Source organism: Leopardus geoffroyi, chromosome A3, assembly GCF_018350155.1.
Source record: "Leopardus geoffroyi isolate Oge1 chromosome A3, O.geoffroyi_Oge1_pat1.0, whole genome shotgun sequence".
Taxonomy (NCBI): Eukaryota; Metazoa; Chordata; class Mammalia; order Carnivora; family Felidae; genus Leopardus; species Leopardus geoffroyi.
The window spans coordinates 26,546,332-26,808,414 of record NC_059336.1 but is presented as its reverse complement, the minus strand read 5'-3'; the positions used below and the strand labels follow the sequence as shown (position 1 = coordinate 26,808,414).

The following is a 262,083-nucleotide window of genomic DNA, read 5'->3' as shown; positions in this document are numbered from 1 at the left end:
AGAGAGAGGGAGACACAGAATCAGAAGCAGGCTCCAGGCTCTGAGCCATCAGCCCAGAGCCCGACGCGGGGCTCGAACTCGCGGACCGAGAGATCGTGACCTGAGCTGAAGTCGGACGCTTAACCGACTGAGCCACCCAGGCGCCCCAGGAATAGATTCTTCTTATAGACAATGAAAACATTACTGAGAGGACTGAAGTTCCTTTTTGGCACCCCTTCCCCCATCTCAGCTCCCTTTAGAGTCCCAGTTTGAGTGTCTTTTCAGAATTGTGATATCCGTTTAAAGACATAGTCAGGAACCCAGAGAAAATATCGAAGACCACTGTGTGTGTGGCAGGGAAGGAAGGTGGATGGAGAGCACTGCTCGCGAGTGTTTCACTCTGTAGCCCGTTTACTCTCGGACATTTTTGATTCGTATATTTAGATCACTGTCGTATTTTCTGACAGCTGCAATATTTCCTGGAGTGTATGAGCACCATTTGTTTCTCTGGCTTTCTAAATGAAATTTGGCATTAATTTTTTTAGGCACTAAAGTGCAGAGGTGCTCTCTACTGTGTTTGATATGTGTCCTTAAATATTTGAGACTTATTTTGTTTGTTTAAGTTTATTTATTTATTTGTATTCTCTGCACCCAATGTGGGGCTCGAACTCATGACCTTAAGATCAAGGGTTGCACACTCTTCTGGGCACCTGGCTCTGCTGGTTAAGCATCCGGCTCTTGATTCTGGCTCAGGTCGTGATCTCATGGTTCGAGCCCTGCATTGGGCTCTGCGCTGACAGTGCAGAGCCTGCTTGGGATTCTCCCTCTCTCCTTCTCTCTCTGCCTCTCTCCTGCTCTCTCTCTCTCTCAAAAATAAATAAATAAACTTTTTAAAAAAGAAAAAAAAAAAAAAGAGCTGCACACTTCTGATTGAGCCAGCCAGGCACTTCAAATATTTGAGGTTCTTACAAAGTGCAAGTAGTTGTTTTGTGTGTTTATGTATTTTTAAAAAAATCTTAATGAGGTCATCACACACACACAGAGATGGGCACAAATCATAAGTGGACAACAGTTCAAGAACTTTCCAAAACTGAACACACCTATATAACCAGATCAAGCAACAGAACTGGGAGATCCCCTCCAAGGCCTCCCCACCGCTAACTACCCTAAGAGTAACCATCACCCTGACTTCTAACACCAGACATTGATTTTGTCTGTTTTTGAAATTTAAACAAATGGGAGGTCACAGTGTGTGCTCTTTCGCGTCTGACTTCTTTTGCTCAACACTTTGTTCATGAGACTTATCTCTATTATGCGTGTGGTTGTAGATCGCTTACTTTCAATGCTGCAGGGTGCTCCATTGGTGGGATCACACCACAACGAAACCATTCTGCTGCCATTGGTGGACATGGGCTGATTTCCAGCGTGGGGCCGTTACGAAGCGCAGACATGAGGGGCGCCTGCGTGGCTCAGTCGGTTAAGCGTCCGACTTCGTCTCAGGTCATGATCTCACCGCTTGTGGGTTCGGTCCCCGCGTCGGGCTCTGTGCTGCCAGCTCAGAGCCTGGAGCCTGCTTCGGATTCTGTGGCTCCCTCTCTCTCTGCCCCTCCCCCCGCTCGTGCTCTGTCTCTCTCTCTCTCAAAAATAAATAAACATTTAAAAAGATTAAAAAAAAAAAAAAAAAGAAGCGCTACAATGATCCTCCAGGGACACGTCTCCTGGTATTTGTCTGTGAGCTCCACTTCTTCTTGGCCTCATCTTCCCCCACATTTCTTGAAAGCTAGTCCTCCCCACCCCCCGCCCCCACTTGAACGCCCTCCTTCTCACCTCTCTGCCTTTGCTCAGGCCCTGCCCTTTGCCTGGAATATCCTTTGCTTTCCTTCACCACTTGTTGAGGGCTTACTCTTCCCCGAAGGTCTCTCCTCCTAGAAGACAGCCTCCTCCCACAAGCCTGATTCACCAGAAAGGTTGCTCTCCCCCAGGTCTGCCAGAGGGAATTTGGTCCTTCTTTTCTTCTGACATCAACCACTTTCCTGTTTTGGGCTGCTTATTTTTTGCCACTGTTTTGGCTTTCTCACTAGCCATGGAGCCCACTGGGGCTAGGGGCTCCATGGACTTCCCATCAGGTGCCTGGGACCCCCAGGAGAGGTCTACCGAATGATTGAGTGTGTCCATGACCTAATCATATGTTGGAGGAAATCAAGGGTCCTGTCCGTCTGTCTGTCTCTGTTTCTCTCCCCTCTCCTCTCCTTCTTTACCAACGAGAATCTTTCAGGAGATGCTCATTCCACTGGAAATAAGGTGGAACATGGAGTCAAGACTTCCCCTGTTGGGTGGAGATGAGAGGCTCAACTCATCTGTAAAAAAGGTCTTGTCACTCAGTCACTCAAGGCAATGGTTATCGAGTGCCTACCCTGTGCCAGGCCCTGGGGACCCACTGGTAAAATAGGACAGGTCTAGTCCTGAGTCTGGCGAGCTTTCAGTCACAAGGATAAGATGGACATTCATGCATATACCGTTTCTAACTGCAATAAGGCTCATATGAAAAGCTCAGAGTCCAATAAGATAATACAGAGGGGTGCCTTAACCTAAATCAGGGAGTAGAAGTAAAAGAAGGTTTCTATAAAAAGTGACATTTGACCCAAGATCTAAGGCTGGGTAAAAATAAACCAAGCCAAAGGAAAGACTACGGGTGAAGGTGAGGTAGAGAAATTGTTCCAATGGCGTTGTGGCAGAAAGGAACCTGGAAGAGGCCAGTGTGGCTGGAGCCCAAGGAGAAGGGGAGAGAGAGATAAGGAATGAAGTTGAACTGGGTAAGCAGGAGCTCGGTCATAATGGAGGGCCTGGTGGGCAAGGTGACATTGAAAAGTGGATTAATTCACTCCGTAAGTAATTATTGGACACTTTCCATTCGCCTGGAGGTGCCTCTGCCAGGGAACAAGGCAGACAAGATCCTCGTTCCCATAGAGCTCACAGTACGGGGGCAGATAATAACATTAAACAGAGGAGGAATGGCTTATCTTTATAGAGGCCCTACTGTGTGCAAGGAAAAAATCTCGTTTGATCCTTACTACCACACATCACGAAGTAGGATACTCATTTTACTGAAGAGGAAACAGGCTTAGCAAGGCGGAGTGATTTCCTCATATGCAAGGGGTCTTGAGGATGTATTGCAGTCCATTTTCAAAGCCTCCTGACAGCACTTTTACTCAATGCCAGTATGTGAAGGATAAACTGCCGTATTCTCTGTAGAAGCCTCTATCTAAATTATAAACACACAGACCATTCTGTCAGCAAGTGGATTTATTCTACAGATATCCAAAATAATGCGTCCACAAAATTATTCATTAATGGATTATTACAACAGGCTGGGGACAACCTAACTGCCCGTTATTTAGGGGCTTGGAGAAGTAGATTGTGGTACATCCATGCAATGGGGTGCTGTGATGCCATGGAAAGGAACAAGGGCCCTGAAATATGCACCGATAACACACACACACACACACACACACACACACACAATTATGTTTGTTTAAAGGACTTTCAGATTCTATAGGGAAGAAAGTGACAGCAAAACAGGGAAAACATTCCAGGATTGTTAAATCAAAAGTGACTTCCTTGTTTTACAAATGAGGAAACTGAGCCCAGAGAAGAGAACTCCAGGATTGTTGAATCCAAAGTGACTTCCTCGGTTTACAGGTGAGGAAACTGAGGCCCAGAGAAGAGAAGTGAGGTAACTTGCTCAAGGTCACCTAAGCAGGTAACTGGCAGACTCAGGACTGGCTGTCGCCTGAATTAGAGACCTGTGCCCTTCATGTCACAGCCGGCTCAGAATCACTACACATCTGTGTGCCAAGTTCCACTAAGTGCAGAAGACACAGTGGTGAGCAATGTAGGCATGACTGCTGCCTCCACAGATCTTATATCCTAGACCAGAAACAAGCATTATAACATCATGTAGTGATACATGCTTCGGATGAAAAATAAGGCAGGTAAGGGGATGGAGTGTCAGGGGAAAATTACTAGGAAAACCCCTCTGAAGAGGCAACATTTTATTTTATTTTATTTTTTTCAACGTTTATTTATTTTTGGGACAGAGAGAGACAGAGCATGAACGGGGGAGGGGCAGAGAGAGAGGGAGACACAGAATCAGAAACAGGCTCCCGGCTCTGAGCCATCAGCCCAGAGCCCGACGCGGGGCTCGAACTCATGGACCGAGAGATCGTGACCTGGCTGAAGTCGGACGCTTAACCGACTGCGCCACCCAGGCGCCCCTGAAGAGGCAATATTTTAAAGAAGAGAAAGATGGAGGCCTGTGAATTCCTGGGGGAGTTGCAGGAGTAAAGCCAGGCAGGACGGATTAGGTTGGCATGGTAAGAGAATAGCAGAATCAGTGGCTGGAACAGAACAAGGGAGGGAAAGACAGAAGGAGGTGAGGTCAGAGAGGAGAACAGGAGAGAGATTATAGTCAGGGTTGAGGACTTTGGCTCAAAGTGAGGAAGGAAATATTCAGAAGGTTTTGAGCAGACATGGAACCTGATCAGATTTCTTTTTCAAAAAGGCCCCTCTGGCTAAGGGTGGAGATTGAACATTAGGAGCAAAAGAGGGGCTGTGGGGAGCCCAGGGAGGAGGCTGGTGGGATCCAGTTGTCCAGGAGAGAGGTGACAAAGCCATGGCCTGGGGCAGTGGATAGGGAGCAGAGATTGGTCTCCCCATCTGTGCACTGAAGGAGTTGATGACATGGTCCCTTAGGGCCCTTCTAGTTCTGGCGTTTCATAATTTGGTGAATTAGCTCAGCATACACCAAGTAGGTGCAGCCAAGCCCATGTTTTCCTTTTCTCACAATCTCTAGATTTTTCCTTTTGGATTCTGAGTCTGGACAGAGCCCAGCGATCTGAGGCTCAGCACGGGGACTCCTGCCCACCCCCATCACTGCCAGCCTCACTCCGGTCCCCACCTCCCATTGACAGATGGGTGGGCAGCAGGAAGCAGCTGGGCCTCGAAGCCTGCAGGGCCCCGGGGGAGGGAATTATCTGAGAGTTCATAACCCCTCTCTGCCTTCCAGATCTTGAGTTAAAAGCCCCAAATGTCACATCCCCAAGGGGCAAGGGCATGAGGGTGCCAGGAGAGGGGCAGGACAAGGGGCATGACAGCGCTTCTCTGTCCTCTGCTGCCCACATGGGGGTGGGGCCCTGGGGTGCTGAGAACTCCAGCTTTGGGAGCAGGAAGCCATTAGAGGCTGAAACTGGTGGCCCTCAGGCCGTGTCTGACCCACTGACCTATTTACTTGGCCTGAAAAGTGTTTGAGCAAAAATGGAGCCAACATTTAAAAATCAAGAGATTTTACAATAAAATCCAGATTTCTGGTTTCTCTTGAGTAATTAGAAAATCTGACCATGCTGACCGCCTATTCCCATATGACAACATTCAGCAATCGCTGAGGAGCAGCTGTCCTCATTATTATTTTATTTTATTAATAGGTAAATACACTCACGTGATTCCAAAAAAATTATAAATGGGCATATAATGAAGTCTCCCTCTCCCATCCTGTTCCCCTTCTGCCTTCTTTAGTAATCTCATGTTCTTATATAGACTTTCAAAGTTTCTTTATGCATATACGACAAATAGATTATTCTCCTCATTTTCACTCAGCTTCACCCCCGTTCTGTCCCTTGTATGTCCCCATGGAGACCTCTCTGTATTAGGAGATGGAAAGCTTCATTGCCTCCCTTACGGCCACATGTCATTCTGTTGTCAGAAAGTCCATGATTTATTTAACCAGTCCCCGACTGATGGGCATTTGGGTCATTCCCAATATTTGCTGCTATAAACAATGCGGTGCCAATTATCTTGTGCATAGTTTACACAAGAAAAACAGGAATATTACTAGAAGCTGCTCCAATCAGAGGGTGCGGTAGGCACGGACTGAGTTTTGAGCTAATCAGAAAAATGTGATAAGGACTGTTCCCCAAGAGTGATTCTTCAGATTCCCACCAAAGCCCAGAGACCATGACCTAGGGACCTAAGGAAAGGCTCCCAGATTTGCTTCTGCCCCTTGCTAGATGTGGGACTTCTCTCTGGGTCTCAGTGTCCCCATCTGTAAAATGAAAGAGGGGCTTGGGGAGCTGGATCAGATCTCAGGGCCTGTCCAGTTCTAAACAGCTGTGGTCCACCTTCTCCTTCTGCACTGGTATGAGCCTGACTCAGTCCCACTGCAGGGCCTTTGCTCAAGCTGTTCTGTGCCACACCTGCCCCCCACCACACACACTGACACACTCCTTCCACTAAAACACCATTGCCTTACTCCCTTATTAGTCCTAGTATGAATCCCTGATCTTTGATTTCAGACCACTCAGAACACACCAGTCCAAACCATTCGGGTCAGGGTCCCCTCTAAGTACCATTGGTAGGTGAGTCACTCCCACCTGGCCCACACTTCAGACATCCCATCAGATCCTTCTTCTGTCACCTCTCCAGTGGCCTGAACTAGCGTTCTTGAATGCCAACTCTGCTACTCCCTAACTAATGGCTTTGGGCAAGTGACAGCACCTCCAAGGGCCCCAGTTTCCTCACGCAAAAAAAAGGGGGCGCAGTTTGAGGGCAACATATAGTCATAACCATAACTTCTTAGCACAACTCCTGATACACAGAATGGATTGATAATTCATTGTGTGTGAATCAGTTATCTGGTTTATAAATTACAGAGAACAACAGAACTTACTTCATAGAGTTGATCACTCACTCATTCCTTCAATGATGTTTATCAAATACCTATTGGGTGCCAGGGACAGCACTGGGCACTCAGCAGTTTGTCGGTGAAAAAAATAGATGAATTGTCTCAACTCTCACGGAGCTGTCAGGAAATTCCAAACAGGCAAACATAAAAGGATAAATCGGACTAACACGTCATGGAAGTTCATAACAGTGGAGCATCAGGGAGATTTCTCTGAGGGATAAGGAGCATGGCACAACTGGGTGGGAGATCCGGGAGGGCTTCCTGTGGAAGGCATCACCCTAAGCTAACAATTAGCATTAATTCTCCTCACCACAGTTCCAGGAGGAAAACACTGGTTGCCCTTCCCCATTTTGCTTTTTTCCCCCCTGAAGCTAAGAGAAATTGAGTGACTTGCCCAAGGTCGTAGAGTCAGGAAGGGGTGAGTAGGTTTCAAACCCAGGTTCCCTGGCTCTAGGGCCTCAGACATAAAAGTATATCTTCTACTGCCTGTTTGAACAGGTTTATATGAGGATGTAGAAAGGCATGGGAGGTACAGAGCTGCCTCCGTTGTGGTGGGGCCCAGAGGTCAAAACCTAACTGTCAAGCCCCATCCAGGTAACCATGAGAAGGTAGAGATCCAGACACACACAGAACTGGCCCAGGGCCATTACGGTGTCCAAGGTCAGAGCTTCGCTCTGCCCAGGGCTCCGTGCACTCCATGAGTCTCCCTGCCTAGGGCTGTAAACAGAGAAAAAAGGAAAAGATATTGTTCCTGCCTAAATCACATTGGGATTCAGACTCCCCTCCAGCCCAACCCACAAAAACTCCCACTAGTCTACACATGCCTGTGGATAGAGACTACTAGCTTTGAATCCAGCCTGGAACTCCTTTAATCCCTAACTCTTCCTTTTCTGTTTTCAGCTTTGGGCCACAGCTGGCACTCCAACCTCCTGAGCATTGCTGGGACCAAAACAGTCCCTGGACACAAAAGGGCTGCTGGGTTGCAGGACTGCAGATGGCTGCTCCTTGCTGACCCAGGGCAGCTGTTTGCTCTTCATCTTCCCTTCCCAGCTACTCCGAGGCAGGGTGGTCCTAACCCTCCCTCCCACCTTGGGAGATAGCAAAGCCTACTCTGGAGCCAGATGATGGCTTGAATTTGTCTCTAGCACTTAGTAACTGTGTGACTCTGAAGAAATGAATTAACTTCTCTGTGACTCAATTTCTTCATCTGTAAAATGGGAAGACAAAACGTAAACTACCTCACAAATTGTGAAGATAAAATGAGTTAGTAAATGTACAGTGATTCCGGTGTCTCAGGCAAAGAGAAACTGCTACATGAGTGTTTGTACAATAAATGCCCTGATATATCCAATTTGAGCAAAGGGGTTGGGGGTGTGTGGGGGGGTATCCGGGATGTATGAGTAACCTTACCTCCTCTCCTAGATTACTGTTATATTCTCTCTTTGGCTTCTCCACCCCCAAGTTACTTCTCTTCTCTGGCTGCAAGGGCTTCTTTCCAAATCTTGACTTGATTGCATTTGTCTCCTGCTCAAATATTGCGGTGGTTTCCCGTTGCATCTTGGATAAAGTATATCTTCTGGACTTTTAGGATCTCATTCCTCAAAATTCTCCAGCCCCATCTTTCCAAGCTTTGCACCTCCCTGGATCTGTGGTCAGACTTATCTTGACAATATGCCCTCCAATCTCAGGCCTGCAAGCCTTTGCACTGGCTCTTCCCTCCACCTGGTGTTTCCTCCCATTCCCTTCCCTCTGATGTTGCCCCCTTCCCTGCCCCTACTCTGCTAGGGCTGTAGCCAGGTGAAGGCATTCCCTGAAGGAGGGAAAGGGGAGAGTGGGGAAAAGAAAACAATTCTCAGAGCTGCAATTTTCTCAGATTCAAAGACAATAAGAAAAGGGACCCTTCAAGATCAAAGATGGGAATGGAACAATATGTGAACACTCTGGAAACTAGGAAGTGGCTTGTTAGCATACAGTGATTGCTAAAGAGTTACTGACGTTCCTGCCTAGGCACTCCCTTGCTTCCAAATCACTGGTCCCCTACTCTCCTCAGACCTAAGGCACCAAGGTAAACAGAGGATAAATGGAAGAGGAGAGGATGGAGAGGGAGGCGGTGAAGAAAAGAGGAAATAAGGAAGTGCAGTGGGGTGGGAGAGAGGCAGAAAGCCTGTGGCTGGGGCCCCACGCCTCTGAGGAAGGAAGGAGAGGATGACCTGGGATGCTCTCCACTCCCTTCCCCCTCTCCATTCCCAGGGGAACTGCCCCCATCCGGCCACAGCCCTGGCGGGGTGGGGGAGGGACGGGGGCGGCGCCGAGGGAAATGAATAATTGAAGTAGAGGGGAAGAGGAAGAAGAGGAGAGGAGGAAGACGAGAAGGCGGGAGCCTCCCGCACAGGGTCCTCCCCACTCCGCACCCCACCCCCTCCGCCGCCCGGAAGTCGCTCCCCGCCTCCTGCTCTACCAACATGGCCGCGAAGTCGGATGGAGCGGCGGCCGCGGCCGGCCCGGGGCCGGAGGGGGCGGCTGGAGGAGCCCGGGGTGGTGCAGGCGGGCGCGGGGAGGCGGCGGCGGCGGTGGCCGGGGGCCCTGGAGTGACCGGGGCGGGGGGCTCGGGGCCGCGCTACGAGCTGCGAGACTGCTGCTGGGTGCTGTGCGCGTTGCTCGTGTTCTTCTCCGACGGCGCCACGGACCTGTGGCTGGCGGCCTCCTACTACCTGCAGGGTCAGCGCACCTACTTTGGCCTCACGTTGCTATTCGTGCTCCTGCCCTCGCTGGTGGTGCAGCTGCTCAGCTTCCGCTGGTTCGTCTATGACTACTCGGAGCCCGCGGGAGCCCCGGGACCCGCCGTCAGCACCAAGGACAGCGGCACCGGCGGGCCCTCCATCAGCACCAAGGACAGCGCCACCGCCTTCCGGACCAAAGAAGGCAGCCCCCAGCTGGGTCCCGGGCCCGCGCCCTCCTCGGCCAGCGCCTACCGCCGCCGCTGCTGCCGCCTCTGCGTCTGGCTGCTGCAGACCCTCGTCCACCTCCTGCAGCTCGGCCAGGTCTGGAGGTAGGAGAAGCGCAGGTGGAGGGAGCTGAGCCCAAGGAGTGGGGGTGGCAAGGGGGCTCCCTGCCGCCCCAGCCCTGCTCTGACCTCTTCAGGTCCCCCTTGCGTCCTGACCTCCGCCCCGCCCCACCCTATTGCAGTTCTGATTTCTTCTCTGCCAGCTTCTCTTGCCCTCTACCCTCAAACACTGACCAACCTCAGTACCATCCTCTCTGATCTGGCCATTGAGGGAGGAGGGGATGGGGCAAGAAGAGAGAAAAAGTGATCCTCAGGGGTGTGAATAAGGAGGGCCAGGGGCTGAAGGGTTATGAGAGGGAAGCTTGGAACAGGGCCCCAGGGCTCCCTCCAGCCTTGACCCACTCCTCTCTGCCTGAGTGCCAAGCCTCAGGTTAGGAAAGATCTCAGAAGTCCTTCCTTGCTCTCAAAGATTCTCAGTTTGGAATTGCAGTCCATTCCCAACCTCCCAGGAGAAACAATCTGAGGCAGCTAAATGAATATCCCGCCCAAACTTTTTGGACTTCTGGTTAAGGGTGTGCTGGACCCTGCTGAGAAGCTGTCTTCTGTTTTCTAGGACTTCCCCAGTTGTCTCCCCTATCCCGACAGGGCCAAGGGGATTTAAGATCTTGAATCTGAGATTAAATGGCCACTAGCTGACCTTTAATCCCAGGACAGTAAAACAAAACTGAGGCTTTGTACAAGCAGCCCACTTCCAGGCTGTCTGCTGAGCTGAGCTAATTGGAGACAGGGGGAATTCTGAACCTGGGGTTCCCCTTGAATCAGAATCGCTCTGGTAGTGTAGGCTTTACTGTGCACTGACAGAATAAACTTGCCCACTTTATGGTCTTAGATAAACCTCCCTCCAAGCCTCTGTTTCCTCACCTGTGAAATGAGGGAGAATTCCTACTTATCTCATCTCATTGGTCTACCATCCCATTTTATTACCTGTTGGGATGGTAGGGTGAGAGAAAGTCTGTGTGAAGGCCTTGCAGACTGTAACATATTTTAGAGATGTAATAGATTGTCATGATCACAGATGTAGGGAAATCAAGGAAAAAGTCAAAGTCACTGTAGAGACGTAAGGGGTGATTACTGCTGTTGTTATATTTATTCTGCTACTTGTTAACACGTTCTGCCTAACTCAGAAGATTCAGTGCTGGGCTGAGGGTTGGAAACAGGACTCCCAGGGTTTGTCCCAGCTGCTCACTTGCTGTGTCACCCTTGTTGTGTTGCTGAGTCTCTCTCTGCCTTGGTTTCCCCATCCACGCCTTGCTGAGATGCTGTGTATTTTTCATTTAGCTTGCCCTGGGAGAAAAGGGAGGTGGAGCTCTAGCCACACAAGGTGGTGTTATTATTATTAGCTTGACACATAAAAATATTCATGTCTACATCCAGGAACTAATCTGCATTTATCATTCTGTGCCCGAGTGGACAGATGGTGATAGATATTTTTAGATTCTGAAATGGCAACTTCCTATTCTTGGTAGCCAAAGCTTCATCCCCCTTTCCCTTTAGCCTAAAATGGGCCAGCTGCCCCTCAACTCACTGGCTACCTCAAACCCCCTCCTCCCCTTGTTTAGAATCTACTTACAAGAAACAAATACTTCTTTCTTGAACATAAACTGAGATTCCCTCAAACAGGGCAAAAAATTACCATGGGGTGGGGTGGGGGTCTCAGGGAGAGTACCTAGAGATGGCTGAGGGTCCATTGAGCTCCATGGCTTCTCAGATAAAAGGGCTAACTATTTCCACTCTCCCTCATATGTAAAGTGAGGGGCTTGGGATGAGATGATTCTCCAGGGATGACAAACTAATGTCCCCAGGTTTGAATATGGCATACAAACGTGTTTTGTTTGGCTTGTATAGTATTTCAAAAACCAAGATTTCTAGCTTTTCTTGGGGGGAAAAAAAAGGAATCCAGCAGTATCAGGCCTATAGCCATGTATACAGGGTATATGTCTCCTGGTTGTCCAGCTCCATTCCCTTTGGTCACATCTGGACTATTTCACTTAGGCATTAGAGGCATGAGAGCCCTAATTTACAGTTCTGTAACAATTATTTTATTAAGCACTCACTTTGTGCCAAGCCCATTGGTTGCCTTTTTATCCGTTTCATCTCTTATATCCTTCCTAATAATCCTGGGATGTGGTGGTATTATTCCGATTTACCAGCTGAGGGAGTGGAGGCTCAGAAAGGGGGCATCCTTGCCCAAGGTCACACAGCTAAGCTGTAGTAGAGCTGGGACTCAGGACTCTCTGCCTTCAAAGCCTAAGTTCAATTTATCCATCCTGCAGTTCCGCCACGAAAGTGTCCCCCAAGCTCAAAGAATTATGAGTCTGAGATTCCAAGATTCCAGGAGATAGAAAGTCAGGGCCTCTGCTGCACTGAGATAAGAATGTGAAAGGAGGGGGAGGGAGTTGAACTATGTGGGTGAGGATGGGGAGACAGCGTGTATCGTGGGGAGAGTGCTGGACTTGGGGTGAGGAGATTAGGAAACCCACGTCTTCATCAGGGTTTGTAACTAGCTTGCTAGGTGACCTTGGGTGAGACTCTTCCCACCTCTGGGCCTCAATTTCCCTGTATGTGGAATGAGAACATTAGATCTGATGACCTTAAGAGCCTTCCCTTTCTGGAATTTTGACTCTGGGACTAGTTACCAGAGCTAAAGCCTCTGGGCCCCTGTCCCAAAAGCTCTGGATTCTAAAATGGCTAAGTGTCTGGCTAAATGGAGGAAAACCCAGACAAGATAGAAAGAAGCCACTGGGGCTGGCATTCCTAGAAATTAAGCAACGTTGGCATATGTTTGCTTACCACGTGAAATGTTCCCACAATGAACATGCTCACTGTTCAGCAGGCCTTGCTGCAGATGTTCTGAGTGGTAGAACTTGGTGTAATGAGGAAGAGCCCTACAGGATCCAAGCTGGGAGGCTGGCCAGTCCACCTTCTGATCTCACACTCTCAATTCTGAATAAAATAATTTGAATTATAAAAATATCTTTCAACTCCTCAAGCCTATACGATGCTGAATCAAACGTCTGAATACTTTAAGGAGCCAGGTAACACAGACCTGTATCGGTGCATGGCTTCAATTGATAAGGCTGGATTCTGTTTCCAAACAACCCTGTGAAAATGGGTGTTACTATTATTTTAAACCCAAGATGGGGCTCTGAGGAGGAAGATGAGGGCAAGGAATTCATGGACACTGCACACGCACCATGACCCAATAGACTCCATATGAGGTGCTCCAGGCACAGGATCTCATTCTACCCTGAAAGCTCCCCACTGGTGGCAATTGATATACCCAATCAGACAAGAAAGTAGGGCTCAGATGAAGTCAAATAACACATCCAAGGTCACCCACTGAGGAAGTAGGGGGAGCTGGGGTGTCAACCCAGCTGTGTCCAACAACTCCCAAGCCTAAGTCTTGTCTCTGGCACCACACAGTGGCTGCATTGGAGGATCCCAGAGCAATGGCCCACATAAAGACAGATTGATCCCTTAGAAAATCAAATCCAGATCCTTTGGTGGGACATGAAGCTGCCTGTGAGCTGGACAGCAACCTGTGTTTTTCATCCCTCCCGGCCTCCTCAACGCCAACCCTCTGAGCTGTTAAGCCACTCAGGGTTGTTAAGCCAATTAAAGTCCTAACCCTGTCTTCCCTGACCCTGTGGGCAGCAGAGCGGTAGACCATGAATCCTGCTTTCCCTAATCTTGAACTCACTGGGCCCAAGCTTTGCCCAGATAAGCATAGTTTGCTAAGCCAATTAGTGAGAGATGATCTGGCATAGATTCCTCTGAGGCTGTCAGGATCTGGGGACCCTAAAATGGGGAGGGAGAGGAGGGGGGCAGGCAGGCCTTTAGAGGGAAGGCCTTCCCTCTAATACTCTTTCTATGTCTAGGCCCCAGCACTGCTCCCTCTGCCTCCTCACAAACCCCGCACTCAAGAGAAGTTCTGAAATGAATGAGTAACCTACTGGGTGCGAAAGTCACTCTCTGGGTCTTCTCTCTGGGAAGTTATATTCTTGGCTTAATGGTTAAGAGTACTGACTTTGGATTCAAATGTCCTCACTTCAAATCCTGACCCGTCTACTTGCTATATGTGATTGTGACAAGCTATATAATCTCTCTGTGCCTGAGTTTCATCCTTCATAATCTAAGGACCACCTCTTGGGTTCTTTCTAGGTTTAATATGACAACACATACCAAGGATTTAGCAGAGGGCTGGCCCCATTGTTAAGTATTCAGAACCATTGGAGGTGATTAGTGCCATCAGCCTGGGCTTTGTTTCCTGTGGACGGAGATTTGTTCACTTCACACTTAACCAGGGAGGGGCAGGAGGGCAAGAGGGCCTCAAAGGTACCTGTGCACTCAATCTATAGTTATTCATTCCACAATATTGCAGAGCACCTGCTATATACATGCTAGGAATAGAGTGGTGAATAAGACAAAGTCCCTGTTCTCATAGAGCTCAAAAGTCTAACGGGAGAAACCGATAAGCAAGCAAAATAAAATATGGTATACATTTTAAACAGAATATAAAATATAATGAGTCAAATAGTAAGTGCTATGGAAAAAGTGAAACAGTGCAGGGGGCTACAAAGTCCCAGGGAGGAGCGTTTGGCTCTTTGAGATAAGATGATCAGGGAAGGCCCCTGCAAGGAGGTGGCTTGTGGGCAGAGGGCAGAATGAGGTGAGGGTGAGCTGTGTGGAGGCCTTGGGAAGGATGTCCAGGGCAAAGGGAAAAAGAAGAGCCAGGAGAAGTCCTGTGTGGCTGAAGCAGAGAGTCGTGGGACCGTAGGAGATGATGGTGGACAGATCGGCAGGGGCGAGATCACACAGGGCTTCGAAGGCCACAGGAGGACTTGGTCTTTCATCCTGCATGAAGTGGGAGCCCCAGAGGATTTGAGCAGAAGAGGAATAGGGTCTTAAGTTTCACAATGTGTACTCTGGCTACTGGAAATAGACTGGAGGGTGGCCAGGGTAAGCCTGGAGACTGGTGAGGATCCTGCTCCATGATCCAGGTGAGGGGAGATGAAGGCTGGGCCAGGCTAGTGGGGGGGGGGGGGGTGGGTCTGTTTCAGGCCGAGTGGACAGGGTATCTTTCCCTCTTTTGTCAATTTCCCCACTGGGGCCAGAATGTTAATGGTTAAGAATTCGACTGTGGAATCAGCCATATCCCATGTTGGCCACTTTCTGTGATTTGGGGCAAACAGCATAACTGGTCTATGCCTTGATTTTCTCATCTGCAAAATGGATATTCTAATAACAGTACCTATCATAGGTGGCTTGAGGGAGTAAAATAATGTATACGTGGTGTTTAGCACAGTACCAGAAACACAGGAAGTGTGCAATTCTTCTTAGCCATTCCTATTTGTATTATTATTTATAAAGCCGGCCAGAGAGCGGATTCCATAATGGTTTCCAAACCGTTTCACTCCCTTCTCACTATCATTTCAACTGAAATCTCTGAGGTTCTCTTTTCTGATTATTTTGGTTACCTACCTAGGATTTGTTTTGACAGGACCCCTGCTGAAACGGGTTTACAACCCCCCTGAACTCAATGACTGTCCACAAGGTTCCTCCCTGCTCTGACTCTGCAGGGTTGTTCCAGCCCAGCCTTGCCACCTACCTCCCGGGAGACCCCTCTCCAGGAGGCGCTCCACCCCCCACCCCCTTCTCCCAGCCCATCTGCCTGCAACAGGCCATTAGAGCTGCTCCTAACAGACACAGCGGCGGCAGTTGGGCCCAGCGTCCCCTGTTTGATCTATAAAGACCACACAGGAGAAGCCCTGTGGGGAGGATGGAGGGCTGCCAGGAAATGGCTTTGAACCCCTGCAGCTGGGGCGAAGGTCCCTAGGGAGGAGAAGGAAGATGGGTTGGGATCTACTCTGGCCTTTCCATTCACCACCCAGCCTTTGTTAGGGTCTTGAAATTCCTCCTCTGGGAAATCCTATCAGCCTCCAGTTCCCTCCATCCCACCCATCCCCCTCCCACTGCCTCCACCTGCAGCCGGAAGGATAGTTGAATGCTCAAATCTGACCTTGCCACCACTCCAGTCTAGATGCTTTAGTGGGGCATTAGGGCCCTTGACCTCTTGCCCTTTTCCCTCCTCACCCTCCGCCGCCCCCCCCCCCCCAAAAGCAAGCCACACGCTTTTTTTCTTCATGTCCCTGAGCAGCTGCCTGTAGTCCTTCTGGCAACACTCTGTCCCGTTCTCCTCCCAGTGAAATTCTGCACATCCTTAAAGGTGGGCTCCAATGGTGCCCTTTCTGAGAAGCTTTCCCTGAACAAACCCGTTCTGCCCTCAACCCTTCAGACCCCACCCCCCACTCTCTCAGGCAAGTTGTTGTTTTTAAATCTAAAGTGGAAATTGTTTCATTGTTTTGTATGTCTATAAAGGAACTATATACTCTTGTTTAAACCTCAGGCAGCATAGAAAAGGTATAAGGAAGACTCCCCTCCCCTCATTATCTTGGGGGGCAGAGAGGTGGGGTTATGAAAGATTTCCGCTTACTAAGTGGCTATTTCTTGTATTGCGTAAAGATTTTCTTTGGTTTTAATTAACCAAGAAATACATGTACACATTCACCTGTTTTTATACTTTTATTTAAAATTTTTAAATGTTTATTTATTTTTGAGAGAGAGAGCGGGGGAGAGGCAGAGAGAGACACACACAGAGAATCCGAAGCAGGCTCCAGGCTCCAAGCTGTCAGCACAGAGACCGATGCAGGGCTCTAACTCATGAGCCTCGAGATCATGACCTGAGTCGAAGTCAGACCCTTAACTGACTCAGCCACCCAGGTGCCCCTGAAAATTATAGTTACCTTATAGAAACTTCAATCAGATCATTCCACTTCACTACAATTCTGTCAAGTAGGGAGAGTGGTGATAAAGCGTAAGGACTGTGGAGCTCAAACTCTGGTTCTGCCATGTGTGAGCTAATGGGCCTTGGGCAAGACATTTAACCTCTCTCAGTTTCCTCATCTGTGACATAGGATAATAGTGTCCCATGGCTAGACAAGTAGCCATTGTGAAGGCTTATTGCTAATATATGGAACATGCTTTACCCAGGACTCAGCATACCATTAAGTGCTCAATTAGTGTTGGCATTATTGGCCCATATTACAGATGTGGAAATTGAGGCACAAAGAGGTAACAGCATCCCAGTTAGTAAAGATTAAAGCCACGGTTTAAAGTGATGCAGTCAGGCTCCCAAGTCTGCTAGTTAAGTGTATTCCTACAACACAACCAATCAAGGTTTGCTTTGGGAAGAGGGGGAAAAATCAGAAAGATATTTTTAAGTTTTTATTTGAATATAAAGTACCTACTGTTAACATTCTGGGTTCTTCCTCTCAGACTTTCCCTCCAGGCACAATTACTCATTCCTCTGCAGCCTCACAGTCCTGATTATATTCTGTTGTGATCGCCTGCCCACCTAGCTGGTTTTCCTACCAGATTACAAGCCTCTGAGGAGGTGAGGCCTTGCTCTTTCTTTCCTCCATCCCCCATGGTGACTGGCCCAGAGCAGACCCTCAATTGCTGTGGGTGAACTTGCACCTGGCCAGCTTTGGCAAGGTCCCTAGCAGTTACTAGAACATGAGTCTGTCGAAGTAGGCTTTGTATCTGTGGCCGATGTGGGGGGCGCTAAGGCAGTGTGGGACCCCAGTATGGTTGTGGGCACAGTTGGGGTCTGCTAGGCCTATATGTGCAGGCTTCCACACTGTCAGTGGACAGATGCAGGCTAAGGGCAATGCATTTCTATTTGTAATAAGATGTGGTAGGAACAGCCCTGGGGCTAGGTTCCCAGAAGGATACAGGAATGCTGGCATGGCTGACTTCGGAGATGGATCCAATAGGTCCTGAATAAATGTTTGTGCGAACTAAATGGATTCTTTGTACAAGAACCTTGAGCAAGGCACTTCACTCCCTAGAGTTCAGTTACCCCCATCTGTAAGTCCAGTTAGGGGCTCAAGAACACTGGCTGAATTCCCCGGGACTCGGACGAGAGGGCAGAGTTGCTGAGAGCTTGGAGTGCTGGCGGGCTCAGGGCTCCATGACTTCCTACTAGTGTGACCCCGGGCGAGTTGCTTCACCAGCCAGAACTCTAGTCTCATCTGTGTGGTGGGGATGGTGATAACATCCACTTCTTTAATTTTTTTGTAATGTTTATTTATTTTTGAGAGAGAGACACACACAGAGTGTGAGCAGGAGAGGGGCAGAGAGAGGGAGACGCGGAATCTGAAGCAGCTCCAGGCTCTGAGCTGCCAGCACAGAGCCCAACAAGGGGCTCGAACTCATGAACTGCGACATCATGACCTGAGCCGAAATGGGACGCTTAACTGACTGAGCCACCCAGGCGCCCCTAACAGCATCCACCTCTTAAGGTTCTTGTAAAGATGTCCTGAGATAATATAAATGCACAGAGCTTTCACATTCTATATGCTCAGGAAATATTTACTGCAATCACTATTATTATTGGCCCAAGTAGCAGCCATCCCACTTGCTTAGTCACAAGATAGGGGGTAAAGAAGGGGCATCGGGAGTCCTAATGCATGCTAACCCTCATCCACAGACAATCTTTCAAGGAAAGAGACTTTTCCTGTGGCGCCAGAGACAGTGTGAGGACAGATAACAACCCAGGGTCCAAGGGAGGTAGAATCTGTCTGAACAGGAGCAAGAACACCCTGACAATCAAGCTGTCCAGGAACTGAGTGGGCTGTTCCTGAGGGTGTGAATTCCCCGTCACCACACAAGTGCAGACAAGAGTGACTGACTTTGGCAGCGAAGCTGCAGCCGGGCCTCCTGCTCTGTTTGGAGGGTAAATTAGACGCTCTGTAAAGCCCCTTATGGTTTTAAGACTGTGCAGATCGAACTTGGGAGCTTCGTGAGGCTTAACTGCCAGATCACAGGTTGCAAATCGGTGGCCCATGGGCAAATCCAGCCTGAGGATGTGTTTGTTTGGCCCACACAGTATTTTCTCCCTACTGCTCGATGAAACTGTTGATTATGGAAAAAAAAAATTTTTAAATATACAAAAGTAGAGGGAACAGGATAATGACCCCCCCACGTGCCACCACCCTGCTTCAACACTTAACTCATGGCCAACCTTGCTTTATCTAGGCCAGCAGCATTCAATAGAACTTTCTGCTGTGATGGAAATACTCTATATCGGCACCGTTCAATACAGTAGCCACTAGCCACGCATGACTATTGAGCATTTGAAGTGTGCTGGGTGTGACTGAGAAGCGGAATTTTAAATTTTATTTAACTTTAATTAATTTAAATTTCAATAACCATATGCGGCTAGGGTTGGACACTCAGATGTTGGAGAACATAGGTCTAGACCCCACCCTGTCTCCTTCCCCTCCGTGTTATTTTGAGGCAAATCTCAGACATCATATCACCACATCCACAAGTATTTCAGGACATCTCTAAAAAGACAGACTTTTTAAAAGTATAACTAAAATACCTAATACTGTTATCACACCTTTAAAAAGGAATAATAATTTCTTAAAAATTCATATGGTATTTTAAAAAATTAGTTGCCAACATCTCCAAGTTGGAATATTTTTTTTTTGCATGAATATCCTAATTTCCATCTATTCTTGAAAAATTGCAATTCCATCCATACTGGGCTCACAGTCTCCCAGGGTAGCAGTCAGCTAGAGCTGTTCTGCTCTCTAGGCAAGGTAGCCATCTATCCTTCCCCAGAGTCCCCCATAATATCAGCTTGGTCTCTCTATAAGTTAGGGTCCCCCAGGCCAGGGACAGAAAGAAATGGTGCTTCCTCCCTGCCTGGGCCTCCAAGTACCTTCAGATGCCACCAGGAGACTGGACCCTAACCCCTGTGCCCCAGTGGCTCATGCCTTCCCAAATAGGGATGACTCTGCCCAAAGATATCAGGAAAAGAGAGAAATGGAGGGGAGGGGGCGGGCAAAGTGCCCTGGGCTAGAGTATAGGGTCCTGAGTTTTAGTCTCTGTTCTGCACGCATTTCACAGATGGGGAAAGTAAGGCTCAGACAGCGGAGGAGATCTGGCTGCACGCACACAGTAAAGGACAAACCAGGTGGGAAACCTCGTCCCAAATGCTTTGCTGGAGAGGGGCTGCCTACTTCCTGCTGAGTGAAAAGATGAGCCGATAGCAGTGGGTGGGAGGGGAGAGGGTCTCAGCTTTTCAGCCAGAGCCTAAAATTAGTGGCAGGGAAGTGTTTGGCCTTAGCCCAGCAAAAAAAAAAAAAAAAAAAAAAGAGAGAGAGAGAGAGAGAGAGAGGTGCTGTGACTCTGTAGAGGGCTGCTAAGGAGGAGGGAAACAGCCCAGCTCTCAGCACCACACGAACGGGAGCCAAACGTGTAAAATCACATTCTTTTCAGACATTTATGACTCATTTGGCTGCCAACCCCAGGAAGGTCCCATTTTGCATCCTTACAGGAGCGCTCAGCATTGAGGGGTAGGCAGATGGGGAGGGAGCCTCAGGGCCGTTCCAGAGCTTCCTGAGCCCCACCGCAGGTAAGGTGGCTGTTTAAGGGGGCCCCACTGTTTCCCAGAGAACCCAGAGACTGTAGCTGGGTCTGCAGGGCCTGACTCAGCCTGATCTGTGCCCTGATTTTGAGATGAGATGCAACTCTGATGCTTCTGGCTATTGACCTTGGGCCAGTCACTTTCGCAAGTGCCTGCTACTTGCGTCTGGAGTCTGTGCCCTTCTGTGGGGGCCACACTCCACTCTCACCTGTAACTGGTCTCCCACCTTCTACCCTTGCCTCTCTCCCTTCTGCTCCCCACAGAGTGTTCCCTCTAAAATGCAGAAGTGCTGGCTAGCCCTACCCTCGCTCCCTTGTTTTAAACCTCTCCATGGCTCCATCACTCTTAAGATAAAGACCAAATGCTTCGCCACGGCTCACCCCATCTCACACTTTCTCGCTTCCTTCTCTGAGCTCCAGCCCCTCGGATCACTCACTGCTTCCTTGCAACTCAGGATCTTTGCCCATGTTGTTCCTCTGCCAGAAATTTCCTTTGCTCCCTCCTTCACCTGGTTAATTCCTGTGCCTGCTTCAGAGGATGGCTCAGCAGCCACCCCCTTCTGAAGCCATCTCTGACTGCCACACCTTACAGGGTCAGGCCCTATCTTCCTGTCCTAGAGCACAAAATCCTGTTTGGAGCATGTCTGGTACCCATGGAATGTTTGTCGTTACAAGTTTACATGATGATTTAAATAACGTCCAGGTCTCCTACGAGGCAATACCTGACATGGGCTGGGTCTGTCTTGCTCACTATCTTGTCCACCAACACTTTAGCACAGTTTCTGGCGCTGCGTAGGTATTCACAAATGCAGAGTGAGTAAATGTCAAACAAACCTCCTCTTTTCTGGGACTCCATTTCCGCATCTGGAAAATGGGAATCATGCCCATGAAATCTCACGGGTCTGCAATGAGGATTTTAGCAAAGTACATTCAGAAGGCCTCTCGATGAGTGGGGGTTGTTTCTAAGACCCCAAAGAAGACCCTGCCTTATGCATTTTCCCCAAAAGGACTTCTCTGACCCTCTGCCTCCTGGGAATAGGTCCTGCCAGCCTAGGAATAGGTCTCAGGAATAGGTCCCAGACACGAAACTGGAAACCACAAGGCTTCCTCTTCCTGCTGAGGCGTCCGAGTCAGGCAATTCCTAAAACCTCCCATAGGTCAAGTGCCCAGAACTGGGCTGGGAATTTTATGCTTATCACCACTTTCTGATTTCATAGCTACTCTATAAAATAGGCATTGAGCTGAGGGGTTCAGAGAGCGAAGCAACTTGTCCAAGGCTATACAGACCGTAAATGATAGATCCAGAATCTGAACCTGGGTCTCCCTGACTCCCAAGCTTGGGTTCTTTCTCTCTGCACTTGACCGCCTTTACTTGGGGAGCTTATTAAGTAGATTTTATAAAGTACATTCACAGGGGGCCTGGCTGGCTCAATTGGTAAAGTGTGTGATTCTTGGTATCAGGGTCATGAGTTCGAGCCCCACATTGGGCATGGAGCCTACTTTAAAAAATTATATAACAATTTCATAATTAATATAAATATAATAATATAATACAATAATTATATTTAATTATATATAATATATAATGTAATAATTATATAATATATTCATATAACATACGAATATATAATATATATAATTAGTTATAATTATTATATTATATATTTGTATATGTTATAACATATGAATATATAATATATATAATTAATTATAATTATTATATTATATATTCGTATATGTTATATGAATATATTATATAATTATTACATTATATATTATATATAATTATAATTATATATATAAAGTACATAATATATAAGGTACATTTACACATTCACTCTTTCAAGAAACAAACATATATTGAACATTAACTCTCTGCCAGGCAATAGGGACGTAGCCAAAAACAGGACAACCATGGTCCCCACCATCAGAGAGAGACCGGCAGCAAATATGTAAGCAAGAAATTTGACCATTTCAAATTGTGATATGTGTCATTAAGAAAAGAAATCAGGGGCGCCTGGATGGCTCAGTGGATAAGCGTCTGACTCCTGGTCATGATCTCAGGGTTCACGAGACCGAGCCCCGTGCTGTCAGAGCAAAGCCCACTTGGGATTTTCTCTCTCCCTCTTTCTCTGCCCCTCCCCCACTAGTGTTTTCTCTCTCTCTCTCTCTCTCTCTCTCTCTCTTTCTCAAAATAAATAGATAAACTTTAAAAAAAGAAAACAGTGACAGGACAGAAAGTGGCCAAGGGGTGGGAAGAAATGCTCTGGAAGTGGGGTGAGAGGGATCTGGGGAGGTGACACTGAGCCATGGAAAGACTGAGAATGAAGCCCCTGTCCAGGCAGAGGTCCTGAGGCTGGAATGGGCTTGGGGTATTCAGGAAGCAGCTGGAGAGGCATGAGAGGGGAAGGTGGAGGCAGATGAGCTCTCCAAGGTGGACAAACCTGGATCACAGGAGGCCTTGAAGGTCATGGTGAGGAGTTTATTCTAAGATAGTAGGGTGTGGCACGACCTGATCAGGATTTCACAGGACCCCTCAGGCAGCTGTGTTAAAAATAAGCTCAGAGGGCAGAGAAGGAAGGAATGAAAGAAAGAAAGGAAGAAAGAAAGAAAGAAAGAAAGAAAGAAAGAAAGAAAGAAAGAAAAAGAAAAAGAAAGAGACCTCAGCTACCGCTTGGCGTTCAGGGGCCTGCACTAGAATGGTGCCCCCTGGTGGAAGGAAGTGCTTGGGTTCAAGACAAAGCTGTTGGGCCCTGTTACCAGAACTGGATGGGTGGGCTGTGAGCCTGATGACAACCTGCTGTGGTAGGCAAGAATCTGGTTACTAGGGCCCATTTTTCAGTGGAGACTGAGGTCCCCAGAGGGGTTAGACTTTCCCAGAAAGTCCAGTGAAGGACTGAGCCTGAGTCCTCTGACTCCAATTACCAGTGTCCTACCTCCTCCTGTTTGCTCTGAACACTTGTCATTCAGTCAAAGCTTTTAGGTCCATCCCTGTTAGGTCCAGCCATACTGCACAGCCTCCAGGGAACCGAATCACCTCCGAGGCAGGGGCCCATGGAGAGCCAAGTCGGACTCCTAGGTCTGGCACTAACTTGCCGTGTGACTTATACAAGCCCCACTCCCTTTCTGGGTCTCCGTTTCTTCATCTGCAAAACGTGCATAATAATAGCACCCACCTCAAAGATCTGCCGTGAGGAACGGACAGTCTGTGTAACAAGGCTTTGCGTGCAGTTGGCGCTCAATAAATGTGAGCTATTATCGTTATTATTAACACCTGCACGCTGTCCCCCTACACACCTACAGAACAGTCATGGGCTCCGCTCGGGTGGGGTTCCTGCTCCTTCCCATCAGCTCCACCGGCTCACCTTCCAGAATCTGCAGGCCTGGCCCGTGTGGGAGACCAGAGAGCCAGCCATGTGGGGGGGTGGTTCCTGGATGGAGCCCGAGTGGGGGAGCCGCTGGAAGCTGCTGTGTTTTTGGCCCGGAGCCGTGAGGGGGAGTGGAAAGGGGCGAGAACACACACTCAGAAACGCCGAGACCGACAGATGGAGGAGCTGAGGACGTGAGAGACGCAGACAGACAGAAAGAGACCCAGAGTCGGGAGAGGAGGAGCAGGCAGGGGAGGACGGCAGGAACACTGGCAGTCATGCCGAGCCACGAGCTGAGCAACAGACCACCAGATGGACCAGGCAGCCGAGAGACTGAAAGACAGACAGACAGAACAACAGGCAGACCCAGGATCCTAGAAACAGACAGACAGACAGAAAGGCAGGTGCAGTATCCAAAGGGACAGACAAGCCATCCTGACTTCTAATGGACACACAGACGGATGTTCCCAGCCTCTAAGAGCAGACAGATAGGCTGACCCAGGACCCTAAGGTCAGTCTGACTAACAGAGGAGCATAGTATGTGAGAGGCAGCGTGACCCATAGTCTAAGGGACAGACAGGTGGGTTGACCCAGGGTCCCAGGGTGAGACTCACTAACAGATTGACTGACTGACTGACAGTAACTGAAGAAAAGATAAATACATAGGCTAACCTCGCAGTCAAGGGATAGACACGACCACAGGCTGATCTGAGTCACAGACAGAGACAAGGCCCCGGACCTGATCTGAGGGCAGACAAAAGGATGGGTCCAAGCTGGCCATCTGCATGGAGACTGAGGCCCAGGCCAGAAATCCTGGCCACCACGAGAGACTCCGGGTGATACAAGAACGAAAAACAGGAGAGAGACAGAGTGACCCAGACACTGGGCCCGGGAGCCTCCTGGCTTCTCAGGGACATGAGATCCCTTCATCCTTCCTCCTCCCTTCTGCCCACTGAGGAGAAGCTCCCAGGTCTGGGGGACACTGGGAGGTTCCTGGGTCACAATGGCAACCAGACCCAGGAAGCAGGGAATGAGCTCCATCCACTTCTGGATCCTGCTGCCTGCTCTCAGAGGCAATGGGGTCTAGAAGAGAGAGCTTTTTGCATATCTGAGCAAGCGATTTCATTGCCTACCTGCTGGCTTCTCTCTTCTCTAGGGTGGGGTGGGTTCCCCCCACCCAGCCCCACTCTCAACGATACACACTTACCTGCTCTGCCAACTCCTCCCAGACAGGCTTCTCCTTCTCTGAGCACAAAATGGGCAGCCAGCAAATTAATCCAAAAGAGACCTCTGAGCACCCGTTTCCACACTGTAAAATGCGTGACGGTAAACCTGTTAGGTTTCGGTTCACACCGGTCTCGGCAGTTTAAGTCAGTGTTGTGTGGGGCCCAACCACGCTAAGAAATATCAGGGAAGCCTTCCTGGAGGAGGAAGGACAGGAATGAGTCGGTGAGGACAGGAGTTGCCCACAAGGTGTTCTGGCAATAAGAAAACTCAGGCGAAGGAGCCCCAGGGCCTCTGAGGTCAGCAGAAAGATGCACGCGAACACTCTCTCACCTTTATTCATTCGACAAATATTTATTGAGCACCTACTACAGGTACTAATGCTGAGGAGACAGTGGTGCCCAAGACAGAGTCCCTACCGTCATAGAGCCCAGTGGTAAAACAGAACGTAAATGTGTCAAGTAATAAACAAGATTGTTTGATAGGCTATATTAAGATCAGACAGGGCAATGCAAGTGATGAGACTGGGGTGGGGAGGGCAGAGGGCCCACAGGGGATGGCTGACCTGGGAGGCCTCTCTGACAAAGTGACACGGGAGCCGGTGAGGACCCAGGACCCAGCCACGGAAGGGTCTGGAGACGGATGTTCCAGTCAGAGCAAGTAGTAAGTGCAAAGGTCCTGAGACAGGAACAAGTTTGGCCGGGTTTGAGGAACCTCCAGGGCATCTGGAATGCTGGCTGAGGAGAGAACGAGGAGAGAAAGAGGCCTGGCCAGATGGTTTAGGGCCCACGAGCCAAGGGAAAACCACTGGACTTTATCCTAAGTGTGATGGGAGGCCCTGGGGAGGTTTTGAGACGGGGAATGATGTGATCTGACTGGTTTTTAAAGTATTCCAACAGTTGCCACGTGGAGAGTGGACTACAGGGGGCAGGAGAAGTCAGGGAACCCACCGAGAAGGCAAAAGATGATGGTGGCCTGGACCAGGGTGGTGGCAGTGGAAAGGATGGATGGACCGGGGATGCCTCTTGTTGAGACCAGATGCACCCCCAGACCCCACCCCCAGGTTGGATTCCTTTCCCTGAGATGGGGTGTCCTTTTCTGTGGGTGGTGTTGGTCCCATTTGTGGTGAAAATCAACTTCTTCCAACTTCCCTTCAAATAGGGTGGAGCAGGGTGGGCTTCCCAGAAGAGGTTTCAGGAGAGGCTGCTTGGTGATCGGGAGGAGCTGGAGGCCCCCACCTAACATGTGCTCCCTCTCTCTGTGCACACCCACCCCTCTTAGTGTAGAAATTATTTTCAAACCCATCACCTCATTCAATGTTCACAACCAAGACGGAAATGAGGCTCAGAGAGGCAAAGAGACTGCCCAAGGCCACACAGCATCCAGATCAGGGCTGGGAGGCAAACGCACAAGCCCAGCATTTTGCCACCTTGCCTTTCTGATCCCCACCCCAGGGGCTGTGACACAGGCAGGATGGTGAGTGCTGGCCCCTTCTTAAAGAAGGTAAAACTGAGGTGCAGGGAAATTAGGTGGCATGTCCTGGGCAGGGCTGTTTTAAAACCTTGGTGGGCCCCACATCTATCAAGCATATTAAAATGCAGCTACATCAAACACCAAATGTAAATTATATATAACCAGATAAGAGCCAAATTGCAGGCAACTGGCTGATATCATGTTCTGTTTTGCAGACATTTAATTAAACATTTATTAATTTTGATTCTGCAGTTTTTCCCTGTGTTTTAGAGCCAATTTTTTTTTTCCAGGCCTCCAACGTTTTCCTAGGCTCATGAAAACCTCACAGGCCCTTGGCAGCGAGTGTTTAGTGATGGCTGAAAGGAACAGCCACGCTTTGGGGTCCTGTTGCCAAAAGGGGCAGAGTGAGGTTGTACCCATGTCCGCTCATCCCCAGAATGCAGCAGGGTCTTTCCACACTCCTTGCCCAACACCACGTTTTTGGGAATCAGAGGCCTCCTTCCTTCCCCTCTCCCTTCCTTGCTCGGCCCACAGTAGCCCTGGGCTGGGTGAGCCCTTTGTCTGCGGTTATCTGGGATGAGGGGCCTTGGGAGCTGGCAGGGGAGGGGGCAGGAGGGGGCGGGGAGGTGGGAGGCAGCCTGTCAGGTGGTGAGGGATGCTGGCTGGGCGAGGGCCTCCCTCATGCTGACCCGGGCCAGGAAACAGATGGTCCTCCAGCCTGAGAGAAACTTCCAGGGTGTCGCCCTCCCCCAACTCCCCAGGCCCCTTCATGTTGGACCAGCTGGTCTCTCCTCTCTGTTCAAAGCCAGAGCCACAGGAATAGGGAAGGGAATAGGTCTGGGAGAAGATGGAGGCTGGGGAAGGTGGTCTGTGCTCTGGGCTCCCCAGAAGCTCTGGAGGCCATCTTGGTCTCTCCCATAGCCCCCATCCCCCACACCTGGCCATCTCTCCTCTGCTCTCTGCCCCTCCTCTGTGCCCTGCCTTTGCTCAGCCTGTCATCTCAGGCCTGGACCAAACCCCAGCCTCTCCTGGCTTTCCTCCAAGCCAGCCTCCAGAGCGAGCTTTCTAAGCCAGCAAACCGATCACATCACCCTGACTGTGGGATAGAATTCAGATTTAAAATAAAATATGAACCTTTCAGTCTGGAATTTGATGCCCTTCACAATTTGAGTTCCTTTCCGGCCCCAGCAAACCACTGGCCGTTCCCCGAAAAGGCCATGCCCTCTCATGCCTCTATGCTTTTGCCTCGGCCGTTTCTTCTGCCCGAATGCCTTTCTGCCTCCTGTGTGCCTTCAAATCCTACCCATGCTTTAAAACTGAGATGAAATGTTTCTTCTTTGGGAAGTCTTCCCTGATCTCCTTTCCGCCCAAGCCAAAGTTACCCATCTCTTCTCTGGGCTCCCAAGCATCTTAGAGCATCCATTTCGGATCTTATCTTATCTGTGTCCCTTGGGCACAGGGCCTGGCACATAACAAGCGATCAAAATATACTTGGTAAGTGAATGAATGATTCTGGCTGAAGGGATCCGTAAGTGGTGGGGAAGGCAGGGGCCCAGAGGATGGAAGGCATAGGGAAACAAATTTCTGCTCATCAGAAGAAACACAATCCAGTCCTGAAGGTGCTCAGAAGGCAAGGGCCCTGCCTTAAGAGGTAGGGACTCCCCATCCTGGGGAGCGTGCAAGCAGAAGGTGTAAACACACGAGGCTGGAAATTGCCGAAGGAGTTCTAGCATTGGATGGGGGAGTTAGACTGAGGGCCTTTGCATTTGTTCAGTCTGCTTCTGAGGGACCAGCCCTCTTCCCCTTCCCAGCTGCTGGTCCTACACTGTGTCATGTTGAAGGTGTGTCTACACCATTGATTGGTGCTGGGAAGACCCAGGGATGGGGAGGAGAGCCTTGAATGGGATGTTTCTGGCCACATTTTGGGGAAAGAGGTTTGAGTCCCAGAACATTAGTTCTAAAAGGATCTCCAGAGTCATCAAGCCCATCCTTCTTGTTGGTAGATAGGGAAACTGAGGTCCAGGGAGGGCCACACCATTCCTATAACTGGGATACTCATTTTGGGAAACTCTGGGTATCAGCTGATACCAAATTCCAGGGGGTACCGTGATTCTCCTCGTGGGCTGGCAACACACAGTTGAATACAGTTGGTCCCTAGGTTCCCAAACAACATGGTAAAAATGCCAGCATTTCACATCTGGGAGGAGACCCCCAAATATCTGGTTCCTCAATTTCAGATTCAAGTGATAGGATCACTGAATCTGTGTTGGGATTTTCTCCCCTGATTTCTGGAGAGATAACTTCTAGAAGAGCACTCTCTGATTTCAGCAAAGGGTGTGCCTGCCCCATGAATCAGAGAATTGAGGGGCTTGAGGGCCAGGGTCTATGGCTGCAACAACCCAGGGCATAGCTTCTAGGCAAAGAACAAGGGCAGAGAAGGAAAAGCACATCCAGAGATCTGGATGGCAGGCCCCTCCCTTCTCAGCCTACACGGGCACTGCACTTCATAGGTGCAGAGTATATTCTCATCCATTTCATTCTCACAGCCACTCTGGGAGGGATTCACTAGGGCTCAGAGAGGGTCTGGCTCAAGACCACACGGTAAATGAGAAGCAAAGTCAGAACTTGCACTCAGGACTTCAGGATCCTGCCCATACCCCCTACTGGGTTACCAGAGTTCCGTTTAATTAAACAAACTTCCAACACAAAAACAAACAAAACCTTGCAATTATGCATGCATTCATTCCTTGAGCCAACACAGATTGAGCACCTACTGTGTGCTAAGAACTGAGAGTACAGCAGTTAGCAAGCTGACCTAGTGACCCTCATAGAGTTCTCAGCCTGGGGGAGATGGGCGCATAACCTGGCAGTTACAACCCACTGTGGGTTAGACAGAAGCCCGGGAGAGGTCTCTACCCCTGGTAGAAAGTGGTTAGCAGACGCTTCCTGGAAAAGGTCATGTTTAAGGGCTGCGCCTTGGAAGAAAAGCAGGAGTTGCCAGGTTTGGGGCTGGAGTGGGGTTGGAGGACCCGGACGGGTGTTCCACGCAGAGGGAACAGCAGGTGCAAAAGCCCAGCAGTGAGGGAGAACATGGAGAGTTGGGGTCTGTGACCTGCACAGGGCAGTTGGAGCCATGACGTTTGTTGGGAGAAATAGCTCAAGAAGGAAGCAGCAAAGTCTCGTGCCAGGGGATCTATGAGCAGCTTCCCTGTGCCCTGTGGGGAAAAACTGGCCACTTAGAGGTGGGGTTGGGCAACAGGCCCGGAAGCTGGGGGTTGGCACCAGAGAGTGCTCCTGAGAGAACCAGGCTGCTTGGGTTTGAATCCCGGTTCCACTGCTTCCTAGCTGTGTGACCTTGGACAAGTGGCATACCTCTCCGGGCCTCAAGTTTCCTCATGCGTAAAATGAGGGCAATCACGAGGCTACTAGAACCTCAGTGCACTGTGAAGTGTCAGGAATCCTGCAAAGAAAGCGGGCTCCGGGAGCAGAAATGAAGGTGAGAAGGCTGAGTCAAGGGCTTACTTTGTGCCAAGCGCTTTAAGCTAATGAGCGCGCATTCGGGGTCCCCCGACGACAGCCTGGGGAGGCGATCCTTCCGATATGTCCAGGCCACGGCCGGCCGAGGAAACAGGTTGGGCTGGGCGCTACTTTACAGAGGGCACACCGCGCGCTTGCGCCGGGCGCTGGCCTCGCGGCCCGGGGAGGGAGGGGGCGGGGGGCGAGTTGGGAGCCGAGACCCGGACGAGTGCGCGCGGGTTGGTGAGGGGCGGGCGGGTGTTGGCCTGAGCACGGCGTCCCTCCCGCAGGTACCTGCGCGCCATGTACCTGGGGCTGCAGAGCCGCTGGCGCGGGGAGCGGCTGCGGCGCCACTTCTACTGGCGGATGCTGTTCGAGAGCGCCGACGTGAGCATGCTGCGCCTGCTGGAGACCTTTCTGCGCAGCGCGCCGCAGCTGGTGCTGCAGCTCAGCCTCCTGGTGCACCGCGGCGGCGAGCCGGACCTGCTGCCCGGTGAGCCCCGCCCCGCCCCCGCCCCCGCCCCCGGGGCTCGCTCATCCTCCGTAGTCTGCTTGCCCCCCTCCTTCCTAGCACCCCCACTCCTGCCCACCCTCAGGGATTTGGAGGCTCCGCCCCTGCTACTCTCACCACCCACCAGGCCTCTGGAGACCCCCCATGTCCCTTCCACCGGCCCGCTTACCCTCCGTGTTGGGAGAGGGCTGGCTCCACCTCCTCGCCTCCCCTTGGCACCCCTGGGTGCTGCCCACTCTCGCCCTCCTCCCCTTCCTCCTTGCCAGGGCAGAGCAGACCCCATTTCTGCTAAGTCCAGAGAGGCCCTTGACCCCATCACCACACCTCGGGCCCTTTCTGGAGTTCCCTGCCCTTCATTCCCGGACGTGTCCTGATCCCGGATTGCATCTCTGGGGGACCCCCCTGACTCACAGACCTGCTCAGTCACCCTCAGTCTCCAGAGAGTCTGTTTACTTACCCCCTCACTGGCCTTCACTCCCTGGGGACCCCTCCCAGGCTTACCTGGTCCCCAGGTGCTCACCACCAACCTTGCCCCTTCCCTAACTCTCACAGACCAGGCCAACCTCCGTTGTCAGACAAAAATCACATCCGGGCAGCACCCCCGTGCTCCTCCCACCCGGACACTGTCCATCCCACTTTCAATGACCTAAAAGATTCTATCACCACCCTCAGGCCCCTGGGAACCCCTTGCCTAGGATACTGTGCCCCAATCGAAACTTCCCACCGTGGATTTCTTCCCGTGCCCTCAGCTGTGCTTAGCTTGGACACCCCTCGACATACCCCAGCTTCACCCTGGTGGCCTATAGCTACTAATAGTCCCCTCCTGGCTCCTTCATGCCCTAATCGTGACCCCCCCCCCAACTCTTCACTTCCCTTTTCACTCCCAGAATCCTGGACCCTAATTTCCCACCCTTCCACCAAGACTCCTGAATCCTGATATCCCTATTCTAGAGACCTGGCCCTGACCTTTATGGAGACCAAAGTCACCCACCTTCCCTCCCCCTTTATGCTCCCACTCCTCCAGAAGTACCCAGCCCCATCCGCTCTACCTGCCCCCATCACTGCTCTTGAAGGCCACCCACCCGGACCCTCCCCACAGCCCTCCTGATTTATAGACCCTTCCCCTCACACCTCCTCGGAACCCAGCTCCTGACCCAGAACCCTCCCCCCTCTCCCCACACCCCAACCCGGACCCACCCCTAACCCAGCCTGCCCTGCCCTCACCCTGTCTCTGCAGCCCTGTCCACCTCCGCCTCGCTCGTGTCCCTGGCCTGGACGCTGGCCTCCTACCAGAAGGTGCTGCGGGACTCACGGGACGACAAGCGGCCACTGTCCTACAAGGGCGCTGTGGCCCAGGTGCTGTGGCACCTGTTCACCATCGCCGCTCGCAGTCTGGCCTTCGCGCTCTTTGCCAGCGTCTACAAGCTCTACTTCGGCATCTTTATCGTGGCCCACTGGTGCGTCATGACCTTCTGGGTCATCCAGGGCGAGACGGACTTCTGCATGTCCAAGTGGGAGGAGATCATCTACAACATGGTGGTGGGCATCATCTACATCTTCTGCTGGTTCAACGTCAAGGAGGGCCGCAGCCGCCGCCGCATGACCCTCTACTACTGCATCGTCCTGCTTGAGAACGCTGCGCTCACTGGCTTCTGGTACTCCAGCCGCAACTTCTCCACCGACTTCCACTCGCTCATCCTGGTCTGCGTGGTGGCCTCCAGCTTCGCGCTGGGCATATTCTTCATGTGTGTCTACTACTGCCTCCTGCACCCCAACGGGCCCATGCTGGGTCCCCAGATGCCTGGCTGCATCTGCCCTGAGGCCCCAGGACCCTGTGGCCCACCGGCCGACGCTGTCACAAGCCCCCCAAGGTCCCTGCCGAGGACTACAGGCACTGAGCGGGATGGGGCCTCGGCGGGGGGCGAGCGTGCAGGGACCCCCACACCACCTGTCTTCCAGGTGCGGCCTGGCTTGCCTCCCACACCAGTGCCCCGTACTTTGCGGACAGAGGGGCCTGTCATTCGGATCGACCTGCCCCGTAAGAAGTACCCTGCATGGGATGCTCATTTTATTGACCGACGGCTCCGGAAGACTATTCTGGCGCTGGAGTATTCGTCTCCTGCCACTCCCCGGTTGCAGTACCGGAGCGTGGGGACCTCCCAGGAGTTGCTGGAGTATGAGACCACGGTGTAAGCCACAGTCTCCCCCACGAAGAGGGACAGGCTTGGCCGACCCCACATCGACCACAGTGTTGAGCCTGGAATTTCAGGGCCACCCAGCTACAGGGGTGTGGATCTGTTGGTCCAAGTGTAGAGTGGCCCTGACCTTTATGGAGAAAGAACCATGGGTTCTTTCTGGGGAGGGGGCAGTCTTGTGGAGGCCCCAGCCCTAGGCCTGTTTGCAGCCCTGTGGCCCATCTCCTAAACTCCCCTGAACCGGGGCCCAGGGAATCAACTGGTGCTACACTCCTCATTAGCTGCCCCGCTTCCAAGGAGGCCTCCGTGCCACGTCGGGTGCCAGGGGCACCACAGCCTCTCCCCTGCCTGGAGTCACCCACATGTCGCTCCTGGTGGACCTGCCAGAGAAAGGGCACCATCTGGGGTCCGTGACCTAGGCCCTGTGCTCCTCAGGGGGTGTTGGGGGTGGGCTACTTCTCTGGAGAGAGGAGATCTCTGAGCAGGACGGAGGAGGCCGTGGAAGATGTGAGGGAAGGTTGAACGTCTGGTGGACAAGGCTGGTGTAGCTCCTGTGGGGTCTGAGGTCTGGAGCCTGGACAAAAGGGGGCTTAAAAGAGGGAGCTGGGGTGGGGGCTGACAGGAAGAAGAACCCTGAGACAACTGAGGGGGGTCCAAGCCAGCAGAAGCATGAAGGCATAGCAGGTTGGGGGGAGGGGAACCCTCAATGCACAGCATAGAGAATGTTTCCAAGGTGAACTCATCAGGAGACACCCTTTGTTATGGGCTCTGTTATGGATGAGGTTCCAGAAACCTCAGGTGAAACGTTTCAAGGAGCCATTGTTTGTTCTAGATGAGTATCTAGAACATTTCTTCTAGATAAAAGTCTTGAATACAACAGATGCTCTGTCTGGTGAGGTCCTAGCACACTTAGCAGGGGAATTGTTCTAGAGAGACATTCTTAATTCTGGATTAAGTTTTCAAGCACTTAGCTGATAAAATGTCCTAAGGAGTCATTCTGATCTGGATTCTGTGATGAGGGTGATGGCACTGGAGCCCTGCTACTCTGCTCTGGGGGATTCTGGCTCCTGCCAAGGTGGTGGGGGAGGGGGCTCTAGAATCCCATGTGAGTGGAATATTCTAGGAACGGGTACTCCAGTTCTAGATCTCTGGGATTTATAGGAGTTCTATGCCCCATCCACCTTGGTCCACAGCCATCTTCCCCAGAGGAAATTGTCCTCACAACCCTTGAGACATTTCAACTGCCAACCGGTTTCCAGCTGGAAAAAAATTAGCTCTGGGGACATGACATAAATCTTGGCTCTCAGCCGCCCTGCAGATGTAGCTCCTTGGGATGTCAGTTTTCCAGCTGACTTGTTTTGCCTCAGATCTGACAACTCCCTAGGACCTGCAGTCCATTCCTGCATATCCTGGGTGCCCATGGGACCATTTGCCCGTGGCCCCTCCTCTCTAGCTGGGGCAGCCAGTCCTGGATAGGGTGGGGGAGTGTGGGAGCCGAGAGGTAGGCAGTTCTGTGGGCTGAGGGGACGGAGCCTCTAAGCAGAGCTTGGAACCCCCACTACCACGTCCCCACCCCCCCCCCCATGCCAGCTAAGGTGTGTTCAATGCAAGGGCACAGCAGGTGATATTAAGGACAGATGCAGACCTGGGCTGGGAGTGAGGAGGTGCATGAGAATCCTAGACTATGCAAATTAGAGAGGCACTTTGCCCTCTCTGGTTCAGCCTCTCTCGGCTTGTAAATGGGAAACTGAGGCCCAGAGTGGCAGCTTAGCCCCACAGGTCCCAGACTCCTGCTGTCCCTTCAGATAGTGATTAGTGAGGGTGAATTTGCTGAGGATATAAGGAAAGGACCACATTCAACGTGCAGGGTGTCCCCAAAGGCAGAGAGGGCAGGACTGCCCACATACACATATACACAAGCACACACCACACCTGTGACGCAAGTCCCCTCACCCCCTGGCACACAGGTGACTGCATAGACATCCACACAGGCCCAGATGGTGAGTGCGTCCCTCCCGCCAACACACAAAGAATGCTTTTCCTACTTGAAGAAAGTACTTCCATGATCCCTAAGAAGCTTCAGGAACCAGGCCTGAAGGGGATGGGGAGAGGGGCGGGGTCCAGGGCTGACCCAGACGCCCTCTGGTGGGTTCACCCGTTGGGGAGGCAGACACAGGTCTGGCCGACCGCTTCCCCAGGACTGACTGTTTGTTTCACTTAAACTCGCCCCTGTTTGCAACAGCTCTGCAAGGCAGCTGTTATCAACTTATCTTACAAAGGAGTAAAGAGGCTCAGGGAGGTGACGTGAGGGTCAGCCTTGGCAAGTTATTTTACTCCCCAGTGTACTACAGTGGTCCGTCTGGCTGCCCCATGATCCAGCACCCTAGAAGGAAAAGTTAAAAATGCCCTCCCGGGAGCTGGAAATTCTTATAGATCCAGAAGCCACCAGAGAACCAGGGAATAGGAATGAGCTGGCAGTGCTAAGAGGCAGCGTGAGGCTCTCAGGGAAACCAGGGCCACGTTTTTGGACCTTACTCCCTCCCCACCCCTACATCTCTCTCCCACGAAACCTGCCTTCAGAGCCTCTGCCTGCAAGGACAACCCAGCACTGGAAATGCCACAGTCAAAGGGCCCTCGGAGCCGCCTTCTCCTGCTTCTCACCCTCAGGAAAGAGCTTAGTCTCTTAAGGACCACCCCCCACCCCCCATATATCCAGGAGCTCAGGACCCCATCGCTTCCTGTCCTGAGGTCGTGCTCTCCACTGGCCTGTCTCTACTTCATCTGGTCCCCATGAGTCCTCATTTCACTGGGATAGAGGGGTCAGAGTGATGAAGGGGCATCATCCCATGTGTTGTTGTTTTGGTGTTTTTTGTTTTTTTTCCTGTGACACAATCTACCTCAGCCAGTCCCTCTCTTCCTTGCCAGAATTGGACGCCCTGGGTCCCTGCCTCCTGCTCCCCAATCTCTGTCCTGCACCCTAGCCTGGCTGCTTAGTCCTTCCCAGAATCCCTACAGGGTCCTTGCAATGAGAGAATATTTCAGAACCACAGCCCCCCAGAACCTTGGGGTCCCCTAAGCTACCTGCCCTCTACATCTATTATAGAAGAGAAATGGAGGCCCAGAGAGGGCCAGGGACTTGCCCAAGATCACACAGAAAGTCAGTGGCAGAGTTAGGCTTTTCCTGGAGCCGAGAGGTAGTTGGGTCCATCTTAATTTTGCCAGGAAGAGAACAGGACACTGAGTACCAAATTTGCCCTCGATATCTCTACCCCCGGGAGACCACATCGCCATTTCCAGGATAGACTTCTGTCTCCTAGTTTTCTTGAACTGATCTCCCAGCTTGTTGACTGCTCCCCAAACCTCTCCAGGCACAACACACCCCTTGTCACACCTCCATGCACTGATGTACCACGTGCCTTGTAACTGTCACCCTGGTTAGACAGCACAGACCTCCACCCCTCCCCAGCGGGGGTTCCCCAAAGGAAGGCTTTCTTGGTCCCCTCCTCTCATCTGTCCCATCCTGTGTCCCCCCCCCCAAATCTGCCTTACCCCTGCCAGCTCCCTGCCGCACTGAATCCCACAGAGGCATGTCACTAGAAGAGTTGGGGAAAGGGAGAGAAAAGGCCAGGGAGAGAAAAGCCTGGCGAGGGCCAAGGGCGCTGCAAGCATCTAGGGAAGATCTTACCTGGCAGCCCAATGCCCTCCAAAGGGCTAAAGTCCCACAGGTCCTTCCCTTGGAGCGCACCTGGGCTTGGAGTTCACAGAAACCTCAGGCAGTGGGGAGGTTTTCCTGGACAAGGGTGTATGGGTTGCAAGTTCAAATGTCTTCAGGTAATGAAGAAAAGGAGAGAAGGGCCAGTGCCGTACAATAGGGAGTGGTGGGGATTCTGGAAAACACAGGGGGTACATGCCCTGCCTATAGGCCCTAGAACTCAAATGTTTGGAAAACTCTGTGCTGGCCAAACTAATCTCAGACTTGGCCCATGGGCCGCCGGTTTGAAATCTCTAGTTCAAAATGCTGAGAAGGTTCGAGGAAGCCGTGTGGAGTCTGGAAACCCCTCTGGGGAAGTCAAGGACAGAAGCCCTGGCTCCCTCTGAGACTTTTCTAACCCCCCCCCCCCACCAACAACTGGCCACCTGAGAAGTGTCTCCCCTTCCCCCCTCATCTGAAAAGTGGAAAGGGGAGGGAGACCTGGGTGTTCACAGGGTCCCTGCCTGGGGAACCATCGTCTGATAAGGGTTACAGGCCTCTCCATACCTGAAGGGGAAAAGCTGGAAGCTGGGGTATTCTCCAGTGTTGGGGCCCCCGGTTAGGAGGAACTTGCATTGTGTGAAGGGAGAGTCCAGGGAGAGGATGAGGACCGAAAGCCAAGCCCCAACTGCCGCCATCTTGTGCTGGCCCCTGTCACCCTTTGGCACCTATCTCTGTCCCAGGTAAAGCTGGAGGTAGGGACTTCAGGGGAGGAGCTACCAATTCCTATACTGATATGCGTTGTGAGGTCTCCTTGAAAGGGACTGAGTGCCAAGCCATATATGGGCAGCAGTGGGCAAGGGGGCTAAGTCTCCCCTCCCCAACCAGAGGGCCTTCTAAGACTTGGGGCCTGGGGGGCAAAGGGATTATAACATGTCCTTCTGGTTGAGGACAGGCTAGGACATTTCTGGGTCCTTGGTTGTTGCAGGCAGAGGCCAGGGGAGGAAGAGCAGGAAACTATGGAAGTGGGAAAGGAAGGCCCCTTCCCGGGATGGCCTGGTTCTTGGATGCAGACCTCCCCCCCCCCCCCCACCCACCGCCCGGCCCAGTGGGAAGAGGTCCTCCAATGCCTGGCCTTATCCACCCTTCAGCAAGGCAGGATTCGCCCTCTCCCCAGCAATCCTGGCCTTTTTTCTATGCACAATCATTGTAAGGGCACCCTCAGGCCAGGCTAAAGGGGTGGGGGGCCCCTGGGCACCTGCAATAATCCCAGAGTGGAGGGTAGCCTGAGACAAAAGGTGGGGCAGAGGGCAGGGGTGGGGTGGGGAGAAGGGTATTCCTCTACCCCTCTCTCACCCAAATATCCCAGAACCCAAACCAGACCTGTCTCCATTGGGCTAGCCCACCAAACTTGGCAGGGGGAGCGAGGGTGCGCTCATACAACACAGCCCCCAAACCCCTTGGTTTTCCAAACTCGTAAAATAGCTAGAAAGGACCCGAACAATTCCCAGGGCCCCCTCTTATTATTTTCACCCCTGGGGATCCTATAGTTTGGAAGATTTTTCTCCCAAACAAGTCTCACTTCTTAAAGAATAATTCATCTTTCCACCTTAAAGTAACTCAAGCTGAGCTTCTGATTGCAGATAAAAGCTACCAAGGCCTCAGGTTAGCTTTTAGGGCTTGAGGGTTGGGGAATGTCTGTATTATATTGGAGTGTTTAATACACAATTCTGAAGAGCACTCATGGGCCCCCATTCCTGCCTCCAGGGTTCCTTAGGGTCTGGAACCCCAAGTTGGGAATCTATTTATCCAGCCTCCTGTTTTATGGAAGGGGGAAGGCCTATGGAGGCAACCAGCCCAAGGTCACTGGGCCGTTGGTGGCAGGGTGGGACCAGAGGCCACATCCTTTGGGGGTCCCACCGGAACACTCCCAGCACTGATGCTTCCCTTTCCACTCTGTCTCCAACTCCAGGAACCACTAGCCATGGCTGAGGGGCTGATTTCCCTCCCTCAGCACAATTCTGGTGATTCTCCCCTCCAGGTCCTCTCTTTGCTCCCTAATCGGTCCCGCTCTGGCCCACCCCTGTTTCCTATTCCTTCCCGGCCCCACCTCCTGGTATTTACTACATCTGTGCCATCCTCAGTCCCCCACCCCCACTCACCCCTCTGCGCTTCCCCCAGGAGGGGGAGGAGACCCCAAGCTGGGGCTTCTGTACTGAGACTCTTTTGTACACCACAAACTTTTTGTATATTTTTAATTTTGCTGCAACATGAGATATTAAAAGTCATTTCAGTACGTGCTGCTTGTGTCCTATTGTTTTGGTTGTTCTGGGCCAGAGGAAGGCAAAAAGGAAGGAGGGAGAAGGAAGGAAGGATATCTTCTGCCACAATCCTCTGGTTCCCCTAAGAGATGAAGGCAGTTGGCTAGGAGAGGAACCCAGAGTACTCTGAGGGATTATCTCCAAACACTTCATTCTACAGATAAGGGGAAGAAAGAGATGTGGCTGGGGACAGACTTGCCTGGGGTCCCAGAACGAATGCAAGACAAAATCAGGACCCAGACTGAAGTTCCTAACACCACTAGACCAAATATTTGTTGGGCACCTATCATGTGCCAGGCACTCTTCTAGGCACCGTGAACAAGAAAGATAAAAAAACAAGCATAGTCTCTGCCCTCATAGAGCTTCCGTTCTAGTGAGTATTGCCCCTAAAAGATCTCCCTGCCTCCTCTCTGTGTAGTGGTTCTCTAACTTCGAAGTGCATCAGAATCACCTGGGTAGAGTGGGGGGGGGGGGTAATTTTAAATGCAGATTTCCATCTCCCGAATGGATAGAGCTTGCCTGGAAGTCTGCATTTTACAGGTTCTCCAGGAGATTCTGATGCAAGGGGTTTGAGAACCTCTCTTTGAGGCCCACTGCTTTAATGTATTCTCATCCTCTTACAAATCTCATCACAATAGTTCTTTGCTTTAGAACCTCCATGGCTCCCCAGGGCCTTCAGGATAAAGAGTGAACCCTTTGCAAAATGCTGACTTTTCGCTACTGGGCCCCGAATACTCCTTGATCCTTATCTCCAACAGAGCCTCTCCAAACCATTCATCTTCCTGTTTTTGTGAGCCTCTCCTGGCTCCCACCCAACAGCCTTTCTCACCTTTCTTTCACGCAGGTGGAGCCTCACTTCCTAGGGACCCCCATCCCAAATGCTCCAGGAATGCAGCCTCTACCTGGCCCCAGGAAGCAAGTCAGAATTGGCCCAAGACAGGGGTTCTCAAAAGGTGGTCCCTAGACCAGCATTACCCAGACACTTGTTAGAAATGCTGATTCTCAGGCCCCACCCAGACCTACCTAATCAGCTACCGTGGGGTTGGTTGGGAGCAGCTTGTTTTTATGTCTTTCAGGTGATTCGATACTCCAGTTTGAGAACCGTTGCTCCAAAATGATTCCCCTGACTGAAGATTGGTGGGGGCAAGGGCATATGACTCAATTCTGTGAGGCAGAGACTTCTATGTGTCCCCCAGTAGCCATGCTCCCTTTTGTCTATAAAGGAACTTTTTTAGTTGGGCTGGTGGCCACCTGGGAGACTACATTTCCCAGTCTCCTTTGCAGTTAGGTGTGGCTAAGGAAACAAGTTCTAGCCAAGGGGATGTGAGCAGTAGAATTTCATATTACTTACAGGTTATCCCTTTAAACGGAGGGGTTGTGCTCTCCTCCAGCTAGGTTTACCTTTCCTATTGGCTGGACCAGAGCCGTGTCGAAGGTGAGAAAAAAAATCCTAGTATGGGGAGTAACAAGATAGGAAGCCCCTAGGTCCCAGACATCTGGAGCTGCCATGCCTGCCCCGACTGCTTAGGTGATAGAAGAGAGAAACTTCTATTATGTTTAAGCCACTGTTATTTGTGTCTTTGTCACAGCCAAAATATGTCCTGGCTCATACATCTGGCTCCTAGACTCCTCAGGGAAGTCTTTTGAAGAATCCGTGGGACAGGTGTTCCTTCACAATCAAAGAAGGGGAAACCCTTCAGCCTTATCAGGGGTTGATGGCCTCACAGACTGGTGCAGCCACTCTGGAAAACAGAATGGAGTTCCCTCAAAAAGTTAAAAATAGAACTACCCTATGGCCCAGCAATTGCACCACTAGGTATTTACTCAAAGGACACAAAAATACTGATTTGAAGGGGCACATGCACCCCAATGTTTACAGCAACACTATCAGCAATAGCAAATTATGGAAAGAGCCCAAATGTCCATTGACTGATGAATAGATAAAGAAGATGTGGCATGTATACACACACACACACACACACACATATATATAGTGGAATATTACTCAGCCATCAAAAAGAATGAAATCTTTCTTGCCATTTGCAATGATGTGGATAGAGCTAGAGTGTATTATGCTAAGTGGAATAAGCCAGTCATATGATTTCCCTAATATGTGGAATTTAAGAAACAAAATGGATGAACATAGCGGAAGGGAGAGGGGAAGAGAGAGAGAAGGAAGCAAACCATAAGAGACTCTTAACTACAGAAAACAAACTGGGGGTTGATGGAGGGAGGTGTGTGGGGGGTGGGCTAAATGGGTGATGGGAATTAAGGAGGACACTTGTGATGAGCACTGGGTGTTCTTTGTAAGCGATGAATCACTAAATTCTACACCTGAAACCAGCTTTACCATGTATGTTAATTAAGTAGAATTGAAATAAAAAATTGAATAAACGGGGGGGGGAGGTGTTGATAGCATCAAAAGCAGGACAGTGATGGATGGCATTGTGTCTGTATTATTCCAAAAGCCACTGCAGCCATCTGGCCAACGGTATCAGTCTGCTGGGCCTCCATAACAAAATATCGCAGACTGAGGGGCTCCAACAACAGAACTGTATTTTCTCCCAGGTCTGGGGGCCGGAAGCCTGAGATCAAGGTGCTGGCAGGGCTGGTTTCTTCTGAGGCCTCTCTCATTGGCTTTTGGTCGGCTGCCTTCTCGCTCTGTCCTCCTGTGGTCTTTCCTCTGTGTGTGCACCCCTCGTGTCTCTCTGTGTGTCTGAAGTTCCTCTTCTCAGGAGGGCACCAGTCAGATGAGATTAGAGCCCACTTTACAGCCTCATTTTAACTTAATCACCACTTTAAAAGCCTTATTTCCCCAAATAGCCACACTCTGAGGTACTGGGTATTAGGGCTTCAACGTATAAATTTGGCGGGGGTGGGGGGGACATAATTCAGCCCATAACAGCAGCACAGTAGGAAATGTATGGAACTTGATGTCATTTTGGGGTGCTCAATTAACCAGCCCTGAAATCAATTGCCTTTGGGCTTCTCGTCTTGAGAGGTAATACAGTTTCCTTACCGTCAAAGCCATCTTTGATTGGGCAGCCTGTTCTTTGGAGCCAAAAGCATCACAACCCAAGCACTGTGTGTTTGCTCAAGCTGTTTCCTCTGCCTAGAGTGACCTATCTTCTGTATGTCCTTCAAGGCTCAGCTTGAATGCATTGGAGTTTGGTGAATGGCCCCTGATTCTGCCTTCCCCAAATGCTTGGCTTGTATCAGAGTTTTTGCTTATGTGTCTCTCCAGCCAGATCAGGGTCAGCATATGCACCATATACCTGCTGTCACATCCCCTCCTCCTGTCCCGTGGCAGGCATTGATAATCAATCCCCTTTTGGTTCTGAGAGTAGATCTGGTTTTCATAATCTTCTACACAGAGCTCTAGGCAGCCCCTGCCAATCAACCGGAGGTGGCCCCAAAGAGATGAACCCTATTTGCCACAACTCTTAAGTCTTTGAGAACACGGACTTTGTTTCACTCATCTGTTTTGATTCACAAGCTACTTTTATTTTTTTTAATTTTTTTTAATGTTTATTTATTTTGGGGAGACAGAGACTGAGCGCGAGCAGGGGAGGGGCAGAGCGAGAGGGAGACACAGAATCTGAAGCAGGCTCCGGGCTCCGACCTGTCAGCACAGAGCCTGATGCGGGGCTCGAACCCACGAAGTGCAGGATCATGACCTGGGCCGAAGTCGGATGCTTAACCGACTGAGCTACCCAGGCGCCCCCACAAGCTAATTTTAATAATCAATGTTACCATTGTATGCTTCTGTTCCCATTTAATCCCTGTAGCAGCCTTATGAGGCAAGCATCATCATTATCTTGCTGCTGACGCTTGAGACTCTGGGGCTCTGAAAGATGACCTGTTCCAGGTCATACCCATTTGAACCTAAGTCCACCTGTCTCCACCTATTTGCGCTGACATTTACTGAGCACATGAATTTACTGTTTGTGGCCCTGGGGTGGGCATGCAGGGAATGCAAAGATAGTTTGCTATTTCTAGCAGCATTCAGAACACTTCTCGTCCTATTTGGTATTCCCAGCAGTTCGGTGATACTTGGAGTTAGTCCAGGAATAACAGAAGTCCTCATTTTACAGATAGGGAAATTGAGGAATTCGGGAGTTGCTCAAGGGGTAAAGTGGGTGTTTGGGTGTCCTGGGTGTCAGGAGCTGTTAGGGATGGGGTTGCACATCCCAGCCTCTTCCTGTTGGGCCTGGCGGGCTGCTGGACATCTCACTTCCTGATGCTGGGACCTGACAGCCGGATATAGGGGAGCGGGAGGGAGGGGCTGTGTGAGCTAGCCCTAAGCAGCCTGGACTATTTCTCCTCCCCCGAAAGGGAGGGAAGGCGGAAGGCTAGTGGTTGGAGGCTCCGTGGACCTCACACCCAGAGGCAGTGGGGAGCTCTCTCTCACTCCTGTGGGCACTGATCTGGCACACTCGAGCTTCAAAACAGTCCAATGCAGAACCTCCCCAACTGTCCTGGGTGGGACAGGCTGAGCACACTGGCCCTAGAGGTAAGGAACTAGGATTCGGATCCAGACTTTCCAGAAATCCCAGGTCCTCCTCTTACAAACGCTATGACTTTTTCCGGTCAGCCTCTGCAGTTGAGGCTGACGTATAAATCTGTATAAATAGGTATAACGATACCCCAACACTGTAAGGAATAAGAGAGAGTAAATATGTAAAGTGCTCAGCACAGAACCACAAAAGGAAACTTGCCTCACTAAGATTCTCCCAAGAGACAGAAAAAGAGCCCGGGACACACAGACACATAGATAGGGAAGTAGTTAATATTCACGAAGCACTTCGTATGTGTCAGGAGCTCTTCTGAGTGCATTTAATCCTTACAAGGTCACCGTGAGGTCAGACCGGCATGATGCCCATTTTACAGATGGGGAAACGAGTGGATAAGGGACTTGCCCAAGGTCATCACCCTAGTAATTGGCGAAATCAGGATTCAAACTCCGGCAGCCTGTCCTCAAAGCCCATGAATACTGCCTCCTTAAGAGTAATGATTAATTTTTAATTAATTAATTTTTAATTAAGTATCCTATAGTTTGGGAAGCATTTTCCTACCCGCTTTTGCATATGTTCCTCACCACAGAGAGGGAGGCAATTTTATTCCTAATTTATAGAGAGGAGGGGGCAACTGAGGCTGTGAAGGGAACTGACTTGCTTTGCCAAGGTCACACCACAAGGTCAGTGGCAGAAGTAGGGTTGGGATTTGGGATTTTCTGACTCCAAATCAGGGGACCCATCCCTAGCCTGACTCAGTTCCCAAGCGCCCCTCAACAGCAAGCCTTCTGGCTTCAGGCTGGAGGCATTCTCCCCAGGACAGTTGCTCTGGCTGGGTTTCCTTCCACCCTTCAGCTGGAGGGGCCCAAGGCTGCATCCTGCACCAGCCTCCATCCCCCCACCCCCCACTCGCTATCAGACGGGAGGGGCAGGAACTCCAGGGCTGGTGGAGTTTCCGACCAGGCAGGAAAAAGAACAAAGGAACTGTGTGGGGGGAGAGGGTGGAGGGGGTTGGCCAGGAGGGTGGCAGGAGTGGAGGGGACGCTTCACCATGGAATATGAAGTCAAGAAAGGAAAAAAGGTAGGTGGGAGGCTGGGAGGGATGCCAGGTAGAGAAATGTCCCTGGAGGGAGTAAAGTGGGGAGCCCGGGTGGGGGTGATGGGCAGCGAGTGGCATAAGTAGAGTCTTCCTTCTCATTTGGAAAGACCGTCCTTCCCACCCTTGGGCAACCAGACATTTGGGCTCAAACTCCCTAACCTGTCTCCCGGCTCTCAATGGCCTCTGCCATCCCTAGAAGGGACACTCAGGCACCTTCCAGGGAAACCCAGCCAGACAGATGACTTTGGGAGATACTCTCAAACTGCTGCCAGTTTTCCTGGGGTTTCCTCAGACTGAGGGACAGACAGACACCCAACAGACCCATTCCTCTTCTCCCTACCTCCCAGACAGAAGGACCTCAGCCTGGGCAGCTCTGTGCTATGAGGCTGTCTATCCAGATTGAGACACCTACCTGCTCCCCTGCTGGGTTCCAGCCTCGTCTGCGCCCCCAGATCCTCACTCCTCCTTACTGTCAGAAGCTTTCTAGTCTGGTTCACTGGACACCTCACCTGGTTGTCTTTGCCATTCAGGGAGTCCCTCAGATTCCAGCGCCCACCCCCACCCATCCCTCTTCCCCCAAGAATCCTAGGTCAGGCTATGTGAATCGTGAGGGCTCAGAAGGGAGCCAAGACCTAGGTGCTTGTTCTCTCTTGGCTCATTCCTTCTGCAGATATGCACTGAGAACTTATTTTGTGCCCCACACTGTGCCTGGTGCTGGTGATGATGTAGCAGTGAGCAAAGTCAGACAAGGTCTCTGCTCCCTCCCTGGAGCTCACAGCGTTTTGGGGAAGGCAACTTTAAAGAAAAGCAATTAATACAAAGTTGCATGAGAGACGCCATACGTGGTGCTGGGGTACAGAATATTAGGGGACCCAGCCCTAGCCTGGTCAGCTTGAGCTGAGATCTAATGGGCAGAAGGAGAGAGGGTAGGGAAGTGTTTCAGGGGGAGGAACAGCATGTACAAAAGCTCTCAGTGGGAAGGAATGTGGCAAGCAAGATGGCCCTGTAGCTGGAGGGCAGGAGTGAGGGGACAGTAAGATAAGGCTGGAGAGGTGGGCAGGGCTGGACCACTGAGGGCCACAGACCAAACTTTTACCTACACTCCACTCACACACACATATTCACACACACAGAATAAAGTCCCGGCTCCACAGCTGACATTCAAGCCCTCTGTGGGCTTGAATCTTCTTCCCACCCTTCTCCAGGCTCATCATGCTCAGCCAGCCCTGCCAGCCCCCAGACGTTCGCACATGTCGTGCCCTCTGCCTGGAACGCCCTTTCCCAGACCGTGTGCTCTCATTTAGCAGAACCTCCATATATCTCATGCAGGCTCCATGATGCTGGTTTTAAAATCTGGGCTGGGCACGCATCAGAATCACCTGGAGTGTTGATTAAAACATAAATTATTGGGGGGGGGGGCGCGCCTGGGTGGCTCAGTTGGCTGAGCAGCTAACTTCAGCTCAGGTCATGATCTCATGATTTGTGTTCAAGCCCCACGGCGGGCTCTGTGCTGACAGCTCAGAGCCTGAAGCCTGCTTCAGATTCTGTGTCTGCCTCTCTCTCTACCCCTCCCCTGCTCACACTGTCCCTCTTTCTCTGTCTCAAAAATAAATAAACATTAAAAAATTTTTTAAAAACCCACATAAATTATTGGGTCTTACCCCTAAGCTCTGATCCAATAGGTCTGGGATGGAAAGCGAGAATATGCGTATCTCTTAAGTTCCTTGGTGCTGCTGCTGATGCAGGAACCATACACTAAGAACTGCTCTAGAGTAGTGCTTTCCTGTGAGATTTAGATTCTGTTGGGATGGGCTGGAGTCCTGGAATTGGCTTCTTTAACCTTGCTGTAGGCCATTTTTATGCAAGTGCCTGCTGGATTCTACTTAAACATACTTATTAACTATTTATTTTTTTTAAGTTTATTTTTACTTATTTTTAGAGAGAGAGAGAGAGAGAGAGAGAGAGAGAGAGAGAGAAAGGAGCAGAGAGAGAAAGGGAGACAGAAGATCCAAAGCGAGATTCGCACTGACAGCAGGGAACCCAATGCAGGGCTCGAACTCACGAACCACAAGATCATGACCCAAGTCATGACGCTTAACCAACTGAGCCACCCAGGTGCCCCTACTTATTAACTATTTCTAATTTTTAGGAAAGCACAGAGAATAGCTTAACAAATATCTGTGCATTCACCACTTGGCCACATTGAATCTTTTTTTTTAAAGTTTATTTATTAAGAGAGAGGGAGAGAGAGAGAGAATGAGTGGGGGAGGGCCAGAAACAGAGAATCCCAAGCAGACTCTGTGCTGTCAGTGGGGCTCAGTCCCAGGAACTGTGAGATCATGATCTGAGCTGAAATCAAGAGTGAAACGCTTAACCGACTAAGCCACCAAGGCACCCCTCAGCCACACTGAATCTCAATATTTTTCTTACTTGTCCCAGCCTGGACCCACTCCTTACGCCTGGGCCTGGGCCTTAGCAGGGTCTCCGCCCTCATCTGGGTGTTTAGAATGGAGATTTTAGAGCCAGACTATTGGTTCTACTGCTAATAGCTGGTGTTCTTCTCGGCTAGTTCTCCCTCTGAGGCTTAGTTTCTCCATCCATAAAATGGGGATCACAGAGGCACCCCTTCAGCAGAGTCTATGAGAATTAAATCAGGTAATAGGGAAATAGTTAAAATGTTGAATGTGGACGTGCTTGATAAAGTCAGTTGCTGTTATTACTATTATTTCTCCTGCACACACCCCCCCCCCCCCCCGCCCAGGGCTTTGTCTCCCCCATCCGGAGGCTGGTGTTCCCCAAGGCCGCGCGCCGGGCAGCCTTTCGGACCAGTGTGAGTCGCCGGCCCCTGCACTCGATGCCCCTTTATCCCCCTGACTACCTCATCGACCCCCAGATTCTGCTGTGTGACTATCTGGAGAAAGAGGTCAAGGTACGTGTGGGATGAGGAGAAGGGTGGGCAGAATCTTGGGGCAAGGGGTAAAGGAGGGGTAAGTTTTCCTCAACTCTCTTAAGGGTCCCTGGCAGGGTCTGAAAATTGAGCTGACAAACAGATTAACAGGAGAAAAGCGTACACATTTTATTAAATGTTTACATGTCCATGAGAGCCTTCGCGAGAGAGTGAAGGCCCAAAGAAGTGACCAGAGCACGAAGCTTTTGTATCTTTTTTACAATCAGTTAATTTGTGAAGAACTGACAAGGCAGAGGGGTGGGGGCTAGGGGTAGTAAAAGGTGAAGAAAGAACAAGGTTTGTTTATACAGCCTTCTCAGCCCTAAATTCCTTCATGAGAAGGATGTCTGGCTCCCTTCCGGTACAGGGAGGGTACCTTTCATGTGGGAGATTCGTCTTCTGCTTTCAGGGAAGAAAGGTAGGGGTGGGGGCAGGTCAGAGGGACCTTCCTGCTTCTACCATTTTCTTCAACTTCTTCAAGCTTAGGATATTCTGTAAGCCGAGGTGCCATATTTTGGGGTAGCATGTTCTGGATCCCGTCAGGAGAGACTGCACCTCTCCCCCACACCAAGCCCTGACCAGCCCAGTCTCACACAGGGGAGGCTCAAAGGAAAGAGACCTGAGTTCAAGTTAGCCTAGCTCCTGCCTTATGCTGCAGCCCTTCAGCAAATGATGTCCATCTGCTCAGCTTCAGTGTTGCCATCCCAGCACGAGCCTCAAAACCTACCCACAAGGGAGAGCAGATGGCAAAAGCCATACCTTCCTGTGAGATTTTACTGCAATAACGTTATCGGTACTCAGTCTCTAGGGTAAAGGAACCCAGCTCAGCAAGCCACAGAGGACTTAGATCACTCAAGACCTTTCTTCTATTTCAAGAGCACCATGAAGGAGCAGTGGAGAATCCTCATTGCCCAGGGAAGATTGCTATGGGGGTAGGAGTGTCAGGTTTGACAGGCTGCCCATTTAAATGTGAGTTTCAGGGGCGCCTGGGTGGCGCAGTCGGTTAAGCGTCCGACTTCAGCCAGGTCACGATCTCGCGGTCCGTGAGTTCGAGCCCCGCGTCGGGCTCTGGGCTGATGGCTCAGAGCCTGGAGCCTGTTTCCGATTCTGTGTCTCCCTCTCTCTCTGCCCCTCCCCCGTTCATGCTTTGTCTCTCTCTGTCCCAAAAATAAATAAAACGTTGAAAAAAAATAAAAAATAAATGTGAGTTTCAGATAAGCAATAACTACTTGTGTCGTATTAATATGTCCCAAATATTGCATGGGACTAAAAATACTTTAAAATTTTTTTGAAGTATTCACTGTTTATGTGAAATTCAAATTTAACTGGCATCTTGTATTTTACCTGGCAACGATATATGGAGGGTAAAGCTAACAGGTGCACATAAGAAATGGGCGCTGAAATTTCATAGAGAATAAAAGAAGAAGAAAAAATTTGATTGGTGGGATTCACCTAGCAGAACAAAACTATTACTCCATTATTTTAATGGAAAAAGTTAATTCTTACACTGAGTAACTTAAAGTTTGTGATAACATTAAGTTATAACTAAGACTGGATGGAGAATTATTGATTGATTTGGGGCATCATTTTTTTGGATCTGGCTTCTGTGACCACCTTATTATCAGGTTATTATTAATTCAGATATGTATACCTCAGTCTATCTACATTGCCTCAGTGAGGAGGTCTGGGTCCTCCAAGGCTTCAAAGTGACTTCTCTCTGCCCTTCTCCCACCCACTCCCTCATTTTGTATCCAGTTCCTGGGCCACCTCACCTGGGTCACCTCCTCACTGAACCCCTCCAGCCGGGACGAGCTCCTGCAGCTGCTGGACACCGCCAGGGTGAGGCCCCGGAGAGGGGGGGGAGGGCAGGGTCTTGTCCCCTTCGCCCTCTCCCACCCGAGTTCCTCCGGGACCCAGGAGATCCGACCCACCCCGCAGCAGTTGAAGGAGCTGCCGCTGAAGACCACGGCGGAGCAGGACAGCATCCTGAGCCTGTCGGCCCGCTGCCTGCTGCTCACCTGGCGCGACAACGAAGAGCTAATCCTGCGTATCCCCACGCACGAGATCGCCGCCGCCTCCTACCTGCAGGACGACGCGCTGCACCTGCTGGTGCTTAAGACCGGTACAGCTGGCGGGGCCTGGCCAGGGGCAGGGCTGGGAGGTGAACAGGGTGAGAAAAGACCCAGCATCTAGTCTTGGGAAAGGCGGGGGCGGGCAGGTGGGGGTGTTGAGGATGGATGGTGTGTGATGGAAAAGGCCTGAGCACGCTACCCTGAGACGACGGGCAGGCCATGGCTATAAGCAAGAAGTCGCGGCCCAAGGTTGAGGTTGAAGGGTGGATCGCCACCAGCCTGAGGCCAGGTGCCGGGGCCTGGGAAGGTTGGAGGAGCCCAAATTCTGAGACCTGAAGTTAAAGCGCTTGGTGAAACAGAGCGAGATCGCTGCGCTCGGAGAGAGCTCGCGCTAGCAGCCGGGTCTGATCCAGGGGCGTGGCCATACGCCAGAGAGGCGGAGCTCGCGGCTGGGGCTTCGGCGGGACAGGTCAAACCCCGCCAGGCTAGGGGCGTGGCCTGAGGCCAGAGGCGGGGTTGAGGGGAAACCTGAATCAAAGAAGAGGTCTCTGAAACTAGAGACTGGGGCCGAGGTAGGGCCAACAGAGGGAGGAGACTGCCTGGCCACCGCCCTCAGACCAGACGCCAAGCGAGGTGTGGCGGGTGGAAAAGGCCTGCGGGACAAGACCAGGGTGGAGCCGAGGCCGGGGGGGTGGACCCGAAAGTAAGCGCAAGGAGCGGGGCGGGTTTGGCCTCCAGACTTAGAAGGCAGAGGTGGGGCCACGCGCCGCTAGTCTCCAGCTGGCCTCGTGGGGGGCTCTTAGCCCGGGTCTCCTGACCGCCATCCCGCCACTCCTAGGTCTGGGCGTGGACCCGGTGCCAGCCGGCGTCGACGCCAGCCCCGGCGGCGCGGGGCGCGACCCAGGCCCGCCGGGCGCGGCGCCAGAGAAGCGGCGGGTGGGCACCACGGAGCGGCGCCACACCATCTGCAGCCTGGACTGGCGGATGGCGTGGGGCGGGGGCGCGGGCGCAGAGGCCCGGGCCGGGGGCGGCGGCGGCGGCGGCAGCCTGGAGCGCCAGCGCGCCGGGGCGCGGGCGTCGGGCAGCTGGGAGCGGCGGCAGACGTTCAGCGGCAGCTGGGAGCGGCGGCACGGCGGCGGCGGCGGCGCGGGCAAGCCGGGCGGCAGCTGGGAGCGGAGGCAGGCGGGCGGCGGCGGCGGCGGCAGCTGGGAGCGGCGCCACCCGGGCTCCAACCCACTCGACCCGCAGGACCCCAGCCCCGACGCCTACTGCAACCTTGTCATCCTGGCTGTGGCCAACAGGGTGAGCCCGAGGGCACCCGGAGCCCCAGCGGCGTGCTCCCCGGGCACGTCCGGCGATGGAGGGCGCCGGTCTCCGTCCCACCCCGCCCTGTTCCTGGGGTCTACCCTGGCTTCTGTCCTTTCCCCTCCTGCGGCCCTGCCTAGGACTTCAGGTACTACCTGTGTGCCCACGACGCCAAAGGGCTTCTAATCTCCAGCCTGGACACCTCCAGGACTGTTGCCCCTTGCTGTCCCAGTGAGACGAAAACCCAGAATAGCCAAAACAGACCCCCTCCTCCAGCCTTGCTCCTTCTCCCACGTCGTCAATGTCAGCACTACCACAGTAACAATCATGAGGACACTAATCACCAGCATGAATGGAATGCCAACCCATGCCAGACAAGGAACCAGCATGAACACATTTCATTCTTTGACTAACCCCTAGAGGCAAATATTACAACCATCCCCATTCTGTAGAGAAGGAAACTGAGACCCAGAGGCTAAGTAATTTGTGCAACATCACACAGGAAGCAGGTGGTGGTTTCAACACTGGGATCCAGGAAGTTCAGAGCCTATACTCTTGTTAACTATGGCAGTCACCCAAGGCAGAAGCCTTCCATTCTTGCCTTCCCTCCCCTCCCCCCTTGCTTCATATTCATCCTTGCTTTTATTCATTTGACCATCTTTACTGAGCAGCGACTTTGTCGTAGGCATTGGGCTAGGTGCTATGGATACAAAGATGAACAAGACATATTTGGTGGTTTCCTTTAAGGAGCTCACAATCTAGCAGACACCTTCAAGCCCTAGGCTGTCTAAACTTTTCCTCTGACCCATGGCCCCCAGCCCTCCCCCCTGCCCCAGCCCCAGCTCCCTTATATATGTCTTAGTGAACAAAACAGTCTTGTGGATTTAAAACACCGAGAACTCCCCAAATTTTATCTTTCACCACATCTCCAGGCATGTTTCTCCAATCAGCCTCTCCATTCGGTGGGCTGATGGCCATCACGAACTTAACACATCCAAAGCTAAGCACCCAATCTTCTCCCCCAAACCTGCTCCTCCCTTGGTCTCCTTGTTTTGATTAATGGCAGCTCTGTCCTTCCATTGTTCAGACCAAAACCTTGCAGTGATCTGTGGCTGCTCTCGTTCTCACACAGCCCATATCCATTCTGTCAACCCTATTGGCCCTATTTTTAAAATATATCCCAAACCTATATACGTTTCCCCACCCTCCACTGCCCCTGCCCAGGTCCATGGCCCATCTTCTGTCATCCAGATCACAGATTTGCCTCTTGCTTACAATCTGTACCCCCCACAGTCAGAGCAGTCCTGTTAACACATAAGTCACATCTTATCACTGCTCAAAATCTTCCTGTGGCTCCCCACTTCCCTCCAAGGAAAAGTTATTGTCCTTACAACTGCTTGTAAGACCACCCACGTTATAGTGGTGGCTGAAGTGCATTTCTTCTCTGGCCTCATCTCTTTCTGTGTCCCCCTTTATACACTCTACTCCAGCTGGACTGGTCTCCTTAGAGAGTACAAGAGACCTGTGCATTCTGGATGGTTCACCGTGATATTGATATCACCTGGGACCCAATAAGTATTGAACGAATGGGTGAAATAATGTATATTATAGTATTATACCTTATGATGCAGGCCAAAAAGAAAACAAGCAGATTGCAGTGGTAATGAAGGAGGAGATCCAGTTTGCATAGAGAGAGTTTGCTCCTTTTAAACTGAAAGGTGAAGGGGAGCAAAAAGCAAGGCGAAAAGCCAGGAAAATGAATTCCAAGCAGAGGAAACAGTGTGCCCTGTTTATCGCACTGGATGGTGAGGGCTTTAGGATACAGACCTCATCTGAGACCCCAGAGCCTGGCCCAGTGCCTGAAACAGGACTAAATGAGAATTTGCAAAATGAGTAAATAAACTAAGAGTTGCATTCCAGGAGTATCTGATTCCCTGGCCTCCTATCCAAGGCCTGTGGTCCCAAGGAGGGTACAGGAGTTAGAGTCAAAAAATCTGAGTGCCAGTAGTAACCAACGCTGTGAACTTGCTATATTAGCCTGGGCAAGTTACCTAACCATTCTAAGCCTCGGTGCCTTTAACTATAAAATAAGAATACTCTCTTCCCTGCCTATTTCTATTATAAGGATCAATCCTGCCTATTGTGGCTTACATTTTAATGTATACCCTGGGCTTTTTTAGAGGCAAAAATATGAAATAGTATCATGAAGATGGTCTCATCAGTTATTGTCTTTCTGTGTCTCTTGCTTACACATAAAGAATTAAATTAGGCAAATTCCCTTCAAATTTGCAGTCTCAAAAAAAGTTTCACCCAAGAATTGAAATTCCTGCCTTCTATCAGGAGACTGAGGTTTGTGTATTCATCCTACTTCCATTTTTGCCCTGGATGCCAGGAAGCTGATATCTAAATATGGCATCCAGTAGCAGTAAGTATGTTGAGTCTAAAATTTTCACACATGTGATTCTTCCTCTTCCTAGTACGTAACAGGAGACCTGGGTTCTAGTGCTGGCTAATCACTTTACCTCTCTGAGCCCCAACTTCCTACTGACAAATTTAAACTAGGACTTATTTTAGATAGGCTTCAGGAGGTCCTATGAATCCCCAGAAGTTTGGGGTGCGTTTTTCAGAGCAGAAGACTTAGCGTTGCTGCTGGACTCTATAGAGGAGTCTAAGACCCAGAGGGTGGCCATGTAATTTTGATAGGAAATGCTCTGCAAGTCGATTTAAAGGTGCCCATAGATGCACGTGTGGCCCTGTGAACCTCTTCACACTGTTTGAGGAAGCAGGGGTGTCCTGGGCACTGGAGAGGCCCTGAGTGCTCTGTCCTCCTCCCTGGGCCAGGATGCTGCCGAGGAATCCTGTGCCCTCATCTGTCAGGTCTTCCAGATCATCTACGGGGACCAGAGTATCGAGTGCGTGGACCGGGCCGGCTACCACTACACGTCAACGCCTGAGCGGCCGTGGCTGTGCAGTCGCAGTGAGTACTGGAACTCCTGGCCACCCCTCCTGTGAAACATCCCAAAAGGCCGGCGAGGACTCCGGGACTCCGGGCCAATGAAAGCCTGTAGGGGCCCTGATCTCTACCGCAATTATAGTGTACTCCCCCCTTATGTAGTTAAAAAAAATTTTTTTTCAATGTTTATTTATTTTTGGGACAGAGAGAGACAGAGCATGAACAGGGGAGGGTCAGAGAGAGAGGGAGACACAGAATCGGAAACAGGCTCCAGGCTCTGAGCCATCAACCCAGAGCCTGACGCGGGGCTCGAACTCACGGACCGCGTCGGATGCTTAACCGACTGCGCCACCCAGGCGCCCCTCCCCCTTATGTAGTTAAAATGAAATGTCAGTTTTCACGGTGACCTCAAACTTAGCTTCTGCACAATGTTCTGGTTGCCAGATTTGGAATGAGCCCCTCAGAGCTGAACTTTTCTCTCTCCCTTCTGTTTCTGATGTCCCTTCTTTGCAGAAATGCAAGCACATGCATTGTCTTTTTACTGAGCTGTCTAGCCCCGCTAGGATTCTAGGTCAAAACCAAGATTTCCAGGCCCACCCTTGAACGCAATCAAAGGCTAGAATGAGAATGAGACTAGGAGAGGCATTTATTGAGCACCAACTACGTGCCAAGCACAGTACCACTGTGACTCATAGCAGCCTTGTCGGTCCTATTTGCCACTGTATCCCATGGGCCAAACAGAGGTCCAGGGACATCATAGGTGCTCCTAGATAAAAGACTTCTTTGAGACCTTATGATTCTAATTTTACAGATGAGGACATTAAGGCTCAGAGTAGTCAATGCATTGCTCAAGGTCACACAGCTGGTAAGTGGCAGAGTCAGGATTCAAACCCAGGTGTGTCTGATTTCTTTTTATTTTTAAAAAAAATTTTAATGTTTGCTTATTTTTTGAGAGAGAAAGAGAACATGTGCAAGCAAGGGAGGAGCAAAGAGAGAGGGAGACACAGGCTCCAGGGTCTGAGCTGTCAGCACAGGGCCTGACACGGGGCTTGAACCCACAAACTGCGAGATCATGACCTGAGGTGAAGTCGGACACTTAACCAACTGAGCCACCCAGGCACCCTGGTGTGTCTGATTTCTAAAGCTCCTATCTGCAACAGCCTTGCTCCCATGCTGCCTTCAAGGCTGCTAAGTGAATTTCCTCAGCCGCAGCCCCCTCAACGTGGTCCCTGTCTGCAAACCTCCAGGAACAGAGCGACAGCTCATTACTTCTGCAGGCACCCCCATCTGTGGGAACTGAGGTTATTAGGAAGTTGGGATAGTTCATCAACTCTCACAGGATGAGATAAACAAATGAGCAAATGATGGATAAAGAAATGAGTCAACAAACATTCCAACAAATTCATTGTTTTTTCTTTAAAGATTTAATTTTTTAAAAGTAATCTCTAGGGGCGCCTGGGTGGCTCAGTCGGTTAAGCGGCCGACTTCGGCTCAGGTCATGATCTCGCGGTCCGTGAGTTCGAGCCCCACGTCGGGCTCTGTGCTGACAGCTCAGAGCCTGGAGCCTGTTTCAGATTCTGTGTCTCCCTCTCTCTGACCCTCCGCCGTTCATGCTCTGTCTCAAAAATAAATAAACGTTAAAAAAATTTTTTTTAAGTAATCTCTATACTTGGGGCTCGAACTTATAACCCTGAGGTCAAGAGTCGCATGCTGTACTGACTGAGCCAGCCAGGCACCCCCAACAAATTCAACAAGTATTTATTGAGCTCACCAGGACATACTGGTGAGCAAAACCAGATGTGGCCCTGCACTCACAGCCTTGCATTGCTAGGTAGGCCGACAGTAAATAGGTACACAAAATGTAACCACGTGCTGTACTCTGCAGACATAGACTGAGGAACCAGCCTCACCTGGGAAGTCAGGGTGGTGTCCTGAGGAAGTGACACTGAGGTGAGCCAAGATCAGAAGGGTAAGGCTAGTGGAGTCAGAGAAGTAACAGGACTAGGTACAGAGCAAGTTCTCTGTGAACAGTGCTGCTATTCTCTGGAGATCTTGAGTTCCTTTCCCTCAAAGTTCTTTTTTGTTCTCGCCTCAGACATGTTTTCAAAACATCCCCTCACCTGTTCCCTCACCTGCTGTTCTCAAGGCCACTCCCCCCCGGGGAAGGCAGGCAGGCAGGTGGTATTGTCCCAACCTTGGGGAAGTTGAGGGCAGGGAGAGAGGAGGTGAGTTGCCCAAGGTTGGCTGTGAGTTGGTGATGGGGGCAGGTTTCATGGTCAAAATCTTCCAGCAGCTGCCCAATTTCACTCAGAGTAAAAGCTAACACCCTTACAGTTGCTTACAAGGACATCCGTGCTCCAACCACCACCCCAACCGCAGGGTGGGACTGGGGTTGGGGGCTTGGGGAGCTGGGGACGTTGGTCCTTTCTCTGCTGCCTCTAACAGCCCCTCTGTCTGCTGACCCCAGGTGAGAGCTGCCGCACAGACGGGACGTATGCCTATGACGCCGACTTCAGCTGCTGCAGCTCCTTGTGGGTACCGCCCCACCCCCACCTTGCACAAATAGGGTCTCTCTTCTAGGCATTCTTGAGCTCCCTGTGGGCAAGAGAGGGTGGGTGAAAAGGATCCCACCTCGATTTGTGCTGATGCCCTGAGCCCTGAGGAGGGTAGGCGAACTGACCTCTCCGGGCTCTAGTGAGCTCATAGGATCCAGACCCAGACCCTAAGAGGCCTGGGGGACAACCGGAACCCTGAGTGGTTTCCACGTAGGCCTGTAGTTCTCTGCCAGTCATCCAGACACAGTGGCCTGCCTAGTCCCAAATCACAGCTAATGCCAAAAACTAATTTTGGTTTAATTCCATGTAATAGAAAACCCTAAAAAGGATTTGAGTTTTAAATAAGATCGAGCTTTCCCCCCCTCACCTCTTACGTAAAACAGATCAGGAGTTTATGGCTCTTATGGTCATCGAGGGTCCAGGTCCTTGGCACCTGCTTCCGTACTCAGAGTTACCTCATGGACCAAGATGATGGTCCGAGCTCCAGTTATCACAATGGCAATGCCAGGGATGTCTGTAAAGAGCTTTGCTGGGATCCTGGCCTGATGACTTCTGCGTATGTCTTAGTGGCCAGGACTTGGTCACATGGTCACAGCTAGCTGCTGCAAGGCTGGAAAATGTAGGAGGTAAAACAAAACAAACAAAACAAAACAAAACAAAACTCAGTTGGCCATATTGTCCAGGGTTCTGTTTGGTATGACTAACCACACTAGCACTGAGGGGTTTCCCAGGACTTGGGATTTTCTATACTAAAACCAGGAAAGTCCCAGGCAAACTGGAACAAGTTGGTCAAAGTTAGTTCTCTTACTAAGGCCTCTGGCTTGACAGGTAGCAGGCTCTGCCACTAATATATGCCCTACTTTTATTTTTTTTTCCCTCTTCTGTGTCAATATTTGTGGCTTCCTTATACTGTGTGCCCTTGGGCTAGTCCTTAACCTGATATCTGCTGCCAGATCTAGATCTGCTAGAGTCATGATAATGACTAACATTTGTGCTTGCTGTGTGCCTAGTGCTGTTCTATAAAGCACTTCATTTTTTTTTTAAAGTAAACTCTACTCCCAATGTGGGCTTGAACTCATGACCCCAAGATCAAGAGTCACGTGCTCTGCCAACTGAGCCAGCCAAGAAAAATCTACATAGCAACATCACAGTGGCTGCTGTTTATTTATTGTTTCTAGTCTATGACTCTGAGCGCTGTACGAATAGACTCCTCTAATTCTGATGACGTCAATGTTTGTCATCCCATTTTACACATGGAGAAACTGAGGAATAGAGAAGCTAAGCAGGCTTGCCCAAGGTCAAGCTGTAGGCCTGAGATTTGAACCCAAGCAGCCTAGCTCTAGGTCCACACCCCCTAACCACGATGCTACACTGCTTTTCTGTAGCTAATCATAGAAGATGGTTCTGGAACAATTTAGAAACCAGAAGGCAGGTTAATTTTTTTTTACTCTTTTTTTTTTTTAATTTTTTAACATTTGTTTATTTTTGAGACAGAGAGAGACAGAGCATGAACGAGGGAGGGTCAGAAAGAGGGAGACACAGAATCTGAAACAGGCTCCAGGCTCTGAGCTGTCAGCACAGAGCCCGACGCGGGGCTCGAACTCACAGTCTGCGAGATCATGACCTGAGCCGAAGTCGGCCACTTAACTGACTGAGCCACCCAGGCATCCCTACTCTTTTTTTTTTTTTTTAATGTTTTATTTATTTTTGAGAGAGAGAGCATGCGCGGGGGAGGGGCAGAGAGAGAGGGAGACACAGAATCTGAAGCAGGCTCTGAGCTGTCAGCACAGAGCCCGACACAGGGCTCAAACTCACGAACCATGAGATCTTGGGCAGGTTCATTTTTTTATTAAGCAAGAATTATTGAGTACCTTTCATGTACCAGGCACTGTGCTGTGTGCTAGGGTTATGGTGGGGAATCATACAAGGATGAGACCCGTGATTGGCACGCAGTAGGTACTCAACAAATAAGAAACCAAGGTCCCTGCTCCTGCATGGTTTATCATGCAAGCACACTTGCAGCGTCTAGCACAGGAGACGATGAAGTCATTATTTAACAGAAATAGGCATTAACGATAACTAAAGAGAACGAGCACTTCAGAGCACTGAGAGAGACCCATGGGGAGCCTACCTCTTTGGGGGTCAGGAGGGCCTCTCAGAGCTCATGAAACTTGAACCGAGGCCCAGAGGAGGAGAGGGGAAGAGCACTCCGGGCAGAGGGGCAGAAAGTGCAAGGGCTCTGAAGCAGGAGGACAAAGCTTGGTGCATTTGAGGAGCAGCCAGGAGGCCACCGTGGATGTCGGTGGGGAGGATCTGGGAAGGCCTTGAGTGTCATGGGTAGACTTATGAGTTTGTGACCACATTTGACAGAGGATCAACCCAGTCATGGGGAGGGGAAGGTCAGGGAAAACTTTCCCGAGAAGGTGACATTTAAGCTCCAATGATGAGTAAGCGTTAGTTGGACAAAAGATAGCGTAGAGAGGCATTCCAGGCAGAGGGAATGGCATGTGCAAAGGCCCAGAGGTAAAGAGGTACTTGAAGTATTAGAGAAGATGGCAGAGAGGCCTGAGCACACAGAGCAAGGGTGAGATGAGGCTTCAGAGGCAGCCAAGGGCCAGATAAGTGGGGCTTTGGAGGCCAAAATGGGATCTAGGATGAAGCCCAGAGCATCAGTAGCTGTGCCCTCCCTCCCCCACCTGCTGTAGGGAGAGGAGCTAGAGGAAGGTGAGTGAGAGCCCCATTCTGCCTGTCTCTGCAGCAATGGCTCCCAGGATACATTTGAAGCGTGTTACAGTGGCACGTCCACACCCTCTTTCCACGGCTCCCACTGCAGCGGCAGCGACCACAGCGGCCTGGGCCTTGAGCAGTTGCAGGATTACATGGTCACGGTGAGCAGGGGCAGGCAATGTGAACAGCACAAGCAAAGGTCTGGAGGCTGGACAAAACACAGAGAGTATTTCAGGAATCCTGAATAATCCTGGACATAACTGAAGTAGACCTTGGAAGATCGGGGGCAGGGTGGTGGGGGGCGGGGGGATATGAGGTTAGGAAAGTAAATTGGGCAGCTTATGAAAGCCTTCACTAATGTCAGCTAGCATTCATTGTGTGTCGTCTGTAGAGCAGGCACTGTTCTAAGCACATTTTATGCGTTTATTTTAATCCTTTCAACAGCCAAAGAGGGAGGTGCCATCATTATCTTTACTATATATAAGAAAAGCAAGGGTCAAGGAGGTTGCCCCCTACCCAAGATCACAGAGCTGATCAACCAAGGGGCCAGGATTTGAACTCAGGCACATCTTGTGCTTAGATTCAGCCCAGTGTCTGCATGCCCCCCCCCCCCCGCCCCGTAGGCCATGGGAAAGGTTTTGGGGGAGACGTTGGCCAAATACACCCTAACAGAGGGTTTGGGTCTTTTAGGCAAAGGCTGGGTGGGGATTGCTCCCTGGGACTGACCTTGGATGTTGTCCCCACAGCTGCGGAGTAAATTAGGGCCCCCCGAGATCCAGAAGTTTGCAATGCTGCTGCGGGAGTACCGGCTGGGGCTGCCCATCCAGGACTACTGCTCAGGCTTGCTGAAGCTCTATGGGGACCGGCGGAAGTTCCTCCTCCTTGGTGAGCCCCCTGCCACACCCCCCGAGATCAGGCAAGGACCCTGCTCCCAACTGGTCCACGACACTCCCGATTAGGCATCAGGCTAGAAGCGTTTTCTCCTAGTCCTCAGCCTCCGATAAAGCCAAGATTATGAAATCCATGGCACATTTGAGGAGACAGGCGCAGGGCAGGGAGGGACTTGCTTGCAGTCACAGCCCATCAGTAGAGAGCACTGGTATATCCATTCACCTTCATAGCAAAGCTGGGGTGGTGGGGGGAATATTCTCCCCATTTACCCCATGGGGCAGTTGACGCTCAGAGAGGCTGAGGCACTTGTCCAAGATCACACAGCTGGTAAGGAGGGCTGATCATAATAACAGGAATAATATTAATAAGCTAACAGGTAATATCTTTGTCAAGCATCTTCTCACTGAATGATTCAGTTTGGGAAGGTAGAAACTCTCATTTGCCCCCATTTGGCAGATGAGCAAAATGAGGCCCAGAGAAGCAAAGTAAAGTGCTAAAGCTTGCGAGTGGAGATGGAAGCAAAACAAGCTGACTTGTATGAAGCACGCAGTGTGCTGGCCCCTCGTCACATCCCCCCCTGGGAGAAGAGGTGCAGTCATCTCAGTTCTACAGGGAGGAAAGTAAGGCCCAGAGCAGCTGTTTAATGAGGGTCACACAACTAATAAATGGGAAAGTAGCAGTTACAATAGTAACAACAACGATAAGCTAATATGTAGTGAGCATTTACTATGTGCTGAGCATTAGGTCATTGTTCTCTGGCTCAGAGTCAAGGAACTTGTGCAGGACCACACAGCCAGAGAGCGGGCGGGCTGGAGATTTGACCTCGGTTCTCCGGAGAAGGTGATTCCACAATGGGAGGGGAAGGGCTGAACCCTGAGGCGTCCCTCTGCCCCTGGCCCCGCAGGGATGCGGCCCTTCATCCCGGACCAGGACATTGGCTACTTCGAGGGCTTCCTGGAGGGCGTGGGCATCCGCGAGGGGGGCATCCTCACCGACAGCTTTGGCCGCATCAAGCGCAGCATGAGCTCCACGTCGGCGTCGGCCGTGCGCAGCTACGACGGGGCGGCCCAGCGGCCCGAAGCGCAGGCCTTCCACCGGCTGCTGGCCGACATCACGCATGACATCGAGGCGCTGGCACCGGACGATGAGAGCACCGACGAGGAGGCCAGGGACTCCCCGGGTGGGGGCGACACGGTTGAAGACAACTACCTGTAGCCGCCACCCATGCGGAAGGCGGGGAAGCATCCTCAATCCCACCTGTGTCTCACTCGCTCCTGCCTGTGGGACCCCAGCCCCAGGGCCCCCCTCCCGGGGTGTCCGACCTCGCCCTTGGCGCTCCAGTCCCTGCAATACCGAGAATGTCCTGCAGGGGGCGGGACCCCAAAATCGCAGGCAGTTGCCAGAGGCTCAGCCAGCCCCTCTGCCAGACCTGGGTGGGCAACACTCTACTCTGTCACTAGCCCCAGGTGCCAGGGACAGCCCCTCTCTCCCGCCACTCCTGCAGCTTTCTGCAGGCCAAAGGACAGATGAGGAGTGGGCTCCACCTGCTGACAGACTGAGAAAAGACTTCCCAGAGCCCAGAGACCTCTTGTTCCTCCTATATTACAGTTTGAGAAACTGAGGTTCAAAAAAAGGTGAAGGAACTTGAGGAAACCTCCTATTTCTTCTGAGATATTACCTCAAAGTACACATACAATAGCGTAGAGGGCCTTTTTAAGACTCTAAATGGCAGGGTCGCCCCTCCCCTGATGGCAGGAACTGGATCACCAGTGTGGCATATCTTCACTTACAGTTGGGTCAGAGGTAGGTGATGGGGGTCCCAGTCTTGGCCCTAAGACTCTGAACAAGTTGCTTGTTCGGATCTTGGATTGGGAGCCAGACAGACCTAGGTCTCCTGTCTGGTTAGTGTTCTCACCTCTTGGTGACTTCCATTCCCTAATCTGTCCCATGAGGTCGGCCCCATCCACCTCACAGGGTTGGTTGTGGGGATTAACAAAAGCACAAGGCCTTAGTGCTGGGTCTAGCCCATAGTAGGCACTCAATAAATGTTCCCTTCCACTTCTAACACTTTAGGACTTGGTGTACCTGTCTTGGCTGGGCGCAGTACGATGGAAACTGAGGTGGGGGTCAGATGTAAGAAGATCTTTGGGGAAGTTTGTGACGAGGAACTAGGACTTGCCCTTTGTGGCCCTATTACACCCTGGCTCTGCGCTCAAGCCCCAAATGAAAAGTACCTGAGACTCCACAGGCTATCATCACAGGGGGCCGGGGTGGTTAAAGAAACCTGACAGCCGGGTTGGAGAGGTTAGAGAAGTCGGCATGAGGACAGCTTCAACACAGCCTGAGTAAAGGCTTGGAAGCTAGAAGGAGTGACCCCTGAGAGGGGGCCAGAGACTCACGCAGAAGTGCCGAAACTTATTTGTAAAGCTTTAGAACCTTCCATGGCCAGACACATGGTCCTTACCGTGAGGTAGGTACAATTATCACCAATTAAAAAAAAATTTTTAATATTTATTTATTTTTGAGAGACAGAGAGAGAACATAAGCAGGGGAGGGGCAGAGAGAGAGAGAGAGAGAGAGAATCAGAAGCAGGCTCCAGGCTCTGAGCTGTCAGCACAGAGCCCGATATGGGGCTCGAACTCACAGACCATGAGATCATGACCTGAGCCAAAGTTGGCTGCTTAACAGACTAAGCCACCCAGGTGCCCCTAATTATCACCAATTTTAAAGTAATATTATTATTAGGGCTTCAGGTCCAGGGTTCCAGGATTTATACTCAGTTTGTAGCAAATGATGTTTTCTTTTGCTTTATTCCCCCCTCTATCCACCCATTCCCCACCCTCCTTCCCCTCCCCACCGTGGGCACCCACCCTATGTGTTGATCTACGTCCTGGACGTAAAATACACAATGCATCATGTGTGTAATTACACCACATGAATGGTATTGTGTAAAGATCTCAATCTGACGCTTCCTTTTTGCACTCCATCATATGATTATTTCTAAGTTCCACCCATGTTTCTGTGGGAAAATCTAGCCTATTGTATCATATTGCTGCAAAGCATTCCAAGCTGAGCATCCATGGTGTTATTTATTCACCCCTGGCCCCCTGTGATGGATGCCCAGGTGGCTTCCAATTCCCTCTCACCACAAACAACACTGTGATGAACATCTGTGTACATGACCCTATAAGCCTGTGTGAAAACTTCTTTGGACCCTATACCCAAGATGGAATCCTAAATCACAGGGCACATATTTTTTAAATGTCACTGAACTCTACTAGTAGTGTGTGAAAGATGCTTGTCTCCCCACATTTTCAATTTTGCCTATAGTTTGGGTGTAAGGTCATCTCAGTGTTTGAATTTCTCTGATGATATGAGGCTCAGAATCTTCTGTGCTTGCCAGACATTTGGGCTTCCCCTTCAGTGAATTGCCTGTTCCTGTCTGGTGCCCATTATGAATTGGGTTTCCTGTCTTTTTCTTGTCGATTTGCAGGAGTAGCCTGTAAATTTTAGATATTAATCTCTTGCTGGATATTGATGTTCCCAGTATCTTCACCTAATCCACTGCTCATCCGTTGGGTTTGTCTGTGGCAGTGGCTTTCAAACTCTACCGTGCACCAGAATCTCCTGTTCAGCTTGCTAAAACACAGATCACTGAGCCCCACCCCAGAGTCTCTGACTCCGTAGAGTAGGGGTGGGACCTGAGATTCTGCATTTCTAACAAGTACTCAGGTGATGCTGATGGTCCACGGAGCACACTTTGCGAACCACTGGCCTATGGTGACTTCCTTTGAACAAATTTGTTCCACTGAACAAATCCATAATTTTGATGTTTTCAAATTTATTTACCTTCATTTTATGGATGAGGGAACTGGAACGTAAGGAGGTGAAGTGAATGACCCAAGGTCACACAGTAAGCTGGGATTCGGACCCATATCTGGCCAACCCCAGCGCGCATGCTCCTAGCCGCTCTGCTATCCTGTCCGCCAGCTTTTGGGATGTAGTGACCACAGGCTGAGGCATTTGTCCTGAGACCATAGGGAACTTTAATAAGTTCCTGAGTGAGGCAGACGTAGAGGGAGAAGCACAGTGACAGGGCTGCCGAGAGTCACTGGAACATTCTTGCCTCATAGCTCCAGGGATGGAGCAATTTCCCTCACACCCCGAGGAAGTCCCCACCCACCCCGGAACTACCCTCTTACCAAAGCCATGTAATGCCTTGGTTTCTGAGGTCCAAAGGGCCCTAACTGGGGCAGTCTAGGCTCTGAGCCTGCGGACTCTGGCCACACTTCCTCCTGTAGCATTCAGCGACCCTGCCAGGATCACTTCCCAATATGGTTTCATTCTAGGCACTGCAAGAGGGGAAATACCCCTGGGCATGAGATAGCTGCTTCCCAAAGACCTCTAGGGGTGGGGTAAGGATGGAATTTCTGTACCAGCTAGGTCTCCTGGGCACAGTTTTGACCCATGGACAAGTGGTAAAGTTAGTGAAATCATCTCCAGCTGCCCCTTACAGTGTGGCTCCTTTTATTTAGGGCCCTGCAACTTAACTTCTCTCCCTCCCAGCTTCCAACAGAAGACTCCTAGCGGCGCTCCTTGACTGTGTGCTGGGAAAGAGTCCTCTGGCCGCTGTCATTTGATCACCAGATGTTTAGAGAGCATACACTCTGTAGCAGGCATTGTGCTAGATAAGAGGGAGATATATAGAACAATCCCTGCCCACTGGGGGGGGGGGGCTCTCAGCTTGATGGGAGTCCCCAAATCACTACAGCATAAAGTTCTCAACTGTCAAATCAAAGAGTGCGAAACTATCTCTTCCTAGGGAAGACAGGAAAGGCTTTGCAGAGGGGGTGACTTACGAGCAAGACTTTGAAGGAGGAGCAAGATTTTTGGCAAGTGGAATAAGGTAGACAGGAGAGCCCCACCCCCCCCCTCCCCGGCAGGGCCATCATGAGCAAAGGGCAGGGAGCACGAAGGAACATGGCACACTCCAAGGACTGGTAACCAGTTAGCTCTACTGCAGGGGTTAGGCACTGGTGGCCCCGGGGGTCAGACCAAGTGACTTTCGAATCCCAATTCTATCATTTGCTAGTTGGGGGACCTTGGACAAGCTACATGTCTCTGGGTCTTTGGTTCCCTCACCTACAAAATGAGGATAACAATAGCATCACCCTCAGAGATCTTGTAGATTGCTGAAGACTTCAGGATAATCCACGTAAACGTACATACCGCAAGTGCTCAATAAATACGACCATTTTTATTGCTGGAGGAACATGGGGTGTCGGGGGTGGGGAGCAGGACTTCAAGGAGAGGAAAGCAGAGGAGTGGGCAGATTGAGAAGGCTTTTGAAGTGCAGGCAATGGAGAGTGACCTAAAGGGCTTGCATTTTACTGAAGTGAGTCTAGCTACTTGGAGAGGAGGGTTGACTGGAGGTCCAAGGAGAGTCTGGGCCTGGGAGCTGGGCAGGACCTGAGGAGAAAGGCAGAGACCTGACTCAGATAGGGCGAGGAGAAAGAAAAGGAGAAGGCGTGTTCAGGGAGGGGCAGGGTTGAGAGGGCTCCCTCCCTGTTCAGAAACAGCTGCCTTTCACATCCGTTGATTGGATTCATTCATCCGTTCATTTGTTCATTTACTCATTCCACGACTACTTATTTAGCACTTGAACCCTGGCCTCGTGGGGCTTACACTCTAGAAAGTTTATATTCCTATTAAATAATGTTACTTGGAGCCCGCAGGTGCAGTGTCCACCTGTTTAGGCTTAAACGATCGGAAATTGGCAGTCCTATTGGTGTGCCCTCCATTTCTGACTTGTCTATGTCAGACATTTCAGATGAAGGGCAAAGGGTCTTAGAGCCAGGCCAGCCTGTCCTGCCCGCTTCCTGTGATGGTGAGTTCCCTGTCTCCTGTGACAGCCCTTTTCATCCAATGCAAGAGCTAACAACTGCCTCCTTGCCCACTCACCTCCTATTCCCCACCCCCAGGTCCCAGCATCACCTTTTCGAGCCCTACATGACACAGCTGCTCCCTTGGACCCCGGGCAAGCTCTGCAGTGATGCACAGAAAATGACACAACCTGCAGAAACTTCTCGTTTATCTGACTCAAAGCAACTTGTTCCAAAAAAAACCCAAAAACTTCAAAACCTGGGTTTTGAAGCTTATCATGTAGACAAAGGGATAGGGCCTCTGATGTGCAGAGGATATTCAAATAGATAATAAACACCCATAGCCCAGTAGCAACTTGTACAGTTCACAGAAAAGAAAATACAGGGGTTACTGGGTGGCTCAGTTGGTTAAACATCCAACTTCGGCTCAGGTCATGATCTCACAGTTAGTGAGTTCGAGCCCCACGTCGGGCTGTGTGCTGACAGCTCAGAGCCTGGAGCCTGCTTTGGATTCTGTGTCTCTCTCTCTCTCTGTCTCTCTCTCTCTCTGCTCCCCCCTCCCCCACTCGTGCTCACTCTCTTTCTCTCTCCCTCTATCTCAAAAATAAATAAGCATTAAAAAAATTTTAATGAAAATACAAATAACTCTGATATGTGGTAAGTGTCAAACTCACCCATAATAAGAGAAACACAAATTAATACTACATTGAGAAAACATTTTTCAAGTGCTAGGTTGGCTAAGCTTGGAGAGTTTGGTAACGTACATGTGGTTGCAGGTGCAAGGAAACAGTCACATATGGCAGGTGGAAGGGTACGTTGGTATAAACCCTATTTAACAATATTTTAAATGCACAGACCCCTTGATGCAACAATTCCACTGCCAAGAATTTCTCCTACAAGTATACTCACACAAGTGGAGAAGATGGATGTGCAAGGAAAATCATTGAGATTAGAAATAAACAGGGGTGCCTGGGTGGCTCAGTCAGTTAAGCGTCCGACTCTTGGTTTCAGCTCAGGTCATGATCTCATGGTTTGTGAGGCAAACGTGAGCCCCATGTGGGGCTCTGCACTGACAGTGTAGTGCCTGCTTGGAATTCTCTCTCTCCCTCTCTCTCTGCCCCTCCTCTGCTCTCTCTCTCTCTCAAAAATAAATAAATAAACTTAAAAAAAGAAAGAAAGAAATGTTCAGGGATAGGAGACTGGTTAAATAAACTGTGGCTCACGCAGACAATAGAATGCCATACAGCCATTCATAAAAATGAAGAAGCTGTCTATGAACTGATATGAAATTATCTCTAAGATAAAGTAAGTGAGGGGGGAAAGGCAGGGTGTAGAGCAATGCACTTTGAATAGTGCTGTGTAAAGAGGGTGGGAAATGCCTTTGTGTATATGCATGGAATAGTTCTGGAAGAATATACAAAACAGTTCTAGTTGCTGCCTCTGAGCTGGAAGAGTGTGTAGCTATATAACAAGGAGAGAAGGAAACTTTGTTTCATGATGTGTCTTAAATGTTGTACCATGAATGTGAATTATAGAAAAGCTTTTAAAAAAAAAACACTATTGTGATATTTATCATACTCTGTAACACCATCTGTTTCCATGTCTATCTGATCTCCATCCTCCACCCCGACACACACACACACACACACACACACACACACACATCTTGCGAGGGGAAGAGGGATAGCTGGTTCTGACTCATTCCTGCACTCCCTGGAGCCCAGCGTAGCACCCAGCACAAAGCAAGTGCTCAGAAAATTTGAATACACATTCACAATGACTACCTTCTCCAAGGAGACCCCGGTTAGTCTAGCCTCCTAGTATCTCTGCTCTCGTGCAGACCATTCCCACATTGAACAGGGATGACCTAGAGAACTAATGTGATGCTTCACCCTGCTCTCCGGGATCCCTCGCTCTGGGGGAAGCCAGCCACCGTGTCATGAGTACTCAGGCAAGCCTTATGGAGAGGTTCACTTGGTGAGGAACTGCCACCTCCTGCCACGAGTTGTGTGAGTGAGGCATCTTGGAAATGGATCCTCAGCCCCAGTCAATCCTTTGGATGATTCCAGGCCTGACCTTGATGGCAGGCTGGTGAAAAACCCCAAGCCAAACCACTGAGCTAAGCTGCCTCCAAATTCCTGACCCCTCCCCCAAATTGTGGGTGATAATTACTGTTTCTAATGTTTTAAGCTGCTAAATGTACGCAGCAATATACACCCAATGCAACCAATAAATCTTTATTAAGCCTTTACTGAGTTTCAGCTCCGGGGCAGGGGGATTGCAAGAGAAAAAGGCATAACTTCAGGGGAGCAGGCCATGTGCACGTTCATTCCTTCAGCTAACATTTATTTTTTTAAAGATTTTATCTTTAAGTAATCCCTACACCCAACGTGGGGCTCGAACTCACATCCCCGAGGTCAAAAGTTGCACGCTCCACCCACTGAGCCAGCCAGGGGTCCTTCCGCTATTTATTGAGCACTTATTATATACCTGGCCCTGTGCTGAACGCTGACACAAAATGTTGGCAATTAAAATACCCTCCAGGACAAAAGGGAACTTTCTAGAGTGATAGAAATGTATATCTTATCAGGTTGAAGTTACATTGGTGTACGTGCATTTATAAAACCTCAGCAAATGAACACTTAATCTTATGCACTTTGTTTATGTAAATTTTACACGAAAAATACTGTAAACAAACGTTGAATTCCAGTTAATAAAATGTGAGGCGAAAAGTGAAAGTAGTCAGAGAAAGACAAATCATATGACTTCACTCATATGAGGAATTTAAAATACAAAACAGATGAACATAAGGGAAGGGAAGCAAAAAGAATATAAAAACAGGGAGGGGGACAAAACATAAGAGACCCTTAAATACAGAGAATAGAGGGCTGCTGGAGGGGTTGTGGGAGGGGGGATGGGCTAAACCCGTAAGGGGCACTAAGGAATCTACTCCTGAAATCATTGTTGCCTTGTATGCTAACTTGGATGCAAATTTAAAAATAAAAAAAATTTTTTTTAATTAAAAAAAATGAAAATGTGACCTGAAGTAATTTACTTTGAAATACATTTTATTGATTAAAAATAATTTTTTTAAACATTTATTTATTTTTGAGACAGAGAGAGACAGAACATGAATGGGGGAGGGTCAGAGAGAGAGAGGGAGACACAGAATCTGAAACAGGCTCCAGGCTCTGAGCTGTCAGCACAGAGCCTGACGCGGGGCTTGAACTCACGAACCGCAAGGTCATGACCTGAGCCAAAGTCGGACGCTTAACCGACTGAGCCACCCAGGCGCCCCTGAAATACATTTTATTTTTTTCAACGTTTATTTATTTTTTATTTTTATTTTTGGGGGACAGAGAGAGACAGAGGATGAACGGGGGAGGGGCAGAGAGAGAGGGAGACACAGAATCGGAAACAGGCTCCAGGCTCTGAGCCATCATCCCAGAGCCCGAAGCGGGGCTCGAACTCACGGACCGCGAGATCGTGACCTGGCTGAAGTCGGACGCTTAACCGACTGCGCCAACCAGGCGCCCTGAAATACATTTTAAAAAGGGGAGTGGACATGGGGCGCCTGGGTGGCTCAGTCAGTTGAGCGTCCGACTTCAGCTCAGGTCATGATCTCACAGTTTGAGGGTTTGAGCCCCGCGTCAGGCTCTGTACTGACAGCTCAGAGCCTGGAGCCTGCTTCAGATTCTGTGTCTCCCTCCTCTCTCTCTGCCCCTAACCCACTCACATTCTGTCTCTGTCTCTGTCTCTCTCAAAAATAAATAAACATTTTAAAAATTAAAAAAAAAAAAGGAGGGGGGAGTGGACAGATGGCTAGATGGACAGATATGTGAAGAAGCCAGTAGAATATTAATGGCGGAATGTAAAGTGGTAAGTCCTGTAGGGGTTTTGTTGTAAAAGTCTTTCAATTTTGCTACATGCCTGGCAATTTTCATTAACAAAATGTTTGGGGAAAAGACCTTCAATAACCATATATGTCAGTCCTCTCATTAATTATTAGTGTTTCAATTACACAAAATAAAAACAAATACAGTCTGGTTTAAAAATGGAAAAAAACAAAAACAAAAAAAACAACTGAGAAAAAGTCATCCTCTCTTTCCCCCTGATTCCAACTTTCCTTTCTTCTTCAGCGACAACGTCTGTTGTTGCCGGCTATGTAGTTTCCAGACCTTTCTCTTAGCATCTCCATACATATATGGGTAAATACAAAACCGTGTTTTTTTTTTTTGTTTTTTGTTTTTTGTTTTTGATGAGTGTGTTTTCATCCTATCCTGCCAATGTGTCTTGGGGATCTCTCCACGTCAATTCATGCAATGGCCTCAGTTTTAAATTGCTGAGTAGAGGACGAGCCGTGTTCAAGATGCGAAGCTCGGCACGAGGTATTGCTTAAGAGCAGACGGTAAATCCGAATTGCTGGGACACGAACCCATTCTCTTGGTTTCTGGGGCGTGGCCGCACCCTCCGGGAGCCAGGTCAAGGCCGAGGGGGCAGGGCAGGTCTTTTTTTTTTTTTTTTTTTAATTGTTTATTATCTTTGAGAGAGAGAGACAGAGAGACAGAGAGCAAGCAGGAAAGGGGCAGAGAGAGAGGGAGACACAGAATCAGAAGCAGGCTCCAGGCTCTGAGCTGTCAGCACAGAGCCCGACGCGGGGCTCGAACTCACGGGCTGCGAGATCATGACCTGAGCCGTAGTCGGCCACCCAACCCAACCGACTGAGCCACGCAGGCGCCCCTGGGCAGGCCTTTTATGTCGGGGAATGCTGGGGGGCGGCAGGCCTAGGGGACCTGCCTGGGTTTGCGCACGCGCAGGGGCCCAGGAGGAAGTCAGATAAGCGCTTCCTCTTTTCTTGCCCTCCGGGGACCCTGGGGGAAGGCAGGGGTTGTGAAACCGAGCTGTCCCCCAATCCCCCTGGGGTGGGGGGGAACTCGTCAGCTGGAGGAGGCCACGCAGCTGGGGGCAGAAAAACAACTTCACGGGCTCCCCTCAGCACCCCCATTCCCGCGCCACACCCCTGGGCACAGGTCAGCTGACGTTAGGATGGTACCTGCTGTAGGGATCCAAGGCACTCATGGTGTCCGCGGTCACCACAGGAGAAAGCCCCAGTTCCTTATCAGCGTCTGCTGCCATTTCCAGCCTAATTTTCCACCTGTCTACGCCCGAGGGCTTCAGGCACCAACAATACGGTTCATCATTCAGGCCAGGCTGTTCCTCCCTCCAGCCTTTGCCAGGCTGTCTCTTCTGTCTGAAATACGTTGCCATGATCTTCTGTTAGCAACCTTGAAAGGTCAACCTATCACCTCCTTCAAGAAGTCCTACTTGATGCAGCCCAGGCTGGACCAGTGTCCCTCCAATTTTTTTTTTTTTTTTTCAACGTTTATTTATTTTTGGGACAGAGAGAGACAGAGCATGAACGGGGGAGGGGCAGAGAGAGAGGGAGACACAGAATCGGAAACACGCTCCAGGCTCTGAGCCATCAGCCCAGAGCCCGACGCGGGGCTCGAACTCACGGACCGCGAGATCGTGACCTGGCTGAAGTCGGACGCTTAACCGACTGCGCCACCCAGGCGCCCCTCCAACTTTTGGTCTTAACAATATCATGGGCCTCACTCTCTCCCACAGCATTTTCCGCTCTGCATCTAAGTTATTGGTTTAAGTTTTTCTCTCCCTAATCGGACTGGATGTTGCTTGAAGGCCAAGACTATCTTGTCCATCTTTTTGTGCTTCCAGCCCCTGGCAGAGACGTATGTAATAAGTCCTTAATAAACATTAATAAAATTTATCAAAGTACGAAGGGTTTGGATCTCAGTGCTATCGTTCACTGGCTGTTTGCAAACCTCGAGCTTCAGTTTCTTCATCTGTAAAATGGGCACACGAATAGTATCTGCATGGAACTTGCAAATAAGCAGAAGAGACAGACGATAAACAGATTAACTTATTATAAATAAGTATTACAGTGCCTGGTGGTGACAAGTTCTCTGGAGAAAAATAAGGCAGGGTGAGAGGAGAAGATGGAGAGTGGAGGAACTCTTAAGAAGGGGTGTCAAGGACCTGCTGGGGGCTGTTGTTGAGTTTCTTAAGGGCTAGTCTTCTCAGATTTTCATTTGCCTGTCTTGGGAGATGAGCGCAGCACTGACCTGCCTGGGAGGGTATTGCTGTGAAATGAGCATTGGCTACTTTGCAAATTAAAGGGGAAATATCTGAGTCCTGAAATAATGATTGTGGCTCTCTTCCCCACCCCCCCCATCCTGTTTTGAATATGGAACAATCAACAGTGGTCCCAAAGAATTCAAGATATGAAATGCAAATGACCCCTAGAAATAGGAAAATATATTTTTGGAAGAGTCAAATGACTCACTGTAAAGTGAAGCCCATGTTGTTCCCTAGCTCCTGCCCTCCCTCCAGGACTGAACTCTGGGGTGTGTCCTCTGGTCCCAATTTGTCTCTCTATTCCTCAGTTTCCAGGGCACACTTACAGAGTTTGTGTACAGATTACAAGCACCGGCTTTGGAGGTACACCTGAGGGTCCCAGACTTGGGAATCCCAAGCTCTCCCATTTGCTGGCTGTGTGACCTTGGACAGGTGTCTATACCTCTCTGAGCCACCCCCTTATAATCATTCCTATCTCAAAGAGATTAAATGAGATGATATAAGTGAGGGCATAATAATGAGAGCTTTTAAGGCAAGTTTTAATGACCTGGTGAAGTAAGTACTCTTATCATTCCACTTTGCAGATGAGAAAACAAAGTCATGGCTGGTTAAAGGCAGTCAGTCCAGCCTTTGCTTCCATCTTTCCTCCATCCTCGACCCCACTGTCAGGTACATACCAAACTTTTCTTGACTTTTTTCATCCTCTGGAAATCCTACCCAGCCTCAATTGTATCTTGTCCGTGAAGTCTCTGATTTTTAAATTGACTTAATTTTTGAGTAGTTACTATAGTCAAGTGATCCAGAATTAAAGAGTACAGAGGGTCTACCAGGACCTGTAGGTCTCCTTCCCTGTTCTGTCACCCAGCTACACAATTTCCCTCCCTGGAAGAAACCATGGGGACTGTGTTTAGGTGCACCCTTCCTGACTCAGCCCGACATGTGCTGGTAAATTCCCATGTATGTTTGCTCTCTTGTTCGACACAAATGGTAAAATACAAGAGCTGTTGTGCACTTTGCTCCCTGTCCAATCCACTTATCCACTTATCCCCTAGTAGTACCTAAGGAGTTTCTTCATTCTTTAAAAAAGATAAATGTTTTTATTGAATTATGACTCACATAGCATACATTCATCCATTTTAAATGTACAATTCAGTGGTTTTTTTGGTATATTCTGAGTTGTGTAACCATGACTGCAATCAATTTGAGGACATTTTCATTAGCCAACTCCCACTCAAAAAAACATACCCATTAGCAGTCACTCCTTATTTTACTCTAACCCCCAGCCCTAGGCAACCACTAGTCTACTTTCTGTTTCTGTAGATTTGACTCTCCTGGACATTTCATATAAATGGAATCATACAATATGTGGTCTTTTGTGACTGGCTTCTTTCATTCAACATAATATTTTCAAAGTTCTTTTGTGTTGCAGCATATATCAGTACTGCATACCTCTTTATTGCCAATTGCCAACTAATATTCCATTGTATGGACATACCCCATTTTATGTATCCGTTGAGGGACACCGAAGTTGTTTCCACTTTTTGCTATGATGGATAATGCTGCTATGAAATTTTCATTTACAAGTTTTTGTGCAGACATGTGTTTTCAGTTCTCTTGGGTATATACCTAGGCATGAGATATCTGGGTCATACGGTAACTCTATGTTTAACCCTTTGAGGAACCTCCACACTGTTTCCCAAAGGCACTGTACCATTTTACATTCACATCAAAAATATATTTGGGTTATAATTTCTTCTTATTCTCATCAACACTTGTGATTGTCTTCTTGATTATGGCCATTCTAATGGATGTAAAGTGACATCTCATTGTGGCTTTAATTTGTATTACCCTAACGACTAATGATAAGAGGCATCTTTTCATGTGCTTATTAGCTATTTGTATAACTTCTTTGGAGAAATGTCTATTCAAATCTTTTGCCCACTTTTCAATTATGTTGTCTTTTTATTGTTGAGTTATGTTACTTATGTATTTGGAATACCAGTCCTTTACCGGATCTGTGATGTGCAAGTATTTGCTCCCATTCTGTGGGGTGTCTTTTCATTTTCTTATTATCTCATTTGCCACACACGTTTTTAGTTTTGATGAAGTCCAGTTTATTTTTGTTGTTGTTATTTGTGTCACATGAAGAAGGCTTTGCTTAACTCAAGGTCATGAAGGTTTACCGCTAAGAATTTTATAGTTTTAGCTTATATCTTTAGGTCTATGATCCATTTTGACTTATTTTTGTGGATGGTGTGAGATAGGGATCCAACTTCATTATTTTGCACGGGGATATCTAGCTGTTCCAGCACAATTTATTGAAAAGACTCGTCTTTTCCCCATTGAATTGTCTTGGCACCTGTGTTGAAAATCAGTTGGCCATAATGGAAGGGTTTACTTCCGGACTCTCGGTTCTGTTCCACTGATAGGTATTTCTACCACACTGTCTTGATTATTGTAACTTTGTAGTAAGTTTTGAAATTAGAAATTGTGAGTCCTCCAACTTTGGTTTACTTTTTCAAGATTGGTTGGCTGTTCTGGATTCCTTGCATTTCCACACAAATTCCAGGATGAGCGTGTCTTATTTTTTTAATAGATGAGAATTATGTTGATCAATTTGAAGACTATCCTCACCTTAACAATATGAAATCTTCCAAGCTATGAAAGAATGTGTTTTCCATGAGATATCTTTCCCACCCCATGAGATGCCTTTGTTGAGGTCTTCTTCAGTTTCTTTCGAGGGTATTTTTTTTTTTTTTTTTTTTAGGTTTTGAAGTACCTTGCACTACTTTTGTTAAAATTATTCCCAAGCATTTTATTCTTTTTGGTGATACTGTAAATGAAATTGTTTTCTTAATCTTATTTTCAGATTGATCATTGCTACTCTATAGAAATAGAGTTAGTTTTTTAATTAATTTATTTTTGAGAGAGAGAGAGAGAGAGAGAGGCAGAGAGAGAGGGAAACAGAGGATCTGAAGCGGGCTTCACGTGGACGGCAGGGAGCCCGATACAGGGCTCAAACTCATGAACCACAAGATCCTAACCTGAGATCAGACGCTTAACTGACTCAGACACCCAGGCGCCCCAAAATACAATTAGCTTTTATACATCCCTATTCTTTTCGACAATAGCCTGGTACTCCATTATTGGCTTATCATTTATTTTCCCAGTTCCCAAATGATGGGTATCTAGGTTCTTTCCAGTCCTTCCTTAAGACTATTCCTTTTCTAGGTTATTGACTAGTCCTTTTCGAGGTTATTTCCAGTAGAAGTGGCACTGTAATAACTTTCCTTGTACGTACCCATGAAGTCTCAGGTATTCTGATCTTTTCTCTCTCTGAGTTTTTATGATTGTCAGTTGCCACCAGCTTGTCCCAAGCTCACTGTCATATTATCCTTGGATGACTGCCTCAGCCTGCTCACTGGGTTCCCTGCTTTCCTCGTGCCCCTCCAATCCATTCTTCACCCAGCAGACAGAAAGATCCTATTAAAATACAAGCCAGTGTGGCTTACTCCTCTGCTCAAAACCCTCCTGTGCCTCTCATCTTGTGTCAGTTAAAGTTTCATATCAACACCGAGACTTCACGGCCTCACAATCTGGCTTCGTTACCTTTCCAACGTCATCTCCATCACTCTCTTCCCTATACCCACTCTGATCCAGCTACGTGGGCCTCCTTTATTTCTCAAACACACCAAGTGTGGATGCACCTCTGGACCTTTGCCATTATTGTTCCTTCTGCTTGGAACACACTTCCCCTAGATTGTCACATGACTCGCTCTCCCAACCCAGTGAGTCTCTGCATGTTCTCTCCTCCTGAGGTCTTTCCGACCACTCTGTCTCAAGTCACATCCCGCCCTCTTTCCCTGATTTATTTTGCTTGGAATTCTTATCACCCCTGCGTGTAAGATGTTGATTGATTTTCACAACGACTCGCTGAGATAAATACTATTGTTATTTCCACTCGACAGGTGAGGAAACTGAGGCTCAGAGGGGTGATTTGATTCGTTCAAGATCACTCAGTTGGTACATGGTAGTGACAGGGTTTGAACTATAGACTGACTCCAAAGATGTAACATTTAACACCACTTCTTGGGGTCTGCTACATTCCCCGTGGCAATGAATGAATAGGCAAAATGTTTGCCATCCCGAGTACTGGTAAGGATGTGTTTCCGGATAAAATTTGTGATTGTACAAATGTTTTTTTAATGCTAATATGAGTTAGATAAGAAATACTTTTTTTAATTAAAAAAGAGTGACAATACCAAATTGGCAAGGATGTGGAAAAACTGGAAATCATACTGCTGGTTTGAATGCAAAATGATATGCACGCTTTGAAAACTGATTTAGCAGTGTATCATCAGGTTAAAACTTACACGTACTGTATGACCCAGCAATTCCAGTCCTAAGTATTTACTGAAGAGAAATGAAAACATGTGCAGACAAAGTCTTGTAACTGAATGTTCGTGCAGCTTTATTCATGTAACCAGAATCTGAAAACAGCCCAAATGCCCATCACAAGTAAATGGATAAACAAATAGTGATACATTTATACTATGGAATACTACTCGGCAGTGAAAAGGAACAAAATACTGCAACATGTAACAACATGGGAAATCTCAAAAGCAATCCGTAAGTAAAAGAAGACAGACAAGGGATGCCTGGGTGGCTCAGTCGGTTAACCGTCCGACTTTGGCTCAGGTTATGATCTCACAGCTCATGGGTTCGATGCCATGTTGGGCTCTCTGCTGACAGCTCAGTCTGGAGCCTATTTTAGATTCTGTGTCTGCCTCTCTCCCTGCCCCTCCCCTGCTCACACTCAGTCTCTCTCTCTCAAAAATTAATAAATGTTAAAAAAAATAAAAAAGAAGACAGACATAAAAGAATCATACTGTATGATTGTGTTTATAGAAAATTCTAGAAAAGACAAAGCTAATCTAGAATGACAAGGAGCCAAACAGTGGTTCCCTAAGGCAACGGGTGGGAGACATGGACTCCAATAGGCATAAGGGAACTCTCTGGAGTGATAGAAATGTTCTGTGTCTTTTTTTTTTTTTTTTTTTTTTTTAAGTAGGCTTTACATCCAGTGCGAAGCCCAGAGCGGGGCCGAACTCACAACCCCGAGATCAAGACCTGAGCTGAGATCAAGAGTCGGATACCCAACGAACTGAGCCACCCAGGCACCCCAAAATGTTCTCGATCTTGATTAGGGTGGTGGTTACACAGTTGTATACCTTTGCCCAAACTCATCAAGTTGAATGTTTTAATGGTGCATTTTATTTATAAAACTATGCCACAGTAAAGTTTATAGGAGCTTTGGAAACACATACAAGGATTTTTATTGCAGAAGTACTTCAACAGCAAAAAAAAAAGGGGGGGGGCGGGGAGGCAGAATTGGCTATTAAGAGGAGAATGTTTCAGCTATCTGTGGTCCTTTACCATAAGAATAACAAATTTGTGGAAGGTGTAGCTGATGCTAATGATGACACTCTCAAGTCCCCAGAACACGCATCTTTCTTCCTGGAGGCTCCCTGTGGTGGCTGGAGCACACATGGGGCAGGCCAGAAGTGCTGGAGGATTAATACCTCTTGGGAGCATCCCTCAACCAATGTCTGCCAGGAGTTGGTATAGAAATGCCCAGGCTCCCTCATCACCTAGGCAGGATAACTCTGAAGTGAAAATAGTACACTGTCTCCAGAGTTCCTGCTCCAGCAGGAGTGAGCGCCAAGAGCCCACAGTTGTAACTTGCTTAACAATGCTCTCTTTCAAAAGAAAAACAAACAAACAAAAAAACCCAACTTTATCTTGAGAGAGAGCATGAGCAGGAGCAGGGGAGGGGCAGAGAGAGAGGGAGAGAATCCCAAGCAGGCTGCACTGTCAGCACAGAGCCCCATGTGGGGCTCAATCTCATGAACCATGACATCACGACCCAAGCCGCAATCAAGAGTCAGATGCTTAGGGTGCCTGGGTGGCTTAGTCAGTTGAGCATCTGACTAAAGCTCAGGCCATGAACTCATGGTTCCTGAGTTTGAGCCCTGCATCGGGCTCACTGCTGTCAGTGCAGAGCCCACTTCATATCCTGTCTCTGCCCCCCTTTCTGCCCCTCCCCCCCCAAAATAAACATTAAAAAATTTAAGAAAAAGAAGAGTCAGACGCTTAATCGACTAAGCCACCCAGGCACCCCAACAATGCTCTCTTAGTTGGCTTTCTTCCCTCTCCTGTCTCATCCACCTACTCCCTACCAGTGTTTTCTGCATCTCCCAGATAACCTACTTTCACTCGAATCTGTGTCTAAGGTCTGCTTCTGGGAAACTCAAATTAAGACTAATGGATGATACCAGGAGTCCGTCAAGATGTGGGGAAATGTTGGAAGAATGTTGGCAGCAGCCCTTCTGCAAGCATCCATCATTCTTGGCAAAGAAAGTCTTTACAAAATTCTTACAAGTCCATAGGAGGCATGGTAGTTGGGTACAATGTAGGTGTCCATGCCTAGGGGAATGGGTAAATAAAATAAACTGGAGGATGTAGACAACGTGGGCTACTAAATATTAGTAACAGTGATGTTGTGGGGGCGGGGGCACAAAACTGAGTCTCATTCAAGTACATTAAACACAGAATTAAGTGTATTTTTAAAACTCACACATATGTATTTAAGCACATATACCAAACACGTAAGAGCAGGGTCATTATCTTTTAACTCATGGTTCTACCGCCCCATTCCCCCCACCCCACCCCACCCCACACACATTTGGTCATGTTTGGAGACATTTTTGGTTGTCACAACTGGGGAAGGAGGTTAATCCAGTGAGTGCAGCCCAGGAATGCTGTTTATCATCCTACCATTCCCAAGACAGCTTCCCACAGCAAAGAATCATGCAGCACCAACCCACCCCGAAAGAATTATGCAGCCCAAATGTCAGAAGCACTGAATTTGAGAAGCCCTGTGTAGCCCAGCACAGCATTGCTGAATGAATGAATGAATGAATGAATGAGTGAATGAAGAGATGGTAGTGGTGGGAACATAGAAACGCACCAGGATTCTTACACATCTCGGAAGTGTGCGTGGCAGAATTTAGTGTGACAATATCTCTCTTTTTCCAGGAACAGGTGTGCTCTGCCCTTGCCGGGTCCTGAGCACGATCGTGTGGGGCCTCCAGCTGCCCTCCAAGCCCGGCATCCCGCCCCCCTAATTTTCGAAGTCCTCTGAGCTGCCGGAAGCCGGCCAAGAATGAGCCAGGGCGGTGCCTGCGGGTGAGAAAATTTGCATGAGGTTTGAATAGCGCAGGGCCTGCGGAGCGGAAACCGCGGACCACAGAAGTACCAGGAAGGCTTGGGACACGGCCTGGGGGAGGGATCTAGGCTGGGACACGGCCTGGGGGAGGGGTCTGGGCTGGAGAGAGTGGATCGGAATGGTAGGGAAAACCGATCAGAATGCTTGGGGCGGGAAGAAGGGGATTAGAATCCTATGAGAGCGAGGGGGATAGGGGTTAGGATTCTTCTGGACCCAGTTGGAATCCTTTGATGAGAGATTAAAATCTTTGGAGGGTCGGATTGGAATCTTTGGATGGATCGGATTGGAATCCTGGGGCGGGGTGGATTAAAATCCTTTGTGAACAAGATTGGGGTTACCCAGGAGCGGGATTAGAATCCCTGGGGTTAGGGTTATAAATCTGGAGGGCTGTCAGAATCGTTTGAAGAGAAGGGTTGGGATCCTTTAGTTAGCTGGATTAGAATCTTTGGGGACAGGATTAGAAACCTATGGGGGGCGAGATTTAAATTATTCAAATGTGAAATTCAAAATCCTTTGGGGCAGAATTGGGATTTTGGGAGGAAGAGAGGGTGTTGCGGTTCTTGAAGACAGGTTAGGATTCCTGGGGTGGGGTTAAATCCCTTGGGGACCGCGTTAGATTTGGGGAGGCGGGGATTACCATGCATTGGGGGAGGTGTTGGAGGGGGTGGGGTTAGGATCTTTGTGGGACTGGTTAAAGTTCTTACGGAAGGGCTTATTATCCTTTAGGGAGCGGGTTAGGATCCTTAGGGGCAGGCTTAGAAACCTCGGATGGGCGACGGGATTAGGATGCTGGGAGGTGGGGCCTGGGATTAGAGTCCCTGCGGTGGGGTTGGAGTCTTCAGGGGCGGGGCTAGGATACTTGGGGGCGGGGCTAGCATCGCTCAGGGCGCGGCTAAGGAGCCCAGATGGCCTGTGGGTGCCACGGCGTTGCTGGTCCCTGCCCGGGCGCACCGCCGGGGCCTAGAGGCGAGCGGGAGAGGACGCGGGCAGTTCTGCGCCAGGGGAGCCGGAGAAGCCCCGCGGCGCCCGGCGAGGCCCCTCAGGGCGTCATCCTTGCCTCTCGAAAGTCAGCCCGTCTCCCTTAGGGAACGGGCGCCCCGGGACGCCGGGGGCTGCTGAGCTGGGGGGGGGCTCGAGCTGCGAGGATCCGGGCTGCCCGCAGGACGAGGAGCGGGAGCCCAGGTGAGTGCAGCGGACGAGGGAAGCGGGGCAGCCTGAGGGTGAGCGCGGCCTGAGGGTCTTCGGCTGTTGCGGAGGGAGGGGGGTGGGGGGCTGGGGCTGCACAGGGCGGGCTGGGGTGCGCAGCGGGAAGGTGCCGTCGGGGAAGCGGCGGACGGGCCGTGGGATGAGGGGCCCACGGAGCGGGGAGTGGGGCAGATGAGGGGCGGGATTGCCCTGCGAACCTGGAAAAGCTCGAGGGGAGGGGAGCTCTGGCCACCGAGTGACTTTGTTCCAGCCTCCACTTTTCGGGGCCGTCCAGGTTCCCCTTCTGCAAAAGACAAGAAAAACGAGAAGGAAGGGATGGGGCTTCGCGGAGACCGGGAGGGGAAGGCCCTTACGGTTCCTGGTGGGGGTGGGTGACGAGTCACGGCAGGTTGGCAGCCGGGTTGGCGACCTTCGTGGGGAAGGGGCCAGCTGGCCGTAGGTAGGCGTGACGTGCGAACCACACCCGGGCGGAGCTGCAGCTGGGCCGGCTGTGCTCCCTCCTCCTCCCGCGCTGGGCCCTGATCCCCAGCAGGTCTAGGTCGAACCTCAAAACCTCCTGGACAGACCGCAGGGTGGCTGCCGGTCGCTTTCCTCCTTGTGACACCTTGGGCAAGTAGCTCTCTTTCTCCAAATTCCAGTTTCCTCATCTGTTAGGTGGGGCTGTTGTTTTCCCAAGGCCACAGGGAGCTGGAGTATGTGAAGTCATGTTTAGTGTGGTGTAAGGGGAAGGGGGTTTCCGGGAGCAAGCTGCCTGTTGACCTTGAGCAAGGGATTTTGCCTTCCTGTGCCTCCGTTTTTACACCTGTCGGCTAGGGATAATAATGATAATGGCTCCCTCAACAGGGTTGTTTTGAAGGTTAGACTAAGTTAAGCTCTTAGGACACCACCTGACAGGTATGCATGCTTAATACACGTTAACTGTTGTCATAGCTACATTATGGTCTAGCCCAGTGCCTCGCAAACTTCAGCAGTACCCCGGAACCACCTGGAAGGTTTGTTAAGACACAGGTTTCTGGGTCCTGATGCCAGGGTTTCTGATTCAGTAGGTCTGGCCTGGGAGTCTGAGAATTTACATTCTGGAGTAATGCTGCTGGTGGTCCAGGGACCACACTTTGAAAGCCACCACTTTAGCCTTCGGCCAGTACAGAGAAAGGCCTCAATAGATATTGCTTCCTTTACCCATGGCTTTCTCTTCACTATCCTTTTGTTTTGTTTTGTTTTCCTTAGGAGGGGAGGAGGGAAGGTTAAAATAAAGAAAAGTGAAGAAGACCCTATACCAAATATCCCAGGAACCCCACCACCCAGAATTAACAAATGTTAGCATTTTGTCATGTTTTTGCTTCTGATTTTCAAAAAATAAAATTATTAAAAGTAATGATAAAACGGAAGCCTTTCCACCTTGTATCCCTCTCAGTCCTGTTTTCTCCCTTCCCAGAGGCAACCATTGCCATGAAATATAATCCTTCCCGGTCTGTGCTTTCATGAATGTATTGCATAGAGATGGATGCACAAATTATACATAGAATTGTTTTCTGTGTATTGAAGATCTCCAAAAATGCTATCCAGCTGTGATTCCTCTACAATACCCTTTGTCCCTGCCTTCTCATCATTAAGGTGTCAGGGTCTAGCCAGGATGAGAAACAGAGGGAGGCCTAGTTCATTCCTTCTTCTTTTTTTTTTTTAATGTTTTTATTCATTTTTGAGACAGAGAGAGACAGAGCATGAGCAGGGGAGGGGCAGAGAGAGAGGGAGACACAGAATCTGAAACAGGCTCCAGGCTCTGAGCTGTCAGCACAGAGCCCGACGCGGGGCTCGAACTCACAGACCGTGAGATCGTGACCTGAACCGAAGTGGACACTCAACCGATTGAGCCACCCAGGTGCCCCGTAGTTCATTCCTTCTAAGTGGAGTGTCCCAGCAGGTGACTGACCTCCCTACCTTAGTACCCGTTCCCCTGCTGCTAAACATTCAGGTGTGGAACAGGTGTTTACTACAACAAACCATTCTGCTGGGACCATCCTGGATGGATGGCTTTGGAGGTGTGGGGTGCAGGTGTTTCTTGGGGAATATGGAGAGAGGGGCCACAAGTCCTCTTGTGTATGAGGTGGACTAAAGCCGGGAAGGGTCACCTGAGGAGTCTGGCTGGGTCAGGGACAACAGCAGAGTCTGGGTCTGCTGACCTCCCAGGGCCGCTCGCTGTTCCATGTCTCCTGTTCTCCAGCAGGAGGGCAAAGCTCTTCATCTGCCCGACACTTGGTAGAAACTCAAACCATGGAATCACGGCTCCTTTATTTTATTTTTTTATTTTTTTATTTTTTAACGTTTTTTATTTACTTTTGAGACAGGGAGAGACAGAGCATGAACAGGGGAGGCTCAGAGAGAGGGAGACACAGAATCTGAAGCAGGCTCCAGGCTCTGAGCTGTCAGCCCAGAGCCTGACGCGGGGCTCGAACTCACGGACCGCGAGATCATGACCTGAGCCAAAGTCGGCCGCCTAACCAACTGAGCCACCCAGGCGCCCCATCACGGCTCCTTTAAAAAAAAAAAGTTTTTGGATAACAAATAGTTTGTTTTTGCATAGTCTTCTTTTCTGTGCCCTTTTTATTTAACATAATCAGTAAACTGCTGCATATACAATTTTCATCCTAGTGATTTGCTTCGCACTACGTTGTAAACATTTTCCTATGTCATTAAGACAGCTTTGGATTTTTTAAATTGTCATTTTATTTTTCTCAGTTTACTTATTTATTTGTTTAAGTCATCTCTACACCCAACATGGGGCTTGAACTCATGACCCCGAGGTCAAGAGCCACATGCTCCTTTGGCCAGGCCCTCCAAAATATCCTTGGATTTTTTTTTTCTTTTTTTTTTTTTAAAAATTTTTTTTTTCAACGTTTATTTATTTTTGGGACAGAGAGAGACAGAGTATGAACGGGGGAGGGGCAGAGAGAGAGGGAGACACAGAATCGGAAACAGGCTCCAGGCTCTGAGCCATCAGCCCAGAGCCCGACGCGGGGCTCGAACTCACGGACCGCGAGATCGTGACCTGGCTGAAGTCGGACGCTTAACCGACTGCGCCACCCAGGCGCCTCAATATCCTTGGATTTTTAATGGCCGCATATCATTCTACTGTTTGGATGCACTATAATTTGCTTAACCGTCCTAGGAGAGCACTGTTAGGTAGTGTGCCATTTTTAAGAAATGTTTATTTATTTTTGAGAGACAGAGAGAGCATGAGCGGGGGAGGGGTGGGGAGAGAGGGAGACACAGAATCCGAAGCAGGCTCCAGGCTCCAAGCAAGGGGTCCGCACAGAGCTCGACACGGGGCTCAGACCCACAAACCCACGGACCATGAGATCATGACCTGAGCTGAAGAGGGATGCTTAACCGACAGAGCCACCCAGGCGCCTCTGCCATTTTTTTAACTGTTCATTTCTTTTCAAGACAGAGTGAGCAAGTGGGTGAGGGGCAGAGAGAGAGAGACACACACACAGAAGATCTGACGAGGGCTCCATGTTGACAGCAGAAAGTCCTGATGCGGGGCTCAAGCCCACCAACCGTAAAATCATGACCTGAGCTGAAATTGGACACGTAACCCACTGAGCCACCCAGGCACCCTGTAGTTTGTAATTTTTGAATTTTGAGTCGAAATTCACATAGCATTACAAAATTAACCATCTGAAAACTAACATTTGAGTGGCATTTAGTCCATTCACCGTGTTGTGCAACTCCCACCTCTGTATAGTCCCCAAGTATCATCATCTCCCCAAAAGGAAGCCCTGTACCCATTAAAGCAGTCATGCCCATTCTTCTTTCTGCCCCACCCCCCACCCCCCGGCCCTTGGCCACCACCAGCCTGCTTTTTGTATTTTTGGATTAATTTCTTCTGGCATCTTCCACCTAAGATAATGTTTTCAAGGTTCACCCACTTGTGGCATGTATTCGTATTTCGGTTCTCTTTATAGCTGAATAATATTTCATTGTATGTATATGCCGCGATTTGCTTATCCGTTCATCTGTAGATGGAAATTTGGGTTTCTCAGCCTTTTGACTGCCGTGAATATTCACCTAGTGTATTTGTTTGAGCTCCTGTTTTCGATTTCTTGGGTATATACCTAGGAGTGGAATGGCTGTGTCCTGTGGTAATTCCATGTTTAACATTTTGAGGAATTGCCAGATTGTTTTCCACCGCTTTCCACTCCCATCAGCCATGTAGAAGGGTTCCAATTTCCCCACATCCTTGCCAACACTTGCTATTTTCCTTTTTAAAACATTACGGTTGGGGCGCCTGGGTGGCTCAGTCGGTTGAGCGTCCGACTTCAGCTCAGGTCACGATCTCACGGTTCGTGAGTTCGAGCCCCACGTCGGGCTCTGGGCTGATGGCTCAGAGCCTGGAGCCTGCTTCCGATTCTGTGTCTCCCTCTCTCTGCTCCTCCCCCATTCATGCTTTGTCTCTCTCTGTCTCAAAAATAAATAAACGTTAAAAAAAAAATTTAAAAAAAAGACAAAAAACATTACGGTTATTATAGCCACCCTAGGGGGTGTGGGAATCTTAATCTCACCCCAACCAGGCTGCTCGCCGGGGGCCCTTACCCCTGAGGGTGAGGAGAAAATTACCTGCATTCAAGGGATCTTCCAGGCCTTGCACACTTTAAACGCTTCCAGAAAGTAAAGGGTCCTAAACCACTCTGCTGCTAACACATACTAAGTGCCTGGCACATGGTGGGGCCCCAGAAACATTGTAGGAATGTTGAACAACCTCTCCCCTCTCTTGCCTGAGATATTTCAGCATATAGGTGTATTTTAGTTGGCCCCACATAGTGATTCTTTTTTTTTTTTTTTTCAACGTTTATTTATTTTTTGGGACAGAGAGAGACAGAGCATGAACGGGGGAGGGGCAGAGAGAGAGGGAGACACAGAATCGGAAACAGGCTCCAGGCTCTGAGCCATCAGCCCAGAGCCTGACGCGGGGCTCGAACTCACGGACCGCGAGATCGTGACCTGGCTGAAGTCGGACGCTTAACCGACTGCGCCACCCAGGCGCCCCTGCATTCTCATTTTATACTGGGATACAGCAAGGCACAAAAGAATCACTGTTCTCATGTGTCTTACATCCTATGGGAGACAGATTATAAACAAATCCCTAGGTAATATATTAGTGCATTAGGTGAGAAGCAGACTCTCACTTCAGAGATTAAATACGCAAGAAAAAATTTTTAAATGTTTATTTATTTTGGAGAGAGAGAGAGTGTGAGTTGGGGAGGGACAGAGAGAGAGGGAGACCGAATCCGAAGCAGGCTGCAGGCTCTCAGCTGTCAGCACAGAGCCCGACATGGGACTCAAACCCATGAACTTGGAGATCATGACCTGAGCTGAAGTCGGATGCTCAACCGACTGAGCCACCCAGGCGCCCTACAAGAAAAGGCTAGGAAAGCCAGCCAGCACACAGCAAGGCATGTTTGACTCCAAATGAAGAAGAAAGGGAAGGAGGGAGGAAAGGAAAGCAAGAAGAAGGGAAGGAGAGGCGGAAATATCTTAGACTACAGTGCAGTTCCAAGGAAGGCTTGGCAAGGCTGCCTGGATCCCTTAGCCAAAGCCCCCTGTCACAGGCCCCCCTGGCACGCCTGCCTCAGTATCCCTGTCACACTCCGTCATTGGCCGGGAACAGCCCATGGCAACAGTGATGATGCACTTCAAAGCACAGCAGCTGGGGCCATTGGTCAATGCCACTGTCTGCAGTCAGAGATCTGGGAGGCTCATCTTCATGGCCGCCACATCAGCTGGTGGTCAAAGCCATGAAGAATTCGGCTGGGAAGGGCTAGAAAGTGATGGGAGTTGGGGGGGGGGGGGTGTTCCCATTCTTAGCCAGGGTTGTGAGGGAAGGCCTCTCTGAGACAGACAGGTCTGCAAAGAGACTTGGGTGGCATGAAAGAGGCTTTCTGGGGGAAGGACATTCCGGAAAGTAGCATGTGTGATGGCCCCAAGGTGGAAGCATGGTTGGTGAATTGAGGGACAGCAAGAGGCTAGTGTGGCTGGAAAGGAAACGTCAAGGGAGGATGACAGGACCTCAAGGTTGGGGAGAGCCCAGATCATGGAGCCTTGGCAGCCATAGAGGGGACTTGGCTTTTATTCCAAGTGAGATGGGAGCCCAGGAGTTGTTGAGCAGAGGAGGGATATGACCTGATTTACAGTTTAAAAGCCTTGCTTGGGGCGCCTGGGTGGCTCAGTCTGTTAAGTGTCTAACTCCTGATTTTGGCCTTAACCATGATCTCACAGTTTATGGGTTCAAGCCCCACATGAGGCTCTGCACTGACAGTGCAGAGCGTGTGCTTGAGATTCTCTCTCTCCCTCTCTCTGCCCCCGCCAAAACAAATAAATAAACTTTAAAAAAGAAATAAACTGGGGTGCCTGGGTGGCTCAACTAATTGGCTAAGCGTTTGACTCTTGATTTTTGGCTCAGGTCATGATCTCACAACTCATGGGATCAATCCTCGTGATGGGCTCCATGCTGACAATGCAGAACCTGCTTGGGATTCTCTCTCTCCCTCTCTCTCTGCCTCTCCCCCACTCATTCTCTCTCTCTCTCTCTCTCTCTCTCTCTCTCTCAAAAATAAATATTTAAAAATAGATAGATGATAGATAAATAGATAGATAAATGAATAAATGAAAAGGTTTGCTTGTCTCTAAGAGGCAGGATTGGTATTCAGAGTTAGCTCTTTGTGACTTCAAATCCCATCCCATATTTTCCAAACTTGCCTGCCCCCTGCTTACCTTAGAGATAAAAGTATTCCAAGGAGGCTCACAATTGCCCTGGCATTCCGGACTTTAACAGGTGATCCAGAGGTAGCAATGACCATGCTAGGAATCTAGTACATGTTTGGAGCAAACAGGTGGGACAAATGCACCTCAGGGCCAGGCCTCTGGGCGAGTCGGGCAGATGACCAGAGGCCTTGAGTTCCTCTTCAGCGTGTTGCTGTCACTCGCTGTTGTGTAAACGTGGGCACAACACTTGCCCTCTCTGGGGCTGCTGTTCTGCCTGTGTAACAGAGGTCTCTCCGCCTCCTTCCTTTTGAAAAGTCCAAGTTTTGAGCTTTTTGATCAGAAAGAAGCTGGGGGTCAGGAAAGGGGAGAGATGAGGAGTTGGGGTGACCCCCGCACGTCCATTAGGGATAACAGTCACTTTGGGTGGTTCATTGAGAAGATCGTCAGGGAACCAGAGGAGAGGGCTCTGCAGGGCTCTGCACCCCTGCAAACTCTTTAGGAAATTGTCCCTGATGGGGGAGGACTTTTTCCCCACCTCCGTGGCTGAGCTGTTCCGAGAAGGGAAAGTTCCTCTAGTGAACAGTCTTGAGCCCTGGGCCCCTTGAGGTGTGCCTTCCTGAACTTCCTGTTGGGGTTCCTCGCCCTCACCCTGCAGTTCCCCACTGCAGCTTCTGAGGCTGCCTACTCCCCAACCCCCCCTCCTGAGGATGAGAAGCAAGAGAGCTGTGTTCTCATTCTACCTGCCAGTGACCCCCTGGGGAATCTCTGTGCCGTGGATCTCCATTTCCCTGTCTGCAAAATGGGCTCTTAATGCTGGTACTGCTGACTTCAACCAAATATGGTCAGGCCTGTAGAAGGTTGAACACAATATATTTAGTCCACAAATATATATGGAGGTCCTAATACATGCCAGGCACTTCCTAGGCATGGTGTCAGTGCCGTCAGCTGCTTGGGGTCCATATTGCATACGTCCTCACCTATCCTAATGGGTCTAGTACCTTCTTCTCATCCATCAATACCTGCTGTCTAAGAAGTCTTTGCCCTAAGCCATTTACACTGAAGTATGAATTGCAATCCCTTGTAAGAATTTCCTCTGCATGAGGCGGCACTCTTTGAGGTTTGGCGGGGGGGGGGGGGGGGGGGGGGGGACAGAAATCCAACTTAAACTTGCTCAAGCAGAAGAGGGATATTGTTAGAAAGTCCGCAAACACTTCCACTTTAGGAAGGGCTGGATTCAAGGGCTTGGGAATCTGTATTCCTCCATTTCTGGGCTCTGCTTTGCAACTCTCTTCCAGCCAAAGGCCAATGGATGACTCTCCTTGTCCAGGACTGGGTCACACATCCAGCTCTGCTTCTGTTACGGCAATTCCGATTGGCCAGACTTGGTCAGACTGCAGCCAGAGGTTGAAGTCAGCCCTACCCCGATGCACGAAATGAGAATGCGGGAGAGGTGGTGACAAAAGGAAGACTGGGGAGCTGTTCTCAGGAAAAGGGGGAGCAGAGATTATGTAGGAAAGAACGATAGCTGTCCCCTTCAGACAACTTATCCAACACCTCGCTTCATATTTGGAGAAACTGAGGCCCAGAGAGTTTGGGACTTGCCTGAGCTCACACGGTGAGCTTGTGGTAGAGGCGAAACCAGAATCCAGGGCTCCTCAGCCCCAGCCCTGACAGGCCTCTGCTTGACCCTAAAAACTCCTTGAAAACAGTCTCCCTCCCACTCCACAGGATGCCCAGGCAGTGCACTGGCCTCTCTCCTTGGGCTCCACTCTGAGCACGCAGGAGGAGTCTCTAAGGCTCCATGGCCTACGTGGAGTGACCATGGGAAGGTCCCAGGGCAAGGATGCCGACCTTTCTCATATCCCTCCCATGTAGGGATATGGAAGCTGAATGGGGAAGGAGTGAGTTTCAGTTTCCAGGATTTGGGCAGTGACCTGAGGACGTGCCTTTGTCAGGGGTCAGCAGTTCTCAACTGGTCTGGGGCCAGGCAGGCCACTTCTGCTCTCAGAGCCTGGTTTTGAACCACAATTAGACAAGAATCATGTGCACAGAGGTTTTCAAAAGCCTTTCACATCCCTGTCACACAGGATGTCGGGCCAAACCTGAGAGGCAAGAGCCTCCTATTTTACAGGGCAGGAAATGAAGTTCAGGGGAAGTGACTTACCTGAGGTCACATAGGGTCAGGGGCAAAACCGGGATCCAAACCCGAGCATTCTCACCCCAGGTTCAGCCCTCACTCTACTACATTGGTGGATCTCACATCTTTTTAAAAAAAAAATTTTTTTTTCAACGTTTATTTATTTTTGGGACAGAGAGAGACACAGCATGAATGGGGGAAGGGCAGAGAGAGAGGGAGACACAGAATTGGAAACAGGCTCCAGGCGCTGAGCCATCAGCCCAGAGCCCGACGCGGGGCTCGAACTCACGGACCGCGAGATCGTGACCTGGCTGAAGTCGGACGCTTAACCGACTGCGCCACCCAGGCGCCCCGGTGGATCTCACATCTTAATGTGGATAAGAGTCTCCTGAAGAATTGTTAGAAATGCAGATTCCGGGCCCTCATCCCCAGAGACTCTGGTTCATTCGGTCCAGATCATGGCACAGGGATATGTAAGAAGCAGTGAGGACTGTTGGGGTACAAATGGTAAAAATCCAGTTCAAACTGTCTTAGGCAGTTGAGAATTTATTTGCTCACGAACTGGAAAAATCCTGAGGTTGGCAAGCTTCAGGCACAGCTGGCTTCAGGTGTTCATACATGTCTTCAGGAATCACTCTGTCTTCATTGCTCGGCTCTGCTGTCCTCTGTGACGGCCTCACACTAAGACAGTCCCTCACTTTAGTTTCCTACGTCTACATCTATATCTGCCTCGACACCTGCACCCACATCTGCATCAGCAATCCTTATAGAAACAGAGTGCCTTTTTCCTAATTTTCCCAGCAAAATCCCAGGGCTAACTTTGATCGCCTCAGTCAGGGTCACTTACATACCTATAAGTGAATCGACCACCGTTGGCTGCCAGGGGGACACAGAATTCTCTGATCGGCCAGACCTGTATCACGTTGTCACTCTCTGAAGGCAAGAGTGGGGTTAGCCTCCTGAAACACCTTGCGCTGACAGGTGCTGTTATCAGAAGAGGGATGGATGCCGAGATGTTCACTGCTTCTCAGCTAGAATGATCACGCAATTCATGTGGGCCTTGTTGGAGTGCACGTTCTGATTTGGGCGATGGGGCTTGAAAGTCTGTATTTCTAACAGCTCCTCTGTGCTGCTGCTGCTGCTGGTCCCCACCGTGATCACACACAGTAGCCAGGCATTCGGTTACAATTCCTTTTTTTGTTTTTGTTTTTGTTTTTAGTTTCTTAAACGTTCATTTATTTTTGGGAGAGAGAGAGGGAGGGAGGGAGGGAGAGAGACACAGAGCATGAGCAGGAGAGGGGCAGAGAGAGAGGGAGACACACAATCCAAAGCAGGCTGCAGGCCCCAGGCTCCAGGCTGTCAGCACAGAGCCCAACGTGGGGCTCGAACCCATGAACTGTGAGATCATGACCTGAGCCAAAGTTGGAGGCTTAGCCAATTGAGCCAGGTGCCCCTATATATCTTTTTGTTTTTAAGTTTATTCATCTGTCTTAGAGAGAGAGAGCATGAGCAGGGGAGGAGCAAAGAGAGAGAGAGAGAGAATTCCCAAGCCGGCACCACACTGTCAGCATGGAGCCCAATGTGTGGCTCGAACTCCTAAACCATGAGACCATAACTTGAGCAGAAACCAAGAGCTGTAGGGAGGTGCTAAGCCAAGCACTGAGGGACACAGATCTATGTAGGACCAGCCTCTGCTGTGCTGTGATAATGGAAATGTTCTATGTTTGTACTGTTGATACATTAGCTTTGAGCCCAGCCACTTGGCTATTGAGCACCTGAAACATTGGCAAATCTTAACGGAGGTGTGCTAAACATGTAATATACACACTGGGATTGGAAGACTTAGAGGGAAAAACAAGTATAAAGTATCTCAGTGATCATTTTTAACTTTTTTTAAACTTTTTATTTTTAAGCCTAGGCCCAACATGGGGTTCGAACTCACAAACCTGAGATCAAGAGTTGCATGCTCTACCGACTGAGCCAGCCAGGCGCCCCTCATTGAGCATTTTTATATGGGTTACAAATCAATCATTTTTTTATATATTGGAGAAAATAAATGTATCTTAAAATTAATTCACTTGTTTCTTTTTACTTGGAAAAATATGGCTGTAGAACTTTTTTTTTTTTTTTTTTTTTTTTTTGCTGTAGAACATTTTAAATTACATACATGGCTCACATTACATTTCTAGGTCTGGTGGTCACGAAAAGAACATGTCTGAGGCCATTCCACACCAGGGAGTAGAACAGTTCTCCTGATTTAGGGGGACTGTCACGTTTTATGCAAATTTGACTCTTGCCAGCATATCACTTTTTAAAAATAATATTTTATTGTGCAAAAGTTGAACTAATGGGAACTCCAGTTTAACTTCTTTTTTTTTCTTTTTTTAATGTTTATTTACTTTTGAGAGAGACAGGGCATGAGAGGGGGAGGGGCAGAGAGAGAGGGAGACACAGAATCCAAAGCAGGCTCCAGACTGAGCCGTCAGCACATTGCCTGACGCGGGGCTCGAACTCACAAACTGTGAGATCATGACCTGAGCCGAAGTTGGACGCTCAACCGACTGAGCCACCCAGGCGCCCCTAAAAGGTTAACTTAAGTGTTGCTGTTATCTCTAAGCTTGTGGGTCAGAGGAATTGCCATGTGGTTTTGCTTTATCCCCCAGAGCATGTCCATGTTTGCTAGTAAACGGAATTGGTTATGGTCAACATTTTCTGTAGTGCTTACTGTGTGCCAAGAACCTTTACATTTATCAACTCATTCAGTACTCACCCTGTGAGGGAGAGCCCCACCATCCGGTCTCAGAGGTGACCTTGGATCATGCACGAACGTGATCTCAGAGACCCATCCCTCGGTCCCCTGTGGCTATCTTGAATATGTAAATTGACGATATAAATGAAATTCAGTAGGTACTCAGAGAAGCAGAAGGAGCTGTTCTGCATCACAGCAGTGTTCTTCCCAGAACCTTCTTATGTAATCAAAATATATGCAATGTAATATAATTGTATCCCATACAGAACCACACACTATGCGTCTTATTTCCAGAACTGTAATGCATACGTATCACAAATCAAAGAGAGGTGTTTTAAGTGCATACAAGTACATTATAAAGCAGTGATTAATTGTGATAATTTTTCAAATTAATGATCCAGCACTCCCGGGAGTCTGAACCAATTCCTTACTTTATTCACAACAGACAGGCAAGTGAAGCAGAAACCGCTTAAGTCTTGAAGTGGTAAATTGTTGCCAGTTCCCACCAGGACAGACAAAAACATCCTTGTGATTAAAAATCTTTTTTTTTTTTTTTTTTTTAAGTAACTCCACTGAGCCTACGAATATGGACTTTTTTCCTTAAACCACAAACATGTGTTTATTTAGCCAGATAAGTATAACTGAGGTCTAATTGCTTTGGAAGAAATGCGTAATTGTGCAGAGATGAGGAAAACAATTACTCTCTTATGTGGATGCCTATGGCGTGTCTTCTCAGCAAATACATGTGGGCATTTTGAGAGAAGAAGTAAAACATTTCTGCCACTTTCTGCAATTAAGTTTTGACTCTGATCAGGTAAACAGGTTTTCTTTAAGTATCTTTAAATTTCATGAACCCATCAGCAAAGTCTGTCATCCTTACCTCCCAAATGTCCCCCTCAATCTGTCCATTGCTTACAGATGTCCTCGATGGTCACCACCCCAGGTCAGGCCACCATCCTTTCATGCCCGGACTCCTGCTGTGGACAGGGTTCCCTGCCCTGCCTCCTACAGTCCATACGCCACCCGGCAGCCATTATTTGAAGTACAAATGAATCCCATCATTCTCCTGCTTAAAACTTTACATGGTTTCTCATCTTTGGAATTAAATCCAGATTGCTGATTGACTGTAAAAGATATGGCAACCTTGTGCCATACCACACTCCTCTTCTATGCCTGTGATCTCCAGCCACACTGGCCTCCTTTCAGTGCCTTATTCTCTCCAAGCACATTCCAGCCTCGGGGCCTTTGCGCTTGACGTTTCCCACTGCCCGGAGCACCGTTTCCTTAGAGTGTTACACGACTTGGCTGCTTTGTGCCGTTCAGGTCCCAGGTCTGACGTCACCTCCTCAGAGAAGCCTTCCCCAATCATCCTGTCTACAGAAGCCCTGCACTGTTGTTTTCTGTCACATCCTTTTGAATTGTCCTCACACGTTTCACAAAATTTATCTTGTTACGTATTTGTTTGCCTGTTTTTTGTCGGTGTCTCCCATTCATCTCCAGGGTGAGCTCTTTAAGGGCATGACCTTGCTTGTCTTATTCGTGGCTTCGAAAAATACTCAATAAATCTTTGCTGAGTAAATGCAGGAGGGAATGACCAAATAAACCCACAAGAGAAAGAAAAGAAGGAAGAAAGAAAGAGAAAGGGAGGAGAGGAGGAAGGAAACTAGTGCAAGGCAATTGTAAAATGATACTAAGGGATATGGTGCCTTGACTATGATCATTTAGCTAGATTGTTTGAGCCATACGATGTGACCTCACCTTGGTCATTTCATATAAAATGATAATTTATTACATGATAATAGTGTGATTTCACTTTACTGTTTGCTCTGAGCCCCACGCTGGGCTGAGTATTTCCCCGCCTACATGTTTTCTCACCCTTCCAACACCCTGCGAGTAGGCTACAGTATTATTATCCCCACTTTGCCGATGAGGAACTGAGACTGGGGAGCAGGGCGAATGACAAGTGTGGTGTCGGTGGGGTGGAGGGGCCACGTGTCAGCTCAAGGCTTTCTGATCCCAGACCTGTGGTGCCTACCACCCACACTGCTCCAAGGCTCTGCATGTTGAATTTTGATGATCATCATGATTCATTGTCTGGATAAGTTCCCTGTGGCAGGGGTCCTCGGTAGCAGGACTATGACAGCTAGTCAGCCCTGTGTGGGTATGTGGCCGACATGGACGTGGGGAAACCCAGAAGTGGCAAGGGCAGAGTGAGCTCATGTGGCAAGGGTGGGGTGAGTGGGGCTGGTAAGGGGGGGTGGGTGGAGACAGGGTAGGGGAGAGGGAGCCAGTCTGAAGGCAGGGGGCCTGGAACTCAGCATCCAAGACTCCCCTGTGTGGGGCTCGGGGCAAGCTGGGCTCACTTCCCTTCTCTCTGCCACAGGATGGGATGCATGAAGTCCAAGTTCCTCCAGGACAGAGGCAAGGTCTCAAAAACCGAGCCCAGTGCCCTGCACAGCCCCGTATATGTGCCGGATCCCACGTCTGCGGGCAAACGGGTGAGTGGGGGAAGAAAGAGGAGTTCACTAGCCTGTGGGCTGCCCCGTGCTGCCCCAACTCGCCCTCACATCCTCCTGTGTTTCCGAGGGTGAGCAGGGTGTGTTGGGGTGACATGGAGCTTACCCTTCACCAGCAGATGTAGCCCCAGCTCTCTGGGCTACATCTGCTCCGAGTACCCAGGGCAATGACGGCTCTCCTGGTCCCACTGCCCAGGCCCTGGCCTCTCAGCCTGGGCTCCAGGGACCGGGTCCTAGAGGGCACGAGAGAGGCCCCGAGCCTGGGCGGTAGCATGAGCGGTGCTGAGAGTCGTGAGTGACCTGACCAGTAGCCAACAGTTAAAGTAGAGGCAGTGATCATAGTACAATTGTGGTAGCAATCACCATGGTAACAATTGTGGTAACAGCAAGAGGGGTGGGAGTAGAACGTCCAGCGCAAAAGCAGTAAATAAGAGAAGCGGTCACACTCGTAGAGGCAACTGCTTGCTTACCTTCTGCTTAAACAGAGCTTACGAGGAACCGAGCCCCGGCCCAAGGGCTATACGGTTGTCAACACCCTGAAGCCTCACGGTCACCCTAGTTCACGATTTTTATCATGCCCATTTTCCAGGTGAGACGCAGGGCTTCATAACGTGCCGGAGGCCACGTGGTTAGTAAAGGGTAGAGGCGGGATTCAAACCCAGGCAGCGCAAGTTTCAACCGCTCGTGAGGCGTGGCGGTAAGGGCAGGAATAGTGGTGATCATGGCAGCCAGTGTAGCGGGAATCTCTCGCCGCAGCTTTTTTTCCAGGAAGCAACTTCATTCGTGCTGGCCCTGCTCAGCTGGGGTTCGTCCCCGAAGCACCGAGCACCGCACGTCACGTGGCATCGTTTTTTTAGTGCATTTTCGAGGTCTTTGTCTCCCACGGATGATAATGCGCACAAACGTGTAGTCTGATTAAGTGGTCGCAGGTCACAGGGTCATGAGGGGTGTTGTCACAGAGGCGCACAGCAAGGTCACCTTGAAGTTGCTTTGTTTTGTTTTGTCCTTCTCCTTAAGGAGGGGACCCTCCCACAAACAGCAGCACCACTAGCCACGTAGTTGTGATGGTAAAATAGGAGAGCGGCAATGCTAGACATGGGTGGTGCCGACAGTAACGCCACTGGCAAGGGTGGGGACTGTGGTTATAGCAGCAGGAGCAGTTGTAACAACCGTTACCATTCTTGGAACACCTACCGTGTTCCGGGCAACTGGGGTGAAGTGTTTCTACATCGTTAGTCCCCACCGAAAGCTGTGAGCCAGGACTTATGCCACTTGAAAGCCACTGTAAGTGAGGATCGAAGAGGTGAAATGCCTCCCCGGGGGTCATACAGCTGGGCAGCAACAGGGCCGGGTCACTCTAACCCCAGGGCTGGGGTTCTGTCTCCTCTGGAGTCCTGGAGTCCATGCCCTTATCTGAGACCATCTAGGGAAGCACAGCTTCTGCTTGCGGTCTCTAGAGGTGGGGGTGGACTGCTTCCTGGCCTCTCTCCATTCTGCTTGCCCTTCCCCAGCGTGATGTCTAGAATAGGACTAATTCTGGGAATGGGCAGATGATGGAATAGTCAGTCGCCTCCCTCCCTCTGACACTTGACCTCTATTAATACAGCCTGCGATTGCATGAGCTTCTCACCAGTAATGTCCTGAACTGACATCCTAAACCCTAAGTCACTCCTAGATCTGTTCCTTCCTAACCTGTGTGGCCCTGGGCCCTTTCTGTGGCTAGGGTTCCAGATTCTCTGAGTCCCTCTAGCTGGCACCCGTGGGAGGCCGAGGGTTTTCTCCCACTAGTTTTTGGTTGTCTCCTGAGCATCAGGTTTAAGGGATGCTATTATCAGCCTTTCCTTGTTCTCTTGCAGAGCATTAGTTCAGTGATGAGTTAGTAAGTGTTCTTCAGACAGAGGGTTCCTAGGCCAAATCAGTTTATAAAAACACTGGGCAAAACAGGGTCCTTTCTGGGGCACCTGGGTGGCTCAGTCAATTGGGTGTCTGACTTTGGCTCGGGTCACGGTCTCACGGTTTGTGGGTTCAGGCCCATGTCAGGGTCTGTGCTGACAGCTCGGGGCCTGGAGCCTACTTCTGATTCTGTGTCTCCCTCCCCTCAGCTCCTCCCCTGCTCACACTCTGTCTCTCTCTCAAAAATAAATAAAGATTAAAAAAAAATTTTTTAAAGACACAGGGTCCTTTCTTGTGGAAGTCCTCAGAGCTCTCATGAATCTTAATGCGCTTTTTGAATCTCCCCCCAAAAAGACATACTTGTCATCGTTTCCCACACCTGTTTCTGTAAGTTCACTTATGTGTGCAACACACAAATACATTCCCCTTGAAAAGAAAAATCATCCAGCCCCAGTTAAAGCTACAGTTTCTTCTCATCAATGGCCCCCCTCCCCAGAAGCATCAACTGTTGTCAGTTTGGTGTGGACCCTTGCAAACCTTTTTCTATGAATTTACACTCACACACATACAGTAACATGTGCACAGAACATATTTAGGATGTGTGTGTATGTGTTCTTTATATATGTATCATGTTTATCCTTCTGAAGAACTAGCTTTGTTCACTCAACAATGTATCTTTAAGGTCTATTTGCTCCGGGAATGAGGTCCCTCCCCCTCCCCCCCCCCCCTCCCCGGCCTCCACCACCGCGGCTAAGGGCTGCTCAGAGCACCACAGTGGATGCCAGTTCCCTCTGGAGGAACAGTTTCTTTCATAATTATAATGGAGCCTTTACACATGGGACATACTGGAAGACCTACAGTTTCTTCAAATGTATCAAAGAAAACACTGATCTGGACCAACCCCTCACCATATGTCAAGGTGGGGGGAACAGGCCAGTGTCCCCCAGTATACCCAAGGCCAAGGCCACAACCCAAGCGACCTGGATCTTTGTGGTGCCTCTAATGTGCTGTGTGACCTCACATCGGTTCCCAGCCCTCTCAGGTCCTCCTCCCATGACACACAGGGCTGAGATGAGATGCTCTCGGGTATCCTTTTGGACACAGACCTCCTGTGGCTCCCCACACACTATTGGATTCATCCCCTTCTCCCATTTCTTCCCCGCAGCGGCCTGACAACAACAACGACAACCCACCAGGGTCGACGGAGGGTAAGTATTGGGCAGATGAGTGGCAGAGTCTTGTGTAAAGGATCAGGTTAGGTTCTCAGTCAGAGTTTAAGGCCCAAATCCCAAACAGTCAAAACCATGCTTGCAAATCCTTTCAGGTGCTCCCAAAGTACTTTGTACAGGCTGTTTTGTTTCTATTACACTGTCTGGTAACACAGACAAAACACCATTAGCTTTAAACTCCAGAATCCCGCCCCACATGGCAAGATGCTTATACCATGAGACAGATCCCTCAGTGGCTCCGGGGCTGGGTGCTGGTTGTTGGGATGGGAAACACCCAGGACTGTGGCGGTGCTCAGATAAAGCCTCACCATCCCGTGTTTCTCTCCCTGCAGGTCCTGACGACATCACTGTGATTGCCCTGTATGATTACAAGGCCATTCACCATGAAGACCTCAGTTTCCAGAAGGGAGATAAAATGGTGATCCTGGAAGAGTGAGTTTCCCACTCCTAAGACATAGCTACCTCCAACACTCAATGTGCTCTCCTCTGTGCTTCAATAAAGAACCTGATAGACTATCTTTAAAAAAAAAAAAAAATGTCTATTTAGGGGCACCTGGGTGGCTCAGTTGGTTAAGCGTCCGACTCTTGGTTTTGGCTCACGTCATGGTCTTGCATTTTCATGAGTTTGAACCCCACGTCTGGCTCTGCAGTGACAGCAAGGAGCCTGCTTGGGATTCTCTCTCTCTCTCTCTCTCTCTCTCTCCCTCTCTCCCTCTCTCCCTCCCCAACTTGCACTGTCTCTGTGTCTCTCAAAGTAAATAAACTAATAACAATTTTAAGAATACATTTATTTATTTATTTTTGAGAGACAGTGTGGGCAGGCAGGGGAGGGGCGGAGAGAGAGGGAGTCAAAGAATCCCAAGCAGGCTCTGCGCAGAGATCGACGCGGGACTGAAACTCACGAACCATAAGATCGTGACTTGAGCCCGAGCTGGACGCTTAACCGACTGAGCCACCAAGGCACCCCAACAGGCTATCTTAAAGTAGGGAGTAAATGGCTGATAAGAACCTCATCATAATAGAGGAGAAAGGGTTTGCTATTAATCTGGACGAAAGCCACCAAAGAGGGCCTTGTGTACTTACTAGTGGTGCACATCCAGGTGACAGTGAACGGGCGAAAGGCTTTCTCAAGGAGGCTTTCCTTGGGCTCCTGTAATTAAGGTACAGGTTTATCTATGGACCAGACCTGCTGAGGTACGTTTGCATTCAGGAATCCCCAGATCTCGGAGTTTGCTACCTCCAATCCCCAATACTCTTCACCATATGGGGGGGGGGGGGACTGTAGTGTCACTGTGAGATGGGGCTCAAGAATGGGAGTGCTTGTCCTTGGTCAGACCACTCTGGTTCTCGGCCCACGATGAGTCCACCATGGGCACAGGGCCCCATACCCTGAGTAGGGACCCCTGTAGGTCCCGGGGAAAAGAGTGAGGCCAGAGACCTAGGGCTGTGGGCTGTGGGCTGTGGAATGCAGGGATAGGGCTTGATTCCAGACCCTCGGACGCACAGTGGGGACTGTTGTAAAGATCCCTACCCTAATCATGGAGTGCGTGCTGGGGACTGGGACAGTAGCGGCCTTGCTCCTTACCCTATCAGCTTCCTGGGGTTGGGGGTGTATTCTAGGCCAAGGCTGGGGGGCCCAAGAGGACCGGGGGGATTCCCTCTGCTCCCTGACTCCTTTGCTCCCTCGTGTCCTTCAGGTCTGGGGAGTGGTGGAGGGCTCGATCCCTGGCCACCGGGAAAGAAGGCTACATTCCAAGCAACTATGTCGCCCGCGTTGACTCCCTGGAGACAGAGGAGTAAGTATTCCGTTTTTCCTGCCCTACAGAAGGCAGTGTGGCCTCTATCAGGTTTGTTCCTGCCTCAGGGCTTTTGCACTCGCTATCTCCCCTCTCTGACACACTCTTCCTAGGGATCTTGGCTGGCCTGGCTCCTTCTCACCCTTCATGTCCGAAAGAGGCCTTCCTTGACCATCCTGTCTAACGTGGATCCCTCCGGGCCTCTGTCTCTCACGGAGACCTGTTTTATTCCCTTCTGAACACTCCTCGCTAGCAAAAACAATCCTGTTTCTGTGGTTGCTCACACGTTCACTGCCTGCCTCCCCCTCCAGAATGGGAGCAGGGGCCTTGCCTGTCTGTGACTGCATCCTGGGCACAGGCTGGCATGCAGTAGGTACTCGATACGTGTTGGTTGAAGTACACGGCCTGTGCCAAAGAGGGTCTTCTGAGAGACGAGCCAGCCCACGCTTGTTCAGTCACCCTTCGTTTGGTTCATTCGATAAATACGCACCTGCACGTCACCAACCCTGTGCCGGGCCGGGGACTGCAGGAAGACACAGCCCTGCCCTCAAAGAGCTCCCTGTGACCCAGCGTGCTTGGCTGCAGGCTCTTCTTTGCGTCTGTCTTGACTCTGAAAACATAGACGGTTATACGTCATTCATGCACCCAGCAGCCCCGTTCCAGGGACACTAGGGGACTCAGACAGGCTTTTTCCCTGGAGACGTTCACAACCTGGTGGGTGGGACCGGCGAGTACAAAGATGGCCATGCTACAGGGCGACGAAAGGGTCCAGTTCAGGACAAGCCATTCAAAAAGTTAAGACACGGCAGTCCCTACAGTTTTCTCTCCTCTGCCTCCTCCCTCTGGTTGACAGTTTGAAATGCTGACCAGTTAAAAGTGACAATGTTTGGGCTTTTTTTCCCCATCTTAAAGTCATGCTCTTGTTAGTGCATATGAAACCTCTTTGCCTTGTGAAGTCTCCCTTCTTGTGGCCGTGAGGAAGTCCCCTCTCCTACCACGGACTCTTCTGTCCTGGACCACCCCCCAGCACACCTCCTGCCTGCTGCAGGTGGGTCTTGCTTCCTTCTTCCTCCTTCTAGGCTTTCTCTTGGCACATCCAATGCTCTGTTCAGACTCCAAGATCTGAACACTCGCTGAATCCCTGCACCACACCTCCCAGCAGCCTTGGAGGAGGCATGGCTGGTGGTACTCCTCAAGGTCAACACGCTTGCCAAGTGGGAAAGGCAGGGTGCAGACAGCATGTATGATGGGTTATCATTTGCAAACAAGGGCGATAACCTAAATGGTGGTTCTCAAACTTGAGTGCATCAGCATCACGCGGAGGGCTGGTTAAAATGCTGGTTTCTGATTCAGAACCTGGTATTTCCAGCAAGTTCTCAGGTGAGGCTGCTGCTTGTGTCCAGGTTCTCACCTTGAGAACCACTGACCTAAATAGACACAGCACTCTTGCAGACTGCGCTCACAGGTTCTTGTACCTGCATCAAGAAACTGCTAACAGAGGGTGCCTTTGGGGAGGGCCTTCCCGGCATTGGAAAGCAGAGGGGGAGGGGATCTGACTTCCTCTCCCTCCTTGAAATAAACAATGCTGTAAATGTTTCAAAATGCAAATGGAGGGGAAGGACATAGAAGAGAGTGAAAAGCCTCCCTTGCCCCCTTGTCCCCCCACCAGCCACTTCCCCTCCCCAGAAGCAAGCAGTTTTCTTATGAGTCTTCCCAAATGCTTCCTACCGTGTAAGAAAAATACATACAGCTCCCATTGTTTTTACAATGGAAAAACAAAGTGGAAGGTACCACGCCTGCTGTTCTGCACCTTTTGTTCAGATCCTTTCACAGCTGCAGTGTCCATTGTGTAGACGCCCTACCGCCCCCTGTCAGTGGTCATCAAAACTGCTTCCAGTCTTGTGCTATAATGACTCTCCGTGTGTGTATATGTCATTTCTTCCTCATGCAAGATCCCCTGGGATAACTTCCCCGGCCCGGGGGGGGGGGGGGGTTAGGGGTTGCCAGGGAGACAGCTCTTACCGTGTACCCTGTTCCGTTGCTTGAAAATTTTACCAAGGCGGGACTCACTCCACAAAATGAAAGCAAAGAAGGCGGGTGGGCAGTGTCTCATGGTGATTAAGAGTTAGCCTGCCTGGATTTGAATCCTGCCTCCACCACTTCCCAGCTGGGTGACGCCAGGCAAGTAGCTTGCTCTCTCTGTTCCTCAATTTCCTCATCCATAAAATGGGGATGATAAGGGCCACAGTTCCATGCAGTTGTTGGGTGGATGACAAGAACTTGATGAATGTTAGCTGTCTTTCTCCCCCCCCATTGATGCAGAGGAAACAGAGGCCCAGAGAGGGAAAGCGACTTGCTCAAAGTCACACAGCAGGTTGGTGGCAGGTCTAAGGCCAGCTGACCTTGGGTCTGGGACTCTTTCCTTAAGAGCACACAAACCACTCCTCACCCTGCTGACGGTAGGATTTGACAGCTGCTGCTTGGACTTTCCCACGCAATATCCCAAACATCCCGGGGGAAAAATGAAAAGATCCATGAATATGGGTCCAAGTATAAAATTATTTGAAATCTCACATTTTAGCTTGAAAATTCATGCTGAATTTATTTTTTAATGTTTATTTATTTTTGAGAGAGAGAGAGCACACATGAGCTGGGGAGGGACAGAGAGAGAGGGAGAGAAAGAATACCAAGCAGGTTCCACGCCATCAGCACAGAGCCTGATGTGGGGCTCAAACTCACGAACTGCACGACCATGCCCTGAGCTTAAATCAAGCGTTGGCTGTTTAACCAACTGAGCCACCCAGGCGCCCCTCTTGCTGACTTTGTATTCAACTTTACACACAGAAGAAGATACACTGTGAAGTTTACGAATCTCAGGCCTCCACTCACATGGACCTCTGAGACCCTGAGAGGATGGTCATGTGGCCTTGTGAAATTTGCAAAAGCCAGATTTTGACCACAGTTTGTTAAGACTGCTGTTACCTTACCATTCCCGTCTTTCTATCCATCACCATATCCCTAACACTGGGTGGCATTGGAATGACCCATGGGCATTTTGCGTTTGTAATGCTGTATTCTTTTTCTTTAAAAACAGTTTTCCTTTTCTTTTTTTGTTTTTTTTTAATAGTCTTTTGGGGAGGGGGGCTCTTTCTTTTGGTATCATTTTTCTTAAAGAAATCTCCCCAAATTGCATAAGTTTCTATCTCAGCAAACTGGATTCACTCCTAGTAAAAATGTCTCTGTTTTGATTTCAAATCACCATTTGGGAATGGTGATTTTTCCCAAAAGAATCTTGTAGGAAAATGAACACTGCAGGAAGCCAGGCACTCCGTCTCCTGGCGCCCCGTGGAGGTGGGACAGGACTGGCCTACTCCGAGGTTCACACAAGGCTCCCAACCCCTTTCCACCAGGTGGTTCTTCAAGGGCATCAGCCGGAAGGATGCGGAGCGCCAACTTCTGGCCCCGGGCAACATGCTGGGTTCCTTCATGATCCGGGACAGCGAGACCACCAAAGGTAACACAGCCCTCCCCACCCTGCCCGCCCTGCAGGGGTACCCCAGGCATGACTGGCCTCCACTCTCCCTCTGCAAATGCAATTCTGCTGAGTAACTCACCCAGCCCACCAGACTGCCAAATTTTCTCCTGCCCTTTGCTCGAGCCTGGTTTGGGTCTTCTTAGCTTCTGTAGTTCCTGGTTGGGTCCCTAGAAGTAAGCCCCAGTGCTTGTGGACCCTTAATAAAAATATTCTAGTGAAGCTTGATCTTTACAAGCTTGTATTACTTAAAATACCCATCGCAGTGTATCTTGTCCACAAAGCTGATTGCCCCTCCTTCCATAAGGAAGGGGTAGACCAGCCTGCAGGAAGAGCCCCAGGCCAGGCTCCTCTGAGACTGCTTTAACTGTTTCTTTTGATGCTTTTTGGAAGTTTTGATGTTGGCGACCTGCTTCCTGAAGTTCCTGCGTGGTGAGGTTGGTTTTCTGCAGGGCCGTTGCACGGGAAGCTAGAACAGTACCCAAAAACATCACATCACTCAAACTGGCATCAGTTGAGGCTAACTTTCCCAAAGGAAGGAATAGAAATAAGGAGTCTCGTGAGGTCAGATTTCATACATGGAAGCGTATTTACTAATATGTTTAGACTCGAAGCTGCTTGGTTCAGATTAGTCAAGTAAATTGTACAAAGTGTGACCCCACAGTACCCTAAGCAGTTTTGGGGACATCCAACAAAGGCGTCTGTGTGGTCCTCTACTCTAGAGCTGGATGTCTGAATTGGCCAAGCCTGAACATGGCAGGATAACGCCACTCACAATCAGTGTTTCAGACCAGTGAATATTTAGGCTTAATTTTCTCCTACCCAACAAGCCCCCTTCAAGCCCAGGGACAAGAGAAATAGGACAAAAAGGCAAAGCTGTATACAACCCCCAGCTTCTCCTCTCCAACTGCTCCCAGGGCAGCTGGGGGATTGGTTGAGCTGGTCCATTCTGCAGATAGAGGCTGAGAAGCCAAAGAAACAACCCAGACCTGCAGGCCAGAAGGGTGAACCTGGTTCCCTCTCACAGCTCTCCAGAGGTAGGGCCGTAGGGACCAATTTAGCCAATTTAATAAAAGTGGCAGCATGAGTGCCCTGAATCCCGTCCTGCTGTTTCTTGGATTCTGCCTCACCCCATCTAGCATCAGCCAAGCCAGCCTCACCTTGGCTGGGCAGAGTGGCAATGAGTGGGGTGGGGAGCCAGCGGCCTGGGTTTGAATCCTGGCTCTGCGGCTTACCAGCTGCATGGCTGCAAGTGAGTTAGTGCACCTGCCTGGACCTCAGTCTCCTTGCCTGTAAAATGATGGTGCTATAAAACCTGTACCATGTGGGGTTATTCATTCATTATAATAAGTTATGTAATTCATTATATTCATATAATTACAATTCATTGTAGAGGCTATTATTCATATTTATTCATAGTTTATTTGGACAAAGTTCTTAGGACAGTGGCTGGCATATATGGTCACTTGTTATTCATGCAACAATTTAAACCCCTGCAAGATCCTGAGACACAGTGGAGCAATGGACTCCATTGTGGTGGAGCAAACTGAGAGACAGAGAGGCTAATAGCGTGCCCAAGGACACACAGCTTGCAAATGGCAGAAGTATGGTCATGGACTGAAAGACTTGGGTGTTTCTGGTCTACGCGATGTCATGCACATTAGGTTCTATTCTTGCGGTCACAAATTACCACAAACTCTGTGGCTCAAAACAAGATAAACTTATTATCTTACAGTTCTAGAGCTCAGAAGTCTGAAATCAGTCTCGCTGGCCTCAAGTCCCGGTGTCCGCAGGGCTGGTTCCTTCTAGAGACCTCAGGAAATAATCTGATTCCTTGCCGTTGTCAGCTTCTAGAGGCCACTGGCATTCCTTGGCTCATGGCCCCTTTCTCACTTCTCTCCAACTTTGTGTTTCCATCTTCGCATGTCATACCATTGACTTCAACCTTCCCACCTCCTCTTATAAGGACCCTCGTGCTTCCATCGGGCCCACCTGGACAATCCAAAATAATGTCCCATCTCCAGATCCTAATGGAACCACATCCTCCAAGCCCCTTTACTACGTAAGCTAAGAAAGTCATAGGTTCCAGCCATTAGGACAGGGACATCTTGGGGGGCTGCTGCTCAGCCTACCACAATATTTCATGTTTACATTTCAATAATCAGACTGCATTTTGTTGTTGCTAATTTTTTGTTTGTTTCTGAGTAACGTATTTACCAATCCGATGTGGTGTCTTGGCTTTTGTGATAGATGATAGATAGATATAGATGATAGATAGATAGATGAGAGCCAACATTTACTGAGTGTTCACATCTTGAGTGCTACATTGCATTACTTCTTTTATTTATTTATTTATTTATTTATTTATTTATTTATTTATGAGAGAGAGAGAGAGAGAGAGAGAGAGAACAAGCCGGGGAGGGGCAGAGAGAGAGGGAGACACAGACTCCAAAGCAGGCTCCAGGCTCTGAGCTGTCAGCACAACGCCCGACACGGGGCCTGAACCCACGAACCGTGAGATCATGACCTGAGCTGAAGTCGGACGCTTAACCGACTGAGCCACCCAGGCGCCCCAGCATTACATCTTTTAATCCTCAGGCAATGTGATAAAGTAGGGGGAGTGATGGTGACCAATCCCATCTCACAGATGAGGAAGCCGAGGCACACGGCGGTGACATAGCTCTTGTTCAGAGTCTGTCCGCTGGACATGGAGGAGGCTGGACAAGAACCCAGACGGCCTGACTCCACAGCCCACTCTTAACTCGACTCCACTGCCCAGGTGCCCACACAGTGTCAGCAGTGGCCTTACAGGGGTGTCGGGAGGGGGTGTCAGAGTGCTAACACGAGGTGGCAAGGCTGAGACCCCACTCCTGAAGGATTTCTCTCTGGCCAATGCAGGAAGCTACTCTTTGTCAGTGCGAGACTACGACCCCCAGCACGGGGACACGGTGAAACATTACAAGATCCGGACCCTGGACAGCGGGGGCTTCTACATCTCCCCACGGAGCACCTTCAACACCCTGCAGGAGCTGGTGGCTCACTACAAGCGTGAGTCCTGCCCAGGGCTGCGTCCCAACCAGCGTGGACTCATCCCTCAAGAATCCTAGTGAAGGGTGCCCTGTAGCCTCTAAGGCCTGCCGAGCTCTTCCTGACCCTCCCCAGACAAATAGTTGCTGTGAGGGTTTTTTTTAATGTTTAGTTTTGAGAGAGAGAGAGACAGAGACAGAGAGAGAGAGAGACAGAACGTGAGTGGGGAAGGGGCAGAGAGAGAGAGGAAGACACCGAATCCGAAGCAGGCTCCAGGCTCCGAGCTGTCCGCACAGAGCCCGACCCGCGGCTCCAACTTATAAACCACGAGATGATGACCTGAGCCGAAGTCGGACGCCTAACCGACAGAGCCACCCAGGCGCCCTGACAAATAGTTGCTTTGATTCTCCTGAAGTCAAGGCTTGTTGAGCAGGAGGGTCAAGGTGGCATCTTGGGAATGTCCCCGATGGTAGCAGCCACAGGCAGAGGACAAGGCAGGGAGGCCTCCAAGGGGAAGCCTCTAGCTGCCTGCCCTCCACTAACCAAGGGCTCTGTTCCAGAGGGGAGTGATGGACTCTGCCAGAAGCTGATAGTGCCCTGCGTGTCCTCCAAGCCCCAGAAGCCATGGGAGAAAGATGCCTGGGAGATCCCACGGGAATTACTCAAGCTAGAGAAGAAACTTGGAGCCGGGCAGTTTGGGGAAGTCTGGATGGGTAAGGATCCAGGGCCAGAGGGTGGAGGGAGGGCAGAAAGACAAGGAGGTCTTTGCTTCCAGGAACGGACTGAGGCAAAGTGGGGATGCCACCGGGTGTAAGGGGAGATTTGAATAATAACCATAAAGGAGTAATTCCTTTGATAGCAACCACATTGTCCTGCTATGCAAACACTGATTTGCCTTGGAGGCCAGGCTTGTTGGGGTCCAGGTCTTCCTTCTGGGAAGGAGGAGTCCTGGATGAGGAATCTGCTTCCTTGTGTGGAGCTGGAACAGTCCACCAGCCTGGGGTGGAGATAACCAGAGGCCTCCTAGGATGATGAAAAAGTGGGGAAATGTAGTCTGGCGATTTTCAGGTAAGTTCAATGTTGCCAACTGATGAACAAGCTGCCCTGAGCGCTCGTCATGTGCCCAGCGCCATGCGAAGGCATCGTGGGGCACCCAAAAGGCAGGCTGTCCTGCCCCTAATAACTTGAGAACAGCAGTGCCTTCTCTGCAGGATGTGGGGTAGATGCCTGGCCAGTGCCCGGTGCACTCCACCATGTTCCAAATGGGAGCGAAGGTGACTTACAGAGATGCAAACAATTCAGCCAGAAAAAATAAGTTTAAATTTCATGTATTTCAAATACATTTACTAAGACCCTGTTGTGTGCCAGGTATTGAATAAGAGAATGTGGCAGAGAAAGTATAGAGAAGAATGTAAAATGGATCTGGGTGATAAGGTTAGAAAACCAAAAATATTATGTAAGGCCTTAGACTCTCACCACAGGAAGACCTCAGATCTGGATTCGAGCTTCCTGGCAGCCAAGGCAAAAATGGAAACACAAGTAATTATGAGATTTACAAGGTCAACAAGATGAAGCAGGGGTGTGGTGGGTTGGGTCCCTGTGGTGGGAGGGGGAGTTGGGTGCTTGAGAGACTGATTGATAGGCAGGCTGATTGGTGCACAAAAAGGAAGGGGGAGTTTGGTGGATGAGGAGGTGGGCAAAGCGGGCAAGGCCAAATCATGCAGGGCCTTGTGGACCGTGATATGGCTGGTGTTTATTTTGAGAGCAGTGTTCAGATTAAAATATTTTAAGCAAAGATAGTGTGTATGTATGATTATGTGTCAAAGCAAAAGTGATATGTGTGTGTGTGCACATGCATGTGCAAGTAATAACTGAGCGTTGTTTTGAGGCGACTCTTGAATCCTGACAACAGCCCTTCAAAGGCAGTACTGATCCTTTCCACTTGGCAGATGAGGAAACCACAGCTCAGAGAGGTCAAGTGACTTACCCAAGGGCACACGGCCAGGAAGTGGTGAACTAGCCTTCAAGTTGCATCTTTCTGAGGCCAAAGCCTTTCCCTTTCTGAGGACTGAGATAAGCAGGGAAGGCTTTCTGGAGGAGGCAGGCCTGCAGCAGGGCCTCCCAGAGCTGTGGGGAAAGAGCAGTGGGTTCTGACCACCTTTCCTGTTCCCTCTCCTGCTCCAGCCACCTACAACAAGCACACCAAGGTGGCCGTGAAGATGATGAAGCCAGGGAGCATGTCCGTGGATGCCTTCCTGGCAGAGGCCAACCTGATGAAGACTCTGCGGCATGATAAGCTGGTGAAACTGTATGCAGTGGTCACCAAGGAGCCCATCTACATCATCACAGAGTTCATGGCCAAAGGTGCTGCCCTCTGGGGGCTGGGGATGCAGGCCGTGGCTCATACTAGTCGATTACGGACTCAGAGGTGACTCTGACATGGCTCTTGCCCTCAAGATGCCCCTGGTCTGGCCAGAAGCTCTTCTTGAACTTGAGTACTTGGGCCTCCATTGGCAGTGAGTGGCCCAGCCCTCCTGGTTCATGGGGTAAAATCATGGTAAGGGGATGCCAGAAGACGGGGAGCTCACGGAGCTACAGGAGAGGGCAGTATGGCCAGAGCCCCGCTGGGTAATGCTAGAAGAGGCTTAAGCCTTCGAGGCTGGGGGCGGCTCCCTGCCTCACCAGCCATCCCTCCTGTGTGGACCATGCTCTGGAAAAGAGTTGGCCAAGCACTCGTTCCGAGCTGCCTGCACCCGGCCGACGCGTGATTTCTCAGGGAGTTTTTTTAGGCCACCACTCCACAACCATTTTCAATCCCTGCCCATTTTTCGATAAACAGCAGCACGTCATGCAACCTCATTTAGTGCAATCTGGAAACCTGAAAACGCTTTTCATTTTCTAAATACACAGTTATGCCGGCGCCCTAAAGCCATGGCCCCGGTCCACCAGGCTCAGAAAGCTCTCTCTCCGTCAAAAGAAATAGTGATTGCCCCCCGGTCTAGGAATCACAAAGTCATCTTTAAAAACACTCAAACTGTATGTCTCAAACACAAGGAGTGGCAAGTAAATGTTTTTTATTGAAGTCTATCACAACGAACAACTTTAACCATTCACCAAAACAGTGACCGCAGTCCTGTGGCTTCCCCTCCCAACAGGAAGCCTGCTGGACTTCCTGAAAAGCGTAGAGGGCAGCAAGCAGCCATTGCCAAAGCTCATCGACTTCTCAGCGCAGGTGAGAGTCCGATGGGGAAGTGGGGGGAGGGGACAGGAATTCAATGATTTATGTAACACGTTCTTATTGGACACGTGCTGTAATAATAGCACGCAATCATAGCTAACATGTACTGAGCGCTCTGAACAACAGTCCAGCTGACCCTCCCAACAACGCGAGTGAACTGTGGCAGGTCCGCTTATAAGTGGGTTCTTTTTGGGCGCCTGGGTGGCGCAGTCGGTCAAGCGTCCGACTTCAGCCAGGTCACGATCTCGCGCTCCGTGAGTTCGAGCCCCGCGTCGGGCTCTGGGCTGATGGCTCAGAGCCTGGAGCCTGTTTCCGATTCTGTGTCTCCCTCTCTCTCTGCCCCTCCCCCGTTCATGCTCTGTCTCTCTCTGTCCCAAAAATAAATAAACATTGAAAAAAAAATTAAAAAAAAAATAAGTGGGTTCTTTTTTTTTTTTTTAACTTTTTCTTTACATTTATTTATTTTTGATAGAGAGAGACAGAGCACGAGTGGGGGAGGGGTAGAGAGAGAAGGAGACACAGAATCCGAAAGCAGCCTCCAGGCTCCGAGCTGTCAGCCCAGAGCCTGACACGGGGCTTGAGCTCACCAACCCCGAGATCATGACCTGAGCCGAAACTAAGAGCCGGATGCTTAACGACTGAGCCACCCAGGCGCCCCGCGGATTCTTTTCTATAGAGTACAGTACCGTAAATGTATGTTCTCTTTCTTACGATTTCCTTAATACCATTTCTCTTCTCAGGCTTGTTTTATTGTAAGAACACAGGATATGATACACATAACATACAAAACACGTATTAACCAATTGTTTATGTTATCGGTAAGGCTTCCTGTCAATAGTAGGCTATTAGTAGTTAGGTTTTGGGGGGAGTCAGAAGTTATATGTGGATTTCTGACTGTGTGGGGGTTGGTGCCCCTGACCCTGTGTTGTTCAAGGGTCAACTGTATACTTTAAAAAAAAGGGTTTTTTTACATTTATTTATTTTTGAGAAACAGAGTGAGACAAAGTGTGAGCGGGGGAGGGGCAGAGAGAGAAGGAGACGCAGAATCTGAAGCAGGCTCCAGGCTCTGAGCAAGCGGTCAGCACAGAGCCTGATGGGGGCTGGAAACCACAAACTGTGAGATCGTGACCTAAGCCGAAGTCAGACGCTCAACCGACTGAGCCACCCAGGCGCCCCAACTGTATACTTTTTATGTGTCTTGTAGGTACTGGTTCATCCAGTCCTCACATGAACCTTAGAGAGTGGGATTTCTATGATCTGTTCTTATGGAACAGACTACTCCAAAGCTTAGTAGCTTGGATTAACAGCAATGTATTATTTCTTGTGATTCTGTGGGTTGACTGGGGTTGGCTGGGTGGTTCTTCTGTTCCACATGGTGAAACTGAGGTCACTCATGTGGATGCATTCTGCTGAGAACTTGCCTGGGGCTAGAATGGCCAACATGGTGGCTCATCCTCCGGGGTCTCTCTCCTGTGGACCTTCGTCACTTGATAGTCCAGTCAGAGCTTCTTTACAGCATGGTGGCTCGGTTCCAAGAGGGAGTATTCCTTCCAACAGGTCTAGCTCTGTGTGCAAGGCCTTATGAATCCTCTCCTCCTATCATGCTTGCTACTGTTCCATTGGCCAAAGTATGGCCCACAGCCCAGTCCAGAGTCAGTGTGGGAGGGGACTGCACAAGGGCATGAGTCCCAAGAGACACAGTCCACTGGGGGCCACCAGTGTAGCAGTCTGGCCACAGATAGGTAATTGTTATCCCATTTTACAGAATAGGAAATTAAGGCATAGAGAGGAAACTGAGGCCCAGTGAGGTTAAGTAGTTTGCCTAAATCACTGTGTTGATTTGGGGGGATATGGCAGTGAATGAAATGGAGAGTATTTCTCTCCTCCCGGAGTTTAGAGACATTAAACAACTGGATCTCTGAAAGAGCCATTACCCAAGTGATCCTGGCTCAGCGTCAAAAGAAAGCAGTATCCAGCAAAACAAATAATGTACACAAACCACAGAAGCACTCTTAAAATCCCAATTTCTTTCTCATCTTCCCTTTACTCTTTGCAGCTCTTCTTACCCGTGGCCTGAGTGCTTTTCACTTCTGTCCTCTGTCATCCTCTCCTCTCTGTGGGAAACCGGGAGGAAAGGGATGCTGTGGGAGTACATGGCTAGAGCATTTATCATGGTCCAGGAGCAACCCAAGAGGTCTTCCCAGAGGAAGAGGCTTCTAGGCTGAATCCTTAAGGGTGAGTGGAAATTAGGCAGCTGAAATGGAGAGAGAAGGGTATTCTAGATAGAAGAAACAGCCTGTGCCAAAGCCCATGGGGGAAAAACAAAAGAGCTGGGCCTGGTCAGTTGGTACCTGGGACTGGCAAAGATAAAGGGGGTGTGGTTTGCAGCCTGGAGGGTGTTAAGTGAGACGTGCCTAGGGCCTAGGGCTGTGTCTTCTGGAGATCTTTAAGGCAGAACTCATTTGAGTATGAAAATCCCAATGGTGGGGGGAGGGGATGTCCAGAGGTATATAAAAAAAGAGGCCTTAAATTTTTTTCTAATGTTTATTTTTGAGAGAGAGAGTCAGGGGCGCCTGGGTGGCGCAGTCGGTTAAGCGTCCGACTTCAGCCAGGTCACGATCTCGCGGTCCGTGAGTTCGAGCCCCGCGTCGGGCTCTGGGCTGATGGCTCAGAGCCTGGAGCCTGTTTCCGATTCTGTGTCTCCCTCTCTCTCTGCCCCTCCCCCGTTCATGCTCTGTCTCTCTCTGTCCCAAAAATAAACAAACGTTGAAAAAAAAAATTAAAAAAAAAAAATTAAAAGAGAGAGAGAGAGTCAGACAGACAGAGCATGAGTTGGGGAGGGGCAGAGAGAGAGGGAGACACAGAATCTGAGGCAGGATTCAGGCTCTGAGCTGTCAGCACAGAGCTCGATGCAGGGCTTAAACTCACGAACATCGAGACTGTGACCTGAGCTGAAGTCAGACACTTAACCGACTGAGCTACCCAGGCACCCCCAAAAAAGGCTTTAAGTTTTGGAGCCTGGAATGCCAGAGGCACATGGAAATCAAGGCCTGATATTTATTTTCACTGTAATGGTCCCTGTCCCTAGGCAAACAATAGTCTGGCCTGTAACTAAATTATAACCATCAGACTGGCAAGTAATCTTGCTGGGGGAGAGTCAGGCTGGGCAGAAGCCACTCTCCCTGTTTTGCAGATGGGAAAACAGAAACCAAGGGAGCAAAAGAGGTTCCTGGCCTTTGTATGTCCAGGGCAGAGGGTCTGGGGATAGGAAGGAGGCAACCTGGGGACCTGGTCTTCACCTCCAGTCCTAGAGAGGCAGATTGTGCAGTAGAAGATGCCCTAGCCCTGTCACCAACTGGCCGTCTGGGCCTCAGATCTACCGTGAACCTGAGTGTCTTCATTTGTCAAATGAGGGAATTAGACCACATCTGTACTTTTCAAGTTCAAAAGCCCTTTTTTAAGCCATAATTCTGTTGATCAAATGAAATCTTATATAGCAGCTGAATATTTTGTTTAATTTTTTAAAAACGTTTTTATTTATTTTTGAGAGAGAGAGAGAGAAAGAGACAGAGCATGAATGGGGGTGGGGCAGAGAAAGAGGGAGACACAGAATCTGAAGCAGGCTCCAGGCTCTGAGCTGTCAGCACAGAGCCTGATGTGAGGCTCAAACTCACGACCTGAGGCAAAGTCAGATGCTCGACCGACTGAGCCACCCAGGTGTCCCAGGAGCCAAATATTTTAAAACAGAGCGGCTCTGATTGAAGAGGGTGCCCTTTGCTTTGTCCCATCACCCACAAGACGACCTTGAGGTATCAGTAGGATTCGGTTTGAAGAGCCCGGAGCTGGAACAGCCCTACAGACCCTTCCAGCCCTAATTCTGTGGGTTCCCCAATAACTCTCAGAAGTAAACCCAAGTTTTAATGCTCAACATCAACGCAGCCTGCTTGGTGCTTATGAAATCTCACCCCCTCAGCAACTCCTAGTTCTTAGACCACCCCTGAGCCCAGGGAACCTCTTCATTACTCATTCAGGTGACAAACCCTTGAGAAGCAACGCTGTGTAGGTACATGGGCGGAGGAGTCACACAGAGTTTTGGTATTGATCCTAGTTCTGCCTGTGTAGCTTTGAGCAAGCTGCTTAACGTCTCTGAATGCCACTTTCCTCAACAGGGAGCATGAATAGCCACTGTGAAAGTGGATACTTACGTGCCAGACACTGTTGTAAACCCTTGATGCAGGCATGGAGGATTAATCCTCACATGACCCCTCAGAAGCAGGTTCTATTGTTGCCCTCCTTTTACAGAGAAGAAAAGGAAGGCACAGAGGAGTGAAGTAGCTTGCTTGAGATCACAGAGCTGTGGGGCTCAGGCTGAGCTGGTCCAACTCCGGAGTCACTGAGGCATTAACCTCTACTATCTCCCAAATTGGGTGAATCCCACCTGCCCCACTGAGCATATGTGAAAATCAATAACGTGAATGTCTGCCTGTGGGCACTAAAAAATGGTAACTGGTAGCATGAGTGCCTGTTCTTTCAAATCTAAGGCCACAAATCCAGGTAGAGTAATGGATTAGTGCACAGATGCTGAGCTGGGCTTTTGGGGTTCCAATCCTGGTCTCCACTTGGACCAGTTACTTATTTCTCTAGGATTAACCTTTCTTGCCTGGGAAATATGGCTGATAGCAATCGTGCCTCCCCCCAAAGCACAGAGTAAATGCGATTTCAGCTCAAGTATCATCTTCCGATAAATGAATAAACGACAATGTTTTCCATTAACATAATAACCCTTGTTAACTCTTCTGTCGTCTAAGGACTCCTGATAAATGTCCCGCCCCGCCCCGGCAAGACCTTGTCTCATCTCACCCCTAGCCTGCGATTCCCAACAAAAGCACAGTCACAAGTTTTTGCTGGAAAGCTTGAAGCCTCACACCTCAGTTCCAGTAGCCATGGGTGCCCCCTGCTGGCCACTTCCCAAAAGTGTGCCCCCCCACTTGCCTCTGACCTTGAGTAGGCTTGTGTTTTGGTTTGGTCTGTCTTGCCATGCTCCCCTATCCCACCCCCAAAATCTCACCAGATTGCACCCAGCTGCAATCCTCCAAAACAATCTTACAGTTCTGCAGTAATTAGAGGCAACGTGGGGCACAGGTATTGGAAATCCACAGGCTGGTTTGAATCCGGCATTCAAAAGTTTCCTGGTTGTATGATCTGGAAAGTGTCCCCCCTCTATAAAACATATAAACGTATTAGAATGAGACCTGGCCCAAGGAGCTCAAAGCCCAATTTGTAAACTGTAAGTACTGTTTCCTGGGTGTCTGGGAGCTCATTCTAAACCTCTTTATGAGAGTTAAACGCACAAACCCTTGTAAGTGAAAAATGTCTCTGAGGAAAAAAATCCCACATCTTTCTGTCAGAGGCTTCCAGGGACCCATTCTTTGTGAATAAGAATCCTCCATACAGGGGCACCTGGCTGGCTCAGTTGGAAACGCATGCAACTCTCGATCTCGGTGTCATGAGTTCAAGCCCCATGTAGAGATTACTTAAAAAAGATTTTTTTAACTTAAAAAAAAAAAAAAAAGAATCTTCCATATAGTCTGTTATTCATTCAGCAGCCATAATGGCATTAAAATGTGTATCAGGCCATGTCACACTCCTGTTCCAGTCTTTCTACCATCCTCCCATTGCACTCAGAAGACAGACCAACCCCTCTTCAAACCTAGAAGGTTCTTCACAATCAGCTGCCTCCCTCTCAACTTCAACTCCAGGTGGCAACTTCTGCTCAGCCCCCTGTTCCATGAACACCCAAACTCATTCCTACGTCTGGGCCTTTGCATGTGATGTTCTTGCTGCCAGGAATACTCTTATTTCACACACTTAGTACCACCACTTGGATCTTTGCCAAAACTTCACCTCCTCAAAGCAGCCTTCCTTGGCCACCCAATCCAAAACAGCCCTCTACGCTTCATGTCCCGCTACTCTGCTTTATCCTTTGTGGCACTTACCGCCACCTGCAGGGGCGTTGCCTGCCTCAGCACCCGCTCAAGTAATAGGTCTGGCACCCGGGAGACACTCAGTAGATTTTTGTTGAATGAATAAATGAATTTTCCCCACCCAAGCTTGAGAATGAAGAAGGTACAAGAGATATACAGCAGAGTATGACATTAGCCTAGGTGGACGAACGTACCTCACAGTATCCTGGTGTGTGTGTGGGCGGGGGAGGCTCCTGGGAAAATAATGCCATTGCTTTTTCCTCTAAGTAGTCTCTGGGGGTTTGGGAACCCTAGAGAAAAACCCCCAAAGAGAACCAGGCCCTGAGATTCCCCCCAGCCTGGACATGAAGGTAGAGAAATGCCAACCTGAGCTCAGGACCCTTCCATAAGAAAGGGGGAGCTGCGTGCACACACTTCCCCGTTTTCTCAAACTTGGACGCTCCCCTTGCGTTTTTGGGTGGGACCCACCTTGGGCTGGGCCACTTGTGAGGATGAAGGTGTCTCTGTTTTGGGTGGAGATTGCAGAAGGCATGGCCTTCATCGAGAAGAGGAACTACATTCACCGAGATCTCCGAGCCGCCAACATCCTGGTCTCTGCGTCCCTGGTGTGCAAGATTGCCGACTTTGGCCTGGCGCGTGTCATTGAGGACAATGAATACACGGCCCGGGAAGGTAGGGAGCGCCGCCCAGGGACCATGGGGCCCACTTGGGTGGGCTGTGAGTGCTGAGAGTTGAGACATGTGTCTGTCCTGGCACCAGCTCTTGTCATTAAGCTTGATGGAGTCCTTCTGGATAGAGTCTCCAGGCCTGTAGTCTCACCCAGTGGCTCTGATCAATTTTAGGTTGCGCTAGCCAAGTGCATGTTGGATTTAAGGGGAGGGCAACTTTGTGGGTAATAGATGAAAACTGGGAAAAATCCAAATGTCCATAAGTAGTAGAATGGATATATAAGTTGTGGTACATTCATGTAATATAATGTTATGCAGCAATGGAAAATTCCAAACCAGTGCTACATGCAAAAGTCGTTGCAGGATGGCTCCATTTATATACAATTCAGAAACAGGCAAACTCGCATATGAATAGCAACATTATTCACAACAGCCAGAAAGTGGAAGCAACAACAGAATATTGTTCAGCCACAAAAAAGGAACGAAGTACTGATACATGCTAACCGTGGATACACTTTCAAAACATCATGTTAAGTGAAAGAAGCCAGACACCAGGATGGCATATTGTAGGATTCCATTTATACGAGGCCTTGAGGACCCTACTCTTCAGGGGCTGTGGTTCACTGCAGTATCAGCTGAATCAACGAGGGGGCCCAGAGTGTCAGCTCCCCCGCCACACCCCACACCCCTCTGCCTGTTCCTCTCCACTCTAGGTATCTGTCCTGAGGATAGATACCCCTTGCTTCCGCGGAGGCGGGACTGAAGGGTGTGCCCCTGTCCTGTTCCCTAGCACACACCCAGCCCTGACTGCTCCCAGACTCTCGCTGACTCTGCTCTGTCCAACCCCACAGGGGCCAAGTTCCCCATCAAGTGGACAGCTCCTGAGGCCATCAACTTTGGCTCTTTTACCATCAAATCAGACGTCTGGTCCTTTGGTATTCTGCTGATGGAGATCGTCACCTATGGCCGGATCCCTTACCCAGGTAGGGAAGGGGGCATCAGCTGCGACTGCTTCCATGGCCCAGCCTGGGTCCCTTCACTTGTCAGTGTGTCCATTCAGGCAGAGATCTTGATCCTTGCCCCCATCCTCCCCTCACCTGCCCCATCTCAGTTCAATGTACCACCATCCACCCAATTTCTTAGGCTGAAAATCTGGGGGCTTCCTTGGTCCTTCCTTTTCTCTCACGCCTTGCTACATCCAAGCAGTCACAAGATTCTGGCCATTTGACTCAGGGGCACCTGAGTGGCTCAGTTGGTTAAGCAACCGACTCTTGATTTTGGCTCAGGTTATGATCCACGGTTCTTGAGTTCGAGCCCTGCAGTGCAGAGCCTGCTTGGGATTCTCTCTCTTTGCCCCTCTCCTGCTCATGCTCACTTTCTCTCTCTCTCAAAATAAATACACTTTAAAAAATACACGTCCACTTTTTTTTTTAATGTTTATTTTTGAGCATCATGATCTCACAGTTCATGGGTTCAAGACCGGTGTCAGGCTCTGTGCTGACAGCTCAGAGCCTGGAGCCTGTTTCAGATTCTGTGTATCCCTCCCTCTGTCCCTCCCCCGCTCATGCTCTGTCTCTCTCTCAAAAATAAATATTAAAAAAAATTTTTTTTAATTTTCCCCACCAGACACTGAGCTCTATGAAGCCAGAAAACACGTCTATATTCCTCATTAATATATCGGCACTGCTCACCTCTGTGCTTGGCACATAGTCGATACTTAATAACTATTTGTTGAATGGATGAATGTATCCCCAATGTCTATGGGCAGCACCCTATGCTGAATAGACCACGTAGGTACAGATATACCCAACATGTAGATTGCCCAAGACTCAGTAAATAATGTCATTTTCTGTTCCTTTTTGGTCAGGATGTGTCCTTATGGATCTGTAGCCAGAATACTGGGAAGAAGGGGAAAGGTAGATATAAAGGGTCCCTGACTTTATGTTCTTGCCCCATCCACGATTACACTTTGAGAAATTCACTTTGCTTCTTCTACCCCAGTGTTCTCACTTTTTAAAAATATAGGCAATGACATCAACCTTGCAGAAGTGGTTATGAAGATTAGAAATAGGGGCAGCTGGGTGACTCAGTCAGTTAAGCATCCAACTCTTGATTTTGGTTTAGGTCATGGTCCGCGGTGTGTGAGTTAGAGCCCCGCACTGGGCTCTGTGCTGAGAGTGCAGTCTGCTTGGGATTCTTAAAAAAAAAAATTTAATTTTAAAACTAAAAAAAAATTAAATGTCTTTTAAAAAATATTAAAGGGGGCACCTGGGTGGCTCAGTTGGTTGAGCTTCTGACTTCGGCTCAGGTCATGATCTCATGGTTCGTGAGTTCAAACTCCACATCAGGCTTGTTGCTGTCAGCACAGAGCCCACTTCAGATCCTCTGGCCCTCTCTCTCTCTGCTCCTCCCCCGTTTGCGCTCTCTCGAAAATAAATTAAAAAGACATTTTTGAAAAGATTAGAAATAAAAGATGTAGATACTTGGTTCATCCATCACTATTGATCAAATACCTACTATGTGTTGGGCACTGAGGATACAGTGAGAGACGAGGTCTCTGCTCATAAGGAGCACATCCTAGCCATGGAGCACATCCAGGCTAGCATGTCATCCTAGGCTCTCCATCTCAGCTGGAGATCACTGCTGAGGAGAATATGAAGCAGGATGTGTGTGAGGGAGTGACATGGGGCACCTGTGAGAGAGGGTGACATGGGGCTACCCAGCACCTGTCAGAGCAGGTCATATGTGACTTGAAAGACAGCTCAGTGAGGATCTAGAGAAAAGATTCCAGGGAGAAGGCATTGCTTTGCTAGCTCTTAGGCCCGGAGGTGTGCCTGAAGAAAAGCAAGGAAGCCTGGTAGCTGGAGACAAGGAATGAGAGCAGATGGTGAACAATGAGGTTGGCAGGGACCAGATCAGGTAGGGCCCATGGTCATGGTGAAGGGTGTGGATTGTGGATGTTAGTCTAAGTGTACGGGAGCCATTGGAGAGTCTGGAGCAGGGAAGTAGCATCATCTGATTTCCATCTTTTTTTTTTTTTAATTTTTTTTTTAACGTTTATTTATTTTTGAGACAGAGAGAGACAGAGCATGAACGGGGGAGGGTCAGAGAGAGGGAAACACAGAATCTGAAACAGACTCTAGGCTCTGAGCTGTCAGCACAGAGCCCGACGTGGGGCTCGAACTCACGGACTGCGAGATCATGACCTGAGCCGAAGTCGGCCGCTTTTACCGACTGAGCCACCCAGGCGCCCCTGATTTCCATCTTTAAGTGATGCTTTGGTTCAGCATGGAGAGTGGGTTGGGGGCTGGGGAGAAGGTAGCAGCCACAGCAGTGGGGACAGGGAGAGGTGGTGGAGACAGACGCAAGTTGATGGGTTGATACTACATTTCAAAAGAAGGAAAAATGTGACTTGCTGATGTGGAAGGTGAGACAGAGAGAGAGAGGGAGAAGAACCAAGGTCAACCCTCTTGGTTTTAGTGGAGCAGCTGGGTAGATGTTGGTCGATGGTCTAAGGATAGAACTTCAAGAGTTCTGGTTTAGCCCTGTTAAATTTGACGTGACTTGTAATATCCAAGTAAAGATGTTCAAAGAAGCACTTGGATGTATGAGTTTGGTGCTCCAGACTGGTAATATAAAATCGGGGATCATAGACATGTGGAAGACTGTTCTTAGGGATACCCCACATTGGGGCGCCTGGGTGGCTCAGTCGGTTGAGCGTCCGACTTTGGCTCAGGTCATGATCTCATGGTCTATGAGTTTGAGTCTCGCATCAGGCTCTGTGCTGACAGCTCAGAGCCTAGAGCCTGCTTGGGATTCTGTGTCTCCCTCTCTCTCTGCCCCTCCCCCGCTCATGCTCTGTCTCTGTCAAAAATAAATAAAACATTAAAAAAAAAATTTTAAGGATACCCCACATAAACATCAGTTGAACAAGGAAATGGTCCCACTCACAGAGTGACATAGAGACAGGCTGCCTGTTTTTTTCTTGAGAGTACACCAGTAAAAACCAGGCAATCGGTTATGGGACCTGAATCCATTAGGATGCATTAGGCTGGAAGTAACAAAATAACTAAGAGTGTGGAAACAGTAGGCGAGTTCTTAGTCCCCAGGATGAGGAGCCTGGCAGGATCATGTGTCTGTGTTGAAGGAAAGCGGAGGGGTGTATCTTCCAAGGCCTCTTTTCTCATCAGGGACGAACACCTTTCCTTCAGTCTCCTGGGAAAATGCCCCTCAGCTCCCATTGGCCAAAACTGGGTGCCATGTCCCTGCCCTGCCTGCAGGGGAGGCTGGGGAAGGGGTACCTGGCTTTCCCAGTGGGAGGGGCTCTGCTCCCAGGAGAGGTAAGAAGTGATGGCTCCTGGGGACGCAACAGTCTCTGCCACCCCAGGATTCCCTGTCCCAGTCCCTCCCTTTTTCACTCCATGGCTCCTTCTCAGGGATGTCAAACCCTGAGGTGATCCGGGCACTGGAGCATGGATACCGGATGCCTCGACCCGAGAACTGCCCCGAGGGACTCTACAACATGATGACACGCTGCTGGAAGAACCGCCCTGAGGAGCGGCCCACCTTCGAATATATCCAGAGCGTGCTGGAAGACTTCTACACGGCCACGGAGAGCCAGTACCAACAGCCATGATGGGTGGAGCCTGGGCAGGGCCGAGTACCCAGCTGACGCCCAAGAGGTGGTTCCAGCGCCATCTGCCTGGTGCCTGCTTGTGCTTCCCACTCCCGGACACCCACCCTCGTCCCAGCCACGGCGCCTCATCTGTCAGGTGGGTGGGCTGAACTGGACAATCTCGTTTTGACTCTAGCGATCTCCAGTCTGCTATCCTCAGGAGACCCCAAGTTGATATTTCTTCTAGTGCCTGGGACAGCTGGGTTCCGGTTACAGCTGTGGTTTGGACGGGAAACTTTTAAAAATCATGAAATAAATATTTAAGTAAAAGATACAAATGCTAAAGCCTTTCCTGACAGCTTGTCTTGTTCTGCCAGTTCCTGAATATCTATTTGCCTTTTTGCTAGATGACAAGACAGAAAGGGGCAGGGACCCTTCCAAAGACCAGTAGTCTGAAGAGAAATGGGGTCCGATGCTCCAGCTTTTCTAACTGCCCCCCAAGTAGTCGCTGGCTATGTTAGTTTCCTATGGCTTCTGCAACAAATGACCACAAACTTGGTGGCTTAAAACACAAATTCATTATCTCACAGCTCCAGAGGTCAGAGTCTGAAATGGGTTTGGCAGGGCTACGTGCCTTTTGGAGCCTCTAGGGGAGAATTCATTTCCTAGTCTTTTCTGACTTCTAGAAATTGACACATTCCCTGACTCGTGCTTTTCTTCCACTCGTCACTCCAAACTGCTTGTCCTCACATCTCCTTCCCTGACCGACTCCTGCCTCCCTCTTTCGCATGTAGGGATACCTGTTAGTACATTGGGCCCACCTGGAGAATCCAGACTAACTTTTCCCTTTCAAGATCTTTAATCACATCTGCAAAGCAAAGCCCCTTTTGCCATGTAAGGCAACATCTTCACAGGATCCAGGGATTAAGACAGGGACATCTTGGGCAGGGAGGAGGGGCATTATTCTGCTAATCACATTGGCACTGGGATGCTGGATGGGTTGTGTCTCCAAAGAGCTGAGTTTGCCAAGATGATAGGAATGATTTTTCATGACTGGAGCCCGGACTTTCCTGCCAAGCCACAGTGATACTTGAGCTGGTTAGTCTGGGTCTCCCCTAGGGCTGCAGGGCTGTCCGAAGCCGGGGCATTCCCCATGGCCAAGCAGCCATCGTGGTTGCTGAGAGGTATCTGGTTCCCTGCGTGGGAAGTTCTCAGTAGAGGGGAGGGACATGTGGGAAGGAAGTAGAGAGGACAAGGATCAATGGGCCCTTCCTGCATGTTGTCTCAGTTGAAAGTGCTTGACATTAGCTTTCGTTGGAAGGGGAACAACGGGAAGAGGTGGACAGCGAGATGGGGAGCCAATGACACCTTTCTATATCATTGCATCCCCTGAAAGATTTACTTCACAGCACCTGCCAGGGTCCCCTGGAGCCCTATCCTGAATTGCTTCTGTACCCCCGAGTAGCACAGAGGAACTGGGTATAAGCAGTGGAAAGCACATCTAGCAGTGTTTCAACTTACCTAGTCGGTAACTGAATTTCTCTCCTGCTATCTTTTTTGGGATATGTTTTTGGGTATCTGAAAGCGGAGCTCATCTCCTGCAGTAGGAATTTGCACTCGTGATTTGTGGTGCGTTGGATTGCTGTTCAGTGATCCATAGGAGGGAGCCTATTGCTACATGGACAAGACCAGGGGTCAATTCCTACCCTCCTGCTCTTTCAGTTTAACTGCCCTATACTGTGATTTATCCATCTGGTCACAGGAAAGACAGATTAAAACATGGGGACATATACAACACCGAAGCACAGCCCATGAAAGAAAATATTGATACACTGGACTCCATTAAATTTAAAAACTCTGCTCTGAGAAAGACACTGTTAAGAAAATGAAAAGACAAGCTCCAATCTGGGAGAAAATATTTGCAAAACACATATCTGATAAAAGACCGGTATCCAAAATACACAAAGCATCCTTAAAGGCCAACAATAAGAAAACAAACAACCCAATTAAGAAATGGTCAAAGACCTGAACAGACACCTCACAAAAGAAGATATGCTCAGTCTGTTAAGTGTCCGACTTCAGCTCAAGTCATGATCTCACAGTTTGTGAGTTCGAATCCTGCATCCAGCTCCGTGCTGACAGCTCAGAGCCTGCAGCCTGTTTTGGATTCTGGGTCTCCCTCTCTCTCTCTCTCTGCCCCTCCCTGGCTTGTGCTCTTGCTCTCTCTCAAACATAAAATAAATGAACATTAAAGAAGAAATAACAGATATGCAGGTGGCAAACAAGCCACCTAAGAAGATGTTCACCTGAGAAGACGAGAAGATGTTCAATATCATATGTCATTAGAGAAGTACAAATTGAAACAATGAGATATCACCACACATTACTCAGAATGGCCAAAATCCAACCACTGACAATACCAAAGGCTGGCAAGAACTTGGAGCAGCAAGAACTCTCATTCATTGCTGGTGGGGATGCAAGATGGTGCAGTCACTTTGGAAAACATTTGGTCGCCTCTTACAAAACTACACATGTTCTTACCATACAATCCAGTAATTGCGTCCCTTGACATTTACTCAAGCATGTTGAAAACTTTTGTCCACATAGGAACCTACACGCTAATGTTTGCAGTAGCTTTATTTACAATTGTCAAAATTTGGAAGTGACTAGGATGCCTTTCTACAGGTGAAGAGATGAACAAACTGTGGTATATCCATATATTGGAATATTGTTCGGTGATCCAAAGGAACGAGCCATCAAGACACGGAAGAACCCTACATGCACAGAGCTAAGTGAAAGAAGCCAACCTGAAAAGGCTACACACCGTGAAGTCCAACTGTGCCATTCTGGAAAGTGCAAAACTTCGGAGATAATAAAAAGATCAGTGGTTGCCAGGGGTTTGGCAGAGAAGGAGGGATGAATAAAGAGGAACATAGGGGATTTTTAGGGTAGGGAAACCATTCTGTATGATACTTTTAATGGTGGATACATATCATTATCTGTCAAAACTCAATGCATGCACAGAGTGTATTATAATGCAAATTACAGAATTAAGTTAATGAAAATAAAAATAATAATAGGCTCATCAATTGTAACAGGTAGCATACTAAGGCAACATGTTAATCATAGAGGAAACTGGAGGCCAGGTGAGGGAGTATATGAGAATTTTGTGTTTTCTACTCATTTTTCTGTAAACTTACAACTGCTCTAAAAAATAAAGTCTGGGAGCACCTGGGTGACTCAGTCGGTTAAGAGTCCGACTCTTGATTTCAGCTCAGATCATGATCTCACAGTTCACGGGTTCGAGCCCCATGTCAGGCTCCACAGTGACAGCACAGAGCCTGCTTGGGAATTCTCTCTTTCCCTCTCTCTCTCTCTCTCTGATCCTCTCCCTTTCATGTTTCCTCTCAATAAATAAATAAATAAATAAATAAATAAATAAATAAAAAGTAAATAAACGTTAAAAAATAAAGTCTGCTGGGGTGCCTGGGTGACTCAGTGGGTTAAGTGTCCAACTATTGATTTCGGCTCAGGTCACGATTTTTCATGGTTTGTGAGATCAAACCCCGAACTGGGGGCTCTATGCTGACAGCACAGAGCTTGCTTGGGATTCTCTTTCTCCTTCTTTCTCTGCTTCTCCCCCTCCCTCCCTTTCTCTCTCTCGCTCTCTCTCTCTCAAAATAAATAAACATTCTTTAAAAAGTCTGTTAAGGGGCGCCTGGGTGGCGCAGTCGGTTAAGCGTCCGACTTCAGCCAGGTCACGATCTCGCGGTCCGTGAGTTCGAGCCCCGCGTCAGGCTCTGGGCTGATGGCTCAGAGCCTGGAGCCTGTTTCCGATTCTGTGTCTCCCTCTCTCTCTGCCCCTCCCCCGTTCATGCTCTGTCTCTCTCTGTCCCAAAAATAAATAAACGTTGGGAAAAAAAAAAAAGTCTATTAAATAAAAAAGCGAAAGAAAAAAAAACATGAAATAAATTTTGTGCCACCAATGCTTTGGGAAGACTTCATGCACTCCTCCCCTGCAAGGTGGCAAAGGAAAGCGTAGATAAGATGCCCCATTCTAAGCGTACTTGGGTGGCTCGATCAGTTGAGCATTGGACTCTTGATTTTGGCTCAGGTCCATGATCTCATGGTTCTTTTTTTTAAACAACTTTTTGAAAAAGTCTCTGGTAACACTGGTACTGTATCCACTTTACAGCAATACATGGAATAAATGAACTTTCAGATCTTTCCCAATTTTAACACCATGACTCTTTTGAATCCCCTTTCCAGATATTGGAAATTGAGGCTTAGCAAGATTGAGTAACTTACCTCCAGTCACACTCTTAGCTAACCAGGCCATGGTGAAGTCCATATTCAAAGATGTCTTCCTCCATGAAATACGCTGCTTTTCATCGTTTAATAAGTAGTGTATTGTATTGGGCACCTACCATCTACCTGAAGGATTATAAAATAAATGTAAAAAGACAATTGTTTATTGAATACCTACCATATAACATTATATCATTAGATCCTCATCATAAGCCTATTATTATAATCCCTACCTATTTTGCCAATGAGAATAAGGTAGTACAAGGTTAAATAAAAGAGCAGATCCTACCCTCATAGGAATCACAATCTATTAGAGAGGATATAAAATAGTCAAGCAAATAATCATATACTTAATTACAAATTATTCTCGTAGTTGGACTGCTATTGGAGCTCTGGTACCCATCCCACTCATTAAATCAGGGCCTCAGGTAACCCTGGCAACGGGTCTTCCTGCCAATAGTAAAGATGGCGTCCAGAGAACAAGCGCGTTTACGCACACCCCCATTACCCACAATACAGTGGGGAAGAAGAGGAGGAGCAGTCTCTGCCAGGAGTTAATATGGCCCCCATAGTTACACCATCCTTTCGTCACCTAATCAGCGACCTCCCTGCCCAGACCAGGCTGCCGATCAGGAGTTAAGTCTTCTCGCCCCCCTGCTGAACACGACTACAGGAGAGATTGAAGCCAGGCAGCACCCCACGGAGTTAAACTCCGTAACCAGGGAAACACCACTTCCGCTGACGTCATTACGGCGACACGTGGATCCAAGATGGCGGCGGCGATGGTGAGTGAAGGAGACTCCGGGAGCCAGAGCTGGAGCGGGGTCCTCCGGGGGCTCCCAGGACCTTCCAGCGCCCCATGCCTGGCCCGAGCCACCTCCGGGACCCCTAGCTCAGTCCTGAGGGACGTCCCTGACTGGGCTTGTCTCTCCCAAACTCCCTCTCCCCGACCCTGGCCCCACACTCAGGCTTGTCAGGGCCCAGAGTTTTGGGGGAGGCACTCGGTAGGAGGGAAGGTCTCGGTTACCGTCTCGGCCGGTTCCTATTCCTGCTTTGGTCTCCACCTCCTGTGACCCCCTTTTTTTTCTAATTTTCACTTCCCAGCCCCGACCCCTCTGACGAGCCCCCTATTATTTCCATCCTTGCTCCTCATCCTCACGTCCAGACTTTGGTCTCTCCGCCTTCCCCCTCCCCTCTGTCCTGACCGGTTCGCGGATGCGACCTCACCTCTGACCAGCCTCCCAGCCCAAACCCCGTCTCAGATCCTTTCCGGAGCCCTGTCCTCACCTCCACCTTCAACTGTTCCCACCGCGCACAGGTCTTGACTGTCGCGACCCCGGAGCATGCCCTTACACTGCCCCTCGCCCCCCCTCCCCTCATCTTCTGTCTCCAGACCCTTCCCTAAACCTTTGTCTGGTCTTCTCTAAATCACCTGTCTGCCTCTCTTCGGGGGAGCTTTTATCCCATTGGTTCTCAAACTTCACTGTGCATAAGAGTCGGGGTGTGCGTTGGGGGAGGCATGTTAAAAATGTAGTTTCCTGAGCCCCACTCCCAAAGTTGTAATTCAGTAGGTCTAGGTGATGCCCAGGAATCTGCACTTTTAGAAGCACTCCAGTGATAATGATGCAGGTGATCTGTGAACTGCGTTTTGAAAAACACCTTACCAGCCTTGTCTGCTGCCTCCCTCTTGGGTGCCCCTGCAGGGCCACACAGCTAACTTTAGGTGGAGGGTTCATTAGAATGGAGCTTGTTAGGATGAAGCCTGTGTGTGGATAAGAGTGCAGGTAAAAGAGCTGTGCCTGGAATGTGGGTCAGAACATTATTGGCTCCTAGTACAGAACCCGGGAAGTAGATCTATGAAAGACTGACCTTCCTTCCAGAAGCTCAGCTCACATTCTCCTTGTCAAGAGACCAGAACCAGAATTGAAGTCACTTCATCCAGAGCGATTTTCTAGGTCTTCCTGTATGTTGCTTCCTCAGCAGATAATTTCATCCTGACAGTAAATGCAAAGGAAGACAGAAAAAAAGAAAAAAAGGAGCTGACATTTAACTTCAGCAAAAAAAAAAAAAAAAGAAAGAAAGAAAGAAAGAAAGAAAGATTCTTGTGTAAATTCTTTGGTGTTGGTTTTCTCCAAACAATGGTATATTAATGGCTGACAGTGAGTTTCCTTCCTGTTAACCAATTGGTAACATCCTTTTTGTTTAATGAGGGATTCCTAATTTAGAACCTCAGAGGTCAAGTAAAAGATTTCATAGCCTTGCTTGATTTCTATGGTTTCAGACTCCAGTTTAAACCACAAGTGGTGTGTTGAAACTGATTTTTCTCTGGACTATGTTCAAAACAAGAATGGTGTAAGAATGTAACAGAAAAAGTCACACCCTCCTTTGCCGGAGGGGAAAAGTTCAATAAAGTGGCATTTATCACATTGCACTGGGGAAGTTCCTGCCCTGTTCAGAGGTTTTTAAAGAGGTAATAAGTTAGCAATACGTATTTCTGGCACACATTGACTTAATAAATATATGAGTGCCTGCTCTGTGGCAGGAACTAGGGATGTAGCTGTGAATTCGAGGGTCAAGATCCCCCACCCTTGTGGAGCTTTTCTAGTTCGAGGAGAGGAGACAGGCAGTGAACAAGTGAACAAGTAGATGAATGACAAGGTCAGATTGTGATAAATGCTGTGGAGACAGCAAGGTAAAGTGATAGTGTTTAGGGGCGATGGGGTGATGCAACCACTTTGGAGTAAATGGTCAGAGAAGTCTTTTCAGAGGTGATGTGAGTTGAGACCTGACTGACAAGAAGGAACCAGCATAATGCAAAGAATGTTCCAGGCAAAGAAAATGGCAAGCATAAAGGACCAGCGTGGGAAAGAGCTTGGTATATTTGAGGAACACAGAAGGCTGGAGGGGCTGAAGCATGGTGAGGGGTGGGGGTGGAAGAGAATGATGCAAAATGAAACTGGAGAGGCAAGAGCAGCTGTGTTTCTAGAAGCACGCCTATCATTGCAGTGGATTGTAGTCTACAGTTTGTAGTCCGTGGGCTGCACTTTGAAATAGACTGTTCTATTAGGGTGCTTCCCTTTCCCACCCCTCCAGAACATTCCATTTGGGAAGCCGGCTTGTTTTCAGCCTGCAGGGAAACCATGAAAAGGAGTTGGGATTTTATTCTAAGTTCGGTGAAAAGCACGGTCAGTGATTTGGTGTTTGTCACATCACTTGGGAGTATCGTCCTGTGCTTTCATGGTGTATAGAGTAACTGATTTTAAGCTGAAGTTGTAATGTATACAGTGACTCACAGAGGCCAGTTGAAAGGGTGCACATGAGAAACTTCATGTTTGATGCAATAGTGAAAATGAGTGGAAGCAAGTGTATTTCAGAGGGACGTGCGTAACAGGGCAGAGTGGGGTCACAGATAGACTTGAGTTTGGTCTGTGTCAAGCATTTATTACACGGAAGTCAGAACAGTCCCCACACCCTTGTATAATTAATGTTTCACAACCAGTGAGGATGGAGGTGTGTGGATGTGCTCTGGGGGTATATGGGTTTCTGTGGTAAGTCATACAACTAAAGAGGAACCAAGCTAGTGGATTCAGTGACCGTGGGAACAGGCTGGGTTTTGGGTTTGTCCTTTTGTTTTGAAAGTTAGGGTTATGGGTGCAAGCTGCTAGAGATGTTTTATGGAATTTTCCCTCCCTCCCTTTTCTTGGTGAATGGCTCTTCTTCCTCAGGGGTTGGGCTGCCACCTCTCAGGTCTGTGTTTGCACAGTGGGTGTTTCCTAAAGCTGCAGGGCAAGACTTCTCCCACCAGAGCAGTGGATGGCTGATGTAAATGGAAGGTCTGTCAGTTTCCTGCTTTCCTCGTACCCTGGATTTAGATGACTTTATAAAGTAACAGGATACGGAGTTGTTCTACCTGGGTCTTGGGTGAGAGGCAGGCCCATATCTCATTCTTGCTGGAATTACTGAGCATATGAAACATGTTTTGGGAAATATCTTGGTGGCATTTGGAAAATGTCCATTGAGTACATTTGTAGGCACCTCAGGAGTGTGGAGACCTCCAGTTGGAGAATAAAACTGTCCTTCTCTCACGTGTATCATGGTTCATACGATCTGGATTTTATCGTTTTCCTTTCTTTATTGGATATAATTCATATACCATTAAATTCACCCTTTTGAAGTGGCAGTTTAGTGGTTTTTCATATATTCACAAACTTGTGCAATCCTCACTACCATTGACTTCTAGAACATTTCATCACCCCAAAAAGAAATGCTTTAGTAGTTACTTCCCACTCTCCTCTGTCCCTGTCAACCACTAATCTACTTTTTATCTGTATAAGATTTGCCTACTCTGGACGATTCCTATAACTGGAGTCATAGAATATGTGGCTTTTTTTTTTCTTTTAACATAGTATAATGTTTTCAAAGATCATCCATGTTGTAGCATGTATCAATATCTCATTCCTTTTTGTGGCTGAATGATGTTCCACTGTGTGGATAGACCGCATTTTGTTTATCCTTTCATCTGTTGATGGACGCTGGGACTTTTGGCTGTTGTGAAGAACGTGGCAGTGAACGTTTATGTGCATATATGTGTTTTTGTACAAACACATATTTTCAGTTTTTTGAGTGTACACCTAGGAGTGGAATTGCTAGGTCAGTTCACAGTGTTTTGAAGTTATTTGGGTTTGATCCAGTCCAGAAGCAGGGGAATGGGCCGAATGACCACAAGCTTCATTTGGACAGATGGAGGCAGTGTAGCCAACTACCCCCATCCCAGCAGTTCCAGTCAGAAGCACAGGAACTGTTTTTAATGGCTAAATCTGGATGGTAGAGGGCTGGAGTGCAGGAGGCCTGGACTCTGCCAGCAGTCCCACGTGTGGGAAAGTTGCTGTTTTGTCCGGGCCTCGCGTGTGGCTTGGTATCTGCTCATTGAGAACAGAGCCCTGGAGCCCGAGTCAGCAGTCTGGGCTTAGTCCCAGCACTGACAGCGATCCACTCTGTGGCCTGAGGCAAGTCACTTTGGCGTTTTTTTGGTTTGTTTCCACAAGTGTCCTGTATGAGATTAAAGTTTGGACTTAATGGTTTCAAAATTTCAGGTTGAAAATTCTGTACTTCAGAATACTCAAATTTAAGTGTTTTTTTTCCCCCATGCTCATAGTGTCTGTAGTCTTTCCCAGCTGCTGTCTACTGGGTGTGCTGCCTCTTTGATCTCTCCAGTTGCCCTACCTGGTATGGATTGGATTCCACAGGAGCCGCTGTGTCCTTGGAGTTAAGGTGCCGACCCCAGGCCCTGGTTCCGATGTGTTTCTCTGAGGAGTCCCTTTAAAGGAGCACCTTAATCCTCTCAGGAAGTACAGAGGAGACTGAGGCAACATTAAGTTGCCTCTTGGTTTCTTTTTTACAACTTGGACAAAAGTTCTCCTTTGATCTTGGCATTAAAGAAACAGGTCACAGAATGCTGGAGAAGGTTGAGTTTTGATCTCTGGGTACTGGCAGGAAGGTGGGAAGGACCCAGGATGAGCAGGGCCATCTGGCCACGGTCGAATGATAGCCACCTACCACCCCCCAACCTGCTTTGATCCCTGAACCATTTGCTGACACTAGTGTTTCCCAAATGGGGCACTGTTGGGGACACCCAGGACTTCTCAGTTCCATCTCCGTCCTCTTCATTGCTTCCTTCTCTGCCTTCCTAACATGATTTCTCACCTATGCCTGAGCATTAAACTGACAGGCCTCCCACGGTTTGAAATCCTGAGGTTTTGTATTCAGAGGATTTGCTTGGTGCTACTAACAGTTCTTAAAAAACAAAATCAAATCATAAGTTGGAACTGAATTCTTAAGCCGGTTTAGAAGGGAGTGTGGGTACCCTGGCAAGTCACTTAACATCTTCGGGCCTTACTTTCTACTCGTGGTACATTAGATGCTATAAATTTCGCAGTCCATGGGCCACATCTTCACGTGTACTTGATTTGGGGTGGGGTTTTTTAAATTTGTTTTGTTTTGTTTTGATTGGCACAGGCTTAAAATTTTTTGAGTTGGTTGCCAAAACATTTCATAATTGGGAGATTTCACATTTAAAAGCTTCTAGGTTTTCATTTTCTCTTGAGAATTTGGGCCCAGATTCCCTGTCAAGGGCGTTCTCCATATGGGGCCCAGCTCACCAATCCTCGGTGCCCTCCTGTGTTACTCTTGAGCAGCCTCACCGTTTAGGTCACGTGCATGGTCCCACTAAGTGTTTAAATTTGCAACCCCCGAATAAGTTGGTCTCTTTATAAAGTGTGTCCTACTCTGACATTCTGATTCAAAAGCTATCAAAGGTTTGTAGTAACCACCTATGTGACCTGACTTTAAGAGAAAAATTTCTACTCACATGATACATTTCAGTTGATAAACCATATGCCCGTCCAACATTCCATATAATCCTTACAAAAGTCCATTTTACAGGTGAAGAAACTAAGCCTTGGTCTAAGGACCTGGGCTAGAATCTGACACTGTGATTGATTTCATAACTTTGGGCAAGCTGTTTTTTAAACCTCAGTTGCCATTTTTAAAATCTTTGTTTGTGTGTTTAAAAAAAAATACATATACATACACATATGTATGTACACATTTATCATTGTAACTTTTAAAAAAAATTTTTAATGTTTATTTTTTGAGAGAGAACGAGCAGGGGAGGGGCAGAGAAAGAAGGGGACAGAGGATCTGAAGCAGGCTCTGCACTGACAGCAGAGAACCCGATGAGGGGATGCGAGGGGATGAGGGGCTCAGGAGATCCTATCATTGTAATTTTTTTACAGTATACAGTTCAGTGGCATCAATTACATTCACATTGTTGTGCAACACTCACCACCATCCATCTTCAGAACTTGATATCATCCCATACTGAATCAGTTTCCTGATTTAAAAAAAAAAATTGGGGGGCGCCTGGGTGGCTTGGTCGGTTGAGCGTCCGACTTCGGCTCAGGTCATGATCTCACAGCTCGTGAGTTCGAGCCCCACGTCAGGCTCTGTGCTGACAGCTCAGAGCCTGGAGCCTGCTTCTGCTTCTGTGTCTCCCTCTCTCTCTGCCCCCAACCCACTCGCATTCTCTCTCTGTCTCTGTCAAAAATAAATAAATATTTAAATAAATAAATAAATAGAATTTTTTTAACGTTTATTTTTGAGAGAGAGAGAGAGAGCGAGCACGAGCAGGGGTAGGTGTAGAGAGAGAGGGAAACACAGAATCCAAAGCAGGCTCCAGGCTCCGAGCTGTCAGCGCTGAGCCCGGTGTGGGGCTCAAACCCACGAACTGTGAGATCATGACCTGAGCCAAAGTCGGATGGTTAACCGACTGAGCCACCCAAGTGCCCCCAGTTTCCTGATTTTTAAAATGAGAATGATACTGTCCTCAAAGGATTGATGTAATGATTAAATAGACCATGAGATGAGAGTGCCTAGCACAAAAAGAGCTCTCTGTAGTTTTTCAGTTCCAAGGTTTGAAGTCTTCCAGAGGGGAACCATTTAAGCCTGTTGGTTCAACTAACTGAGCGTTCTTTTATAAATGCCCAAAGGGGAGAGGGAAGGTGAGTGCATTTCTTGTGTTTTATTTCTGCACTTTATGGCCTGTAGGTTTAGGCCTGGTTGTCTGTTGCTTGGTGAGGGTAGTTATTATTTTCACTTGGACTCTTGCACAGCTGGCTGTGGGTTTTCCCAACTCCCAAAGAACAGCTTTGAGTCTTTTATGTATCTGCTCAACAGCAACTCTGTATCTATGAGCTCTGAAATAAAGGCTACATTTTCAGAGCCTCCTGTGGCTAATTTGGTTCTCCCTCCTCCCTTTTTCTTTTTCCTCTATTAGTTCTTTAGCTCCATGGGGGCTGCTTGGTAAGTGGTCCTAAGCTGTCATTAGCCATCTTGCATGTGTGGTTGAATTCTTAGGGAGCTTTAACTGATTGGGTAATTGATTTCAGTTAATTGTTGGCAAACTGTGCCCCAAAGCCGTTTTCTTTTTCTTTATTTTTTTCTTAATCTGGGGAGCAGTTACTACATGATCTTAAAATGGTGACTGTATCTTTGAGAAGGAAATGAAAGAATCTAGCTTACTGTTCAGGAAGGTGCTGCTTTTGCAGCAGGAGAGGTGTGGAATTAGAACCAGAAAAGCTGTTCAGACAGGCCAGACTCGATCACTGGGGTGATGCTATTTATGGGAAAGAAGACTGCAAGGCAGGGGGCTCCAGAAGAGAAAATGTTAACTTATGGCTACAGAGAAGTATGAGTGAATGAACTAATTTTTAGTTCGTAGGGGGAAGAAACTTATTTTCCTTGGAAGAAGTTAATTGTTCACACCTTTCAAACTGGGTGGAGCAAATTTTAGGAGGAAAGGGGTACTTTTTAGTCCTACCAGTTCTTCATTGGGCTCTTGGGAGAGATTTTTCTGCCTGCCCAGCCCCCCAAGAATAAAATAGGTAGGGAGGGCAAGGCCTTGATTCTTGGGTCTCTTGAGCTTTATAACTTTCCAGGTCACCCATATCTTTGCCAGTGATGGCGTGTTAGATTACAGCATGAAGGGCTTCTAGATTGCTATCGCCTTGTTTCTTGACATGCTACCTTTGCTGCCTCGTGACTTGGAAACCGAGTAAAGCAAAATAATGTTGAATGGGCTGGTTCACATGTTAGGACTCCCACTCCTTTCTTGGCTCTGAACAGACATTTGCTAACTACTTAATTGGCTTTTCATACTGAACCACACACGGAAGTTGCTATGATGATAATTAAAAGTTACAGGAAGGTACAAAGGAATTTCCTAAAAAGCAGGTATTTTGCTACTTCCTAATTTCCTTACAGAAATGAACTGTGGATCAAACATCCTCTATCAGGTTGTCTGGGCTGCAGCGACAATGAAGTCAAAGAGTCAGAAAAAGTTGGAATGGTAACAAGTACAAGGGTCTTCTCTCTGGGACCGGTGAACTTCTAGGTCCATGATCCTCCTGGAGTCATATATCAGATTGTGTTTTGGAGTGTGTTTTCTGGGAACAAGTTCTAGATCCTTCTTTTTTTTTTTTTTTTTTTTTTTTTTTAATTGAAGTAGAGTTGACGCACGTGTTGTATTCGTTTCAGGCACACAACATTGTGATTGTTAACTCTAATCGTTATGCTCTGCTCGCCATCTGTCACCATACCACACTGTTCCAGTATCATTGACTGCCTTCTCTATGCTGTACCTTTCATCCCAGTGACTTAGAAGAGTTTCAGAGGGGTCTGCAGTACTCTCCGCAAGGTTAAAGATTACCGATCTTGTTTGGTTTCTCACACATCTTTGCACAGGGGCCATGCTAACCGCCATTATCGTTCCAGTTCTAATTAGTACATGCGCTGCTGAAGCCAGCACTGGTTATTCCTACATCTGTTGCCAGAATCCCCTCTGCACCGTCCTTGCCTTCTAGCTCCCGTTTTCTGTACATCTTCAGAGGAATTTGTCCAAGTATTTTCAGAGGCAACCCATTTCCTTTCCCTTCTTAAAATGTAAGTATTTATTTTGAATACGGGTGATCCATGTACCTGGAAAACAGGGTAAATAAGTTATCAATGAAAAAGTCACGCAGCTACCCTCCTAGTCCATTCGTCAGGGGTACACAGTCTTTGATGAAAAAAGAAAAGTTCCTCTAGAACATTTTTGTACACATAAAAATCTCTAAGAAATCTTTTTATTATAACAAGTGTTCAACATGTACAAAAGAAGAAGACACGGCATAAGGAGCCCCCATATCCCATCACTCAGCTTCAACAACTACCATTCTATTGCCAGACTTGTTTCCTCTGTGCCTCCCTTGAGCTGGTTATTTTTTTTCTTCAGGTTTATAAGGGTGTCATTCAACACCATAAAATGACTGATGTTAAGTGTAGAATTCAGTAAGTTTTAGCGAATGTATAGCCTTGTGCAATCGTCATCACAATGACACAAAGTTTTGGAACATTTCTGTCACCCCAGCAGGCTCCCTTCCAGCCAAGGGGATGACACTTGGAGACCACCCCTGCTCAAACACCAGCCCGCCACTGATCTTTCTGTCTCTAGATTTGCCTTTCTTGGGCATTTCGCATAAGGGAATCGTATACCATATAGACTTGCATTTGGCTTCATTAACCTAGCGTAATGTTTATGGAGTTCATCAATGTTGCAACATGAATTGGTAGTTCCCTCATTTCTGTTACTGAATGGTATTCCGTTGAGTGACTACTACATTTTATTTCTCCATTCACCAATTGATGGTGTTTGGATTGTCGACTTTGGACTTTGTGATTGAAGGTGTTAGAACATTCATGTACAAGTCTTTTTTTTATTTACTTATTTTGAAAGAGAAAGAGCACGAGTGGGGGAGGGGCAGAGAGAGAGAATCCCAAGCAGGCTTTGCCCTGGCAGTGCAGAGCCTGACAGAGGGCTCCATCTCACAAATCATGAGATAGTGACTTGAGCCGAAATCAAGAGTTGGAGGCTTAACTGACTGAGCCACCCAGGTACCCCCATGTACTAGTCTTTGTATGGACTACTGTTTCCTCTTCTCTTGGGTAAATGCCTAGGATTGGAGCTGCTGAATAGTATACTAGGTTTATGTTTAGCTTTTTAAAGACACTGCCAAACTTTCCCATGGCTGTACCATTTTACACTCTCATCAGTATATGAGAGTTCCAGTTTCTCCCCATCTTCGTCCACACTTGTTATTGTCTGTTTTTGAGGTTAGCCATTCTTAGGGATGTGTGGTCTACCTCATTGTGGTTTTGGTTTGCATTTCCCTAATGACAAATGATATTGAACATCTTCTCATGTACTTATTAGCCTTTCATACATCTTTGGTGAAATGTATATACAGATCTATTGCCTATTTTTATTTATTTATTTTTTTAATTTTTTTTTTAACGTTTTTATTTTTATTTTTGAGACAGGGAGAGACAGAGCATGAACAGGGGAGGGTCAGAGAGACGGAGACACAGAATCCGATACAGGCTCCAGGCTCTGAGCTGCCAGCACAGAGCCCGGACGCGGAGCTCAAACTCACGGACCGTGAGATCATGACCTGAGCCGAAGTCGGCCGCCTAACTGACTGAGCCACCCAGGCGCCCCCTGTTGCCTATTTTTAAATTGGGTTGTTTGTCTTATCATTAAGTTATAAGAATTCCTTATATATTCTAGGTACAAGTCTTCTATCAGATATGTGATTTAGAAAGATTTTTCTTCTTGTCTGTGGCCTTTCGTTTTTTTTTTCTCAAATTTTTCAAATTTGAAGTATAGTTGACCTACAGTGTATTCATTTCAATTGTACAGAATGGTGATATTTTATATACATAATGAAATGCTCACCACTATAAGTGTAGTTACATTTGTCACCATACAAAGTTATTACAGGACTATTGACTGTATTCCCTATGCTGTGCTTTACATCCCCATGAAGTTTATAGTTCTTAATCTTCTTTGCCTATTTTGCCCATCCCCCTCATCCCATGTCCTGTGGCAACCATTGATTTGTTCTCTGTGTTTATGAGTCTGGTTCTGTTTTGTTCATTTGTTTTGTTTTTTAGATTCCACATTCAAGTTAAATCCTACGGTATTTGTCATTGTCTGATTTATTTCACTTAGCTTAGTACCCTCTTGGCCCATATCTTTCATTTCCTTAATGATATCTTTTGAAGTGTAAATGTTTTAAATTTTTATGAAATCCATTTTATCAAATTTTTAAATATAGATTGTGCTTTTGGTGTTGTATCTAAGACAGCTTTGCCTAATTCAAGGTCACAAAGATTATCTCCTTACTGTTCTTCTAGAAGTTTCAGCTTTTGTATTCAGGTCTAAGATACATTTTGAGTTAATTTTTGTGTATGGTGTGAGGCTCCTTTTGCAGATAGCTACCCAGTTGTCCAAGAACCATTTGTTGAAAAGACTATCCTTTCCCTATTGAATTGCCTTCTCAACCTTGTTGAAAATCAATTTAAACATATAGCTTTATTTCTGGACTTTGAGTTCTGGTCCTTTGGTCTTTATGTATATCCTTACCACACTGTCTTGATTATTATAGGTTTATAATAAGCTTAGAATTTGTTCTTTTTATAAGTTGTTTTGGATGTTCTGCGTCCTTTGTGTTTCCATATAAATTTTAGGATTGACTTTTCAATTTCTACAAAAAAGGCTGCTGGGGGGCGCCTGGGTGGCTCAATCGGTTAAGCGTCCGACTTCGGCTCAGGTCATGATCTCATGGCTTGTGAGTTCGAGCCCCATGTTGGGCTCTGTGCTCACAGCTCAGAGCCTGGAGCCTCTTCAGATTCTGTGTCTTTGTCTCTGCCCCTCCCCCACTCATACTCTGTCTCTCTCTGTCTCTTAAAAATAAGTAAACATTAAAAAAAAAAAAAAAAAGGCTGCTGGGAATTTGATAGGGATTGCATTGAATATATAGATCAGTTTGGGAAGAATTGCTACCCTAACAATATTGAGCCTTCCAATCCATGAATATGGAACATCTCTCCAATTACTTAGAATGTCTTGTAATTTTCAGTATACAAGTCCTTTTTAAAAATTTATTCCTGGGGCGCCTGGGTGGCGCAGTCGGTTAAGCGTCCGACTTCAGCCAGGTCACGATCTCGCGGTCCGTGAGTTCGAGCCCCGCGTCGGGCTCTGGGCTGATGGCTCAGAGCCTGGAGCCTGTTTCCGATTCTGTGTCTCCCTCTCTCTGTGCCCCTCCCCCGTTCACGCTCTGTCTCTCTCTGTTCCAAAAATAAATAAACGTTGAAAAAAAAAATTAAAAAAAAAAAAATTTATTCCTAAATATTTTATTCTTTTTGAAGGTATTACAGATGGAACTATTTTCTTAATTTAATTTTGGGGTTATTGCTAGTATGTGGAAATACAATTAATTTTTATGTTTACCTTGTAGTCTCTGACCTTGCTCACTTTATTAGTTTTAATAGTTGTTTTGTGGGTTCCTTAGGATTTTCTAGATATATAATATGTGATCTACAAATGAAAGCTCCTTTACTTTTCAGTATGGGTGTCTTTAATTATTTGCTTCAGTGCACACTGTCTGCATTTATGGCACAGTGTTGAATAGAAATGGCAAAAGTGGACATTCTTGCCTTATCAGTCATTTTGGGAGGATCATTCGGTCTTTCACCATTAAGAATGATGTTGGCTGTGGGTTTTTCATAGCTGCTCTTAGAATAGGAATAGGAAGTTCCTTTCTATTCCTAGTTTGTTGAGAGGTTTTATCATGAGTGTTGGATTTTGTCAAGTGCTTTTTCTTTGTGAAGGTTGTGTGGTTTTTGTCCTTTATTTATATGGGGTATTACATTGAGTTTCTGATATTAAGCCAACCCTCCTGTATTCCTAGGATAAACCCCACTTGGTTAAGATGTATATATATATATATATATATATATATATATATATATATATATTTTTTTTTTTTTTTTTTTTTTAGAGAGAGTGAGAGAGAGAGAGAGAGAGAGAGAGTGCATGCAGGAGCAGGGGAGAGGGGCAGAGGGAAGGAGAGAATCTTAAACAGATTCCACGCTCAGTGTGGAGCCCAGTATGGGGCTTGATCCCACAACCCTGGGATCATGACCTGAGCTGAAATCAAGAGTTGGACACTCAACCAACTGAGCCACCCAGGTGCCCCATGTAGACCTTTTTATATATGCTGGATATGATTTGCTAATGTTTTGTTAAGAATTTTTTCCATCTGTTCATGAGGACGATTTGTAGTTTTCTTATGATGTCTTTGGCATGCTTTAAAAAAAATTTTTTTAGATAAATGAGATTATGCTATACACACACTGCTGTGCATCATTTTTTTACACTTCATAACTTATGTGGGCAGTCCTTCAAAAATAGTTCTACCTTCCATTTAAGTATATATTACTAAATTGCCTTCCCTAAAGACTGTACCAGTTTACCTATATCTAGTATATTCAGATTTTTTAAAGCTTTGTGACTCTGACAGGTAAAAAGTCAGATGTTGTTATTTTGACTTGCATTTTTAAAATTATTTTTAAATTTCTGTTTGGCCTTTTGAATTTTTTTTTTTAACTGCCCATGCATATTCTTTTCGGTTATTTGTCCTTCAGTGGTTTGTAAGAGCGCTTGGTATACTGAAGGAATTCATCCTCTGTTGGGTGTATGGTAAATATTTTTACCCAAATTGTCTTTTTCTTTGTCTATAATGTATATAATTGTACATTTTCCTTCATTTTTCCTATATATATCCTTTTTCTTTCTAGCTTCTGGATTTTGTTTCATTCTTAGAAAACTTTCCATGTCAAGATTGTTTAAAAGTATATCTATATTTGCTTCTAACACTTCCATTTCATTTTGTCTGTTTAAGTCTTTTTTGCTTTCTCCAGTACCAGTTTGGAGGGCTCTGTATTTTAGTATTTCATAGAACGTAACCAGCATTCAGTCAGTGTTAGCTGCCGTTGTGATCAGTATCATCCTTACATGCTCGTCATCTCTTAATGCAGCTCACCTGCCTGAAAAGAGCATCCCTGTTCCTCTGCCTTCTCAGCTGGGTCAAGTTATTTAATCTCTGAGTCTCGGGTTAACTGGCAGTCGTCTGTGAGAGGGTGACAGAAATCCCCAGGCAGTTGTCGTCGTGAGAATGGCACCAGTCAGTATTTGTAAAGTGGAAAGGACTGTGTGCCACAGTGCCTTGTACTTACTTGGTAGGTGCCCAGTGGCTCTGTGGCTTGTTGCTTTTTCGTGTTGAGTTTTCCACCAGGGTGAGTATTGTCGTTGTTGTTGTGTCTTTTTGTTTGGTTTTGGTTTTGGTGTATGTACTTGTGCTATGGGTTCGAGACTTTGGAACAGAAGCGTATTGAAGCCTTTCAGGATTTGCTTTTCACTTCTCTGCAGCCTTAAGCTCTCAGGGAGCCCCTTAGTTGTCCAGGGCAGTATCTCTGTTTCACAAGAAGGTAGAACTGGAGTAACTTCTTAGATTTAATTGGCTTGATGACTACAGAAGGTTGTAATCCTCTGCCCTGGCTTCAAATCACATATTAGGTAAGGCAAAAAGGTCCGGTATCTGGCTTTCTGAGAGGGGAAATTCAGAACACATATATTTTTGATTAGCAAGAAATAATGATGTTAACTGTGGGCTTTTCATATATGGCCTTTATTGTGTTGAGGTAAGTTCCTTTTATATCTTTTATGTTGAGAATTTAAATTATGAATGGATGTTGAATTTGGTCGTATTCTTTTGCTGTGTCTTGAGATGATCATGTGTTTTTTTTTCCTTTCATTTTATTAATGTGATGTATCACATTGATTTGCTTAAGTTGAACCATCTTTGCATCCCAGGGATAAATCCCACTTGATTTTGGTGTATGCTCCTTTTTTTTTTTTTTTTTTAATGTTTATTTATTTTTGAGAGAGAGAGCACGAGCGTGTGTGCAGGAGTGGGGGAGGGGCAGAGAGCGAGGGAGACACAGAATCTGAAGCAGGCTCCAGCCTCTGAGCTGTCAGCACAGAGCCTGACACGGGGCTCAAACCCACAAACTGTGAGATCATGACCTGAGCCGAGAGACACTTAGACTGAGATCGGACACTTAGCCGACTGAGGCACCCAGGTGCCCCTGGTGTATGCTCCTTTTAATGTGCTATTAGATTCAGCTTGCTAGTATTTTACTGAGAATTTTTGCATCTATGTTAATCAAGGCTATCGGCCTGTAGTTTTCTTGTGGTATCTTTGTCTGGTTTCGGTATCAGGGTGATGGTGTCCTCATAAAATGAGTTCAGAATTCTGCCCTCTTTTATTTTTGAAGAGTTTAAGAAGGATTAGTATGTATTATTTATTGAATGTCTGGGAGAATTCACCTGTGAAGGGAGCTCTTTGATTACTGGTTGAACCCCCTGCCCCCCTTTTTTTATTGGTCTGTTTTAGTTTTCTGTTTTTTCTTGATTCAATTTTGGGAGGTTATGTGTTTCTAGGAATTTACCTATTTCTCCTAAGTTACCCAATTTGTTGGTGTATAATTGTTTATAATAGTCCCTTATGATCCTTTTTATTTCTGAGTCACCTTTTACAATGTCTCCTCTTTCATTTCTGATTGTATTTGAGCATTCCCTCTTTTTTTCTCTTATGGGTGCTGCTAAATTTTGTTTAGTTTCATTTGTCAATTTTTAGCTTTTCAAAAAGCCAAAACAGTTCTGTTGTGGGTGGGGTTATTTTTGTTTTATTTTGTTTTGTTTTTTACTATTTTTAAAATCCTCCTTTTTATTTATTTCTGTTCTAATCTTTATTATTTCCTTTCTTCTGCTAACTTTGGGCTTCATTTGTTCTTTTTCTGGTTCCTTGAAATGTAAAGTTAGGCTTTTGAGATATATAAATGTGTAATGTAGTTGTTTACCCCTGTACACTTCCTCCTAGTACTAGTTTTGTTGCATTCCATAAGTTTTGGTAGGTTGTCTTTTTATTTTCTTTTGTCTGAGGTACTTTTAAATTCTCATCGGATTTCCTCTTTGACTCCATGGTTGTTCAAGAGTGTGCTTAGTTTTCACATATTTGCTTATTTCCCACTTTTTTGTTAATGATTTCTAGTTTCATTGCATTATGATCAGAAAAGATATGTGGAATGATTTCAGTCTTCTTAAATTTGTTAAGACTTGATGTGTGAACCTAACATGTGAACTGTCCTGGAGAGTGTTCTGTGTACAGCTGAGAAGAACGTGTTTTCTTCTGTTGGGTGGAAGGTTCCATATATGTCTGTTAAGTCCATTTGGTCTATAGTGTTTTTTGAGTCAGCTGTTTATTGATTTTCTGTCCGGATGTTCTGGCCATTATTTTAAGCGAGATATTGAAGTCCCCTACTATTACTGTATTGCTGTCAGTTTCTTCCATCAGATCTGTCAGTATTTGCTTTATACATTTAGGTGCTCTGATGTTGGGTGTGTATATGTTTCTAACTTAGGTATAACTGTTATATCTTCTGGTTGAATAGACCCTTTTCTCATACAGTGACCTTCTCTGTTTCTAGACACAATTTTAAACTGTAAGTCTGTAGTGTCTGATAGAAGTATATCTACCCCTGCTTTCTTTTTGTTATGTGGAATATGTTTTTCTATCCCTTCATTTTCAGCCCTCGTGAGTCTTTAGATCTGAAGCGAGTCTCTTGTAGACAGCATATTGCTGGATCTTTTTTTTTTTTTTTTTTTTTAATCCATGCAGCCAACCTGTGCCTTTTGATTGGGAATTTAATCCATTTACTCCCAGCTTATTCTGATATGCATCAGGGTTGAGAACCACTATCCTAGATGTACAGATAGGGTATAGGTCTCAAACTAGACCCTTGGACAGGCAGAAAGGTAGGAGGTATCAAGAACTCCTTAAATTTAAGAATTAAAAAAAAAATCAGATTCTTAAGGATACAGCAGAGATTAAGAACCATAATATTCCAGGGTGCCTGGCTGGCTCAGTCCATGGAGCATGCGACTCTTGTTCTCAGGGTTGTGAGTTCGAGACCGATGTTAGGCATAAAGCTTACTAAAAAACAAAACAAAACCCATAGCATTCAATCTTATGTGAGTGGATGATTTTATATTTTTATAGATCAGAGGTTGGTTGACGCTTATTATTAGTTTGAGTACTCCCATAACATGGCTAGACAAGTAATTAGTGCAGGCGGACAGATGGCAGTAGCTTAAATGACCACAATTCAGCATGAAATGTACTATAGTAGTGCCTTAGACAAGCGCAGATTTAACTATTGGCCAAATAACATAAACACTAATCCTTGAACATGTATAGATGTGAAAGTTGGGTACTGGGTAGTTTCCATTCTCTTGCCTCTAGTGACATCATAGAGATACTTACAAGGTACCTTGAAAAGAAAGGGAAAGAATAATTCCACAAAATATGTACATAAAAGGATGTTCACAGCATTATTTGAAATCGTGAAGTTGTTCACTAAAATAGCCAGTATTGGGGCGCCTGGGTGGCTCAGTCGGTTAAGTGTCCAACTTCGGCTCAGGTCATGATCTCACAGTCTGTGAGTTCGAGCCCCACGTCGGGCTCTGTGCTGCCAGCTCAGAGCCTGGAGCCTGTTTCAGATTCTGTGTCTCCCTCTCTCTCTGACCCTCCCCCATTCATGCTCTGTCTCTCCCTGTCTCAAAAATAAATAAACGTTAAAAAAAAAAAATTTAAAATAGCCAGTATTAGTGGAATAGGTTAAATTATAATGTACCCACTTACCCAGTTATATACTTATTAAAGTAGTATATAACTAGGTAATTAAAAAGGAAATTGTGTATATTCCAGAATTTCACGATTTTAAATAATGCCATGGTGAGCATCCTTTTATGTACATTTTGACATATTTGTGGAGATCTGAGGGTCTTGGAGAACATTTCAACTGGACCTTCAAGTGTAGGTAGACTTGAGTAAGGTGAGAGCAGGTGTGAAAAACAGCTTGAGCAGAGGCTTAAAGGCAGCCTCACCTGACCAAGTCTGCTCACTAAGGGCCAAGACAATCTTGGGATTTTCCTGAAGGCTTAGAAACAAAGGTGGAAGGTGCTGATGGAAAGGTATCTTGGGCCAGCAGGTGCAAGTCCTTCCATACCGACCTAGAATTACTCTACCCTAGGTGTTCAGAGGGTGATTTTTTTTTCTGTGTAATTTATTTTATTATTTTTCTTAACTGATATAAATGCTTTATAATCCCCTAAGAAAAGTTAGAAATAGAGATATAAAAAAAAGGAAGAAAGTCCATTACACCCAGAGCCCGTTTTGCCCGCTACACGTTTTCTCAAAGGTAACTTTTTTAAAAAGGGGAGAATCCTGCTATGCAGTGTTCTATCCCCTGCTTGTTCTACTTAGATCTAAAGCTTAAATGTTCCCACTCAAGAAATATTTCCTTTTTAGTGAGTATATAAATAGGTAAGTGGATACATTATAATTTAACCTATTCCACTAATATTGGCTATTTTAGTGAAAATTTCACAATTTTAAATAACACCATATTGAACATCCTTTTGTGTACATTTTGGCATATTTGCCATATTTTTCTTTTGTTAAATAGTTTTTCCTTTTTATTTTGAGAAAGAGAGAGTGAGAGAGAGAGAGAGAAAACAAGTGGGGAGGAACAGACAGAGGGAGGCACAGAATCGAAAGCAGGCTCCTGGCTCTGAGCTGTCAGTACAGAGCCCAACATGGGGCTCTATCCCACGAACCATGAGATCATGACCTGAGCCGAAAATCAAGAGTTGGACACTTAACCAACTGAACCACCCAGGTGCCCCTGCCATATTTTTCTTAACATGTCTCAAAGTAGAATTGCAGGGTCAAAGAGTATGTGCTTGGGGGGGAGGGGGAATGCTTTTGATGGAGTGCCAGATTGCCCCCCCCCCCCCGACCCAGAAGGGTTCTAGTTAATTATCCCTCCAGCCATATGAGAATATCAAAACAGTGACATTTTAATATCTAAAACTGACAGTGTCATTTTGATGCAGCCCTTAATTCTCAACTGAACTTCTGAATTGCTTTTGGTTACCAACTTGTATTATTCAAAGAAGATAGCACATTAAGGAAACAGCCTTTGCCATTTTTCATCGGTTGATCCTTCCTCTAAGATCCATTGATGTGTGGTATGTTGATAGTATCTTTGCGTGAGGATGGTCTGTCTTCTGCCTCGTTTTTCAAAAATTCACAGGTGGTTTTTTTTGTTTTTGTTTTTGTTTTTTAAACATTTGTGTGGCGGTTTGTGCCAGAACTGCAGGATTTGTTCTCCTTGCATTTAGTGAACTGGAATTCAAGTAGAAAGAGGAATTAGGGGAAAGAGGACCTGATTTGTTTCTTTGACTCAAAGCACTCACATTCCTAAAGACTGACCAATGAGGCCTAGCACAGGGCTCCAAAGAGGAAGGGCCATAATCTTCTCACAACAGGTCAATTAGAGGAAATTGTCTGATGGAGAGGAAATCAGATGCTGTAGCCAGCCTGGGTCCGTAGGCTTTCCATCACAAAAAGAGAGAATAAATCCTATTTGTTGTTGTTGTACTCAAGACAAACTCATACTACTAAACCCTTCCCTTTGTGAGTGCGTAAAATGTCTCTAGAGGGATTTTCAAGGAACTGGTGATAGCAGTTGTCTATAGGGAGCCCAAGTGGGAGGAAGATTTCTTTTTCACGGTGTATCCATTTGTACTGTGTGAATTATTTACTGTGTATGTGCTACTTTTTCAAAACATTTTTAAGCTAGTTATTTTTAAAAGCCTTGCCTGCTTGTGGTTATGTAAAATGTTAACATTAGAGGAAACTGGGTGAAGAGTACATGGAACTCTCATAGTATTTTTACAACTCTTTTATAAATCTAAATTTACTTTAAAATTGAAAGTTTCTGGGGTGCCTAGGTGGCTCAGTTGGTTAAGCATCCTGCTCTTGGTTTCACCTCAGGTCATGATCTCACGGTTCTTGAGTTCAAGCCCCATATCGGGCTCTGTGCTAACAGTGCAGAGCCTGCTTGCGATTCTCTGCCCCCCCCCCCCGTCCCTCCTCCTCTTACACACACACTCTCTCTCAAAATAAATAAAATTAAAAAAATTTTTAAAGGACAGAAAGGGGAAAGTATTGTTTTCCTATACAGAATCCTACCCCATTGATAATTTTCTACCTTCTAGTCTGGTCATTTCTTTTAAATATCCTGCTGTTAACCCCTGACCCCATTGATTACTAAGTACAGTACAGCTGTCATAGTCATCTTTCACTGTTTTTATTCGGGTCACACTGTTCCTTCGTAATTTCATAATGAACAAGCTGGCAGATACTTACAAACATTTACAGCAAATTGGGAGGGGGGAACACTCTGAATATATTCTTTTTAAGGCTTTAACCAAGCTATGCATCTACAAAAAGTGCACCAAGCTCAGAACCTTAAACTATTAAAGCCACTTTTTCTCAGCTTGTGCTCTGGTAAGAATGCAGATGAGACCACATTTTTGGCAAGCCCCCTGAGCAATTCTGACTCCATATAAAACTGAGTTCCCAAAGAACCATCTGAGTGTGTGTGTGTGTGTGTGTGTGTGTGTGTGTGTGTGTGTGTGCGCACGCACACGTGTGCTGGTAACTTGAAGGATGGAGGGGCTGTGGAGGCAAGGTGATCAGAAGGCTGTGTCCAGTGAGAGGAAACAAGGGTCTGAAATGCTGTGACAGTACAGGGGGCAGAGAGACAGGGCAGATGCAAGAACACTACTGAATCTGTGATCCGGGTGTCTGGACAAGAGTCCCTTGTCTAGACCAAATGGAGAGAGAGAATCAGGAAACTCTTCTAGTTCTTTGAGGGCGTGAAGCATGTTGTTAAGGGAAAGAGATGTTTCGATGGAGTGCATTTCTTGAGGCCAGTAATTGGTCACTCTTATCTTTTCCCAGGTGACTGTCCTGCAGGTAGGTCATTTACTGAGTGCCTGCTCTGTGCCAGGCACTGGGGACACACGGAGATCACATTCAAGTGGAAGGGGACAGACTGCACAAATAAACACATGCATATTGTACATATCAAGTACATAAGTCCATGAAGAGACATGAAGCAAGGGGGGTGGAGAATGGGTAATGGGAACCGTGGGGGTGCTTATTTTAGATAGGATTGTCAGCGAAGGCTTCTCTGAGGACGTGACGTCTGAGAGAGACCTGAATGAAATAAGGAATGAGATTAGCCGTGCATGTATCTGTGGGAAGGACATTCTGAGCAGTAAAGGGGATGGCCCTGAGGGGTAGAGAAGGGCCTGCTATCAAGAGACAACAAGAAAGCCAACATAGCTGGAACTGAGTGAGGAGGAGAGTGGCAGGGGATGAGGCCCATACAGTTTGGAGAAGGCGTGTATGAAGCTGTATTGGTGATATGGGACCTTCCTGACAAAGTAAGCCCATTGCTACATAGAAAAAAGGGAATTTGTGGAACATTGTGGAGCTTAGCTTCCTGCTAGCTATACTGAAGAGTGATACAACATGACATGGTGGAAAGAACATTGATCCGGAAGTGGGGAAGTGTGGCTCCTGTATGACAGTCTTCCCTTTTGTCCCCATGTTAATTACTTCACTCATTTTGTGACTCGTTTCCAGAAGTGCAGAAGTGCAAGATCGGTGCCGTGTGGGACTCTTGGGGGCATGTGGAAGGCAGCACTTACAGAGTAGGGATGACACTGGGTCAGGTAAAGCAGACGTGAAGGTGCTATGACTTGACCTGCCCCAGGGAGATGTTTGCTTCTTTCCCCCATTCTGACTACAGCCTCTCTTCTTCCAAGCAGGATTGGTTGCCGTGGTCCCTGTTGCTTCTCTCGCTCGCGTGTGATTCTCACGCCTTCTACGTCCCTGGGGTTGCACCAATCAACTTCCACCAGAACGACCCTGTAGAAATCAAGGTAGGTGCGTTTCTGGACTGTTGGAGCCTCTGTGCTGGCAGCCTGGCTGGAGGGCCCTGGTGAGATGGGCCCAAGCTTGCAGAGAACAAAAGCCCGTGCCAGTCGCCCTGGGAAAAAGCGAGTCTGCTGCGTGCTGCTTGGCTGGAAGGGGAGTGCTGTCCGGAGTCCACCGTTCCGGGCACTCTGCCTCTTCATCTCTCTCTCTCTTTCCCTGTCTGCAACTCTGCTTGTGGGAGTGTGTTCTCTCTGTGTCCCTTTCCGGCTTTCTCTTTGGTTCTGGCTCTGGCCAGGCCTGTGTTTCTCTCTCACTTTCATCCTCACGTGTGTCCCTGTTCCTAGTTGTGAGTGTGTGTGTGTGTGTGTGTCTGTCTGTCTCTCTCAACCGGCTGCCTCCTCTGTGGCACCTCTGCCTCCCTCTTTCATCAGTTCCCCTTCTCTTCTCAGTCACCAGTTTCTCTTGCATAACCCACATTGTCCACACATACACAGCCTATCGTATACGGCTCTGTGTTTTTGCTTGCAGATTTTGCCACAGCTGGATTCCCCAGTTCAGTTTTTCTAAACTGTGTACTACCTATCTGAGTGGGGGTATATGAGGTGATTTCAAGTAGTTGACAAATACGATTTATTTTAATAGCTATTTTCTTTTAATGTGTATTAAGAAATATAGCTACTACTTGAACTCATGATTTTATGGCTGCTCTTGGTTTTCCATTTTTAATAGTGATAATAGTATTAGCTTCTTAAATGTATTTCCTTAAAAAATGAATCAGATCCAAATAAATAGTGGAATCAATGGTAAATAGATAAGGCAAATTGGTGCATGAACAATTCAAGTGTAAAGAGAAGCCATCCCACCAGACACCTTTGCTTTTCAAGCTAGATTTCCACCTGTCGGTCAGTCAACTAGCCAGGGTGGGGAACGAGTCTCTTAAAATATGGTTGGTCAGGGGCAGTGGGCAGGCTGGCACTTTGATTAGTGGCTCTTTAACAGTGTACTGGTGGTGGCATTCTCAGAGCCCCAAGTAGGGCTAGGGGTTGGTGGTGGATCTTTTTGGATCCGTACAAACTCCGAGGTAGAGATATGGTACAGATTTATTGGATAGTCTCTCAGGGTCAGCGCTCAGGAGGGAGTGAGGGAGGGATTCATTCACTGAGGCCTGCGGGAAGCTCTGGAACTGGAATGGCCGACCCTTCAGAGCTGTTCCAAGTTGAGGCAAGAGGACTGGTTCTTTGTATCCCTCAATGAACCAGTCATTGGATATGGACTGCCACCAGGGAGGGTGGGGAAGGGGCGTAATCTTGTGCGAGGGCTCCCAGCCAAAGGGTCTCTCCTCTGTCATCACCCAAATACAACCACTCTTAATACTTTGGTATTTTTCTGGGTCTTTTTTTTCCTGTACAGTGTTGACCGTGTAGGGCACTTGGCATCCCCTCGCCTCTGTAAATCCCCAGTTACTTGACTACTACACTGTTCCTCCCTTGGCAAAGTAACGAGTAGTTGAAAGTTTTGAGTAGTCCTTCACATCCTTAGTGATTTTGTAAAAAGGGCTAACAAAACTTAGTTCCAAAAATAAATCCTGCTCCTAAAATAAACGTACATTTCCTGCCTCGTTATCGTGGTGATGTGAACCACATCTTCACTGGTCTGTGCAGAAGCAACTCAGTAAGATTGCATGAAAATCAAGTTTGTATCCTTTCCTGAGCGTCACAGTGTCCAAAGGGAGAAACAAGACAAGAAGGTCACAAAGGGCCGTCTACCTGATGTGCCACCATGTATGGGCCCCTTTGTTTGACACCACATTTTAGGTATTAGCAAAATGACAGATTGCTATGTGTCATGCTTATTTGGGGCATCACATACAAGCAGTTTGTGATTGTCCAGGAGTTGTTAATCAGTGAAGAGGATAAATATACAAATAATACATTTGTTTTAAAAAAAAAAAAACGAAAACTGCTATGAATCAAGTTGTAAAAGAGCTGGGATCTTATCTGTCTCAATCACTGCTGTATTACCAGCTCCTAATACATAGCCTGGCAGGGTGTATAAGTATGTCTGAAAGCATATAAATATGTTAAAAAGCATCTGCATTTAGAACTAAGCAGTAATTAATGAGTAGATGCAACATTAGGTGTGTTGCATTATTGTGAGCATCTCTATTCCTCCGAGGTCAGACTGTTACTTTCAGGAACAGTAATTAAAGTAACATTTATTGAGGGTTATGTACATGCCAGGCATTATGCCTGATTTAACTCACGATTCCTCCCTCTCCGCCCCCCCCCCCCCCAGCCCAGGAACCCTCTGAGGCAGATACTGTATATTTTACAGATTTACCGTATATTTTATAGATAAGGAAACCAAGGCCCAGGGAAGTAAACCAACTTGCCCAAGGTCATATGGAGACAAAGAAGTAGGATTAGTTCTTAACTGCTCCATCTCTTAACTACTGCAGTGCCCTTCCTCTCAGTGCTTTTGTCAAAAGCTGCCTCCAGAGCAAAACTTGTGGCACAGGGAGGAGAGGGTGGCTCTGGCTTCCAGTCCTGCCAGGCTGGGGATGGAAGAGGGCACACTTTGGGTTGGGGGAGGGAGGGTGGGAGGGAACATAAAGGTGGAGCTCAGTTTCTTTGCAGTGTGGATTCTTTTTTGATTATCCAGAAAGAGAGAATGGAAGAAACACAAAATAGCAGGCTGTTCTAATAGACAGTAACTTTTTGGCCATTTTGTCTCAAGCAATTCATGAAATGCTTAATAGATGTCCTCTGTCTCTTAGTCTGACATCTAAAAAGCTCTGAAACCCAGTTTTTCTAAGTTCCTTATAGACAAGACTTGGCCTGAAGTGTTTGACTTTATTTATCCCACTTAGTATGAACATTTTTGCATTTCTTTGCACAGATAGTCATTAAATATGGGGTACTGCTCCAGACTCAGCTGGAGGGCATTGTCTACCCTGCCCTTTTAAAATAAAAATTTTTGTGGCTCCTGGGTGGCTCACTCAGGTAGCGGCTCAGGTCATGATCTCGTGGTTCATGGGTTTGAGCCCTGCATCGGGCTCTGTGCTGACAGCTCAGAGAGAGCCTGCTTCTGATTCTGTGCCTCCTTCTCTGTCTGCCCCTCCCCACTCAATCTCTGTCTCTCTCTCTCTCTCTGTCAAAAATAAACGTTAAATTTTTTTAAAAATAAATTCCTAATTTCAAAGCATGAGATTTTTTTTTAAATTTAAATCCAAGTTTGTTAACATATGGTATAATAATGATTTCAGAAATAGGATTTAGTGATTCTTCACTTACTTGCAACACACGAAGCTCATCCCAGCAAGTGTCCTCCTTAATGCCCCTTGCCCATTTAGCCCAACACCCCTCCAACAACCCTCAGTTCGTTCCCTGTATTTTAGAGTCTCTTATGATTTGTCTCCCTCCCTGTTTCTATATTATTTTTGCTTCCCTTCCTTATGTTCATCTGTTTTATATCTTAAATTCCACATATTAGTGAAATTATATTTCTCTTTCTCTGACTGACTTATTTTGCTTAGCATCATACACTCTACTTCCATCCATGTTGTTGCAAATGGCAAGATTTCATTCTTTTTGATTGCCAAATAATATTCCATTGTATATAGGGGCACCTGGGTGGCACAGTCAGTTAAACGTCTGACTTTGGCTCAAGTCACAATCTCATAGTTTGTGTGTGGGTTCAAGCCCCATCAGGCTCTGTGCTAACAGCTCAGAGCCTGAAGTTTGCTTTGGATTCTGTGTCTCCCTCCCTCTCCGTCCCTCCTGTCTCTGCCCCTCCCCCACTTGTGCTCTGTCTCTCTGTCTCTCTCTCAAAAGTAAATAAACATTAAAAAAATTTTTAAAAAAGAAATATTCCATTGTGTATATGTATATATACACATATATACACCACATCTTTATCAATTCATCTGTCAGTGGACATTTGGGCTCTTTCCATACTTTGGCTATTATTGATAGTGCTGCTGTAAACATAAGGATGCATGTGCCCCTTTGAAACAGCACACCTGTATCCTTTGGATAAATGCCTAGTAGTGCAGTTGCTGGGTCGTTGGGTAGTTCTATTTTTTCATTTTTTTAAGGAACCTCCATGTCAAAGCATGAATTTTAAAAAAGGATTGTGGACCTGGATTCTAAAAATTATTTGTCCTTTTATAGATGATGCATGAGGAATGGTCGATAGTTTCTAAATAGCAAAGATAATTTTATTTACACGTAGACTAGAATTTATTTTTTGCGACATTTTGTTCTGTTTACCTACGGTTTGGTGTTGTCTATGACTGTCACTGTTTTCAGAGCTATAGTCTGTGTGCATGTATCAGTTCCTAAACATTCTCCTTCATGGTCTTCTTAACCTCATTTTTAATGGTTGCATGATATTTAATTGGATGAGTATATTATGGCTCACTGACCAGTGTGGGGGCTTATACTTGTTTTCCCGTTTTTCCTCTCTTCTGTCATGCAGCAAACATTTAATGAGCATTACTGTGTGCCTGGCTCTGTAGGTCCTTGCCCTCATGAAGCTTAAATCTTAAATTCTAGTGGGGGAAACTGATTTTTTAAAACAGGTAAACAAAATAATTATGTTGTATCAGACCTGTTACCTGGGAAAGTACACATGTTGGAGTACAGCAAATGAAGGAATTCCCTTAGATGAAATAGTTGGGGAGAGACTTCCAGACGAGGACGGGGTCGGACCAAGAGGAGCAGTGGGCGCAGAGCCTGATGGGCTCGAGGAACTATAGGCACTATAGCCACTCTGTGGTTATGAGCAAGGAGTGGACCTCTTTGTTCGTAAAGTTTATCCTCATTTGGAGTTATTCCTTAGGAAAGATGCCCGGAAGTGAAATTATAGGGTCAAAGGACATCAGACTCTCAGCGTATTTGAATTTGGTTATGATTTTAAACAAAATCTGTGATGTAGTCTAAAGCTAATGACACACGAAATCAGAATTGTAGACTTTCTCGTGTGTAGTATGCTACAGTTGCATCTGCTGCACTTAGTTTGCTTATTTGATAATATTGCCGACTGTACCAACGATGTGTGGGTACAGGTAGAACTATTGAAACAGCTGTCTTGGTTTCTGGATTGAGGAACAACAAACAGCCTCTCTTCTCCCACTAGGCTGTGAAGCTCACCAGCTCTCGAACCCAGCTACCTTATGAATACTACTCGCTGCCCTTCTGCCAGCCCAGCAAAATAACCTACAAGGCAGAGAATCTCGGTAAGTTTTTTCTCTCACTGTCAGCCTGTCGCAGATGGGAAGCCAGATCTTTGCGTAATGATGATAGCCGTGGACCCTGACTTTACCGTGTGCTGGACACCATTCTACGTGGTTTACGTACATATCAGCTCATTCAGTCCTCGTAACACCCCCGGGGAGGTAGTTGCTGTTTTTATGCCTATTTTACAGGTTAAGTGACTTGCCTCTGGTTATGTTGTTCATGGCTAAGCTGGGCTTGGAGTCCATGTGTTTGGACTTCAGAGTTGCAGGCTACTGCTCAGACTGGCTCTCCCTTGATTTCTAGATACTCCCTTCTGTCTCTCTTGGCTTCTGTAACCTACTCTGCTTTTAATTAAAAGAATGAGTGACTACCTCTGGCCCTAAAGGAAGCAGAAACATCACCATAGTTCTTGCTAAGTGGTTGTGCAAGACTTGCCTCAAATAATGTGTGAAGCACCCAGCGCAGTGTCTGACATATGTGTTCCATAAATAGTAGCCATTTTATTCTAATTCAAATAATTCTTCATTTGGTAGAATTTTAGACTTAAAGCAAAAGACACTCATTCAGAAGCCTCTGTTTCTGACAAAATTATTAGTACTTACTCTGTGCCCATCTTGGTTTTGGAAGGATGCTGTCCCTGACCTCAAGGAACTTAGGAGACTTTCCTCTTTTAGCTGAGGAGGGAGAAAGGAGAGAACTTTCTTGAGCAGGCCTCTGAAAGGGCTGCCTTCTCTGTCAGGGCTACCCATGGCTCAGATGTTTTAGTCAGCTTAACCAGAACCAGGCAGCACCTCCCAGCCCTCAGTCTTGCCTTGTACTGTTGCCTCAGGGCTGATTTCCACTGACTGTCTGGGCTGCCCCTCCTGCCTGTCACTTATGCTTCTTTTCTCTTTCCACACCACACCATGCCATGCCCAACCACCTGTCTCTGTCTGAGAAACATGACCTGCTTTGTCTTCCAGGCCCCTTGCTACCCGGACCCTTGAGAGCAGCTCCTCCCTTCCCATGAGCTGGTGTGGATTCATTGGCAGCCCATGGCTCAGCACCTCGGTGTGACACTGGGTGATCTTAACCTCTCTGAGCCTCTGCCATATCTTCTATGAAGCTGGGGGATGTTCCTGCCTCATAGAAATGGAAACCTCTTGGGACACGTGGGTGGCTCGGTCAGCTGAGCTTCCAACTTCAGCTCAGGTCATGATCTCATGGTCTGTGGGTTCAAGCCCCGTGTCGGGCTCTGTGCTGACAGCTTAGAGCCTGGAGCCTGCTTCAGATTCTGTGTCTCCCTCTCTCTCTCTGCCCCTCCCCCACTTGCACTGTGTGTGTGTGTGTGTGTGTGTGTGTGTGTGTGTGTGTGTGTGTGAGTGAAATAATGGATAAACATTTAAAAAAAATTTTTTTAAGCAAGAAATAGAAACCTCTGTGTACAAAAGTTATCCTGCTGTATTGTATCATTCTGTCTTCAAGGAGTGGCTCCCTTCATGGCCTAGGGGCTCTTAGAGTGGAGGGATCATGCCTTCCATTCCTCTCTCTCCCACTTCTGACCCCGTGTAAGAATCCACTGGAGGATTCAGTCAATGTTAGTGTCCTACCTGAATGGAGCAGAAACCTCCTTCATTATATACCTGTTGGATGGCAAGCCTTGTACTTAGCATTATCATCATCACCACCGTTAGTATTTACAGGGCTCTTCTAGGAGCTGGGCATTGTTCTAGGCCCTTCTCTGCTTTAACTTAGTTAATTCTCACAACAGCCCTATGAAGGTAGCTACCCTTACTATCCCCTTAACATAGGTAAGGGAAGTGAGACAAAAGGAGGTAAAGTCATGTGCCCCAGTCATTCACCAATAGGGTTACCCCCATTTCATAGTAGAGGGAACAGCAGCTTCAGGGGTTTAAGACTTGCCAATAGGTGGAGAAACTGGGATATTAGCCCAGGTTTTTTGCTGTTGTTGTTGTTTTTTAACTCTAAAGACGATTCTTTCTGTTGTCCTGGCTGCCTTCCCCAGAAAGGTTCATTTGGGCTGTCTGAGGACTGTGCTCATGGTGATCGCACTGATGGAGGTTCATATCATGGCGTGCGAGGGAGTGTCTGTGGCAGATGCACTGGAGTACAATGTCAGGCTCTCTTAGAGGGTCCACGTTCATAGCTTGTAGCTCATTCAGCCTGGCTGGCTCTCTGCTCCAGCTATATGAGCCGTTCCAAACCAGCATGTCCTCTTTCTTGGTTTAAATTTAATTTCTAAATATCAAGAAATGATACCTGCTGGCTTGGTCTGCAGATTGGTTTCTCTCTGTGTATGTCCTTCCTTTTCTCAAGTGAGCTCCTTGTAAACTAAAAAGAAGTGGGCATTAGGGCATGGTGTAGAGGAAGGGGCCCAAGAGCTTAGCACTACCACAGTCCCCTTGAATGATCATGGGCTAGTTAGTCACTGTCCCTGTCTGGTTCTAGCATGGCCGTCTGTGAAATGAAGAGGATGACCCGAATCATTTCGACAGTGGACCGTGCACGTGTCTTATTGGCATCCTTGTTCTCCACTGGCCAGTCGCTCCCTGGGTTTAATGGACTCAGCTGCCGTTACTAGGCTTCTAAAAGGGGGAGAAGGGGAGTCCCTCTCCTCAGTGGCCTCGTCCACACTCGTCACGGCTGCTACTTTGCATGGCTGTGTCGTACTCCCTGAGGTGGCGCAGCTCGTGCCCTGCCGCACGGTTTACAGGCCAGCAACTCACAGCTTCTATCCACAGCCCTGACCTGGCCTTTGAGCCCTAAATTTGGATATCTCACCTCCTGCTTGACATACCCACCTGACGTCTCCAAACTGAAAAAACGCCTTCGGTCTAAATTTGCTCTTCTTCCTGTTTTCCCCCTAGCACTCGGCTGTGGAAACCTCAGTCTACCTGATGTGCACCCCTCCTCACTCATCCCTTTTATCAGTCAGCATCAGGTCCCCTAGTTTTGCCTGCTCAGTAGCTCCTGAATCTGTGTACGTGCTTCCAGCCTCAGCATAGCCCTGACCAGCCACCGTCATCACTTACGTGCATGACTGACTGGCATCGCCCCAACCAGTCCCTTGCCTCTTCTGTGTTTCCTTGACAAAACAGCCAGAGTGATCTTTCTGTCATCAGAATCAGATACTGTCTTCCTTCAGCTGTTAACAACCCTTCACTGGCGTTTCTTGCTCCCTGGATAAAGATCGGACTTCCAGCACAGCCCCCAGGCCCTCAGGTCCAGCTCTGGCCCATCTCTTGAGCTCACCTTAAGTCACTTTCCCACGTGCCCTCTGCACTGCAACCACACAGGTGTCTCAGACTCACCACACTTCTCCCACCCTCAGGAGCTTTTGCATGTACTGTTCCTTCTGTCTAGAGTGTTCTTCCTCTGTCTCGTTACATAGTTAACGCCTCTCTTCTTTTAGAGCTCACTTCAAACATCACTTCCTCAGAGAAACTTTCCTAGACCTGCTCCCCCATGTCTAGAGCAAGTTCCTCTTGTTATACGATGTAGTCTCGTTATCCTGATGATTTAACCAAAGTCTGTCTTCCCACTACACTGTAAGATCCATGAGTATGTCTGTTCAACATTGCATCTTCAGGGCCCAGCACGTAACCAATACTAGTTAGGAACAAATGAACAAACGAATGAATGAATGAACAAATGAATGAACAAACAAACAACTGAAGGAATGACTAAGTAGGCAGAGAGTGCCGTATCCGAGCAGGTCCATGCTGGGAAGCACGTGTTAGACCAAGTGTTCATGCAGGAGCTAGTCCTGCCTGTTGGCTTCGGTGGGTCTTCAGCTTGCCCCAGTTTCACAATGTCCCAGAAGAACTGTTAGTAGAGTTCAGAATGAAAGTGCCATCGGTTTTAGTTGACAGTCCCTAACTGCTCAGTGCCTGCTAGCATGACATCCGGAGGCCCCTCTGAAGCAACAGGCATGCAAAGGGTGTGCCAGTTCGTTAAGTAAAAACATGTTTTGGCTAAAAAATCTCAGGTGCTGGATTTCAGTCCACTTCCTCTCCCTGCCTGAGCTAGGATCTGAAGACACAGAAATGAATAGGACACATTGTCGGCCCTTAAAAGAACTCAGAGGTCGCAGAAATTTAATATATTAACACATTGTGCAAACTCGCATCATTGACATGGAAAGGTGCAAAGGTGATGCTGATGATAAAAATAGTATTTGTTGTCTGCCTGCTCTGTGCCTGGTACTTTATTTTTCATTGTAACCCTGTGAGATGCTTACTATTATAATCCCCATTTTACAGGTAAGGAAATTGAAGTTTGTTGAGATTAAGTAATTTAACCAAGACTGCTAAGATAGTGAGTGGCAGAGCCAAGGTTCAATGGCCAGTCCTGTCTTCGCCACTGTACAAGACTGCCTGTATACAGAGGCAAATCAGGGAAGAGGGTGACGGGCTCAGCCCTGAAGAACTCAGAAAGCACTTCCCAGAGGGTGAGATAGAAACAGCTTGAAGAGTGAGGAGGAATTTCCCAGGAACATGGGGCAAGAAGTAGCACTCTGGGCAAAGGAAATGACATGAGGCCCAGAGGCATGGAATGACATGGCATATTTGATGTGCCCTGGAGAGTCTGGGGGTGGTAGAGCAGAACGGGGGTGGAACGTACAGGTGGGAGTAGGATGGGCAAGCTATCTACAGACAGGGCAGAGCATTGAGTGCCAGGTGCAGAACTGCCAGAGGCCCTGCAAGTCAGCCCGGTGTCCCCGTGGCTCTGCTGGCCTCAGCAACCTCAGGGCTGAAACTCTGAGATCCATCTGTCTCTCTTACGGCAGGAGAGGTGCTGAGAGGGGACCGGATTGTCAACACCCCTTTCCAGGTGCTAATGAACAGCGAAAAGAAGTGTGAAGTTCTGTGTAGCCAGTCCAACAAGCCAGTGACCCTGACCGTGGAACAGAGCCGGCTTGTGGCCGAGCGGATCACAGAAGACTACTATGTCCACCTGTAAGTTGTCCTCTGCTCCCTGCAAGCCTCGCCTTGGTGGATGGGAGGGCACTGACGGGAGAGGCGGCCCAGAGGGACTGAGTGGGCCTTCGGTTTCCAGCATTGCCGATAACCTGCCTGTGGCCACCCGGCTGGAGCTCTACTCCAACCGCGAAGGCGATGACAAGAAGAAGGAAAAGGATGTGCAGTTTGAGCATGGCTACCGGCTTGGCTTCACGGATGTCAACAAGGTAGGGTGTCTCGGCGGGCTGAAGGGCTGTGGGAGTTTCACCCTTTAAGGCACGAGCTCTTGAGGCCCCAGGGAAGGATATATTTAGCTAGAGGTTTATCACAAAGGTAGGATGGCCAGGGCAGCTTTCTCTTAGTGCCCCTAGGCATGGCCTGTCAGAGTCCGAGTGCTTTGGGCAAGGCTCTGGCAGATGCTACACAGGAAGCGGAAGGCACAGTCCCTAAAAAGTTAGATTCCACGTTTTTAAGACTAAAACAAAAGAAAAACTCAGAATTCCGTCAGTATGTAGGAAAGAGAGCTTTGTAGTGGTCTAGAGCATGCTGGCTTCCTGGGTTTTGGATCTCACTTCCACCACCTACTAGTTGTTGAGTGACCTTGAACCTACCTATTTCCTCACTGTGTCCTCGATTCCTCGTCGGTGAAATGTATGTAATGGCTATACCCGCCCTTTGGGGTTGTTATGCAGTGTAAATCAGATAATTTGTGTGTCTGCTTCATAGCACAGCCTCTGAGAAATATGCTGATAATGGCAATGGTTGTAATAGCGATTCTCCTATCTTTCTAATTTTCTAAACGGAACTCCTACCACGTGGGGAATAAAAGGCAAAACCATTTCTTTTGAGGCATAATCCCTGTCCTCAAAGGGCTTCTGGTCCCAATTAGGAAGAGGACTGACCATGTAGACCCTGAATCTTAAGTCCTAGTTGCTGCTCACTGATGGTGCTGGCGCCATGACGACTGATGCCAGCGGAGTTCAGAAGAGCTTGTTGTGCATTCAGGTTGTCATGGAGGAGGTGGGCCTTGAAAACTAGGTAGGCTCGAGCTGAGTGGAGTCGGGTGGTGTCCTAGCTGCAGCAGATGTGAGAACACAGCTGCGGAGTGGGGACTGTGCACGGGGCAGGGAGATGTCAGGGGAGACTGTGGGGGAGCTAGATGTATGAGAAGATGATAGAAGGCCTTGAATGGTGGGCCTAAGCCCCAGGGACCCCTAGAGGGTTTCTGAGTGGGGAGTGCTGTGAGAGCAGTGTTTCTGGCAGGTTGAAATAGCTCGGTATGCTGGACGAGGGGAGGGACCTGCTACCTGGGGTGATTCTCTGGCTATTTCTTGACTGCTGGTATTTTGTTCTCTCCATCGCTGTTTTAGATCTACCTGCACAATCACCTCTCGTTCATCCTTTACTACCACCGGGAGGACCTGGAAGAGGACCAGGAGCACACATACCGCGTCGTCCGCTTCGAGGTGATTCCCCAGAGCATCAGGCTGGAGGGTGAGTGGGGAGGTGTGACCAGAGGGGCAGGGCTGGATGGGCCTGGGCTTCCACACCCAGGGTCTTCTCACACTTGTTTCTGAGACGGCTGATAGGCCACTGTGTCATATGGGCCCGGCCAACGTAGGGTCACTGCATTCCCATCAGAAAAGGTGACGAGCAAGGGGAGAGCTGCCATCTGTTGTGTCCTGGCCTGGCACCTTCCCAGTTTACCACCTCCCGGCAACCCCTGGAGGTATGTGGTGATCATAGATGAGGAACCAGAGACTCAGAGAGATTGGTGACCTGGCCAAGAACACACAGCCACTGGGACTTGGCTAGGCCTCTCATAAGAACCAGCCGGCTTACCCTCAGTTGAAGAACAAAGGGGCAGGCAGAGCGGTCGGGCAGCTGGTTTCTGTGCTTCTCTTCCTCTGTGTGAGTGATTGGCGTAGACTAGAATTGGCCCAGGTCAACAGTTGTGCAGGAATCTGAGAGCCCAACCCTAGCCCTATAGGCCTGATAGGACCTGGTCCAGCTTCTCACCTGTCAGCCTTTGCTCACCATGGGACATACTTGGATTTAGCAGGCCTGGCCTTGGTCCAGGTGGTAGTGGGTTTCTGGCTTTTTTTTTTTCTTTGTTTTTCTTTTTAAGCTATGGAACCTCGTTTTCAGTCATACCCAGAAATCTCATGTAAGATATAGATCCTGTGCTTTCAGAGCACTGTGCTGCCCCTCCTTCTGGTGAGTGTCGTGAGCACAGCTTTACGTTTGCCGTGGGATTTTTTGACATCATCTCTCCCCTCAACTGTTTCCTTGAATCTAGAGACTCTGTCTCCTTTTCTCCCCATTTTGTTTCCAGCACAGTACTGGGCACGTAGTAGGTTCTTACTATGTGTTAAATTGGTGGACAGATAACAGGATGAACAGATGAGTAAATGAAGAACGAAGCATCTGAGTGATTGCAGTACTGAAGTGTTGGGCCTTTGGAGACAGTGAATGAGAGAACATGATAGCATGAATCGGTGGTATTTTTCCTGTTTGGTGAGGGTGACTGAGTGAATACGTGAATGTTTGAATTGAGTGAAGGAAGACATTAAATGAGGGTCTCAGACCCCCTCTTGCACACCCAGCACATGCCTGTCTGCATCCCCAACGACCCTTAGGAAGGTCAGGGCTCTGGGATGCACAGTTTTACAACTGTCTTGCTTCTGTTCAGACCCTGGGTCCCAGCAGCAGGCCTCTGAGCCCCGCCCCCAACCCCACAGAACAGCCCATGGGTAGTGTCACTGGCCCCCACAGGAACAGACTGAGTCTCTATCTCTCACAGACATCAAAGCAGACGAGAAGAGTTCTTGCACCCTGCCTGAGGGCACCAGCTCCTCGCCCCAGGAAATTGACCCCACCAAGGAGAATCAGCTGTACTTCACCTACTCTGTACACTGGGAGGTGAGAAGGGGCTGGAGCTCATGACTCATGACAGGGGAGGCGGGTTCTGGTCTGGGCAGGAATTGTCTAACAAGAGACCTGACTCTTAAGTGCTTCTTTTCCACCCTATCTTCCCCCTCCCCCTGCCACCCTCCAGGAAAGTGACATCAAATGGGCCTCTCGCTGGGACACTTACCTGACCATGAGTGATGTGCAAATCCACTGGTTTTCTATCATTAACTCCGTCGTGGTGGTCTTCTTCCTATCAGGTGAGAGATCTGTGGGATGGAAGGTAGAGAGGACAAGAGGGTGAGGGAGGAAGGTCTGAGGCATCACATTACTTAAGGGGGACTTCTAGGGTGTTCCAGGGGGCCAAGTGTAGGTCAAAACAGACATCAGGGCCCTGTGCTAGGCATCAGGTGTGCAGAGGTGAAGAAGATTCAGTCTCTACCTTGGAGAGCTCCCTAGGGAGAGACAGATACATCTCTTCGTGCACACCTTCCTTGATTCATTCGACAAGATTTTGTTGTTGCCCATGCTGTGTAGGCACTGTGCCACAGGCCGGGGATGTGGCATTGAGCGGGTCCAGCCCAGTCTCTGCCCCCACAGAGTCTGTTCTGGTGGTAGGAGAGACAAAAAAGCAAAAACATGGTTGAGACCTGAGGGTGATAAGTGCTGTGGAGCAGATACAGGGTGACCAGACGCCCAGCTGTGGAAGGCTGCTTTAGAGAAACCCTCTCTGAATGAGGAGCCACCATTCAGAGACCCGGGGAAGGACTGGTCCAGCAAGGCCACGGCCCTGCAGTAGGACAGGCTTGGTGAGAGGCTGGCGAGCAGGGGGAGGGTAGTGGGCAGAGGTAGAGTAAAACTGGTCATTTCAGTATCATATGGGAAGTAAAGATAATGCCCGCTGCTCTGTATTTCACACTTACTGAAGGCCAGCTGCTGTGTTAATAAGCACTTTACAAACCTCTCATTCCTTCAGATTCCATGAGCTAAGCCTAAAATGTTAAGTTAGCTTGAGGTCATACAACACGTTCTCTTAGCCACTGTCGTGTGCTGCCCAGAGAGGCAAACGAGCTACTGTGGAGGTACAAGTGAGGGGACCTCCAAACCATTTGGTGTGTTGAAAGGCAAAGATGCCTAGAGTGAGTCTTGCAGCGGGGGTGGGAGTCAGGGCAGAGTGGGGCGTTGCAGGCAAAGGGAGCAAGGAATAGCCCCGGTAGAGGCGTGAGGTGAGAGTAGAGGAGGCTGTGAACGGATGACAAAAGGAGCAGACAAGCAGGGCAGAGTAAGAGGTGAGTCTGGGAGGAAGTGAGGCTACAGAAGTCAGTAAGACCAAGCCACAGAGCAGCTGGGTGCTGTTCTCCCTGGAATAAAAAGCACTGTGCTTTGGCTTCCCACACCTGTCCCCTGCCCTCTTTCCTGCCCCTACCAGGGGAGCGATCCTCCGTGTGCCCTTGTCTGGATAGCTGGGGTAGAGCTCTGCTCAGGAGAGGCAGCTGCATAGCCAGTTCCCACTGGAGGAAGTTCCCAGCCATCACTCAGCAAAACACCAAGCCTAGGAGGGCATGCAGCCCAGGAGACCGTATTGGCAGTACTCACAACTCTTCTCCCCACCCGTTTGTTTCAGGCATCCTGAGCATGATCATCATTCGGACCCTCCGGAAGGACATCGCCAACTATAACAAGGAGGATGACATTGTACGAGGTCTTGGCTGGGGAGGGATGGATTTGGAGAGGGAGGGCAGACTAGCAGTAGGGCTCTGGGCCTATCAGACTGTGTGCGTGTGCGTGTGCGTGTGTGTGTGTGTGTGTGTTTCATAGAGTAATTTGAAAGGGAAAATAAATGTTTAATCCCAAAATGATGGGGATAGGCTTTCTGATTTCCAAGCACAAAAGGATTGGGAGAAATCGCAGAAAGAAAACTTAATGGATATGACATTAAAAATCTAAAAACTGGGGGCACCTGCCTGGCTCAGTTGGTAGAGCATGCAACTCTTAATCTCAGGGCCGTAAATTCAAGCCTCGCATTTGCTGTGGAGCCTACTTAAAACAAAAAATCTAAAAACTGTTCTGCATGTCAGAATACATACACACACAAAACAGAAAAGTGGGAGACAGTATTTGCAACAAACTTGAAAAAAGATGATACAGTTAAAAGAATTAAAAAGCCCCAGAATTTCTAATGTGAGAAGGAACAAAAAATGTATAGATTATACATGGCTAGTAAACTTGCGAATAACCATTTTTACCTCAGCGATAACCGCCCCCCCCCCCCGCCCCCCCAAATACAGAGTCCAACAATAATGAGAAGACAGTGGGGCACTTGGGTGGCTCAGGTGGTTAAGCATCCAACTTCGGCTTGGGTCATTATCTCACAGTTTGTGAGTTCAAGCCTCTCATCGGGCTCTGTGCTGACAGCTCAGAGCCTGGAGTCTGTTTCAAATTCTTTGTCTCCCTGTCTCTCTCTTCCCCTCCCCCTACTTGTGCTCGGTTGCTCTCTTTCAAGAATAAATAAACATTAAGAAAAAAAAAAAGTTTGGACCTTCAAATCAACTCAAGTGTTTTTTAGTATAATACTTACCATTGGCACGGTTGACCTGAGCTAAACACCTTTGCACCACCCAAGCAAGTATAAATTGGTAGTTTTCTGAAAAGTAACTAACCAGTCTATATACCATGAGCTATAAAATGATTTGCTTGCTTTGACCCAGTAATTCTTCTAGAATTTTCCTAAGGAAAACAAAAACACAAAGGCTTGGTCTAGAAATATTTATTATAGCTATATTTATAACTCGAATAAACTGGATATAGCCTGATATTCCATAATAATGGATTGGTTATGTTATGGTACAATTACACAATGAAAAATTGTGCAGACATTAAAATAGTAATGCAAGGAATATTTATTGGAAATGATGAAATGCTCATGATCAAACATCAACTGAAAATAACAAAGTATGCAGTAAATACAGTATGATTCCAATTCCATTGTTCAAAAATTATATATACATATGCACATATACATATATAAAGGGCTAAAGGAAATGTATCAAAACAATGGCATTGTTTTATGTCTTTCTGGGTTTTTAAAAACTTTTTTGACTGTTTACTTATGAGTTTTATATCTTTTGTGTAGTCTTTCTGGATTTTTAAAAAATTTTCTACTTTTTGTCCATTTGAATATCATGCCATATGCCAAAAAAATATTTTTTCACTTTTTTATTACACAAGAACACATAATTTTTTTAAGTGTATTTTGTGAGTGAGTGAGAGACAGCATGTGCATGTGCGAGCTGAGGAGGGAGGGAGGGAGAGAGAGGGAGAGAGGGAGAGAGAGAATGAGAGAGAGAGAGAATGAGAATCCCAAGCAGGCTCTCTACATTATTAGCGCAGAGCCCGATGTGGGGCTCAACTCAATGAACTGTGAGATCATGACCTGAGCCGAAATAAAGAGTTGGATACTTAACCAACTGAGCCATTCAGGCGCCCCACACATACTACTTTTATAATCAGGTAAAAAAAGCTGGCGGTTTAGGGGGTGGGGCACCTGGGTGGCTCAGTCAGTTAAGCATCCAACTTCGGCTCCAGTTATGATCTCACGGTTCATGGGTTCAAGCCCCGCATCAGGCTCTGTGTTGACAGCTCGGAGCCTAAAGCCTGCTTCGGATTCTGTGTCTCCCTCTCTCTCCCTGAAACCCCCACCCCCACCCCTCTGCTCACACTCTCTCTCTCAAAAATAAACATTAAAAAAAAAGCTAAAAAAAAAAATTGCTTCTAAATCTCACCACCCAAAACCCCTCAGAGTAAACATTTCATTGTGTTGATGTTTAAATTATTTTTTCATGCCCCAGGCATGTGGAATTTGGAGAGGAGGTTTGCCTTTTATGTAGCTGTCAGCCTCATATTTGTGCCCTCCTTTTCCATGTGACAGTTCTCTGGGAAGCACTATTTCATTTGCTTACACCCCTGTCAGAGTGGAGGCTGGTTGATACCTGAGGGACCCTCAGCCCTAGTCAGGTGGCATGGGTCCTTGGGGATGGTCCCTGCAGGAGCTGCCTCCTCTGAAGCCCAGGAAGCAGCCTCATTCTCTTACCCTTTCCTGCAGGAAGACACCATGGAAGAGTCTGGGTGGAAGCTGGTTCATGGTGATGTCTTCAGGCCCCCCCAGTACCCCATGATCCTCAGCTCCCTCCTGGGCTCAGGCATTCAGCTCTTCTGTATGATCCTCATAGTCATCTGTGAGTGGGCCTGGTGGGGCTGGGTGTGGGGTCCTGTCACCAGAGGAGCACAGGCCTGAGTCTGAGAGAGGAGTGGAGAAGGGGGGCATGTCAGCAACACAGGGCCAGACAGAGTCAGCCATCCCAGTGGGAAGGCTGGGTCCTCTCAGCACCAGGCTCTGGTGGTTTGATGCCCCTCAGAGTTTTCCAGCACTATTGATAGCCTACCACGCTCACTCCATCAGTGAAGCCGCACATCAGTGCTGTGACATCGGCCTCTCTCTACAGTCAGGCCTTAGTGACTAACACAAATCAGCAATGGCATTGGGAACGAAATCAGGTCTTTTCTCAGAGAACAGCCCAAAAAACCCTAATATATGGTAATTATAGACGGTTCTTAAGTCAGTCTGCCTAAATTTTTTTTTCCATTTTAACTATTTTTTGACGTATAACACTGTGTAAGTTTAAGGTAGACAACACAACAACTTGATATATGTATAGATTGTGAAATGATCACGACAATACATTTTGTTAACGTTCATCACCCCACGTAGGTACATAATTTTTTTTCTTTGATGAGAACTTTTAAGATCTAATCTCTCAGCAACTGATCTGCCTAAATTTGTATCTCAGCCTCATGCCTTTAATCTTTGTAACTTTGGATAAGTCACTTAACCTCTGCGAACGTGTTTTCTCATTTGAGAAATGGATAACCAGCCTCTACCTTGGAGGGCTGATAGGGCAGATTCAGTGAGCTGGCATTCATAATGCTGTCTGTCAGCTCAGTGCCTGGCTGGTTGCAAGTGCTCTGTGGGCTGGAAGCCACAGTTAAGATGTGTCCAGCCAAGGCCCAGTGCCACTGTGCCCCTCTGCATCGCAGCTGAGACCGGTCTTCCCCTGCAGAGAGGAAGGGAGTATGCTGTCAGGAAGGCCAAGGGAGAAGGGAGCCTCATTTAGCCTCATCTGCCCTGGGCCCTGTGTGCTATCCTGGGATGGGGGCTGGGGCCTGGGACCATAGCCATCAGCCACCCTGACTCTCTCTCTTCCCCCACTCCCTCCACAGTCGTGGCCATGCTCGGGATGCTGTCGCCCTCCAGCCGGGGAGCTCTCATGACCACGGCCTGCTTCCTCTTCATGTTCATGGGGTAGGTGTGTCTGAGCAGGCTCTGGGGCTGGCATAGGCTGCCTGCCCTTCAGCCAGCAAATCCCATTGGTGTGGATCCCTCCCATTTCCCTGCAGGGTGTTTGGTGGATTTTCTGCTGGCCGTCTGTACCGCACTCTAAAAGGCCATCGGTGGAAGAAAGGAGCCTTCTGTGTAAGTGTCCTAACCTCCTGCCAGTGTTGGTGTGGAGCCAAGAAGCTTCTTCTAGGCTCCTCAGCAGTGTAGGCAGTCTGTGGTGGGGGTTAGGACCAGAGGCAGAGCAGCAGAGTGATAGAGTTGGGGGGGGGGGGGTACTCACCTGAGGGTCAGGAACACTGGGCTGTCGCCACAGGCACCTTGAGACCTCCAAGGGCCTTTTGCCGCATCTGTAAGAAGAGAGGATTGAATTGAGGTGATTTTTAGCTTACACTGTCTGATGGCTCAAACAAGAGAAGAAATAGAAAATTCAGAATAACAGGATTTGGGCACCAAGCCTAGGTGTCAAAGTTTAAGGCCAGAAACTGACCACCAGGGCTGCTGAGAGAACATCCTGCGCCATGGAGCAAAGACAAGTACCCGCCAGGGGTAAAAGAGGCCTGGCCGTGGTGCTTCCAGCCTATCTTCTGGACTTTGTTGTCTCCATTTCCTCTTCGGGGAGAACAGGTCCTGCCCTTCTCTGTCCTCCTGGTGGTGAGGACAGTTCTTGGCAACAGAAAAGACCATAGAAACCCAGGAGGATGCCTGGGACTTGACCCTACCTCTCAGGGAGCCCTGAGCCCCCTCTCCCAGACAAGTGAGCCCCTCCAGGACCCAGGAACCCCCTGGTGCCAAACTCAGAGAAGCTTGTGGTCCCAGCTTTCTGAAACCCTTCTCTCTCTCTCTCTCTCTCTCTCTCTCTCTCTCTCTCTCTCTGTCGAAAGCCTCAGGGGAGCTCTAGCTGCGACACCCCTGGCACAAATTAAGCCCTCCCTGTAGAAGAGCTGTGAAGGGGACTGTTCTAGAAGGATCAAAGAAAGGTCCTAAATTCTTGATGCATTGAGTATTTTTCTCAGGCCACGATGTGCCAAGAACTGAGGACCTATGGAGGCGTGGAATCCGGCCCCACCTCCCCTGGTGCGGCTCTTCCTCCCACAGCACCCCCAGGACCTCCCTCAGCCAGCCCCACACCAAACCCAGCCTCTCTGCTCCGCACCTGGGCCTTGCGTCTGAGGGCACCATCATTCACCTGGACCCCCAGGCCAGACTGTTGCGTCACTTCCCAGCCTCCTGCTCCTTCCTACCCACCTCCTCTCGGGCAACAAGTGTTGAGAGTTTTCCTGCCAGACAGTCTGTGAATTCCCTCCCAGCTCTGGCTCTAGAACTCTTGCCCAGGTTTAGGATATCTTTGCCTCTCGCCCAGACCCTTGACTATCTTAGGCGCCCCTGGTGTCCCTGCAAGAGATGACCCTTCCCTGGGGCTCTGCCTCTGCCCATGTGCTACGGCCCACAGCGGTGCAGATACTCATCTGCCCTTCTCCAGCCTGTCTTCCCCTGTGCCCGGCCACACCACCCCCTCTCTCCTCCCACCTCATCCATAAGGTCTAGCTCCAGTGTCACCCTCTAGAAGCCTCCTCCTCCATTCTGACCTCTGTGTCCTCCTTGACACCCCAGAGGAGTCTGGGCAGAGCCTCATGCCTACAAATAGTGCCATGGAGCTAGTTCTCCATTTACGGGTCTGTCTGCCTCGCTGGAACCTTCCTGTTCTCACCCCTGGTACCTAGCACAGTGGCCATTCTGTAAATTTCGGCCAGGAGGGCAGATGAATGCCCTGCTGCACAGTGGTATGAAGCAGGAACACGCAACAAGGGAGGAAATGGCATTTGAAGTGGGCCTTGAGGAAGGTTTCAGGTGGGCGGAAGCAGCCAGCAGGGTGGTCTGGGGTTCTGGAATCTCCTAGTTCCCAGTCCTGGCTCTGTCCTTTCTCTTTCCCCATCTCCGGTGGCGGATGGTTGCACCTACCCCTCAGAGTTGTTGTGTGGATAGAGAAACTGAATGGAAGGCCCTTGGCACAGCATTAGCACTCAGGAGGCAGATACCCTGAGATGTTGATAACTCTGCTTGCATAACAGCACAAGGGCAGTGACCCGTTGTGGAGGGCGGGGAAGTGGGGCTATGGGCCTAAGATGAAATTGGCATTGGAGGTTGAGTGCCAGATTGCAGGGGGCCTCAGGCAATGTGGTCAGTGGCCCTCCTGGGTGCTTGGGCGGCCACAGCAGTAAAGAAGGCTCCTGTAGGCCCAGGGCTTTGGTTCCGTTTGCCTGGGCCCCAGTCCAAGAGATCTGAGTGGATGGTCTACAACGCAGTGGGTCAGGAGCTGGGACTCAGGTTACACTGCTTGTGTTTGAGCCTCTGATCCACCCTTAGCTGTGTGGAGTCAGCGTGTGTATTTAACATTGCTGGGCCTCAGTGCCCTCTTCTTTAAAAAGGGTAATGCTGGGGCGCCTGGGTGGCGCAGTCGGTTAAGCGTCCGACTTCAGCCAGGTCACAATCTCGCGGTCCGTGAGTTCGAGCCCCGCGTCGGGCTCTGGGCTGATGGCTCAGAGCCTGGAGCCTGTTTCCGATTCTGTGTCTCCCTCTCTCTCTGCCCCTCCCCCATTCATGCTCTGTCTCTCTCTGTCCCAAAAATAAATAAATGTTGAAAAAAAAATAAATAAAAATTAAAAAAAAATAAATAAAAATAAAAAGGGTAATGCTAATTATCCATCGAGGCAGGCATGTAGTGAGGAGTAGGTGAGAGGATGTGTTGTGAGGCCAGCACCCACCGCCCCTAAGATTCAAAGCTTATCCACCACACTAGGCTGTTTGGGTGAGGCCCGGACATAGGTGTTTTATAAAAGTTTTATTCATTCATTCCTAGGGAGTTGCATTCATTGCAACTAGGGAGCTGCCATTCCTGTTCAGCAAATGTGTATTGAGCAGCTACTGTGTTCTAAGGATTGGGAGCAGCTCAGTGGGCAGGGGGAGCTCCTGAGGAGCTTCCAGTCTCGGGGATAGGCAGACATTGACCAGGTAACAATACATATTCACAGACTGGGACGAGGGCAGGGGAAGGGCAGTTGAGGGAATGTTTTCTGGAAGGAATGGTCCTTGAGCTGAGTCCTGAGGGACAAGGAGGGTTGAGGGCCTCTAGTCTGGGGACCCCACTGGAACGGGTGGCAGATCCCTAGTTGCAACCCCCAACTTGGTCTCCCTTGCTTCCAGACGGCAACGCTGTACCCTGGTGTGGTTTTTGGCATCTGCTTCGTTTTGAATTGCTTCATCTGGGGAAAGCACTCATCAGGAGCAGTAAGTAAGGGAGGGCCGGCTATGCTCGGTCCCACTCCCACAGGTCACTTCCTGCTGTTCCCTTCCCTTTTCTGAGTCCCCAGCATTCTGTTCCCAGTCCCAGGGGCTGTGGACGAGCTGGGGTTTCCCCAGCCCTGCCCGTCCGGCTGCCCATACTCCAGCCCTGGCCTTCTTGTGGGCTCTTGCAGACAGCTGGCCAGAGCTCACTTCTCTAAAGGGAGATTTCCACAGTCCAGGGGCCAGCTGGGGAATCTCCCGTTGCCTCGTCCAAGGGAACGTTGCCTGCTGTGGGTTTATTAGGTCAGTATCCCAAACAAGGCTCTCCGCCTGTCCCTGTCCCGCAACACCAGCCCCCGCGGGTTGTCCTGCCCTCAGAGCGGGGACCCTGCCAGCCCCGGCCATTGGTAGTAACTTGTGCGGGACTCCTGGAGTAGGATTGCAGACTCAGCTGGGGGTGGGTTTTGGTCCTGTGGCAGGATTGCAGTGGAGGAGGAGGGCAGGCGTTTGCCATCCTGGCCTCAGTGGCGAGAGCCGCCTCCCCTCCACCTGCAGGTGCCCATTGACCAGAGGTCCTTGGGTGAGGCTGGGAGTCCGGGGTGCCGGCGGACTGGCTTCTCTGCAGCGGTTGGGGAAGCCGCCCTCAGGAAAGACAGAGTCATGTTCATCCTCTCACTTCCTCTTTTATACCTGTGTTCCTTCTCTCTTTCAACATTTTCCTCCCAGTTAGTTACCAACTGCTCATTATAAATACTCATTGTAGAAATTTTGGAAAGTACAGAGAAGTTGTAGTATATTTTTGCAGTCTTTTCAGCTATATTTAAAATAGAATGATATAACTTTAAAATTGCAATGTAACAGCAGGCATTTATATTGTGCTTACATTGGAATAAGTACTGTTCTCAACACTTTGTATATATTAATTCACTTCTTCCAGTTTGCATGACTCTTGTAACAACATAATACTGTGTAGAACAGGATAAAGAAGAAAATGAAAAATCACTTATAATCCCTACATCCCACCTGAGGAAGTACTGTCAACTTTTCAGCATAGGCCTCTGTAGGCACATATACATATAAATACTGGGATGTTTCTATTAAAATGGAGTCCTATACATACAGTTTTATAACCTGCTTTTTTGGCTTCATAGTGTATTACGGTGTTTCGTTTTAACAAAATTGGGAACACACAATTTGCGCACTTTTGTTTTTTCCCTTTTGTCTTCGGTTAACATACCACATAATTCTTCATCCTGGCCTCTTCACCTCCCCATTATGTTCTTGCTTCCTGCCTCCTCCCTGGATGACGAGCCCCTCTGGGATGCCGGGGCTCCTTCTTTAAGGTCCTCAAGCTGCCCTCCATGTTTCCTCAGGGCTGGATCAGCCCCAGGAGGTTCTGGCCAGGAGCCCTGTGGGGGATGTGTCTGCAGGATCTTCTCCGTTGTGGTGGCCTTCCTTCCGTGGGACCCATTAGGTCCCCCTCCTCCCTGCATAGCCCCTGGCCTGAGCTTCAGGGCCTTGTGGGGCCTCACGGTGCTGTGCCCGCAGGTACCCTTCCCCACCATGGTGGCCCTGCTGTGCATGTGGTTCGGGATCTCCCTGCCCCTTGTCTACCTGGGCTACTACTTCGGCTTCCGCAAGCAGCCATATGACAACCCTGTGCGCACCAACCAGATTCCCCGGCAGATCCCCGAACAGCGGTGGTACATGAACCGATTTGTTGGGTGAGTCTCTGGCAGGGGTGAGGCCAGGGAATTCTAGAGTGGGCAAGGCGGACACTGCCCTGAGCCATTTCCTTAGAACGTGGAACAGGGTACCCTCCCCTGGGATGTTGTGCCTGGTATTTTGCAGCTCCAACAGGCTCTCGTAGACTTCGTGAAAGCTTAACTCGACGCCACATTAAGGAGACCAAGTTGTAACCAGACTTGGTGTTGGCCTAAGAACCCCCAGGATAGGGAAGGGAGGGATGGAAAAGTGCAGATGAGACAGGGGAAGACCATCACTTAGATCTAGGCAAGTTATGCCACCTCTCTGTACCTCACTTTCCCCATCTATAAAATGAGGAGATTGATGCCCAGCTTGCCTCTCTCTCAGGAGGCTGTCATGGTCCAAAAAGTAGGCCAGAGAATTAGAACCACCACACCTGTGTGAGCACCATCCCTCATGCTACCTGGGAGGAGCCCGGATGCCCAGTGGCCCGGCTCTCCCAGCGGTGTTAACCCTCCCCTTCTACCGTAGCATTCTCATGGCTGGGATCCTGCCCTTCGGTGCCATGTTCATCGAGCTCTTCTTCATTTTCAGTGTGAGTACTGCTTCTCCCCGGGGCTAGGTCAGCCCCAGGAGGTTGGTAGGGTGCTCCCCCGCCCCTCCACACACAACCTTCACCCCTACTAGCCTCGTCCCTGTCCCTCCACTTACGTGCTCTGCCTCTTCCCACCTGAGAGATTTCAGACAGGCCCATTTATGCTCTCAGGGTGTCCACTCCTGCCCCTCAGATGGCTTGGAAGGATAAATGAGATAGGCCATTGTATATGGGGTCTGGTGTGTGGGAAGTGCTCAGTAAATAGAAGCTGTGTCAGTAATATGGCAGCCAGTCTCCACCATGACTAACATCATGGCATCTGATTTGATTTCCAGGTCCCTATACATCTTTTTACCTGTTATACTCTGAGCTCTCAGGAAAGCGGGAGGAGTGATTCCTAATTCTCAGGATTGTTGTGAGGCTAGAATGTGACAATGTCTATAAAAGGCACAGGGCTTGGCACTCAAGCAGAGCTTGTTAAGTAGTAGCTGTTGGGATGATGTGACTCCTGCCCAGGCTTGCCAAGATGGAAGTTGGCAGAAGGGCTCTTTAGAGCCATCTGCACCTGGCTGAGCCAGCTCGGCACTCTGCACCTAGAGTGCCTTGCGCCAAATCTATACTGGGCCAGCATCCGCTGCCCTGGAGTGGTCCAGCCCCTCCCTGCTGATATACTGGCCCAGCATCTGCTGCTCTGGAATGGTCCAGCCCCTCCCTGCTGAGACCCCCTTGCCCACCTAGCCCTGCCTAGGAAAAGGGTCAGAGGATGGGTTGGCTGCCCCCCAGAGGGGGTACCTTACTCTTTTTGTGTGACCCTGGGCCAATCGCCAGCCTCTCTGAGCCTTGACTTCCTCATCCATGAATGGCCACGCTTTCATAGGCTTATATCTGGAGATGCACATAAAGCATGTAGCACCTTGTCTGGCACACAGTAGGCTGCCCGTAAGTGGTGGTGGCTGCTGTGTAATTTTGATTTGGGTGGGATTCATTATTTTCCACAAGTTGTCAAGTTCAGGCTGGGGCCCACCCATTGCAGGATCAGCCATGCCGCAGCTCCTCCCTGAGAGCAGCCTGGCTCCCCCTGTGCTCCAGGGAGGAAGGGCCAGTCAGACCCACATGCGAGGCCTACAGGCCCCAATGGTATCATGATGGTGTCTCCATTCCTGTCCTGATGGCAGGTGGTGTGCCAGTTGGAACTGAGGGTGGCTTTTCGAGAACAGGCAGTATGTGCCAAGGGAAGGGGTCGCTGGGTGGAGGCAGGCTAGCTGAAGGCCAGCTGTGATGTGTCCACAGGCAATCTGGGAGAATCAGTTCTATTACCTTTTTGGCTTCCTGTTCCTTGTCTTCATCATCCTGGTGGTGTCGTGTTCACAAATCAGCATCGTCATGGTGTACTTCCAGCTCTGTGCAGAGGTGAGGGGAATGGGGCCAAGAGTTGGGGGTGAGGAAAGCTGGGTCTGGACTGGATGGGTCATGAAGCTGTCTGGGTTTCCCATGTGGGCCCCCCTCCTCTGGCTATGAGGTCTTAGGCAAGTACATCACTTCACTTAGCTGAACCCCCATTTATTCAGCTGTAGACTGGATTTAAGAATCCCTACCTCACAACATAGTCACATGGAGTAGTCACTGCGACTTGACAGAAGGACACTTAGATTTGTCAGTACAGAGTCCACTCCAGTAGTGGTTTCTCCAGTAGCTGAGGCAGATGGGACGACCTTCCCTCCCTCTGCAGACTAGCTCTTGGTGGAGCCCCTTGGGAAGGGCTCTGGGACAAACAGCCTGAGCTGAATCCCTGGCTCCTCCATTAGAAGCCCTGGTTGGGCAGTTGGTTAACCTCTCTGTGTCTTCTGTTCCTCATCATGTGACAGGATAGCAAGAGGGCCTGACTCAGCTACTACAAGGAGTAGATGAGCTGATTCATGTATAACATTTAGAATGGTGTCTGGCCTGCAGCAAGCATTTGCTCAAGAAATGTTAGTTGTTGTTACTACTGCTCTTTTGCTGTGGTCCTTGTTGATTTTTTTTTTTAATTGAGGTATCACGTATGCAGAATAAAGTTCACCGATTTTAGTCTACAGTTCAGTGAATTTTTAGAAATGCATATGGTTGTGTAACCATGATCACAGTCAAGATAGAAAACATTCCCATTACCCCAAATATTACTGTTCTTATCTAGGGTCTTTAGCCCCTCAGGCAACCATAAAACTTGGGGAAGAGAGATTGTGCCTAGAGACAATAACTCTGCTCTGTTTCCTCCTCAGGATTACCGCTGGTGGTGGAGGAATTTCCTAGTCTCCGGGGGATCTGCGTTCTACGTCCTTGTCTATGCCATCTTTTATTTTGTTAACAAGGTACTGCCCTGTGTGAGGGAGCCCCCAGCCCTTTCAGGGCAGGTTGGTGGAGACGAGGGTGCTGGGGGAACACCCAAGTGTCTGAGTCTTTCCCACCAACAGTGGGAAGAACCAAAGTCATTGTGTTCTAGAACATGCTGCCTTTTAGGACAGAGAGAATCTGTGTTCTGTGTGTTTGGGAGACAAAAGCCTTCAGGATAAGTGGCACAATATTGCATGCGAAATCTGTGAGATACAGCCAAAGCAGAACTTAAAGGAAATCTCTCACCTTACAGCACTGTTCACAGGAAATTGGAGACACTGATAATGAGGTACTTAGCTCAAACTAAGAAAGAAAGAGCAAGAACATGAAAGAACAAAGAAGGTAGATGAGAAGAGTTAATGAGGATAAAAGCAGAACATTCCGAAATAGGCTTTGGCGCCCAAATTTAGGAACTCGGGTTCACCCACTGGTGGCATAGAAGGACACAAGCAGATCCCCACTTGCCATAGTGGTTTTGGTAGGTCTGTGCATGACACATAAGCCAGATGGATGGGCCACTGAGAGGAGTTTGGGCTCACTGTGGTGGACCCCTCCCTTCCAAGGCTACCACTGAAGACGGCCTCACCCGCTGTGCCTCAGGTCTCCAGAATCCAAAAACAGGCAGAGTCCTCTCTGCTTGCAACCAGGGTGTCCTCCCAAACCAGAGTCACAGGTCAGTTGGTGGAGGCTTAGAACGCCCTTTGGCCAAATCGTCGGGTTGGAAAGAACTGTGTGGATCATCCTGTGGTACTCCACCCCCGCTTCCGGTTTGCCGACTGTGCCCCTCTTTTCCAGAGATCCCCGCAAGTAACCATGTAGTTCAGGGGTCAGCAAACTATAGTGCGTGCGCCAGTGAGCCTGTTTCTGTAAATAAAGTTTTATTGGAACACAGCCATGCTTGTTCACTTACATATTGTCTATGGCTGCTTTCACACTATAGTGGCAGTATTGAGTAGTTGTGACAGAGGCCACATGGCCTGCGAAACCTAAACTATGTATTATCTGGCTTTTGAAGAAAAAGCTTGCTGACCCCTGCTCTAGCACCTCCAGTGACAGAAGACATTCCCTCCTGGCATTCTCAGTCTCTTTGGTTAGCTCCTGTCATTATCAAAGTCTTCCTTGATTCACACTGGAATCCATCACCCTGTAACTTCCATCTTCAGGCCATCCTCTTATTCCTGGAATCATCCAGAAGAAATCTAATTTCCCTCCTCTATAGCCCGTATTCATCAGAACTTTTGAGCGGAAAGTGACCAAAACTCATTTCCAACTGGCTTAAGCAAAAAGAGAATGTATTGACTGGTATAACTTGGGAAGTTTGAGAAGCTGGAGTTCTAGCTTCAGGCATGGTTAGATCCAGCATTTCAAATGGTGCTCCACATCCATTCCTCAGCTCTGTGTGTATTCTTGGCTTTAATCTGCATGCAGGATCTTGCCTCAAAGTGGAAAGATGCCAGTGGCAGCCCTAGAGCTAAAAGAACATCTTTCCTCTACCGTCAAGTTACCAGTCCCGGGGAAGATGCTCATTGGCCTGGGTTACATGCCATCCCTCACTGCTCTTCAGGTCCCATGGGATGGCGTCCTCTGATCGACCTGCTTAGGTTCTGTGTTAAAACTGACAGCCCCAGCAGGGCCACGGAGTAAAGGAGTGGGTACCCCAAAATACTGGGAAGATGGAAGATGGGAGACAGTGTTGGGCAAATGAAACCTAGCTACAGGGCCTCCTAGACTGCCCCCGGGGTCATATCATGATCTCCTTTTCTTCTTCCCTGTGCCCCAGTCTTTCTTCTCTGCTCTAAAAACCTCCACCCCAGCCCCAGATCCTGTCTGTAAAATGACAGCCTTGGCCGGCCTGAATTCTAGGGGCCTTTCCAGGTTTGCCTATTTGCCTTGTACCTTTCCTGGTTTTGCCACTGGGTTTACCTACCACTGTCCCATCCCCTACCTCCCTCACCCCATCTCCAGACACAAGAAAGTATGAACCTGGGGAGGGTTAATCCTGAAAACATGGCCTTCACCCCCCAGTTAGAGGATATATTGATTTCTTCCGAGCTCCTGGCATTTTGTGACCATGTGTCTGCCCATGAGCCCCAGCACAGGCCCCACTCAGGCCCTGGTGTGCCGAGTAGGTCTTGATACCAAGGTTCCGGATTAGCTCTGCCCAGCCCAGCAAACACCACCACAAACAGGTCTCTAGCATCCCTGCCAGGCCCCTAAACTCTGCAGGAGAGTCCAGCGTGCTCCAAGATGAATTCCCTGTGAGATGTTAACAAAAGTGACAGAAGCATTCTTAGGAGGAGAGGATTGTAGGCTGGCTTAATGGTGGCTCCTGCTCTTTAATCCTGTCTCCCACCACCTCCCGGCTGCTGCTCCAGCCATCCAGGATTGTCGCCATGCTGTTCTGGGGACTGTGGAGGGTGAAGAAGTGACACAGCTGTGGCCATTCCTAAGGCATGCTGGCCCTGGCTCCTCTCTCTCTCCCAATGAGCTCTCAGGCCCTTCTCCAGGAAGATTCCTACCCCTACCCGCCCCCCCCCCCCCCCCCCCCCCCCCCCCCCCCCGCACAAGAAATGGCCTAGGATAGTGGAATTGGGCCTTGGACACCCCCAGCCCAAGGCTTAAATTCTACCTCCTGCTGCTTCCTAGCTGTGGAACCATGGGTGGTGTTGGACCCCTCTGTCCCCCATCTGTGGCTGGTTAAAAACCTGCCATGGTGGTCATGAGCACTCAAGGCGGTACCTGGGCCCTGCTGCCGATGAAGGCTCGCCATGGCTGTGAGCTCCGCCTGCCCCTCCCTGCCAACTCGGAGCAAGCCCCTTCCCCTACCAGGCCTCCGCTTCACCACCACAAGATCAGTGAGAAGGTCGGGGGGGGGGGGGGCGGTGTCCAGGTTGGCCATGGCAGGCTGACACTAAGTGTCCACCCCTCTCTTCTCTCTCCACTCACCCCAGCTGGACATCGTCGAGTTCATCCCCTCTCTCCTGTACTTTGGCTACACGGCCCTCATGGTCCTGTCCTTCTGGCTTCTCACGGGCACCATTGGCTTCTATGCAGCCTACATGTTTGTCCGCAAGATCTACGCTGCTGTGAAGATAGACTGATGGGGGTGGACCATGGCCAGGCCCACTCTGTCCACGGACAGGAAGCCACTCTGCGTGGGGAACTGCAGGCACGCAAATAAAATAACTCCTGCTCGTTTGGAATGTAACTTCTGGCACAGTGTTCCTGGATCCCGGGGCTGCGTGGGGGGCGGGAGGGCCTGTAGATAAATCTTGGACTTTTCTTCATCAATTTATTCCAGTTCTGTGGGGGATGAGGTTTTTGTGGGTTGTTTTTTCTTCAGTGCTACGAAAGTTCCCTCCAGCAGGAACTCTCAGACCTGTTTATTCAGGTTTATTTTTGGTTGGGGGTTTTTTCCTTAGTTTTTTTAACGTAAGGATCCAGGATGGATAAATCACCAAGACACTGGGTTTGGTCACTGTCTCCACCTCAGTTCCTCAGGCTGTTGGCCACCCCACAACTAACTGGAAGAGGAAACGCCTGGCCTTCTGGGGCTTCGGTGAGGTTTCCGAGCCTCTCACGGCCCATCCTCACCTCTGATGCCGCGACAAAGCCCAGCTCTAGCCCGGACGTGCATCCTCAGTGCCGACCAGCCTCTACCAGCCCTCTCCCTCACTCTTCTCTCCCCCCAGCCTCCTCCTAGGGCTGCCCAAAGCAGGGCTTCCAGCCAGGCCTCCAGGGTGACCAAGTCTTATTGCTACAAGAAAAACCCCGGGAAGTACTTGGGGCCAAGTGCCCCAGGACAGAAGGACTCACCCCTGCTCAGAGCAGCGGGAATTTGCTGGACCAGAGAAGAGACTTGCAGTGAACTGTGCGTGCCAAGAAACCCTGGATCCAGGGCCAAGTATTTACAGAGTCAAGCCAAGCATCCACGTGTCTGTCTGGGACAAGGGTCCTCATCCCTCAGGATTGCTCCCCAGTTCTTTCCCCGGGGGGTTGCTGCTCTTTGCGAAGTGTGCTGGTGGCAGGCCCTCTCCACTCTCCCTACCAGCACAGAACAAGGCCGGGAGACCTCAGATGCCCTCCTTTAGGTGGCTGGAGAGAGAGGCGTTCTATCCCTGACATCCCGCAGCCTCAGTGCTCATGCTCAGCTCTTTCAGCCAGACCCATCCCCTCCGCCTCCACCTCCATCTCCCGTCTGTCTGATTCTTGCCTCCTTGGGTGACACCTGCTTGTGGGAAGGAAGACGGAAGGTCAGTTCTGTCACTCTTTCCCCAATTCCCAGGAATAGGCAAAGAGCCAAGTTAGAAAGAGGGAGCTAGCTTTGTGAGCCTGGCTCCTCTGTCAGCACCCAACCCCCTGTGCACCCTGTGCATGTCCCAAACCAAACATTTGTTCTTAAGTTGCAAGAGGCCAAACCCACCCTGGGGTTAGCGTTTAAGTAACAGCCGCTCACCCTTGCATCAGCCCCTTTGGGACTCCCACCACAAGACAAAGCTCAGGATGCTGGCTAAGCTCGGAACACACCCCACCCCCATGACACCCTGCACCCCGACTCCAGGTTCTCCCAGCAGCCCCTACCAGCTCCACCAGTCAAACCAGTGGATTTCTCAACCTTGCTCACAGTGACTCCGTAGCGCCAAACGGTGTCCACCAAGAATCAGGTTGGAGAAAAGGGAACCCAAGCAGTAGAGAATGATAATGGAGGCTTTTGTTCATTCAAATCTCGGATTTTTTCCCTAAGAGATTCTCTTTTTTGGGGGTGGGGGGAATTAGGAAATGGACTCCTCATAAAAGGTTCAAACATCATCAATTTTTCTGACTTTTTTAATCATCATCATTATTATTTTTAATTAAAAGATGCCTGTATGCCTTTTTTTGGTCCGATTGTAAATAAATATGCCATTGACCTGTTGTCCTGTCTCTTGAATCTCTTCAAGGGGTTAGGAGCCTGAGGTGAGACATCATCCCTACATGGGTTGAGCTGAGTGGTTTCCCTCAAAGCTCAGTCTCATGTCAGGCTTTTGGGAGCTCAGGCCCCTGTTCCCCTGTGTGGTACAAGCCCATAGCGTTTCCCATTGGCTCGGTCCCTCCATCCTGAATTGCAGGCATCTGCCCTGGTCCCACAGGTAGGAAGTGGCAATCAAGTTTGAGCTGTGAGCAGTGAGACCTGGTTTTGGATTCCCAGCTCCAATATTTTACTGCCAACTCGCTTCACCTCTCTGTCCTCTAAGACTCCTTCAAATAGAAACATAGGTCAAACTGTCTTGTGTCCCAAGGGGAATTGACTGGTTCGTAAGTCATCAAGGAAAGGAGTGGTTCGGCTTCAGGTATGGATAGATCCAGGGGTTCAAAGGCTAGCCTTAGGATTCTCCCTTTCTCCATTTGCTTCCCTCAATCCCATTCTGTCCCATTGTCAAAAATCTTTCCTATGAGGGAGGCGGTAAGGGCATGTCACAGATCACTCTAGGCTTACGTTAGCCAGTTTGGAAAGCCTAGAGGAAAAAGACCTCCCCTTCCTTGCCTCAGTATATTCAATTTAGATCAATCCCAGAAAAGGTTTCTGATGGGCCTGGATTACTGTTTGCACATACTTAGAGCATCACTCTCTCCAGGAAGACAGGGTTCTGTTATAGGCTGCATGCTCCAAGGGTATTGGACACTGTGAGTTTTAGCCCCACCAGAATCCCTTGGAAGGGGTAGAAGGAATAATTAACCACAGCAAGGGATGCAAAGCAAACAAAAGCAACAATTACCTCATACCCTACTCCCTCCACTCGTGCCTTGGTTTCCTCTCCTGCAGTGAGAAGGGCGCTGGGTGCCACTCATGGAATACTTCCAGTGTTCAGATGCTGTTCCACTTTCCACATATTAGCCATTCATTATTGAATATGATCCTCTGAGGCATGTTCTGTTATTAGCCCCTTTTTACAGAGGAGGTAACTGAGGTATCCTGTGGTTGAGGTAGCCTGCTGGGGGTCCCCTGGCAGGTGTGTACCAGAGTATTTTTCAGCTGAAAACTCCCAAACATGTTCTTCTAACCACTACCATAGCTGCCTTTTAAAAGAACCATCTATCCATCGGGTCTGTCCATCGACCCGAGTTTCCTATGTCATTTGGAATTCTGCCCAACAGCCTCTAACCATCCCCAAGAAAACACCAATCTACTTTCGGTCACTATAGAGGAGTTTGCATTTCCTAGGGCTCTATATAAATACAGTATGCTTTTTCTCCCATCTTTCTCATTCAGCAGAAATCTTTTGAGACTCATCCGTAGTGTCGTGTGTCAACAGTTGATTCTTTTTGATTTCCAAGCATCATTCCTTTGTATGGATATACCAGAATTTATTTGCTTATCTCCTGATGGATGTTTGGGTTGTTTCTAGCTTGGGTCTATTACACAGAAAGCTGCTGTGAATAAGTGGAGAAGGAAAGTGCCTAGACCATGTGATAGGTGTGTGTCAGTTAAACGTGGAAGCTCTTCCAAGATGATCGTGTCGCTTTTCATTCCCATCCCAGTATATGAGAGTTCCGGTTGCTCCGTATCCTAATACCTGCTGTGAGTAATCTTTTTAATTTTAGCCATTCTAACAGGTGCATAACATCACACTGTGATTTTAATTTACATATCCCTAAGTGACAAATTATGTTGAATCTTCTCATGTGCTTATATGTCACTCGTATATCTTCTTTGGTGAAGTGTCCAAATCTTTTGCCTTTTTTTTTTTTCGTTGAGTTGCTTGGGTTTTTAAAATTATTATTATTACTAACTTTTGGGAGTTCTTTATATATTCTGCATACAAGTCCTTCACCAGATCTACGCTTTGCAAGAATTTTCTCCCAGTCTTTGGCTTGTGTTTCCATTCTTTTAGCGGTGTCCTTTAGAGAAGAGCAGAAAATTTTAATTGTGAGGAAGTCTGGTTTATCAATTGTTCTTTTCTGGATTTAGTTTTTGGTGTCATATCTAAGACATCTTGGTCTAACACAAGATCACAATGATTTTCCTCCTCTTCTTCCTTTTAGAACTTCCATAGTTTTCGGTTTAGTGTTTAGGTCTATGATCCATTAGGTAATTTTTGTATATGGTGCAAAGTATGGATCCAAGTTCGTTTTTCTTATCATTTTTTGAAAAGGTCATCTTTTCTCTTTTTGTGCCTTTGACAAAAGTCAGTTGCCCATATATTTGTAGATTTATTTGTGGGATTTCCATTCTGTTCTACTGATCTATTTTTATACCAATACCATACTTTTTGTTACTGTAGCTTTATAATTCTTAGGATCTGGTGTTTTTAGTCCTCCAATTTTGTTCTTTTTCAGGGTTTGTAGTCCCTTTGATTTCCATATGAACTTTCAAATTATCTTAATTTCTATAAAAACATATGCTGGAATTTCAGTCAGGATTAATATGGATCAATTTGGGAATAATTGGCATCTTAATAATGAGTCTTCTGACCCATGAACAAGATATATCTCTCCCATTTATTTAGGTTTTTAATTTTCTCTCAGCCATATTTTGTACTCTTCAGTGTTTGGGTCTTTCACATCTTTTTGTTGGATTTTTCCTAAGTATTTCATATTTTTGATGGCATTATAAATGGTATTTTTTACTTCTGATTTTTCATTATACAATTGAATACAAATTGAGTTTTATATATTGATCTTATAGCCTGACAATCTTGCCAATAAATTCATTTACTAGTTCTAGTAGCCTTTTTTGTAGATTCCATCAGATTTCTACAGATACTCATGTTGTCTGTGAATAAAGACAGTTTTACTTCTTTTTAAAATTTTGAATGTTTTTTTATTTTTGAGAGACAGAGACAGAGCACAAGCAGGGGAGGGGCAGAGAGAGCGGGAGACACAGAATCCGAAGCAGGCTCCAGACTCTGAGCTGTCAGCACAGAGCCAGACATGGGGCTCGAACCCACAAACTGTGAGATCATGACCTGAGCCAAAGTTAGACACTTAACCAACTGAGCCACCCAGATGCCCCTCTACTTTTTCTTTTTAATGCTTATTTATTTGTCTTGAGAGAGCACATGTGCAAGTGGGGAAAGGGCAGAGAGAGAGAATCATAAGCAGGCTGCATGCTCAGCACAGAGCCTGATGCAGAGCTCGATCCCACGGCTCTGAGATCATGACCTAAGCCATGAGTCAGACACTTAACTGACAGAGCTACCCAGGCACCCCATATTCTACTTCTTAAGACAGAAACTGAGTCATTTATTTGAGGCCCTTTTTGTGTATGTGTGTCTCTATTATGGGTGTTCAGTGCTCCAAATTTCTTCCTAAGTACTACTTTAGTGACATCCCAGAAATTCTGATATGTTGTGTTTTTATTGTCATTCCGTTCAAGATAACTTTTAAATTTCTGTTTGGCTTCTGTTTTGATTCATCATTGAGACGGAGAAGTGTATTATTTAGTCTATAAGTATTGGGAGATTTTTTTCCAAGGATCTTTCTATTACTGATTTTTATTTTATTTTATTTTATTTTATTTTATTTTATTTTATTTTATTTTAATGTTTATTTCTGAAGGAGAGAGAGACAGAGTATGAGTGGGGGAGGGTCAGAGAGAGAGGGAGACACAGAATCCGAAATGGGCTCCAGGCTCTGAGCTGTCAGCACGGAACCTGATGCAGGGCTTGAACCCACGAACCATGAGATCATGACCTGAGCTGAAGTTGGTCACTTAACCGACTGAGCCACCCAGGTGCACCCCGATTTTGAATTTAATGCTGTTATCGGCAGACACCATAATGGACAAACACTGTGTATGACTTGAATCCTTTTGAATTTATTGAGATTTGTTTTATGGCCCAAAATATGTTCTATCTTGGTCTGTGTACACTTGAAAAGAATGGGTATTCTGCTGTTCTTGGGCAGAGTGTCCTATAAATGTCAGAACAAGTTGGTTGGTAGTGTTGTTCAAGTCTATGGTACCCTTGTTGACTTTCTGCCTGCTTGTCGCATCAGTGATTGAGGGAGGGGTATTGAAATTTTTGACTGTAGTTTAGATGTGTATATTTTTCCTTGCAGGTCTGTTTTTGCTGTATGTTTTTTGAAACTCTTTTAGGTGCATATTGTCCTCTGGATGAATTTGTTTCTGGTAATAGTCTTTGCTTTGAAATCTACTTTGATGTTTAGCCAATCCCACTTTCTTTTTTTTTTTTTAATGTTTATTTTATTTTTGAGAGAGAGAGAGACAAAGCACAAGCGGGGTAGGGGCAGAGAGAGAGGGAGACACAGGATCCGAAGCAGGCTCCAGGCTCCGAGCTGTTAGCACAGAGCCCAGCACGGGGCTTGAACTCATGAACTGTGAGATCATGACCTAAGCTGAAGTCGGTGCTTAACCAACTGAGCCACCCAGGCGTCCAGCCAATCCTACTTTCTTCTGACTGATTAGCACAGCACATCTTTTTCTATCCTTTTACTTTATTTTTTTTAACTTTTATTTTTAATTCCAGTGTAGTTAACACACAGTGCTATATTCATTTCAGGTGTACAATATAGTGATTCAACAATTCTGTATATTACTCCATGCTCATCAAGATAAGTGTACTTTTTTTTTTTTTTAACGTTTTATTTATTTTTGAGACAGAGAGAGACAGAGCATGAACAGGGGAGGGGCAGAGAGAGAGGGAGACACAGAATCGGAAACAGGCTCCAAGCTCTGAGCCATCAGCCCAGAGCCGGACGCAGGGCTCGAACTCACGGACCGCGAGATCGTGACCTGAGCTGAAGTCGGACGTTTAACCGACTGAGCCACCCAGGCGCCCCAAGATAAGTGTACTTTTAATCCCCTTCACCTATTTTACCCATCCCCTCACCCACCTCCCCTCTGATAACCATCTGTTTATTCTCTATAGGTAAAAGTCTGGTTTGTTTGTTTTCCTTTGTTTTGGTTTTGGTTCATCTCTCTTTTTTTCCTTTGTTCGTTTGTTTTATTTCTTAAATTCCACATATGAGTGAAATCATATGATATTTGTCTTTCTCTAACTGGCTTATTTCACTTATCTTAATAGTCTGTAGGTCCATTCATGTTGTTGCAAATGGCAGGGTTTCATTCTTTTTTATGGCTGAATAATATATGACTGCATCTCCTTTATCCATTCTTCTATCGATGGACACTTAGGTTGCTTCTGTAATTTGGCTATTGTAAATAATCCTGCAGTAAAGATAGGGTGCCTATGTCCCTTTGAATTGACATTTTGATATTCTTTGGGTAAATACCCAGTAAGTGGGATTACTAGATCGTAGGGTAGTTGTATTTTTAATTTTTTGAAGAAGCTCCATATTGTCTACCGGCACCAGTTTGCATTCCCACCAACAGTGCGTGAGGTTTCCTGTTTCTCCACATCCTCACCAACACTTGTTGTTCCTCGTGTTTTTTATTTTAGCCATTACAACAGGTATGAGGTGATACCTCATTGTGGTTTTGATTTGCATTTCCCTGATGATGAGTGAGGTTGAGCATCTTTTCCTGTGCCTGTTGGCCTATCCATTTACTTTCAACCCATTTGCATTTTATATTTAAACTTTTTTATAGGCAGCATATAGTTTGGTCTTGCTTTTTTTTCCACCTTATAATCTTTGCTTTTTAATTGGAGTGTTTAGACTATTTACATTTAAGGTGATTGTTGATTTGGCTAGGTTTAAGTCTATAATCTTGCCAGTTGTTTCCCATTTGTCCTAACTATTGTTTCCTTTTTCCTCTTTTTCTGCCCTCTTTTGGGTACATTAAGTACACTAGTTCCCCCCCCCCCCCCCATTTGTGGCTTTGCTTTCTCCAGTTTCAGTTACCTGCAGTCAACCATGGTCTGGAAGCAGATAATCTTCCTTCTAACATATCATCAGAAGGTCAATGGTAGCCTAACACTACATCACAATGCCTACATTATTCACCTTACTTCATATCGACATGTAGACATTTTATCATTTCACATAGAAAGGTGAGTATGGTGCAAAAAGATATTTTGAGAGAGAGAGAGAGAGGCTACCTTTTTATTACCGTGTATTGTTATAATTGTTCTGTTTTATTTTTAGTTGTTATTATTAATCTCTTATTTTGTGTAACTTTAAAAAAATATTTTTTAGGGGCGCCTGGGTGGCGCAGTCGGTTAAGCGTCCGACTTCAGCCAGGTCACGATCTCGCGGTCCGTGAGTTCGAGCCCCGCGTCAGGCTCTGGGTTGATGGCTCAGAGCCTGGAGCCTGTTTCCGATTCTGTGTCTCCCTCTCTCTCTGACCCTCCCTGTTCATGCTCTGTCTCTCTCTGTCCCAAAAATAAATAAACATTGAAAAAAAAAAATTAAAAAAAATATATATATATTTTTTAATGTTTTTATTCACTTTTGAGACAGAGACAGAGCATGAGCAGGGGAGGGGCAGAGAGAGAGGGAGACACAGAATCCGAAGCAGCTTTCAGGCTCTGAGCTGTCAGCACAGAGCCCGACGCGGGGCTCGAACTCACAGACCGTGAGATCATGACCTGAGCCGAAGTCACACGCTTAACCAACTGAGCCACCCAGGCACTCCTACTTTGTGTAACTTTAATTAAACCTTATCATGGGTATGTATGTGTAGGGCGAAACATAGTATATATAGGGTTTGTACTCTTCATGGTTTCAGGTGTCCATTGGGGGTCTAGGAATGTATCCCCTGCAGATAAGGGGGAACTACTATATTTTTTTAAGTAAGCTTTACACCCAGTGTGGGGCTTGAACTCACAAACCCAAGATCAAGAGTCATATGTTCTACTAGCTGAGCCAGCCAGGCAGCCCAGGACTACTGTATTTTAATCTCCTTCATTGGTTTATTGGATATTCCTTCCTGGTTTGATATTTTAATGATAACTTTAGGGTTTGTATATATATCTTTAACTTATCACAGTCTACCTTCAAGTGATATTATACCACTTTACATAAAGTGTAAGAACATTAAAATTGTATGCTTCCATTTCTCCCTCCCCAGCGTTCATATTATGATTGTTATTCCTTTTTACTTTATAAATCCCACAATATACTTGTGCTATTTTTATTTAAACAGTTGTCTTTTAAGAATTTAAATAACAAGAATAAAAAAATCTTAGCTAAGTACCCAGGTAGTTACCATTTCCAGTAGTCTTTGTGCTGTTGTATAGATCCAGATTTCCATCTGGTATCTTTTTCCATCTGCCTGAGAGACATCCTTCAATGTTTCTTATAGTGAGGATTCGCTAATGATTAATTCTTCTAACTTGTGTATGTCTAAAACATCTCAATTGTACTTTCCTTATTGAAAGATATTTTTGCTGGGTGTAGAATTCTAGGTTGACAAGTTTAACCACCGCCCCCCCCCCCCGCTTCCTAGTACTTTAAAGATGTTACTCTGCTCTCTTTTATTGCTTGTATTACTTCCAACAACAGATCTGATGTCCTCATATTTGTCCCCTCTATATATAACAAGTCTCTTTTCTCTGACTGCTTTTTCTATATCACTGGTTTTGAACTATTTGATTATGGATATTGATGTAGTCTTCTTCATATTTCTCATGCTTAGAGTACATTGAGCTTCTTAGAACTGTGTGTTTATTGTTTTCAGTAAGTTCAGAAAGTTTTAGACCATTATATCTTCGAATGTTTTTTCTGTCCCCCATCTCTCTCCGTTCCTTCAGCAGTTCTTTTTTTTTTAAAGTTTATTTATTTTGAGAGAGACAGAGATAGTGCAAATGGGGGATGTGGAGACAGAAAGAGAGAGAGAGAGAGAGAGAGAGAGAGAGAGAGAGAGAGAGAGAGAGAATCCCAAGCAGGTGCCACGCTGCCAACACAAGGCCTGATGCAGGGCTCAAACTCCCAAATTGTGAGATCATGACCTGAGCCAAAACCAGGAGTTGGAGGCCTAACCAACTGAGCCACCTGGGCACCCCTCCTCTAGCAATTCTAATTGTCCAGTATGTTAAGCTATTTGAAGTTGTCCCACCGCTGATGCCCACCCACTGATGTTCTTTTCTTTTCTTTTGTTTTTTAAATTATTTTTTCTGTGTTTCATTTTGAATAGTTTCTGTTGCTATGCCTTTAAATTCACTAATCTGTCATGTCTGCTCTGCCATTAACCCCATCCAGTATGGTCTTCATCTCAGACATTGCCTTTTTAATCTCTAGAAACTTGATTTAAGTGTTTTTTATATCTTCCATACATCTACTTAACTTTTTGTGTAGAACATGCAAAGCATACAATAATTTACCATTCTAACCATTTTAAAGTGTATAATTCATTAAGTACATTCATAATATCGTGCAACCATCACCACTAGCCATCTCCAGAACTTTTTTTTAACATTCCAAACTGAAACTCTGTTCTCATTAAACACTAACTCTTCATTCTCTTCTCACTGTAGCCCCTGGTGACCACTACTTTACATTCTGTCTCTGAATTTGACTACTTAAGTGGAATCATACAATATTTGTTCTGTTGTGTCTGGCTTATTTGACTTAGCATAAATGTCTTCAAGGTTCATGTACATTGTAGCACGTATCGGAATTTCACTCCATTTTAAGGTTTATATTCCATTGTATGTATATACCACATTTTGCTTATCCATTTGTCCACCAGTGGACAGTTGGGTTGTTTCCATTTTTGCCAATTGTGAGTAATGGTGCTATGAACATGGTATACAATGTATACAATGGTATATAAATATCTGTTCAAGTCCCTGCTTTCCAGTTCTTTTGGGTATATACCTAGGTGTGGAGTTGCTGGATCATGTGGTAATTCTATGTTAAAGTTTTTGAGGAACCACCATACTCTTTTCCCCAATGGCTGTACCATTTTACATTCCCACTCTGAAAGTTCCAATTTCTCCACATCCTCACCAACACTTCTTTTCTTTTCTTTTTTTTTTTTCTTTTTGATAATACCCATCTTTGTGGGTGTGAAGTGATATTTCATATTTTTTATTTGTATTTATCTAATGATGAGCAATATTGCACATTTCTTTATGTGTTTATTGGCCATTCGTATATCTTCCTTGGAGAAATGTCTATTCACATCCTTTGCCCATTTTTTAGTTGAGTTGTTTGTGTTGTATTATTAAGTTCTTTATATATTCTGGATATTAATTCCTTATCAGATATATGGTTTTCAAAATATTTCCCCCCATTCTGTGAGTTCTCTGTCCTTTCTGTTGATAATGTCATTTGAGATACAAAAGTTCAATTTTGATGAGGCCCATTTTATCTATTTGTTTTGTTGCCTGTGCTTTTGGTGTGACATCTGAGAAACCGTTTCCAAATCCAACATCATGAAGCTTTCCCCCTGTTTTGTTCTAAGGGCTTAATAGTTTCAAGTCTTACAGTTGAGTCTTTGATCTGTTTTGAGTTAATTTCTGTATGTGGTATAAGGTAAGGGCCCAACTTTATTCTTTTGCATGTAGATACCCAGTTTTCCAGCACCATTTGATGAAAAGACTGTCCTTTCCCAGTTGAATGGTTGGCATTTTTTTGTCAAAAATCATTTGACTGTATTTGTGAGGGTCTATTTAACTTTTTAAATGCATGAAACACAGCTATAACTTCTAATGTCCTCAATCTACTCATTTTAACATCTGAATCTGTTGTGGGTTGGTTTTGATTGCTTGTTTTCCTCATTATGGATCATGTTGCCTGCCACTTCATCGACCTGATAATCGTTGATTGGATGCCAGACACTGTGAGTTTTACCTTGTTAGGTAGTGGATGTTTTTGTAATCCTGTAAACACTCTTGAGCTTTGTTCTGTGACAGTTAAGTTACTCAGAAACAGTTTATCCTTTTGGGTCTTGCTCATACGATTTTTTTAGGCAATTCCAGAGCAGTGCTCATTCTAGGGCTAATTATTGGCCGCTTTTTTTTTTTTTTTTTTTTAACGTAGACTTCATGCCCAAGAAGGGGCTTGAACTTCATGACCCTGAGATCAAGAGCCACATGCTCTACCGACTGAGCCAGCCAGGAAGCCCTTATTGGCCACTATTAAGGCAAGACCTTTCTCAGTATTCTCCCCAATACTTCATGATACTCTCCCCGGTGCCATAGCTGTGGGAATAGACACTATTCCCCACTCAGGTGAGCACTAGGCACTAGGCACTAGTCCCTTTAATCCCTCCTGATGGTCTTTACCTGGCCCTAGTTAGCTTCCTCACATGCTTGTGCTGGTTAGTATTCTGATGAACACTAATTGGTCAGTGTCCAGAGCCTTAAAAACCACTGTTTCATGTATTTTATCTGATTTTCTGGTTGTTTCAGGTGAGAGGATAAATCTGATCCTTGTTATTCCATCTTGGCTAAAAGCAGAAGTCTACTGCTGCTTTTTTTTTTTTTTTTTTTTTTTTTTTACCTGTAAGACCACAGGGTCTCGGTGAAGGACTGTATCAGTTCTGGTAAGTGAAAAGGTCACTCACACAATAGGTTCTCATTTATCCCCTTTTCACCTACCAATGGTGATTCTAAAGACCCTGATTCTTAGGAAACTTAGGCAGTGAGTTGGCTAGACTTAAGGAACTCTCAGGTCCAGAAACCTTGCATTTGGACCTGCACTAGCCCAGAAGTCAGCGCCCTTGAACCCGGAGGGCCATCATGGGGTGAAAGTGCCACTGGGGGCATCCCACACGAGGGCTGAATTATGACTGTGAGCTCCTAGAGTTAATGACCTTAGCTATCCCACTGGACATCGTGGACATCCATTTCACTTTCCTGCTCTGATGCTTGTCCCAAGCAAGCCGTGACATTGTGCTCTCTCTTGCCATAACTCATTCAAGAGTGAACATGTTGTACCCAGCTCTGAACAATTAGATGCAGGATCTGGAAAGTCTGGAAAGATGCAGCATCACAGAAAGTTTCTGTGAAAGGTTTTCTCCATTTTTTAAAAATTTTAAATGTTTATTTATTTTTGAGAGAGAGAAATAGAGCATGAGCAGGAAGGGGCAGAGAGAGAAGGAGACACAGAATCCAAAGCAGGCTCCAGGCTCTGAGCTGTCAGCATAGAGCCCGATGCGGGGCTTGAACTCACGAACCGTGAGATCATGACCTGAGCCAAAGTCAGACGCTTAACCGACTGAGCCACCCAGGTGCCCCAAGGTTTTCTCCATTTTAAGGGAGTCATGGGAAGACACAATCAGCCTTCTCTGGAGTTACTGTTTCCTAAAATGAGTCTTGGAGCTAGTGCAACCATCTTGGCACCACGTTGAAGATGAAACCAACAGGAAAGACAGCAGATCAGAGAAGAAGTCCTAAGTCCTTGAAAACATAATTGAGCTGCTGAATCACACAGCCCCCAAAGCCCATCTCACCTCTGGATGTCCACGTAAGGAAAAAAAATCAATTAAGGTCAGAGTTTCTGTTAGATGCCACCAGAAGTATTGTTGCTGAGCCAGCCACCTGGCGGGCTGGAGGTATACATGGAGGTGGGACACCTTAAAGGAACTTTCTCCCTCTACTAAGGAACTTCAAGTTCTTTGTTAGATGAGAAACAGGCTGAAAACTGCAGAAAGACATGCCCAAGGCCACACAGTGGGGAATCAAGAGCACACAGGCCTACCAGCCTTCCAGCTGGTGCCTGGTGCCTACTCGACCACAGCCCTGTGCCCTTGAGATCCTGAGTCAGCATTGATGAGGGGGCTTGTAGAGTGGGGGCCTCAAAGTTCACCAACCCAAGTCAGCGTTCAGTTCTGCTGAGCAAGGGCAAGCAGATACCAGAGACTTCCTTGAATTTTTGTGTTGAAATCACGTCCTTGGAGGAAAAAAATCAAAGTCCCCCAAACCGTAATCAGGGCAGTTACAGGTAACGACTGATTGCAGTAGTTTCGGAACAGATTTTTCTGATTGTAAAAACTTGTCCAAAGTTCCTCCCCAGGCCAACAAAGTGGGCGGACTCCTGAGAGCAGAGGTGAACAAAGACCTGAGGTCAGAGGTTCCTGGTGCTCTCTGCGCCAGAGCAGGAAGCCCCTCCTCACATTGACCTCCTTCCTCCACCCTTGGAGCATGTGTGAGGCAGGCAAGCAGCTCTGTAGGAGGAACCAGGAATGAGCCCAGACACTGCCTAGAAAACAGCTACAGTGGCCGCACAGAGTTCCTATCCCCACAGATATCATCTTCCCCTTGCCCATCTAGAAGACCCTTCTAAACTCTGAGGATGTTAAAGTACTTACTGATCCCACAAAGAGTGTCTGAACCCTGAGCTGTGCCGGGTGAGGGGTATCCAGCAGTGAATAAAACAGGTCCTCACATAGGTAGAGAAAAAGGCAGGTACATAAACGAATAAATGCATATAACGTTAGGTGGTTGTAAGTGCCCTAACAAGAGCCAAACCACAGAAAGGGAGGGACAGCCATGGTGGTTTTGAGAAGGGGTCATCAGGGAAGACTTCCTGAAGAGGTAAAATTGTAACTGATGCGCTGAGAGACCTTAATGAATCGAGAGCCAGCCATGCAAGTATCTGGAGAAGGTTCCAGGCAGAGGGAGGAGCAAGCAACATTCTGAGCCTGGTTTGAAGACCAGAGGGAGGTGGTGTTGTTGGAAAGTGATCTGGAGGAGGCGAGGCAGAGGAGATGAAGTTAGAGAGGTGACAAGAGGTCAAATCATGAGGCTCTTGAAGGTCATGAGGAACATGTTGGTTTTTCTTCTTGCATGAGGTGGCAGCTTTGGAGGGTTTGGAGCAGAGGAAGGACATGGCCCAACCCTGGTCCTGAGCACCACCCTGGCTGCTGTATCCATGTCAGCCCATGGGACATAGCAGGTGCTCACTAAATGTCAGTGGTTGGATTCACTGCTTTCAGCCTCACCATTGGACTCTTGAGGCCACAGAGGGCACAGATCAGAATAGTTCTCTTGTGCCCCCCAGTGCCCCGTATGGAGGGGTACTCAGATACGTGAATGAGTGAGCAAGCAGGAGTAGGTTCTGAAGACAAGACTCATGCCCCAGATGGGTGGCTGGGACACATGGTAGCCACAGCCCTTTGCTGAGGTCAGTCACAGGGTGAAAGAAGGGTGCCACCGGCCGTGCAGCAGGAAGATCAGGTAAATGCCTGCTTTGGTAAGCACCGTCATCTAGGGCCTAACAATGTGCAGGATGCAACTGGGCCCAAATTTAGGTTGCAGGAGCCAAAGATGCACCTGCCAACCACCAGTGCAGGGCAGGCAGATGACATGGGGCACCAATTTCTAGGATCACCAGGATGTTTAGAGGCTCACTCTAATTCCCCTGGGAGCATCACGGACAGGTGTTTGGCACAAAAAAAGAAACCCAGAGAATGTAACCCAGCCAGGCACTGGTATCCAAAATTTGGGTTCTAGGCTGTACTTGGAAGGTGGCAGATTGTTGTGGTCAAAGACAATCATGGAGGGCTTCCTGGAAGAGCTGCAGCCTGAAGTTAAGCCGAAGACACTAGAGAGCTGGAGTTGCAGACACTCCCCTCTCCTTGTGTCCAGCTGCCCTGTGAACTCTCTTACCTCCGAACCACATCTAATATTCCTCCCCACTACCCATGGGCTAATTAATGCCTTGGCTTTGAATTCAAAGTTCCTATTTCCAGAAAATGGCCTTAACTTACCCCCCCTCCCCACCCCAGCCTTGTCTCTTCCAAGCAGCCACACCCAGGGTACATGCTATGCCCTGAACACATCACGCATCTTCTACCCCAGTGCCTTTGGTCAGGTCATGCCATTTGCTCTCTCAGGAATTCCCTCTCCAGCCCCACTTTACCTGAACTATTGCCTTTTCCTCATACCCCAGCTCCTGTGTCCCAACTTCAGGGAAGTCTCCACCCTCCGATCTATCACACACACTTGGGGTGAGCTGCATGCCAAGCTCGACTTGGTTGGGTTTAGTCTCTTTGGGGTGATCATTCTGTACCGGTTAGGCTACGGACTAATAGCGTAATTGTTAGTCGTGCCTCTTTCGCCCCCAGATGTGTTCCAACTTAACAACAAATTACATGGTTACCCTGCACTGCCCTCGCCCTTCTCTGCCCAGCTGAAATCCTTTGGGCAGGAACTATGCCTCATTCTTTGCTCTGTCAGGGCCCAGGGTAATACCCTGACACATCTGGATACAGTCATTCACTCACACAAGTGATTTCTGAGGTGTGATGGGGGCAGAGCAGCAGATGGAAAGGCCCCTGTTCTCCTGACCCATCAGAGGTGGAAGGAAGAAGAGAGGAAAACAAGACCATTTCAGGGAGTGACGACGATAGGGAGAAGGCCACGAAGAGGAGGAGAGAAGATATACAAGGAGGTAGATGACTTTAGACAGGCAGGGTGGGGAAGGCCTCTGGAGAAGTGGATTTGACTGAGGCCTGAAAGAATTGAGGGAGCTAGAGATGAGAATATCTGCAGGTAGAGAATTCCAGAGAGAGAAAGGCAAGTTCAAAAACCCTGAGGCCGGGACGTGTTCAGTGTGTTTAAGGAACAGCAGAGAGGCGGGTGCAGGGTGAGTGAAGAGGAGATCAACGGGAGATGTCAGCAGGGGCCAGACAATGCTGGGCTTTGTCAGCCATGGCAAGGAATCAGGACTTTTTTTTTTTTTTTTTTTCTGCCAATGGAGGGTTCTGGATCGGGGAATATCATGATCCAAATCATTTTTTCCCCAGACTGAGAGGTCTTTATTTTTCAATCACGCAGATAGAAGACAGAAGTGCCATGACTCCTCTCCTGATTGGATAAAGCCACCCCATGAACATTTCTCTGTTTAGAGGCAGACACGTCAGTTACAGCGATGCCAGTTACAACATGGTCACCAGGTACCGAATCATCAAGACCTTACCGATATCTTTCTGGAGGTTACCCTCTAACAGTTTCTAGTCGTAAGTCCTACAAAACCCTTATTCATACTACTTCTAAGTACAGGGCTATGTTAACAGGCCACAACAACTTGATAACAACCACAAATAGCCATCTGAATTTCCAAATGGTGGGGTGTAGAAACATTACATGGACATTCTTGTAAATGCTCTCAGCTAAAAGCAACAAGCAGGCCTGGACAGCTCAATTTCTCCACTGAGTGGAAAAGGGGAAGGAGATGCCTAGGGTCTTACTTAAAAGCAGTGAAATGAAAAACACACAGCATTAACTTTATACATGCACAGGTCATACCTGGGCCAAGAGAACCTCTAAAGTTGCAGTGTTCAGTTAGTAATTCTTCTAATTCAAAAAACATCTTGGTGAATCAGAAAAGTTCAGAAGAATCAGGGGGCTCTCCTCCCTACACCCTGTGGGCTCTCAGCCACCCTGCCTTTCCAGCGGGCTCTGGCTTCGATTGCATTCCCCTGCCTAAAGCATCTGCCACTGTCTTTTGTGTCAAGCCCTCCCCTCCCCATACCCAGGTCCTGGAGAGCAGAGGATAAGGCCTTCCAAGGGAAGGGGGACTCCAGGAGGCAGCTAAGCTCTTCTACCTATACAATCCCACCATGGGGGGTTAGACCCAGTGGAAGGAGAAGAAAGGAGACCGGGGCTAGAGTTGGTCTAAAAGAACCCAGCACCAAACAAAACGATGAAACAGCCCCCCCACCCCCCCCCACCCGGGGACCCTTGCTGAAGGGGGTAAAGAGGCTGCAAATATCCAGCCCAGGGGTCTACAGCACAGCCCTCCCTCTCTGGAGCCAAAGAGGGGCAAATTCAACAAGAAAGACAGTCTCCTTAGTTGTTCTTAAGAAGCTTGCTTCTTCAGTTGTTTGTTTTTGAGCTGTCATTTTAAAGAAAATGAGAAGAAATATGTGAGATCTGAGCAGGTATGGACAGGTCCCATGACTAGAAACAGCCCTGCTGTACTGCAACCTGGCAGCCTAAAGATGGGCAGAGACTGGAGATGGGGGCAGGGGCCCAGGGGATTCTGTGTGGGCCCAGTGACTGGGGAACGTAGGCTTCTGGGAAAGAACCCCCAGCATTGCCCCTGCCTTGAGCACATGCCCGGATATGCCAGTGTGGCAGAGTTCCTAGGGGGCTGGGGGTTTTCTTGTGCATTGGCAGGCGGTTGTTGAGGTCCTTACAGACCTGGGAGCAGGCAGCACCGGTGGGAGCCTGGGTGGAACTCAGAAGGGATGATGGCCAAACACTGGCAGGATATCACAGATCTTGATAAGCGGATAGCAGGCCGTGGGGTAGTACCAATGCAGGGGTAAGAAAAGCAGTGTGATCACAAAGAATGCCTTGCCCACTGCTTCACAGCCTTGACCTCATCATGTGGTCCTGCAGTCCTGAGGCCCTGAGGCTATGGAATGTCCAAGACTGGCTGACAGGCAGCACCAAATGCATCCCCTTCTTGGATGATGAGACTCAGCTTGCCACAGCCAATATTCTGGATGCATAAATACGAAGCCCAACGTGTTGTGGCCTTGAAGTAGTGGGCCTCCAAGAGGCCCTGGTCCTCCTAGTGCTGACTTGTGGGTGCCCTTGTCAAAAGTGGGTGGGAAGGGGGCGCCTGGCTGGCTCAGTCAGTAGAGCATGAGACTCTCGATCTCAGAATCACTGAGTTCAAGCCCCACTTTGGACATAGAGCTTGCTTTAAAAAAAAAAAAAAAAGGTGTGGAGTGGGAAGGCCATGATCAGAAGCAGGCTGGGGCCACAAAGATAATGGGAGTACACATCCATAGCACTGGGTGCCTGGGTAGAACTGTGGCATGTGACAGCTATGTGATGCCCAAAGGCCGCATGGAAACAAAAGAGCTTGGCCACGGAGGCCACAATCTTGGAGCAGAGTCCACTGAATGTTCGGAGGGGCCAGGGTGCATGAAAGAGAAAGCAGACAGCAGAGCTATGTCATCGGCTTGAGCACAGGTCCACAAGAGGCAGAAGGCAGTCTTATGTAGGTGCCAGGTCCTAGCGCAGGGCTTAGCCAGACTGGTACCTGCAGGACATAGGAGGGGCCTCTGTGTGCCACCTTGCTAGACCTCTGCTGGCTCCGCGGGGGGTGGGGGTGGGGGATGGGGGGGTGTCTCTCCCCCTGTAGGTAGTACTGCAGGAGCTTGGGCCACAAGTCCTCTAATAATCTGGGCAACCTTGTCAGCCTCTGGGAGGTTGTTCTGTGAGAACCCGCTGAAGAAGCTGCGAACAGTGTCCCAGTTCCTGTGTACCAGAACAGGGGGTTCCTTGGCCCCGGTGCCATCGGATGAGACTTGCAACAGACACCACCGGTCCTGAGGATCTGCACTCATACTCCTTCACGAACACCTTGTTCCAGAAGAAGGGATGGTTCCAAAACTTGAAACTGCAGCGCGTCCTGGCATGCCTGAGCTCCCTCACCTCCAAATTCACTAAGTACCAGGGCACGTCTTCATCACGAGGACTGATCATGTCTGACAGATGCGGGTGGTTCAGAAAGGCAGTGACCCAGAAGCCAGAAATATTCTGGATGATGAAGCGCCTACATACCAAGTGCAGACGGCGCATGCGTCCAAACCTGCGCTCGAGCCGCAGGTAGGGCCAGTCCGCCTGGGCACTCACAGCCTCCAGCTCCCACTGGATGGCCTCCGGCAGGTCCGCGGCTGGGCGTTCCAGGTTTATGGGCCCCGCTGCACCGCCACTCCCACCTCCGGGTCCTCCTCCCCCACCAGCCCCTCCGCTCCTCCGCCCCTTCCAGGAAGATGGCGCCCTGCCCAGGCGTCACTTCCTCGGCCTTCCCGCCGCCTCCCGACCGCGACCCCGCCCCCCAACCTCGGCGCGGCAGGTCTCAGGGGCCTCGGTCCGACTAGGCCCGGTGACAGGCGGGACGGTCCCGGGGGCGGGGGCGGGGGCGGGGCGCCCGCGTGCAGCGGCTTCGCTGACCCAGCTGCGAGGTCGGGCGACGGGCGCGTGGCGGTTCTAGGCCCCCCGCCGTCTCGTCCGCCATCACCTGAGGTAGCCTCTCGCCTGGAGGGCCTCGGGGTGCGTGGACGACACCGCGGGTCCCGCCCGAGGGGCGGTACGGCGGCTACGGGACCATGGCGGGAGGTGGGAAGGCGCGGTCTCCTCCTCGGGGCGCGCTCCGCTCCTCGCACCCTCCTTCGGGGTGTGATTCTCAGAGGTCCCCCTAGCTGCGAGGGACGAGGGTCTTGCCGGCCTGGCTGAGTGGCACGGGGCTGCCTGAAGGGGATGCAACCGCAAGCGCCGGATGGAACTGGCCCCAGCATTACTAGGACAATGGCGATAGAGAGGGGGTGAATTGCAGGGGTGTACCAAGCAAGGAATAGTTCCGAGTGGGCACCAAGGATCAGGCACAACTCCGGTCACGGACACATAGAACTTTCCATCACAGCGACCACGCCGGGCGATTACTCTTCCCGGCGGTGGACACTGGGGGCCACCGGGCACCCACACTCGACTGTGGTTTGGGGCAGCTGTAGGAGACTTGCAGCTTTGCACAGGGTAAATTATTCAAGCATATGCAGAAAAGACTATGCAGACTCAAACTGGAAGCCGCAGATGATGGTAATTACCTGGCACGTGGAGGTGCTGAAGTACTTCTATAGAGAAAGGTAGAAACAAACTTGGGAGTACAAGGATCTGGGGCAAGGGAAGGTCTCAAACGCTGGCAACGGGGAGCATATTGGCATCTGTATGTACAAACTATCTTCCTGGGCTTGTAGACTGAAAGATGGACATTGTTTCACCTTGCCCAATGCCCAGAGGCTGCCTCTTGCTCTATACCAGACATTTCACAAAAGTGAACCCGTCTGAAATGCAGGGAATGTGCTTGGATAGGATAAGAGCCTGGATGGACCAGCCTTGCAGCCCTGATCCTGCAAATGCATCTGCACTCCTGTGGTCTTGGCTCCCAAACTTGTGGCTTATGGAGGTCAACACACCTAATTCCCCCTATGCCCGGAAGTCCCTGCTACCTCCTCCAGAAAGCTTTCAGTCTCCTCCCGCCCGATGAATAGGGTGGCACTGAGCCCCCAGACCCATCCTGGGGTATACACTCCCTAGAGAGCAAGGTGTATTCCCTTGGGGCTCTAGCCAGGGATCTGACCCATTGGGGTGGACATTCAATCTTTGTCAAGTAAATGGAAGGCCAAAGAAATGAAGGGCTAGCCCACTGCCTTTGTACACAAAACACCCGTAACACACATTAACAGTTGTTAACGTCCCATGGACTCTTGGGCTGGACTCAGGACTGTGTGGCTGTGGACAGTGGCTCCAGACCACAGAATAGTTACTCAATCTGAGCCCTGGATAGGAGCATCTCAGTACGAGTTGCAGGGCCTATGATGATGAGGACTACCTTCGTTAGACTGGCAAAGCAGCAAGGTCAGAAGCCACGTCAGCCTTTCAACAGTTTGTCTGAATCCAATGAGTAGGTACAAGTGTGACAAGGTCAGGTCCTAGCTCTGTCACTTGCCAGCTGTGCACCTCGGGCAATGGATGACATCTTTCCTTGGACAACCAGTATCCATTCTTCATCCTAACAGAAGCCCCAGTTTCCTTTGAGAAACCACTCCTATCTCAGCCTTGCAATTGCTGGCTGGCTTGGGGGACAGCACAGAGCCCTTTCAAGGCCAGTGAGACAGGAGATGCCTGGGAGATGGGGGGGACTTCTGTGAATACAAGGACTCCTCTCTCCTTTCTCTTCCTGGTCAGCACTGAGAATGACGGATATGGAGTCATGGCAGCAATTTACTCCTACACAAAGGGATGAGCCACTTTGTAGGGCCTGAGGATGAAGTCCCGACTACACAAGAGGGTGGAGAGAAATAGGAATGACCAACCATGTTTGAGTTGCTGGATCCATCCTAAAGACTGTGCTAGATCTGGCATTTTTAGTTACATGAAATTTTCGTGAGGCCAATGAGAATTTCCTCTTGCATCCAAGTTTAAGTGATAGCATGATGCCACTTAGCTCAAGATCTTTCATTTCAAAGTATAAAGTCTGTAGGTGCTAATGTGAAGGCTTGCTACTGTCTGCCCTACACTCACCATCCCCTGGGATGCTAAAGATGTCTGTTGTTTCCAGTTCTTCCCCAGGCACTCTCCAACCCTTTCCCAATCAGACAGGTTCACAACTTCCAAACGCATCATTCAGAAGTTTTTAATAAACAACTTCATTATAAAAACTTTTTTTGAAAATGTAATTCTGTAAAACATTGAAAAATCTACTTTAACAAAGATACGCCCTGTGCATTTTCTAATGGCACTTATATTTTACAATTAAAAACCTTGTTTTATATAAAGCCAAAAATACTCCAAGAGGTTATTCACTGTGTTTACAAAGTGCTAGAAGGTTTTTGTCTTGTATTTTTCTCTCTTTAAATAATCTGGCATTACGAAAGAGTGGCCCCAAAGCCTTGATCACCAGGAGGGAGGGAGGCAAATGAGAAGTGGTGTCTCAGGAGTTCTAGTGCCAAATATTTAGAGGTGGAGAGGGGCAGCTATGGAAGTGAGCTTGCATCTGAAGAAACTGGGCTGGGATACTTCTTCCAGACCCCTCCACAGAAGCACTAAATTATCACGGTGAATCCTTCTCCTGTTAGAACCGGGACACCCCTTCCCTTGCCACAGACCCTCCTCTCCAGTGGTGAAGGTCATAGCCAATTCCTTCCACAGCAGGTTCAGAGCTCCAGGAGAGGCCAGGGTGAGGTCCCAGAGGAATCTGGACTTTTCTGGCCAACACCTGCCTAAGGCAAAGTTTCTTATTACATAAATATCCTTGTTAAAAAGCAAAATATTGATCCTGTACAATATAAACTGTTAAAAAAAATCGTGCTTAAAGACAGCTCCTAGATAAGAGGGAAGGTAGAGGGAATGGGGAAAACAGCTACCAAAAAGAAAGGGGGGGGGGCAAGGATTCAGACTACTAGGAGAAGTTTAGGGCAGTGGAAAAATTTCAACTTAGGACAATATCTACGAGCAAAAAAGTAATCACACCTGCTTCCCGGATTTCCATTAAATGCCATTTGTATAAGGTTGGGGGGAAACTCATTGGTGCTCCTTTTCCCACCTCTTCCCTCTTTAAAAGATGTGCACAGATCCTGAGCTGACACAGCTGGGTAGGTCATCCCCTGGCCCCCAGGACTGCACTCAACCTTGACCAGCTGTGTGCAGGATGCGAGGTGCCTGCCCCCTGTTCAAGGCAACTCATCGCTGACAGAGGTTGGAGGTGGTGGGGAAAGGGGTCATTACCCCTTTTTCCTGGTCCCTGTTTGGTCTCTGCCACATGCCATAGCTCCTGTTGTGGGCAGACACCCCTCAGGCTCTCATGGCCTCAGTAAAGGTACTGAAGTGGGTTTGGTACTGAACGTAGGATAAAGCTATTCTTATCCTTTGAACAACCAGGCCAATAAGGCTTTTTTTTTTTTTTTTTTTTTTTTTTTTTTTTTTAATTTTGGGAAGGGAAGTTTAAGAAACAGCTGGGTGGCTATGGTCCAAAAAAAGGTGAAGGCAGATGTTCCTCTGTACCAGCAAAGTTCACAGTGATAGGGAAATTCCTTGTGTGGGGTGAGAGTACTGACGGAAGAGTAAAGGAGAAACAGGATGGAAGGAGAGGGGAGAAGGGGCAAGGCCCCACTTACAAGGCTTTAAATAGTTGCTCTGCCTGTTCTAGGAGTTTCCCAGCATCACTAATGGGGGAGAGAATTCAAGGAAGGGACAGGAAAGGACAGGCAGGGAAGAGTGGACTCTTTAAGCCTGAGATTTTATACTCCATGGCCAGAGGCCCACTTGCCTCTATAAATGAGGTGTGCATGGAAGGTGGCAGGGAGCGGATGAAGGGTTGCTGGGTCTAGTGATGAAGACCAGAGACAATAAGGAGAATGGCAGCACTGAGTCCTGCTTGGATCCTCACGTACCATTTCCTATAATACGAGTCCCAATAACATGCACAGCATGCAGGAGGTGGCTGCGTACCAAGGTGGACGCTTTTAAAAATAAACCTTAATTAGTCCCTGGGACTCACTGAAACGAATTTTTAGAAGCAAATCACCTAGTCTGATCCTAACCTTGCCAGACATTTTTATATCTGGTTTGTTTTTTCAAAAGTATCCCAAGCTACCCTGCCTAAATCAAAACATGCTTATTCACTCCACATTGCTTCCAATCGAGGGCCAGGGAGCTACATTTTAAGGCTTGCACCTCAAAGAATACTGGCCTGGGCTGAAGCAAAAGCCTGGGTCTTGGACCTGCTCAGTTCCTGATGATAAAGCAAAGTGATGTCTAGAAGGAAAGAGGGGGTGTGAGGACTGGGCGGAGGCCGAGGCAGTTCCTTGGTAGTTTGTCCTGAAACCCTAGTGGAAAAGCCAGCATGAGGCACCGTTGAGAAAAGTGCCCAGAAACTACTGGCTGCATGTGTAGAAGTTAACAGTAAAGAGGTAGAAGTGTGTTTCTGAATCAGACTGGAGGTGTCTCATGAGGGTCCCAAATTGGTGGTCCCTGAGCTGCCTCCCTTCTGTGAGTGGTGAGAGTAAAGCCCGTGCGGAACTGAGAAATGAAGCAGGGATGGGGTTCGGCTGGGCAAGGGCTGTGCTTTCTGTGGCAGGGAGCCCCACAAGCCAGAAGAGTGAGTCATCTGTTGCGAGAAACCCTGCTAAGTATTGGGGGCAAATTGAGGGGGAGCCACAAGAGGAAGGTGGGATTACTTTGATGGGGAGCAGACAGGCCTATGCACAGTGGCCCTGAGTCCACTGTAACTGCAAAGTAGAGGAGTGGGGAGACTGTGGATAAGAACAAAGGTTGGTATGGGAGCCAATGACGTACCCACAGGTTAGGACTCAACTATCTGCCCAGCCCTAACTTCCTGAAGACTGTTCTTGCAACAATTCCACAACTTCCTGGAAAAGGGACAAGCAGGAGAGACACATCAGGGGTTCATACCCTCTCCTTTGCTAGCCAACCAGCTTAGAACCCGAGTCCCTCCTTCCAAGACTAAGATTAACAGCTCATGATGTTTGGGGTGGGGGCTGGGGAATGGGGGCGATAGAAGCGGGCATGCCTTTCATTTCTTGCCCTCTCCTGTTCAAGAGGAGGAGGAGGGCTCATGATGTACTTGGAGAAAAACAGAATTGCAGACCTGTGAGAAACCTGCTCCAATCTTCTTGCCTGTCTCGCAGACACTGCCGAGGAAGGCAGGAACAGACAGTCATGGAAGATGGCAGAGACTGAAGCAGTCCAAAGTCAGTTTATTTCCCCACAGGGGAAAAATGTGACCTCAAGTGAAGAGAAGTCAGTGAGACCCGACTCCGCCTTGTAAACAGGGCTCCAGTTAACACCGGGTACCAAATGGTTCCGGCTGGTGCCAACTGGACTGGACTGGTGGGAATGAATTCACGGCGTGTAAACAATGTTCACTGCAATCATTCTAAGGCTAACAGCTTGGCAAGGGAGGTGAAATGGTGTGTCTGAGGCGACTGTGTAAACGGTACCGTTGCTGGACAACACTGACTGGAAATGGAGGTGCTGCTACAGGAGGGACGGGGCTGGTGGGCAGGACAGAGGCCCTCTCTCCTGCCTATTGGTGGGAAGCAGGCGACGGAGCCAAGTGACCCTTTGCAGCAGGGCCTGACCAACTGCCGTGGGGTCTGCAGGTTGGGACCAGAAGGCGGGCTTCTTGGGCTATTTCTCTCGAGGTCATCCAAAGTGAAACCCTTTGTGTCTCCAAGAGGCCTCCCCCTTCTCCAAAGAGGAGGAGGTTCTGACACTTTGGAGAGGGAGAGGGCGAAGTGTGGCTCCCGATTCAGATCAAAAAAAGTAAAAGTAAAAATACCTGAAGTTCTATGGTATGAGATCTTTTCATGGGGTTGGGGCTCAAGGCTCCTCCCAGAACTGATCCTGGAGCTTGAGCCCCCAAACCAAGTGCTCCATACAGATACTGGAATTTTTTTCTTTTTGAACCCAGCTCTGAAAGCTCAGCTGCCTTCATGGGAGATGCAGATGGGGTGGGTACAGAGGCTCCCTGACAGAGCCTAAGACTGGGCTGAGGGCCTCCTTGGGGGCTACTGGAATGCCTGGTGGAAACGAGGCAGGGTGGTGGTGCTTAGGCCAGAGGTGAAGACAGGAGGCAAGGAGTGCAGAGGTCCAAAGTTCAGTGGTCCGCCAGCTCCCGGGGAATCTTGAGGCTGAGCTTGCAAAGTGGTGAGTAAGGGCTGTGCCTCGGCCTGGGAGTAGCCCATGACCAGGCCTCCGGTGGCCCCGGGTGGGTTACACGGGGGTAGGTTGAGTGGAAGAAAGCCCAGTAAGTGGGAGAAGTCCACATTAGCAGCGCAGAGGGCCTCAGAGAGGTTGGCGGGGCTCTTGGTGAGCAGTGCTTCATCTAGGAGGGCCGCAGCTGCCGCCGGCTGAGGTGAGGCGGGCTGGGGTTCAGCGGACGAGAGAGACAGGCTTCCAGGAAGCTCCGCCAGAAAACTATCCACCTCCACTTTGGGCAATTTGTCGGGCAAGTATGAGGTAGATCCAAGCTGGTATTTTGGAGGAAGCTGAGCTGGGGAAGAGATAGGTGAGGATTCCAGGGGGTAGCTCATACCCATGGGCAGCGTGTTGTGCACCAGGGAGTGTGGCATGCCCGTGCTGGGCATGGTAGGGATGTGGGCGCCATACATGCCCATGGGCAACATGCCAGGGAAGGCCTTGGCCCCCATCACGTCCCGAGAGGCCATGCATAGCACAGGGCTCAGCTCTTCCTTCACACTGACTGTGGAGCTGCAGCTGAGGAGGCCTAACATGTCCACTGGCTCTGTCTTGATTTTGAGCAACTCCTGCGAGTGGCTCTTCTTGACATGACGTGTCAGGTGGTCCTTGCGGCCAAACCGCTGGGCACAGTACTGGCACAGGAAGTCCTTCCGGCCTGTGTGCACCACCAGGTGCCGCCGCACATCCTTACGAGTATAGAACCGCCGGTCACAGTGGTCACAGGGGTGCTTCTTCTCCTTGGCACCACCTGCTACTCGGCGTGAGTGGGCCTTCAGGTGCTCTAGCAGGGCCTGGGTACTCTCAAAGGTCTGCAGGCACACCTTGCAGCTGAGGTCACCGCTGCTGGCGGCATGCATAGCCAGGTGGCGCCGGTAGCCTAGCTTCGTATTGTAATTCTTACCGCACTCAGAACAGTGAAGGGCCTCTTTGTTGGGGTCATGGGTCTGCAGGTGGTTCCGCAGATGGTCCTTGCGGTGAAACATCTTATCACAGTACATACACTGGTGGGGTTTCTGGGCTGAGTGGGTGGCCATGTGCCTGGGGATAGGGATGGAGGATAGAGGAGAAAGAAAGGAGATCACAAGGGCTGGCCAGACAACTGAGGTGTCCATTAACAGGGAAGTAGATACAAAAATTATGGTAGAGACAAGCAATGGAATACTATGCCAACTATATTCTATAGGTATCCTCACCCACCTGCAAAATCACATATGTACTCCTAGTTCTTTGCAGCACTGTTTGTAGTAGTAAAAAATCAGCAACAATCTAAACGTCCATCAATAGGGAATCGGTGAAATAAATTATAAGTTCAAAAAATGACTCAAAAAAAAAAAGGCAGCTTTATATGTACCCACGGGGAACAAACTCCTAGGATACAATGAAGTGGTAAAAAGCAGTGGGACAGGACAGTGCATGCAGAATGGTACTACGCATAAGAAAAGAGGGAAAACAGATGTATGTTTGCTTGTATGTGCTTAAAAATATTTCTGGAGGGATATATAAGAAACTAACACTGGTTCCTTATGGGGAAAAGAGATAGGGAAGCTTATGGGTTTGATGGAGAATTTTCATTTATACCTTTGACACCTTGTGAATTTTATGTGAATGTATTTCCTTTTCAAAAAATTACATTTAAAAAATTTTAAATGACACCATAAAAGAAAATTGAAAAGAAAAAATCTAAACTTCTCTATCTGGAACAATCCCAAAACATAATGAGGGGTTAAATCAAAACAGGAAGTTCAGTTTGGTGTGTGTAATCTAATCCCTTGTGAAAATAAAAAGGGAAGGGAATACATATTTCAATGTCTTAGCATGGATACATAAGAAACTGACCCCATTGGATACCTCTGGCGAGAATGGTAGCTTCCAGCATAAGGACAATGCATTTTTCACTGAATGCTCATTTGTACCATTTAAAGTGTTTGCCGTGTAAACCAGCAACATTTAAAAAAGTGTTCCCATGGTATAGTACCTCAGTGTTCCTTGGTTTACCTGCTCCCATCTGGAGGGACAGGAGCTCAGAGTGCAGGAGTTACAATCCAGAGCTCTATGGGACTTTCAGAATCAACTCAGTAAGACTCGAGGACCCACCATCTGCCAGGCCCTGTGTGAGTTGTCATTAACCTTGTTCTCCACAAGAGGCCGAAGCACAGCACAGCCCCACCCACGTCAGTAAGTGGCAGAAACTGAATTTGAACACAGTCCTTGAAACCTGGGTTCACTCAGGTATACCACAGCTGTCTCTAGTATAGCACCCAGTGATCCTTCCTACCTGGAAGGTATCGAACGTAGCCATTACCCTCAGGCTACGTGTGAGTGCTCACACTACCGAGAGCTACTATTAACCTCCTGTGACATATCAGACACGGTAATGTATGAGAGGGAGGTGCTGATGGACCCACAGTCCATTTTCCTCATTTTACAAGCGAGGAAACGAAGGCACTAAGAGGTTTAGTGACTTGCCTAAGCTCACGCAGTGACTAAGGTTGGAGTCAGAGCTCCTGCCTCCCAGACCCTATAGGACCTTTCCTGTAGCCTCTCGCAGACACCCAGATTGTCACTAAGGAAGTCTAAGAGGATGGCCCCAACTGGAGTCCACCTCAGACACAGGAGCACACAGTTATCAAAGCATTCCTGAGGACCACAGAACTGTCATGAGGGCAATCCTGGTCACGCTGCCCTATTACCTGCTTTAGTTCCTTCCTATCAACTGTTTTCCAGACAAGAACTGAGGCTTTCTTTGGTCATCTTGTTCATGCATTTACTTGTCTGCGGTCTGTCCCCACTATTAAGATAGACTCAAGGAGCACCCCCATCTGGCTCACTACTCTGTCTAGGGCACTTAACACCATGTGTGGTATGCAGCAGGAGCTCAATAAATTATAGTTGGCTAGATGAGTGGATGAAGCAGTGTGCATCAGGCAGTCTATCTCATTTGTAAAGGGCATATTCCTGTTCCTCTGATGGAAAGGCAAGGATAAAGTCAAAATCACTTTGGGGCAGGCCCCCCTCCCTTCCAAGCTGCTCTGCCATATCTACTTTATACTAGCACTTTCACATTCTATTTCACTTTATGTAGGGCTCTTGGGCTTGAAGTTTCAGGAAAGCTGCTGACCGAGAGGACACCAGAGATTCCACAGAGACGGAAGTAATCATGTGAGTAGCAGGCTGGTTCAGAAGAGGCACTGCAGGACCAAAGATGCTATGGGACTTTGGGTAAGTTACTACCCCACTCTGAGTCTCCACTTTAAAATTTACAGATGGGACCAGAGGGTCTCCTTCTCCTTCTCAAGTTAAGACTGATTTCTAATTTCTGGCTAACATTACCTGGCATTACCTGGCAAAGGTGGGGAGAGTAGTATTGAAAACATTGTTTAATCTGGTTTGTTCATGACGGTCTGATATTTCCCCATCAGAGTCTAGTGTCTGAATACAAATCCCACCGGTAGCTTTTAGTGAGGGATTTCAAATTGTTGGTGTTCAGGGTACACTTATGGGCCAATAAACGTCTACTCTTCTGTCACAGATAAAGCCTCCCACTCAGTGGAGTCTTTCTGGCTTTGTCCTCTGGGAACCTCAGGGCAGGAAGAGGTATGGGAGCGTCACCTACCTATACAGCTTGTACTTGGAGGCAAAAGCCTTGCCACAGTGCAGCTGAGGGCAGCTATACGGTCTCTGCTCTGGATGGGGGAGGCTGTGAGGCCTCAGCTTCTCCCCATTCGAGAAGGGTGTCCCCGAGATTTCGCATTGGCACTTCACTTGACTCTCCGTCTCCCGGCCCCGAGGCCTGGGAACTAGTTTCCAGCCCACTTCCTCCTCCTGCTTTGCATCTTGAATCCAGGGGGGGACGCTGGTGAAAAATGTGGTCATGGCAAGACTAATGGCGAAGGGCCATGTTATTCAGAAAGCCTCCCCATCAGCTCCACACGGGCTCTCTGCTCTGTCACAGCCTCCAACGCAGCAGCCTTCAGAAAACAATCTCTTCACCTGAAACATCAGAACACCTGGTGTTAGGGAGCCCAATACCATGAAACATGGGCTCTGGAGGCAGACAGATCCCGTTCCGATCCCAGCCCTTCCACTTCAAAGCCACGTGACTTTCAGCCAATTACTTCCCTGAGCTATCTCATTTACAAAATGAGTTTAATAATCTCCTAAATCATAAGGATATTTCGAGGATTAAATGAGATAATGAATACACAGTATTCAGCAGAAGGCTGGGCACCTAATAAGTGCTTAATGGTAACTATTATTACTAGTTCTACCTAGGCTAATAAGAAACGAGATAATCTAAGGAAGTAAAAGCCCTAAACTCCAAATATTCTCTTCCGACTTCACTTTGATATCCTTTCCACTAAATTTAGAGATGGCAGCTCCTCCTCCTTCTCCTCCTCCCCCACTACTTTCCACAACTCTCCTCCTCATGAAGGTGCTAAAGAGCAATAAAATGCCCAAAAGGCAACAGAGAAGGAAGGAGAAGCTTTTGCTTAGGAAATTTACACCCTGGAAAGACAGCCCCTGAGCCAGATGTGTTTCTCAGTAGCACATCAATAAGAGGTTCTGACTGAGGAGGCAACAGCAGACTCAGCATTTCTCCTAAACCAGTCCTGGTCCCATCCCACCCTCCACCACCTCTCTGGGTCTCCCAGGCCATGCTTCTTTAGCAAAGCTGTCCAACAGGCCACGTGCCAAGCAGCCCCTCCTGCAGACCTTTGTAGCACATACATTTCTCCATTATGAGCAGGAAGCATACTAGCATTAGAACTCCTCCACCAAATTGATTCTTTGAAGGCTCAGATCACAGTTCTTTCATTTCCATACACTTAGCATCTAGAAAAGGACTCTCAACTTTCTTACCGTTCGATGAGTAAATTAGTCACTGAATGCAAGTTGATGCAAGGCTCACTTATGCTCACAAAGTTCTGGTTTAAACTGGTGTCACAGCTCTTCCAAAGTGGGGAGCCAATACCTTGAAGTCTGATCCTCTCTCTTGTTGAGGCAGGGGGAGGGGAGGGGTGTGGGAAAGGGGAAAACTGGAGCAAAGATGACAGAACTTTTCTCCTGACATCAATTCAGAGAGGATGGAGATTACTGTACTGACTCTCCAAAGGGGGACAACAGACCCACATTCACACTAATAAGATTACCAACTGCAAAGCAACTTGCTACAACAGGGGGATTCCTTTTGAAGAAGTCATGCCAAAATTTGGTCATGAGGCTTTCCCATGTGAAGGGAGCAAAGGACAGTGGGGACTGTCCACGAGAATCTGGGGAGGGCTCCAACCGCACAAACAGCTGTGGGCCACAGAATGCTTGCTCAGCTCATTAGCACCTGCTGCTTACAGTGACCATTCATCTAACAGACTGGCGGTGAACGAGATGATGGGATCAGCGGGTTCATGCCCCAGAGAGCTTTGCTCATCATTAACGTGAGCTACGTCCTGTTCAGGAACCATTCCTCTTGTTGAAGAAACACTGCAGTGTAATATGATAAACATTTCCCCATCACGAGTGGAGATCTGCCTAGAAAGATCTGCACAAAGGTGGCTGCATTTTGCATGAGTCACATGCCGGGGAGGGGTAGGCAGTGCTAAAAAGTAGTCCCACTTGAGCCTTCGAGTCATCGTGGCATATCTGCCTGCTTCACTATAAATCTCCAAGGCCTCTGACGTCTGCCTTGCATGGGTTAAGTCCCTCCTTCTCAAGGGTGGAATCACCTGTTTATAAAACCAGCGATTACTACGCTACCTTGGAATCGGGCAGAGAGCAAGCGTGAATTCGAACATCTACTTTGGAGGGAATTTACCCCACCCTCAAAGTCAAGTTCTGCTCCCCACTGCTATCTAAAACCGTGCATCTCAGCCTCTGAAAAGCTGGGAACGGCAGCCAGAAGGAAGCAGGTCGCATCACTTTGGCCGACACGAGAGGGGAGCCTAGCCCTGGAAATTCCACACAAACTCAGAAAGAGAACAGTACGTCCCCCACCTCCCACACATACACCTCTTCTGTTCTCCTGAACAAGCACAAACAAGACAGAGCAGTTTAGTATGCTGCTTCTGAAAGAGTGAGTAATGGGCTTCTAGGAAAGAGGCTGGTGGTGGCTAAGGAGAGCTCAAGAGGTTGTAATGACAGAACCAAAGGAGGGAGGCAGCCATGTGCTTGCCTTGATCTGCGTTTAATGGGGCTATGGCCTTAAAAAGAAAACAGCCAACACCCTGATCCTATTCCCCCTATCCTTTCAAAAAGGCACAGGGGAAGCCCTCACCCATAGTCACCGACAGGCTGCTGCCGGTGTTACCTTAGGAACCCTTTTGGGAATCTAGTCTCTCTCCCTCTGTCCTTTGTCTGCAAAGTCCTCTCCTCTAGGAAAATTCCTGGGCCTCTCTCCTTCAGACTTCCTGGGCAAAACCGAAAGAATCCTGCTTCTCTTTCAAAGCCACTCTTCTGGTCTCACACTCTAACCTTAACAACTGTAGAGAAGCTGACGGAACCTGTTCCCATAAAACAAACACAATCAATCCCTCCCAGTTACTGGTATAACTCGGTGTATTTTCATCCAAAGATCGCTTCTGGCGCCTGATCTGAAGAGGGACGTAGTGCGGGAAGAACCTTGGACTTGCTATCCGAAGAGCTGCCACTTACTGGCTGTGAAAGCAGGCACAGGTTACTTTGTTTCTCTGAATCTCAGATTCCTCAGTTTCTAAGATAAAGACGTCTTCTCCTTACCTAGAATGGTCTCACGGAGGACGAAGTGTCTGACACACATGCAGTGCCGTCTACACTGTGTCTGCCTCTTTTCCGCACAGGGCCCGAGCAGTACTTCTTTTTTTTCCCCCTTTAATGTTACTTCTCAGGCCTCTGAGTGAGTTTCCTTCCCTTCACATCGCCCCGGAACGCAGCCTTCCCCTTTTCCCTCGCCATCAGCCGCCAGCACATCCCCTCGAGCCAGTCGCCCTTGTGCTCCCTTCCTCCAGCACCGTATCCCGTATCCCGGGCCGGAGCTCTCTCTCTGAGTCCCTTCTGTTACTAAGGCTCTGCGCCCCAAACACAAGTGCGTTCTAAAAACTCCCGAAGGCCCTCTTTGGCAGCCGAAAGGAGACAAACTGCTCTCCAGTCTGTCTGTCCTGCTGTGTGCCATGATGCCTGCTGCCCTCTGACGAAACTATAGTTTTTATGGTGTTACATCATCTCTATAGAAACTGCGTTCTTTCTCCATTATTAGCCTGTTTCCTCATCTGTAAAGCTAAAAATACTTACCTCACAGGCTTGTTGTGAGGATTATTTTAGTCAGGTATGCAAAGGGCTCAACATAGGGCTTGGCTTGCTGTAAGTCCCCAACAAAAGGCAGCTATTATCTTTGCCTTTGTACTGGGTTGCACGTTCCCACCTTCTGCTGCCACACTAAATTGTCCCAACCCTCCCCAAACCGTGGAGAAGCAGCCTCCCTGCAGCAAGGAAAGCGTTAATCTCTAAGTGTTCTTAACTAGAGAGACCCATAGAGGATTAACAGCTCCACTCCAGTGACTACCCTAAAATAGCTTTTATCCCTCCTGCCCAAGAGCTACTTGGGGATCTGAAGAACTCAATTCAACACCTGCCCAGGAGGAAACGTACCCGGGAACACACCCTGGAACGTTCTTTAGGGTGGACAGACTCTTCCCTTAAGCAGAGCCCAAAATAGCAACTGGGAAATTATAAATAGACCAAGAAAAAAAAAAAAAAACCCAGGTCTTGACCCCAGCACCAGAAACAAATCCAAAAGACACATCGACTGGCTGGAAAACAGTGAGAAAGGGGAAATGAGCATAGCTGCCCCCCTCACTCACTCTCTCACACACACTCCAGAGTGGTGGGAGAATTAAATTACAGGGAGGCTGGAGAGTCTCAATGACTTGCATCATTCCAAGAGACATCAAACAGGATTAGCAGGGGTTGGATTTACTCTCGGGCTGCTAGTTCTTCTGTCACTGTAGATGGGCCCTCTTCGGAGTCCCTTTGATTCACTATTTCCTCTGAATCCCGCTGCCTCCCACTCCTGCGGAGGCCTTGAGCAAATGGCTGCAGCTCACTACAGCCCCATTTTCATTAAGAGGAAACCTGGTTGGACACCCCCTAGTATTCCCAGCCCCCCCCCCCCCGCCCCGCAATCTAGTGGCCTCACCTTGGGGGCAGGGTTAGAAATCCAAGGCCAGACTCTATCACAGTCCCAAGCTAACAAGATGGAAAAACACACAAGCCAGGAGATGGGCTACTCGTGCAGGTGAAAGCACCAGCAACTCCCCCCCCCCCACCTCCCCAGTTGTCCCCTCATCTTCCACCTTACAGGTCCCTTTCTCCCACCAAGCTGGGGCCATAGCAGGGGACTGGATTTGCAGGGAATAACCAGGCTCCTCCGGCAGCTTCTAGACCACTCCACTGTGTGGTGGGAAAGGTTAAACTCCCCGGGAGCTGGGAGAGATGGGAGTGGACGCCTGCCGGAGAAGGGAGAAGGCACAGAAATTCAGGGAAAAGTCTGGAGGAGGTCTCAGGGATGGGAAGGAAGGGCAAGTGTGATAAAGAATCATTAGCAACTTAACTGGGTCTCTAAGGGACCTCCCCCGGGCCAACAGAAAGAAAGAAAGAAAGAAAGAAAGAAAGAAAGAAAGAAAGAAAGAAAGAAAGAAAGAAGAGATGGGTTATAAAGGCTGGAGGATTCCAGGGATTGAAGATAGAAGTGAATTCTCTGAATTTCAATGGTCTCAAAACGGGTAACCAAATAGATAAGGTTTGGAAGTGTAGTCACTGAGGAAGGAATTATAGGTAGGGCTTATCTGGGTTCTCCAGAACCAGGTATTTGAGGTAAGTCTCAAAATGGGCTATGCGGTTCTGGAAAACGAAACAGAGAGTAAAAAGCGACTATTTGGAGCAGGAAAGGGGTTATGTGGGTCCGAGTAGGCGTGTCTGAGGGGAGGGAGCAGGTGCAGCTTATCTGCGTCCCCCAGACCCGGGTCCCTGGTAAGGTCAGCAGCGCGTTATCTGGGTCTCCAGGGAGCCTGGGGGTCAAGAGTAGGGGACCCTCAGGGCTGCATCTCCAGGTCTCGGTAGGGAGGGAGCCAGTGGGGTATCTTCCGGTCCCCCAACCCAGGTATCGGTTCCAGGGAGAGATTTCGTCACCCTGGGGCCTATCTGGGCCCGAACTGGCGTGGAGGGGGCCCCCGGTCGGGGGTGTAGGCGACCGCGCCGTGGGGCCCGAGAGGAGAGGCGCCGCCGCTCCGGGTGTCGGGCGCGCGGGCGCAGCGAGACGGCCTCCCGCCCCGCTCCCCGCCGTCCCCCGGGGCCCTCGCCGGCACTCACCGCGCTCGGGGCCCCGCGCCGCGGGCCGGGCCGCGCTCGGGCTCCGCCAGGCCCGCTCAGGCCCCGGTAGTGGCGGCGGTCGGGCCATTGTGCGGTGCATTGTGGGAGCCGCGCGAGCGGGCGCTCGGGCCGTGGAGGGGGCGGTGCCGCGGGCTCTCTATGGTCCCGCCCGCCCGCCGGCTAGAGAGGCCGGGGCGGCGCGCGGGCGGCGCGCGATGACCGCCGGGAGCGGGGCGGACGCTCGCGCCCCTCCTTCTCTCCCCGCCTGTGGGCTACCCCGCGCTCGGGCTCCGGAGCCGTCATGGGCGCCGCCGCGTGGGCATCGTCGCCCCTGCTGCTGCGTGTGTCTCTCCTGATTCTGATTCTGCCGCTCCCGGGGCTGCCCGCGGGCTCCTGGGACCCGGCCGGTTACCTGCTCTACTGCCCATGCATGGGTAAGGCCTCCCGAGCCCTCTGCTCAAATAGGGAAACTGAGGCCCAGAGAGGAGAAGGCCCTCTATTCAGGCACTCAGAGATACCTTGACATGTCCAGGACAGAAACCCAGCGCAGGGCATGGCCTGCTCCTCGCCTCCCTGCCCCAGTTGCAGTGGCCCTGAGGGACCTCTGTGTCCAGCCTTCCAATGTGGCAGATGAGGAAACTGAAGCCGGAAGAGGTGATGTGTCTTGTGCAAGGTCTAAGCCATCCCAGAGTTCAGTAAATGGAGTTTGCTGGGGCAGGACTTGATATGACTGACCCAGCGTTGGCTCTGGACGATTTTTTCACCAACCAATAGTATTTATAGGACCCTTACTCTGTGTCCAGCCCTGTTTTCTGCTCTGGGGATACAGCAGTGATAAGCTAGAAAACGCCGTGCCCTTGTAGAACCTTCATTTTAGCGGGGGAAAGACAGACAATAAAAGATACACATAAAAAATAAGTAACTATGTGGAGTATCATAGAAGAGGATGAACACCGTGGGAAAATAAAGTAGAGAAGAGCAAGGGGGAATCTAAAAGCTGGCTGAGGGGTGCAATTTAAATGGGGTGGTGGATCGTCATCGTAGAAGTCATTTCTTTTTCAGACCCTGCAGATCTTGATGATTTGGCTCTCTGCGCATCATTACCACCACTCCCTTCTCCCCAGGTCCTCCAGCTGCAGCCACTCTTTATTCCCTCTCTGTTTTTCACACATAATCAGGTCCTGAAATCTGTGCTATTCCCTCTGCCTGGAACACCTTCCCCTTCACTTCTGCCAGATCAACTCCTTCCCATTCTTAGGTCGCATCTTAAATGTCACCAGAAAGGGCTTCGCTGACCTCAATGCAAATAATCTCCACTTTATTGTCTATCAATCACCAAACTTTTCCTGTCTTGAAATCATCAGAATGTGTCACTGTATACTTGTTTACATGTTTAATGTCTCTGTAGCTGGACTGTGATTGCCTCGAAGGCAGAGACCTTATCCTTCTTGCTCAATCCCGTATTCCAGTACCAAGCAGAGAGACTGGCACATTGTGGCGTCTCTCTATTTGTGGAATGAATGAATGGATGTCATGCTAGGGACAAGGAAAAGAATCAGATAGGGTCCTCACCCCAGGCCCCCAAGGTATTTACAGGCTGAAGACACAGCCATTACAAAGGCCAGGAAGTGAGAAAGGACATTTGAGGAAAAGTGGAGAACCGGAAATAACTCCAGTCTGAGGTGGGAGGCATAGGAGGGGATTCAGGATAGCAGAGGATTGGTGAAAGGATCCCAGTGAATGAGGCACTGGAGTTGCCCCTTTCACGCACAAGTGAGTGGAGATAGAGGTGGAAAGGCAATCCTGGATGAGAGAACCCCAGGAGCAAAGGCATGGGGTGAGGATGGAAAGTGTAGAGCATGTTTGGGAACACCAAGGCACCTGGAAGGTCTGAGGCAGAGGGGTAGGACCTAAGGGCTTTGATTGTCAGACCCAGGAGTCCACACCTGGATCCTATGCTGCCAGCTCCCCTGGCTCTCCTTGGTGTCCCGGTCCTCCTCACCCCTGGCTCTGCGTCCTTTCTGGACCCTGCATGCCCCATGCCCTCCATGCCCCAGGCCTCACCTCAACCACCATATACCATCCAGGGCGCTTCGGGAACCAGGCCGATCACTTCTTGGGCTCCCTGGCTTTTGCAAAGCTGTTGAACCGCACCTTGGCTGTACCCCCTTGGATTGAGTACCAGCATCACAAGCCTCCCTTCACCAATGTGAGTACCTCCCACTGACCTTAGCCCTTGTCCATCTTACCCCAATCCTGCTTACCTCCTTCTGACCCCAAGTCCTTCTCTGGGCTTTACCTCCCACTCCTCTGAGCCTGCTCTGCTCCCCACCCAGAACTGTCTTCCCTGGCTACCTGGCTAACACTTATCCAGTGCCTTCGGTCTGCCAGGCACTGTCCTGAGCACTGCAGGAGGAGTAGCTCTTTTCTCCCTCGTTACATGCCTATGAGGAAACAGGTTCCCAGAGGTTAGGTAACTTGCCCAAAGTCACACGGCTTATAAGTAGTGTAGAGCTGGAACTCAGGCTCATGTCCGTCTGACTCCAGAGCCTGTGATAGGAACTTAAAGCTCCATTTCCACCCCTGATTGGTCCCACCCTCTGGGCATCCCATTGGTCAAAGGGTGATGGATGCTAGTGTCAGTCTGAAGGAGAAACTGAGGCACAGGTTAGTTAATAATGTGTCCAAGGCCATAAACCCAGGCGGTCTGGCTCCAGAGCTGCCTCACCCCATCACAGTGATACTCAACACCCTCTAATTCCTTGCTTTTTATTTGTGTCTTCCACTGATCCTGTGTCTGTCTTTGTTCACACTGTGTCCCCCAGAGGCCTGGCAGTAGGAATTGAATTAATCTGATCAACTGACTTTAAAAGTTTTTAATAAACTTTAAAAAACGATATTTAGTATGTACAAAACACTGTATTTCATTCTTACAGCTTTTTCTCTGCGTAGGTTTTATTTATTTTTATTTTTTTCTTCTGCATGCCTATATTTAGAGAGGTTTTTATCAGAAGTTAAAAGCCAGAGTACCTGAGATCCTAGTTTGGCTTTGCCACTTACTGGCTGTGTAGACTGGACAGAGTACTTACTTGATCTCTTTGTGCTCAGTTTCCTCATCCTTAAAAGAGGCTGATAGTAATTGTGGCCACCTCCCATAATGAGTGAGTGATTGTAGCATGCCTTGAACATTGTATGCCTCTCTCTTAGAATCAACTAAGTTCATAGGGGCGCCTGGGTGGCTCAGTCAGTTAAACGTCCAACTTCGGCTCAGGTCGTGATCTCGCGGTTTGTGAGTTCGAGCCCCGTGTCGGGCTCTGTGCTGACAGCTCAAAACCTGGAGCCTGCTTCAGATTCTGTGTCTCCCTCTCTCTCTGCCCCTCCCCCGCTTGTGCTCTGTCTCTCAAAAATGAATAAATGTAAAAAAAAATTAAAAAAGAATCAACTAAGTTCATCAACGCAAAGTGTTTAGGACATAGGAAGTCCTCAGTAACTGGGAGCCACTGATGTGCTGATTTTTTGCACTCAGTGTTATAGTTTAGACATTGTCTTTTCATCTCACTCTGGCTTGTTTTCTTTCTCTGGCTTTGTCTTCTCAGCCAAAAATCTTTGCGAGTCTCTACTTCTTGCTTTTTTTGGGTTACTCAACCCGTCCAATTACTCTCCTCTTCCCCACTGGGGCTGTTCTCACAGAGGTCACCAGGGACCTCAGAATTGCCAAATCTGGGTGTCATTTCTCAGTCTTTCCCTCAGCTACTCTCCTGGTGACACCTGGTCCTGTGAGTCTTTCTCCTTCCTGAACATCCCTACTCTCCTGTCTTCTAAGACACAGCCTATTCCTGCTTTAGCCCTGACCTTTCAGCATTTTCCTCTTTGTGTTGTATTGGAGGCTTTTCTCTCTCCACTCACTGTTTAAATATTAGTGTGTCTCCTCCTCCTGTTTGGGTATTAGCTCTGTGACCTCATTTGAGTTATCTGGATTCTGTCTGCCTGGGTTTCTTCATAAGTACATTGGAGATAGTTATATTCCTACCTCTTAGAATTAGATGAGCAAGTCCATGAAATGTGATGAGCATACTAAGTCAGCACTCAATAAATATTAGTTACTGTTATTACCATCATTTGCTTTGTTGTAAATTTCTATTAAATCTTGTGGCTTTCACTGTTTTCCACGTACCTCCCAACTTACCTGAGGCCCAGATCCTCCTCTGATCACAAGCCTGTGTTTCTAATTCCTAAGCCCTTGAGTCTTACTTGGATGTCCCACAGATACCTCAAATTCACAAAGCCAGAATTGAACTTGGCATCTTTCCCTCACAAACCTGTGTCACCCCCTATATTCCCAGCCTTAGTTTATGTTACCTCCATTCACCTGGATACCATGCCAGGAGTCTAGAAGTCATCCTGAATACCTCCTTTTACCCACTACTTCATCTTCCTTTACCTCTCCTAACCTGTCCATGCCTTCCATCTTCACCTGGACTTATGCTCAAAAATATATGTTGAATGAGTACTTGAACAAATAAAGGGATCGTTGCAGTAGCCTCCTGATTCCTCTTCCTCCTCTAATCTTACCATCTATATGTTCTCTCCTCTGCCACTAGAGTGATCTAAGAGGCACATCTATTATTTCTGTTTAAAATCCTTCAGCAAGACCTAGTTGCTAATGGTTAAGTGCCCCAAAGTCTGTTGGAATGCCAATGGCTTGTGAAGGAAGGGTGCAGTGGTTAAATCAGCTTGGGAAATTATATTCTCAATACCCCAGCCTCCCAAACTGGAGATTCAAACTACGTATTACCATACTGCAAAGTCCTGTAGTAAAGAAATCAGCTCAACACAGTGTTTCCCAGGTCTGTGTAACTCTGGAGCCTTTTGATTGCAGAACTCTTTATTCTCCTGAACTAGTGGAACATGCTTGGGAACCCTGAGCTATAGGATAAAGTCTACATTTTTATTCCATGGTGTTCTAAAAAACTTTTTTAAATCCAGAAAAATACAGAGATTAATACAGTCACCATCCAAGTACTTACCACTAGAAGTGATCGTTGTTAATATTTTCTTCTTTGCTTCATCTTTCTTTTTTTTTTTTTTAATAAAAGAAATAAAATATTATTACAGATGAAGTTGTTAAAAGATAAAGCCTCACGTGGCTCCGGAGCCTAGTCCCGCTCCCCTCCCAGTCCCAGAGGCAACCACTGTCATGGATATAGTGTCTTCAGTGTGACTCCTTCCAAGGTCTTTCTTGTACTTCTGCTGCGGCACTGAGCATCCTTACACCCATCTCCTGATGCAAAGTGGGAGAGCTTCTCTAGGGAAAATACATAGAGGTGCAAGGAGCATTTTAAATTCTAGTAGATGCTGCAAAATTGCATTCTAAAGTGGTTGTTCCAAAACGTATACTTTGACTACCAGCCAGGTACAGCAGTCCCTGTTTCCCCACATCCTTTCCAAAAACTAAAGTTAAGTTTTTAGGTCCTGGGTGGCTCAGTCAGTTGAGCGTCTGACTATTGATTTCGGTTCAGGTTTCACGGTTCAGAATATTGAGCCCCATATTGGGCTCTGAGCTGATAACATGGAGCCTGCTTGGAATTCTCTCTCTCTCAAATAAATAAACATGAAAAAAAATTTTTAATAAAGCTTTTTAAAAATGTTTATTTATTTATTTTTGCGAGAGAGAGAGCACAAGCTGGGGAGGGACAGAGAGAGAGGGAGACACAGAATCCAAAGCAGGCTCTAGGCTCTGAGCAAATTATTGTATTTGCCCAGAGCCCCACACGGGGCTCAAACTCACAAACCGTGAGACCTGAGCTGAAGTCAGATGGTTAACCAACTTAGCCACTCAGGAGCCCCTAAAGTTAAGCTTTTAAATCTTTGCTGGTCTAATGAGTGAGAAGTGGTCTTGTAATTGCAATTTGTTTTTTTCTAATTACTAGTGAGTTTGTATATCTTTTGAGTGTATTGGCTATTTGGGTTTTCTTTGCTGTGTAAGTTGTTCACTCCTCTCCTTTGCTCACATTTTCTCTTACAGCCTATGTCTTTTTTCATCTAGATCAGCAAGCATTTTTGAACACAAGGGGTGTTACTATTTCTTTGTTAGTTTGCAGATAAATTCTCCCAGCCTGTTTCTGTTCTAAGTTTGGTGTCCTTTCCTAAAAGTTTTTCATTGGCTCACAGTCTGAGTTATCTGGGTCTTGGATGCATGCTTTTATTAAATGTCTTTAAAAGAGCCACGAGGATACTGAAGAGGGACCTCGGCCTCTCCTTTTCCACCTTTTCCTGTAGCTTCATGTGTCTTACCAGAAGTACTTCAAGCTGGAGCCCCTCCAGGCCTACCATCGGGTCATCAGCCTGGAGGACTTCATGGAGAAGCTGGCACCCACTCATTGGCCCCCTGAGAGGCGAGTGGCATACTGCTTTGAGGTGGCAGCCCAGCGAAGCCCTGATAAGAAGACGTGCCCCATGAAGGTGGGTCTGGGGGACCCTTTATGCCCGTTCCACGTCCTCTAGGCCCCTGAGACGCTGTGATGGCAATATGTGGGGGATGGCACTAGAAGGGCTTAGAGTAGAAAGATGGAGATTTAAGTCCCATTTGTGACATTTGTCAGCAGTCTCACTTTGGGCAGAGTACCTTGATTCCCTTGAGACTTTATTTTTCCAGCAAAATAAAGACACCAATCCCTGCTCTGTCTCACTCATAAATGTCATGAGGGTCAGGTGTAAGAGTGCTTGTAAACTGTGAAGTGCCACATCAGTAATAATAACTAATACCCATATGGCACTTACTACGTGCCAGGTACCATGCTTAGAGCTTTACACATGTTAACCCAGTTACTCCTCAAACTACTCCACTAGGGAAGTACGATTAATATCCCCATTTTATAGACGGGACATGAGCGTAACACAAAGAGGTTTGGTATTTTCCCCAGGGTTACATTAGCAAACAAGTGGTGGAGCTGGGATTCAGCCCCAGGTGATTGGGCTCCATTGTCCACCCTCTTAATTTGTATACTTTCCTGCCTTTCAGTGGGTAAATAAGAAGCTGTCATATTTTATCAGGAGAAATTTATAATTTTCTGGCACTTTGGGAATAAGACAATCCCCAGTATGTCTGTAGGTGCCTATGCTAAAGTCTGGGGAGGGTGGTTGGAGGAACCACAAAACTTGAGAAAGGAAGACTTGGCTTACAGCCCCAGCACTGGCCTCACCTTGGGCAAGTGTTTTACCCTGTCTGGACCCTGGTTTCCATCTTGAAAATACAGGCATTGAGGGGCACCCAGGTGGCTCAGTCAGTTGAGCTTGATTTCAGCTCAGGACATGATCTCACACATGGTTCATGAGAGTGAGCCCCATATCTGGCTGTGCTCTGACAGCCTGGAGGCTGCTTGGGATTCTCTCTCCTTTTCTTTCTGCGCCACCTTCTCTCTTCTTCTCTCTTAAAATAAATTTAAAAAGCATTTAAAAAGAAAAGAAGAAGGGCGTTGTATTAGCTGGTCTTAAAAGTCTCTGGAAGCTCTAGTCCAAGATCCAAGGCCCAAATCCAAGGTTCACTCCCTCCCCACTTACCCCACCAATGCTGCAGCTTCAGTGGGATATGGCATGTAAAGGAGGAAAGACTCCTTTAGACACTGGTGAACATTTCCTGCTGAAAACCAGATTGGAGGCCCAGCTGCTCTCCTCAGGTCTCCAGCCCAGGCTTTACAAAGTGGCATTCCTATTGGGCCATCCCATGAGGTGTTTCAACCTGTGTCCAGTCCACCAGACTTCCCCCACCCACAATTCCTTGGCCCCATCCCCAAAGGGCTTTCCCTCCTCAGTAAGCCTTTGATCACTCTCTTTCTGCAGGAAGGAAATCCCTTTGGTCCATTTTGGGATCAGTTTCATGTGAGTTTCAACAAGTCCGAGCTTTTTGCAGGCATTTCCTTCAGCGCCTCCTACAAAGACCAGTGGATTCAGAGGTACTTGGAGGGGGCAGTGTTGCTGGGTTTAAGGGAGGGGCCTGGGGCCCATGAGCATTCAGCACCTTCCTGACCCTCTTCCCCTCCACCACACCCTGATGTATGAGACCAAAGGTACAGCCGTTCTATCTGTTGAACTTGGGATCCTGTGGGATCTGTTCCCATCTCAACGCCTGACACAGTGGGACGTTGACCTGCCACAAGGTTGAGCAAGAGTTTATCAGCCGATAAAGGATGTCATAAAAAGATTATTGTGCAGTCACATGGGTCCCGATTTCCTCCTCTAGGCGTGAGAATCATTCCCCTCTTAACCTTCCTCCTCACAAGGTGAAAATTGGAAGCAGCGTCTAGAGAAAAGCAGCTTTAGGTGCAGACTGAGAGATGATGTCATCCAGATAATAATTGGATGTGCTTTATTAATTGTGCTACGGTAGGCCCTATTAAAAAAAAAATAGGTTAGCAGGGCACAGGCACAGGCTGTGAAATATTTATAGAGCGTCTGTCATGTATGAGACATAGTGCTCAAAAGCCAGAGGTGATATATAAAAATGAAGAAGACCCAGCCTCAGCCCTCAGGGAGCCACAGGCTGGTTACAATGATGATAGCTATCAGAGTGCGCTTGCCTTGATGCTAGAGCATGGCAGGAATGAAAGTCAGACAGGTTGGGAGCTGTGAGGGACATATGAATTCACACAGGGTCACAGCACTTGGCATTCAGTAGACCAAGGACAGACTGATGTAGAGAAAGGAGTCACGCTCATGATAAGTCAGACCTGGGCTCTGATTCACCCCTGCCTCTTTCTCAGGCGACCCTGAGCAGCCTCTCCAGCTGTCTGGCCTGAATGGAAGGAGCACTATGGTATCTGCTTCCTAGAGCTTAGAGCGCATGGCACATAGTAGGGGGCCAACCAATGTTAGCTGTTACTGTTGTTATTCACATGCTTTATTTCATACAAGCCTTTGAGAAACTTCATGAGGTGGGTATTATGATCAATTTCCATTTGGCAGGTAAGGAAACAGCTCAGTGAGGTAAAATAACTTGCCCAGGGTAACTGAGCTGGTGAGAGGGCAGCTGCAGTCCAAATGTAACTCTTCAATAGATGAGAAAGCTACTGTTTATTTAGTGCCTACTGTGTACCGAACACTGTTCCAAGTTTTCCTTTCACTACCTAAGTCTCCTAAGGTTACTTACTCGATACTTCCACAAGTCTGTATGACAGGCATTATTGTCTTCTGCGCTTTACACTTAAGGAGATTGAAGTAGAGAGGAGTGAAATGTGTCCAAGGTCACACAGCTTGAAGTGGCAAAGCTAGGATTTGAACCCAGGCAGTCTAATTCCAGAGCACCCATTCTTAATCACTATGGAGAAAACAGCTGTGCCTGGAACAGGTGCCAAATCCCATTTGGGACTTCCTAGCTAATTAAGGAGCTTCTGAGGACACTTGGTCATGGCAGGTTCCACTCCTCCCTCATGGTTGGTCTAGGACATTCCCATTTGATCACCTACTTGGTTCTTCCTGTTCAGTTCTGAGTGACCTGGAGCTATTGCCAAAAGGTAGATCTGCCCTCCAAGGGTGGAGATTTTTCTCCTATTGACAAAGTGCCAGGAAAAAAATATATGACACCAGCTCCAAAAGTAGTTCCAAAGCATATTCCAGAAAACCAGAAATATCACACAAGCCTGGTTGGAAGAGAAGGTACAGTGCTGCATGGATGCATCAGTCAGGGAATGTTGCTAAAACACTTGCTCAGTGCCTTACCATCTTGTTTGAGTTCACTGAGTTGTAGGAATTGCATGATGGCTTGGGAAAGCTTGGGCTTTACAGCCAGATTTCCCTCCCCTCCCCTCCCCTCCCCTCCTCCCCTCCCCTCCCCCTCTCCCCTCCCCTCCCCCTTATTTAAGAAGCACCTGCTGGGTGTCAAGTACTGGTCTGGACACTGGGGATACTGGCAAGAATAAGACAGATAAGGTCCCTGCCCTGATGGAGCTGAGTCTAATGGGAGAGACAGTGAATAAGCCTTTACAGAAGATAATTCCAGAAGACAAAGTACTGTGAAAGACACAAACAGATGTTGTGTGTGAGACCTTGTCTCAGTCAGCTCAGGCTGCTATAACAAAATAGCACAGACTAGGGGTTTAAACAGCAGGTGTTTATTTCTCGTGGTTCTGGAGGCTGGGAAGTCTGAGACAGGATGCCAGTCTTGCATTGGGTTCTTGCATTGGGTTCTGGTGATCTCCCTGGCTTACTGCCTTTCTGCTGTGCCCTCACATGTTAGAGTGAGAACAGGCTCACTTATAAGGCGCTAATCTCATTATGGGGGCTCTACCCTTATGACCTCAACTAAACTTAATTGCTTCCCAAATGCCCTACCTCCTAATATTATCGCCTTGAGGGTTGGGACCTCAACAATGGATTTGGGGGGACACAAGCATTCAGTCCATGAGAGACCTGAAGAAAAAGACCCATCCATGGAAAAAGCTGGAGAGAAAGGTAGTTCTTCATGGTGGGGACACGGAGAGCAGAGGCTCTGAGGCAGGAACAAGCTTAGTATGATCAAGGGGCAGACAGAAGACCAGTGTGGCTGGTGTGGAGTGAGTGAGGAGGAGAATGGGAGACTGTGCCGTTGTCTTTTGCTGCTTAATAAACCATTCCAAAACTTAGTGGCTCAACAGCAGTGTATTATTATTTCCCAGAGTTCTGTGGGTTGACTGAGCTCAGCAAGGCAGTTCTTGTGTTCTTTGATTTTCCATGTTCTTTATAGAATCCCAACTGTACAAAGTTTCAATTCATGTTAAACATCAAATTTCTTGGTGTAAGTATCCTTTAGAATACCCACCACAGATTTGGTGGGAGATTTTTAAAAATTTTTTTAATGAAGAAGAAAATTAAATTTACTCCTAATCCACCACCCTGTCAAAAAACACTCTTTGCATTTTGATGTATGTACTTCCATTCTCCAGTGCTTTTTTAAAATGTCTTTTTAATTTTTATTTTTGAGAGAGAGAGAGAGAGGGAGAGCACGTTGCATGAGTGGGGGAGGGGCAGAGAGAGAGAGAGAGAGACAGAGAATCCCAAGCAGGCTCCACGCTGTCAGCACAGAGCTCGAACTCATGAACCAAAGATCATGACCTGAGCCAAAGTCGGATGCTTAACCGACTGAACCCCCCAGGCACCCCTCCAGATACTTTTATACAAATCTACTTACCTATACAGATTAACTTAAAACGAAATTACTGCATATAGTTTGTAATTGAGTATTGTTTATCATTTCTGAAGAGTAATTAATGTCAGTATTCACTAGGTTAGTAAATACTGCTGGCAGGATTAGTTCTAAACATAAAAATGTGAGATTTCAAAAAATGGTTACCATGGTGTATATATGTGTATTTGTGCCACTGGAGTGTGTGTGTTATTTATTAATTTACCATTGTAACCACTTTTTTAAGTGTACAATTCAGTAGCATAAGCACAGTGAATTGTGTGACCACCACCACCGTCCATCTCCAGAACTTTCTCATCACCCCAGACAGAACCTCTGTACCCATTAAACACTACTCCCCATTCTTCCACACCTCTGCCCATCCCTCTATTCAATTTTTCTGTCTTTGAATTTGCCTGTTCTAGGTCTCGTATAAGTGGAATTATATGATATTTGTCTTTTCATGCCTGGCTTATATCACTTGGTATAAGGTCTTCAAGTCTTGTCTGCGCTGTAGTATATATAAAAATTTTAGTCCTTTTAAGGCTAAATAGTTCACTGTATGTACAGACCACGTTTTGTTTATCCATTCATCTCTTGATGGACACTTGGGTTAGCTGGGCATGTCTTGCTTTTTGGTCAGCTTTCAGCTGGGGCTGGAGTCTGAAAGCTCAGCTGGACTGCGCGTCCACAAGGGCTCGCTCATGGCTAGCAAGCAGGTAATGCTGGCTGTCACCTAGGAGCTCGACTGGGGTAGTTGATTGGTGTGAGTACACTTGACCTCTCCATGTGACTTGGACTTGTGACAGCATATCAGCCAGGTTGCTGAGGATGCATCCAAGGGAATGAGTGTTCCAAGAGGTGGGAAGTAGAAGCTGCTGGCCCCCAAAGCCTGGGCCTGGTGACCAGGACAGTGTCACTTCTGCTCCATGCTGTTGGGAGGAGACATAGAGCCCACCCAGTGAAAGGCGATTTGAAGAATTGATCTGCCACACACAAGGAGATTGGAGAAGCGGGCAGGGGTCAGACTGTGCTGGGCTTTGTAGGCCCTGCTGATGTGGTCTGATAAGAAGCCTGAGTGCTTTGTAGGGGTGAGCTGGCGAGTATACATATTTTAAACATTTTCTAAAATAGCAGACACTTGCTCGCTGTAGAAAGTTGTCCTCTGGGGCCGCGGGTATGAGTGTAGGGAGAACGGCATTGGAAAAGGTCAGGCTCTTCCCTGGCTTACTGTATGAGTAGGCAGATTGCTTCCCTTCCCTGGCCAGTGTTCTAACTATAAAATGAAGGAGGGGAGCAAGATCAGTGGCTTCCATACTGTTCCTCAGAATTCTTAAGAAGTGCCTGTAGTCCCACGAGGCTGGCAGTGCAGAGCCTGCTTGGATGGGCTCTGGTCCCCTCCCCCACTGCCTTTAACCAGTAATTCTCTTGTGTAACAACTGACAGTTTGAATGGCCAATGATCTAAGTGTATCAGGCATAATTTAAGCTACATGTTACAGAAAACCTCAAATAACAGCAGATTAACAAGATAGAAATGTATTCTTTCTTTTTTAATGTTTTATTTATTTTTTATTTTTTTAATGTTTATTTTTGAGAGAGAGAGAGGGAGAGGGCAAGCAGGGGAGGGCAAAGAGAGGGCAGGGGAACAGAGGATCCAAAGCAAGCTCTGTGCTGACAGCAGAGAGCCCAAGGTGGGACTCAAACTTATGAAGCATGAGATCATGACCTGAGCCGAAGTCGGAAGCTGAACCGACTGAGCCACCCAGGCACCCCAGAAATGTATTGTTTTCTTAAGTAAGAGAAGCACTAGGGTATACAACCCACGGCTGGAAGGCAGCTCCCGTCTCTCTGCCCAGCCGTCCCAGTACTGACTTTTATCCTCAGTGTCCCCTCACAGGGCTGTTGAAGCTCCAGCCATTACATCCTTGCCCCAGGCAGCTGGAAGGAAAAAAGGGCAGAAGGGGGCCACAGCCTCACCTTTTTAAGGAACCTTTCTAGAAGTCCCATACAACCCTTCTTGAATCTCATTGGCTAGTTCTTAGACACATGGCCTGTACCTAGCTGCAAGAAGGACAGAAATCTTATTTGGGGCTCCCATATGTCCAGCTAAAAATCGGGTTCTAGGAGAAGGGATAAGAGGTATTTCTTCCCCACTAGGTGATTTCTGAGAATCCTTCTAGCTCTGCTGCTTCTGAGTCTGAATCCCCTGGTGGAGGTTTAATTCAACAGACATTTATTGCATGTCTGCTGTTGGAAGACTGTGGACCATCATGCTGAACCATTCTCATGGCATGAAGGTAACCAGTATTTGGAGCTCTTAGGAAATTCTATCACCATCACCACCATCGTCGGTATATCGCGTGAAACCCACTGCAACTTTTTAGAAATTCGACTTTATGTTTTAGAGATTTGGCCACATTGATTGTGTTAGCTTCTCTTGAAATTTTCCATTTTGCACGAATAAACACAACAGCTGTGGTGGGCACGCCCCTTTCTTCACACCCAATGCAAACACCTCCCAGCTCTCCAAGACAAGTTGCCACTCCTAAGCCACAGCTCCTACAGGAGGGCTCCCTGTCCCACTTCTCCTCTGCTGCCTTCTGCACACTGATGTGCTCGACAGCCGTCTTCCCTGCTCTCATGTCAGCCCTTATTCTTCCGGGCTGCAGCCTTCCTGAGAGGCCCTAAAGAGGTGACATGTAATTGGCAGGTTGGAGACTCGAAGGATGAGGAGGCAGCCAGGCAAAGAGAGGGAGAGAAAGATAGTCCTTCAAGATAGGAACATTAAGAGCAAGGCCCTGCCTTGTGCAGGGCGTCCCTGCATCCTCTGTACTCAGCATGGCGTTCATCCACTGTCCCACAGATGTAATCTGGGCACATAAGTGGATGCTGTGCATACAGAAACCCTGGCTTGGTGGGGGAATCTCAGTAGAGTAGGGTGGGGGGTGGGGGTGGGGGAGAAGAACCCCAGACGTTTACTGCACCCAGCAACAAGAGCATATGCCTTGTTCAACTGGACAGTGACCAGGCTAAGGGCCTGATCTAGGGCACTCGGGCATATGGAGCTAGTCAATCTTTCTTTCCAAACAAGATCCCTAATGCCCCCTTGCTTTCCAAACAACACTTTCCTCTCTCATTGGGAGTAAATAAACACATCATTCTCAGCCTCTTGGTGCTTTGACTGGTCAGAGCTGATGTCCCAGTGGTGCAACCATGTGCCAGTCCAGTTCTAAGGAGAGGGGAGGGACATTCCAAATCTAGAAATCACGAAGGGTCAACTGCAGGTTCTCTCCAAGAGGGCAGAGTGACCACAGATCCTGATTTATCCTAGTGTTCTAGCCTCCCTGGGAGATCACAAACTCTGGCTTTCCTTTTAAAATCTTTTGAGGTGACATCTAAAAGGAGTTTGGCTGAGGGCCTGGCAGTAGTAGGTGTTCAGCTCATACTCACTTCTTTTTCCTCTGACCCCTGACAGCCTGGCCTGGTCTTTCTGGTAAGACCCTTGAATTCTTCCCATCCACTCATTCATTCATTCTAAAGGTATTGATTGTACCCCCTGTGTTAGGGGTTGGTGATCAGAAACAAGACCCAGACCTGGCCTTTGAGGGGCTCGTTGATGGCACTGGGGGGCTGAGAGAGAGGTGCATAGTTAACACGGGTTCTGGGGACACCTTGGTGGCTCATTCGGTTAAGCATCTGGCTCTTGTTTTTGACTCAGGTCATGATCTCACAGTTTGTGAGTCAAACCCCGCGTCAGGCTCCATGCTGACAATTCATCATGTGCTTGGGATTCTCTCTCTCCCTCTCTCTTTGCCCCTCCCAGCTCGCTCGCTCGCTTGCTCTCTCAAATAAACTTAAAAAAAAAAAAAAAAAAAAGGACAAGCCCTACATCAAGGCATCAGCGCAGAGCCCACTTCAGATCCTCTGACTCCCTCTCTTTCTGTCCCTCCCCCACTCACACACACTTGCTCTCTGTCTCTCTCTCTCTCTCTCTGTCTCTCTTTCCCTCAAAAATAAACACACACACACACACACACACACACACACACACACACACACAAAACCCACACAGGTTCTGGAGCAGACTGCCCAGACTCAAATCTCAGCTTCACCAATTCCTAGCTGTGTGACCATGGGCCTGTTACTTAACCTTTCTGTGCCTCGATTTCCTCATTTGTAAAAAGAATAACGATAGTGCTTACTTCACAGGGCTCTTGTGAGAATCAACTGAGTTCATACATGTAAAACAATTAGAACATTGCCTGTTGCATAATAAGGCTCGATAAATGATTCACATGCACATATGTATAAAATTATTATTATAACAAAGAGCCACGATGTCAGCAAACACTTGATTGTTGCTTCCTTGGCATAGGCCCTGGACCAGAGTGTGTGGGACTCACGGTGAGCATGACTGCCCAGACTCCTACCCCTGTGGGCTGACGTGAGAGCAGGGAAGACGGCTGTCGAGCACATCAGTGTGCAGAAAGAAGGCAGCAGAGCAGTGGGACAGGGAGCCCTCCTGTAGGAGCTGAGGCTTGGGAGTGGCGACTGGTCTTGGAGGGTTGGGAGGTGTTTGCAGAACGAGGTGTTTGGGTTGGGTGTGAAGAAAGGGGCGTGCCCACCACAGCTTTTGTGTTTATTCGTGCAAAATGGAAAATTTCAAGAGAAGCTAACACGATCAACGTGGCCAAATCTCTAAAACATAAAGTCGAATTTCTAAAAAGTTGTGGTGGGTTTCGCGCAATATGACAATAATGATGGCGATAGAATTTCCTAAGAGCTTTCTATATGCCGAGTATTGTTCTAAATGCTTTGCTTATATTAATCCATTTAATCTGCTCAAGAGCACTGTGACTTAGGAGCTATTATTAACCCTATTATACAGATAAGGGAACTGATGTACAGAATGGTTAAGTCACTTGCCTAAGTTAGTAGGTGGCATAGTCAACATTAGAACAAGGCTGTCTGGCTCGGCAGCCTGTGCCTTTACGATTACACTGTGTAAAAAGCACACAAAATAATACCTTTTTGTACAAATAGTAAAAGTGTAGTCATGCACAAAACCACAATATCTTCTGGGAAGAGGAAGTAAAGGAGGGAAAGAGATGACAGGATACACCTTTTATTTTGGTCTTTCTTTTTTAAAAAAACCTGAAACAGAGCAAAGTATTAACATCTGCTAATTTGGGTGGTGGGTATGTGGGTTGTAAAATTATTGTCTGTATTTTCCTGTATGCTTTGAAATACCTAATTTTTCATTGAGATTTTTATGGAGGTAATTATAGAGTCACACATCGTAAGAAATAATACAAAGACAAGAAAACAACAACAAAAAGAAAGACCGCAAAGAGGTCCCAGATCCCGTCCACCCAGTTTCCCCCAAAGCTGGCATTTTGCAAAACTGTAGTGTAGTGTCACAGCCAGGATGATGACATTGACACAGCCCACCCACTGTATCCGGATTTTCCTAGTTTTACTTGTACTCGCTTCTCTATGTTCATGTTTGTAGGTTTGTGCGTATGTTTAGGTCTATTCAATTTTACACAAATTTTACACATAGGTGGGTTTGTGTGTCTACCATCACAGAACACCTGAATAATTCTAACTTCCCAAGGATTCTCTGTGGTCAGTTTATAACTGCATCCATGTCCCTAAACACGCACGCACGCACGCCCACATGTGCACGCACATCCTAGCCCCTAGCAACCACTAATCTCTTCTCCACTTCTGTTCTCTATTTTGTCATTTCAAAATGTTATGTAAATGCAGTCACACAGTATGTAAGATTGAGGGCTTGGCTTTTCTCACACTGCCTAATTGCCTTGAGATCCATCCCAAATTGTTGCCTGTCTCAGTGGTTTGTTCCTTGATATCTCCGGGTCGTATCTCATGGTGGGATATCCCACAGTTTATTTAACCTTTCACTTGTTGGATATTCGAGTTGTTTCCAGTTTGGGGCTAATAGGAGTAAAGCTGCTGTGAACGTTCATGTACTGGTCTGTGTGTGAGTATAGGTTTTCGTTTCTTCGGGATAAATGCCCAAGAGTACAATTGCTGGGGGATATGGTAATTCATGTCTGTCTGTCTGTCTGTCTATTTGTTTAATGTTTATTTTTGAGACAGAAACAGAACATGAGTGGGGGAGGGGCAGAGACAGAGGGCGACCCAGAATGTGAAGCAGACTCCAGGCTCCGAGCTGTCAGCACAGAGCCCGACGCGGGGCCCGAACCCACAAACCGTGAGATCATGACCTGAGCCGAAGTCGGACGCTCAACCGACTGAGCCACCCAGGCACCCCGCATGTCTGGTTTTATAAGAAACTGCCAGACTGTTTTCCAGAGTGGCTGTGCCTATTTCATAATTTTAAGAAAAGGTTTTTGGCTGACAGAGGAAAGGCAGTCCAGGTCGAGGCAAGAAACATACAGAGATCTGGAGCCGGAAAGTGCATTCAGGCTTGTGGAACCAGCAGGATGTGTCGTGTTGCTAGGACAGACTCTGGGGTCAGCTGAAGAGGGAAAACAGGTTTGCTCCTCATTCGGTCAACAAACACTTACTGGGCTCTTCCATGTGCCAGACACTGTCCAGCACACGGAAGCACCACCTTCAGAAGCCTGTGTCTAGCAGAGAAGACAAGGTGAAATTATTACAAGGTCCATAGTTGACAAGAGTGAAGGAGAACCTTCGGGAGGGTGTGACGAGGGCATCTGCAGACATCAGGTGCTTTCCGTGAAGGTAGGGACGTGCCTGTCTCGTTCTCCCCCTGGGCCCCAGCACATAGTAGGCACTCAGCAAATATGTGTGAAATGTTGAGCGGATGCTCTCATGCAGTGTACCCACTCCCTGTGAGCATGTCCTGTCCACAGCCCTCTGTAAGCAGCTGTGTGTCCCAGTCCCGCCATGTGGGTAAAAGGGCAGAGGCGAGGCCCAGACACCCCACCCCGCAGTGAATTACCACACCACAGATTGGAAGCCAGCGTGACATACAAAAGGTTGGAATGCTCTACTGTAAATTTTTAATTGTTAAGCAAGCAAAGAGGGTTGTAAATTCCGTGCGACGGGACAGTATTACATATTGTGCCTGTTGTCGCCGCCACGGTTTCTTATCAGCCCGTTGGGGTTTCACGGCCTCTCGTGCTTCTTGCATGTTAGAGGGGCCCCTCCGCAGGGTCTCTGGGGCATGGTGCGACACCATCCTCTTTCCTGTGGGGGTGGCGGCCAGCTCTCTGTGCGTCCTCCATCTGACTTCCCCTCATTCCATCTCATGTCTAGATTTTCTCCAAAGGAACATCCAGTGCTCGCCCTCCCAGGGGCGCCGGCCCAGTTCCCCGTCCTGGAGGAGCATAGGCCACTCCAAAAGTACATGGTATGGTCGGACGAGATGGTGAAGACAGCAGAGGCCCACATCCGCGCCCATCTCATCCGGCCCTACGTGGGCATTCACCTGCGCATTGGCTCTGACTGGGTAATTTCTCCCTTCCTCCCATGGCTGGCTTGATGTGTCCCTGACTAGGGCCCATGCCTGTGGGCGTTGAACACTGAACCCACTGCACCGAGTCCCAGCCAGGGCAAAGAGGTCTCATTCAGCCAAGTCTGTGGTACTGTATTCCATGATCCTGCCATAGACACATCAGAAATGTGGCTCCAGAGTGCTTACTTGCCAACCCTCATTTTGACAATTGCCATTTTTGTCCGTCCTTTGCAGATGGAAAAAGAAACATCAAGGTAGACTCCAAGTCAGGCAGTAAGCCAGAGAGAGACCCGCAGCTCAGGAGTCCTCTGGTCCAGCTCAGCGTTTAGCCAGTAGACTCTGTTGAAAAACAAGCTCTGGAGATTGGGTGGGGCCCCCAAGAAATGAAGATGTCATCCTCCAAATTCGGAGACTGCTTAAATATGCAGAAACCTCATCAGATTATCTTCTGTGTGGAAATAACAGAGCAACGTAGACAGTCTCTTTAATTTACACAAGAAGATGTATTTGTGTATGTATATTAGAAATGCTCATTGTGGAAGACTTGAAAAATACTGACGAGTATAGAAATTAGATCAAAATTCACTCAGAGTCCATTGAGGAAGTACAGGTGACCCTTGAACAACTTGGGTTTGAACTGCGCAGGGGCACTGAAATGCTGATTTTGTACAGTGCAGTGCTGTACCTGTGGTTTCCTTACGACTTTCTTGGTAACTTTTTCTTGTTTCTAGCTTCCTTTGTTATAATACAGTACGTGGTACATATAACATACAAAATATGTGTTCATTGACTATGTTATCAGTAAGGCTTTTGGTCTACAATAGGCCATTAGTAGTTATGTTTTGGGGAAGTCAAAAATTATATGCAGGTTTTTGACAAAAATTATAAGCATGGGGTCAGGGATAGTGTCCCTAACCCCTGTGTTGTTCAAGGGTCAACTGTGGTCACACGCGTATGCCCTTGACTCCCTTCCTGCCCTCCTTCCACAAAGAAAAGGAGCCAGGCTCGGAGTATCTTGGCCCAAAATATCTTGTGAATGGTTTCAGCCAAACCTTTAAGAAACAGTTTCTGGGGGCGCCTGGGTGGCGCAGTCGGTTAAGCGTCCGACTTCAGCCAGGTCACGATCTCGCGGTCCGTGAGTTCGAGCCCCGCGTCGGGCTCTGGGCTGATGGCTCAGAGCCTGGAGCCTGTTTCCGATTCTGTGTCTCCCTCTCTCTCTGCCCCTCCCCCGTTCATGCTCTGTCTCTCTCTGTCCCAAAAATAAATGAACGTTGAAAAAAAAAAAAAAAATTAAAAAAAAAAAAAAGAAACAGTTTCTGTCCATATGTGCTTAGAACATAGAAAGATATAAGATGCCATTTTTTTATAAAGCTAGCATAGCACTAAAGCAAACTCAGATAAGGTCAATTCAGAAGAGTAGATAGTGCCCATTGTCACAAACACAGATGCCCAAATTCTAAGTAGAATATTAGCAAGTAAACTCCAATAACATATTAAAGAGCATGTAACACAAGTAAACTTCATCCCAGGAATGTAATTCACCGTATTAGCACCCAAAGAGGAAAAATCACATAATCATCTCAATAGAGGCCAAGAAAGTATTTGATGAAAGTCGACACTCATTCATGATTTAAAAAAAAAGAAAAGCAAGGAAAAGAAAAACTTCTTAACTAACCGGGAAAGAAGGGACCCACCTTAACTTGATAAAGGCTATCTCTCCGAAACCCACAGCAAACATGTACTTCATGGGAGCTATCAGAAGTGTTCCCACTGAAGTCAGAAATCAGATAAGGCTGCCCATTATCACCACCACGGCTCAGAATTCTACTGGAGTTCCCAGATAATATAGTAGAACTAAGAAAAAAATATTTTGTAAAAAGCCAGTACGCCACTACACGGCAGTAACCGCTGTTACTGTTTTGATGCGTTTCCCTCTTCCCTCGGTGCTTTTTTAAAAAACACAATGCAGCTCCTGCACAGCCTTTCTCCACTTAGTGGCTCCTGCCCCTGGGGTCCCGGGCCGTTTGCAGCCTTTAACCCTGTCCCCCTTCAACACTGCAGAAAAACGCCTGCGCCATGCTGAAGGACGGAACCGCAGGGTCCCACTTCATGGCCTCCCCGCAGTGTGTGGGCTACAGCCGCAGCACGGCGGCCCCTCTCACCGTGACCATGTGCCTCCCTGACCTGAAGGAGATCAGACGGGCCGTGAAGCTCTGGGTGGAAGCGCTGAACGCCCGGTCGGTCTACATTGCCACGGATTCTGAGAGTTATGTGCCCGAGATCCAAGAACTCTTCAAAGGGAAGGTGTGTGTGGGCCCGGTGGGGGTGCGGCGGGGAGGGAATCAAAGAAAGCTCCAGGGTGGCCCCACGGCTCCCTCTACATGCTTTATGTCCTTCTGACACTTAGGCATTTCCGCTCTGGTTCCTATCCTTCCTTCAAACCCTGGCCCAAACACCTTGGCCCATTCTCTCCAGTTTCCCCTGCATTCTTGTAGCTAATGTGTCCCTACTGGAGCTGTCACAGTATTTTATCACAGCTGCTCTCGAGGCACTGTCTAGTCTGTGTGAGACTAGAAACACGTCCCACTTCTTCCCAAACGTTGTGGCTTCTTGAAGGCAGGATCAGAGGCTGACTCACCATTCTGTTCCTCAGCTTGTAGAGGCCTTGCCGTCACCATTGTCTAGGTCAGTGCTTAACACAGTAGACACTCGGTGACAGTTGAATAAGGGCTTAAAGAGTGGGCCCTTGGGAGAAATCCAGTGTAACAGATTAAGAGCTGGACTCTGGAGCCAGAGAACTTGGGTGCTACTCATTGTGCAGTCTTGCACAAGTTACTTTAGTTCTCTGTACTTCTTTCGTTTTCTGTAAAATGGGACTGAGAGTAGTCCTGTTTCATAGGGTGATTGTGAAGATCAGATATGAAGAAAATAAAACCATTCCAGTGCAAAACAAGTGCTCAATAAAGTTAGCCATCACTGATAGTAGGAGTAGGTGGTTGATGAATAAAGGGAATGCTCTTTTGTACTTCGTAAATGCTTAAGGAAGTGGTGAATAGTAAATATTCAGTGTGTGACTAAAGAGTGGGATGTGCTTGGTGCTCTATCAGTGGAGGGTAGGTAAGAAATATCAATAAAGTGACTGAATTAATACCAAGCATTCAATAAGATTTTGTGGACTGAATGAAAGCCCTAAACACCTGCACAGACCTTAAAAGGTTTGCTTTTCTAACAGTGGGAACCCTTGGCTTTATGTGAGGGGCTCCCTTCTCTCTTTTAGCCCAGACACCAGCAGGAAGCCCTGACTTGAAAAGAAGGCGCCAAGTCAGCGCATCCTGGCCTGCCTCCCTCCCACCCGCTTTTTAGAAGACCATCAGAGCTGAGAGACCTTGGGGCTCCTCCAACTCAGCCCCTGCATGTTATAGCTGAGGAAACCAAAGTCCCAAGAAGGGATAGAATTTACCCAGGAGGTCTCAAAGCTAATGATAGTGGGTATGACACGGAGTGGGTAAGTTTCAGGGCGTGGGTGGAATTATTCGGGGGATTTTGGCCATGATTATACTGGTATTATTTCTCTGCTACCATCCAAATAGCAAGATGATGATTTTTGTTAGATCAGAAATCTCTGTGTGACAGCAAAGCACTTTCAGCCCCAGCTCTGCCCACACCCCCACTTCTGTACTAAGTTGAAGCATTTGGAGAGTCCCTGGGAGTTTTTTCGTGAGTTTTTAGAGTTGATATATTTGTTACACGTTAAGTCTCTTGCCATTTTCTATTTCCTGTTCATGTGCCACTGTTGTCGTCCTTGCCTGCTCCTCAACCCCTCTGTCCATGGGGTCAGAGCCCACCCTTGCTCCTCCGTTAGGCTGGGCCACTGCTGAGCTGAGGATGCTGATAAATAAGATGTAGTCTTGCCCTCCAAGACTCCCTGTCTAGACTCAGGAAAAGAGACTTTGCACAGAACTCTAATATATGCTGCAAGAGAGGTCCAGGAGCTTGAGGAGAGGCAGGGGCTCATTCATTCCTGTGTCCAGTCAACAGATATTTATTGAGACAGGCCCCAGCCGGCAGTGACAAGAAGACCACCACAGCCTGGCCCCATCAGGTGCAAGAGGCTGATCTTAATCAGAGTGAAAACTACAAGCTGAGATGTGTGCTCCAAAGTAAAGGAATGTGGTTCTGTAAGAGTATAGAGCAGAGGACCCTGGCCTAGACCAGGGTCTGCAGAGGTGAGACTGGAGCTGCAGTGAGGGTCAGGTAAGAAGCAGACAAAAAGATGAATGCCTCAAGCAGAGGGAGAGTGCATGCAAAGGTCCTGAGGCAGGAAGGGCCTGGTGGATAGTGGCTAGAGCTCAAGGGATGATGGGGGAAGGTATGAGAGGTGGAGAGGTGGCTTGGACAGGGCCTTGTAGGCCACATTCAAGATTTTTCATCTTCATCTGAAGAGAAGTAGGGCACCATTTAAGGGTGTTCAACTTGCAGTGGAGGGAGGGACAGAGAAAAAGTTGCTGCTCTTTGGTTCCAGCTGCTCTGTGGTAAACACACAGAGGCAGTGAGGGGACCCATGAGGAAGTAAGAGATTGTGGTGGCTGGGCCCCTGGAGTGATGGTCCACCAAGGTCACTTTTGGGGAGTATCTTGGGGACAGATTGAACAAGACTTTGGGGCTCAGAGGCATCCAGGCAGCAGAACAGGATGGGTGGAGCCCTATGTGATCAGATCACAGTTTGATGGGGAGAGCCACACCTGCTGGCCTAGGGATTCATGAGAATGGTGGAACTCGAGCTGAGCCTTGAACTAGAATAGGAAAAAGACACTCCAGGCAGAGGGAACCACACCAGTGAAGGAACCACACTAGAGGGTGAATGATGCTGTATTTGGAGCTGAGGCTGGCAGTGGGGGAAGGGTGTGCCATGTGGGGGTGTGCTGAGACAGCATCTGGGCAACACTGCCGGCGGAATGCCTGACCCCATGTCTGAATCCTCTGTGCACCTCCTTTTGTGTCTGGCACTTCTGTGCAGGGGAAGAAAGCTGGGGGTATGGCTGCAGGCCTTGGCCAGACTGGCCACCTTTGCCTGCAGCCACCCTGGTGAAAACGTTCTGCCCTCCCTCCTGCAGGTGAAGGTGGTGAGCCTGAAGCCTGAAGTGGCCCAGATCGACCTGTACATCCTTGGCCAAGCCGACCACTTTATTGGCAACTGTGTCTCCTCCTTCACCGCCTTCGTGAAGCGGGAACGGGACCTCCAAGGGAGGCCGTCCTCTTTCTTTGGCATGGACAAGCCCCCTCAGCTGCGGGATGAGTTCTGATCCTGGCTGGAGCATGTCACCAGTCTAAGCTGGTCACACTTGCCAGGCCTGACAGCCAGCAGTCCTCCCAGGACCGATTCCCAAGGATGCAAGCTCTTCCCCCTCGCCAGAGACAGGAAAGCACCAGGGACTTCTGGAGGAGGAGGACTCCATCTCCTGGGGCACAGGGCTTTCAGGCTCCCGAGCCAGAGCGTCTCCAGTCCCTGTGTGCCTCTGCTGTTTCTCCTGGGGATTTCTCACACTGGCAAAGCAGTCTGACCTCCATCTTTTGGTCTGCCCTGCTCTGAGCAGCCTAGGGGCTGAACTCTTCTCAGTGATTTTTTTATATAAAGAGAGACAGAGGTTCTTATAGTTTTGATATGAGGTCATGACTACCATAGAACTCTCCCTCATTTTTAAAAATCAGTGAAGTTCATTACCGTAGGTATCTAAAGTGACCTTGAATGAGGATGAGGCCAGGGGTGGAGCGGTTGTATTGACCCCTTTTCCAGCTGACCCCCAAAGTAGCCCTTAGACTGGGCCAGAGCCAACCCCACTGCCTGGCCAGAGCCATCATCTACCCCTCTTCCGAGCCCATTTCCATGCTCATTGGGGCATGAGCACTTGTCTCATAAACACTATGCAAGTAGAAGTTAGGAATCATGATGCTGTGCACTACTCTGCTGCAGACACGGAGTGCTGCCCACACAGCACGTTCCAAGTAAGGAGCACCTGCCATCGAAGGAGACCATCATGCTATTGCTCTCAGAGTCTCCTGGTGCTTGGTGACCTGCCACAAACCTGGCTCCATCGAGATCTTGGAGCGTATCACCAGGGACCAGCAGTGGATGGCCTGGCGGCATCCTTCTGAAGGCTGCCCTCTCCTCCTTCATCTGTGTCCTAAGGGGCCTGGTTGTAGAATTTTGCCATTAAGTTGCTATCCAAAACCTGTCCCCGCAGCCTCCTGCCTGTGGCTGGAGCTCTGAGGCCATATTCTCACAAGGGAGCGTTTGCTAAGCCTCTGACCGGGTAGGAGATACCCCCTGACCCAGAAGCCATCAGATTCCCAATCTGCCCTTTCCTGTCCGATAAAATCTCTGCCAACCCCATGAGGCTTAAAGTATTAACATTGTGCGTTTTTGTTTTTTGTTTTTTTTTGGTTATTGTTGTTTGTGGGTTTTTTGTTGTTTTTTGTTTTTTTGGGTTTTTTTGACTCTCAGATGCTACAGTTGTGATAATCCATGACTCCTAAGATTCTGTGATGTTTTGGCCTTGTGGTTCTAAAATTCATGTCTAACACCTGCTGGTGTCTTCCCTGCCATGTGCCTTCCCTTGGCCTTCAATCCTGGGACGGTGGAGGAGAGTCTAATGAGAGCCAAGCCCAGAGCTCCGTGCAGGGCTTCTCCCTTAAGTCACCTTTGGGAAGAAACATTGTCTTTGTCAAGGCCAGAGGTTGCAGAGCAATAAGGATTTCAAACACCAAAGGTGGCCTTTGCTGCTTGGAGCTGCTGCCCGACTTGAAGCAGAGAAACTAGAGAAAGGGCTTGGGAAATGTGAGATGTTCTAAATCCTGGGTGGACCCTGAGAGATGGCTTGTCTGTTCAGACTTGTTCAGAAGCTTCACTCACGGGTGCAAGGGCCTGTGCACGCCTGCCTCCGTGGGGTCGCTGGGGAGGGGCGGCTCACTTTTGGTTTTGTGTGCTGAATTTGTTCGCTGTTCACAGCCTCACACTAGGCACACGCTTTAGAGTCTGGGGCTCTGATGGGCCATCCAGATCACTTTGATTAGCATTGGCAGTGGTAACAACTTGTGTTTCTGGCGAGAAGATGCCAGCGTTGTAGTCAGATTCAGTTGTGTTCCACAGGCAGGCACTCTATTCCTCTTTGACCCAGTTACCTCACCTATAAAAATGGTGATAAAAACCGACGGGGTTGTTGAAAGCCTCAAATCAGATAAAGCATGTATAAGAGGACGTTGTAAACTAGAAAGAACCAAAGGCACATATATGGCTGCTGATTAATTTGATGGCCTGTTGTTGCACACCTACTCTGTGCCAACATTGTGCTTGTCAAGTGCTTTATGAGAATGTAGCCCCCACTCCAGCCCTGGGCATAGGAACTGTTAATATCCTTCTCTTGCTGCACAGGGAAAAACTAACACTCAAAAAAATTCTCATAATTTTCTCGAGGCCACATAGCTGGTGGTGTTAAGCCAGGATCTGACCTCCCAAAGCAATTACCATTAGCCCCACACACCCCCCTCCCTTACTGCCGCCAGTTCACAGGATGTACTTTACGCGGGGCGGGGTGGGGGGAGCGGGGTTCAGATGGGTTTAGTTCCCACTGGGCTCCTGCTATGGGTCTGTTACTGCCAGGAGGTTTTGGGGAAGGAGAAATCACCCAAAAACAAAGCCCACACGAGGCTTGTAGTTCTTTCGGTATTTATTCCCACATTCTTTCATTCGAGTCACCAACTATGTGCCAGGCTGTGTGTTAGGTACTAGAGATTCAGCAGAGAATTGGACATAAAGTCTATTCTTAAGGGATTTGCATTGTAGTAAGTACACGACCCAATGAAGACATGTACTGGGGGAGGTACTGACCAACTGCTATGAAGAAAAATAAAGGGTCTGGGGTGTTCACAGAGGAAGCAGTGCTGTTCTGGATGAGGAGTTCAGGTAAAGCCTCTCCCAAGAGCTGCCAGAAAGAAGAAAGGGGCCACTCATTCAGATATCTGGAGGCAGCACATTCCAGGCAAAGGAAACAGCAGGTGCAAAGGTCCTGAAGCTGGAAGGACTGAAGAGTGGCAAGGAGCTTGCATGTTTGGAATGGCAGGACTGAGGCAGGGAACGGAGCAGTAGATCAGAGCAGGCAAGGTCCTATATCCTGGAAGCCAGTGGTAAAGTCCAAACTTTTATTTAGAGAGATGGGGAGCTTTTGCAGGGTTCTGAACAGAGAAGGATCAAGATCTGCTTATAGTTTGAGGGACCCTTCTAGCTGCATGTGGAATAAAGGTGGGAGGGTGGAAGCATGGAGACCAATGCAGGGCTGGTGCTGGGATGCAAGCCAGGTGGTGGGGCTCAGGCAAGGACCATTGCATTGAAGGTGATGGGAAGTGGGCAGGTACTGGATATATGAATTATTTTTAAATTTCAAGCTTTTTTATTTTTTTAAGGTTTTATTTTTAAGTCATCTCTACCCCCAATGCGGGGCTCAAACTTACAGCCCTGAGATCAAGAGTCACACACTCTACTGACTGAGCCAGCCAGGTGCCCCATTAAATTTCAATCTTTTTTAAAGATAGGAGTCTTTGTATATTTTAATAATGCAATGTATACAATTTCATATGTTGTTTTTCACTTAATAGTATATCACATTTTCCATGTTGGTACACATCCTGAATAAACGTTTTTAATGACAAGATTCTATTGAGGGGCGTCCCATAGTTTAATGTCCTATTAGGAGAACTTAGTATGTTCCCAATTTTTCACTATTATTATTTGAATAATATTTTTATTTACTTTTTTTTCCTGTAATATGTTCATGAAGATAAATTCCCAGAAATGGATTTTATTTTTGTTTTTTCATTTTTTTAAGTTTATTTATTTATTTTGAGACAGGGCACGTGAGTGGGGGAAGGAGCAGAGAGAGAGAGAGAGAACCCCAAGCAGGCTCTGCACCATCAGCACACAGCCTGATGCGGGGCTCCAACTCACGAGCCATGAGATCATAACCCAAGCCAAAGTCAAGAGTCAGATGCTTAACTGACTGAGCCACCCGGGTGCCCCGCAGAAATGAATTTTAGATCAAAGACCTAAAGGTAAAAATTTTCATTATGGAAAACCTTAAATCTACATAAAAATTGTGAGTAATGAACTCCCAGATCAGCGATTCTCAACATTTCACGGGTCTTGTGTTATTTGCTCTTCCACCCCCAAGTCCACATGCTGGAGTCTTTCAAAGAAAATCTGAATATGTTTTGAAGGAAGAGCCAACAGAATTTGCTGAGGCACCGAATGGGGGGGTAAGAGGGAACCAGAGTCCTAGGATGCGCTAAGGTTTGGGGCCCAGGCAATGGGAAGGAGTCGTCCCCGACTTACAGGCTGGCCTTGAAGGTGGGCCACCTCACCTCCAAGTTCCAGGTGCTAATGGTGGTCCAAGCAGTTTCTTCGAGGTGGTCTCCAGAGACTCCTTAGCTGGTTGACAAGGCAGATTCTGGGGACCCGCCCACCTGAGGAATCAGAATGTTTTATAGGTAGCGCCTAGGTATCTGCATCTTTTTTTTTTTTTTAATGTTTATTTATTTTTGAGACAGAGACAGAGCATGAACGGGGGAGGGGCAGAGAGAGAGGGAGACACAGAATCGGAAGCAGGCTCCAGGCTCCGAGCCATCAGCCCAGAGCCCGATGCGGGGCTCGAACTCACAGACCGCGAGATCGTGACCTGGCTGAAGTCGGACGCTTAACCGACTGAGCCACCCAGGCGCCCCTCCAGGTATCTGCATCTTAAGAAGCACCTACAAGTGATTTTGATGCCCAGTGGCCCAAGATCTATCTACTCACTTGTGGTCCTCAGACCAGCAGTATTGACATCACCTGGGGCAGCTTGTTAGAAATGCAGACTCCCAGGGATGCCTAGGTGGCTTGGTTGGTTGGATGTCCGACTCTTGATTTCGTCTCAGGTCATCTCACCGCTTGTGAGTTTGAGCTCCATGTTGGGCTCCGAGCTGATGGCACAGAGTCTGCTTGGGATTCTGTCTCTCTCTCTACCACTCCCCCTCTTGCTCTCTGTCTCTCTCAATATAAATAAATAAACTTAAAAAAAAAAAAAAAGGGCAGACTCCCAGGCCCCATCCCAGACCAGCTGAGTCAGAGAATCTCTGGGAATGTGGCCCAGGATTTTTTTTTTTTAAGATTTTATTTTATTTTTAAATGTTTATTTTGAGAGAGAGAGCACACATGAGCAGGGGAGGGGCAGACAGAGAGAATCCCAAGCAGGCTCTGAATTAGCACAGAGCCCCACATGGGACTCCCATCTCATGAGCCATGAGATTATGACCTGAGCCAAAATCAAGAGTAGGACACTTAACTGATTGAGCCACCCAGACACCCTTAGATTTTAATCTGTCCCCCCTACCTGGGTCTTGAACTCACAACCCTGAGATCAAGAGTAGCATGCTCCACCGACTGAGCCAGCCAGGCACCCCTAGCCCAGGAATATTTTAACAATCTCTCCAGGAGCTAAAATCTGAGCAAAGCTGCCTGCGGCAGGATGTGGGGATCATGCACTGTGATCAGCCAGCAAGTGTTAATGGAGGGCCTTCTCAGCAGGCCCCTCCCTGACAAGCCTTGAAGTTCCCACCAAGCGTGGTCAATGGGGTAGTTTTAGGTGCCTGGTAGTTCTCAGTTTGGGTTGTGACTAGACAGAATTTGATTTATTGAATTTCATTGTTTTAGGATGGGGTCAATTTATGTAAGTGAAACAATGGGAATTACATTTTTTATTTTTTTAAATTTTTTTTTTTTCAACGTTTATTTATTTTTGGGACAGAGAGAGACAGAGCATGAACGGGGGAGGGGCAGAGAGAGAGGGAGACACAGAATGGGAAACAGGCTCCAGGCTCTGAGCCATCAGCCCAGAGCCCGACGCGGGGCTCGAACTCACGGACCGCGAGATCATGACCTGGCTGAAGTCGGACGCTTAACCGACTGCGCCACCCAGGCGCCCCGGGAATTACATTTTTTAAATGTTTTATTATTTTTGAGAGAAAGAGCGCGAGTGGGGGAGGGGCACAGAGGTGGCGGGGCGGAGGCGGGGGGTACTGCGGGGACAGAAGATCTGAAGTGGGCACTGCACTGACAGCAGTGAGCACTCGGATTCAGGAACTGAGACCATGACCTGAGCTGAGGTTGGACACTCAACCGACTGGGCCACCCAGGTGCCCCACATTTACAAAAAAAAAAAAAAAAAAAGTAACTCCGGTAGAGGCAGGTTGTAGATTAGGCAGAAATGAAAAAGCTGGTATTCAAAGGAACCAAAGCTGGGAAACGCTGTCCTGATACATCATAAATCCTTCAGAATATATGGAATGGAGTGAAAAGGAAGGGAGGAAAGACAAGGAAGGAGAGAAGGGATAGAAGGAAGAGGTGAGTTCTCATTTCCATGTTCCGATCACTTCAGAGAAGCTTAGTGAATAATAAGATTTCCCTGGCCCCAAAATAAAGATCCCTTTTCCTCCTCAGTTTTCTCTCTTTCATTAGTGGAGTTGACAGAAAAAACCCCGTAGCCTAAAGGCAAATCCTGCACTCTGGATTATGTTGTCAGAATTAATTCAAATTCTTACTTGAAACCTGGTTTATTTCAGAGCTGGGACGTTTCCCTTGAAATAACATTATTTAAGGACAAGCAGGTTTAGTTTGTTTTTACGTCTAATCCTTTATTGATCATCAGCTCAGGGTGCCAAGCCCAACCAGGTGAACAGCGGGACTGGACGGAAAGGGACAAAAGGCCTGCCCCAGAAACTGTCTCCTTCTCAGGTACGGTGACTCAGCACAAGTGGGGAACAATGCCCACCCAGGGGTGGCAGAGGAGGAGCCTGGGAAGATGCCCCAACCCTCTCTGAAAATCTGCCTCTCTTAAAAAAAAAAAAAAAAATTGGCAGTGTACCTTGCCATTTGACATGTGTTCTCTCGAGTGTGGGGGATATTTTCCTCTCTAACAATGTGCTCAATGGCTTAGGGGGTACAGGGCACTAGCAAAAGAGAATTATCTTCTTGTTTTCTCACTGCTGCTAACAATGCCAAAGAGAAAGTCTCAGTTCAGTGCCAGCAGGTCATTAATTTCTGTACCACTTGCTAATAATCTGCCCGGGCAGCAGAGAGCAGACCTCAGAGTCAGACATTAGCTAGCTAGAATTTAGTGACACTGTTTTGCTTTCATTTTGTTTATGTCGGAGATGCTTTGTATTTGCGTTTTTTTCATTTACAGATGTGGTTGACAGCTTCCTTTTAAGAAATGTATTTAGTTTACAAAAAGTGAGTTGGTGTAGAGAAATGTATTAAGTAAATGATGTGGTGTGGATTATGAAGGTGAAACCTGGGAGACCTCACTGAGCCTCATCTTTATGCCAGGCCCTGGAGACCCTCCGAATGAGACCCACAGGGCTGTCAGAGGGGAGAAGCAAGTGCTGAAATTACTGTGAGAGAGAAACTCCACCATGCATTCGTATTCCACTCGCCCTTCATGTCTCCACGCTACTGTTTAGGCTTTCCCTCTGCTTATTATCACACTCAGTAGTGTTTCAAGATCTTACTCTAAGAAATTTTCCTCTCCTGAGCTCCTAGGACCTTGAAATTGTAGTAATACCCAATATGTATCGTTCACCATTTGCCAGGCCATGTTTAAGCACCTTATATAAGCAACCATCTAGTTCACAGACTAACCCTATGAAGTTGATCCTCCTATTATCTCCATTTTACAGATAAGGGCACTAAAGCACAGAGAGGTGGAGTAACTAGCTCAAGGTCACACAGCTTATGAGGAACCCTGGAAGTAGGAGATTAAGAACCAGTGTCCTTGGGGCACCTGGGTGGTTCAGTGGGTTAAGTGTCTGACTTCATCTCAGGTCATGATCTTGTGGTTCATGAGTTCAAGCCCTGCATCGGGCTCTGTGCTGCTCAGAGCCTGGAGCCTGCTTCGGATTCTGTGTGTGTCTCTCTCTCCTTCTGCCCCACCCCCGCTCACACTGCCTCTCTCAAAAACAAATAAAAAACATGAATAAAAAAAATTAGTGGCACCTGGGTGGCTCAGTCAGTTAAGCGTCTGACTTCAGCCTAGGTCATGATCTCACAGTTCGTGGGTTTGAGTGCCATGTCGGGCTCTGTGCTGACAGCTCTGACAGAGCCTGGAGCCTGCTTCAGATTTTGTGTCTCCCTCTTTCTCTGCCCCTCTCCCGCTTGTGCACTCTCTCTCTCTCCCTCTCAAAGATAAACATTAAAAAATAAAAAATAAAAAATAAAAAAAAAACAGGGGAAAGACTGTGAAGTGAAAACCAGAAAGAGAGCTAAGTTTGTGGGGAGCAGTGAGCAGTGTTGTGTGGGGATCCAGGGAGTTGGAGAGCAGAGATGAGGTTGCACAGGAAGCCTTAGCCTTTTCCCTCAGGGAGCCAGAGAAGGCTTTTCAACCTAGAGTGTTTGATCACATTTTAATCAGGGCTTGTCTCTGGGTCAAGGGCAAGCAAATAAGGTGATGGTGGAAGGAGGGGCTTTTCAGGGCTCACTAAGGGGCCCCCTGAGCCATCTATGTGCAAAGGGGTCCCCTGGTGCCCCTTGAGGGCAGAGCTCTGACTATGGAAGTTATTCAAAAATTTTATTGAAGGGGCGCTTGGGTGGCTCAGTTGGTTGGGCGTCCGACTTCGGCCCAGGTCATGATCTCGCAGTCCGTGAGTTCGAGCCCCGCGTCAGGCTCTGTGCTGACAGCTCAGAGCCTGGAGCCTGTTTCGGATTCTGTGTCTCCCTCTCTGTCTGACCCTCCCCCATTCATGCTCTGTCGCTCTCTGTCTCAAAAATAAATAAACGTTAAAAAAATCTTTAAAAAAAAATTTTATTGAAAATAAATTCATGCTCAAGGTAAAACATTCAAAAAGTACAAAAGAATGTACCTGTAGAGTGAAAAAAAAGTGTCTGCTCCTAGCCCAGAACCCTCCCCAGAGGCAAACAGTGCTAACAGTCTCTTGTAAGCCTTTCAGAAATTTTCCATGCTATCTCTGGAGCTATGTCTATGTATATATCCTCTAAAAAAAAAAAAAAACAACCCACAAAGTCGTACTGTCTGGCTTTTGCTTTTTTCACATAACACATTTAGAGCTTTTTCAGTATCAGGTGTGCAGATCTTTTTCATTCTTTTTTCCCTCCTCATAATATCCCACAATATGAATGGAGCATGATGCATTTAACCTATTCTGAGATATTCGAGTTTGGTGTTTTGGCCACATGTGCAAATACATCAGTGGGATACGTTTCTGGTAGTGGACCTGGTGGGTCAAAAGGGGGTGTGTATGTGTTGGTGAGATGCCTCAGTTTGTCTCCACAGGATTGTTTGCGTGTCCTGTCAACACTGGCTGGCTTCCCCCAGAGTGAGTGATTCAAGAGACCAAGGCAGAAGCTGCAGTGTCTTTTATGACCTGGCCTCATAGACCATAAGTCATACACCATCACTTCTATCACTTTAATTGCTCACACACGCCGACCCTCTTCAATGTGAGGGGCAGAGGTAGGAGGAGGTGAGGATCATTGTGGGCCATGTTGGAGCCTGACTGCCACAAGCTGTTTGTTTGTTTCAGTTAACATGCAATAAAATTAACTCTTTTTTTTTTTTTTTTTTTGGTGGATAGGTCTAGGAATGTTAACACGTGCCTTTGTGTAACCACCACCGCAGACAGGAAACAGAACAGTTCCATCACCCCTCAAAAAACCCTTGTGTTTCCCATTGTAGTGACACACTCTCTCCACCCTTAACCTGTGTTAACCACTGATCTATCACTATAGTGTTTGTCTTTTGGAGAATGTCACATAAATGGAAGCCTGTAGCATGGCACCTTTTGAAACTGGCTTCTTTTGCTCAGAATAACGCCATCGAGATTCACCTAAATTGTAGCAGGTGTCAATAGTTCATTCCTTTTCGTTGCTGAGCTGTGTTCCGTTGTATGGATGGACCACATTTTTGTTTATTGATTTATATATTGCAGGGTAAATCCAAATTGGGAGGGGAGATGAATAGAGCTTCCAGAAGCATTCATGCACCAGACCCTCTCTCCCGTCCTTCTACTCTGATGACGACCGCTGTGTTAAACCTTTTAACATTGTGCCACAGGTCCCATAGACCCTGCTTATCTTTTTTCAACCTTTTCCCCTCTGCTGTTCATATGGGGCAATTTTTACTGACCTGTCTTTGAGTTCATAGTTTCTTTCTTTCCTGTGACATCTCCATTCTGCTGTTGAGCTCACCTATTGAGTTTAAAATTTTTGTTTATTGTATTTTTCCATTTCAAATCTGTATTTGGTTGGGGCACCTGGGTGGCTCAGTTCGTGAAGAGTCCAAGTTCGGCTCAGGTCATGATCTCTTGATTCATGAGTTCAAGCCCCACATTGGGTTCTGTGCTGACAGCTCAGAGCCTGGGGCCTGCTTCAGATTCTGTGTCTCCCTCTCTTTCTGCCCCTCCCCTGCTAGCACTCTGCCTCTCTCTCTCTCAAAGATAAACATTTTAAAAAATTGTTTTAATAAAAAAATAAGATAAAAAAATCTATATATTTGGTGTACATCCATATACCAAATGGAGATCTTAATGTATATCTGCTACTTATGAAAAAACTGAAGAAAGCCCAGAGTCTCCATCCTTACTTCTTGGAGTCTTTTATTTATTTATTTTTTAATTTTTAATGTTTATTTATTTTTGAGAGAGAGAGAGAGAGAGGGAGAAAGAGAGACAGAGTGCAAGCGGGGGAGGGGCAGAGAGCACAGGGCCTGACGCGAAGCTAGACCTCACAAACTGTGAGATCATGACCTGAACTGAGGTTGGATGCTTTAACCAACTGAGCCACTCAGGCGTCCCCCGCCGCCCCTCGCCCCGCTTTTTTTTAAGGAAGCTCCAGCCCCAATTTGGGGCTCGAACTCATGACCTTGAGATCAAGAGTCACATGCTCTACTGACTGAGCCAGCCAGGCCCCTCTCAAATTTACCGTTTTAATCAATTTTAAGCATACAGTTCAGCGGCAGTGAGTACGTTCCCATGGCTGTGCTGCCATCACCACTTAGCCATCTCCAACCCTTTGTCTTCTTCCCAAACTGAAACTCCATACCCGTTAAGCACTAACTCCCCCTGCTTCCCCTGGAGGATTTTTACAGCAGTTGCTTTAAGGGCTTTTCCAGATCTTTCCAGCACCTTCGAGTTGGCATCCTTTCATTGTCTTTTCCCGAGCAAGCTGAAATGTTCCTGCTTCTTTGTATTGCGAGTCATTGACCCTGGACATTTTTAATATCATGTTATGAGCTCTGGGTTACATTGAAATCCTGCAGAGACAGTCGATGTGTTTGTCTCAGCAGGTAATTGGCAAAGTGGGTTTGAGCCGCAAGCTCTGCCTGCCTTCTCTGGGTTGTGGTTCCAGCGTCAGCCCTGTTTTCAAACCCTCTGTGACGCCACATACATCTGTCCCGTGCGAGTGTCACTCACTGGCCAGAACTCCGGCATCAGCCTAGCTCATGATTCAGCTTCTCAAAGTGTGCGGTGAGCTGTTTAGGCTAGATCCACTCATGCGCAGCTACTGGGTGAGCCCAGAAGTCCATAAATAACTTTGTGGGGTCACTTTCCCAAAGTCCTTTTTCCTGGCAACTTTGTGGTTCCCTGAAGCTTCATTTACCTGACTCGGATGCGCATTTCCCACAGCTGCACCCACATCTGGGGCCAAAGCAGTATGGGTTCATCCCACCATCTTGGGAGCCACAGCTCTTGGGCTCTTGGGAGCCACAGCTCCTGCAGTTAGAGAGGAAGGTTCTTCCTCATAGTTTCAGGCTCCTGTAGGCACCGGCCACTGCCTCTACCACCAGGAAAGCCTGAGGGCTAGGATACAAGAGAATGGGGAAAAGAAATGGGAATCAACCTCATCTCTCTGATGGTTAAGAGACCTCATTCCTGTTTCTGGAGCCAAAACTAGAAGGTGTCTCTCTTTTTTCTTTTTTTTTTTTTTTTTTACGTTTATTTATTTTTGCGAGAGAGAGGGAAACAGAGTGTGAGCAGGGGCAGGGCAGAGAGAACGCGAGACTCCAGGCTCTGAGCTGTCAGCACCGAGCCCGACATGGGGCTTGAACCCATGAACCGTGAGATCATGACCTGAGCTGAAGTCCGATGTTTCACCGACTGAGCCACCCAGACGCCCCTGGAAGGTGTCTGCTGCCACCCCCTCCACTTGCACTGATGCCCACCTCTAGGTTCGGGGCTTCACTGACACCAGCCCAGGGAACACCAGAAGGAAAACCAAGTGTAAACTCACTGCCAGGTTGGTGGTACTTCTTCCCCGGTCTGCCTGCGACTGTTGACTTTTCAGAGCCTGCCTGAACTGCTCCAGGCCTCTGTCCAGAGTTTGGAGCTACCTTCAGCAGCAGAGGTCGGGTGGAGACTCCTCACCATCCTACTGGAGGTTGAGGCATGACCTCAGTTTCCTTACATCAGCCCCTCTGGCTGTCGAGCATACCGTGGACTGACAGGGCTGGGTTGGGCACAAGGAGGCCTGTGGGGCTGACAGGGGAACCGTCACAGAGATGCCCAATAGGTTGAGTCTTAAAGATGGGTGGTTGTTTTCAGAAGGCTGGATTGGGGATAGAGCTTGCAGGGCAGAGGGATCAGCGTGAGCGATGTCTTGGAGGGGTTTAAGAGCAGATCGGGGAGTCTGGGGCGATGTCTGCAGGACTGAGGCAGGGTGAAGGGGGAACACCATGGGAGAGAAGTCTAGAGAATAGGGTGGGACTCCATGTTGGGAGGTGAGTGGTTGGTTGCTGATTTCTATGTGTTGAAGAAAAAGGCCAGGTAGTGTTTTCCACTAGTGTGCACAGAAAGGAAGCCCCCACCCCCAGACCCGAGACAGGATGTGGGGATGCGCGTGGGCGTCTGAGGTCTTGGCAGGGAAAAATGGCATCTAGGCTGAAAAGGCCAATGTCCCAGTTCCTGTGGAGAAAGAAGGGCACAGTCTTACAGCTGCTGAAAGGGGACACCACGCTGCTGCAGACTTTCTTGGGTCAGATGATCTGTGAGAAGGGCGAGGGACATGTCTGCTTCTGTCCCCAGGATGATAAATCTAACATTCCCCAAGGCCTTACTCCAAATTAAGTGGGGGTGAGGGGAGAGGATAGAGGACCAGGTGAGAGTTTAGAGGTGGTAGTGACAAAGAGTTTCTACTACATCCTTTTTTAAAAAATTTTTTTAATGTTATATTTATTTTTGAGAGAGAGAGAGACAGAGTGTGAGTTGGGGAGGGACAGAGAGAGGAAGACACAGAATCTGAAGCAGGCTCCAGGCTCTTAGCTGTCAGCACAGAGCCTGATGTGGGGCTGGAACTCACGAACCGTGAGATTATGACCTGAGCCGAAGTCAGACACTTAACCGACTGAGCCACCCAGGCACCCCCTACTACATCCTTTTTTATATATTTTTTAAAATCTTGAACCGCACACAGTAATATATTGTTGCAAATAAATTACTCAGTAATTTATTAAACTTGGTAGCTTAAAACAGTGGACATTTATTACTTCATGCAGTTTCTGAGAGTTAGGAATCTGGGATCAACTTCATTGGGTGGTTCTGGCTCAGGGTCTTTCATGAGGTTGAGTCAAGATGGCCAGGGTTGCAGTCATCTGAAGGCTTGACTGGGGCTGGGGGCACCTACTTCCAAGATGGTTCATCCATGTGACTGTTGGCAAGAGTTATTCCCCATGTGGGCCTCTCCGAATGGCTGCTCATGATACAGCAGTTGTTTTCCCCAGAACAAAGAGAGAGAGAGAGAGAGAAAGAAACTGAGCCAAAGCTGCAGTGCCTTTTAGAACCTAATCTTAGAAGTGGCACACCAACATTTTTGCCATATTCTATTGGTCATACAAGCCACTGCAGTTCGGTATGGGAGGGGACTATGCAAGGATTTGAATTCAGTGTGTGTGAGGGGGTCTTTGAGGGTGTCCTTGGAAGCTGGCTACCACAACATGTGAATGGATCTCTAACAATTCAAGTGTTTGTTTGTTTGTTTGTTTGTTTGTTTTTGTAAATTTAAAAAGATCACTGAGACTTTGTTATTGAGAAAAAGCAAGTTGAGTTTTTCTATTTTCTTACTTAAAAAAACCCCACAAAACCTATATCTTTCTATTATATCCACATATGTAAATGTATAGAAAAAGGTCTGGAAGGATACACTTAAAACCGCTAACTGCATTACCTCTGGGGAGTGAGATGGAATGAAATGTTGTGAAAAGAAACGTATCACTTTTACACATATTTTTCTTTATGGCTTGGATCATTGGGTTACTGTTCAAATTTTATGTTGCTGGAGATCAAACCACCCCAAACTTAGTGATACAAAGCAACAATCCTTGGGGTGCCTGGGTGACTCAGTCGGTTAAGTGTCCAACTTCAGCTCAGGTCATGACCTCACAGTTCGTGAGTTCAAGCCCCACATCGGGCTCTCTGCTATTAACACAGACCCTCCTTTAGATCTTCTGTCCTCCCCTGTCTCTGCTCCTTCCCTGTTCACATGCACTCTCTCTGCCTCTCTCCAAATTAAACAAACATTAAAAAAAAAAAAAAGAAACCTGCCACAGTTTTATAATTTTAAAATCTATTTCAGGTAAAAAGTGGGAAATAAAACTTGGAGGCTGCCTTTCCTGGGAGCATCTAAGCATATACTCACAGCTGCGGCATCTAGACTCTTAGGTCCTTCTGTTCTTTGTGCCCTTGAGCTTGAGAATTTCAGAGAAATTGAGATAACTTGACAGTTACAACTCATACAACTTACAAGCTATACAAGCTATTCAGTGCACAATTCTTTTCTGTTGTTGTTTCTTTCTATATCGGGAACCAAGCCCGTTATGTAAGTATTTATTATAGATTTATTTCTTCCCCATGCCTTGTTCCAAAAAGGATTTGAGGAAGCTTATAAGAATTCATACAGCATACTCATATGATCAAAATATATAAATAGATCAAGAAACTAAGGTGAAGGGAAAGGAAAGTTGAAACAGTAAGTTGAGACCAGAAGGGGAAGTTAGTTCTTAACAATATATGCTGCAAAGTCGTAAGTAAATATTTGACATTGCAGGGCCAGAAGGGACTAGATGTTATTTGACTCAGTTCCTCAACTGGCTCTTGAAATCCCTTCCCAACACCCCCAGTGAGTAGCCAGCCAGTTTCAGTTTGCACACCTCTGGTGATGGCAAGCTCACTACATCCCAAGGCAAATCTAACTACTAGGAAGTGTGAACCTAGTAGTCATAAACTCAAATGCTTCCAGGGGCTGGACAGGCAACAAAAATGAATGAGACAGGTCAGTGGGAAGCTGGGGAGCATATGACAGAATGGAACACACACATCAGTTGTCCCTGGGGCAACTGTGACTCCCTCCAGCTAATGACTGCCACATGGAAACCCAGGTACAGTGTGGCCAAGTCTTGGAGATCCCAATTTATATGGGATCTCCCAATTTATATGGGTTTTTTAACATTCACAACTAATTCTCTATTTTATAAAGTGTTGAGTAGGCCAAATAAAACACAACTGCAGGCAGATGTTGCCTGTGGTCCTCCACTTTGTGAGTCCAGAAAAGGCCAAAGTTGTGGGCTTTCAAGCTGCATTAGAACAGACTTTGACTCTGGCTCTGCCCCCTTATTCATTTGGTAATCGCTCCATAGCCTCAGTTCTCATCTGTAAAATGGGGATAATAATAGGTCCTAGCTCTTAAAGAGATAGCTATGTGGTAAGAAAGATAGGCTGTAAAGTACTTACCACAGTGCCTGGCAGAAAGGAAGCACACAATAAATGCGGTGCTGTAAATAAATAGTTTATAAATAAGAGAGGAGGGGAGGGAGGGAGGGAGGAAGAGACAGAAAAAGAAAGAAAGAAGAAAGAGAAGAAGAAAGAGAAGAAAGAAAGAGGATATTTATAAGTAAACACGCAGTGCTAAATAAATGCAATAAATAAACACACTATGAGGGACTTTTGTGGGCTTCCTTCCATCCACTGATCTCAAGTCTGCCTATGAAGGTTATTTTTTGATCAGGGTTGTTGAGAGGTTTTTGTGTCCAAACTCTGGGGATTTTGTTTTAATTTTAATTTAATTGTTTTTATTTAATTTAATTGTAATGGAATTGTGTAATTGCATATATTTTCCCATCAGGTGCTAGAACACACAGCATATTCCTATGTCCAGGTGGGGGTGATGAACGGATAGGGACAGAGGAGATGTGCCGTGTGTATGTGTGTTTGCGTGTCCGTGTGTAGACGGGGTTCAGGGGAGAGAGCGTTCTGTCAGGGAGAACCCCTAAAACAAAGGCACAGAGAGGCCTGTGAGCTGGTAGAGCCAGGCCAGAGAGAAAAGAGAAGAAACCCACCAACAGTGACAGGAGGAGCCTGGGGCCTGTTCCTTTGGAGAGGAGGAGGCCTCAGAGAGTTGCGGGCAGGGGCAGGTCTGCAGGGGAAGGGGTAACTGAGAATTATCATGGTTTGCCAATCACTGAATGTGCTGAATGTGCTTCCGTGGGCCTTACCTCATTTCGGAGTAAAGCATTTGTGTCTCCTGTCCACAAGACTGGCAGCCTCCGAGGAGGAGGGGAATAGAACATTTTTTAAATCTTGCTGCCTTAGAGACATGCCCATTACCTGCAGAGGGCTTGAGAGAGTGAAGGGCCTGCATGGGGGCCACCAGACTGAGTGCAGAGGTGAGAGTGTGGGCTCTGGGCTCACGTGGGGACTCTGTCCCCTTGGCCAGTTTTCCCATCTGTAGGGGGGTGATGTAATCATACCTTCATGCTAGGGGATTGTAAGGATTGATTTTTTTTTTTTAATGTTTATTTATTTTTGAGACACAGAAAGAGAGGGAGGGAAGGAGGGAGAAAAAGAGAGTGGGAAAGGGACAGAGGGGGACAAAGGATCCGAAGCAGGCTCCGTGCTGACAGCAGAGAACCTGATGTGGGGCTCGAACTCACAAACCATGAGATCATGTCCTGAGCCAAAATCAAACACTTAGCTGACTGAGCCACCCTGGTGACCCTGATGTTCTTGACTTGTTGTAAATGCTCCATAAATGTCTCTTCTGGAACTTTCAGCTCTCCCAGTGGCCTTCCCCTTGGTCTCCTTACCATAGGCCACCATCTTGCTTCTGTGGATTATCTGTCTCCCTCCCCATCTCATCTGCTCTTTCTCATTTCATCCCTTGATCCCACCACCCCGAGGTCTGTCTCTGTAATTCTGACTACTTTAAGTACCTCCTGTACATGGGATCATGCACAGGATCCTTTGGTGTCTGGCTTACTCATTTGGCATCGTGTCTTCAAGGTTCATCCTGCTGTAGCACATGTCAGGATTGCCCTCCTTTTTTCTCCCTCCCTCCTTCCCTCCCTCCCTCCCTCCCTCCCTTCCTCCCTTCCACGTAATTTCTAGACCCAAGGTAGGGCTTAAACTCAAGACCCTGAGATCAAAAGTCACACGCTCTACCGACTGAGCCAGACACGCACCCCAGAATTTCCTTCCTTTTTAAAGCTGAATAATGTTTCATTGTGTGTTTATATCACATTTTGTTGATCCATCCAAAGGACCCTTGGGTTGATTCCACCTTTTAGCTGTTGTGAATAATGCTGCTGTGAACATGAGTGTGCAAATATCTCTTTGGGACCCTGCTTTCAGTTCTTCTGGGTATGTGTCCAGAAATCCAATTACTGGATCATATGGTAACTCTATTTTTAATATTTTGAGGAACTACCATACTGTTTTCCACAGTACTGGCACCAGTTTATATTCCCACCAACAGTGTGCAAGGGTTCCACTTTCTCCATATCATGACCGACACTTGTCCTTTTCTGTTTTCTGGCAATAGCCATCCCGATGGGTATGAGGTGATATCTCATTGTGGTTTTGATTTGCATTTCCCCTAATGATTAGTGATGTTGAGTTTCTTTTCATGTGTTTACTGACCATTTGTACATCTTATTTAGAGAAATGTCTATTCAAGTTCTTTCTTTGCCCCGTTTTTGAAATCTTTTAAATTTTTATTAAAAATTTTTTAATGTTGATTTATTTTTGAGACAGAGAGAGACAGTGAGAGAGAGGCAGATGCAGAATCTAAAGCAGGCTCCAGGCTCTGAGCTGTCAGCACAGAGTCCTTCATGGGGCTCAAACCCACGAACCGTGAAATCATGACCTGAGCCAAAGTTGGATGCTTAACTGACTAAGCTCCCCAGGCGCCCCAGTTCCTCCTGAATTTTTAAACATTGGTTGGAGTTGTACTTTCAGCAGATGAGCAGGAGGGCAGTCAGAGGAGTGAGGGGAGGGAGAACTCAGATTGAGGACCAGGAACCCCCCAGTTCTGGTTTGTTCTCCACCACTCAGTTGTCCCTGAGACTCTGGCTATTCCTCTTCTGTAAGTGAGGAGTTGATCCAGAATGTTCCCTTACATCTCTGGCATTCTTTCAGAGTGCCAGTAATCATGATGAGTTTTTGGAGGGAGGGTGGGGTTCATGGGGTTCAGAGATGACAGCCAAGAAAGAATTCTTGAAGACATTTTTGGTGCAAAAATGTGATTTTATTAAAGCATGGGGACAGGACCCATGGGCAGGAAGAGTTGCCTTAGAGAAATGTCTATTCAAGTCCTTTGCCCAGTTTTTTTTTCTTTCATATTTATTTATTTTTGAGAGAGAGAGAGAGAGAGAGACAGACAGAGCGTGAGTGGGGGAGGGGCAGAGAGAGAGGGAGACGCAGAATCTGAAGAAGGCTCTAGGCTCCAAGCTGTCAGCACAGAGCCCAATGCGGGGCTTGAACTCACGGACTGGACTGCAAGATCATGACCTGAGCTGGAGTCGAACACTTGACTGACTGAGCCACTGAGGTGCTCCTCCTTTGCCCAGTTTTTAATCAAGTTGGTTTTTTGTTGAATCATAGGAGTTCTTTATATATACTGGATACGATTTGCAAATATTTTCTGTAGGTTGCCTTTTCATTCTGTTGATTGTGTAACAGACTGTTTCTCAGTGACCACCATGGAACAGTGAAAGTTTTCCTAATGGGGGGGCGCCTGGGTGGCTCAGTCTGTTGAGCATCTGATTCCAGGTTTGGGCTCAGGTCATGATCTCACGGTTCATGAGTTTGAGCCCTGCATTGAGCTCCACTCTAGCGGTGTGAAACCTGCTTGGGATTCTCTGCCCCTCCCATGCATGCTCTCTCTCAAAGTAAATAAATGAACTTAAAAAAAAAGAGAGTTGGGGCGCCTGGGTGGCGCAGTCGGTTAAGCGTCCGACTTCAGCCAGGTCACGATCTCACGGTCCGTGAGTTCGAGCCCCGCGTCGGGCTCTGGGCTGATGGCTCAGAGCCTGGAGCCTGTTTCTGATTCTGTGTCTCCCTCTCTCTCTGCCCCTCCCCCGTTCATGCTCTGTCTCTCTCTGTCCCAAAAATAAATAAACGTTGGGAAAAAAAAAAATTTAAAAAAAAAAAAAAAAAAAAGAGAGCAAGTTTTCCTAATGGATATAAATACCCTATCTCTCCCCTAATTCTATTTTCATGAACATTTCCCCTTATCATTAGATGTACTTCAAAAACATCATTTTCAGTGGCAACCTAATGTTCCTTCTTACTGACAAATCTTAGTTTATCTGACCATTCTCCTAATATTGGACACAATATTTCCCTATTCCAAATTAAGCTGGGATGAACATGTTAGTGTCTAAATCTTTAGGAGCATCTCTCATTATTTTCTCAGAATTGATTCCTTGCAGGGGCGCCTGGGTGGCTTAGTTGATTAAGTGCCTGACTTCGGCTCAGGTCCTGATCTCACAATTCTTGGGTTCGAGCCCTGCGTCGGGCTCTGTGCTGACAGCTCAGAGCCTGGAGCCAGCTTTGGATTCTGTGTCTCCCTCTCTGCCTCTCCCCTGCTCATGCTGCCTCTGTCTCTCAAAAATAAAGAAATGTAAAAAAGAAGAAGAAGAAGAATTGATTCCTGGAAGTGGAATGGGCTGACTCAGATGGTTCTTAGTCATCGTGTTAATTTTCCTTACAATTTGCCAATTTCATCCCATCAGCAGGGGATAAAAGTAATCCTCTCTCTGTCCTTGCCAACATTGAGTATTATGCTTTTAAAAATCTGCTAATGTGAAATATGAACGTTGATATTATATTAACATTAATTTTTTTAATGTTTATTTATTTTTGAGAGAGAGAGAGACAGAGACAGAGCGTGAGTGGGGGAGGGGCAGGGAGAGACAAGAGACACAGAATCCGAAGCAGGCACCAGGCTCCGAGCTGTCAGCACAGAGCCCGATGCAGAACTTGAACTCACAAACTGCGAGATCATGACCTGAGCCGAAGTCGGGCACTTAACTGACTGAGCCACCCAGGCGCTCCTAGTATGTTTTTTAATAGTGTGTTGTGTGTTGTTGTGCAGAGATGATACAAATAACTATGACAAAACCCAATCCTGGGACTTTAATTCAGGTCCTAGTTCTGTCACCAGACATCTATGACCTCCTTAGGGCTCTGAGATTTTAATTATCATGGTTTTTCTTTTTTTTTTTTTTTTAATGTTTATTTATTATTTTTGAGAGATAGAGACAGAGCGTAAGCGAGGGAGGGGCAGAGAGAGAGGGAGATCATGACCTGACTAAAGTCTGATGTTTAACCCAGGCGCCCCTGTTTCCCCGCCCCCCCCCCCCCCCCCCCGTGATTTAAGGTGCCTTACAGCTGGGAGAGCAGTTTCCCACCCATTCTCACAGCAACCCTCCAGGAGGCAAATGGGGAAATGAGGTCCAGAAAGGTGAACTCACTTGCCCAAGGTCATACAGCAAGTTAAGGGCCTGAGGAAGAAGCAACTAGCAGCCAACTCCATCTGGCTTTCTTCATAAAACATCAAAGATGGGAATTTAGAAGGCATTAGCTTGATTCTCAGCTGATAGAGCCTCCCTCAGGTTGCAGGCCTTCATCCAAACAACCCAGGCACTCAGCCAAGTGAGAACCATCCAGGGTATCTCAGATGCTTGGCCTTGGTCCAAGTCTGCCATCTTATTTCTTCCTGAAAGGGGCCCTGGGATGCCATCTCCTTGCATGCTAATAAATCACTCCCTTTACAGTCTTTTTTTGAAAATTGAGGTATAATTGACACTATATTAGTTTCCAGTGTACAATGTAATGATTTGATATTTGTATATGTAGCAAAATGGTCATCACAATAAATCCAGTTAACATCTAGTCACCATGCCTAGTTACAAGATTTTTTTTCTTGTAATGAGAACTTTCAAGATCCTCTCTTTTAGCTACTCTCAAAATGCAATATAAAAATCATTGACTTCACTCATATGAGGACTTTAAGAGACAAAACAGATGAACATAAGGGAAGGGAAACAAAAATAATATAAAAACAGGGAGGGGGACAAAACATTAGAGACTCTTAAATATAGAGAACAAACTGAGGGTTGCTGGAGGGGTTGTGGGAGGGGGGATGGGCTAAATGGGTAAGGGGCACTAAGGGATCTACTCCTGAAATCATTGTGGCACTATATGCTAACTTGGATGTAAATTATAAAAAAAAAATAAATTAATTAAAATTAAAGGGAAAAAAAGAAAAAAAACCACTGACTATAGTCAACTGTGCTGTACATGACCTCCCTAGGACTTATTCATTTTATAACTGGAAGTTTGTACCTCTTGATCCCCTTTACTCTTTTGGCCTACCCTCCACTCACCATCTAAGGTAACCAACAAGATGCTCTCTGTATCCATGAACCCACACTTTTGTTGTTGTTGTTTTTGATTTTGATTTTTGGTTTACACATATAAGTGAGATCATGTGGTATTTATCTTTTTCTTTTTGACTTATTTCACTCACTTTTGCAGTCTTTTCACATGACCCCCTTTCAGCCCACTTCTCCAGATGGTATTAAGTTTCCAAAAAGATCAAACTCTTTCAATTTTTTTTTTTTTATGTTTTATTTATTTTTGAGAGACAGAGCATGAGCAGGGGAGGGTCAGAGAGAGAGGGAGACACAGAATCCCAGAGCCTGACACAGGGCCCAAACTCATGAACCACGAGATTGTGACCTGAGCCGAAGTTGGATGTTCAACCAACTGAACCACCCAGGCGCTTGAACCCATAAACCATGAGATCATGACCTGAGCCAAAGGTGGACACTTAACCAACCGAGCCACCCAGGCATCCCAAGATCAAACTCTCTTAACCAGCAGAACTACTTACATTTGCAATTATTGTTTCCCTGGAGGACACTATAGCCCTCACTCAATAAAGGAAAGAAAGAGATCCACCATTTACAGAGCACCTAAGTGCCAGGCATTGTCCCACACCATGCCTCAGTAATCTTTATAACAAATCTGCCCAGTAACATTAATAGCCCCATTTTGCAGATGAGGAAACTGAGTTCCAGAGAGTTAATGTGACTTGTACTGGGTCATTCAGCTATCTGGTGAGACGTGGAGCTGGGATTCAAACCTAAGACCATCTGGACCCCACAATCTAGGCTTGTGATTTTTCATAGCCCAGAGCTGCACTGTCCATATAAACTTAAATTAATTCAAATTGAGTAAATAAAATTCAGTTCCTCAGGAGCACTAGCTACATGTCAACTGTCAATAGCCACATGTTGTCGGTGGCTACCACATTAGACACTGCAGATATAGAACATTTCCATCGCTGTGGAAAGATCTTTTGGACAGTACTGCTCTAGAATATCAAAGAGAAGAAAGAAAATTTGGTGATTTTCCCCTCACAAGAGGATCCAAGCCACCTGTCATTTGTCAACCCTGTGGGGAGTCCATCAGAAGTTATTTTCCCTGGATGAGGTCACCATAAAACTGTCCATGAGTGTTCATGCTGTGTTTTACCTTTCTCCTGGTTTGGAAGGAGACTGCAAGCTGGATCCATTCAGTCCCATCCATGCTAGGTACCAGCAGATCCCTTTCTTCATTCTCCTCCTGCCCCCAAATCCCTAGGTATCCAGTACTCTCCTCCGTCACAGCGCATTGGGATGTCTCCAACCATTAAAATGAGATGTCCCCACAGGACAAGACAGATGAGGACTGAGAAAAATTTCATGGCACGGTGGGCTTAGTTCTGGCTTGGATGGTCACTGGGTGACATCCTTGCTCCTGGGGAGAGGCGTCCTTACTCCATAACGATGAGGGGGAGGACTGATGGAGCTCCTTGGCAAGGGGATGTCTGATCATAATGAGATATGTTTCTCCTGCCTACCAATAGAACTCTTTCCAGAGTTTGGGAATTCTCACTTTGTAAATAAAGGCAGAGCTTCCTGCTGTCATAGAAGCCCCAAAGTTCGGATGTTTACCTTTACAGCTTCTACTACAGGTAAGAGATGGAAACATGTGATCAAAGCTGGACCAATCAGAACGTGGGTGACCAAGAAGCCGGGACTTGGGGAGGGTGGGTGAGAGTATTGAGACAGTGTCCATGGCCAGATGTCCATGGTAATAGCTGGGCACCCAGTGTCTTCACCAGCCCGGCCAAGTAGTACATACTCCCACATGACTTGGCCTCCCACATTCCTGGCCACTTTGAGAAAATTCCTGGTGATTTTTTTCCCATTACCCTTTTAATAAATCCCATTTCTGCTGCTATCAGTCAGAGTTGGTTTCCTTTGCTTATGATGAACAGTACAACTCACTGGAATTAGACCAGATCATTTCTAGGCTGGAATTTGCTCCAGCAGGCAGGGAAGGGTCTCTGCTCTGGTCCACATGATCTTTCTATAACAGGACCCTTTGTCCCTACCCCGTTGGGCTCATTCCCCTTGTTGCATTCTTGCCATTTCTTCCCTCAAACTTAGCAAATCTCTGGAATCAGGAGGTTGGAAACCCTGCTCTGACTTGTCAATACTTCTTTCATTCTGAGTCCCATCTCCAGGAATCTGGGGACTCAGAAAGTCCTGTCTCTATTTTTCTGCTGAAATAATTCTTCCCTGAACATTAAATGCCCCATTTCCAGGTTGGATGGAAAAGGGGTCTCACTGTGAAAAAGAAAGGGAACATACTAGTAATATATCAAAAATATTGTCCTGCCACACCAGGCTCACCAGGCACCCCAGTTTGCCCAGATTGGGAGCTTTCTTGGGACATGAGACTTTTGGTGCGAAAACAAAGAAGGTCCTGTGCAAACCAGGATGAGTTGGTCACCCTACACTTTAGTACTGTTATTACTACTACTAATCCTGTTCTTCCACATAGCACTTTACAGCTTGCTAAGGACAGAATCAAGACCAGACTCGAATCAACACTGTTTTATCAAAGGTATTTTTTCTTTCTGATTAAGTGAAAACAAAATCTTACGGTTGTTGAAAATTTCATTTTCTTCAATATGAGTGAGCAGAAGCATCTTTTCATATGTTTAAAACCATGTTTTCTATTCCTTTTCTTGGAAATGTCTGTTCATACCCTTTTATCCACCTGTTTGTTTTTGGAAATTATAAAGCAAAAAGGACACCCAGTTAAATATGATGGATTGATGATACTTATATGAACCCCACTCATCCGATAATAAGGAATAAAAGAAATCATCAGCTCACAATGCTAATGGTACAGGAGGGAGATATTAATGGTCCATAAACTTCAGCAAACTTTTTGCAGACAGAGACAGAAGGGCAAGTAGTAACCAACTTAACAGGGAGGGAGTTATAACCCAGAGTTTGCAGAAGGAAGTATTGATGACTGAAAGAGAAGTCCAGAATCCTTCCATAGAAAGGATGAATGCTAAAGTTGAGGAAATCTCCCAGAGAGTAGAACAAAACAGAACAAGACAAAAGCCCAAAAGAGGGAAAATAAGAGAAAAACAATGAGAAAAAATTAAGGGTTCAACTTCTAAGAAAATTTCCAGAAAGAGAAAAGAGGGGAAAAAGTAGGGAGGAGAAAATTATCAAAGAAATAATACAAGAAAATTTCCCAGAACAAAGAGATACAAGTCTCCAGATGGAAAGGACCCAGCTAACACAACAATGAGGAAAAACACTCACTGAGGGGAGTTATCAAATATTATAATGTTAGAGATAAAGAGAACAGCTTAAAAGCTTCCAAAGATTAAAAAAAGAATTAGTCATAGACAAAGGAACAGGATTCAGAACAGTGTCAGGGGTCTTAAATGTAGATACCAAAAGATAGTCATGCAATGCCTTAAAAATTCCAAGAGAAAATACTTGTCAACCTAGATTTCTATACTCTGCTAAACTATTAATCAAGTGTGAGAATAGCATAAAGACATATTTAGGTATACCAGGGCTAAACGTATTTGTTTCTATGTACCCTTCCATACTGAAAGATGTGCTACACAGAAATGAGGGAGTAAATCCATGAAACAGAAGACACTGGGTCCAGGGAACAGGGAGTCCAATCTAGGAGAAAGACGTAGGAAGGTCCAAGTATGACAGTTCTGCATTAGGTTTGGAGAGCACCAGTCTAGATTGGAGCTGAGGTCTTCAGGAGAAAACAAAACAAAACTCATGGACTTTTTGTTGTATTTAAGCATCTGGAAAATTCAGTTCTAAGCATTTACCTGATTTATTGACCCTATTAGAAAATAACAATAGCTATAAAGAATATTAATGAAAAAGAAAAAAAATCAAGGCAATTTTTAACCTCAGAAAATACAAAAGATATAGAAGAAATGAAACATAAACACAGTGAAACAAACACATTATTTGATTCAGTAGAAAATAGCATTTGTAGTCCTTTTAGGGTAAACATGATTTACTGACTTTACTGTATTGAATAACGGTGGGTAGGATAGTAGGGTAGGTAAACAGGAGAGAAGAAAACTGGGACCCAGAGGGTGATTCAGAGTTAGGTATCTTAGTTGGGACCAGCTAACTACAGTGACAAAAGCCTCCACATCTCAATCACTGAATCCAACAAACATTTATTTTCTTGTCCACCTTAAGTGATGGAGGTTGGCTGGCTTCCTGGCCAGCTGCCCTTTTTTTTTGTTTTTTTCTTTTATTTATTTATTTTGAAAGAGTTCGAGCAGGGGAAGCACAGACAGAGAGGGAGAGAAAGAGAATCCCAAGCAGGCTCCACAGTGCCAGCAGGGAGCCGATCCTGGCTCAAACTCAAATCCATGAGGTCACAACCGGAGCTCAAATCAAGAGTTGGACGTTTAAGTGACTGAGACTCCCAGGCGCCCCCAGTGGTTTTTAAGGAGTTCCTTCCATTTTGCAGCTCACTCATCTCCTAAGCCTTGGAGTCCTTCACTTTTTTTTTAAGCTTTTATTTATTTTTATTTTTTAAAATGTTTATTTATTTTTGAGAGAGAGAGAGAGACAGAGAGAGAGAGAGCAAGCAGGGGAGAAACAGAGAGAGAGGGAGACACAGATTCTGAAGCAGGCTCCAGGCTCTGTGAGCTGTCAGACCAGCGCCCAACCCGGGGCTGGAATCCACGAAGTGCAAGGTCATGACCCGAGCCCCATGCTGGAGGCTTAACCAACTGAGCCACCCCGGTGCCCCTAAGCTTTTACTCTAATTCCAGTTAGTTAACATACAATGCTATACTTGTTCCAGGTGTAG

At 47.9% G+C, this 262,083-nt stretch overlaps 6 protein-coding genes, 2 long non-coding RNA genes and 1 pseudogene across 13 annotated transcripts; 5 read left to right on the top strand and 4 right to left on the bottom strand.

Annotated features, from left to right (window-relative positions):
- The first annotated feature begins 9,172 nt into the window (after positions 1 to 9,172).
- Positions 9,173 to 38,555, top strand: XKR7 (XK related 7). The gene is made up of 3 exons (XM_045444932.1): positions 9,173 to 9,764; positions 30,148 to 30,350; positions 31,606 to 38,555. Exons 1-3 carry the CDS (start codon positions 9,178 to 9,180, stop codon positions 32,559 to 32,561), a joined length of 1,746 nt encoding a protein of 581 aa, XP_045300888.1. The 5' UTR covers positions 9,173 to 9,177; the 3' UTR covers positions 32,562 to 38,555.
- A 5,523-nt stretch (positions 38,556 to 44,078) lies between these two features.
- On the top strand, positions 44,079 to 61,705 carry CCM2L (CCM2 like scaffold protein). Of its 2 annotated transcripts, none has more exons than XM_045444931.1 (10): positions 44,079 to 44,170; positions 46,950 to 47,117; positions 48,891 to 48,974; positions 49,077 to 49,257; positions 50,046 to 50,509; positions 53,354 to 53,489; positions 55,933 to 55,996; positions 58,779 to 58,908; positions 59,494 to 59,632; positions 60,543 to 61,705. In XM_045444931.1, the coding sequence occupies exons 1-10, from the start codon at positions 44,141 to 44,143 to the stop codon at positions 60,851 to 60,853; spliced, it is 1,707 nt and encodes a 568-aa protein (XP_045300887.1). In that variant the 5' UTR covers positions 44,079 to 44,140; the 3' UTR covers positions 60,854 to 61,705. The 2 variants fall into 2 exon arrangements, with proteins under 2 accessions (XP_045300887.1, XP_045300886.1); XM_045444930.1 differs by having other exon boundaries at positions 49,074 to 49,257.
- Positions 61,706 to 79,852: 18,147 nt separating this feature from the next.
- On the top strand, positions 79,853 to 120,661 carry HCK (HCK proto-oncogene, Src family tyrosine kinase). The gene is made up of 13 exons (XM_045444929.1): positions 79,853 to 80,146; positions 94,202 to 94,316; positions 97,393 to 97,435; positions 97,789 to 97,888; positions 99,154 to 99,252; positions 102,663 to 102,766; positions 105,683 to 105,832; positions 106,372 to 106,524; positions 107,996 to 108,175; positions 108,967 to 109,043; positions 115,552 to 115,705; positions 116,553 to 116,684; positions 120,138 to 120,661. Exons 2-13 carry the CDS (start codon positions 94,203 to 94,205, stop codon positions 120,335 to 120,337), a joined length of 1,506 nt encoding a protein of 501 aa, XP_045300885.1. The 5' UTR covers positions 79,853 to 80,146; position 94,202; the 3' UTR covers positions 120,338 to 120,661.
- LOC123580324 lies at positions 102,774 to 125,118 on the bottom strand. The gene is made up of 3 exons (XR_006703249.1): positions 124,983 to 125,118; positions 124,625 to 124,750; positions 102,774 to 103,253 (listed from the first exon to the last, which is right to left on the bottom strand). It is a non-coding gene; the product is annotated as an uncharacterized LOC123580324 (long non-coding RNA).
- A 50-nt stretch (positions 125,119 to 125,168) lies between these two features.
- TM9SF4 (transmembrane 9 superfamily member 4) lies at positions 125,169 to 178,354 on the top strand. Of its 4 annotated transcripts, none has more exons than XM_045444925.1 (18): positions 125,169 to 125,409; positions 146,871 to 146,984; positions 152,119 to 152,218; positions 157,009 to 157,177; positions 157,278 to 157,407; positions 158,551 to 158,674; positions 159,984 to 160,102; positions 160,239 to 160,350; positions 161,715 to 161,785; positions 164,193 to 164,325; positions 165,368 to 165,449; positions 165,545 to 165,620; positions 168,687 to 168,770; positions 170,316 to 170,491; positions 171,006 to 171,069; positions 172,360 to 172,479; positions 173,328 to 173,417; positions 176,391 to 178,354. In XM_045444925.1, the coding sequence occupies exons 1-18, from the start codon at positions 125,395 to 125,397 to the stop codon at positions 176,538 to 176,540; spliced, it is 1,929 nt and encodes a 642-aa protein (XP_045300881.1). In that variant the 5' UTR covers positions 125,169 to 125,394; the 3' UTR covers positions 176,541 to 178,354. The 4 variants fall into 4 exon arrangements, with proteins under 4 accessions (XP_045300881.1, XP_045300883.1, XP_045300882.1 ...); XM_045444927.1 differs by lacking the exon at positions 125,169 to 125,409 and adding an exon at positions 126,747 to 126,765; XM_045444926.1 differs by lacking the exon at positions 125,169 to 125,409 and adding an exon at positions 146,691 to 146,774.
- On the bottom strand, positions 164,280 to 165,834 carry LOC123580325. Its single transcript, XR_006703250.1, has 3 exons — positions 165,766 to 165,834; positions 165,029 to 165,201; positions 164,280 to 164,386 (listed from the first exon to the last, which is right to left on the bottom strand). It is a non-coding gene; the product is annotated as an uncharacterized LOC123580325 (long non-coding RNA).
- A 14,727-nt stretch (positions 178,355 to 193,081) lies between the features above and the next one.
- On the bottom strand, positions 193,082 to 198,431 carry LOC123579818 (annotated as a pseudogene).
- PLAGL2 (PLAG1 like zinc finger 2) lies at positions 198,429 to 212,078 on the bottom strand. The gene is made up of 3 exons (XM_045444923.1): positions 211,869 to 212,078; positions 206,146 to 206,522; positions 198,429 to 203,570 (listed from the first exon to the last, which is right to left on the bottom strand). The coding sequence occupies exons 2-3, from the start codon at positions 206,403 to 206,405 to the stop codon at positions 202,340 to 202,342; spliced, it is 1,491 nt and encodes a 496-aa protein (XP_045300879.1). The 5' UTR covers positions 206,406 to 206,522; positions 211,869 to 212,078; the 3' UTR covers positions 198,429 to 202,339.
- Positions 212,079 to 212,169: 91 nt separating this feature from the next.
- On the top strand, positions 212,170 to 239,201 carry POFUT1 (protein O-fucosyltransferase 1). 2 transcript variants are annotated; one of them, XR_006703247.1, is made up of 8 exons: positions 212,170 to 212,302; positions 213,956 to 214,077; positions 218,148 to 218,330; positions 219,708 to 219,820; positions 230,298 to 230,490; positions 232,558 to 232,800; positions 233,774 to 234,001; positions 235,611 to 235,723. XR_006703247.1 is itself a non-coding variant. In XM_045444924.1 (7 exons), exons 1-7 carry the CDS (start codon positions 212,170 to 212,172, stop codon positions 235,797 to 235,799), a joined length of 1,176 nt encoding a protein of 391 aa, XP_045300880.1. In that variant the 3' UTR covers positions 235,800 to 239,201. The 2 variants fall into 2 exon arrangements, 1 of the variants encoding a protein (XP_045300880.1); XM_045444924.1 differs by lacking the exon at positions 233,774 to 234,001 and having other exon boundaries at positions 235,611 to 239,201.
- Positions 239,202 to 262,083: the final 22,882 nt, after the last annotated feature.

Bases quoted from the DNA above. Each gene is read 5' to 3' on its own strand.
- CCM2L (XM_045444930.1), top strand. From the start codon at position 44,141: ATGGAATATGAAGTCAAGAAAGGAAAAAAG. The intron at 49,258-50,045 runs GTACAGCTGGCG...CGCCACTCCTAG, and splicing joins CCTGCTGGTGCTTAAGACCG to GTCTGGGCGTGGACCCGGTG. The intron at 58,909-59,493 runs GTGAGCAGGGGC...TTGTCCCCACAG, and splicing joins TGCAGGATTACATGGTCACG to CTGCGGAGTAAATTAGGGCC.
- TM9SF4 (XM_045444925.1), top strand. The intron at 164,326-165,367 runs GTGAGTGGGCCT...CTCCCTCCACAG, and splicing joins TATGATCCTCATAGTCATCT to TCGTGGCCATGCTCGGGATG. The intron at 172,480-173,327 runs GTGAGGGGAATG...TTTCCTCCTCAG, and splicing joins ACTTCCAGCTCTGTGCAGAG to GATTACCGCTGGTGGTGGAG.
- POFUT1 (XM_045444924.1), top strand. From the start codon at position 212,170: ATGGGCGCCGCCGCGTGGGCATCGTCGCCCCTGCTGCTGCGTGTGTCT. The intron at 214,078-218,147 runs GTGAGTACCTCC...CTTTTCCTGTAG, and splicing joins ACAAGCCTCCCTTCACCAAT to CTTCATGTGTCTTACCAGAA. The intron at 230,491-232,557 runs GTAATTTCTCCC...TCAACACTGCAG, and splicing joins TGCGCATTGGCTCTGACTGG to AAAAACGCCTGCGCCATGCT.
- PLAGL2 (XM_045444923.1), bottom strand. From the start codon at position 206,405: ATGACCACATTTTTCACCAGCGTCCCCCCCTGGATTCAAGATGCAAAG. The intron at 203,571-206,145 runs GTAGGTGACGCT...CCCTATCCCCAG, and splicing joins TCCAAGTACAAGCTGTATAG to GCACATGGCCACCCACTCAG.
- XKR7 (XM_045444932.1), top strand. From the start codon at position 9,178: ATGGCCGCGAAGTCGGATGGAGCGGCGGCCGCGGCCGGCCCGGGGCCG. The intron at 9,765-30,147 runs GTAGGAGAAGCG...TCCCTCCCGCAG, and splicing joins CAGCTCGGCCAGGTCTGGAG to GTACCTGCGCGCCATGTACC. The intron at 30,351-31,605 runs GTGAGCCCCGCC...CTGTCTCTGCAG, and splicing joins CGAGCCGGACCTGCTGCCCG to CCCTGTCCACCTCCGCCTCG.
- HCK (XM_045444929.1), top strand. From the start codon at position 94,203: ATGGGATGCATGAAGTCCAAGTTCCTCCAGGACAGAGGCAAGGTCTCA. The intron at 94,317-97,392 runs GTGAGTGGGGGA...TCTTCCCCGCAG, and splicing joins CCACGTCTGCGGGCAAACGG to CGGCCTGACAACAACAACGA. The intron at 105,833-106,371 runs GTGAGTCCTGCC...GCTCTGTTCCAG, and splicing joins GCTGGTGGCTCACTACAAGC to AGGGGAGTGATGGACTCTGC.